Source organism: Aquarana catesbeiana, linkage group LG11 (assembly GCF_042186555.1).
Source record: "Aquarana catesbeiana isolate 2022-GZ linkage group LG11, ASM4218655v1, whole genome shotgun sequence".
Lineage (NCBI taxonomy): Eukaryota > Metazoa > Chordata > Amphibia > Anura > Ranidae > Aquarana > Aquarana catesbeiana.
The window spans coordinates 113,930,594-114,218,951 of NC_133334.1; the positions used below are offsets into that span (position 1 = coordinate 113,930,594).

A 288,358-nucleotide genomic window follows, 5' to 3' on the forward strand; every position below is an offset into this window, starting at 1 on the left:
TGGGCCCCGCTGTTATGGGTGTAATCAAATGGGACACCAACGAGCTAACTGTCCTCGAAATGTCAACATCACTTCATGAAACCGTGCTGCCCCTGGCCCAGCCCGAGCAGCTGCTCATTACCTGGAAGCCGCCCCACCATCTATCTCAACTGGCTGGGGTGAAGAGGAATTTGGGCTACTCCATGAGGTGAACCCGATACAAGCTGCTGCCGATGACAATCGCAGGCATCACCAACAGGCTGTATGGGTGAATGGGCAACCCGCCCAAGGACTCAGAGACAGCAGAGCTACTATTACTTTGGTGCAACCCAGGACGGTTACAAGGACTGGGAAAACCGGGAGGTCCATATCTGTACGAGTGTCTGGAAGCAAACTTTTACACATCCCTACAGCCCTAGTGCATATGGATTAGGGCTCGGGATACAGAGACATGGAAGTTGGAGTTATGAGAGATATACCCACAGATGTTTTACTTGGAAATGATTTGAGACATCTTTCTTCATCTTTCCATGTGGATTTATCCCCAGAAGCCATCCCTGTGACCACCCGGCAGCAAGCAAGGCGAGCGAAGGAGGCACTCCATGATGGGACCCAGGTGAGGCCTAACTTCCCTAACCCTGACCAGACTGTACCACCCTTTACTTGGGCTATCCCGACTGACTTTACCCGGGAACTACTATCTGACTCAACTTTAGCTAATTACCGGGAGAGGGCAGGGATGGACCCCGGGGGATTAGAAAGGGAATGGATAGAATGGGATCAGGAATTACTTTATCAGGTGACCGAAGGGAAGCAATCACATCCAGTGCCAAATCGACAGCTAGTCGTGCCACAGAAATATTGGCGCAACCTGCTTAGCATCGGACATGAAATTTCCCTAGCTGGTTACTTTGGAGTGACCAAAACTGTTCACTGTTTGACTCAGCTATTCTTCTGGCCAGGGATAACTTGGGGTATTAGACAGTATTGCCGTACCTGTGATACTTGTCAGCGTGTGGGAAAGAAGGGTGACCGATCTAAAGCTCCTTTGTACTCCCTTCCAATCATAGCTGAGCCTTTTAGCCAGATAGCCGTAGACCTGGTAGGACCATTACCCCGACCCAGTCCCTCTGGGAAGAAATATATCTTGATGGTGGTGGATTTTGCTACTCGTTACCCAGAAGCAGTTTCTCTGACAAAACATCAATGCAGAGACAATAGTGGAGGCCCTGCTCCAAATCTTTGCCAGGGTAGGTTTCCCTCAGGAGATTATCTCAGCCCAAGGGACTCAGACCTAAACCCGGCAGTTGTAGAAGCTCTGTGGAATTAAGCCTATACACAGCTCTCCCTACTACCCCCCCACTAATGGACTATGTGAGCGGTTCAATGGAACGCTAAAGCAATTGCAACTTCTCACTGGGATTGGGAGAAATTTCTGCCATACCTTGTATGGGAGATGGGTGAGGGGGCCACTAGATCTACTTAGAGCCTATTGGGAAGGAGGTGTAGGGGCTGAAGAGACGTCTGTGGTAGAGTACGTTCTAGCGCTCAGGGACCAGCTAAAGGAACTCACGGACACCGTACGGGAGAACCTTCAGACCTCACAGGGGCGGCAGAAGAGGTGGTATGATCGTACTGCCCAAAATTGCACCTTGGCTGTAGGGCAGAACGTCCTTGCTCTCAAGCCTACCAAGTCGGACAAATTACAGGTCTCTTGGCAGGGACCCTACAAGGTAGGGCAGCAAATATTTGACACTACCTACCTGGTAGCTAAGTGCTCAGACGAAAGAGTCCGGCGGACCTTCCATGTGAACTTGCTCAAAGCATACCAAAAGAGGCCTGAGGAGATAGCTGCCATATGTGCTCCAGCCGGGGAAGATTCAGAGAACCTTTCCCTGCCAGAGCTACTGTGAGAGATGGGGACAGAGCAGGTGTAGAGACAGTGAGGTTAGATGGGTAGCTAGGGCCAGAGCAGCAGTTCCAGGACAGGCTGGTCCTTAGACAGCATCAGGAAATATTTTCCACCGAGTGGAAACCCCGGGACAGCCACCTATCCGGCAGGCGGCTTACCGGGTACAGAGTCAGTGAGAGAGGGTGTGAGGCAGGAGATAGAGGACATGCTCGATTTAGGAGTCATCGAACCCTCCAACAGCCCCTGGGCATCCCCAGTAGTGTTAGTGCCAAAGCGGGATGGTACTACATGCTTCTGCATAGATTACCGCTGACTAAACGTCTACACAATGACTGACACCTACCCCATGCCCCGGGTCAATGAACTGTTAGCCTGCATCACCCGAGGTAATTTCCTAACTACCCATAACCTATGCAAAGGGTACTGGCAGATTCCTTTGGACCCAGAATCTGTTTTTAAGTCAGCATTCATCACCCCCTTTGGCTTGTACCAGTCTAAGGTCATGCCATTTGGAATGAAAAATGCTCCGGCGACGTTCCAGAGGATGGTAGATCAACTCCTCAATGGCCTTCAGGATTATGCCTGTGCATACCTGGATGATATTGCGATCTACAGCGATACCTAGGAGGAACATCTGCTCCACTTGGGTACTGTGTTAGACCGCATCAGGACTGCGGGACTAACATTAAAGCCAGAGAAATGTAGCATAGGGATGTCCGAGGTTCAGTACCTCGGGCATTGGGTAGGCCGTGGGCAACAGTGTCCTGAACCAACTAAAGTAGAGGCCGTTGCCAACTGGCCCACCTCCTGGACGAAAACCCATGTCTTGGCATTCCTAGGCACTGCCGGATACTATAGGAGGTTTGTTCCCGACTATAGCACGATAACTAAGCCCCTGACTGACTTGACCAGAAAGATTCTTCTCTGCCAGGTCCTGTGGTCCCCAGAGTGTGAAAATTCTTTGGTTTCTGCCCCAGTTTTGGCTGCTCCTGACCCAAACAAATGTTTTTGTGCACATACAGATGTATGTTTGGGAGCAGTGCTAAGCCAATTGGGAGCCGACGGCAGTGAGAACCCTGTTGACATCTGTCGCAACCACCAACCTGGGACATGGGGTATGCAGCCATAGAAAAAGAATGTTTGGCACTGGTGTAAGCCTTGAAGATACTTCAGTCGTATCTCTATGGACGATCCCTTACATGCTCACGGACCACAACCCTTTGGTCTGGTTAAATCGAGTATCCAGTCACAATCGATTATTGAGATGGAGTCTTGCCCTGCAGCCCTACAACTTTACTGTGCAGTAGAGGCCGGGCTGACAAAATGGCAACGCAGATGGACTTTCGCAGCAAACTGAACTTTGATTGTACTATAGTTACATACTTACATAGTAGGTGAGGTTGAAAAAAGACACAAGTCCATCAAGTCCAACCTATGTGTGTGATTATATGTCAATATTACATTGTATATCCCTGTATCTTGCAGTCGTTCGGGCAGTGGCGTAGCGTGGGTTGTCAGCACCCGGGGCAAGGCAAGTAATTTGCGCCCCCTAACCTGCGGACTTTTTGCACTCCCCGAGTCTCTTCAAATACAATAGTACTGACCTACCTGATTCCTATACTGACCACTACACTAACCTAATTGATTTCAACACTGACCAACCTGATTCCTTTACTGACCATTACACACTACACTGACCACTATACTGTACTGTCCACTACACTGAGAACTACACTGACCACTATACTACACTGACCACTATACTATACTGTCTACTACACTGAGAACTACACTGACCACTATACTGTCCACTACACTACACTGACCACTGTACTATACTGTCCACTACACTACACTGACCACTATACTGTCCACTACACTACACTGACCACTATACTATACTGTCCACTACACTACACTGACCACTATACTATACTGTCCACTACACTACACTGATCACTACACTATACTGACCACTACACTACACTGACCACTATACTACACTGACTACTATACTATACTGTCCACTACACTGAGAACTACACTGACCACTATACTGTCCACTACACTACACTGATCACTATACTGTTCACTACACTATACTGTCCACTATACTGACCACTATACTATACTGTCCACTATACTACACTGACCACTATACTGTCTACTACACTACACTGACCACTATACTATACTGTCCACTACACCAAGAACTACACTGACCACTATACTGTCCACTACACTACACTGACCACTATACTATACTCTCCACTACACTACACTACACTGACCACTATACTATACTGTCCACTACACTACACTGACCACTATACTATACTCTCCACTACACTACACTGTCCACTATACTGACCACTACACTATACTGTCCACTACACTACACTGACCACTATTCTGTCTACTACACTACACTGGCCAATATACTGTCCACACCACTACACTACACTGTCCACTACACTATATTGACCACTACACTGACCACTATACTGTCCACACCACTACACTACACTATCCACTACACTATATTGACCGCTACACTGACCACTATACTGTCCACACCACTACACTGACCACTACACTGACCACACCAATACACTAACCACTACACTAACCACTATACCGTCCACTACACTATACTGTCCACTATACTATACCGGATAGTAATAGCAGGTAATGTGGTGCTTACTAATAAAAACCAAATAATTGTGACGCTTCATGAATTAAAGCCATAAAAACTAAAAAAATAGCTAAAACGTGCAATAAATAATCTTATCACAAAATAACCTAATATATAAAACAATTACTTGGATATTCCAAAGGGAAGGATCCAAAATAAATAGTGTCCTTGAAATTAATCTCTCATATAAATTGTATAGCAAATGATTAACAAACCAATGCTATAACAATACATGATGAATGTGCAAAAACAGTAATCAGCTTTCTGAACGATGTTCAGTGATGTCCTAGGAAGGTGACTAAACTCACATATATGCCAATAAATCCAATAAGTCTAAACCGTGGAGGTAGGAACATCAATAAGTGAATAAGAACATGCATCAGTGGCATAAACGCATGTGCAAACTAATGTGCATCAAAGGTAAATACTGCGCAAACAACAGTTAATTGTGCAAAGTAATTGTGCAATAAATGACAATAATCTGTGCAAATGTATAACAATATAAAGTGCAAATGGCAATGAAAATAAGGTGCAAAAAATAGTCCAAAAATAACTCCCAGTAAGCGAATAATGTGATTACACAAATAAGGAAATTTGCCATTTGCACTTTATATTGTTATACATTTGTACAGATTATTGTCATTTATTGCACTATATATAAGACGCCTCTCTCTCTCTCTCCAGCCCCCCCCCCGCCCCGGCCATTCATTTCTCACCTCACCTAGGAAGAGGAGGAGAAGATAGCGGCCCCGGCGGCTCACACTTTCCAGTGCTTGTCTCCCCTGCGCTTCGGCCGCCATGTTCAGTGTTTCCCAGCGCACTGTGATTGGGCATATGGGGGTCATGTGCGGAGGCGGGACACTGAACATGGTGGCACGGGGACACAGGAAATTTAAATTAGGAGGAGGCAGTGAAGCTACTGGCACGAAATTGCACCCCCCTAAATGTCGCGCCCGGGGCCACGGCACCCCCCGCACCCCCCACGCTACGCCACTGTGTTCAGGTGCTTATCTAATCTTATCTAGTTTTTTGAAACTATCGATGCCCCCCGCTGAGACCACCACCTGTGGAAGGGAAATCCACATCCTTGCTGCGCTTACAGTAAAGAACCCTCTACGTAGTTTAAAGTGGAGTTCCACCCAAAAAAAAATGTCATTTATGTGCATGAAATAAATTAAAAAAAAAAACATTTGGAGAAAAACATTTTTTTTAAATTACCTTTTTATGCCTGTTGCTATGTGGTCCCTCGAAATCTGCCTCCTTCATCTCCTAGGCTCCTGACGTCACTTCCCTTGGCGCCTCCTCTCGCAACTGCTCCTGGGAGATGTGTGTCATAATTTCCCAGGAGGCAGTGGGCAGCGCCGAGGGCTAGGTTGCCATAACAACGGGGCAGGCACTTCCGACGACGCTGCCCATTGTTATGGCAACCTGTATACTTTACAGCGCCGCTACGGCGCATTACTGCTCATGTGCGAGAATGGGGGGTGCATGCTGGTCGCTCAGTTGCACCGTGTCCCGTAAGATAGTGCTTGTGGGCTTCACATGCCCACAAGCAATATGGAAAATGCCAGCAAGGCAGAATAAAAGTTATATTAGTATGGGAAATCGGCAATCGAGCGGCGATCTATATGAAACACGTGAGTAATATAACTAAGGGTATTAAAAAAACGATATTCATGGAAAAAAAAAATTAAACTGTGGGAACTCTGCTTTGAGGTTAAACCTCTTTTCTTCTAATTTTAATGAGTGGCTACGTGTCTTGTTAAACTCCCTTCCGCGAAAAAGTTTTATCCCTATTGTGTGGTCACCAGTATGGTATTTATAAATTGAAATCATATCCCCTCTTTGTGAATCAGTACTGCTTGGACCTTGAAGAAGGGGACATACCCCGAAAGCTTGTCCTGAAAAATTGTATGTTAGTGCAAATAAAAAAAGTATCACGGACAGTACTCAATTTTCTCTGTCACAATTGCACTAATACGGCTACAATCAAATCAAGTATTGATGGTAGGCTAACTGGTCTGTAATACCCAGGGATGTATTTTAAATATTGGGCTCTTTTTAAATATTGGTGCTACACTGGCTTTTTTTCAATCACCTGGTACCATTCCAGTCAGTAGACTGTCAGTAAAAATTAGGAACAATGGTCTGGCAATAATTTAACTGAGTTCCCTAAGTACCCTCGGATGCAAGCCATCTGGTCCTGGTGATTTATTAATGTTAAGTTTCCCAAGTCTAATTTTACTTCTGTCCTCTGTTAAACCATAGAGGTGCTTCCTGTGATGTGTCATAGGGATAAACACTGCAGTTTTGGTTACTGAAGCCCCCCAATTCCCTCGTGAAGACTGAGGAGAAGAATAAGTTCAATACCTTCGCCATCTCCCCATCCTTTGTAACCAGATGTCCTTCCTCATTCTTTATGGGGACAATATGGTCTGTCCTCCCTTTTTTTACTGTTTACATACTTAAAGCAGAGTGCTGCTTAAAAAAAAAAATCAGCAGCTACAAATACTGCAGCTGCTGACTTTTAATAATCGGACACTTACCTGTCCAGGGATCCAGGGACGTGGGGGAATGAAGCCCCGCTCGTCTTCCCCTCCTCTCTGCAGCGCCGGCATTTTACGGATACTGGTGTACTCCAAGACTGGTGTTGTCTGGTCCGTGGGGTTTTCTATAGCCAGATCCATTGGTCTCATGTTACAAGACTTGGAAAGCAGCTTCTTGGCAGGTATACCCAACAGGTTGTCCGGAGCCTGTCACACTCCCAAAGTCAGACAAAGACTTCTTTGATCCTGACAACTTGACTGTTGAACATGGTCATCAACACCTTTTTACATATTTTAATTCACAAATATCAGCTGGGCTTTGTCCCATTTAGGCAAACACCAGATAACACCCGCAAAGTTATCCATTTAATTTACCTGATTCCTGGTATGGTGCTTGGTCTTGATATCGATGGAATTATACAGTATGCATTATGTATTGGATAAATGGGGCTTCCAAGCTTAATTTTTATCCTGGTTGAAATCATTGTATCACCAACCCTCAGCCTCAGTATGCTATCTCTCTCACCAATCCACATATTTTTTAAATCCATAGAGGCACACGTCACGGGTGCCCTATCTCCCCTATTCTATTTATCTTAGCTCTGGAACCCCTGGTGTGTCTCATAAGATTTAACCTTCAGGCAATTGACCTGGGCCCTAACTCATTCAAAATTAAGCTTGTTTGCTGATGGCTTACTCTTCACTTTAACTCATGCGGTCAGTGACTGGCTTCTCATAGATATAATGCCATATCCTAAAATATCAAATGAAAAATGAGTATCCCCAAAATGGACTTTAAAGGCATTGATATCTATACAAATAGTATTAGACATAATTGGAATGTAACAGAATTATTTATTTAGCGATTAAGACAACAAATGGATATTTGTAACGTATGTTATTCTCCATACTTAAACAATTCTTGAAAAATGTTATCAATGAAAATAAATTTTAGGCCTCAACATCTCCCTCCCTGATGCTACTGTGTCCTCTTTGAGACAAGAGTTCAGTTTAACTTGGTCCACTTTTAACCTTGATTACTTAGGTATTCACCTTTCTCCGCCTTTACCATACTCTTTATACAGCCAACTACACTACAACCTTGCACAAACTGAAAACAATTATCTTCACCTTGGAGTTCCCAACTTTATCAAGTATTTCATGGCCCATATCACCATAAAAATAGCCCCAAAATTTTTTACTCCATGTGGCATCCTTGGTTGGATGTGCTGGGCCTTGCATCAGTTGGCAATGGACAGAATTCTCCAGGGTTAGCCCTCCTATATGGGCAGCACCCTATCCCGTAGTAGGTTGACCAGTTCATGTTTTTTTTCCTTTTTTCTTTTTAATGTTATATGGTCACTATATTGTCTTTACAGAATTGTCAGGTACGTTTGCTTTCTTCAATTCATCTATTGGGACATGTTTATCATTTTCTATATTGTTTATGTCTCCAGTTTTATTTTGTACTGATGGTACATGCCTCACTCGTCTGTATGATTATATCATTGCTTACTTTTTATTCCCTGTACCTGCTGATTTATTCAATAAAGCTTTTTCTTGATAAAAAAAAAAGTATTTCTCCCCCAAACTCCCCTAATAACCTCTCTACTATAAGTGCTTGAAACAAGATCCCCTTGTTGGTGGACATAAAGACATTTTGTTGTTCAATACAGATGCAAACCTCCATGAGTCCTCTGATGCAACATACTTTAATGCCGTGTACACACGGGCGGACTTTTCGACCAAACTCATCCGCCGGAACGAATCAGTCGGACAATCCGACCGTGTGTGGGCTTCATCGGACTTCCGACAGACCTTTTTGGTCGAAAATCAGACGGACTTTAGATTTGAAACATGTTTCAAATCTTTCCGACGGATTTGAGTCCGGTTGAAAAATCAGTTCGTCTGTATGCTAGTCCGACGGACGAAAACCGACGCTAGGGCAGCTATTGGCTACTGGCTATCAACTTCCTTATTTTAATCCGGTCGTACTTCATCAGGTATGAATCCGTCGGACTTTGGTGTAATCGTGTGTAGCCAAGTCCGTTTGTTCAAAAGTCTGTCAAAAGTCTGTCGAAAGTCCATCGGAAAGACTGTCGGACCTTTGATGCCAAAAAGTCCGCCCGTGTGTACACGGCATTACTATATGAGACACCACCAAATATTACAGCAAACTGATCTCACTGCACTTACCCTTCCTACTTTTTTAGGCAACCCATGGCACTTTCACAAATATCGCTATTATCACTCTTTCCTCAAGGGCTGTAAAATTTACACTTGGGCAGAATTTAGTAAAAAATATCATGCTTCAGCTTGTGAACTCTTTCGTTTATAATACATTGGCTCACCACCACCTTCACTAATAATGATCTGAAAGGCAAGCTTTCGCTTTTTGAGCACATCTGCTACTGTAAACTTCTCTCGCTCAAATTGATATCCGACCTTACTCACAAGTAAATAGCTCCAATCATCACACAAGACATGCTTACGTGGAAAAAAGGATCTGTGAAGCATTAAAGATAGAGAAGATTGGCAACAAATCTGGTCTACAATAGCCCCATGCTCTATTAACATGTACACAACTTAATCCACTTTTAAGACCATTGCAAGGTGATACATGGTCCCATCCTGCTTGGTACACTTTCACCAGTCTGTTACCCATATATGCTTTTGTGGAGGTTCATGGTGTACCTGCCCAATGCTCATGAAATTTTGGACCCCGTGGGTAGAACATGCTCATCCTTCGCTACCTACAGTGAGTTATACCCCCTTATAATAGTAAGGCTTTAGGACCACAGGCTTAGGTGTTCTCAACGTCCACTTTCTCTTCCACCTCTTGGCCATCCCCCCCACATCTTCTTTCTTCTCTACTCTAACCTTTCTCTTCCTACTATGGAGAAGCTTTCATCCCTTCTTTTACCTCAGCATCAATGTGCACTTTGCTATCTGCCTGGATTTAATGCGCTCTTGCCCAGTGTTTTGTTTGCTGCAATATACAGTAACTTCTCAGCTGGCCAGTGCTCATCCTTATGTCACTGGCTTCCTGTCCTATCCATTTATACATTTGCAACCATGTTTCTAATTCTGAACAGTCTTGTATACGCGACAGCTACACCTTTGCTGATAGATAGCATATACTATGCATTTATCTGCTATTTCTTGTTATGACCTGTAATTTGCAATATTTCAATAAAAATGTATTGAAAGTAAAAACCACAACAACCCCCCTACCCCAGCAATCCCCTTTTTATCCCATTCCCATTCATTCCCATTTATTCACATCATGCTAAATCTAGTAGTAATTCTTCACATTCACCCGGACTTGATCTGTAATGTTGAAGACATTTCATAGCTTATCCAAGCCACTACTTCAGTTCTCATGTGTATTTGGATAATATCCCAGCTTTCATATCCATACAGGTAGCACAGATGCCTTAATCCACTCACTCTGGAACATGTCCAAGAATGGGATGGGAGGTTGTGCAGATTTTAAGGGGTTTAAACAGGCAATGGGGATGCGACATACTGCCTGTCAAATTCCCTCCTAAAGCGGTCCACTGTGGACATTTTTTAAAGGACTACTGCAAATGTAAACAAGCTCCTACTAAGTATGCAGGTTGAGCCTGTTTTTTTTTAAACTTTAGATATCTAGGGTATGGCGTTCTCTTTGTTATTGACATATGTTGTGTCATCATGCCAGGGCGGCAAGGGATATAAACATTTTTTCCAAATGATTTAAAATGAATGATTTCACTCCAAGGAAATTAATCTTCATGTTGCATAAATTTCAAACAACAAAAGCACAGTGACTTAGTGGTTAGTTCTTCAGCCTTACAGCACTGCACGCTATCTGCATGAAGTTTGCATGTTCTCCCTATGCTTGCCATGGACTCCTCCAGGTATTCAGGTTTCCTTCCACACTACTCAGATCACATTGGCGCATGCATTGTCCCACTGACAACAGGGCACCTATTTTCAAAAACACAGATTCTTAAAAAAACTCTACACGGCTACATTTTCACTTTTTTTTTACTCATGTGCAAGAGGCCTATATCATGGAGACTGAGAAATTGTGGTGGAGTAGTTTAGCAAAAGACAACTGGGCAGGGCTCACACCAATCAGTTGACAAACATATTGTGTGTTGTTAGTCCACAAGAGAATAGCATTTCTGGCAGATCAACAGGTCTTGTTTAGATCCCTTTCACACTAAGCCAGGGTCGCGTTAGCGCTAAAGTGCCGCTTGTATTAGCGCTGTTTATGCAACACTTTTTGGCTGCTAGTGGGGAGCTTTTAACCCAAAGAAGAGATATTTTTCAATGCCTGTGTTGCTGCGTTTCCGAAGTGCCTTTCACTTAATTTCAATGTGCAGCTCTGTATACAGCACTCCCAAACTGCCCCAAAGATGCTGCTTGGAGGACTTTTCCTAACATCCCGCAAGCGCACCGCCCCAGTGTGAAAAGTCACACTGAAATGAATGGGAGGCAGTTTTCGGGCATTATTTAGGCCATTGTTAGTGCTAAAACGCCTGAAAACCGCCTCAGTGTGAAAGGGCACTTATACTTGCAGGGTCTTTAAAGGCATAAACAATGGGGAAATTTGGATGTATCGAATATGTGTGTTTTATTTTGCCCTATATGCACTTTATAGAACAGCAGTGAGTTAAAATTTCATTAAGCATCTAGAAATCTGAAATCTTAACTTGCAAATAGATGCAAATATGCCAAATAAATATATTGTTAGTGCTAAAAAAAACAATGAAATATATTGGCATTAAATATGCATTTTAAGAAAAGTGTAACATGAAGTTCAGACTTAATGGCAGTCAAGATTCATTGGGTATGCAGTAAGAAAAAAATTGCAAAATTTGTACAAATGAGACACCAAACTGTATTGTAACATATTTATTTTAAACTCATTTTATACTGTTCAATAAATACTGTGTTGATAACCATGTCCTCCGTTCCTATTCATCTTCACCATATAACTATCTTTGTCCATGGTTTAGGATTTGAAATACCAGCAGAATTACATTTCCTATTGTTGGAGTTGTCCCTTATATTAGAACTAAAGGCAAAACTTTTTTTTGACTCTGCATAAAATAAAGGGATGGTAATAACCCCTGCCAATTGATTTATTTATTTATTTTCATCTATGCCCCATTGGGGAGATTTCCCTTCACTTCCTGTCCCATAGCCAAAACAGGAAGTGATGGCAAATCTCTTTAACCCCTTGGGCACTGGTGCCTCCTGGCCCTTTAAGGGGTTTCATATGTCAGGAGGCGGGGCAGGGTTTATGACCATGTGACCCCAGTGATTGGCTGTCACAGCGGTCACATGGTCGGAAAGTTTACGATCGCAAGTACCTTTCCATTAGCCGCTGGTAAGTGTGCCGGGAGAGCGCAGTGTGCATGCTCTCGGCACAGCTGTATTTACGTTGTGGTACGCAAATATGCGGCCGCTCTGGGTTAAGGCCCACCCGCCGAGAGGACACATATTTGCGTACTGTCTGTGCCAAGAGGTTAGAGTGAGGGAATCCCTGGTTGTCACCAGAAAGAGATTTAAAAGTTTTCTCCTCTTTTGCTTTTCTGTGAACAACCCAAAATGTAGAATTTTATTTAACTGTCATCTTCAATGATAACGGTACACAAATAGAAAAGGTGAATTTCCCTAATGGGAATACAGATGGCAATAAAAACAGGTGCTCTAATCATTCTCCACTCTATCCAAAATTTAAAAAAAGCCTTTAGTTATACTTCATTTTCACGAATTCAACTATTTTCTGATCTATTTTCTCATTGTTTTGCCCAGTCCTTTAGGTTAATTACCTAGCAATTATTAATAATAGAACTGAATGATTAGAACTGAAACTAGGGAATTGACCAGGTTTGTATTTCACTTATGCCACTCCAGGTGTACCTACGATGTATCGTTTCTTTAAAAAGTTTTGTAGATGAATATATAGTTAAAATATTTCACATTCTGTGGAGCCATGATATCTGTTTGCTAGACTTGACACTCCCTATTTAGCTCTGAGGGGAATCGATTGGTATTTGCTAAGTGTTCTGCTACTGAAACCTCCATAAAAGCTTTTGAAACAAATTTTGTGAAAAGAGCAACATTCAACAAGACAACTATTTGGCGTATCCTCCCATTAGTTAGACTACATTAAAATGCTGAAAGATGATCTCTTACATATTTTTATACTATATGAGCATTGTTTGGGTCTTAAAAAAGGCATTTCTATTATTGCCACTAGAAACCACATCCTCCCTTTTATTCTTTCATTAGAATGTACAAGAATAAAACCAAGGATTTCATTGATTGATGTGGGAAATGGACAGTTTGATAAGTTAGGTATTGTGGTATACACAATTTTCTTCTCATGCTGTATAGCTTATTCTTGATTCTACCTGCAAAAGATGAAAAACATATTATTAAAATAACTGAATTTTAGGTCACAGAGGTATTCAGTCATATCCTTCAAGACACAAGGGACCTGCACACAATATCATTCTTATTGAGATAAACATAGGTACAATATGTGCTATAAAGCTGTCACAGATATTAAAATAGTGCTAGATTGCAGTGTGCACAACCTTACATAATAATTTTCCCTACATATCAGGCCATAGACATCTGTATAGCATGATTGTGCATGTCTATTGTAAGGGGGGCATCCAATCCATCCTCCAATGGTATTTGCAGTGGTAAACCTTGCACAGACAGGGACACCCAGAAACAGTCCATGCAGGTTTATCCTACACTGCATAAAACAAACAAAATATCTGCTCATCTGAGCTACTAATTAACCCTGGCCAGTTCATGACTAACAGAATGCCCCCTAATGGGTTCTCCAAAACCAGTGGGCAGCATTTGTACCTTTTTAGAGTTCTGTCTGCATTCTGCCTTTTTACTCAGCAGCAGGATCCTGCATCAGAGGGAGCAAGAGAGAGTCCTGACTCTCTCAGACTAACAGTGAGGTCCTGTCGGGACTATACTCACCGAGGCCAAGATGCCGAGAGCGGCTCGCCCTTACGACCACGCGCACCCGACCCCTGGAAGTGATACAGGGAATTGGGGGCACGCGGAGGCACGGGCTTCCGGTGGTGGCTGGATTCCTGAAGGGCCCGAGGGAGGTCCGTGTAGCCGTTGGGCACTGGAGGAACTGCAAGACAAGTGGTTAACTAGAACTGGGGTCTCCGGCAGGACAAGTCCGTTATACAGGCAGAGGTCAGAACCGGGATAACAAGCAAGAGCAAGTCCGTTTAATCAGGCAGGGTTCAGGGGTATCAGGAAGCAAGAGTAATCCGTATAACAGGCTGAGGTCAGGGTATCAGGCAATCAAGGATAATCCGTTTAACAAGCAGAGGTCAGGGTATCAGGCAAGCAAGGGTAATCCGTTTAGCAGGCAGAGGTCAGGGTATCAGGCAAGCAGGGGTAATCCGTTTAACAGGCAGAGTTCAGCACAGGAAACACTGTAGAAATCACAGGGAGTAGCAGGTACAGGGGACAGGGCACAGCTGACGACAAACCAGCAACCCGACTGGGTGCTGGAGCCGTCAGATGTAGCCCTCCGGCGAGCGCGTCAGCATGACGCGCTGCCGGGCACCCGCACGGCCACGGCGCGCACACGGGGACCGCCGTGCACCCGCGCGCGCCGCACCATTGGGCCGCGAACGGGTGTACGGCGTAGCGTGAGTCCTCCGCGCATGCGCCCTGGAGCCCGGCGGACGGAGGCGGCTTGTGCCTCCTGACAGGTCCATCTACTAAGTTAGATGCAGACCTAAAAATGGAGGCTGAATTCCACCCAAAGCTCTACAAAGTCTCTGTGCCCCAGGACAGAACTTCTTAAGATTCGGAGAAAACAAAAGGTTTGTTTTCTCCACATCAGCCTTTAACCCTGGAACCCCTCACCATATGTTTGTGTGAAACCTAGGTGACACACGCATACCATCTACATTCCTGCCAGCCACTGCTTGACATGATACACTCAGCAGTGACCTCCTAGTACAGTTGATTTCTTAGGATAATAGGAGCCTACTGACTCAAAATGTTCATTTGAAGATGAACTGACAAGAGATGCTTGATGAGCCAAAAAAAAAAACAGAATTTCTCAAATCTCCAAAAAAAATAGAAATCCTGTTTGCATACATCGGTAGGATTGGCTGAAAATAAACCTATGGCACTCTGTAATACTAAGAGACATTAGAAGAACTTGAGCCCTGATGAACAAGGACAGAGAAAGGGCCCTTCCACCAGGTAAAGGGTGCCACTGTGAAACATTAGTGGGGAGCTCTGAATCTAACATGCATCCACACAGAAGCCAAACCCTCTGTCAGAGAACGGTTCGCAGAAGAAATGGCACATCTGCTAATGCCCAATGGAATCGTAGATTGGCACATAGGAATTTACCAATGCAAACATACAGGGGTGAACTGCTGCGAAGATCAATGTGCAACTGCGCACCTGCGTGCACCAAGGCAGACGCAATGCGTGACAGATTCTGGTGCCCAGTGGCCAATTTAAAGTCAGCAACATGAGCCACTAGTTGCTAGATGATCTTCAGCTCCCCCGTGTGTTCCTGAGTTCATGTTCCTGCTACTTTTGGATTTCATGTTACCAACCCTGCTTGCCTTTGACCTGTCTTGTCTCCATTCCTGGCTTTGACCCTCGGCTTGTTCCATTGACTCCGGTCCTGTCTGCTGACCGGTGCATGACCTCTGGCTTGCTCTGCTGAACTCTGCTGCTGTCCACTTACCAGTGTATGACTCTGGCTTACTCCCGACCTTGCTTGCTGCCTTACCCCTGGCTGATATTCCATGTATGACTGCTGGCCTGACTCCTGAACCTGCTCCTGGCTCTCCCTTCTGCCAAGTTACATCTGGTACTCCTGAGGGAGTCCGGTCCAGCAGTGCATCCTGCTTGTCCAGCTACCATCCAGCAGACATCTCATCACTCAGCCTGTCGCAGTTGGCAATCCTCGCTTCTTTGGGCATAGCGCTCCCTGCCACCACCTTTAGGAGTGCCCTGCACTCAGCTGCAAGGGAAGCCCTCTCAGCACTTCGGCCTCCGACCGGGTATGTGACACCCTTCTAAATTTGTTGTGTACAAGTCTCTAGGATTGTTGTTTACCGTCCATAGTCTTGGGACATGTGCTTTTTAAAGGAATAGTAGCTAAAGTAAAGTACTTAATCATTCTTAACAGGCAATATAGCAGCTTTAAAACAAGCCAATACTGATCTATCTAGCTGCATGTACTGTAAGGTAAATTATTCTTAACAATCCTCAAAGTTTAAAACAAAGACTCTAGAGTTGGTCTCTACGAAGTTCACACAGGTGTTGAATTTTAACCGCTTTCCACCTGGCCACTGTACATAAACGGCTGGGTGGGACAAGCGCACATTCTGTGGGTTTGAATACAGAAGCTTTGGTGCGCTTTCAGAAAGCATACTAAATCCTCAGGATATAATAGAATTCTGTGGCAAATTGCAGCTAACCCCAAAGAAAGCCACAGGTGCACTGTGCTGAACCCATGGTGTGGTTAAACCACAGCGCATTAGCCTTATAGGGGGCTCAGGACAGTAAGGGCTTGTTTACATTTGCAGTTTGGGGGTGGTAAAACCCCATAGTTGAGCTGTGTTTTACCACACTCCCCCAACCACACCCTCTTTAGCTGCAGTGGCTGGGGGGGTACACATGTCGCGGCTGCAGCAGGAGTTATACAGCCTGTCACGCTTAGTGGGTGTAGCATTCACCAAGCATGGCCCATTGTGAATGAGGCTGCTCTGCAAGCACCCTTGTGTAGTACAGCTACCAAGGGGTTAAAGCAGACAGTGGTGAGGCATTGTATCACCTCCTTACCACCTGCTTTAACCCCTTGGACCCCGCAGAAGCACACAGTTTGCCAAGTGGCCCCATTTACATGAATGAGTCGCGATTGGCGGGTGGAAGCAGCGATCTTTGAATTCTCCTATGTTGTTCAGGTAGGTCTCCACCTCTCTAAGGTTGCCTGCCCTTGGTGTAGAGATATTGTTTTAAATTGCTTTTATTGCTTGCTCAGAATATGTAAATACTTTATTGTGATTGTCTGGGCCCAGGTGCACTTTAACCTACCTTTGACTTACCCTCTGTACATTATGACATGACATATGGTATTCTTCTACACTCGCAGAACATCAAAGGTAAAGGGAATGTGACTGAGGAATTTAAATCCACGTCTAGATCGGGCAGTCTTCTGGGCCACAAGCCTCACGAGAGGACTATCTGTATTCAACCTGCTCTGTAAACAGGAAAGATTAGATTACTGAATTTGTGCACTTGTTTTTGATCTGTGAAATTTAATGAAATTATACACAACTGTATATTTTACTTATTTAGTAAGTAGTTAATTAGTAAAATATTGAGTAAATAAATGTGTCTATCATATTAATCATTTGAATCATCTCTCAAAAGCCAGTGTGATTCAACAGTGGAAACTGACATAAAGAAGGGAAGGCTGAATGTGGTTTCTGTATAGACATATAGACAATTGTTATGTAAGCCATTTGATAAGTTGGGTGGAATGTTGGGAATTCATTTATTACTTACTGGATGCCAAGTAACGCACATAGATGCAGGCCTAGAATTGGTTAATGCTGTAAAAAGAAGAAGAAATCAGTAATATAGGGCACATATATAGGGCTGGAAAAATGACTACACTATTTGGAGAATCTAAGAAAGCTTTCCTTAAACTTTTTATTTCACTTTTTCTAAGTATCAATGGGTTGAATTCAAGTTGGCTCTAGACAATAGATAATCAGACTTGCAAGCACGGTTTTACCACTTTCAGGCATCTGTGGATGGGGTCCTAAACACAAACAGTTACAAATGGGAATCATGCTGAAGCAGGAAGAGACAGCACACAGCAGATACCTCCATTACTGTCTTACAAGCACAATAATTGAACTTTTTTTTTTTATCAGTCTTTTAGCTATTTGCCTCAGCTAACAGTAATTGGGCAAAGAACAGACATTAGGTAGCCAAATCAAAATGGTTGTCATCTAATACACAGTGCATGGGCCCTTTACCCAGGGGCGTAGATAAGGCGGGGTCAGGGGTGTCCACACCCCCCCCCCAGAGCATCCTGGCAAAATGCCCAGTGTCCCTGCTGTTTAGCCTCAGCATCAGCACAGTAGAAGCAATTAGAGTTTAGGAGTGCATCAGCCGGATCCCCTTCTATTGTGCCCCAACCCCTTAGTTTAATAAGGGGTCCCCCTGAAAAGCATGAAATTAATGCGAGGTCTCAGATGCTGGCAATTGACAGTACACAGTTGAGGGAACTCCTAGACTCCTCCTCGAGGTATCATATGACACAGGCGAAGGGAGACTGGGGATGCAGAAGTTTTCCTACTTCTGTGCCGTGCTGAATCTGAGGTCTGGTAAGGGGGGAGGCATCAATTTTCTGTTTTATGAAGGAGTAAGTAAGAATTCCAGTCTGTGGGAGTTTCTTTTGGTGGGGGGTTAAGGAAAGGGGGGTGGATTTGCTTTTGGAGAAGGGGGGAGTTTCTTGTAGAGAAGTTCACAGAGGGTGGTTAATGGCAGGGATTTGCTTCTGGGAGGGAGTTTGATTGAAGGGAGATTTTCTTCATAATTAGAAATCTTTTCTGGGGGAGAGGGTATTTACTAAGGGAGATATTTTTGCTTTGGTGGGTCGGTTTAGAGATGGGGGTTTAATTTTTGGGGGGGATATTTGAGGAAGGGAGATATTTTACAGTGGGAATCTTTGCTTGCTCTTAGGAGGGAGAGGGGGATTTTTTTCCTTTAAAAGAGATTTTTTTTTAAAATTATACTTACCTAGGTGGATGGAGCATCAATCCAATGTTGCATCTGTCCCCAGCTGCTTCTAAGACCAACAACAGAGCAATCAAAGACCACTGATCACTCAGTTCTCAGCCTTCAGTGAGCAAAGAGCCCCTGGCTCTGCCCCACCCTCCCCCAAGCTCACTGGAATGCCAGGCTGTGGAGGGGGCAGGAGCGGCTGGCTCAGGGTCTCTGCGGCTCACTGAGAGGCTGCGCAAGCTACTGGTCCAGGCATCTGGGTGAATCCTGACTTTAAAGTTAGGATCTTTCCACACCCTGGACCTGCTGACCTGCTGAGCGATGTCAGCTGACAGCGGGCTATAGCTGGCTGTCGGCTAAAAATGGGTCACAAAAGTGCAAAACGAACTGCGCTCCGCCACAGGAGAAGTACAACCAAGCAGTATGCCGTCCCTTCAGAGCGCATGCACCAGTGACATCACCGGCTGCTTTCCATGTGAATATCTCCTAAACACCACAAGTTTAGGAGATATTCACTGTACCTACAGATAAGCGTTAGTATAGGCTTACTTATAGGTACAAGTTCAAAAGCTGGGTTTACTACAGTTTAAGACTGAATAAAAGCCAACCATACTGACCAGGTGCAAAGGGCACCATCCTGTGGTAGGCAGTGCACAATATTTTTTATTTTTCATCTCTTAAAACATTTCATAAAATTTCTTAGGACACATTTTTTTAAATAAATCACTGAATTTACGGCCCACCACAGTATGTTGCCCCTTGCACCTGCTCAACTTGCACAGTAAGGTTAGCTAAAATCCAGTCTTGGATCTCATTCATATATCCTACATAACCATGGTGCAGCAAGTATACTGCAAATACCTGCACCCGGGATCTCTCAGCCTGTACACCTGAGTGATGGACTGAAAAGAGCCAAGGGTTGTCTGCTGCTGTAAACATGTATCCACATGTATCTGCACATCCAGTGGTGACCTGCAGGTAGGGAATAATTTTTGCCCTTGGATAAAATCTCTCTGCACCCAGGGTCAGAATTTTGTCCCTAACAGCAGGTAACCACAGTGACCCACGGTTTGTTAGAGTGTTGCGCAGGCTCAATGGATGTGGGGAGTAATGTAGATGATACGGAATGTGCTGCAGGAGTACCAGTGAGGGATGGAGCTCATCCCAGCTCATGTAGTCACTGAAGGGAAGAGAGAAAAAAAATCCCTGGTGCTGCACATCCACGGAGTCCTATGGTAATGTAATAGTGAAGGGAGAGACCTCAGCCTGGGTTCCCGCCAGGCCACACCCCAATGTGTTTTGTTTTGCCCCCTGGAGCTTAAACATGGGGACCACTGGATGTACAGATACATGTTAACAGCAGTGGCTCTTTTCAGCCCATCACTTAGGTGAACAGGCTGAGCAGCTGACAAAAATTGGAACATCTGGGATCCTGCCTGTAGGTATTCATGGTATATTTGCCATTCCATGGCCATTTACAACATATGAATAAGATCTAAAGCCTGGTTCACACGGTAAGTTTTTTTTTAGTTCAACCCAGTGGGCTGAAAGAAAAAAAAAACTAGGGAGCTTAGCTTGCAGTACTAATGAGTACACTACCGCACCACAACTGCGTGCATTGCATTCTATTCAGTTGAATGGGGATCATTTTGCTGCGCTGCATTGCAAAGTCTCATGGCCCCACTCTTCTGTCACATGTTTTTACTGTACCTCTCCCAACATAAAAGTGTAAATGATGCCTTTAAGTTTGAAAGACCTGAACCCCCCCCCCCCCCCCCCAGGAGAAAAAAATATTTACGGCCCTGCCTTTACTTAAAGGCTTACACATTATCTATATATTTTATCTATCAAAGATCTGGTGAACTTTTTTCATCAGTAGTTTGTTTCTCTGCCCTTTTCTACAAGGGCATAACATGGATGGAACTCCCTAATAAATTGTTCATTATGGAAAATCCTTTGGCATGTATAATAGCATAAACTGGAATTGGGAATTGTGATGGGATTATCTCTTCACTGCAATCCATAAGAGATGATAGATTACAGCATGTGATTCAATTTGCAAGCCACGGCACAAATGTTTTGGATGAAATTGCCCACTAAGGTGCTTCTAGTCAGTCATTACGGTAATGGAGAGGTTGGATAAGATGGACACATCAAAATGTTTAGTTACTGTACATGCCTGCATTGCTGTGCAATTAAAATTATACTATATTTACTACATATATTTTACTACATTTACTGCATTTGTTCAGGGGGCTAACCACCCATAGTAATACCTAACCTACAGATGAATACAGCTACTGAGCTATCATAGCCATTTATATCTTTACCCTTTTCTATAATAGGATAGAATGGTGCCACTGGCCATGAAGAGCCTAATGCTAAGGTCAGAAATGTTTACCGGTATCGCCGATTACTTATATTGAAGCCATTTTTTACCTCCTTGGGAGTAATAATAAGCAGGATAAAGGAGCTCTTTATCGGACACAGAGAATTATGAAAGTCCTTCACTCACAAATTAGGGAAGACCTGTTGGGGGGCTGGGCAGTTTTGTGGGCAGATATTGCTTTCACTGTCATTTTAGGGGTGGTATCTAGCATCTGTGGCCAGCTGAACTGTAGACATGTATGTCGGTCTGTTTTAGTTCTGACTTTCCTCTTGAGTAGGGATGAGCTTCGAGTTCGAGTCGAACCCATGTTCGACTTGAACATCGCATGTTCGATTGTTCGTCGAATTGCGAACGTTATGGGCAGTTTGCGACAAATTCGAGTTGCGCGCTATGGCCCATAATTCACTGTGGCATCGCAGTGCATTGCTGGCTGATGATTGGCCAAGCATGCACTATGACCTGCATGCTTGGCCAATCACAGTGCTGTCTGTACAGAGAGCCGTCATTGGCCAAAGCCAGGGTGGCTTTGGCAGATTATGGCTCAGGGGGTTTAGTACACGCCCCACACTATATAAGGCCGCCTGCGTGGCGGCCTTGTGTAGTGTGTTGCGCCGGCAGAGAGAGATAGACAGAGAGACAGTGTCATTTGATTTAAGTTAGATAAAGTAGGCAGGCGAGTCAGTTAGCTGCACTTACAGTGTACTGTGTATATATATGCATCCTAGGTGTTGTGTATATATATATATATATATATATATATATATATATATATATATATATATATATATACACTGTATTCAGTTTAGCTAGATCCGTTCCTGTTATTCTCTTCCTAATATACTGACAGGCAGGCAGGTGTTTTTACAGTATTTACAGTTAGTGTACTATGTCCTTTGCACAGTGTGCACCTAAAGCTACCTGAAGAAAATTGCTAGTGTTCTTCTGATCCTATTAGTACCACAGGCAGGCAGCTGCAGTATTTACAGTTAGTGCAGTGTGTCCTCTGCACAGTGTGCACCTAAAGCTACCTGAAGACAATTGCTGGTGTTCTGATCCTATTAATACCACAGGCAGGCAGCTGCAGTATTTACAGTTAGTGTACTGTGTCCTCTGCACAGTGTGCACCTAAAGCTACCTGAAGACAATTGCTGGTGCTGTTCTGATCCTATTAATACCACAGGCAGGCAGCTGCAGTTTTTACAGTTAGTGTACGATGTCCTTTGCACAGTGTGCACCAAAAGCTACCTGAAGACAATTGCTGGTGTTCTCATACTAATAATACTACAGGCAGGCAGTTGATTCTGCTAGCTGCAGTATAATCAGCTCTCTCCATCTGTCTCCTCACGCATTACCAATTTACTAGCAGACATCAGCCTGGATGTCACATCACTTCCTCAAACTCAACCTATCCAAAACCGAGCTCATGATATTTCCTCCCTCAGGTGCCACTTCCCCTGCTTTCCCTGTCAATATCAACGGCTCAACTATCAACCCATCTCCCCACGCCAGGGTCCTAGGTGTAATCCTGGACTCTGAACTAACCTTTCGACCCCACATTCTATCACTATCCAAAGCTTGCCGCCTCAATCTCCGCAACATCTCCAAGATACGCCCCTTCCTAACCAAGGTCACCACAAAGCTTCTAATCCACTCCCTGGTCATCTCCCGCCTCGACTACTGCAACTCCCTCCTCATTGGTTTACCTCTAAATAGGCTATCCCCACTTCAGTCCATCATGAACGCTGCGGCCAGGCTCATCCACCACACAAACCGCTCAGCGTCTGCTATACCCCTCTGCCAATCCCTCCATTGGCTGCCACTCTGTCACCGAAATAAATTCAAGATACTAACTATAACTTACAAAGCCATACACAACCTGGCCCCCAGCTACATCTCTAACCTAGTCACAAAATACCAACCTAATCGTTCTCTTCGCTCCTCCCAAGACCTCCTGCTCTCAAACTCCCTTGTCACCTCATCCCATGCTCGCCTTCAGGACTTCTCCAGAGCCTCCCCCATCCTCTGGAATGCTCTACCCCAATCCGTCCGATTTTCTCCTACTTTATCCACTTTCAGACGATCCCTGAAAACTCATCTCTTCAGAGAAGCCTATCTGGCCCCCACCTAACAACTGTACATTTATCTTCTCAATCAGCACATCACCCACAGTTATTACCTCTTGTATCTTTTGACCTTCCCTCTTAGATTGTAAGCTCTAAGGAGCAGGGCCCTCTGATTCCTACTGTATCAAAGTGTATTGTATTTGTACTGTCTACCCTCAAGTTGTAAAGCGCTACGTAAACTGTTGGCGCTATATAAATCCTGTATAATAATAATAATAATATATACATCCCAGCTTTGTGCAGCTACATCTCACTGCAGGCCATTAGCATGTCTGGAAGGCCAACAAGGAGAGGCAGACAGTCACAAGCCAATAAAAGAGGGCAAGCAGGCTCTGTGTCTAGAGGCAACAGCGCTGGTCGTGGACACGGTGCATCCTCATCAGCACGTGGCTGTGGGACACGCTTGTCCTTTTTTTCGGCAGCTGACCGTATTGAGCCGCAACATGCCGAAGACTTGGTAGAATGGATGACCAAGCCGTCCTCATCCTCCTCATCCTCTCTCACCCAAGCTCAGGGTACTTTGTCTGGCAAAGCAGCTGCCAACGCGGCCTCTTCCCTCGGCTCAATGGCATCAGTCCCTCCTTCCATAGCCCCACCATGTCCTCCTGAGAAGTCCCCCGAACTGTTGACCACAGTGTTGGGTGCATGCTCCAGGAGGATGCCCAGCGTTTTGAAGGCTCCGATGATGGTACCCAGCTAGAGGAATGCAGTAATGTGAGCCCAGAGAGAGGGGGTGCCCAAGAAGGGCAACAATCTGGCAGTCATGTTCCCCCAGCTGCAGCATACTGCCAGATTTGCTATAGTGATGAGGAAGGAGGGGATGATGAGGTCACTGACTCCACGTGTGTGCCTGATAGGAGGGAGGAGGAGAAGGAGGAGGAGAAGGCACATCTCCAACGAGGCAGGATGCCCTCCAGGGGCCAGCTTAAGGGCAGCACACTGACTGCATCACACCGCAGAGCTCCGCATGTGCAGGGCGCTGCTGTCTCTGCGCGTTATTCCAAAAGTTCTTTGGTGTGGGCCTTTGAGACGAGTGCATCAGTTCACACCGCTGCTATTTGCAACATATGTCTCAAGCGTATCTCGCGTGGCCAAAACATCACCCGCTTGGGCACCACATGCTTGACCAGACATATGTTGACCTGCCATGCAGTTCATTGGCAAGCATACCTAAAAGACCCACACCAAAGAACAAAGAGGACCTCTCCTTGCTCCTCATCAGCTGGGATCTCCAACCCCACTATACCTTCAGTCCTCTCTGAAACCTGCACTGAGAGGAATGAAGGTGTAGAATTAGATGTGTCACAGCCAAGTACTTGTGGGCAATCTGCTATCCGTACACCGACATCAGATTGTACAAGGCAAATTTCCCTGCCCCAACTGCTGTACCGCTGAAAGAAGTTCGCTCCCAGCCATCCACATGCCCAGCGGTTGAATTGCTAGCACTTCAACTGCTGCCTTTTCAGTTGGTAGACTCTGCCCCCTTCCGTGAGTTTGTGGAATGTGCGGTTCCTCAGTGGCAGGTTCCCAAACGCCACTTTTTCTCACGGAAGGCGATTCCGGCTCTCTACCGGCATGTGGAAGGCAATGTCTTGGCCTCGCTGGACAGGGCGGTCAGTGGTAAGGTGCATATTACCGCTGACTCATGGTCCAGCAGGCATGGGCAGGGATGTTACCTATCTTTCACGGCGCATTGGATGACTCTGCTGGCAGCTGGGAAGGATGCAGGACAAGGTGCAGTAGTGTTGGAGGTTGTTCCGCCACCACGCCTCCAAAATGCTACTACTGGTGATTCTGACACACCTCTCTCCTCCACCCCTCCTCTTCTTCTTCCTCCATGGCCTCTTTCTGTGCTTTTTCCTCAGAACCAGTGGTGCTCCCTAGGCGTTCAAGGGGCTACGCAAGTACGCAGGCAAAAAGATGCCATGCAGTGCTTGAGCTGGTGTGCTTGGGGGACAGGAGCCACACTGGGGCAGAGATTCTGTCAGCTCTGCAGGGGCAGGCTCAGAGGTGGTTGACGCCATGCCAGCTCAAGCCAGGAATGGTGGTTTGCGACAATGGCACCAACCTCCTCTCCGCCCTCTGACAGGGACAACTGACCCATGTGCCCTGTTTGGCTCACGTCCTTAACTTGGTGGTGCAGTGGTTCTTCGGCAGGTACCCTGGCTTACAGGATGTACTGAGGCAGGCCAGGAAAGTCTGTGTGCATTTCCACTGGTCATATAATGCCAGTGCTTGGCTGGCTGACCTCCAAAAGGAATTTAACCTGCCCAAGAACCGCCTAATCTGTGACATGCCCATCAGGTGGAACTCAATGTTGGCCATGCTGCAGAGGCTTCACACGCAGCAGAGGGCCATCAATGAGTACCTGTGTGACTATGGCACCAGGACAGGGTCAGCTTGGCTTTTTCCCCACGCCAGTGGGCTATGATCAGGGATACATGCACTGTCCTGTCACCATTTGAGGAGGCCACGAGGATGGTGAGCACTGACAGTGCATGCATCAGTGACACTATCCCTCTTGTCCACCTGTTGGAGCACACGCTGCGTGGAATAATTGGACAGGGCACTTGAGGCAGAACAAAGGGAGGAAGAGGAGGACTTCCTTACCTCTCAAGGCCCCCTTTATCCAGACAGTGTTCCTGCATGCCTGCCAATCACACAGGAAGAGGACAAGGAGGAGGAGGATTATGTCAGCATGGAGGTGGTGCCTGGCACTCAGCATCAGCAGCAGTCTTCAAGGGATCATTTACAGTCCGAAGAAACCCATGGACTTGTACGTGGGTGGTAGGAGGTGGCTGAGGATCATGTTGTCCTTAGTGACTCAGAGGACTCTGGACCGAAAGCCTCAGCAAACCTACGCTGCATGGCCTCTCTGATCCTGCAAAGCCTGCGGAAGGAACCTCGTATTCGTGGTATCAAGGGGAGGGAACATTACTGGCTGGCAACCCTCCTTGATCCACGTTACAAGGGTAAGGTTGCGGACCTTATCTTGCCGTCGCAGAGGGGGCAGAGGATGAAACATCTTCGGGAGGCCTTGCAGAAAGGTTTGTGCAATGCGTTTCCAGAGCCTGGGAGGTTACAATTTCCTGGTCCTCCTGGACAACATGTTGCAGAGGCTTCGGTCAGTCACAGAAGGAGCGGTGGAGAAGGTGGCCGTCTAACCGATGTGTTCAGACAATTTTTTAGTCCAGAAGCCCCAAGGTATGATCGGTTCCAATATGATCGTTTCCAACAACCATCGCCAGCGTCTGATTCACATGGTGCAGGAATACCTAGGGGCAAGATCAGACTTGGACACCTTTCACACCAAAAATCCTCTGGGTTACTGGGTCTTGAGGATGGATCACTGGCCAGACCTTGCACAGTATGCAATTGAGCTACTGGCCTGTCCTGCATCCAGCGTTCTTTCGGAATGCACATTCAGTGCTGCTGGAGGCTTTGTAACCGATCACAGGGTGCGCCTGTCCACGAATCAGTCGATCGGCTGACCTTCATAAAAATGAATCAGTCTTGGATCACCAGCTACCAAGCACCTGATGCTGATGTAACCGAATAATATTTTTTTTAATGTGAGATCCCTTCAAGACTGCCTATGCTGATGCTGAGTGACTATCCTGTTATGCTGAGTGACAATCCTCTTCCTCCTCAATTTTCATGCTGATAGCTTGTAAGAACATTTTTGGTTCTGGGCACCGCCACCAGTGGCTAAGGCCCAATTTTTCTGCCTCTGTTTAACAGGGGCATGTAATTACAATTTTTGATGCAATACTTTGCAGCAGGGCTCATTCCTGCGTTCCAACTAGAGTATCTATGAGGGGTTGCAGTGTTGTGGCACCAGCACCAGTGCCCAAGTCCCAATTTTTCAGCCTCTGTTTAACAAGGGCGTATAACTACAATTTTTGATGCAATACTTTGCAGCAGGGCTCATTCCTGCGCTCCAACTATAGTATCTGTGAGGGGTTGCAGTGTTGTGGCAGCAGTGGCTGAGGCCCAATTTTTCAGCCCCTGTTTAACAGGGGCGTGTAATTACAATTTTTGATGCAATACTTTGCAGCAGGGCTCATTTCTGAGCTCCAACTATAGCATCTGTGAGGGGTTGCACTGTTGTGGCATCAGTGCCTAAGGCCCAATTTTTCTGCCCCTGTTCAACAGGTGCATGTAACTATAATTCTTGATATAATATTTCACAGCAGGGTCCGTTCCAGCACCCACCAAGAGTAACTGTGAGGACTTACAGTGTTGTGGCACCAGCACCACCACCAAAGGCCCAATTTTTCTACCACTGTTCAACAATGGCATGTAATTACAATTCTTGATCTAATATTTCACAGCATGGCCCGGTCCTGCGCCAACCAAGAGTAATTGTGAGGGCTTATAGTGTTGTGGCAACACCAACACCGAAGGCCCCAATTTCTGCAGAGTATATAGGGCAGGCCCCTACTTTCAAACATCCAACTTACAAACGACTCCTACTTGCAAACAGAAGGAGACAACAGGAAGTGAGATGAAATCTACCCCTAGGAAGGGAAATTCTCTCCTGTAAGAGTTAATATGGGAAAAACGTGTCTCCTCTCCATTGATGCTTTATCACCAATCCTTGTTTCACTAAAACCCCCAAATTTTCAAAAAACATTTGTCTTTGAATAGAAAGTGAGGTGAAATCCGCTGAAGAGGTGCACAGACAGAAAAACAAATGTTACAGGGGTGATAACCCTTCCCTATGTTTTCCAAAAAGCTTAAAAATAGATTTTTTGGCTGGAGCTACACTTTAAAAATGTACCATTTCAAAATTACAAACAGATTCTACTTAACAACAAACCTACAGTCCGTGTCTTGTTTGCACTGCCTGTATACTGCTGTTCAGAGTATATAGGGCCTGGGGGCCCCACGCCTTTCCTTTTTTTAATTTGGATGCGGGTTCCCCTTAATATCCATACAAGGCCCAAAGGGTCTGGTAATAGACTGGGGGGGGGGGGGGGGGGTACCCATGCCGTTTGTCTCACTGATTTTCTATCCATATTGCTGAGACCCGACATTACATTAAAGCCGCAAGCAGCTCTACAAATGTCATTTTGTGCAGGGACTGTTCTAAGCACGGGAAACATGCGCCACTTTACAGGCATATTATAGACAACCCCCTGGTATGATATTTAAAGGAATATTTCACTTTTTTTTTTTTCACTTTAAGCATCATTAAAATCACTGCTTTCGAAAAAACGACCGTTTTTAAAACTTTTCTTTGTATTGATACATGTCCCCTGGGGCAGGACCCGGGTCCCCAAACCCTTTTTAGGACAATAACTTGCATATTAGCCTTTAAAATTAACACTTTTGATTTTGAATGTTCGAGTCCCATAGACTTTAACGGGGTTCTAAAGTTCGGGCGAACTTTTGGTCTGTTCGCAGGTTCTGGTGCGAACCGGGGGTGTTCGGCTCATCCCTACACTTGAGCAAGAATAACTAGCTACGCTGCTGTTAGGTAAAAAAACAAATCTGAGATTCTCTTTAAAGTGTTCATAGTAATAAGAAAAGTTTTACAGTTACTAATGCAGTGCCTTGAAAAAGTATTCATATCCCTTGGAATTTTCCACATTTTGTCATGTTACAACCAAAAACATAAATGTATTTTATTGGGATTTTAGGTGATAGACCGACACAAAGTGGCACATAATTGTGAAGTGAAAGAAAAATGAAAAATGGTTTTCAATTTTTTTTACTAAATTAAAGCGGGGGTCCACCTATCTATCGTTTTTTTTTTTGGGGTTCATTCACAAACTTTTCTTCTCATGATTATCTACTCACATGTTCTGTGTAATAAGTCCGCCTGTGTCCGATTTCGTTGTAAAGAATAACTTATAAAATTCACTGAAGGCGGTTTCCATCTTCATTGTGGGCATTTGAAGCCCACAAGCATGTATTTCCTGGATGCGGTGAATGCTGTGCTCCCAGGATTCACCGAGATGTTGTGATGACGCTGTTGCACAATGCATGCTGGGAAGCCTGAGACTAGCTCCCAGGGGACTGTGGGAGGTCTGGGAGAGGCTAGAAACACGCCTACTCCCATGGGAGGAAAACCAGGAAGTGCTAAGAAGATTAGAAAAAAAAAGGTAATTACGGCAATTTAATTTTTTTACACAGCATGTCAGCATCTAGGCAAGGAAGAGAACGCATAGAGATAATGTTCAAAATTTGGGTGGAACCCCGCTTTAATATCTGAAAAAGTGTGGCGTGCATTTGTATTCAGCCCCCTTTACTCTGATACCCCTAACTAAAATCTAATTGAAACAATTTCCTTCAGAAGTCACCTAATTAGTAAACAGAGTCCCCCTGTGTGTAATATAATCTCAGTATAAATACAGCTGTTCTGTGAAGCCATCAGAGGTTTGTTATAGAACCTTAGTGAAGAAACAGCACCGTGAAGGCCAAGGAACACACCAGACAGGTCAAGGATAAAGTTGTGGAAAAGCTTAAAGTAGGGTGAGGTTATAAAAATATATTTCAAGCTTTGAACATCTCACAGAGCACTATTCAATCCATCATCCGAAAATGGAAAGAGTATAGCACACCTGCAAACCTACCAAGACATGGCCGTCCACCTAAACTGACAGGCCAGGCAAGGAGAGCATTAATCAGAGAAGCAGCCAAGAGGCCCATGGAGGAGCTGTAGAGATCCACAGCTCAGGTGGGAGAATCTGTCCACAGGACAATTATAAGGGTGCTTTCACACCGAGGAGTCGGCGGCAAAGCGCTGCTATTGTTAGTGGCGCTTTACCGTTGTTTTAGCGGCGCTATTCGGCCGCTAGCGGGGTGCTTTTAACCCCCGCTAGCACCAGAAAAATGGTTAAAACGACCGCTGCAGCGGTGCTTTGCCGGCCGTTCGGCTGCGCTGCCCCACTGATTTTAATGGGCAGGGGCGCTATAGGAGCGGTATATACACAGCTCCTACGGCGCTGCAAAGATGCTCCTTGAAGGACTTTTTTTTACTGTCCTGCAAGCACTAGGGCTTTCACACTGGAGAGACAGAAGAGGTTCTTTACAGGTGCTATGCAGGCGCTATTTTTAGCACTGTAGTGCCTGCAAAGCGCCTCAGTGTGAAAGCAGTCTTAGTTGTGCACTCCACAAATCTGGCTTTTATGGAAGAGTGGCAAGGAGAAAGCTATTGTTGAAAGAAAGCCATAAGAAGTCCCTTTTGCAGTTTGCGAGATGCCATGGAAGGGGCACAGCAAACATCTAAAAGAAGGTGCTCTGGTCATAATTGAACTTTTTGGCCTAAAGCAAAATGCTATGTGTGGCAGAAAACTAGCAGTGCACATCACCCTGAACACACCATCCCATGTAACATGGTGGTGGCAGCATCATGTTGTGGGGATGCCTTTCCTCAGCAGGGACTGGGAAGCTGTTCAGAGTTGATGGGAAGATGGAAGGAGCCAAATACAGGGCAATCTTAGAAGAAAACCTGTTAGAGTCTGCAAAAGACTTGAGACTGGGGCAGAGGTTCACTGAAGGACAACCGAGGTTCACCGAAGGACAACGGCCCTAAACATACAGTCAGAGCTATAATGGAACAGTTTAGATTAAAGCATATTCATGTGTTAGAATGGTCCAGTCAAAGTCCAGACCTAAAGCTAATTGATAATCTGTGGCAAGACTTTAAAATTGCTGTTCACAGATGCTCTCCGTCCAATCTGACAGAGCTTGAGCTAGTTTGCAAAGAAGAATGGGAAAAAATTTCACTCTCTAGTGCAAAGCTGGTAGAGACATACCCAAAAAGACTTGCGGCTGTAATTGCAGTGAAACGTGGTTCTACAAAGTATTGACTCGGGGGCTGAATACAAATGCACACCACGCTTTTCACATATTCCACTTCACAATTATGTGCCACTTTGTGTTGGCCTATCACATAAACCCAAATAAAATACATTCACATTTTTGGTTGTAACATGACAAAATGTGGAAAATTTCAAGGGATATGAATAATCCCTTGATTAATCCCCCCGGCGGTCGGGTTCGTTAGAGGAGCAATCAGTCTCCAGGGCGAGACCAATGATTTATGGTCTGGTCCTGGCGATCGCTCCCAACGAATGAAAACCTTCCCCCGCCTGTGTAAGTGTAAACACAGGCAGGAGGAAGTGATGTTATCTCTCCTCGTGGAGTCTTTTGGATTCCAGTGAAAGAGAGGAGACATCTAAACGTGAGTTACACCAACAGCACACTGACATTAGCACACATAGGTACACTTTCCACAACCCTGATCACCCACAGATTGCCCCCCAGTTAACCCTTTCACTCCCTGTCACTGTGTCACCAATTGCAGTTTTCAGATTTTTCACTGATCACTACATTGGTGTCATTTGTGACTTCAATAACTGTTAGGGCAGTTAGTAGTAGCCCCCGTTAGGTCTAGGTTACCCCCCTAAACCCTCCTAATAAAGGTTTAACCCCTTGATCGCCCCACAGTTAACCTTTTCACCCCCTGTCGCCAGTGTCACTAATCGATCGCCGTATTTGTGTCACTGGTGATGCTAGTTAGCCAGTCAGGTGATTTGTTTCACCGTCAGGTTTTTATAGCCTCAGGTACCCCCATATAAAGGTTTTAACCCCCTGGTTAACCCTTTCACCCCCTGTCGCCAGTGTCACTTATCGATCGCCGTATTTGTGTCACTGGTGAGGCTAGTCAGTCAGTTAGGTGATTAGTTTCACTGTCAGGTTTTTATAGCCTCAGGTACCCCCATATAAAGGTTTTAACCCCCTGGTTAACCCTTTCACCCCCTGTTGCCAGTGTCACTAATCGATCACCGTATTTGTGTCACTGGTGAGGCTAGTTAGTCAGTTAGGTGATTAGTTTCACTGTCAGGTTTTTATAGCCTCAGGTACCCCCATATATACTACCTAATAAAGGTTTTAACCCCCTGGTTAACCCTTTCACCCCCTGTCGCCAGTGTCACTAATCGATCGCCATATTTGTGTCACTGGTGAAGCTAGTTAGTTAGGTGATTAGTTTCACCATCAGGTTTTTATAGCCTCAGGTACCCCCATATATTACCTAATAAAGGTTTTAACCCCCTGATTGCCCCCTAGTTAACCCTTTCATCCCCTGTCACCAGTGATCACCATATTAGTGTTACGGGTGCCGCTGGTTAGTTAGTTTGCTTGTTATAGCATCAGGGCACCTGCCGTATATTACCCAATAAAGGTTTAAGCCCCTGATGGCCCGGCGGGTGATATAAGTTAGGTTTTAGCGTCAGATAGGGTCGGCGTCGCCCCAGGCAGTGTCAGATTAGTGCCGGTAGCACTAACACCCACGCACGCACCATACACCTCCCTTAGTAGTATAGTGTCTGAACGGATCAATATCTGATCTGATCAGTTGTACACTAGCGTCCCCAGCTGCACCAGGCTGGGAAGACTGAATCTGCAATAGGCAAGCAGCTTGGTGTGAAGAAATCAACTGTGGGAGCAATAATTAGAAAATGGAAGACATACAAGACCACTGATAATCTCCCTCGATCTGGGGCTCCACGCAAGATCTCACCCCATGGGGTCAAAATGATTACAAGAACGGTGAGCAAAAATGGCAGAACCACACGGGGGGACCTAGTGAATGACCTGCAGAGAGCTGGGACCAACGTAACAAAGGCTACCATCAGTAACACACTACGCCGCCAGGGACTCAGATCCTGCAGTGCCAGACGTGTCCCCCTGCTTAAGCCAGTACATGTCCGGGCCCATCTGAGGTTTGCTAGAGAGCATTTGGATGATCCTGAAGAGGATTGGGAGAATGTCATATGGTCAGATGAAACCAGTAGAACTGTTTGGTAGAAACGTAACTCGTTGTGTTTGGAGGAGAGAGAATGCTGAGTTGCAACCAAAGAACACCATACCTACTGTAAACCATTGGGGTGGCAACATCATGCTTTGGGGCTGTTTCTCTGTAAAGGGAACAGGACGACTGATCCATGTACATGAAAGAATGAATGGGGCCATGTATCGTGAGATTTTGAGTGCAAACCTCCTCCCATCAGCAAGGGCATTGAAGATGAAACCTGACTGGGTCTTTCAGCATGACAATGATCCCAAACACACCGCCCGGGCAATGAAGGAGTGGCTTCATAAGAAGCATTTCAAGGTCCTGGAGTGGCATAGCCAGTCTCCAGAACTCTACTCCATAGAAAACCTTTGGAGGGAGTTGAAAGTCCGTGTTGTCGAGCGACAGCCCCAAAACAACACTGCTCTAGAGGAGATCTGCATGGAGGAATGGGCCAACATACCAGCAACAGTGTGTGACAACCTTGTGAAGACTTACAGAAAACGATTGACCTCTGTCATTGCCAACAAAGGATATATAACAAAGTATTGAGATGAACTTCTAATACTGACCAAATACTTATTTTCCACTATAATTTGCAAATAAATTATTTCAAAAATCAGACAATCAGACAGATTGTCTGGATTTGTTTCCACATTTTGTCTCTCATAGTTGAGGTATACCTATGATGACAATTACAGGCCTCTCTCATCTTTTTAAGTGGGAGAACTTGCACAATTGGTGGCTGACTAAATACTTTTTTGCTCCATTGTATAAGCTCTGTGACAGGGCCACAGGCTACACATATAGTTTTATGGTTTACGAGAGCCGCCAAACTGCCCAGATTACATAGGGAGCGCTGGTAAGATTGTGTGGGACTTGGTGCCACCCTTATTCGGAAAGGGGTACCATTTGTATGTGGACAATTATTACATGAGCGTGCCACTTTTTAGTCACTTGTTTGATCAACAAATTGGAGCATGTGGCACAGTGCGATCTAATCGCCGGTGCTTGCCCCAGCGGCTTGTAGAATCCCATCTTAGGCTGGGCCTGCTTGAAGAGTAATAACTTGCTCACTGTGAAGTGGAGGGATAATAAGAATGTTTTCGTTCTTTCCTTCCTTCACTCAGACATGACAGTCCAAATTCCTACAGCGAATGGTGTTGTGGAGAAACCCCTCTATGTCCACAAATATAACCTTAATATGGGAGGGGTGGACCTCAACGACCAGTTGTTGGTGCCATACCTAATTGCCCTTAAGACCAGATGCTGGTACAAAAAAGTGTCTGTTTATTTCAATTGGCTTTGCTGAATGCTTATGTGCTATACAAAGCTTCAGGATGAACTGGATCCTTCCTTAAATTCCAGGAAGAGATCATCAGAGCCCTTCTGTTTCTAGACGGTGCTTTGGCCCAACTTCCCACCGCAAATGCAGTAAGCCGGCTGCATGAGAGGCATTTTCCGTATGTCCTCTCTGGTACCCCTACCCAACGAGCCCCCCAAAGAAAATGTTGTGTCTGTAGAAAGCGTGGCTATAGGCATGACACCCGCTATTTTTGTCCCTCCTGTCCTGACCATCCTGGTCTTTGCATTGGTGAATGTTTTGAATGCTACCACTCACTAGTGGAGTTTTAGCGTAGGGTACACCACAGCACAGACTAGTACACACTTACACAGGGTCTCCAAAGATGCCATTGCATTTTGGGAGACCCAAACCTGGAACCATTACAGTTACAACCACTACAACCGTAATGCCCCGTACACATGCCCCGATGGAAAATGTTCGATGGGAGCTTGTTGTCAGAAATTCCGACCACGTGTAGGCTCCATAGGACTTTTTCCATCGGAATTTCCGTCACACAAAATTTGAGATCTGGATCTTAAATTTCCTGACATCAAAATCTGTTACACAAATCTGACGCACAAAGTTCCATGCATGCTCAGAATCAAGCAGAAGAGCCGCACTGGCTATTGAACTTCATTTTCTCGGCTCGACGTACGTGTTGTTCGCCACCGCGTTCTTGACATTCGGAATTTCCGACAAGATTTGTGTGACCGTGTGTATGCAAAAAAATTGGATTTTGTTGTCGGAATGTCCGATCGTGTGTACGGGGCATTACAGTTACAAAAAAAAGTGTGAAAAAAATAAATAAATAAATAAATAAAAGTTTAAAAAAAAACAAAAATAGTTGTCATTTTATTGTTCTCTCTCTATTGTTCTGCTCTTTTTTACTGTATTCTACAATGCAATGTTTTATTGTTACTAGTTTTATCATGTTTGCTTTTCGGGTATGTAATTCTTTTATACTTTACTGTTTACTATGTTTTATTGTTAACCATTTTTTTGTTTTCAGGTACGCCATTGAGCTGCAGCATGGGCTTATTTATCTTGAGAGCAACAGTGTTTGCTCCACGATATGTAAAGCTGTGACTCCAGCGCTGTCGAGGTGATTTCACCACCACAGTTAAAAAAAAGTGCATATATGCCGAAGCATGGTGGCAGGGGTGAAGGAACGATTTGCTCCTAGCATCAGGGGCGGATGCCCCCCATGCTTCGGCATATATTTTTTAGGCACAGATTGCATTAAAAAATGTTTTATTTTTACTGTTTTATTGTATTTGCTTTGCAGGTGTGGTAAGTCTTACTGTTATACTGTAATGTTACTTCGTTTCATTGTTAACCATCATTTGCCTAGTAGGTACACCATTCTGCAGCACTGATTTATTTATCTTGACAGCAACAGCGTTTGCTCCCACGATACGTAAATCAGCACCAGCGCTGTAGGAGGTGATTTCACCTCCAGAGAAAATGGTGCATATATGCCCATCATTAGAAGTGGGTGGATGAAGGGCGGTATTCTAATGGTGGGCATACCCACCGATCAGTGTCTTTTTTTTGTTCAGCCCACAGGCTGCATGAAAAAAAGAACATTACAATGTACGCCCAACAAGGACCAGCAATGTACTGGTATGTTGCTGGACTTTGAGAGGTTATACCAGAATGATGCCTTTAGGTTTAGGTATCATCTCGGTATCATTCTTTTCAGCCAGCAGTCAGCTTTCATGTAAAAGCAATCCTAGCGGCTAATTAGCCTCTAGACTACTTTTATAAGCAGTGGGAGGGAACGGTCCCCCCCCCCCTCCGTCTTCCATGGTTTTCTTGGGCTCTCCTGTCCCAACAGGGAACCCGAGAATGCAGCCGGTGGTTCCGCCAGCTGCCCATAGAGCTGATCAGAGACCAGAACGGCTCCATTCATCTCTATGGCCTATGAAACTGGAAGCTAGAAGCATTTCATGACTTGGTTTCGCCAGATATAAAAAGCGCCATTGGGAAATTGGCAAAGCATTTTATCACACCGATCTTGGTGTGGTCAGATGCTTTGAGAGCAGAGGAGAGATCTAGGGTCTAATAGCCCCCAATTTTTTCAAAAAAGAGTACCTGTCACTACCTATTGCTATCATAGGGGATATTTACATTCCCTGAGATAACAATAAAAATGATTTTAAAAAATTGAAAGGAACCGTTTAAAGATATAAAAAAAAAACAAAATAAATAATTTTAAAAAATTAAAAAAGCACCCCTGTCCCCCCATACTCATGCGCAAAGGCGAGCGCAAGCGTTGGTCCGGTGTCAAATATAAACAGCAATTACACCATGCATGTGACGTATCACCGCGAAGGTCAGATCAAGGTCAGTAATTTTAGCAGTAGATCTCCTCTGTAAATCTAAAATGGTAACCTGTAAAGGCTTTTAAAAATGTATGCAGTTTGTCGCCACTGCACGCTTGTGTGTAATTTTAAAGCATGTCGTGTTTGGTATCCATGTTCTCGGCATAAGATCATCTTTTTTATTTCATCAACCATTTGGCCAATATAGTGTGTTTTAGTGAGTTTTTTCCCCTAAAAATTGCATTTGAAAAATCACTGCGCAAATACTGTGTGAAAAAAAAAATTGCAACACCTACCATTTTATTATACTTTTCGTCTGGACTGGTCCAACGGACTTTCCGATGGACTTTCAACGGACTTTTGATGTACTTCTGATGGACTTTTTAATGAATGGACTTCCCTACACACGATCACACCAAAGTCCGACGGATTCGTACGTGATGACGTACACCGGACTAAAATAAGGAAGTTGATAGCCAGTACCCAATAGCTGCCCTAGCGTTGGTTTTTGTCTGTCGGACTAGCATACAGATGGGCGGATTTCAGGGTCCAGCGGAGTTACGACGTAAGGATTTGAAGCATGTTCCAAATCTAAAGTCTATCAGATTTTCGAGTTGAAAAGTCTGCTGAAGGTCCCATAAAGCCCACACACAATCGGATTGCCCGCCGGACTCAGTTCATCGGACCAGTCCGGTCGAAAAGTCCAAATGACCCCATTGTGGAAAGTAGACACCCCAAGCTTTTTGCTGATAGGCATGTTGAGTCCATGGAATATTTTATATTTTGCCACAAGTTTTGGGAAAATGACACTTTTTTTTTTTGCACAAAGTTGTCACTAAATGATCTATTGCTCAAACATGCCATGGGCATATATGAAATTACACCCCAAAAAACATTCTGCTGCTTCTCCTGAGTACGGGGATACCATATGTGTGAGACTTTTTAGGGAGCCTAGTTGTGTATAGGACTTCAGGCTTACTAAGGGTATAAAATGGTGATTTCACTTCCTCACTACCTACCCACAGTTTCGGAGGCCATAAAATGTCCAGATAGCACAACCCCCCCCCCCTCCCCCCAATGACCTCATTTTGGGAAGAAGACACTTCAAGCTTTTTGCTGAGAGGCATGTTGTGTCCATGGAATATTTGATATTTTGCCACAAGTTTCTGGAAAATTAAAAAATTTTTTTTTTACACAAAGTTGTCACTAAATGATATATTGTTCAAACATAGCATGGTTATGTGTGGAATTATACCCCAAAATACATTCTGCTACTTCTCCTGAGTACAGGGATACCACATGTGTGAGACTTTTTGGGAGACTAGCTGCGTACAGGACCCCAAAAACCAAGCACCGCCTTCAGGCTTTCTAAAGGCGTAAAATTGTGATTTTACTCCTCACTACCTATCACATTTACGGACGCCCTGTAATGTCCAGATAGCACAACCCCCCCCATAACCCCATTTTGGAAAGTAGACACCCCAAGGTATTTGCTAAGAGGCATGGTGAGTATTTTGCAGATCTCATTTATTTTTGAAAATGAAGAAAGAAAAGAAAAATGTATTTGACAAAATTTGACAAAAAGCGAGATCTGCAAAATACTCAACATGCCTCTCAGCAGATAGCTTGGGGTGTCTTTTTTCCACAATAGGGTCATTGGGGGGGGTTGTGCTATCTGGGCATTTCATGGCCTCCGAAACTGTGATAGGCAGTGAGGAGTGAAATCATAATTTTACGCCCTTAGAAAGTCTGAAGGCGGTGATTTTCGGGGTCCTGTACGCAGTTAGACTGCCAAAAAGTTCCACACATGTGGTATCCACGTACTCAGGAGAAGCAGCAAAATTTATTTTGGGGTGTAATTCCACATATAACTATGCCATGTTTGAACAATATATCATTTAGTGACAATGTTGCGTAAAAAAAATAAATAATAGTAATAATTTTCCCGCAACTTGTGTCAAAATATAAAATATTCCATGGACTCAACATGCCTATCAGCAAATAGCTTGGGGTGTCTACTTCCCAAAATGAGGTCATTTGGGGGGGGAGGGGGTTGTGCTATCTTGGCATTTTATGGCCTTCAAAACTGTGATAGGTAGTGAGCTGAGAAATCAAAAATTTACACCCTTAGAAATCGTGAAGGCGGTGATTGGTTTTCGGGGTCTTGTACGTAGCTAGGCTCCCAAAAAGTCTCACACATGAGGTAGCCCCGTACTCAGGAGAAGCAGCAGAATGTATTTTGTAATTCCACATATAACCATGGCATGTGTGAGCAATATATCATTTAGTGACAACTTTGTGTATTTTTGTTGGTCATTTTTCAATCACTTGTGACAAAAAAATAAAATATTCAATGGGCTCAACCTGCCTCTAGGCAATTTCCTTGGGGCGTCTACTTTCCAAAATGGGGTAATTTGGGGGGGGGGGGGGTTTGTACTGCCCTGCCATTTTAGCACCTCAAGAAATGAGATAGGTAGTCATAAACTAAAAGCTGCGTAAATTCCAGAAAATGTACCCTAGTTTGTAGATGCTATAACTTTTGCGCAAACCAATACATATATGCTTATTGACATTTTTTTTACCAAAGACATGTGGCTGAATACATTTTGGCCTAAATGTATGACTATAATTGAGTTTATTAAATTTTTTTAATAAAAAAAAGTAGAAAATATCATTTTTTTTCGGTCTTTTTCTGTTAATATCGCAAAATATAAAAATCGCAGAGGCAATCAAATACCATCAGAAGAAAGCTCTACTTGTGGGAAAAATAGGATGCAAATTTTGTTTGGGTACAGCATGACCGCGCAATTACCAGTTAAAGCGATGCAGTGCCAAATTGTAAAAAGTGCTCTGGTCAGGAAGGGGGTAAATTCTTCCGGGCTGAAGTGGTTAACCTCTGTGCTGATAAACTCCCTACATGTCACATATTTATATATGGACATAACTAAATGCTTTATTTGTAACTGATTTGTAAAAGTAAGATTTGTTAGCGTAGGACCCACTAATTCGGGTACTTTGTCGCAGTAAGTGGGCTTAGAACTATATGACCTTATAGTGTGACTAATTTTTGTATGTGTGTGCTGTAATCTTTTTTTCTGTTTGTATGGTCTTATGGCTGCACCATCTTTTATGCATTTTTTAGGGTGTGCCCCCTAAATCTTTGTCTATGTTTTTAGCCAGTCTGTAAAATTTGTATTTTGATATGTCTGTCTATCTGAACCTGTACATATTACACTTTCATTCTGCTGGTGGCATACCTGGATTTCTGAAAGCAGGAGAAAGCTGCTGTACAGCATTAGCTGGGTTAGACATATTCTGAGGTGCCCTACTGTCCAGGTACGGCATAGCAGAGACACTGTGTCTTCTATAAAATAAAAAAACGAACAAAGAAATTAGATTCACTAGCAATAAAAAAAATAGAACACGTTAAAAATGGCAATCAATAACAAACCTGATTTTAGCATTGTTTAAAGTGCATCTCTAGTGAAAGCCTTTTTTGTTTTTCATTTTGGAAAGAGTGGGGAAGGGTTGGACCCTCTGCCATGTTTGTATTGCTCTCTGTGTACCTATTGGGGAGATTAACCACTCTATATGTACTAGTGACCAGGGATGAGCTCAGGAGTGTTTGGATCCTAGTCCGAACCCACCTAAGCTTTCCTGCCAGGAAACCATCACTGCACACCACCAATCATAAGCAGCCAAGGCATTCCCTGCTCTGTAGCCACACTCATACATGCCCCTTGTATATGTGTAGGGACTTTTACTGGTGATCACTACCACCTTGCCACAGAGACAAAAAATGAGGGAAAATCCAAAAATTTGGAGTTATCAGAAGAACAAGAGGTAAGGGGAAATCTTCCAATTGGTACATCTGTTCCGGGATCAGCTGTCTAAGAGGGAATTCCCCTCGCTTTAGGAGATTTGCTCTGACATCCTGTTTTGTCACTGGGACGAGAAATGAAAGAAAATTTCCCCAATGTTTCAAATGCAGCATAAATAATCTGCAAGGGTTTTAACCACCCCCTACTCTATCTAAAACAAAAACGGTTTGACTATAAATTCAACTTTACCTGGGGAGAATAGCAGGTGATGGTAGGTTGCAGCTATATTGGTGCTGGTCTAAAACAGGCCACCTTCTGATTTTCTGATTCTGTGATGCACTCTTTCTTACGCTGGTATACATAGGTGACTCTTCAGTCTGATGGGATGCTACAGGCTGCAGACAGAGACAATATATACAGTACATAAAATGAACATGGAAAGAAGCAGTAAAGCTAAGCAAAAGATTGTGTATCAAACTTTACAGTAAATGTAGATTGAATGTAGATTTATATTAGGAAACATATTAAAGTTAACAAACACTTTATAAATATATTAGTCACAATAACTGGTACTCATTTAGGCACTTATATATCCGGATCTTAATAAGAACTGATGTTTTTCCCCACAATCACCAATCAGATTAAAACTTTCTTGTGGTTGGTGGCTCAGAACATGTAACACAGATCATGGATGGAAGAACATGCAGATATACAAGGCCCTTAAAGTGGTTTTAAACCCTTACAGATCACTTTTCCCTACAGGTAAGCCTATAATAAGGCTTACCTGTAGGTACTGGAAATATCTCCAAAACCTGCATGGTTTAAGAGATATTTACCATATACACATACGCCAACATCATTGGCACATGCGCACTTTAGAAACAGCACGATCGTGCCATTTCTATAGGGCCCGTGCCGTGACTATCGTGCGGGAGTGATGTCACGTGACACCGGACAGTCACAGAGCAGGAGCCCGTGGCCCCAGGAAGAAGAGGGGTTGAAGATGGATGCTTCCACCAGAGGGGACTTTGCGGACTTCGTTTCCAGGTAAGTGCCACATAATGGGCTAGTATGCGATGCATACTAGCCCATTATGCTTTTACTTTGCAGGGGAATAAAGAAAAAGTCAAACCCATCAGGGTTTACTTCCATTTTAATTTCAACATAGTTTATTGTTGCTAATTCTTATGGAAATTCCCGTGGTTGAGTCCAGATGGTAGTAGTAAGAGCAAATATACCGCTTTAATGAATCTATCTTCTAGCAGAAAACTAAACTCTGGACTTGTGTAAAAGTGATCAAATTAAAACTTGGGGGCTACCTAAAATTGTGGGCATATACATGAAAAAAATGTATAGGCTTAATTCTGTACTCTAGGTATTATAAGCATTGCATAGTTACATTGGTCCAGTTTGGTACAATGTAAGTATGCATATCTTATACCCGATGGGGCACTGGGAAAGCTGAAAAATCAATGTAGTAGTTGGCACTACTACAGCAATAACCGCCATCTTCCAGGTTCTGCTCAGATTCTGTGTGAGCAGCTTCACCTCTGCACACTGAACACAGGGAGCCAGTTGCTTTGCACCGCCATCATTAGAGCACCTTGATTTTTTTTTCAATGACTTAAAGGCAATCCCAAGCAAGTATATGGGAATGCAAAATCTGTTTAAAGCAGTTCAAGTGCAGGCCAAGAAGAGATTTAAAGAGAAGTATGACCAATGCTTTTTTGTAGGGTTGTCCCGATACCACTTTTTTAGGACCGAGTACAAGTACCGATACTTTTTTTCAAGTACTCGCCGATACCGATTACCGATACTTTTTTTTAATGTCACGTGACAGTGTTTTTTTTAATGTTTTTTTTTTAACAGTGTTTTCTTTTTTTTGGGGGGGGGGGGGGCAGGGGTAAACGGTGTATGTGTGTGTGTTTTTTTTTTTTATTTACAATTTTTATTTTTTACAATAATATTTTATTTGTTCTTTATTGCAATATGTGTGTGTTTTTTTTTTTTAATCAGCCCTGTTGGGGGGCTTTGGTGAGATATCAGGGGTCTTAACAGACCTCTGAAATCTCCCCCTTGAGACAGAGAAAGAGACAGAGGATAGAGATTCCCCAGTCCCTTTCTCTGCAGCCTCAGCTGCACTGAGAATGAATGGAGAGAAGACAGAGGCTCCTCTCCATTCATAAAATGACACATCGTAATCACAGGAGATTACAATGTTTCAGTTATGTGAATGGACAGAGTCAGCTGACTCTATCCATTCACAAAGGAAGGAAGAGGAGGACGGCGGAACGGAGGGGGAGAACGGAGGGGGACAGAAAAGGAGAGGGGAACGGAGGGGACAACGGAGAGGCACAGGGAAGGAGAGAGGAACGGAGGGGACAGCGGAGAGACACAGGGAAGGAGAGAGGAACGGAGGGGACAACGGAGAGGCACAGGGAAGGAGAGAGGAACGGAGGGGACAGCGGAGAGACACAGGGAAGGAGAGAGGAATGGAGGGGACAGCGGAGAGACACAGGGAAGGAGAGAGGAACGGAGGGGACAGAGGAAAGGAGGGGGCATGGAGGAGGATGCAGTGACAGTCAGCTGTGAGCGATCACCGCTGTATGTCACTAAAGCTGCTGAAAGCCGCTGGGGGAGAATCTTGTAACTCCCCCACGCGCCGATCACAGCTGTCTTCCAGGTATCGGGGGAAGCATCGGGAGCATTTGCCCGAGTACAAGTACTTGGGCAAATGCTCGGTATCGGTGCCGATACCGATACTAGTATCGGTATCGGGGACAACCCTACTTTTTTGGCTATACTTCTCCCATGGATCACAGGAATTATTATTATACAGGATTTGTAAAGCACCAACAGTTTGGGCAGTGATTTATGAAAAAGCACCAACAGTTTGGGCAGTGATTTACAATGTTAAGGTAAACACTACAGTTACAATACAATTCAATACAGGCGGAATTAGAGGGCCCTGCTCGTTAGAGCTTACAACCTAAATACAGTTTGTTCTGCACTCCTGTGACCCATTTTCAGGTGACATTGGGCTAAAGCCCGCTGCCAGCTGACGTCACTCAGCCAGTCCAGGCTGGGGAAAGATCCCGACTTTACAGCCGGGATCCACCCAGTTCTCAGTGCAGAGGCAGGTATTAGCAAATCCCTTATGGCGCTATATAAGCGCTGTGTAAACTGCGCTATATAAATCCTGTATAATATTAATAATAATAATAATGTTATTGAATCATTTTGAAAAGTTAATCAATTCTATGTAATTTACCAATCAGAAATACCCCACAGGCCTGAAAAAACTAACACATATCACTGGTTTATTAACTCGCACACAGAGCAATGCAACCCTGCATAGCATAGCCATAGAAATAAATACACTATATCAGGGCTTAAAATTTCAAGTCTAGGCCTACTAGCCAGGCAAAAACCTTACTCTTCACCAGTTGCCCCACCAAACCTTGCCCAGGTCCGTCCCCCAACTCCGCCCCCTTAAAGCTTATGAAATTACATTTTTATTTAGAAAAAGAGAGCGCCCCTTTACATCAGGGTCCCCGGAGAGTGCCCCCTTACATCAGGGTCCCCAGAGAGCACCCCCTTACATCAGGGATCCCCAGAGAGCCCCCCCTTACATCAGGGTCCCCAGAGAGCCTCCCCTTACATCAGTGTCCCCAAAAAGCCTCCCCTTACATCAGTGTCCCCAGAGAGTCCCCCCTTACGTCAGTGTCCCCAGAGAGCCTCCCCTTACATCAGTGTCCCCAAAGAGCCTCCCCTTACATCAGTGTCCCCAGAGAGCCTCCCCTTACATCACGGTCCCCAGAAAGCCTCCCCTTACATCAGTGTCCCCAGAGAGCCCCCCCCTTATATCAGTGTCCCCAGAAAGCCTCCCCTTGCATCAGGGTCCCCAGGGAGCACCCTTACATCATGGTCCCCAGAGAGCCTCCCCTTACATCAGGGTCCCCAGAAAGCCTCCCCTTACATCAGGGTCCCCAGAAAGCCTCCCCTTACATCAGGGTCCCCAGAGAGCCCCTCCTTACATCAAGGTCCCCAGAGAGCCTCTCCTTACATCAAGGTCCCCAGAGAGCCCCCCTTACATGAAGGTCCCCAGAAAGCCTCCCCTTACATAAGGGTCCCCAGAGAGCCTCCCCTTACATCAGGGTCCCCAGAGAGCCTCCCCTTACATCAGGGTCCAGAGAGAGCCTCCCCTTAAATCAGGGTCCCCAGAGAGCCTTCCCTTACATCAGGGTCCCCAGACAGCCTCCCCTTACATCAGGGTCCCCAGAGAGCCCCTCTTACATTAGTGTCCCCAGAGAGCCCCCCTTACATCAGGGTCCCCAGAGTCCCCCCTAAATAAGTGTCCCCAGGGGGCCCCCCTCTTACATCAGGGTCCCCAGGTCATTTACCTTAAGCTGGCGGGTGTAGGGATGTGCACCATTGGCAGGCCTCTCCTTCACATGTCCGCCACGGCGGTGGAAAGCGGACCTCTCCTTGTGTCTCCCTCAGTGGAGGAGAGCGGACCTCTCCTGCACCTGTCCCCTCAATGGCGCTGCCAGTGTAATGGCGATGCTGAAGAAGCCAGAAGTCGGAAACCGGAAATCGGCTTCAAAATGAGGCTTGGAGCGCAAGTAGAATGCAAATCGATCCCCAGGGCCTGTGCATCACATTGCAAGCCACCCGCTCTATCAATAAATGTACAGGGCATTACAGTGCTCACCAGAAAGGAATTTACCCTCGCATTTGGCGAGCGGAATTTTCAAGCCCTGGTCACTATATTATCAAAAGCATTGGGATGCCTGCCTTTACACGCACATAAACCTTTAATGGCATCCCAGTCTTAGTCCGTAGGGTTAAATATTGAGTTGGCCCACCCTTTGCAGCTATAACAGCTTCAACTCTTCTGGGAAGGCTGTCCACATGGTTTAGGAGTGTGTCTATGGGAATGTTTGATCATTCTTCCAGAAGCGCATTTGTAATGTCAGGCACTGATGTGGACGAGAAGACCTGGTTAGCATTCTCCGCTCTAATTTATCCCAAAGATGTTCTATCGGCTTGAGGTCAGGACTCTGTGCAGGCCAGTCAAGTTCCTCCACCCCAAACTCGCTCAGCCAGGTCTTTATGGACCTTGCTTTGTGCACTGGTGCGCAGTCATGTTGGAACAGGAAGGGGCCATCCCCAAACTGTTCCCACAAAGTTGGGAGCATGAAATTGTCTAAAAAATCTTGGTACGTTGACACCTTTATGCCCTGTACACACGGGCGGACTTTTCGGCAACAAAGGTCCGACAGTCTTTCCGATGGACTTTGGACGGACTTTCGACGGACTTCCGATGGACTTACGAACGAACGGACTTGCCTGCACACGATCACAATAAAGTCCGATGGATTCGTACGTGATGACGTACGACCGGACTAAAATAAGGAAGTTCATAGCCAGTAGCCAATAGTTGCCCTATAGTCAGTTTTCGTTCGTTGGACTAGCATACAGACGAGCGAATTTTTCAATAGGAACTGGGTCCGGCGGAGTTCCGACGTAAAGATTTGAGGCACCTTTGTTAAAAAAAAAAAAAAGATTTGAAGCATGTTTCAAATCTAAAGTCCGTCTGATTTTCGACAGAAACAGTCCGCTGAAGGTCAGATGAAGCCCACACACGGTCGGATTGTCCGTTGGATGAATTGGCTGCGGCCCCAGCCCAACATGTCAACTGCACATACCCCGCCGCTGCTCGGGTAGGCAGTCGCATGCACAGTGACATCGCTGGGTGACATCGCTGACATGAATGCAGCCCCCACCACATTGACATGAATTCAGACTCACCATTTCCGTCGGTGCAGCCTGATTCATGTCCATCTGCAGCCTTGGAGGTGACAGGGAGGGGGGGCGGGACGAGCGCCAACAGACATACAGGAGAAACTCCTGTTTTTATCGGCAGCCTCTTTAATTGAAAGTCCCGCCTCCTATGATGGACAAAACAATTGTCCAATGGCAGCGCAGGAGACGGGACTTCCTTTTACACAGGACGCCGTGTTAACAGGAAACTCTCCTGTATGGCGCTCATCCCGCCCCCTCCAAGGCAGCCAGCATATCTATCTTTTGTGGCCCCCGGCGCTCGGGGATTCATTGGGGGCCACAAAAGATATATATGTCAAAATTACCAGGCGGGCCGTCCGAAACCGGACCGCGGGCCGCGATTGGCCAGCGGGCCGGACTTTGGACATGCCTGATTTAGCACGATCTGTGATTGGCTGTGTCCAAGGGACACGGCCAACACAGAACTCCCCCAATGCACGCCCGATGCACACCCGCGGCTTCGCGCAGAGGGGAAGTAAACAGGAGGACGTCCAGGGACGCTCTCCCGGCAATTGGCGTCAGCGCTGTAGCTGTCTTTTGGCTATAGGGTGGGCGCCGCTGGGCCCCCTATTGGGCGGGGCCCATGGGATTGAGCCCAGTCAAGCCCGATAGTAAGTCCCGCCCTGGTACTTGTATTCGGTCTTAAAAAGTGGTATCGGTGCAACCCTACTTTTTACCACTACTTTTCCTTTATATTGGCTTTTAGTATTACAAATGCAGCAATTTAGAAATTGGATGAAAAGTTTAGCACTGGGGGGCGCATGCGCGGAGTCTAGCAGTGCGGACATGCACAGTTAGAGCTCAGAGAAGAGCCGATAAAACCTGCAAGTATTTGAAATATCCACGGGCTTCAGTATCTACCCGGGAACTCGGGGGTCCGTTTTTGTGGGAAAATATGGTTCTGGGAGGTGGCCGTTCTAAGTTAAAGAATCCCCTCACCTCACAGGGGAAAGCAGCTGTTAAAATGGCACCGCCCGCCTCTTCATACACTGCCTCAGTGCGCTCTCACAGGCACAAAATGACACAGCCTGACAGGCACAAAATGACACAGCCTGACTCCCCAGCTGATTCAGAAAGTGAACTTGTCACCTCACAAGATACCTCACAGAATTTACAAATAGCTCCAGCTATACTTAAACAATTTGAACATATGTTGCATAAAGCCCTAAAAACAAACCTCTGAGCAAATTACAACCAACCTTACTAGAGAAATAAGAGAATTAGGCAACCGCACAGCTGCATTAGAACTTCAAATGGATGATTTGGAAAATGTCACACAAGAACATAACAATGCTATGGAAAATCTCAGAGAGGAAAACCTAATGCTCCAAACTAAATTGGAAGACCAGGAGAATAGAGCCAGAAGGTCCAATCTACGCATAAGGGGAATTCCTGAATTGATCATTGACCTACGATCCACCATAACGGCTCTATGTCATGAACTGTAACCAGATATCCCAATTGAAAGATTGGAGTTTGACAGAATACACCGAGCCCTTACAGCAAAAAAATTAGACGGTCCACCACGTGATATAATAGTGAAATTTCACTATTACCGCACAAAGGAACAGCTCTTATCATCAGCCAGAGATAAAAAAGACCTACATTTTCAAGGTAACAACTACCAACTATTCGCTGATTTATCCCAGGTCACTATATCAAAAAGGCGAGCAATGAAACCCCTCCTCATGGAATTGCAAGGTCAGAGCATCATTTATCAATGGGGCTTCCCATTCTCTGTACGCTTTGCTTACAATGGAACGAAATACATCTGTAGATCCAATGAAGAGCTTCAACAAACGCTCATAGACTTGCACCTAATGGATTCCTCAACACGTATTACTTCAACACGTAGAAGATCACCATCCTTATCATCCGCAGGCAACTCCTCTCAATCCACCTTGAGAAATGGAAACCATCCATCCCATAAGAGAGGTCGCTTTGCATCTCCCCCTCAGGAAAGAAATGATTCCATGGACTGAAGGAAGTAATCTAAGCAGAGCTTACTGTTCATTCTTCATCCTGATAAAACCTTTCATCACAGATGCACCGTGCACTCTTGCCTTGAAACTAGTAATCTACTAATATAAAAACTCTATTTTACATTTCCTTTATATGATTACCGCATGATTTATAATTCTCATTTATCTTTTTAGTCACAGCTGAAGATACTTATCTTTAAATGTATTTTTTTTTATATTTTTACATTTTTTCTTTTTATACTCCCCCCTCCCTTTTTTTTTTTTCTTTAAAACTACGGTCAATATCCTAAAATTAGAATATAGACCATTGCACATATAGTGTAGAAAATTTAAAATACTTTAAACCTCCTCAAAAGATACTTACAGATGGTCTAAAAGTATTTCTAATATTTAGTCTGACCACAAGATTTAATTGATTTACTTATTATAGTTCTCAATCTTTAGTTGACGTTTAGTTTAATATTAGGAATTCTAATATGCTGTTAATATCATAGGAGTTTTTCACTCCAAACCCTTCAGGTTGACCTATTGTTCTACACTTATTACTAGTTTAGGATCCCATTAATTCTATTCCATCCTCCAGTTCCCTTCTTAATTATTACAGCCTGATACACACTTTACCATGGGATCTTGAAAATGCTTAGTAACATTCTCAAATTTCCCACTTCCCAGTTTTCCCCTCCTTAATTTTGTTGGATCCCGTTTTCAAAATTTATCCTAGATTGTGTGGTGTACTGTTAGGAACATCTTTGTCATGTTCTCATTAGAAGGCTCTTCTCCCAGGTACGGGAGATCCGTGTACCCTATTCTGCCTCCCTCATTCTTCCACTTATAATATGTGGAAGTCTGACGGTTGCACTTTTTTCCTTGAGGGGGATCTTTATCCCTTCTCACGGGAAGTCTCTGTACATTTCTTTATGATATCATCTATAAGATATTCTTTAACCGCTTCTGTTTTCTTTCTCTTTCTCACCTCAGCATTTATTTATATTTTCCTCCTCTTCTCACTCTTCAAGTCCACATGGATTGACCCATCTAACCGGAACAACACGCTATTTGGTAAATCTCACTTCTCCATTCGGTTACCATGGCACCACTAAACAGTCTATCCCTGAATGTTCAGGGAATTAATATACCCCAGAAACGAACCAAGGCTTTTCGTACATTTCAGGCCCGGAAGGCTCACATAGTTTGTTTACAAGAAACACACTTCACAAAAAATTCTACTCCTAAATCTATGTCCCATTTTTATCCACAAATTTTTACAGCCTTGGCTACCTCTAAACAAAGAGGTACCCTCATAGCCTTTCATCGTTCTACTCCATTTATCTTCCGATCTCAAATTAATGACCCAGAAGGACGCTACATAATTCTTACAGGACAAATAATGGATAAACCAGTTACTGTCATCTCATACTATGCGCCTAACAAAAAACCAAACCCGTTCTTATCACACTTACTACAAGTTGTGAATGATCATAAAATAGGAACAGTTATTTTGTGTGGAGACTCCAATCAGGTCCTCCTTCCATTTCTGGATAAATCCCCTTACACTCCATCCAATAAAACATTCAAAATGTCTTTTTCCCAATTGTTATCCAAATATAACTTAGTAGATACATGAAGAGAGTGTAATCCCACAAAACGTAGATACACATATTACTTTCATCCCCATCAAACTTCAACATAGATTGATCATATATTACTAACAATTGGCATGATTCCAGAAATACTTACAGCCGACATAATTCCTATCCCATGGTCTGACCATAATGCAGTACTCACTTCAAATAATTCTACTATACCCAAAGGCTATGACCCCACATGGAATCTCCCAGATATTATGCTCAAACACTCAAACCAGCGTCAAATCATCGAACAAGCCCTAAAAGAATATATATAATTTAATACCAGCCCAGAAATAACTACATTAACACTTTGGGAAGCACATAAACCTGTGTTACGTAATATAATTCAGAAACAATATACTTTATTCAAACGTGAACAAAAGACCCTTGCTCGGAAATTAGAATCTGAGTTTAATAATGCCTTTATAGCCCATCAAGACAATCCATCGCCCATCACAAAATCTCATTTAGATAAAACCCGTACTGCATTTGACTTATTTTTAACTGAGTCAGTCGAAGAATCTTTTAAACACTCTAAATACAACTATTTTATGAAATCCAATAAACCGGGTACTTACTTAGCACGTACACTTAACTCAATAAACAAACCCTTTAAACCAATTCGCTTAAAATTAGCGAAAGACATATACACAAGTAACCCTATCAAAATTGTCCAGAAATTCCACTCCCACTTAACCTCATTATATTCATCTTCTAACAATTTTGACTCAAACTCAGCAGATGCTTTCTTTTCTAGCATAAAATTACCAGAGCTTTCCCTAAATCAAAAGAATCTACTAGAAGAAAGCATCTCTCCAGAAGATGTCTCTAATACCATTAAAGAACTAAAGATAAATAAGAGACCAGGCCCGGATGGTTACTCTGCCTTATATTTTAGAACTTTTACAGATACCCTATCACCTATTTTAGCTGATGCTTTTAATGTGTTACTAGAGGGAAAATCTTTTCGACAAGAATCACTAACTGCCATAGTTTGCATGATCCCCAAACCTCTCACTGATGACATCTCTTGCACAAATTACTGTCCAATATCCCTTTTGAATCTAGATATCAAAATTCTAGCAAACATTTTAGCAAAAAGACTAAACAAGATCATAGGCAATCTAATCCACAGGGACCAAGTAGGCTTCATGCCAACACGCCAAGCTGGCGACAATGTACGTCGAGCAGTTTTATTAGCCCAAATAGCTAAAGCACGCCATATTCCTTCTTGTTTCATTTCACTCGATATAAAAAAGGCCTTTGATTCTGTATCACGGCCTTATCTACGCTACACATTACAAAAATGGGGTTTTGGACCCCACTTTTTGACATGGATTGAAGCAGTTTACAACAAACCCAAAGCATATATCAAATATGCGGGATACAAATCTAATTCTTTTAATATAGAGAGGGGAACACGCCAAGGATGTCCACTTTCCCCTCTCTTGTTTACCCTCCTAATAGAACCTTTAGCCCAACAAATTCGATCAGACCCGACTATCACTGGTATAGAAACCACTGGATACCATCACAAATTATGTCTATTTGCAGATGACATTTTACTATTTCTGTCATCTCCACAAATTTCTGGACCCAATCTCCTGCCCATTCTCAATAATTTTGCGATGATTTTAGGTCTCTCAATAAATCCTAAAAAATCCATTGCCCTGGATATATCTCTCTCCAAAGTGGAATTGGACTCGGTAAAACATGCACTTCCATTTATTTGGGCTGAAAGGTCAATTCCCTATCTAGGAATTCACTTAACAGCCTCTCACCATGACCTCTTCTCAGCAAACTACCCCCCAATCCTGAAACAGATTACAAAACTCCTACAGCAATGGACACATCTTCCATTATCATGGATAGGCAAAATTAATGCAGTAAGAATGACAATTCTGCCAAAACTGCTTTACTTATTTGGAGTTTTGCCAATCTCAATCCCTCCTCACTATTTAAGAATAATACAAAAAAGATCAACAACTTTTATCTGGGGCTCCATCAAACCCCGCATATCTTTACACACATTATACCTGCCAAAACTCAAGGGAGGCTTTGGCTTTCCGAACTTAGCAAACTATTACAGAGCAGCACACATTGCCAGCCTCTCTAAATACCATGCAACACAAGAAATACCCTTATGGGTAATAATAGAAGCTTCAGAATGAGACCCACTCTCTATTTCAAATCTATTATGGCTCCACTCCAAAGATCGGAAGAATCTACATAATCCTATCACCAAATACTTTCTATCCTTATGGGATAAGCTCAAATTTAAACACCAATTACAATCTCCTCATAACCCTCTTTTATCCTTCCTCAAAAACCCTGCTTTTTATCCAGCATGGGTCTCCCCTAAACCATTCAAAGCCTGGACCTCTTTAGACATTATTCGGCTAAATAAACTGATTTCCTCCACATCCTTCCTCACCTTTCCTACCCTCTGCGATACCTATAAGCTACCACACTCCAAACTGTTTAGATACCTTCAAATTAAAAATTTCTATTCACCTTTGGTAAGCACAAATACCTCCATGTCCCAAATCACTAATTTTGAATCAGTATGCCTAAAAGACCCCCACTCAAGAGGTATGATTTTTTCCATATATTCACAAATTTCAACGAATCCTGGCCTCGAAAAACCACCTTATGCCCGGAAATGGGAGGAGGACTTGGAAAAATTGTTGGATATGGCTGATTGTTCTAAAATCTGGACTGCAACTAAATCTTCTTCACCAAACATTCTGGCGGTAGAAACTAACAATAAGGTTCTAACTCGTTGGTACCTTGTACCCTCCAGGTTGGCCAAATTTGTGCCAACCCAAGCAGCTCAATGCTTTCGGGGCTCTTCAGATCCAGGCACTCATATGCATATATGGTGGTCCTGTCCGACGGTACAAACGTTTTGGGGAAAAATATTTGAAATTGCCTCCAGAATGTTTGAACTAAAATTGCAACCAGATCCTGTCATAGCCTTACTCAACTTAAAACCAGATTGTCTCACACATAATCAATTTAAACTCTTTACTCAACTCCTCACTGCTGCAAAACCGACGATTGCAAAGACATGGAGGTCTGCCAACTTAGAAATACCCAAGACCAAACACAGACTAAACACTTTCATGTCACATGCCAAAATGCTGGCAATAGAAAGAGACCAAATTCTTATATTTGAAAAAACTTGGAACCCTTGGATTAAGTATCATTTATCGCCAATATTTGATAATTAAATTCTTAAACCGTGGTAGCTAAGGAAACTCTTCACCCCATTATTATGATAATATAGCGTTCTTAATATCAACAAAATCACGCTATGTTACCTGGATCAATCCTGTGGACTCTTTCTCTTCTATTTCTATCTTTCCTACTATGCTTTCCTTTCCTCTTTCTTACATCTTAAACTCATTTTTACTATATTTTACCTATGTAATGATTTAATAAAACAATATCTCCAAAGCTCTGGTCCAACAAATAAGATAATTTATTTTAACATAAAATCTCCTTCATTCCCTTGGTCAGACAGTAACCAAATGTTAAATGGAAGATATTGTACTGATTACCTGGTTGTAATGAATTAATAAGCCAACGAGTTGTACCATTTATCATTTCTGTTATATTATATTATTAGTACTTATTGTACCTAATTGTATTAAACTTTTATGCTCAACTAATAAAAACCTTTTTGACAAGGAAAAGTTTAGCACTGGGAAACACTTTTTGAAAGAAAAAATAGCTCATTTTATATACAATATACAGATCAGACCAAAATGAGGGACAAATGAGGAGGAATGAGGGACAAAGGGACATTTTTCCAAATCAGGGACAGTTCGGAGCTATAGGCTCTAGCCCTAGATCTTTTGTAGACCAAGCAACGCCCCTGCGTCCCAATAGTTTTGGTAATATAGTGAGGTGATTCTAGCTGTATTAGTGCAATTGTGACAGAGAAAATTGAGTACTGTCTGTGATACTTTTTTATTTGCACTAACATATCATTTTCATGAACAAGCTTTCGGGGTTTGTCCCTGCTTGGACCTTGAAGAAGGGGACACACCCCCCGAAAGCTCGTTCATAAAAAATTATATGTTAGTGCAAATAAAAAAAGTATCACAGACAGTACTCAATTTTCTAGGTAATATGGTGTAGATACAGTGCATGAATGTAGTGTTCTGTTTTGTCCACATGGTGGCAGAGCACACCAATTCTGCCAACTGGGATTATGCAAAAAATTTTTAAATAAAACAGCGCTGCGTAAAAACGTGAGTGAACAGCTGCCAACACACCTATAGACCCAGGTAGTTGAGAAAAATTGTAAAAAGTGTGGCTCTATAAACTCAAAAAAAGAGGGTTATGTAAATGACATCAAAGTCAAATGCAATGAGTAAATATTAGTATCCCATTTGGTTCCATGTGATGTGAGAAACCAAATACCATCTATACAATATACAAAAGTGTAAACCAATGTGTGAGAAAATTCTACAGTACTAGTATAAATTGCAAATATATACTGTGTATACATTATAACATGTACCAAAGAAATATATATAAATAGATATATAAATAAATCAAAACATGTGTATATCAAAACATGTGAAAAGTGATGCCACATAAATTATAAAAGTCCACCATCACACAGCCCAGCTTGGAAGCACACCTGCATGTGTGCCCTATAGCAGCAGCCTTGCTATGGGGGCAGACACAGAAGAGGAGGAGCGGAGAGCGCCAATGGGAGACCTCAAAAGAGGTAGTGGTTTGTTCTGTGCACAATGCTTAAACAGAGCAGGTAAATAGAACATATTTTTTTTTATTTTAGGAAAAACAACAAGCCTTTAGTATCACTTTAAATCCCCCTGGTGATCCTGTACATAAAGCACTTGACCCTGTTAAAATCGGTGCTGTAGTTTCTAAGCAGTATTATCAAATAGCTAGCCCCTCCAACTGCCCACCATTATCTGACAATGCTGGACAGAGGCAGTGTAGCACCCATAATTTGGGATTCTGCATGGGATGGAGCTAAAGTCAGCACTGACAGTATGAAAAATGTCATCTTATTTCTAAACCATAACACCAATTTTTACAGGGGCAGGTGCTATGTGTACATTGCCCTGGAAACAGTTCTTCTTTAAACATCATACCCTCTGTTGTTGTCTATGTGGTCATTTAATTAGAAAATTATCCATCACCCCCACATAGCTCAGTCTCTCTCTGATCTTGTGAACTACTGATTTAAAACTCCATTACAATTTTGCATTTAGCTCAGGGCATCACAATGAACTGAGTGATCACTGGATGAAAGGAGATTTTAGCAGACTGATGATGTACTGTAATTGTCATTGGTTGCTCCTTTCAGGCAGACCCAGAGAGATTATGTCTAGGCACAGTCACTGGATGGATGCTCAAAGCCTGCTTTTAATGATAGGAGGTAACTTCTTAATAACATTGTTCTTTTGTGTTGTGACCAGTGGCGGCCTGTCCATTAGGGGTGCAGGGGCACCTCCCCCCAATCCATGCTTCCAGCCCTTAATCTCCATGCAGGGTGCAGGACACATGGATTTCAATGTGGGTTTTTGTTTTTTTTTAAGCACGTGATTAGAGCCAGAGGCTCTAATTGGCTTGAAAAAGGGTGAGTCCACCCACTTGTAAGACTTAATATTCACTAATGTCTTCCTGCTTTTTTTTCCAGCCAAACAGACCCGATTGGCCGGGAGTCTTAGAATGGGCCTCAAGACCCGCCTCCTGTTAGGCCGGGAGGAGAAGCATGGGCCCCAGAAGCAGCAGTCTCTTCTAGGAGCCCCTCCCCGGCATTAGTAGTGCACCACCACCTCGTCCTTCTCCCCACCTCTACAACAGTATAAGGTAAGTAAAGAGATACAATGTCCTTAGACCCTTCGTCCACAGATGTTAATAATGGCCAAACACTTCATGCGATATATTTGGAGAGTAAAGGAGTGAAGATAACCACCATCAGCACCCAAACACACTGCCTGTTAACCTTCTCTTTGGATCCTCATCACAAATGAGCATTGAATAGAGTGAACACCCTTGTTCCCGGTCATCCACAATCAATCTAATAAAGCAGATAAAACAGCTGATAAAACACGCTCCGTCCCAGTAGTCACACCATTAGATCCACATATAATATCATCCCATAAAATATAAAGGAAGAATCCTCATGGTTTAGTACTCCTTATACAAGTTTAATTGATAAAACAAGGTAATATTGCACTCACATTTGCAAATTAAAAATAATCGTTTGCTGCTGAATACAAACACACAGCTCCAGGCTAATACTGCCAACAAGATGGCCGCCGCGTCCCAGCATACACTCGCACCACGTCACTTCCCAAGCTCCTCCCTACGCGGTTTGTAATAAGCTGACGTCGTTGGGGCGTGGCTTGACTTGCATTATATAGAAGGGACATCTAACTAGTGGCGGAAATTAGATGCGTTCTAACCAGCGGAAGCACCCAAGGAGACAAACCAAGGGCGCTACCCAGTGACCGGAACCCCGCTTATCCAGTGATTAAACTGCAAATAGCGAGTGGAAGAAACTATAACATTAGGGCAATAGCCTCAATCATGTAATTATATAAAAATGCAAATAGCCAACCTACGCATGAATTATAAAAAAATTATCATATACTGAGTTACAAATATATTCATTTAAAACCGCAGTATGCCAGAAGACAGCGCCATCTTGTGGAGTGTACAGAAATCATCAGTTACAACGTGAAATATATTAAACATATATAAACATGTGAATAAAAAGTACCTTACTAAAATATACATAGATCTAAAACCGAAATATCCACAGTCTACAAGACAACATACAAAGGCTAAATTAGCTAAATATCATGATTAACCACTTTAACCCCGGAAGATTTGCCTGCTTATTGACCAGGCATTTTTTGTGATACAGCACTGCGCCGCTTTAACTGACATCCTTTTTTTTCCCACAAATAGAGCTTTCTTTTGGTGGTATTTGATCACCTCTGCGGTTTTTATTTTTTGCGCCATAACCAAAAAAAAGCGTCAATTTTGGAAAAAAACACAATATTTTGTACTTTTTGCTATAATAAGTATCCCCAATTTTTTTTTTTAAAAAAAAGCTAATTTTTTCCTCAGTTTAGGCTGATATGTATTCTTCTATATATTTTTGATAATAAAAATTGCAATAAGCGTATATTATTGGTTTGCGCAAAAGTTATAGCGTCTACAAACTATGGGAAAGACTTGGTATTTTTATTATTATTATTTTTTTTTTTACTAGTAATGGTGGTGATCTGCGATTTTTATCGGGACTGCGACATTATGGCAGACAGATCAGACACTTCTGACACATTTTTGGGACCACTGACATTTATACAGCGATCGGTACTATAAAATGCACCAATTACTGTGTAAATGTCACTGGCAGGGAAGGGGTTAACACTAGGGAGCGATTAAGGGTTTAACTGTGTTCCCTTGTGTGTGTTCTAACTGTAGGGGGGAGGAACTGACTAGAGGAGATGACTGGTTGTTGTTCCTAGCTAGTAGGAACACACGATCTGTCTCTCCTCTCCTCACAGAACAGGGATTTGTGTGTTTACACACACACACACGTTCCTATTCTGGCTCTCGTGCCTGCGATCACGCATTGCCGGCGGTCATCGCGACCGCCGGCCATGCGCAACGGTTAGCCCACAAAGTGCAGCGGGATTTTAATGGCTGCCAGAGGCGCGTGCGCGCGCCTGCTATTCTTGCTTAAAGGGCTCCTGTTTAAAAATGGCTAGGACGGCTCACAGGAACGTGTGGACCTGCCGCAGTATAATGACGGCGGCTGGTTGGCAAGTGGTTAAAAAACTATGCATTACTAATGAATGCGTTTACATCCCACTCAACATTTTGGCCAAAGGGATTGTATGTCTTGGCCTTATAAATCCACTCAGTTTTGAGCCTGGACACACCCCTAGTCATATTGCTCCCTCTCCAATTACCCGTATATTTATCGATGCCCAAAAATACGGTACCTTTAGGGTTCCGATTATGATGGGTATCCTAATGCTTACAGAGGCTATGTTTGGGATAACCATTTTTGATATTGGTAATGTGCTCCTTTAATCTAACCTGGAGCATATGAACAGTGTGACCAATATATTCCAGCCCACAAGGGCACCGTATGAGGTAGACTACATGCTTGGTAGTGAATGTAATAAAAGGTTTAATGCGGTGGTGTTCCTGAGTGGAATTAGACTGGAAGGTATCTGTCCTCCTACTCCCATGCACATTAATGTTGCAAACAGAACACTTCCTACATGGGAAAAAAACCCTATGTTATTAAAAAAGGACACCCTATTAGGGGGGTCTATAGCATTAGGTGCTATTTGGAGCCTCAAAAGAGGGGTGTCTCTGTAGATCACCATTGGATGCTCCAGGAGGAGAGGTCCTAAGATGTTATCATTGCGTGAAACATTCTAGTGCTTGTATAGGATTTTTTTTAAAGCACACTGCTGGGTAGAATAAGTGGTAAAAAATGCATGTTTAAAAGATGCACAGGTCACCCCTATCCCTTTCAATGGCACTTGTGAGTGCCTGATTTCATGAGGATGGTAACCTTTTTCCAAAAACCTATTACTGAGGGTAGAGGCTTCTTTCAAGAAATCATCATGGTTGAAGCAATTACGTTTCAACTGCAAGAATTGATTGATGGGAACAAGACCTCAGCCAAGCTGGATGATGACAGCTGTTAGTGCTGATAAATCCATTCCGATCAGATTCCTTAAATTGAGTTGAGGTAACAATCACCCCTGATCCTTAAATCTAGGAAGTGGATCTTGCTTACACTGGACTCATATTGAAGCTTGATGCCCCTATCATTAGCTTTCAAACAAGTCATGAATTCATCAAGGGAGCACTGGTCGCCATTCTATATGAGGAGGAAGTCATCTAAATACCTTTTACAGAGAACCAACTCTGGTCTAGGCCTACTATAGATGATGTCCTCCTCCCACTTAGCCATAAAGAAGTTGGCCATGCTAAGCGCAAACTTGGCCTCCATGGCCACACCTCTATCTTGCAGGTAATAAGATCCCCCGAACAAGAAATAGTTATGGCCCATGACGAAATCAAGCAATGATAAAATAAACTCACATTGGACATTTGACAAATCATCCAAACTCAGATAAAGCCTCTCGACCGTACAAATGTGAGATAATAGTGTACAAAGATGACACATCTACGGTTGCAAAGATGTAACCATCCTTCCACTCAATATCTCTGAGAATGTTAAAAACTTGCATAGAGTCACACAGAAACGAATGAGTTTTTACCACCAACGGTTGTAAAAAGTAGTCTATGTACTTCCCCACCCTGGAAGTTACCGAGCCGATACCACTAATGATTGACCTTCCAGGGAGGTGTACCGGATCCTTGTGCTCCTTCGGGAGATAGTAGATAACCAACACCCGAGGGGCTACCAGGACCAAAAATAGCTTCTCCTTTTTAGAGAGAATCTTCTTCCGGAAACCCTCTTCCACAAGTTCCTTTTTAAATCTCACCATGGGGTTTCCTGTAAGGGAGACATAAGTATCACTATCTGAAAGGAGGTGAGACATTTCTGCCTTGTATGCCTCGGTATCCAATATAACACCACTATATCCTTTCGGGATTTCAAGAGTCAAGACCCTTTTTGAACATATGGTCACCCCTATTCTTCCTAAGCTATAATTGCTCAAGGTCCTTAGTCACTAGGTCCTTAAAGACAGAAATAGAGGGGGCCAAATGGCTGCGGAGATTGAAAACAGAGGCGTTAGCCAGAAAAGTATTTTTTAATCTCAGAAGGGCCACCAGTCCTCAACCGAAGGGGACTGGTTACCAGGTATCTCTTAATATTCATTTTGCAAAGAAATTTCTGGCTATCAATAAAGGTCTCAAACTTGTTCAACAATCGTGGAGGAACAAACTTGAGACCATGATTAAGCACATTTTTCTCTTCACTGGAAATCACCGCTGTGCTCAAGTTAAAAAGGCTGGAATCCTTCAAACCTGACTTCTTTTTCGAGCTGTCTTCTGGCATACTGCGGTTTTAAATGAATATATTTGTAACTCAGTATATGATACATTTTTTTATAATTCATGCGTAGGTTATCTGATATTTGCATTTTTATATAATTACATGATTGAGGCTATTGCCCTAATGCTATAGTTTCTTCCGTTCGCTATTTGGTTGAAACACATCTAATTTCTGCTGCTAGTTAGACATCCCTTCTATATAATGCAACTCTATGCACGTCAAGCCACGCCCCTGACGACGTCAATATATGATAAAATGCATAGGGAGGAGCTTGAGACAAGACGTGACGCGAGTGTATGCCGGGATGATGCGTTTTTGTATTCAGCAGCAAACAATTATCTTTTATTTGGAAATGTGAGTGCAATATTCCCTTGTTTTATCAATTAAACTTGTATAAGGAATACTACACCATGAGGATTCTTCCTTTATATTTTATGGGACGATATTATATTTGGATCGAATGGTGTGACTACTGGGGCAGAGCGTGGAGATTGGGATACCTGTGTCCATCTTGTTTTATCTGCTTTATTTGATCGATTGTTGATGACCAGGAACGAGGGTGTTCATTCCATTCAGTGCTCATTTGACCCCTATGATGAGGGTCCAAAGAGGAGGGTAAGAGGCAGTGTGTTTGGGTACTGGTGGTGGTTATCTTCCCTCCTTTACTCTCCAAATATATTGCATGAAGTGGTCGACCATTATTAACATCTGAGGGCCGAAGGGTCTAAGGACATTATATTTTGAGTGCTGCACCTATCTTTCTTTTTATACTTGTATTGCTGTTCATCAACATTGTGCTGGCTGCTCGAGAGACTTTTGTATTATTTTTAATTGTAGGTTAATCAGCGCAGCAAGACACTTACCATCAGTATAAGGTAAGGCTATGGATCGTGCAGGGGGGGTGTAGCGCAAGTACCACTGTGATTGATTGAGAGCTGCATGGGGGGGGTGGGGTGCTGGTGCGAGTGAGGGTGCCGCCTCACTCATGTCAGGAATATATAATATACTGTATATCTAGTAAAGGTTTTGATAAAGCCATCTTAAATCTGTGTTCCATTTATAGTTCTGATAACTTAGCTCAAAAATTCAGTCTGAACAACACCTTACAATACAATATACAGTATTAAACAAAAAAATAATAAATTACCGCGCTTCACAAACCAAAAAATCAAGAGCTGCAGTCCCAATTTGTGAGGCATACACAAATAAACAAATTATAAAACAAAAACATGAACTGCGCTAAACCATGAATAAAATAATGTGCATTGAGATATATATATATGTATGTATGACAACCAATATCTTAAAGCAAATATCTGACAATAATATAAACAAATAATGTCCTGAAAAGTCAGATAAAATAAAGTGAAAGAAAAATAATTGTAGTGAATCCCAATTAGGGAAAAAAAGGAGTCCCAAAGAACCCAAATAATATCCAATGATAAGTGCAATAAAGATCATCAGATGGCACCAAGTGAAAAAATCCACCACCAGAAGCAATACACACTTACCAGTGGCAAGCTACACATCAGCTTGTAATGAGAAAAGATGTCCATTCGATGGAGGCGTCCTGATCCAACCTCACCGTGGGAGGGAGAAAGGCAGGAAGGATCCGTCCAGTGGATGGGGATAATCAGCAAGGAGGACCCAGAGGAATAAAAAATAGGATCTCCATAGTGTAAATCAGTTTAACATAAGTTTTATTAAAACAAGGTTTACACTTACACAAACGCCATAGATAAAGGCATAAACGAGGATAAAAACAGCCGGCCGGCCTGCAGACACCCGTTCAAGACGAGATGACATCGTCGGATCAACCATCCGACATACGTTTCGTCTTAGAAAGACGTCCTCTAGGGAACGGGAGACGCACTGACTCATCGCTATATATAACACATGAAAACCACGCCTCGTTATGAAGCTCAAGTGGCAGCACCAAGACTCCCAAACGGAAGCAGGAAATGGATAAAACCATAATGAATATATGGAAAATAAATGATGTTAGATGGGGAAGCTAATAGATACTACAAAAGGGGACTAAGAATGAAAGCCCGAAGGAGCATAAATAAATATATTTAAAAAACAATATCAGATGTGGCATTCATAGATAAATATCCCACTGCGCCATCTAGTGGACAAATAGAAAGGACATCCAAAATAAATAAATATATAAAAAAGTAATTAATCATTTGTCTAGAATAGATATCCCACTGCGCCATCTAGTGGACAAATAGAAAAGGACATCCAAAATAAATAAATATATAGAGAATTAATTAATCATTTGTCTAGAATAGCAGTAAGCAGAGGAAAAAAAATGTCATAAGACACTTAAAAATTCTTAATCACTGTAATTAAGCACAATACTCAATAGAAAAGAGGATATGAATGAGGGTATAGGAAAATGCATATTAAAGCTAAACTAAAAAATATATATACTCAGCTAAAATTTAAGGTATAGCCACCAAAGGTTCACATCAAGTTTACAGAAAGGGGAATGAAATACTCATGAATTGTCTATAAAGGCATTGAGATCTACCTCAACATTGAGCCCAAAGGGGGTGTAACATCTTAATTTGTATATCCAGGCCATCTCCAATCTAGAGAACCCACGTATAAGAGAACCCCCCCTCCAGTGGGGGGTAAATTTATCAATCCCCAAGAAGATCGTCTTGGCAGGGTCTCGGTTGTGAACCTTGAGATAGTGCCTAGAGACCGAATGTTTAGGGAAGCCTGTTAAGATGTTGGTTATGTGCTCATTAAACCTGACAGAGAGGGGGCGCTTAGTCCTCCCAACGTATTGTAGCCCGCAAGGGCATTGGAGAAGGTAGACAACCTTTTCAGTGGCGCACGTAATGAATGATCTAATCTCAAATTCCGCCAAGGTGCTGGTGGAAACGGATCTATGTGTTCTTCTATGTGTGCAACCACTAAGGGAGAACACCCTACACCTCCTACATTGAAAGAAGCCAGGAATAGATGGTATCCTATCCGGGTTGGGTGCTTTGCTTTTCAATAACACCAGCCAGACTGAGATCAATTTCTTGGATTTAAGGATTGGTGTCAAAGATGGTCAGTTCACCACGGCTACTTTTTTTAAAAACACGGATCGCAATTCGTACATACCCACTGACAGCTGCCACCATGAGGCCTGGTTAAGATCGGTGCCAAAAAGCCAACTTATACGTCTGAAGCATAACTGCTCTGACCATGCTGAGTTCTTAATTCAGGCTGACATTTTGATTAAACGTTTCCTTGAGAAGGGTTACCCTGAGGCTTCCCTTAAGAGTACGCTGGATGAAGTTGCATCTCTGGATAGGAGTGTTAAACTGATTTACACTATGGAGATCCTATTTTTTATTCCTCTGGGTCCTCCTTGCTGATTATCCCCATCCACTGGACGGAGCCTTCCTGCCTTTCTCCCTCCCACGGTGAGGTTGGATCAGGATGCCTCCATCGAACTGACATCTTTTCTCACTACAAGCTGATGTGTAGCTTGCCTCTGGTAAGCGTGTATTGCTTCTGGTGGTGGATTTTTTCACTTGGTGCCATCTGATGATCTTCATTGCACTTATCATTGGATATTATTTGGGTTCTTTGGGACTCCTTTTTTTCCCTAATTGGGATTCACTACAATTATTTTTCTTTCACTTTATTTTATCTAACTTTTCAAGACATTATTTGTTTATATTATTGTCAGATATTTGCTTTAAGATATTGGTTGTCATACATATATATATATATCTCAATGCACATTATTTTATTCATGGTTTAGCGCAGTTCATGTTTTTGTTATACAATATACAGTATTATATTTATACCCTTTTTATATTTATAAATGTAAAAATCACACCTGTTTTATAGGTTTTTCCAACTGAAAAAGTGCGATCGGATTGTGTTGTTGGAAATTCCGATTGTGTGTGGGCTCCATCTGACTTTTTCCGTTGGAATTTCTGACACATAAAGTCTGAGAGCAGGATATAAAATTTTCCAACAACAAAATCCGATCGTTTAAATTCTGATTGTGTGTATACAAATCCGACGCACAAAGTGCCACACATGCTCAGAATAATTGAAGAGACTAAAGCTATTGGCTACTGCCCCATTTATAGTACCAATGTATGTGTTTTACGTCACCGCGTTCAGAACGATCGGATTTTCCAACAACTTTGTGTACCGTGTGTATGCAATCCGTCGGAAAAAATCAGATGGATTTTGATGTCGGAATGTCCGATCAATGTCCGATCGTGTGTACAGGGCATAAGTATGAATTTAATTAATCTATACAACCTTTTTAATAAAAATATAACAATAATCAATGTCAGTTTCCTGAAATTATCTTTCCATTATACCTGACCATTTGGACGTGACAGAACAGTGATGCATTGTGGGTTGCTTCTGAAGTACACACGTCCTTTCCATAATAGATCTGTAGGTGGGTTATGAGAAACCTTTGGTGCAGATGCCCAAACCTAAAGTACATAAAAAGGTTATAAAGGGCAAAATAATAGGCAAAAAGCTAAAAACTTAGTTGAAATAAATATGTTTGAACTGTTTTGCATGCTAAGTCTTTTTAGTAATTCCAAAGATTCACTTACCTTGCTAGATAGCCTAGCCAGATGCTTGTGATCGGATAGTGGAAGAGCAAAAGCTCAATGATGAGGTCTTCACTGTGTGCTCTCATTCCATCAGCAGGTTCTGTACTAGACTGACAGCACTGTGCAATGCAGCAGAGCCTGGTTGGCTTACAGTGCTGGCCCTAAGGCCCCTTTCACACTGGGGAGGTGCAGGTGCCGGCGGTAAAACGGCGCTATTTTTAGCGCTGCTTTACCGTCCTTTTAGCGGTGTTATTCGGGCGTTATTCGGGCGGTTTTAACCCCCGCTAGCGTCCTAAAAAGGGTTACAACTGCCGGCAAAGCGCCGCTGCAGTGGCGCTTTGCCGGCGGTTTAGCCACGCTGCCCCATTGATTTTAATGGGCAGGAGTGGTGAAGGAGCGGTGTATACACCGCTGCTTCACTGCTCCAAAGATGCTGCTTGCAGGAGTTTTTTTAACGTCCTGCAAGCGCACTGCTCCAGTGTGAAAGCCCTCGGGCTTTCACACTGGAGACACAGGAGAGGCGCTTTACAGGCGCCATGCAGGTGCTATTTGTAGCACTGTAGCGCTTGCAAAGTGCCCCAATGTGAAAGGGGTCTAAAGCTGGCCATAGATGACTCCATTTTTATAATACAGCCTGCGGGCTGAGCAAAAAAAAAAACTGAATGGATTTCCCCATCCACACAAGTGAGGTAGATAAAGGAATCTTCCCTGCTGCATTATTGTATTGACAGTGGGGACTCCTATGTTGCCAGAATACACTGATCAGTGCTGCATCCAATTGGCGATCAACCGAAAATTTTCCAACAGTCCCATTTGAGGATGGGTAACAGACATAAATGGACCAAAATGTTGCCGATCCCTGCTGAACTGAATGAATTTCCATCCATCTCTGCAGGGCCATATTTAATATCGATTGGACCCTGGGCAAACATTTCCCCCCGCCCCCCCCCCTCTCCATGCAATTTCGCTCTCCACCTGCTCTGAGACATACAATCAATAACAGCTAGACTCAAAATCAGTTTACTGAATCAGATCAGGCAGCGATTGTGAGTGGTTGCCAAAGGTTACAGTGTATCATTACCGCTCACTGACTGGCTGCTAGAGGTTACAGCACACATTATGGCTCACTGATTATTTGCTAGAGATTACAGCATATGACTTCTGCTTGCTGAATGGTTGCTAGAGATTACTGTATGTAACAAGCCCCTGCTCGCTCGATTCCACTCTCCTGACACTCCTCTGCGGCTATAGAATCAGACTGCAGATCGCAACATCTGATGGTTCGGTCATCCGATGCTCCGGGACTAGAACTACAGCTATGTGCCGTTCTAATCTAGTTGTGATAGCTGAGAACAAACACCAGGCAGGCTGTATGTAAGTTCAACCAGGAATCTCCCTCTATTGACAGGAATACAGTCTCTTTTATACAGTAAAAGAGGAGGTGCAGACCTCCTGCTCATATTACTCTAACAATACACCTGTAACCTAATTAACCTAATTAACATAGGCTAATTAACTAATCCCTTTAGACAGCCTAGATGACTAAGACATGACCTTTAGGCCAGACTGGCCGTCTTGTAGCTCAGAAAAACCCAATCAACATTATCACAATTGCAGAGTTAATTAACACAAACAACAATGGGGATGTAATGACTCTTAGATCCCATACTAGACTTATTTACAATACACATTCTAGCAGGCAATAGACAGACAGGTGTCTGGAATTGACATCAGCATCTCCTAACAGTATCTGTCCCAGCATTATGAATCAGCCACTATTTCTAATATGGCAAATCCAGGGTCCCCAGAGTCTGTGTGTCCTGGGGGACCAGGACCCGAATCCACAGTAATACCACCTCAAGGGTCCCCAGGCATACAGCTCACAAAGAGCACTGTTCCCCCAAATGCCAGGGCCCATGATTGATCGGCAAGAGGCTAGCATTCAGTCCCCTCCAAAAGTCTCTCTCCCGGCTAGGTCTGTCACACTGTACATCAATACTGCTCACTGATTGGTTGCCAGAGGTTACTGGAATCCTTACCACTCACAAATTGGTTGCTAGAGGGTACTGCACATTATTACTGCTAACTGATTGGTTGTTAGAGGTTACTGCATATCCTTACTGCTCAATGATTGGTTGCATGAGGTTAGTGTAAATTATTACTGCTCACTGATTGGTTGCCAAAGGTTATAGCACATTATCTCCTCACTGCCTGCACACCATGGACTAGGGAGGTAAGGGGACCCATCAATAGTAGAGAAAACTCCAAGGGAACCTAGGACTCCTGGGATCAGTGGCAATGCTTGTGGAGGGGGATGTGATCAGTGGCAATGCTGGGGGGTTGAAGAGATCAGTGGCAGTGGTGGGGGGATGGGATTAGCAAAGCTGGAAATCTTTGGCAAGTACAGTATATACTGTAGTGGGGGATTCTACACTGACCACCAATGTAATGGGGAATTTTCAATGACCACCAATGTGAGGGTGGATTTATACTGACAACCAATGTGAAGGGGAATTTGCACTGACCACCACGTAATGGTGGATTATACGCCACCCACCAATATAAAGAGGGATTTCTATACTGACACCAATGTAATAGGAGCATTTACACCAACCACCAGTGTAAGGAGGAATATACAATGACCTCCATGACCTCCAATGATCACCAATGTTAGGGGGGGTTTACGGTGAACACCAATATAAAGGGGGATTTACTCAGACTACCAATATAAAGGGGGATTTACAATGACCACCAGTGTAAGGGCAATTCTGCACTTACCACCAATGTGAAGGAAAATGTACACTAATCACCAATGTAATGAAGAATTTACACTGACAACCAATGCAATTGGGGATTTTACATCAACACCCAATAAAGGGGCATTTCTACACTGGCCACCAATGTAAGGGGGATTTACACTCATATACATGGACCACCAATGTAAGGGAGGATTTGAAACTGACCACAAATGCAAGTTTGGATTTTCTTTACTGATTACCAATATAAAGAGGAGTTTCTACACTGACCACTAATGTAATGGGGATTTACACTGACCACTAATGTAATGGGGATTTACACTGACCACTAATGTAATGAACATTGACAGTAACAACCAATGTAAAGAGGGATATACACTGACCACCAATGTAAGGATGACCTTAACACTGGCCACTAGTGTGAATGAAAGGATTGTACACCAAGCCCCAATTGCAGCGAAAGGTGGTTCTACAAAGTATTGACTCAGGAGGGCTGAATACAAATGCACACCACACTTTTCAAATATTTATTCGTACAAAATATTGAAAACCAGTTATCATTTTCCTTCTACTTCACAATTATGTGCCAATTTGTGTTGGTCTATCACATAAAACCCCAATAAAATACATTTACGTTTTTGATTGCAACATCACAAAATGTGGAAAATTTCATGGGGTATGAATACTTTTTCAAGGCACTGTACATATGAATGCCGCCTGTATTTACGTATCAATATAGTCGGTCCACGACTCACCTGCAGACCATATAAACACAGGGTCTGCAGGTGAGTCACCTGTACACAGCTATAGGACAGAGCTCAGCAGCATTTAGTAACAGGACTTCACACTGAGATATTGGAACACAGCACGGGTCTAAAACTTCAAGGGACAAGGGAATTTAAACAGGGATAATTGGCAAGTATGAGGCATCTGCTTTGGACCCCACAACAATGATGGGGCCCAGGGCAGCTGCCCCCTTTGCCTTGCCTTAAAAATGGTCCTGCATCTATGGCCAGATTCACTCTCAGTCCTTCTGTGTAAAGGTTTACCAGAGGCTGACATATCAAGCCAGACTGAAGTACCACAAAAAACACATTTATTATTTTGGAGTATCCAAAAGTTATATGAGTGTCGGCTCATGGCCATGGAGAGCCAGCTCCTGCTTCCAGAAGATAATGAAAGAGTAGTAGAACCTGTAGCAGAGCACTTTTCGTTTATACCATGTTTATGTTGTATTACCCTGTTTCCCCGAAAATAAGACCTAGTGTGATTGTCGGTGATGGCTGCAATATAAGCCCTCCCCTCCAAATAAGCCCTGGTTAAAGTCCTTGTAGGTCTTATTTTCCGGGTAGGGCTTATTTTCGGGGAAACAGGGTAGGGCTTATTTGGGGGGGTAGGGCTTATTTTGCAGCCATAACCGACAATCATGCTAGGTCTTATTTTCGGGGAAACAGGGTAGATATGGATATTAGATATGGAGATTTGTGGATTAGTACCCAGGAGCTCAGTGCAGTGAAAATTTTAAAAAATTATACAGATATAATATTTGCTAGAAGCCACATGCATCAAATACCTCAATATAAGATATACTTAAAACCTGAAAAATTGCTGCGCTATCCCTTTAAATCAAACACCTGTGCAAATACTACTGCGCAGCTCAAACATATGAAAACATATCATACAGAATTCATAAACTTATACAGATTCACAAAATCATGTTACAGTGATATATTGCAATGACTCTGTCCAAAAGTCACAAAAAGTGAATTGTGTAATTAGGAACCAATGTACCACTTATTTCATAATAAAAATCTCATCCAGTGGCTTCTTCCATTTATCCACCAGGAAACATATACACTCTTACCAGAAAGAGTAGACCCCAAAGAAAATTTTTAAAATCAGATAAGTCATCACAAGGATAGTAGAGGGCATCAGCCTACTACACAGCCTACGTACAGTAAAACCTTGGTTTTCGAGCATAATTTGTTCCAGAAACATGCTTGTAATCCAAAGCACTTGTATATCAAAGCATTTTTTTTACAGGGTATAAAAGAGAAGAGAGGCACCTCTAAGTGTAGCAATAAGTTGCTAAATATTGTACCTTCATTAAATGTAACCATACACTTAGAGGCTCCTCTCTTCTTTTTTATACTCAGTTGTGACATGATACTACTCTTATATCAAGACATCGGTGCATATCAAAGCAAACTTTATTAAAACATTTTGCTTGTCTTGCAAAACGCTCTCAAACCAAGTTACTCTCAAACCAAGGTTTTACTGTATTGCCATATAACATGTAAAGAGAAAACTGCAGGTAAACCAAGAAAATATTTCTTAAAAAAAAAAGTATAAAACCCGCAAGAATAATGGAAAAAAAATTAAAAGACTACCAATTACCTTGTAGAAAACCATAATATAATAAATTACAGTGTAGCTTGTTTTACTGCTTTGTTTTTTTCCCCCAACAACAGTGCGATCCACTGACTAGCTGTCAGACAAGTCTTTTGGAGGATCAATCTTTGTAAAATGCTGAGGGGTAGCATTGTAACCTAATGAACATTGTGCAATAGTGCCAAATGAGAAGTAATGTGGACCTGTAGACATGCAACATGTAGACCACAGAAGCTTGGCTCATTAAAAGGTTCTGTACAGTACTGTTGTTTTATTAGGGCCAGCCCCAAAGTTCTCATGCAACGTCTTTTAAAAGAGATGGATTAGGATCCTTCATTAGTTTGAAGACCAAGTACCTTCATTTGACATTTAAATCAAATTTATCAGGAATTCTCTGGTGAACTTCATTCAAATTAATCAAATTTTAGATTTCACTGATAACTCTATGGGACTGAATTGGGGTCTTCTTCTTACCGTAACATGCTGGTGAGCAGGAAGGATCAAGTTCTGTGGAAAGCGATACATAGACACAGCATGTCCTCCTTCCAGCTGCCACAGGATGTAGCCACTTATTTCAACAGCTTGGTGTGGAGAAGAGTTCACTATCCGAACAAAGTGGCCCAAGGAATTGACTTCAGCAATCTTCAAAGGACAAGGAGAGCTAAAAGTGAAAACATTTGTTTAATTAATGTAAAGGCTAATGTGGCCTTAGACACACAGGGGGAGATTTACTAAAACTGGAGCCTTCATAATCTGGCTTAGCTGTGTATGGTAGCCAGTCAGCTTCTAACGTCTGCTTGCTCAATTAAACTGACAATAAAACCTGGAAGCCAATTTGTTTCTGTGTAGAGATGTACCAGACTTTGCATGCTCCAATTTTAGTAAATCCCCCCCCCCCCCCCCCCAAAATCTCTGAATAAGGCTTATTTTAAAATAAGAAAAATCTCTCCAAGGGTGGCACAGACAACAATAAAATATTTTTTTTTAAAGTGAAGTAATCAAGGGTGAGGACTTCTATAAGGGTTTTAATGCTCCCTGTGGCCCCATCGGGAATATTTCTTCCCTTGTTTGATCTCCTCTATGGAGAAAATTGAAACGTTACAGAGATCATAACCCTGCCCTATGGTAACTAAAAGCAAAATATATGCATTGGCTGAAGTTTAAGGATTGTCATTTGCTGTACTGTTCTTTGTTTTCAGCATTGAATGTTGAAAATGAGAACAGTCACCGAAAATAACACATGCCTTGTAATAATGTATTGAGCCCAATGTCTATTTTGTGGTAGGCGCATGGCTAGTACGTAATTACAGAGGATGTTGAAGGAGCAGTTACTCCTGGCTCCAAAAGCTTTGGGGTCCAAGCCTTGACTGGTGCGTCTCTATTTACAAGCAATATGTTTTATTTAGGCTATACAAAAAAAATAAATGAATGTATTTTTCCTTTATATGTTGAGCTGCCCAGTGCGTAAACCTTCAGTAGACTTCTAGAAAAAGTACAATAGACTGAAAAAGGTCAAATACTATATTTTAACAAAGAGTAGCACACTTACAGGAAACCTGTCTCAAGCCAGTGCATTTCAAACTGAACACATTATTAAATATACAATAATGGGGGTTACTCCATATTTAAATTATGTGTTAAAATGATCCAGAGATGGAGCCCCATGAAGTAAAAGCAACATCTGCAACTCTTTAAGCTTTTCCTGTCAAGCATAGTTCAGTCTCATACTGATCAGTAAAGTTGGCCTTCACAATTAATAATCAATAGGAACAATCTAGGTACAAGCTTTACTTTTGCAGAAAAGTCATGAGATTTGATTAAATCTTTGGATCTTCAGATGCTTTTGACACATGGTTTTCACAGAAGGTAGATCTCATCACTGCTCATTTTAAATTCTCCAAGTTTGTCACAGATTGAAATATATTTCTGATCGGTAACATTGTAATGTTTTGTAATTCTTTCCAAAATGTTTAGAAACAAGAAGACTTTCCTGTCTGCCTGGAATAATTCTGCCCCTAAAATCTATCTTGGGTAGTCTTCTAAAAAAGGAAATCCACACTGTTTAAAACTGAACTATTCTTGTTTTACTTTAGAAAATTCAATAAAAATCTTTAAAATAGTAAAACAAAAAGGATATCCTAAACTTCCCCTATCAAACATATTAGAGTGGATTTACTAAAAGCAAATAGACTGTTTGCTTTGCAAGGGAAGTTGCACTTTGCACTGGAATTTTCCCCAGAGCTTACTGAATGATGTAAAGCTGACTTGCATGTCATTGTGTATTCTTTGTGAGATTAAACTTCATCACATTCACTAAGCTCTACCACAAATTTCCCATGCAAAGTGCAACTTCCCTTCCCTTGAACAGCCCATTTGCCTTTAGTAAAGCAGCCCTATTGAGTCAGTTACTGTACTTTTATTTTCATGCTAATACTGTTTTTCCAGGAATTGCCTAAAAACTAAACATTAAAGAATTAGGTACAAAAAAAATTTCTTTTAAAAATAGAAGCCATTGGATTAAACATAACAAACAGTCCACTTTGTTCCACATATAGGTGCTGGAAATGTATTCATTGGTGAATTGGTGTCAGTGTGTTTTCAGTTGGTTTGAATTGGCCTGGATTATGGTCTTTCTGGAACTTGAGACCTCCATTTCTTTCATGATTAATTTCACTATATTTCTATAATCAAGAATGTATGTTCTGCTAGTTTGGATGGATCATTTTTATAAGAGATGAAAATGAAAGTGGTTGTAAACCCTCACATATACACAGTGAAGTGAATAGCCTCAGATGATACACAGAGATTAAACACATCCTCCCACATATGTTTTATTTGAATATCTTCAGCATTCTCTTTTCTACACTCTTTGAAAAATGCTTTCTTCCTCATTCAGCAGTGGGTGGGGAGTCTGTAGTCTAAATAGACCAGCTCCCTGGTAATATCCGTCTAAGCTCCCTCTCTGACACAAAATTTCAGCTGCTGTTCTCATGTGTCGGAGAACTTGTCAGAAGTGATTCATGCTGATAACAGAAGAACAGAGCACCAGAGACAAACGTCACTCAGAGCTTTGGAGAGAGATGAGTAAACACTACAGATTGATATGTGCTTAGGCCAGATTTCATGAATGGGGTTTACAACCACTTTAAATGAGAGAAAATGAAGAGTTGTCCAAAGCAGTTCCTTTTTATCTACTTTGATTTATGCTGACAGTTTTGCACTTCACCCAAGGGGTACAAGAATAATATAATTGAGATTGAAGCAGTTCATATCTCTGTGCCCCTAAGCTAGCACTGGGAAGCCTACAATAGTAACACACTGGGGTTGCAGGAGTTCTTAAAATCTGTCTCTTTGTGCCTCTGAGCAGTGGGAAGTGGGAAGCATACAGTAGTAACACTACTAGGTCTGCAGTGGTTCCTTTGGGTGTTGTCTATTTGTGTTAATCTATTCTCCTCCCATCACTACGAACTCATTTTTAATTTGTAGGCAAATTCACTTAAAACAAATAGACTGTCCACTTTGGTAATATTCTCCAGAGCTTAGTACATAGTCATTTTGAAAAAAAGACACCAGTCCATCTAGTTCAACCAATCAAAAAAAATAAAAAATAACAAAAATCAATACAATCCAATATACCCAATCCTATACCCACAGTTGATCCAGATGAAGGCAAAAAACCCCAGCAAAGCATGATCCAATTTACTACAGCAGGGAAAAAAATCCTTCCTGATCCCCCGAGAGGCAATCGGATACTGCCTGGATCAACTTTACCTATAAATGTTAGTACCCAGTTATATTATGTACACCTAGGAAAGAATCCAGGCCTTTTTTAAAGCAATCTACTAAGCTGGACACAGCCAGCTCTTGAGGGAGTCTATTCCGCATTTTCACAGCTCTTACTGTGAAGAAACCTTTCTGTATTTGGAGATTAAATCTCTTTTCCTCTAGACGTAAAGGGTGCCCCCTTGTTCTTTGTGTTGACCTTAAAGTGAATAACTCAAGTAGTAAAGGTGGTCAGCAGAGCTTCACCACATTCTCTAAGCTCTGGGCATAATTATCTTGCAATGTGAACAGTCTATTTGCCTTTAGTAAATCAACAACAATGGAAGCAAGATCCCTAGTGCACTGTACAGACCAGTTATTAACCCAGATATATCAGATCATTCCCTCCCCTGAGGAGTTTACAAGCAATTATTCCTAACACAGCCACTTAATGAGCCCAGTTTAGTTTGATATGCAGACACCTGTGCAACATGGCTCAGAAAACTATGCATTACAGTTTGCTGATATTGTCTTTAAAAAGCAATTAAATCCAGAGAGAAAAAAGATACTTGTGCATTGGCATCTAATTTTTAACTGCTACTTCCAAAATGTTAAAAGGTAAAAAAATAGGATCATGCTGAAGATAAACTGGAGAACACATTACAATTTCAAAGGTCAGGTTTTATTTTAACATTGAAATCAGTTGTGGCATTCCAGCAAGGCTGCCAACAGAAATCAAGATAAATGACAGTTAGTTAATATTTCATTATTGTTTATGCCACATAAGTTTTCCCACATGTAGCAAGATGTGTGACTATGCTGCTGTTTGTAATCCCACCAGGTTTTGTTGAGGTTAGCAATTTTTGATTCCCATTTTGAAGACTCAACCTGATTTTGACAAATTCAACTAAAATTAATATTCAAAAACTTTTATTTTTCAAAATATTTTTTTACCATGGGTTTGTTCAGCAGGCTTCTCAATGGTGCTTTGTAGTTTTTCCAGCCTCCCTTGCAACCTCCTGTTTACTAACCAAGCAGGAGGAGACCTGTATAATCCTTGTGACAAGTACTCTGCTGAGGCACTGATGTGCTATTTACAATCAATACCTTTACCTGCTTTGACCCAAAAGGCCCGCTTAGAATTAGATGCACCGTTCACATTGGGCAAGTCGAGGGAGGCGGCCAGCTCTTTCCCCACTTGTAAAACGCCTGGGGATGATGGTATCCCCATGGAGGTATACATCCAATATGGGGAGGTTATTCTACCTAAACTATTAGAACTGTTTAACACCACCTCAAAGATGGGCCAGCTACCGACATCATGTCCAGGGCAAATGTTATTCTTTTGTTCAAGCCAGGGAAAGATCCAATAGACCCGAGTTCTTACAGACCCATTTCTTTATTGCAAAGTGATGTAAAAATTCTGGCAGTCAGAACCCCCCTTGCCTTCTTCACCTCATTCTTTATTACTAATGGCACATTGCAGGGGTGTCCTCTTTCACCCCTGCTATTTGCATTATGTGTGGAACCCCTGGCAGCCTCTATCCGAGGCAATCCGGATATTCACAGGATATCAGTCAGGGGAAGAGACTTCAAAATTTCATTATTTACCGATGATATCATTTTAACCCTGACACAACCTAGAATATCCCTCCCAAATCTCCATGCTGAGCTGGATAGATATGGGATCCTATCGGGCTACAAAATGAATACGTCCAAATCAGAAGCCCTCCCAATAAATATCCCTGAATCAGAAATTACACACTTACAGGCCAATTTTTCATATCATTGGAAAACTGCATCTCTAAAATATCTGGGAATACGCATTATTCCAAAATCTACCGCCCTCTATCAGGAAAACTCCCCCCCTCTTTCACTCCATCAGAGCCACGCTCCTACGATGGAAAAAACACCCCCTCTCCTACTTAGGCCGGATCGCGTCGATTAAAATGACGATCCTCCCGAAGATACTTTATCTATTTCAAACGTTACCGATTCCAGTTCCCTACAAACATCTAAGAAAACTCCAAATAGATATACTCAAATTTGTTTGGAACTCTAAAACGCATAGAATACCCCAATCAGTCCTTACGGCAGCTCGTTCGGATGGAGGCCTCACGTTACCAAACCTAATCAAATATTATCAAGCTGCTCAACTCCGAGCTATAATATCGTGGTCTACCCAGAGGTCCTACGATAAGTGGACGGAAATTGAGAAGATCTGGCTAGCCCCGACCCACCCTAATAGCTTGCTATGGTGCGCGGACTCGGAGGTGCCCCCCGAACGTCTATTAGGAGCTATGTCTCAACTCCGCACGCTCTGGCGTGCATTGCGGCCCCTACATGGCCTCTCTTCCAAAAAATCGCTCTTGACTTCCTTCATTTGTAACCCCAAGGTGCCAGATAGCCTCACACATCAAATGTCCTACCCATGGTCATCGCGGAATTTGTTTCATTTTGGGAATATAATTGATCCTAGAACGCGTAAATTATTACACTTCTCTGAACTTCAAACTAAGTATGATATGCCTCGCCAAGCATTTTATAGTTACCTACAAATCCGCCATTATGCCTTGACCATAGCACCTGACCTGCAATTTTCCTCCCTAACCCCCTTTGAAAACCTGGTTTTAGCGGGCTTGACCCAGAGGGGATTAATCTCTGATATCTATAAAATTCTAAATGCTTACTCACTGGATGTGCAAGGTAAGCACCTCTACATGATTAAGTGGGAGAAAGCCCTCAAGGAGGAGATCCCCACAGAACAATGACGGGTGATATGGTCTCAGGCAGCGAAAAGCTCCATCTGCACATTATATAAAGAAAACGCATACAAAATAATTTTCTTCTGGTACATGACCCCAGATGTACTCCATGCCATTTACCCTACCAGCTCAGATCGCTGCTGGAGATGCTTAGGAGCTAGGGGTACCCTCCTCCATATTTACTGGGAGTGCCCTCTAATCTTTACCTTTTGGAAAAAAGGTTCAGCAGTTACTGACTAATCTTCTAGGAATACCAATCCCTATGACCCCCAAATTCTTCCTATTAGGTTTATCCCCACTAAAGATCTCCAAAACCAACAAGAAATTAGTGCGCCATATTCTAACAGCTGCACGATGTCTCATTGCATTGAATTGGAAAAAGAGATCTTCCCCTACCCCTGAGGCATTGTATACGAGAATTAAAGATGTGGAACTGATGGAGAAGATGACGGCCAGGATGCAGGACAGATTGGAAGCCCATGACAAGGTCTGGGAGCTATGGCACCTTCGGGAGGACTCTTTATAACCGGATAATTGAGCTACTCAGGTGACTTTACCCCTCTTCTCTCCCCATTCTTTTCTATTTCTTTACTCTTCTCTCTCACTACTTATGCTACTTTTGTTATCTTGTATAAGACGTTTATTCTTAATGTGTGATATTAACATGCAGACGTGACTATGTTAGACAAGAAACCGCAACTACTTTAAAATACACTAAAGAAAATATTCCATGTATGCGTGTATCTGACTTATATCACGAATTGTATTCTTCCATTACACCTCTTTTTTTGTAATGTAAAATTTGATAACAAAATAAAATAAAATGTTATTTGGAAAAAAAAAAATCATGGCTTCATGCCACGTAATTCCACTGCTACTAACCTTAGAAGGCTCTTTCTAAATATGCAGACACCAGCCAATAACATTGGACATAGAGCCCTGCTATCCCTTGACGCCAATAAGGCATTTGACAGTGTTAGCTGGTGGTATCTCTTGGCGGTACTATCTAAATTTAGATTTGGCACCAGCTTTATTTACTAAGGTTTTGGCCACTACTCAGGCCTTACTATTAATTGGACCATCTGCTTTGATGCTCCTAGATGATGCAACTGGGCGACCGGCCATGCTCCCTTGCCCTATTCCAATAGTCTCCTCCTTCAGATATTTGGGCATCCAAATATCTCCCACGTTTACTGATTACTGTAGTTTAAGACCCCTTTCACACTGCGGGTGTTTTTCAGGTGCTACAGCTCTAAAAATAGCGCCTGCATAGCCCCTGAAAAAAGCGGCTCCAATCATTCCAGTGTGAAAGCCCGAGGACTTTCACACTGGAGCGGTGTGCTGGCAGGGTGTCAGAAAAAGTCCTGCCAGCAGCTTCTTAGGAACGGTGAACTCACCGCTCCTCCACCGCTGCTCCCCATTGAAATCAATGGGGCAGCGCTGCGATACCGCCGCCAAAACGCCGATCCCGTGGATTTAACCCCTTTTCGGACGCTAGCGGGGGGGTTAAAACTGCCCCGCTAGCAGCCGAATAGCATCGCTAAAGTGACGGTAAAGCGGCGCTAAAAATAGCGCCGCTTTACTGCTGACGCCCTAGGTGGCTCGGTGTGAAAGGGTTCTAAACGTCTACCCATTACTGACCCGATTCAGAGATAAGATAAATATATGGAACAAACTTAAAATGTCCCTGGCAGGGAAAACTAACCTTATCAAGATGATTCTCATGCCTCAATTCCTATACATGCTTCATAACACACCAGTAGTGAACTCTCTTTTCAGATTGCTAATATAGAATACCCGTCCACCCAGGGTTAAACTGGAGCAGCTGCAGTATCCTAAAGATGGGGATGGCCTGGTTCTCCCCAAACCCTGGCTATATTACCTGGCTGCACAACTGCAACATTTGATTGGAGCCATGTCCTCCAATCCTGATGGTTCCTCAGCCCGACTCTTGCTCCCAGGTACAAAAGCAGAATCTATTCCAGAGGGCTTGGAGGTTCAGCTGTTCCAGAAACCTAATAAACAAATGCCCACTTATGCGCTCCTTCAAAAGGTGTGGAATAAGTCTAAACAATTGCAGCATGTAAAGGAGTTCACAATCTTCAGCCTGATCTGGGGAAATAAAACGTATGATGAACTGGCTAAACTCCAACAGGGGCCTAGATGGCACTTTCAAGGGGTAACTCACCTCTCACATATACTTCACAATGGGAAATGACTTTCCTTCTTAGACTTACAAAGTAGGTTCACATTGCCCTCCAATTTGTTATTCAACTACAGCATGCTGTTAGGGCACAGGGTGAGGCGGTAGAGTGGATACAATCCCCTACCCCTATTTTCCATCTGCTTCAAACTGCTACAGAGACCAAAGGCTTTATCTCACAAAGCCATCTTATGCTCTTAACAGACTCTTCTAGGTGACCACCCCATAAAAGCATTGTCTTAGTGGGAGGGTGACTTGGGCCCCATGTCATGCGATCGATGAGAGGAAGCCCTTCGGTCTGTCACTACCTGCTCCCGAAAGGTTTCACAAAAAGTATCCCAATTATATATACTGCTCAGAGCGCATTATACTCCTGAAAAACTTCACAAAATGGGAAGACTACCTGACCCGCTAAATGTAATCTGGTTGGAGTAGGGTTTTTGCCACACTCAATGGTGTCTTTCAAACAACTGTTCCCCTGGACCTGATAAGCTGCATACTAGGTCCTCTGGAGGGGGTGATCCCGGAGAAGATGGCGAGGGCTGCTTTCTCTCGAGTCCTATTCCAAGCTAGGAAAACTATTCTTATGGGATGGAAGTCTGCCACCCCACCATCTTTTAAAACTTGGATACAACATATGGGAAACACTCTTATCCTTGAACAGTACATATACCAGGACAGAGGGAGGCCTGACAAATATGACAAACTGTTGGCCCCCTGGATTGATACACCAGGACTAAGTCCTAATGAGCTTATTCAGATGAGGTTTCTGTCAATGCCTGTAAAGATAAAGGTTCATGTGTGTACTGAATGTATGGAGGGTATTCTAGTGTTCCTAAGAATGGTCTTAATACCTGTATATTTGCTTTAATGGTACTATTCCACAACTGAAGGTATGCTTTGAATGAGAATGAATGAATAAGAATGAATGAATGAATGAATGAATGAGTGAGAATGAATGAGTGACTTGTATAGCGCTACCTATGCGAACTGAATCGCCTCAGGGTGCTTTTTAACCTACCAGCATATCTTTGGAGTTTGGAGCTTTGTTGTTTCAGTGACTTGATAATTTTATTTTTATTTTCTATTAAGATACTAGTGATCTTGTAATATGCTTGACTACAACACGACAAACTGAATTGTATTGTTGCATATTTGCTGTGCTTCTTTTCCCAATAAAAACTTTTGATTAAAAAAAACAAGCAGGAGGAACCCTGCTCTCAGACTCAATCTGAACACATATCAATGCTGCTTTAGTTTCCAACGATGCACTATTGCTTTTTATTCCATATCATCAACTTACCGTACTTCAACGTTATCAGTATTACTGCTGAAAGCCTTCACCATTGCCCGTCACACAGAACTTCTTATTTTACAACATCCTTACACCTCATTATTGTCAGTATTCCTTCACCAAGCAGGTCCCCTCAAATGTCTATTGGTAGAGTAATATTGTAATTCTAAAAATTCTGTTGCAAATAAAACTTTCCAGAGAGATACAGAGGCTGCTATTGCTACTTCTAATTCTGCAAATGCCAGTTTCCTGGCAGTCATATTTACATTCTTGCCTCAATGCTTTGGGTTCCATACCTTACTTAAAGATATACATACTTGTTCAAAGTCGATGATTTAAGGTTTTTTTAAATAATAAAGATATTATAGTTATCTGCTCAGTGCAGTGGTTTTGGGCAGAGCAGCCCCAAACCTCCTCTTCCGGGGACCTCTGCTGGTGCTCTCAGCTCCTCCTGTGGAAAAACGCAGATTAAGTCAGTTGACACGTTTCAACCTATGGGTTATGACTAAGCCTATATGACTTATAGGCTGAAATGCGTCGTGACTTAATCTGTGTTTGTTCACTGTGGCTATAGAATGAAATTAATACATTTTAAGAGCAACAACTGGAGTGCGGATCATTTTTTCCACATTACTCTGCTCAGTCAGCGATTGTGGATCGAGCACCTTCGAGCTCTGCTATCTATGTGGTGTATGAGTAGTAGCACTGCTACTCGGCCCCGCAACCACTCCCTCCTCACATGATTTGATTGACAGCAGCAGGAGCCAGTGGTTCCTGCTGCTGCTTCTGAGTCCTGTGAAGAGGAAGAGTGCAGCGCTGCTGAAGATTGGCAGAGCAATGACTTGAGATCAGGCTCTGGTAAGTATTTAGCGAGGGGGCTGCTAGGGAGCTGATCATGGAAGGTTTTTTTACCTTAATGCAGAAAATGCATTAAGGTAACAAAAAACCTTTAGCCTTTACAACCACTTTAAACGTTATTGAACTCAGTTGATCAGTTTACTGGTCAGACAACTAGTATCTTCTTAAGGGGATTAGCATTGGTAGCCCCCATGTGTTTCTTTGGAAATTAGCTTAAATAGGTCCTCTGTGTTATGATAATGAGGTCCCATACCATGTGGGGAGAATAAGGAAGTTTTGCACACAGTTCCACCCTCATATGTCTAAAATATGCAAGTTGGTGACACAAAGATCAACTTTAAATCTTGTGTCTGTGGTGAATAGATTTTCATGAACACCCCCCACTAGAACATTTCAGTTTGAAGCGTAACTGACAGAAAACAGCTCAAGCTAAACACAAAGCACAGAAAGTTAAATGCCATACAGGGGGTCGTAAAATCTCTAGCCGTATTATAAACAGCACTTTGCAGAGCCTGTAAAGCCTTTTAATGGCCTTGATGTAAAACTGATGTCTAGAGGAGTAGTTTGAGCAAATACACCAGGGGTCTTCAAACTATGTCTCTTCAGTTGTTTAGGAACTACAATACCCATAATGCCTAGTAATGTCTGTGAATGTCAGAGTTTTACAATGACTCATGGGATGTGTAGTTCCACAACAGCTGGAGGGCCATAGTTTGAAGATCCCTGAAATACACATTCTGGTTTGGGTCTTTTTTAGCTACCCTCAGTGGTCCCTATTCAATAATACCAGGTGTAATGAAAATACCTACATAAAAAAAGTGTTTACACCAATGTACAAGAAAATAATATTCACACAGCCATGTTACAAGGTGCAGAAGGCAACACATTACATCTCCTTAGGAAAATATGCTTAAGATCCATATCATATTTGAGGTCTATGAAATTGTAATTTCATTCTGCCCAATAATATGTTGGTTGTCTGACTGTAAAACATGATCAGATGGAAAAAAAGATATAGTTAGCATAACTGACATTAAGAAAGTAACTGCAGGAGCATCATAAACACTTCAACACCCCTTCAACGCACCCCCTGGACACTTTGGTTATGTTAATTCTGTAAATACCCCCTTCAGAGACCTGAAAATATCTTGACACCATGGGAACTATGAAGGAATGTTAAGAGTCATTTATGAGAGCCATGGACTTTATAATTGGTTGACAAGGGTATAGGTAAGAGTGGAACAGTTCAGATGTGTTAAATATGCAAATAGTTCAGTAATAAATAGCACATATCACGAACAGGACTGTAGGCAGAGCAGGCTTGCTGGTGTTTGAGGTGCACTGCTGCAGATTTAAGTGGAGCAGCCCTGAGACTGGTATGTAGCAGGAGCAGGCCAAGTGAGTCTGATAGCACAGAAGGGTCAAGCAGAAGTGTAGTCTAGACAAACCAGGTCACACATGAGTAGATCAAAGTCCAAATTATACACAATCACAGCAAAGAGAAAGCAGGGTCAGAGCAAGCCAAGGTAATACACAGAGCAGATGCAACCTGGGTCAATCAAGAACACACAAAGTACTTGCATGAGCAGTGGAGGAGGAGTATAAAACAGGTTTTTTAAACATGGACACAAAAAGCTGGCCAATCACTGTCATTTCCAAGTAAAAGCTGTCTCAAGTGAGTTTTACTCAGCCCTAAAGGGAAAACCCAAATCCTGGTACTGACAATAATATTAGATTAGACTACTCTGCTATCAAATTACTCACACAAATTGCATGAAACCAGACCTACTATATGATGATCATACCATCCTCTCTATAAAGCTATGTGCCATGTGCCTGTGCTGTATAAAAACGATGCAGATTATACCATAAATCAGAGCGCCTCCCAGTGCTCACGTGACTTCTCGGCTCTCTCCTCTCTCTGGCTGACAGCTATAGTGGGCGAGGCCGAGCACTGCCGCTGATGTCAGCCAGGAAGGAGGGGAAAAGAGATGAGAGAAATCTGAGGAGTCACGTGAGCACCGGGGGGCTCTGATATACGGTATAATCTGCATTTTTTTATACAGCACAGGCACAGGGGTACATAGCTTTATATAACAGAGGAGATTGCATGATCCTAGTTACAGATATGGGAGCAGCAGGAGAGTAGGGTCGCGGAGCAGACAGAGCTTACAGGCAGGGAGGGGAGGAGGACACAGGAGAGGACAGAGCAGGGCTGCAGATGACGGAGGCACGTAAAATGACCACAATGTCAGGGCTCAGCAGCCATTATAAACCATGGTCAGTTTACAGGGGGGAGGGTATAGCCAGGCAGGATCAGCCAGGTATTTCAGGTGTTACAGGTGGCCAAATTACACAGCACAAGCACTGTGCTGTATAACATGCTTTAAGGGAACAGGAGACATTTTTTTTTTTAGATTGACAAACACTTTAATGCCCCGTACACACGGTCGGATTTTCCGATGGAAAATGTCTGATCGGAGCGTGTTGTCGGAAATTCCGACCGTGTGTGGGCTCCATCGGACATTTTCCATCGGATTTTCCGACACACAAAGTTGGAGAGCAGGAGATAAAATTTTCCGACAACAAAATCCGTTGTCGGAAATTCCGATCGTGTGTACACAAATCCGACGGACAAAGTGCCACGCATGCTCAGAATAAATAAAGAGATGAAAGCTATTGGCCACTGCCCCGTTTATAGTCCCGACGTACATGTTTTACGTCACCGCGTTTAGAGCGATCGGATTTTCCGACAACTTTGTGTGACCGTGTGTATGCAAGACAAGTTTGAGCCAACATCCATCAGAAGAAATCCTAGGATTTTGTTGTCGGAATGTCCGAACAAAGTCCGACCGTGTGTACGCCCTATAAGTGTTTTACTACTTTAAGGGTGCGTTCTCACAATACGTGCATAAAATCTAATGGGAACTGATGGGAAAACTGCACAGAATTCACTTGTAGAGACATCAGTTTCACATCAGTTTTCATGCACGCTGACATCAGTTTTCATGTGCGTCAGTAATGTGCCTGTTCACACCAATGTTGATGTCATGTCAGTTTTTATCTCATGCAGAAAACTGCATACATGTTGCAGATTCCTGTGCAGAAAAAATCTGCATGTGATACCTGTGTTGTGGTGTAAACAGGGCACATAGAGAACAATTGTTTTTTTTTGTGCCCTTGCAGAATGCGTGAAGAAAAACTGACATCACTGCTCCATGGTTTGAATGAGGCCTTAATCCTATTTAGCTTTGTTGTTATGAAAGCGGAGGTCCACTGAAAAAAAAAATATTAAAAGCCAGCAGCTACAAATACTGCAGCTGCTGACTTTTAATATATGGACACTTACCTGTCCAGGGAGCTCGCGATGTCGGCAGCCGAAGCCGATCCGTCCTTCGGCTCTCGGCTGCTGCCGCCGCCATCCTCAGTAAGAGAATAAGGAAGTGAAGCTGTGCGGCTTCACTTCCTGGTTCCCTACTGCGCATGCGCGAGTTGGCGCCGGAAGTGGCATAGGTCACCGCAAGCGCCACGGTGATCTATGCCAGGAAGTGGGAGCAAATACCTGTATTAGACAGGTATCTGCTCCCTCCTCCCCCCTGAAAGGTGCCAAATGTGACACCGGAGGGGGGGAGGAATCCAAAAAGTGGAAGTTCCATTTTTGGGTGGAACTCCACTTTAATTATCTGTTTTGTAATATCTTTTCTGTAAATACTTTCTTGCACCAGATTTCTTTTCATTAAAACAGTACTTAAAATTGTTAAGCTGACTCTGCAGTATGAATGCTCTTAATCAGAAATTAAAGACTGTTTGCCTTTGTAATGTAATTTCTGTCTGGGAGTGCAAGCGAGTGTCTGGAGAGGGGTATGGGGAGGTTCAGGGGGAATCTCTGTCCCTCGGTGGTGCCTTCATCTGCGAGATTGGTTGGGTGGTCTTGAATTACTCCAGGCTCCTCCTCTTCTGCTCCCAATGAGAAGCAGATTACGTGAGCCAGCTGGGCCTTTATGCGTCTCATGCCAGTAGTGACGGAGGGCACATTGTAGGAAGAGGCAGGTCTGCTTTCCTGTTTTCCCCCTATGTGGCACTGGTAAGTAGATTTTTTTGGTGCCTTCAAGCTGGGTATTGATTGGTGTAAAGCAGCCACATGACACCCTCCCAATTACAAATTGGGAGGTATATTTGGAGGATGATGAAAATATCTCCAGTGTTGTGGCCATGATGTTGATGAGGAATGCTCTGCCAGTCTAGGAGTATTTTAAAGGGAGTCCCCAGAAAGGTGAGCCTTTTTGGAGCACACTCTGAAGTACTTATTTATGCCCTGATTGGATTTTTGTTCATTACCTTTACAGTCTTCTTACCAGGATTCACGATTCCTTTTGTAGTCTCCTTTTGGGGTCTTTTGGGTATTTTTATTGGTTGCCTTTTTTCAGTCAGGTAAGGTTTCCTTTAATAGTTAACTAAAACATACTGGGAGATTAATATATGTATAGTATATACATACTTATATATTTTATACATGATTGCCATCCTTCTAGACTAAGGATGTCTCTATCTTAAGGGTGGAACACTTGTGTGACTGTTGATTTGTACTTATATGAGGCGTTTCCTGGTGGTCTCACTGGATTTGCCCTTTGCCTTGTCCCATGTTTGGGTAAGGCTAGGTTGGATTTATACATAATTTGGCTTTTCATTTGTAAAATTGCTATTTTGTGGATAAAGCATTTACTATCCTTTAAGCCATTATCATCCAAACTATGGCCCTCCAGCTGTTGCAGAACTACATGTCCCATTAGGCATTGTTAAACTCTGACATTCACAGACATGGCTAGGCATGATGAGAATTGTAGCTCCTGAACAACTAGAGGGCCATAGTTTGGAGACCCCTGCTTTAAGCCGACCCCCATAGGGATTCCTAGTCCCCTTTGTACTCCCCAGGCTCTATATTGTGGGTGCTACCGTTGATGTATGGACACATTTTATTGGTTGGCTTATTAGTGTTGATGTTATATCAGCTTTTATGCAAGTTTGGTTATGTACCTGTGCTATAGAAGTTTTTTGATTTGTACATTCATATTTCAGATTAAACCCTGATGAAGATTCCCCCGATGAAGATTTGCTGAAATTGAAACATTGGGGTCTATATTATAATTATTATATACTATATAATATTGTGGCTATTGTAACAGCCTTTTTGCAATACATAAACAAAAGGATGGTTTTTATGTACTAGGCACTGAGCCATTTTTGGGCATCTTGACCTATCAGCTGGATTGTTTTTATTACAGTCTCTCATTTTTTAATCTGATGCTTAATAAAAATGCTTTTGTAATTTAAAAAAATAAATAGTTTGTGGTTTAATTGGTGACTAAAAAATCCCAGTCCATTTTGTTTTTCGTTCTCTTTAAATATTGTTAGGGATGTGTCACTCTGGCAATGATCAGACTATCTTTTGGAATTGAAAAAAATATTTATTTGGAGGTTCAAAATTATTTTCTAGAAAAAAAATGCAGATTTTATCATGTGTGCCAAAAATGTAAAAATTGCCCTTGGTAAAAAAGTAAACTCTCTAGCAGTGTATAAGGTAAGATGGTAAGATCTCTGCTCTTGAATTCTTGACTCTGCACACCTGTTGTGTTCATTTTAAAATTCTCACTCTCTTTGTTAAATTTTATATGTTTTAAATTACTATAATCTTTTAAAGAAGAATGTAACAGAAGGAGCTGGGAACAATAGGCCAAAAGAACGAGCCAGGAACAATGGCAGGGAGCTCTTGCTGTTTGAGTATTCAGGATGTAGAAGAAGCCAGTGGTGGATTCAGCCCACCAGGCTATATCTTTGACTAAAATATCACTTTTAGATTATTTGCCTCTCTAAGGGCATTAGAGACACGGGTCCAGTTATAGCTGTGGTCTCTGCTACACTGGGTGCTATTGTATTGATACTGAAGAAAACTTTGCTATCAATAAAAATATATACATCTTACTTGCAATGTTCCGGTATTGTTGCTCTTGCCATGGGTCCTCTGTCTACCCAATCATCTTTGGCTACCTATAGCAATAGATTAATGTCAAACATAACTATACATTTGTGAGCATCTTCCACATATACAGAAAGTATATTGTCTAATAAAGTTACCTTTTAGAAATAAAATATTGTAAAATGTTAGTGAGATCATCCACAACTTCCTGTTTTAGCACTGACTTGTGGTCCTTACATAGATTATCTATGGCTGAGAAAAAGCAACTACTTGGGGACAGAGTCTGACCAGCCTATACACACACACACACACATATATATATTTATATTTATCTACTTATTTTTTAGCCCTGACATGTTAAAGAAAGCAAATATGTGCAAAACCATTAGCCAATCCCTTAACAAACAATTTAGGCCGGCCTCTCACTGGCCTAAATCTTCAGTCTGGAAGTTGTGCACCCAGTATCAAAAAGCCTCTTTAATTCCATTTACTGAAAATGCTTGGAAGTTCCAGAATCAGAATGTGTGTTCCAACATAGGGCCTTGTTGAGTGCTTAGTTGAGCGCAGTGCTCCCTAAACAAAGGTGCATACTTTGAGAACAATGAGTAAACCATTCCTGTGAGCAGTGGCGGCCCGTCAATAGGGGGCACTCAGGCGCCACCCCCCCCACACACACACACACACACAAAGCTGGACATGAAGAAAAAAAAAGTGTCCCTTTAAGAGCATCCGGTCACCGGACACTGAGCCGTCCAATAGAAACTTGACTGCTATAATCAGGTGATTGCAGCTGAAAAGCTTCATTGGGAGGTGTTTGGAGTGTAAACAGGGCGCTGGCCATGCATCCTGTTTACACTCCCATTCCACCCTGTTGCAACTGATTGGCGCCATTGTGGACATGGCTTGATCTGATATTGGCTGGCCCTTGATGAAAGATCTTGCTGAATTAATTTGTCGATGATTATCCCAGACAGCTGCCACTCCGCATAGGCATACATTACAGATACAGTTACATCTCACATGTTATATCTTTTTTAATTTAGCCATATTCAACACAATAACATTTATGCACTTCTCCACTACTGCTTATATCCAGATGGTTAGTGTTCAGCCCTCTATAGTAGTCACTTCCCCACTTCTCTCCCCACCAGAGCAGCCAGTGTAGACTGGGCCCAAGCATGAGGAGCAGCGGAGAAACAGAGAGAGAGAGATAGTATTAGTGATCCTTCCGTTCCTGTAATCAAACAGCTGTATACAGCTATATACCCCCACATCTGACTGTTTATGGAGACCTTCCTCCATCATCTCTGTGACTGCAGATATACATCATCTGTCCTGTTACTATGTATATAGCTGTATACAGGACAGATGATGTATACCTGCAGTCAGTGATGATGGAGTAAGGTATCTATATACAAGAAGGAAGATGGTGGGTGTATGTATGTATGTATATATATATATATATATATATATATATATATATATATATATATATATCTGTATACACCTACCTTCCTTCCTGTATATAGAGACCTTCCTCCATCGTCACTGACTGAAGGTATACATCATCTGTCCCTCCATACTGTACAGACTGCTGCATATTATGGGCACAGTGAGGCTGCGTATGATTGGCACGGGTGAGGCTGCATATTACAGGCACAGTGAGGCTGCATATTACGGGCACTGTGAGGCTGCATATGATTGGCACAGTGAGGCCGCATATCGCGGGCACAGTGAGACCGTATATTACAGGCACAGTGAGACCGCATATGATGGGCACAGTGAAGCCGCATATGATGGGCACAGTAAGGCCGCATAAGATTGGCACAGTGGGGCCGCATATGATTGGCACAGTGGGACCGCATATTACGGGCACAGTGAGGCTGCATATGAATTGGCACAGTGAGGCCACATATTATGGGCACAGTGAAGCCGCATATGATGGACACAGTGAGGCCGCATATGATGGGCACAGCGAAGCTGCATATTATGGGCATAGTGAAGCTGCATATTATGGGCACAGTGAGGCCGCATATGATTGGCACAGTATGGCTGCACATGAAGGGAACAGTGGCTGCATTTGATGGCACAGTGAGGCTGCAATTGATGTTTTTTTTTCAGAATTTTTCAGTTTGTTTGCACCTACCCAAAAAATTTTGAGCACCAGCTGCCACTGCCTGTAAAGGAAAGCAACGTATGTGCTTTACAATGAGGACAATAAGATTGATTTACCAAAGGAGTAAAGCATGTTCACTTTGCAAGAGAATATTCACTTAGTTTATTGGAGGTGAAGCTCTGTTGCCTTCAATCATTCAATCATGTGCTTATCAAAATTACATTATACGAGGTCCTGCTTTACACTCCCAACCATAATTATATACTAGGGGTCTCCAAACTTTCTAAACAAAGGGCCAGTTTACTGTCCTTCAGACTTAAGGGGACCGGACTGTGAGCATTGGGAGTAGAAAAGATCCCAACATCAGTGTGCATAAACACTGCCCCAATCGTTGGTGTCAATGGGAGGAATAGTACACCATCGTTGGTGTCATTGGAAGGAATTGTGCCCCATTGTTGGTGTCATTGGGCCCCATTGTTGGGTGTCATTGGGAGGAATTGTGCTCCATCTTTGGTGTCACTGGGAGGAATTCTGCCACTTCATTGGTGTCAGTGGGGGGGGGGGGGGGGGGCGGGATTATGGCCCATTGTTGACATCAGTGAATGAAAATAGTTCCCCAAGGGCCAGATAAAAGCAAGCAGAGGGCCATATCTGGCCCCCAGGCCGCAGTTTGGAGACCACTGTTATATACTATTAGGTCTTGCCTTACATGTTTAACCATTGTAGCCAAGTCATGAGCCTCTCTAGCTAACATCCTTCTGTGTAGAGTGGGTTACGAGGCATGGTGGGTGCAATGCAAGGTAGATTAATGGGCGCCAGACACTACTTGTCATATACCAGATAAGACCAGAACTGTGTGGACTGCAACAGAGTGAACCAGACATAAATAGGTGAAGGTAAGTTTATTAAGGTAAATGCATATACATGTGAACACACCACCAATACAGAGTGAACAACCCAAACAACCAAACAGTGATAATACACAACCAGCATATGTAGCAAAAGGGAGTACCAGAATCGTAGTCAAGCCAGGCCAGGGTCATAAACAGGAGATCAGTAGCTGGGAAGGGAAACAAACGGGACAAGAGAGGATGGATGGATCACAGGAGGGACAGGTCAGGTACAAGGCTCAGGCATCAGACAGGAAACAGGATCAACAAGTTCCAGGAATCAGGCTTCAGGTTCGGGTTCAGGTATCAGAGGAGCAGGCTGCAGGTCAGGGCTCAAGGACAATACCAGGGCCACATGAGTGTGCACTTGCTGGGTATTTATACTGCAGCTCTGCTAATTAAGGTCAGGTGACACCTGTCTGCAGAGGGGAATACCTGCTCCATACTGCCAGGATTCCTCCGCTGGTGGATGCCAGTACTGCGGCCTAAAGGTGACAGAATACCAGCAGGAAAAAGCTCTTCTGACAGCTCCAAATTTCCAGGAGACACCTGCTGGTGGACCTCAGTACTGCATGCCAAATGATCGATATTACCAGCGGAGGAGACTTTTCCTGACACTACTTGAATGCAAAGAGATTTATTGTCTCTGAAACAGAATTGGGAGAGAGAGGGTTAGGGCAAGGACACCCTTTATTAGTTGCAATGTTAATTGGCAGACTCTGAGACATCTATAGGTAGACAGCCATGCAGGGAAAGGCACCCAGCTGGACACCACGTCTGCATGTGTAGACACATTGTCTCCTATGGCAACTATCTTGAACAGTTTCTAACACAGGTTGTAATGAACTATTTCACTTCGTTCACAATCTCCTTTTTAGATCTTCACTCAACTGAGCTCCCAGTCTATCACTTAGACCCACTGATCCACTGCCACTGGATCTCCTGAGCTCCTCCAATCTTATCACTAAGTATTTTCCTCAAGCTTCACTCCCGCACCCCTGCTGGGTCCCTATCTTGGCACTCACAGATACTCCTCAAGCGTCACCCCACTGGCCTACTCAGTCCCTGGCTTGGCACACAAGACTGCTCTGTCAGCGTCACCTCCGCTGGCTGGGTTCCTGGCTTGACACCTGCTGAAGTTTCCCAATTCTTCACCATCCCCGGTTGGTAAAAATACTGCTCTGGTACTTGCCTTAGCTACTCACGATGGTCCCTGGTAACAAGGTGGATTGCCCCTTAGTGGCGACAGCTTCCCCTCTCCCTTCGACCATGACAGGCTCTCCCCAGATGTTCCCGGGATAGACCTCAGGCTCTGGCCTAGCAGCCTGGGGAAATACAACTCACATCCACCCAGACAGTCGTCCAGGTGGCACCGAACCCCGATCACCTGAAGATCCCTGAAGATCCCTGCCCGTTGGCTGAGACACCATCTATTCCTAATCTGTCCTTACAATGCCCTTGTCCATTACCTAATGCCACCAGATACTCGGCCATCTATTGACAGAAAAGAGAAGTGCAGCAATTCCAGAATTAGGGTAGAATCAATTGATCTCCTATCAACTGGCCAAGGCAACTATACTTGGCAGGTAAATTTACTAGCAACCCTGCCTAAACATCAGGGTGCTACACCAATATTATATGCTACAAGGTCCTGCCTTATAAGTCTATCTTGCATACTAGCAGGCCCTGCCTTACAACTCACATCCACCCAGACAGTCGTCCAGGTGGCACCGAACCCCGATCACCTGAAGATCCCTGCCCGTTGGCTGAGACACCATCTATTCCTAATCTGTCCTTACAATGCCCTTGTCTTATCTAATGCCACCAGATACTCAGCCATCTATTGACAGAAAAGAGAAGTGCAGCAATTCCAGAATTAGGGTAGAATCAATTGATCTCCCATCAATTGGCCAAGGCAACTATACTTGGCAGGTAAATTTACTAGCAACCCTGCCTAAACATCAGGGTGCTACACCAATATTATATGCTACAAGGTCCTGCCTTATAAGTCTATCTTGCATACTAGCAGGCCCTGCCTTACACATTTAATCATAATGATATACTACCAGATCCTGCCATACATCTCTATCCCAATGACATACTAACAGGTTCTACTTTATGTGCTTAACCAAAATGATATACTACCAGATTCTGACTCCCATGCTTAAACTATAATTATATACTACCAGATCCTACATTACTCACCTAAACCATAATTAGTGTATTATACTTTCTGGTAGTATCTTACATGCCTAAACCACAATTAAATAAATACTTTCAGGTGCATCCTTGCACATCCAAGCCATCATTTTATACCACCAGGTCCTGCCTTACATGCCGTAACCATAATTATATGCAGTCATGGCCTCCTCACATGCTTAAAGAATAACTAAACACAAAAACAAAAATGTAATAATGTATATTGCAGCATGCCAGTCCTTCGATGTGGTTGCTGCTTTTGTTTTGTTTTTTCTGGCTATTCTTTTATTTTCATCAGGTAATCTGTCTAATAACACACTTCCAGCCTTTCTATAGTTGTCACCTTAAAACTCTAATGCCCTGTACACACGGTCGGATTTTCCGATGGAAAATTTGTGATAGGACCTTGTTGTCGGAAATTCCGACCGTGTGTAGGCTCCATCACAAATTTTCCATCGGAATTTCCGACACACAAAGTTTGAGAGCAGGCTATAAAATTTTCTGACAACAAAATCGGAATTTCTGATCGTGTGTACACAAATCCGACGCACAAAGTGCCACGCATGCTCAGAATAAATAAAGAGGTGAAAGCTATTGGCTACTGTGTTTTACGTCACCGCGTTCAGAATGATCGGATTTTCCGACAACTTTGTTTGACTGTGTGTATGCAAGACAAGTTTGAGCCAACATCGGTCGGAAAAAATCCTAGGATTTTGTTGTCGGAATGTCTGATCAATGTCCGACCGTGTGTACGGGGCATTAGGCTGTTCTCCTGATTTGGACTTGAAGTAGAAATAACGAAGGATTGGACCAGAGTACAAAGATTGCTAAAATCGTTTTTAGCCTGAAAAATGAATTTTAACCTCTCAATGAGACTCGGCTGATCACACCACGTGATCAGCTGTAAGCCAACGACAGCTGATCAGGTGATAAGCTGACAGTGTGAGGAGAAAAAAAAAAAAGCCGATTAACGTCTGGAGTATACGGAACATCAGTCCCACACACTCCAGACCCACTGCTGCTAAGCAATGCCCACCAGTGCCACCTACCAATGCCACCTATCAGTGCCCACCAGTGCCACCTCATCAGTGCCCACCAGTGCCTCCTCATCAGTGCCGCCACATCAGTGCTGCCTATCAGTGCAGCCCATTAGTGCCCATCAGTGCAGCCCATCAGTGCCACCTATCAGTGCCCTTTAGTGCCGCCTATCAGTGCAGCCTCATCAGTGCCGCCTCATCAGTGCCACCTATCAGTGCAGCCTCATCAGTGCCACCTCAACAATGCCCACCAGTGCCGCTTCATCAGCGCCCATCAGTGCCACCTCACCGGTGCCCATCAGTGCAGCTCATCAGTGCAGCCCATCAGCGCACTTCATTGAAGGAGAAAAATTACCTGTTTTCTAAATTCTATAACTATGAAAACAATTTTTTTTTCAAAACTTTGTGCTTTTTTGTTTGTTTAGCAAAAAATAAAAACCCCAGTGGTGATTATATACCACCAAAAGAAATCTCTATTTGTGTAAAAAAAATGATAAAAATGTCATATGGGTACAGTGCAGCATGACCAGGCAATTGTCATTCAAAGTGCGATAGCGCTGAAAGCTGAAAATTGGGCAGGAAGGGGGTTTAAAGTGGTTGTATACCCTCAATGAGGAAGTTGTACCTATAGGTAAGCCTATAATAAGGCATACCTATAGGTACTGTAAATATCTTCTAAACGTGCACCGTTTAGGAGATATTTACCTTGTAGTGCACCGATAATGTCATCAGCAAATGCGCTATGAAGAAAAGTCCATCCGTGCCATTTCTTCACTAGCAAGTGCCGTGAATGATGGCTCGTGCGTGCATGCACAGGAGTGACGTCACGTCACTCAGGTCAGTCACAAAGCCGAAGTCTGTGGCCCCAGAAGGAAGAGGGGTGAGGATGGGTACGGCCACCAGCGGGAACAGCGCGGGCTTCGTTTGCAGGTAAGTGGCACATTAATCTTTTACTTTGCAGGGGAAAACAGAGGAAGTAAAACCCATCAGGGTTTACTTCCTCTTTAGGTGCCCAGTAAGCAAGTGGTTAATGCAGCCACCATATCTAAGGAGCAGTGAGCTGCAATATATTGCATTTTTATTCTTGGGTTTAGATATTCCTTGATTATTTATAAATCTAAGTACTGTTAATTTGTGCAAGGTGGCAATAAAAAAAGAAAAAAAAAAAAAAACTTAGAAAATCTGAATGCAGCTTGATTGATTCTGAGAAATATTGTAGCTGCTAACTTTTAATATAAGGGCACTTGCCTGTCCAGGGATCCCACAATGTCCCCACTCGAGCCTGTTCTTCAATCGGCTTCGGATGCAGGCACCAGCATCTCCAGTAAGGGAAACAGCCAGTGAAGCCTTGTGACTTCATAGCCGGTTTCCTACTGAGCATGTACGAATTGTGAATGGTCCCGTAGTCTTCTGGGACCTGTGATGTGTCCCAGAAGACTACAGGGAAAGGCGAACTTCTGGCTCAGTTCGCTGTGGTGATCTGAGCCAAAAGTGGGAGCGGGCACCTGTCAAAACCAGGTGCCTGCTCCCCCCCCAAAAAGTGCCAAATGTGTCAGTGGAGGGTGCAAACAAGCAGACAAGTGAAATAATATGTTGCGCTAATATTAACCTTCCAGTCAATCTTAAATCCAGTGCACAACTGGTGAATAATTCAATCCCTCCAAGTATCAATAAAAATATAAAGATAAATAAAAAATATAAGTATGGTCAGGTCAGAAAGCATATATCTACTGGATCGTGATAATATGCTCCACAAATGACTAAACCTCAGATTACCACCTGTAAAATTAAATAAATATGGCTGCTATATATATCGTCCAATATCTTAGTCTATTCAATCAGCTCCTCTTATAATTATAGCTTGAAGCTGTATGTTGATAGCCGTTCTTAATTGTAGAAGATTATACACTGCACTGGTGTACAGTATACTATTGAACAAAATCCCATATATGCCAAAGTTAAATCTGTTCACAAAATTCCCTTATATTGCTGTATAGAGTGGATGAATGTTAGTTATCGCGGATATATGAAATTAAAAGAAGAGACATCTTGAACGAAGTATGGATTGCTTTAAGCTAGAAACACTTCACTAGATACACGCACACAAGCCTGGATAGTTAGTGCCTGGATAGAAAACAATCAGCCGCTTGGGGAGTGGTGAGTCCTCACACCACTAGTATAGAGCTGTTGAACAGCCTCGATGCTGTATGTCGCTGACTCCTCCTACGCGTTGCGTCACCCGACATGCGACACGCAGAGCTTCCCCTTTTGGGTGAAGCTTCACCTTAAGAAGGTCTGAAGTGTTGAAAAATTCCAGTGTTACCTGGTCAATCAGGAAGGTATTATTTTTGCACGCACTACTTTATTCCATCGCATGTTGCACAAGGGTCAGCAGCAGGTCCAGCATTAAAAATGACAGCCAAATATCTTCCCACTCATCATCTGGCAATCTACTCCTTAGGGTAATTTAAATCTCAGTTTGAGCCTCACTACATGTTTAAATAATATCAATACCTACATTCAACATATACAATACTTCAGGCTAATTGTCATTTTTAATGCCATCCCCAGACTTCTAGGAGCCATGCAGCCTACACTCCTGTGCCAGCAAACAGCAGAAGTTACACAAGAGGAATTCCTTGTATTGCAGGTGTGTACTGTGCACTAAGCATTGCCGAAGGCTGGGAAGCCCAGAACATCTTACAGATATGTAATGTGTCCTGGGGTCTTCTCATTATGATACAATCTAAGTCACAAGCCAAGCAATCATTTCTATGTACAGTAAATAATGTCAAATATTATTACAACTTGTGTTATAAGAGGTTTGTTTAGTTACGCAGGTAACATGGCTAAAAACAACATTCAGAATCATAAACCCCCTCTATCTGTGTTAGTGAAGACCACCGTCAAGTATGTAGGATATATAGGTATAAAGTTTGATTCAAGTCCTTCAGCTGTACAGGTCAGCATCCATAATTCTTTCAAATAAACAAAAAATACCCCTCTGTGTCCAGTTTCACCATACACAGTACACATTTATTTAACCACTTAAGGACCAGCCTCATTTTGGATTTGAGGTGTTTACAACAGTTTAAAACAGTTTTTTTTTGCTAGAAAATTACTTGGAACCCCCAAACATTATATATTATTTTTTTTCTAATACCATAGAGAATAAAATGGCAGTCAATGTAATACTTTTTTTTGCACCGTATTTGCGCAGCGGTCTTATAAGCGCACTTTTTTTGGCAAAAATTCACTTTTTTGAATAAAAAAACAAGACAACAGTACAGTTAGCCCAATTTTTTTTTTTATATTGTGAAATATAATATTACACCAAATAAATTGATACCCAACATGTCACGCTTCAAAATTGCGCCCGTTCCTGTAGGCATTGTCAATGAGACTGTAGAAGGCTTGGTTAGATTTGTCTATGTCATTCCTTATTATCAAGGACATTTGTTTGTACATTATGTTGTCCATCAGGACAACATTGCCTCCTTTATTAGATAGCTTCACTACAATGGAGTCATTCCTACGTAGGGATTCAAGTGCCTTATTTTCATCAGCCAGTAAATTCTGGGGGGTATAAGTGCTACAGGATATTTTAGCAATATCTTTCAATGTCTGTCTAACAAATATCGCTATACTCGAATTTGTGTGCAAAGGCGGAAATTTGGTTGAAGGTTTTTTAAAGAGGGTTATTGGATTTTGGGTAGACTTGTTTACCTCTTCAAAAAGTTTGTCTAAATCCAGTTGATCGATTAGATTGTCTGAATTGCTTTCTTGAAATAACAGGGTCAAATCCCTCAAGGCCTTAAATTCTCTCATGGTGTATTTCGACCAATCCGTGGTGTCCATTTCAGTGGCGTAGCGTGGGTTGTCAGCACCCGGGGCAAGGCAAGTCATTTGCGCCCCCTAACCTGTGAGCTTTTAGCACTCCTTCCCTTCCTACAATAGTACTGACCAGCCTGATTTCTACACTGACCTACCTGACCACTACATTGACCTGCCCGATTCCTATACTGACCACTACACTGACATACCTGATTCCTACACTGACCACTATGCTTACCTACCTGTCCACTACACTACACTGACCACTACCCACTACACTACACTGACCACTACACCACGCTACCTGACCACTAAACTAACCTACCTGATTCCTACACTAACCACTATGCTTACTTACCTGACCACTACACTACACTGACCACTACACTACCCACTACACTACACTGACTACTACACTGCACTGACCACTACACCAACCACTACCTAACCACTAAACAAACCTACCTGATTTGTACACTGACCACTACGCTTACCTACCTGTCCACTACACTACACTACCCACTACACTGACTACTACACTGACCACTACACCATACTGACCACTACACTACCCATTACACTGCACTACACTGACCACTACACTGACTACTTCCCTGCACTGACCACTACCCACTACACTAACCACTACACTGCGCTACACTACCTGACCACTACACTACCTGACCACTAAACTAACCTACCTGATTCCTACACTGACCACTACGCTTACCTACCTGTCCACTACACTACACTACCCACTACACTACACTGACCACTACACCACACTGACCACTACACTACCCACTACACTGACCACTACACTACACTGACTACTACCCTGCACTGACCACTACCCACTACACTACACTGACCACTACTCACTACACTGCACTACCCACTACACCGCACATTACACTGACCACTAAACTAACCTACCTGACTCCTACACTGACCACTACGCTTACCTACCTGTCAAATACACTACACTATACTACACCCTACACTGACCACTACACTGCACTACCCACTACACTGACCACTACCCACTACACTGACCACTACCCACTACGCTGCACTGACCACTACACCACATTACCCACTACACTAGACTGACCACTACACTACACTGACCACTACCACCCTGCACTGACCACTACCCACTACACTACCCACTGCACTGACCACTACACCATACTGACCACTACACCGCACTGACCACTACACCACACTACCTGACCACTAAACTAACCTACCTGTTTCCTATACTGACCACTAACACTGACATACTTGATTCCTACACTGACCACTACGCTTACCTACCTGTCCACTACACTACACTGCACTGACTACTATACCACACTACACTACACTGACCACTACACACTACACTGCACTACCCACTACACTGTCCACTACACCATGCTGACCACTACACTACACTACACTACACTGACCACTGCACTACCCACTGCACTGCACTACCCCACACTGACCACTATCCACTACACCATGCTGACCACTACACTACCCACTCTACCTGTAGTATTCCTATACTGACCACTACACAGCATGACTCTAACTGCTTGTTTACTCTCTCTCTGGCTGGCTGCTTCCTCTCCCCAGACCATGTGCACTCCCCCCAGGGCAGGAACACGACTCGTCTCTGACGAGGGAGTCTCACCTACATTTTGTCTTCCATCCGTGATCGATCTGCGCTGCCACAACGGTAAATGATTGGAGATCCGGAGGAGAGGAGGAGGAGGAAAAAACAGCAGCGGCAGCAGGTCACAAAGTGGAGGCGGGACTCCAGGAGCAACCTTTGCGCAAGTGCCACCCAACATCACGGACAGGCCAGCCCTGCCACTGCACATGACCTAATTCGTCCAATCACAGAGTGCCAGCCGTTCTGCCTGAGATTAAACATTGTGGCAGGAGCGCTGGGACACAGTATATCGGAATTAGGACAGTGAGCTCGTGTGCAGAAGCAAGCGCATACGTGAGTAGCGCCCACATATGAAAACGGTGTTCAAACCACACATGTGAGGTATCGCCGTGATCGGTAGAGCGAGAGCAATAATTCTAGCCCTAGACCTCCTCTCTAACTCAAAACATGCAACCTGTAGAATTTTTAAACATTGCCTATGGACATTTTTAAGGGTAAAAATTTGTCGCTATTCCACGAGCAGGCGCGATTTTGAAGCGTGACATGTTGGGTATCAATTTACTCGGCGTAAAATTATCTTTCACAATATAACAAAAATTGGGCTAACTTTACTGTTGTCTTATTTTTTTATTGATAAGTGTATTTCTTCCAAAATAAGTGCGGTTGTAAGACCGCTGCGCAAATACGGTGTGACAGAAAGTATTGCAACGACCGCCATTTTATTCTCTAGGGTGTTAGAAAAAAAATAATGTTTGGGGGTTCTAAGTAATTTTCTAGCAAAAAAAACAGTTTTTAACTTTAAACAACAAATCTCAGAAAGAGGCTCGGTCCTTAAGTGGTTAAGAGTTATCCACCATGCCTTCTATAATCTTCTGGAAGAATGGTCAAACATTCCCATAGACACACTCCTAAACCTAAGACTGGGATGCCATTAAAGTTCTTGTGCATGTAAAGGCAGGGATTTCAATACTTTTAAACAATATAGTGATTACCTTTAAAGTGAACTTGTGCTGTGCCCAGACTTTCACTCTCATGGTGACCTCACAGCTTCATGAACGTCCTTTGCTCCCCGCTGCTCCATTAGGAAAAATACACGGTGCTGGTTTCAACTAAATCTGTTCTTTGCCATAATGTTTTAGTGAAACCATAGTCCTTTTGCTATGACTAAGACCAAATGTAGTAGAAATGCATACTGTCATAGGACATAGCGCATCCTGTGTAGTTACCTTGCACAAACACCTATATGATCATAAAACAGTTGTGCTAATAAGTTTACATACCCTGGCAGAATTTATGTTTTCTGGGCCATTTTTCAGAGAATATGAATGATAACACAAAAACATTTTTAACTCATGGTTAGTGTTTGGCTGAAACCATTTATTATCAATCATCTGTGTTTACTTTTTTAAATCATAATGACAACAGAAACTACCCAAATGACCCTGATCAAAAGTTTACATACCCTGGTGATTTTGGCCTGATAACATGCACACAAGTTGACACAGAGGTGTTTGAATGGCTATTAAAGGTAACCATCCTCACCTGTGATCTGTTTGCTTGTAGTTAGTGTGTGTGTATAAAAGGTCAATGAGTTTCTGGACTCCTATCAGACCCTTGCATCTTTCATCCAGTGCTGCACTGACGTTTCTGGATTCTGGGCCATGGGGAAAGTGAAAGAATTGTCAAAGGATCTGTGGGAAAAGGTAGTTAGACTGTGTAAAACCAGAAAGGTATATAAAAAGATATCCAAGGAATTGAGAATGCCAATCAACGGTGTTCAAATCAAGATGTGGAAAATGAGGAGTTCTGTTGAAACCAAACTACGGTCAGGTAGACCAACTAAAATTTCAGCCACAACTGCCAGGAAAATTGTTTGGGAGGCTCCAGAAGCCAGGACCTGCTATGTGACTCAGCCGCACTCAGTGGTGCTCGGGATCTGATCGGTCCCCGCTCGGCAGCGCTTGGGGCTAACAATACAATTGTGCATGCCTGAGACCCGAGGCTTTTCAGGGACCCATTCGGGGCTCCAGCCCCCCCTCCTGACGCCACTGCATACAAGTATATGGAATGTATGCGCAATGATGAGCTCAGGTCAGGGGCATTTTCTGAAAGCAGTGGGCCTGTGTGCATCAGGCCCCCACAGCTGCAGTCGCAGCAAAAGTTGGGTGTGGTTTTCATTGCGCCAAATACTGGCTGTGGCTTAAAGGGACACAGAGTGCAGGGGTTCAGTAGTAATGGACGCAAAGTTTCAGGAATAATTTCAACAAATTTCCGAGAAGCTCAACAGTAATTGCACAAACTGTCACCTGATTGGGGTTTTCTCACAGTGAAATCCCTTCTTTCTGAGATTTGGTAGCGGCAACCAAGTGAGTCATCTTCCTCCCAGATGGTGGATGGGGCTAGCAGGACTGTGATTGGCTTTAGCAGTGGCCAATGACAGTCCTCCTCCTCCTGGAAACAGGGGACCCCCCCCCCCAGCAGAGCTGTACCTAACCTCTTCCTCATCACAAAAGCTGACGATCACAGCTAGAGCAAATTTAGAGAACCAAACAATGTTTCTCATCTTTTACAATGTGTGGGGGCACAGTGCCTCGTGGGGAATTATGAGACTGGAATGCATTAGTGTCTCACTGACACTTCCCTGCGCTGCTCTGCTGATGAGGAGGGAGTCGAGTGCTGGGAAAAAAAGGCTGGGGTTGCCTAGCCCTGGTTTATACAATCCATGAACAAAACGTAATAAAACAAAACAAAAAAAATTCCTTTTGGGAGCACTTTTTCTTCGGTGGTGCACGTTATCATCATTCCTTCACAGCAAAGAAAGAGGAACTGATGTTTAGAAAATCCGAGCACCTTTTTGCAATATATATATATATATATATATATATATATATATATATATATAGATATAGATATAAACAGTATCTCACAAAAGTGAGTACACCCCTCACATTTTTGTAAATAGTTTATTATATCTTTTCATGTGACAACACTGAAGAAATGACACTTTGCTACAATGTAAAGTAGTGAGTGTACAACTTGTATAATAGTGTAAATTTGCAATCCCCTCAAAATAACTCAACACACAGCCATTATTGTCTAAACCACTGGCAACAAAAGTGAGTACACCCCCTAAGTGAACATTTCCAAATTGGGCCCAATTAGCCATTTTCCCTCCCCGGTGTCATGTGACTCGTTAGTGTTACAATGGCTCAGGTGTGAATGGGGAGCAGGTGTGTTAAATTTGGTGTTATCGCTCTCACTCTCTCATGCTGGTCACTGGAAGATTAACGTGGCACCTCATGGCAAAGAACTCTCTTAGAATCTGCAAAAAGAATTGTTGCTCTATGTGACAGACATAGCCAGAACAGAGGCTGTTGGAGAGGACTGTATGCAAGCCTGTTGCCTTTTGATTATGGGCCCTGGATTTTCAATGGAACAATACTCTTTGTGAGGTGAATGAGAAATCCAGTCTGAACTGTATTAATCGGACTCAGTCGTGTATATATTGTATGGGGACTCCTTACTGTATATTTGTGTCCCTGAAGAGGGAGGGGGGATTCCTCCAGCAGCCCCCTGCTGATAAGACTGATTCATTCTGTTGGGACACATCCTGTGAGGAGATACTGGTGTTGTCTAGTTCTTGGGGTTCCTATAGCCAGATCCATTGGACTCGTGTTCCAGAACTTAGGAAGCGGTATATGACGGAAGCACTCAAGCGGAGTGTGGGGCGTTCTGTGACATTGGTGGCAAGCAGCGGGAAAGCTTCCTGAAGTCTGGGACATCCAAACCTCCAACTGGATCCAAGATCAGCATAGCAGACTTCAGTCACCCCAGCGGAGATATGGACCTGGCATCAGAGTTCCCGGGGCTGCTGCGGATCATCCTTTCAACATACACCAGGACTGTGTCTGAGGATGAATACCTGGAGCTCAGGCAGCTGATTCGGGTGGAGCTCTGGATTGCAGCCCTCCGTCTCGCTGGTATAAAACAGGGCAAGTGCTTTCCAACCCAAGAGCAACGGGCCAGTGACCAACGGGCATTGCGGATGGCATTCCTGGGAGAGCAGCCCCAGGAGCAATGGGTGACTGAGTTGGACAGGTTGGTCCAGCAGGAGATAGAGCTGGACAATCATTATCGGGCTCTGCAATGGCACGCAGAGGAGGGATATTTAGGGGAGACAACAGAATGCTCTCCGGAGGGATATGACTTTGGCGGCCCTGGATTGCTGTGGGAGAACCTTACAGATCTTTTTATGTTTGGCGATGAAGGGGAACCTGACCTTGAGGACATGAGAGACTATAGAGAGTCTATGCTCGGTCTTGCAGGGGTCTCAGAGCTCAAACCTGATCTGGACCATTTGCTAAGGAAGGAACAGCATCTGGAAAGGGCATACAGGAAACTGCTAGAACAAGTTCAGCAGCATGCCAGAGAATCGGCAGTGGAAAATCCGGAGATTGCCGTCCCCAAACCTGAAGTGCTGACAACAGGGCAGAGATCTGCTAACCTCTGCCCAGAAATGATAGCATCTTCTGGGTTCCATGGACAGGAGATGGTGAACCCATATCCCCAGACATCAGTTGCAGAGACATGGGATTTGATAGACTTTTCTGCTGAGGAAGAACAACCTGATGAGCCTCCAGCAGAAGAGCTGCTATCAGGGCCAAAGTTCACTGTGTTCTGCCCAGCACCAACAGTGGCTTCAGCCTTCCTGAGAGAAGAGGTAGTCGGCCTTTCTCCTACAACACTGACAGGGACATGTGATTTTCTGCCAGCAGCATCTATGGAGTTAAAACAAACTTCTCCAGCTGAAGATCTGGTAACTGAACAGAGGGTCCAAGACCTCTGCCCCACACTTTTACCAATTCCAGAGACTGGGGATTTAATAGACGTTTCTGTAGAGGAGGAACCACCTGGCAAACCCCCAGCAGAAGTGCTGGCAACCGGACAGAGGGTCCACGACCTCTGCCCCACACCTGCAGCAATTGTGGAGGCTCAGGCTGAGAAGATGGCAATCACTTCCCAGCAGCAGATACAGGGGGAGAAGGGAGAGGAGGTGTGTGTTGTCCCTCCCCAACAGTTGGCCAGGGTGGAGGAAGTGGGCTTTCCTCCCCAGCAAAGATCCGTGTACCTGGGAGACAGTACCATCGACATGTCGTCCCAGCAGCCAGATGAGAGAATAGAAAAGGAAGCAGCCGGCTCACCTCCCCAATGGCAGCTACACAGTTTGGGAGTGGAGGAAGCCAGCCTCCTGCCCCAACGGTTAGCCGGAGCGGAGGATGCGGAGTCCCCAGCAGAAGTGCTGGCAACAGGGCAGAGTGTTACCAACCTCTGCCCAGCACCGGCAACAACTACAGAGTTCCAGGGAGGCGGGGCAGTCGGCCTCCCTCTCCAACAGTTAGCCGGAACAGATGGTGTGGGGTTTCCAGCAGAAGGGCTGGCAACAGGGCCGAGGACTGCTGGACTCTGCCCTCAACTAACAGAGGATGGATTTCCTGTGAAGGTGGATGGGACTTCAGTCTCCACCTGTATACCCCAGGGATGCTGGGCAGTGGGCCCCGATCCCCAACAGCATGACAGAGTGAGCCCAGTCACCCTGTCTTCTCTCCAGCGGCAGAAAGGATTCCAGGGAGAAGGGCCAGTCCAGGCCTCTCCCCAGCGGCAGATATGTTCTCTGAGAGAGGCAGAGGTTGGCTGGGTGAGTGATACTCTGTTTGGAATAATTTATTTGGGGTACTGTGTGGGTACAGGCAGTAGAGGACTGGAGCTGTTTACTAACTTCGGAGTCAACCCGTCTGGGGTCTCCTCCTGTGTTAGTCTCCTGCCGAAAGGGGAGAAATGTGACAGACATAGCCAGAACAGAGGCTGTTGGAGAGGACTGTATGCAAGCCTGTTGCCTTTTGATTATGGGCCCTGGATTTTCAATGGAACAATACTCTTTGTGAGGTGAATGAGAAATCCAGTCTGAACTGTATTAATTGGACTCAGTCGTGTATATATTGTATGGGGACTCCTTACTGTATATTTGTGTCCCTGAAGAGGGAGGGGGGATTCCTCCAGCAGCCCCCTGCTGATAAGACTGATTCATTCTGTTGGGACACATCCTGTGAGGAGATACTGGTGTTGTCTAGTTCTTGGGGTTCCTATAGCCAGATCCATTGGACTCGTGTTCCAGAACTTAGGAAGCGGTATATGACGGAAGCACTCAAGCGGAGTGTGGGGCGTTCCGTGACACTCTACATAAAGATGGCCTAGACTATAAGAAGACTGCCAAGACCCTGAAACTGAGCTGCAGCACGGTGGCCAAGACCATACAGCGGTTTAACAGGACAGGTTCCACTCAGAACAAGCCTTGCCATGGTCAACCAAAGAAGTTGAGTGCACATGCTCAGCATTATATCCAGAGGTTGTCTTCGGGAAAAAGACGTATGAGTACTGCCAGCATTGCTGCAGAGGTTGAAGAGTTGGGGGGTCAGCCTGTCAGTGCTAAAACCAAATGCCGCACACTGCATCAAATTGGTCTTCATGGTTGTTCCAGAAGGAAGCCTCTTCTAAAGAAGATGCACAAGAAAGCCCGCAAACAATTTACTGAAGACAAGCAGACTAAGGACATGGATTACTAGAACCATGTCCTGTGGTCTGATAAGACCAAGATAAACTTATTTGGTTCAGATCGTGCCAAGCGTGTGTGGCGGCAGCCAGGTGAGGAGTACAAAGACAAGTGTGTCTTGCCTACAGTCAAGTATGGTGGTGGGAGTGTCATGGTCTGGGGCAGCATGAGTGCTGCCTGCACTGGGGAGCTACAGTTCACTGAGGGAACCATAAATGCCAACATGTACTGTGACATACTGAGGAAGAGCATGATCCTCTCCCTTCGGAGACTGGGCCTCAGGGCAGTATTCAAACATGATAACGACCACAAACACACCTCCAAGATGACCACTGCCTTTCTAAAGAAGCTGAGGGTAAAGGTGATGGACTGGCCAAGCATGTCTGTAGTTTGCTGTCCCCTCAAAATATCTCACACAGCCATTAATGTCTAAACCGCTGGCAACAAAAGTGAGTACCCTCCTAAGTGAAAATGTCCAAATTGGGCCCAAGTAGCCACCCCCCCCCCCGGTGTCATGTGACTCGTTAGTGTTACAAGGTCTCAGGTGTGAATAGGGGGCAGGTGTGTTAAATTTGCTGTTATCGATCTTACTCTCTCATATTGGTCATTAGAAGTTCAACTTGCCATTTCATGGCAAAGAACTCTCTGAGGATCTGAAAACAATTATTGTTGCTCTACATAAAGATGGCCTAGGCTATAAGAAGATTGCCAAGTGAGCTGCAGCACGGTGGTCAAGACCATACAGCAGTTTAACAGGACAAGTTCCACTCAGAACAGGCCTCGCCATGGTCGATAAAAGAAGTTGAGTGCACATGATCAGCGTCATATCCAGAGGTTGTCTTTGGGAAATAGACACATGAGTGCTGCAGCATTGCTGCAGAGATTTAAGGGGTGGGGGGGGTCATTGCACAGACCATATTCCGCACACTGCATCAAATTGGTCTGCATGGCTGTCGTCCTAGAAGGAAGCCTCTTCTAAAGTTTGCTGAAGACAAGCAGACTAAGGACATAGATTACTGGAACCATATCCTGTGGTCTGATGAGACCAAGATAAACTTATTTGGTTCAGATGGTGTCAAGCGTGTGTGGCGGCAACCAGTTCAGGAGTACAAAGACAAGTGTGTCTTGCCTACAGTCAAGTATGGTGGTGGGAGTGCCATAGTCTGGAGCTGCATGAGTACTGCTAGCACTGGGGAGCTACAGTTCATTGAGGGAACTATGAATACCAACATGTACTGTGACATATTAAAGCAGAGCAAGATCCTTTCCCTTTGGAGACTGGGCCGCAGGGCAGTATTCCAACATGATAACGACCCCAAACACACCCCCAAGATGACCACTGCCTTGCTAAAGAAGCTGAGGGTAAAGGTGATGGACTGGCCAAGCATGTCTCCAGACCTAAACACTATTGAGCATCTGTGAGGCATCCTCAATCTGAAGGTGGAGGAGCACAAAGTCTCTAACATCCACCAGCTCAGTGATGTTGTCATGGAGGAGTGGAAGAGGACTTCAGTGGCAACCTGTGAAGCTCTGATGAACTCCATGCCCAAGAGGGTTAAGGCAGTACTGGAAAATAATGGTGGCCACACAAAATATTGAAACTTTGGGCCAAATTTGGACATTTTCACTTAGGGGTTTACTCACTTTTGTTGCCAGTGGTTTAGACATTAATGGTTGTACGCTGAGTTATTTTGAGGGGACAGCAAACTTATACAAGCTGTACACTCATTACTTTACATTCTAGCAAAGTGTAATTTCTTCAGTGTTGTCACATGAAAAGATATAATAAAATGTTTACAAAAATGTGAGGGGTGTACTCACTTTTGTGAGATACTGTATCTATATATATATATCTATATATATATGTGTATGCAGTGGGGACAGAAAGTATTCAGACCCCCTTAATTTTTTCACTTTTTGTTATATTGCAGCCATTTGCTAAAATCATTTAAGTTCATTTTTTTTCCTCATTAATGTACACACAGCACCTCATATTGACAGAAAAACACAGAATTGTTGACATTTTTGCAGATTTATTAAAAAAAGAAAAACTGAAATATCACATGGTCCTAAGTATTCAGACCCTTTGCTGTGACACTCATATATTTAACTCAGGTGCTGTCCATTTATTCTGATCATCCTTGAGATGGTTCTACACCTTCATTTGAGTCCAGCTGTGTTAAAATATACTGACTGGACTTGATTAGTTAAGCCATACACCTGTCTATATAAGACCTTACAGCTCACAGTGCATGTCAGAGAATCATGAGGTCAAAGGAACTGCCTGAAGAGCTCAGAGACAGAATTGTGGCAAGGCACAGATCTGGCCAAGGTTACAAATAAAATTCTGCTCCACTTAAGGTTCCTAAGAGCACAGTGGCCTCCATAATCCTTAAATGGAAGATGTTTGGGATGACCAGAACCCTTCCTAGAGCTGGCCGTCTGGCCAAACTGAGCTATTGGGGGAGAAGAGCCTTGGTGAGAGTGGTATAGAAGAACCCAAAGATCACTGTGGCTGAGCTCCAGAGATGCAGTCGGGGAGATGGGAGAAAGTTGTAGAAAGTCAACCACCAGTCGGGGCTCTATGGCGGAGTGCCTCTCCTCAGTGCAAGACACATGAAAGCCACATGGAGTTTGCTAAAAAAACACCTGAAGGACTCCAAGATGGTGAGAAATAAGATTCTCTTGTCTGATGAGACCAAAATAGAACTTGTTGGCCTTAATTCTAAGCGGTATGTGTGGAGAAAACCAGGCACTGCTTATCACCTGTCCAATACAGTCCCAACAGTGAAGCATGGTGTTGGAAGCACCATGCTGTGGGGGTGTTTTTCAGCTGCAGGGACAGGATGACTGGTTGTAATCGAGGGAAAGATGAATGCGGCCAAGTACAGGGATATCCTGGACAAAAACCTTCTCCAGAGTGTTCAGGACCTCAGACTGGGCCGAAGGTTTACCTTCCAACAATACAATGACCCTAAGCACACAGCTAAAATAACGAAGGAGTGGCTTCACAACAACTCCGTGACTGTTCTTGAATGGCCCAGCCAGAACCCTGACTTAAACCCAATTAAGCATCTCTAGAGAGACCTAAAAATGGCCAGGGCCGGTACAAGGGGGGGGGGCGGAAGGGGCAGATGCCCTGGGCGGGACCATTTACTGGAGGAAGAGGGGCGCAATAGAAGCGCCAGTGAACCGGCTGCGCTAAATAGATAATTGACAACATGTGCCGAGTGCGCTCCTGCACCCGGCATAAGCCTGAGACCAGCCCCGCCCCGCCTCTCACTTCCCTATCAGGCGGAGTTTCTGTCCTGCATTGGAGGTCCGCGGCAATCTACACATCAATCACCGACAGCTGGCGCCTGATGGGTAGATCGACATGCATGCAGAGAAGCGCAGGAAGCATCTGTGATAAGTTGGCTCTCATGTCACGCTGCTCCCCGGCGGCTCCTCCTCTTTTCTCGTCCATCCCTATTTGCTTGTGACATCATCTGGAATGACGAGAAGAGAGGAGGGGCCGCCGGGAAGCAGCGTGACATAAGAGCCAATTTATCACAGATGCTTCCTGCGCTTCTCTGCATGCAGGCTAGTAAACAATGTGCCCCATAATGTGCTATGTGCTCTGATGTGCCCCATGATGTGCCCCGATGTGTCCCATAATGTGCCCTTAGGTGCCCCATAATGTGCCCCATGATGTGTCCCATGATGTGTCCCATAATGTGCCCCATAATGTGCCCTGATGTGCCCCATGATGTGCCCTGATGTGCCCCATAATGTGCCATGTGCCCCATCATGTGCCCCATGTGCCATTACGTGCCCTGATGTGCCCCGTGCCCTGATGTGCCTCGATGTGCTATGTGCCCTGATGTGCCCTAATGTGCCATATGCCCCCCGTACCCTGATGTGCTATGTGCCCTGATGTGCCTTGTGTCCTGATGTGCTATGTGCCCTGATGTGCCCCATGCCCTAATGTGCTATGTTCCCTGATGTCCTATGTACCCCGTGCCCTGATGTGCCTTATGCCCCAATGTCCTGTGCCCTGATGTGCTGTGCCCTGATGTGCTGTGCCCCGGTGTGCTGTCCCTTAATGTCGTGTGCCCTGATGTGCTGTGTACTGATGTGCTGTGCCCTGTACCCTGATGTGCTGTGCCCTGTACTCTGATGTGTTGTGCCCTGCTGTGCCCTGTACCCTGATGTGCTGGGCTCTGTACCCTGATGTGCTGTACCCTGATGTGCTGTGCCCTGTACCCTGATGTGGCCTGGTGTGCCGTACCCTGATGTGCTGGGCTCTGTACCCTAATGTGCCTTGTGCCCTGATGCGCTGGGCTCTGTACCCTGATGTTCCTTGTGCCCTGATGTGCTGGGCTCTGCACCCTGATGTGCCTTGTGCCCTGATGTACTGTGACCTGTGCCCTGATGTGCCCTGATGTCCTGTACCCTGATGTGCTGTGTCCTGATGTGCTATACCCTGATGTGCTGTTCCCTGTGCCCTGATGTGTTGTGCCGTGATGCGCTGTGTCCTTCGCTCCGATTAGAACGGTTTCATTGCACTGAATGAGGCATGACAAGTTTCCCCAGTGTGAACTGCGCCTAAGTCAATGATTGCCGCCAATACTAGTATATAGCAAATTCCCAGTAGAGATCCCATCGTCTGTAGGCGTTGTAGCTTTCACAGCGGGGGGGGGGGGGGGGGGGGGGGGGGCGCAGTTTTCCATCTTTGCCCTGAGCACCGGATGACCTTGTCCTGGCACTGAAAATGGCTGTCCACCAATGTTTACCATCCAACCTGACAGAGAGGATCTGCAAGGAGGAATGGCAGAGGATCCCCAAATCCAGGTGTGAAAAACTTGTTACATCTTTCACAAAAAGACTCATGGCTGTATTAGATCAAAAGGGTGCTTCTACTAAATGCTGAGCAAAGGGTCTGAATACTTAGGACCATGTGATATTTCAGTTTTTTTTTTTTAATAAATCTGCAAAAATGTCAACAATTCTGTGTTTTTCTGTCAGTATAGGGTGCTGTGTGTACATTAATGAGGGAAAAAATGAACTTAAATGCAGTGGCGTATCTAAGGTATGGCAGCCATGGCAAGTGCCATGGGCGCCATGGGGGGAAGGGGCGGCAAAAAGCCGCCCTCTGCATGAAAAAAAAACCCCACCTGTCCTCCCAGACTAATATAGCCACCGGCGCCGTGGTCAGCCTGCAGGATTGCGGCGCTGGTGTTTTATCAGATGGCTGTCGGGCTCGGTTTAGGCTGAGGGAGGCTCTGTCAGCAGGGAGGGGTGGGGCAGGGAGCTCCACTGACGCTCTGACCCTGCCCTGCCCTGCCCCATGTACTCTGTATGTGCTCAGAGCACTTGCATTGTCTCTCCTGGACCACGAATATTCCCGCCCCCTACCGCCGCAAGCCCCGCCCCTACCGCCGCAAGCCCCGCCCCCACCGCGGAAAGCTCCGCCTCCGGACCTCTGAGAGGTGAGCCAGGCTGGTCAGGTAGGTCTTTCTACCTATAGACTCAGTGTTACTAAACCCTCCCTGACAATGTTCTTTATCCCCCGTATAGCTGTGCATTGCTGAAAGCTTAGATTTTTAAACTGGCTACTTGGTCATCTGCTGTAGTATGTCGCATTCGCAGTCTGGTCATCTGCTGTAGTCGCATTCGCAGTCTGGTCATCTGCTGTAGTCGCATTCTGGTCATCTCCTGTAGTCACATTCGCAGTCTGGTCATTTGCTGTAGTAAGTCACATTCGCAATCTGGTCATCTGCTGTAGTCGCATTCGCAGTCTGGTCATCTGCTGTAGTCGCATTCGCAGTCTGATCATCTGCTGTAGTCGCATTCGCAGTCTGGTCATCTCTTGTAGTATGTCGCATTCGCAGTCTGGTCATCTGCTGTAGTCACATTCGCAGTCTGGTCATCTGCTGTAGTCGCATTCGCAGTCTGGTCATCTGCTGTAGTCGCATTCGCAGTCTGGTCATCTCTTGTAGTATGTCGCATTCGCAGTCTGGTCATCTGCTGTAGTCACATTCGCAGTCTGGTCATCTGCTGTAGTCGCATTCGCAGTCTGGTCATCTTCTGTAGTCGCATTCGCAGTCTGGTCATCTGCTGTAGTCACATTCGCAATCTGGTCATCTGCTGTAGTCGCATTCACAGTCTGGTCATCTGCTGTAGTCGCATTCGCAGTCTGGTCATCTGCTGTAGTCACATTCGCAGTATGGTCATCTCTTGTAGTATGTCGCATTCGCAGTCTGGTCATCTGCTGTAGTCACATTCGCAGTCTGGTCATCTGCTGTAGTATGTCGCATTCGCAGTCTGGTCCTCTGCTGTAGTCGCATTCGCAGTCTGGTCATCTGCTGTAGTCGCATTCTGGTCATCTCCTGTAGTCACATTCGCAGTCTGGTCATTTGCTGTAGTAAGTCACATTTGCAATCTGGTCATCTGCTGTAGTCGCATTCGCAGTCTGTTCATCTGCTGTAGTCGCATTCGCAGTCTGATCATCTGCTGTAGTCGCATTCGCAGTCTGGTCATCTCTTGTAGTATGTCGCATTCGCAGTCTGGTCATCTGCTGTAGTCACATTCGCAGTCTGGTCATCTGCTGTAGTCGCATTCGCAGTCTGGTCATCTTCTGTAGTCGCATTCGCAGTCTGGTCATCTGCTGTAGTCGCATTCGCAGTCTGGTCATCTTCTGTAGTTGCATTCGCAGTCTGGTCATCTGCTGTGGTCACATTCACAATCTGGTCATCTGCTGTAGTCGCATTCACAGTCTGGTCATCTGCTGTAGTCGCATTCGCAGTCTGGTCATCTGCTGTAGTCGCATTCGCAGTCTGGTCATCTGCTGTAGTCACATTCGCAGTATGGTCATCTCTTGTAGTATGTCGCATTCGCAGTCTGGTCATCTGCTGTAGTCACATTCGCAGTCTGGTCATCTGCTGTAGTATGTCGCATTCGCAGTCTGGTCATCTGCTGTAGTCGCATTCGCAGTCTGGTCATCTGCTGTAGTCGCATTCTGGTCATCTCCTGTAGTCACATTCCCAGTCTGGTCATTTGCTGTACTAAGTCACATTCGCAATCTGGTCATCTGCTGTAGTCGCATTCGCAGTCTGGTCATCTGCTGTAGTCGCATTCGCAGTCTGATCATCTGCTGTAGTCGCATTCGCAGTCTGGTCATCTCTTGTAGTATGTCGCATTCGCAGTCTGGTCATCTGCTGTAGTCACATTCGCAGTCTGGTCATCTGCTGTAGTCGCATTCGCAGTCTGGTCATCTTCTGTAGTCGCATTCGCAGTCTGGTCATCTGCTGTAGTCACATTCGCAATCTGGTCATCTGCTGTAGTCACATTCGCAATCTGGTCATCTGCTGTAGTCGCATTCGCAGTCTGGTCATCTTCTGTAGTCGCATTCGCAGTCTGGTCATCTGCTGTAGTCACATTCGCAATCTGGTCATCTGCTGTAGTCGCATTCACAGTCTGGTCATCTGCTGTAGTCGCATTCGCAGTCTGGTCATCTGCTGTAGTCACATTCACAGTATGGTCATCTCTTGTAGTATGTCGCATTCGCAGTCTGGTCATCTGCTGTAGTCACATTCGCAGTCTGGTCATCTGCTGTAGTATGTCGCATTCGCAGTCTGGTCATCTCCTGTAGTCACATTCGCAGTCTGGTCATCTCCTGTAGTATGTCGCATTCGCAGTCTGGTCATCTGCTGTAGTATGTCACATTCGCAATCTGGTCATCTGCTGTAGTCGCATTCGCAGTCTGGTCATCTGCTGTAGTCACATTCTGGTCATCTCTTGTAGTCGCATTTGCAGTCTGGTCATCTCCTGTAGTATGTCGCATTCGCAGTCTGGTCATCTGCTGTAGTCGCATTCACAGTCTCTGGTCATCTCCTGTAGTATGTCGTATTCGCAGTCTGGTCATCTCCTGTAGTACTTCGCATTCGCAGTCTGGTCATCTGCTGTAGTCGCATTCGCAGTCTGGTCATCTTCTGTAGTCGCATTCGCAGTCTGGTCATCTGCTGTAGTATGTCACATTCGCAATCTGGTCATCTGCTGTAGTCGCATTCGCAGTCTGGTCATCTGCTGTAGTATGTCGCATTCGCAGTCTGGTCATCTGCTGTAGTATGTCGCATTCGCAGTCTGGTCATCTGCTGTAGTATGTCACATTCGCAATCTGGTCATCTGCTGTAGTCACATTCGCAGTCTGGTCATCTCTTGTAGTATGTCGCATTCGCAGTCTGGTCATCTGCTGTAGTCACATTCGCAGTCTGGTCATCTGCTGTAGTATGTCGCATTTGCAGTCTGGTCATCTCTTGTAGTCGCATTCGCCTTCTGGTCATCTCCTGTAGTATGTCGCATTCGCAGTCTGGTCATCTGCTGTAGTATGTCACATTCGCAATCTGGTCATCTGCTGTAGTCGCATTCGCAGTCTGGTCATCTGCTGTAGTCGCATTCGCAGTCTGGTCATCTGCTGTAGTCGCATTCTGGTCATCTCCTGTAGTCACATTCGCTGTCTGGTCATCTCTTGTAGTCGCATTCGCAGTCTGGTCATCTCCTGTAGTCATAGGTGTGCGCAGCCTATTGCATTAGGGTGTGCACCCCAAAGCTCAAACACACATGCATGTGTGTGTCTACATACTGTACAGTATATATGGTCCAGGCACACTGATCTCCCTGCAGCCACAGTAAAAGAAAAGTGCGTAAGCACTTCTCTTATGGCAGAGCCAGTAAGAGGGGAAACTGTTCCCATCCCCACTGCCTAAAAAAAGAGCAATAATTCTAATGCGCACTGATTAGGGTGTGCCCAGGCACACCTGGCACACCCTGTGCGCACGCCTATGCCTGTAGTATATCGCATTCGCAGTCTGGTCATCTGCTGTAGTCGCATTCGCAGTCTCTGTTCATCTCCTGTAGTATGTCGCATTCGCAGTCTGGTCATCTCCTGTAGTACGTTGCATTCGCAGTCTGGTCATCTGCTGTAGTCACATTCGCAGTCTGGTCATCTTCTGTAGTCGCATTCGCAGTCTGGTCATCTGCTGTGGTCGCATTCGCATTCTGGTCATCTGCTGTAGTCGCATTCGCAGTCTGGTCATCTGTTGTAGTCGCATTCGCATTCTGGTCATCTCCTGTAGTATGTCGCATTCGCATTCTGGTCATCTCCTGTGGTATGTCGCATTCGCATTCTGGTCATCTCCTGTAGTATGTCGCATTCGCATTCTGGTCATCTCCTGTAGTATGTCGCATTCGCATTCTGGTCATCTCCTGTAGTATGTCGCATTCGCATTCTGGTCATCTCCTGTAGTATGTCGCATTCGCATTCTGGTCATCTCCTGTAGTATGTCGCATTCGCATTCTGGTCATCTCCTGTAGTATGTCGCATTCGCAGACTGGTCATCTCCTGTAGTATGTCGAATTTGCATTCTGGTCATCTCCTGTAGTATGTCGCATTCACAGTCTGGTCATCTCCTGTATTCGCAGTCTGGTCATCAGCTGTAGTCACATTCGCAGTCTGGTCATCTGCTGTAGTCACATTCGCAGTCTGGTCATCTGCTGTAGTCACATTCGCAGTCTATTTAAAAGTAGTACCTGCTGTTGCACAAATCACTTTATTACACTTTTATTTCTGATATTTATGGCTATGCATATTAATGTAATCCATATTGAGCACCATATTTGATTGGCTGCTTGTGCTTGGCATATACACACAATCAAATAGTGCTCAATATGGATTAAATAAATAGATATCATAAAGTTTAATAAAGTGATTTGTGCAACAAGCTCCTTAAACATTCTACATTCAGTGAAAGTTCATGCAGAGCAAACTTTGCAGTACACTAACTTTCACTGAATGTAGAATGTTTAATGACCAGGGGCGAACTGATCCATTGGGCAGTTTATGTAGTACTAATTTGTTAATAGAAGGATTAAAGAGCTGGACTTGTAGTTTTGTTAGCTGTTTTTTTTTGTTTTGTTGTTTTTTTTTTGACAGGAGCGCAGTTTCAGTGCTTGCCATAGGCGCCATTTTCACTAGATACGCCTCTGCTTAAATGATTTTAGCAAATGGCTGCAATATAACAAAGAGTGAAAAATTTAAGGGGGTCTGAATACTTTACGTCCCCACTGTACATTATTATAATATATTTTTTTGCACAGTGTTTGCACAATTTATATGGACTTTATTTGCACGGATATGTCAATTTAGGATGAGTTGATTAAATGTGTAATGCAGTTTTGTGTCTCTTATGTGATTTATTAACTTATATGTAGCAAAAAGCAACTTTTAATTATTGTTTGGTTGGTTCATGTTGCTGTTACCTCAGCCATTTTTTTAGTCTGGGTCCGGTTCATTTTAACTCTTAGTGCCCAATTGCAAGGTATTCTTGGCTAGTGTTTTAATTTAATTCTAATGGTGTGACATGGATGTCTCCACTTGGATTGCCTGGATTTCCTCTAAAAGGCCCATCAAGGAAATTCAATAAAAGAAGCCCAAATTACCCCAGACTCCTTCTCTTACAGAGCTTCTACTCTTATCTGTCTCCAAAGTAATCGCTGACAATTTAAAGTCACCTTCAGTTTATTGCCCAGTCTTGATCTCTACAGAGATGTTTCTTCCAAATGAATTGCTATCTACACTTTATATGGATTCTAGGCATACTGTATGTCTTTTATTTTGTCAGTTACAGACAGACAAATGACTCTATAGGACCAGACTTGCAAAGTACTACCTTTGTAAATATTTTCCACATTCCCAACATTTTTAAACAGGGGGCCCCAAGTCTTTCTGTCATTCTGTCAAATCAAAGAATAATTCACGTGTGTGCCTGCCATCAGAAAGTATGATGTACAGCTCATGCAAAGTGTTGGGTATACCGTATGTCATAAAGTGTATAAGATCCATATTTTCAATCTGTAATATCATATGCTCCCTTTATCATGGATGCCCTTACTTATACAGGCATATTTAAAAAATAATGAATATGCTGCAAACAGCAGCAATCCGTATGAACTTGTTTTTCTATTTTTATTTTATTTTTATCTTAGAGAACCCATAACAAGTATGAAATACTTATTCAAAATATAAATATATTATCTCACCAACATCACCACCATTAGATTTGAATTTTCTTGGTAAGATTCAACCCGTCTTTCATGAACCTGTGCTGATTCTCTGTTATTAGATTATTCTTTACTATATATTTTATGTCATCACTTCAAATATCGTCTAATAATTTACTCACTACAGAAGTCAGGCTTATTGGGTTATAGTTTGCAGCTCTGTTGTTTTACCTTTCTTTAATGATAATGTACCATCCGATGTTCACCAAATAAAGTATGTCATTACCTGAACTTAAAGTAATTGTAAAGTCTTGTTTAAAAAAAACCCAAAAAACCAAACATGACCTCTTCTCGGGTCCCTCTTCGCTGCTCCTGGCCCCTCCCTCCTGTCGAGTGCCCCCACAGCAAGCAGCTTGCTATGGGGGCACATGAGCCGAGCTGCAGCTCTGTGTGTCCATTCAGACATGGAGCTGTTGGCCCTGCCCCCTCTGTCCTGTTTGGCTAACTGACTTTGATAGACACCCGTGGGAGCCAATGGCTGTAAAAAATCTGCCCGATTGTACCTGTATGAGCTCCGCTCCGGGCGATCAGCTGATTTCTCTCCTCCCTTGTCTCTCTGGCTCACAGCTGCAGTGCCCTCCCACTGATGTCAGCCGGGGAGGAGAGGGAGAGATGAGAAAGAGAGAGAGACGCATGTCAGCTGAGCGGCGGAAGCGGAGCTCATACAGGTACATTCAGGCAGATTTTTTACAGAACACAGGCACAGGGAAACTTCTTATAATAGTACAGAGAGGATGGCAGCATTTAGTAGCAGATTTGACATCAGCAGGAGTGAGGGCGGGCACTAGAACAGGCAGGGGGGTGAGGGGGAGGAGGACACAGGAGACATTGACACAGAAGAGCTTCAGATAGCAGGCTGCGGCTGATGGAATCATGCAAACTGACCATGATGTCAGGGCTAGGCAGCCATGATTATCGTGGTCTGTTTGCAGAGGGGAGTGCATAGCCAGGCAGGATCAGCCAGGTTTTTAGGGTATACAGGGGGCCAAATGACACAGCACAAGTGCTGTGCTGTATAACATGCTTTAAGGGAACAGGATCTGTTTTTATGGGGTTTTTTTTGGGTTAACAAATGCTTTAATGCATAGAATGCATTAAGATAAAAAAACTTCTGCCTTTACAACTCCTTTAATATCTTTAGCATAATGGATTGATTTTATTTTAGTTACATGCAATCCTTAGATTTGGTGGCTGCATTATTTTTCTTTTTTTTAGTTATTTTTATTACCTTTATTTTACCTAGTGATCCAGCCAGTAACAGACTTCTTGTCTTGGGGTGTCTGCATTCTGGATGAAATAGTAAAGCAGACACTTTTGGACAGCAGCATTGTCAGTCTGGGGAGAGAGTAGTGTTAGACAAGCAGATTTAGATGGTCTTGACTAACAAATTGAAGCTGAACCCCAGCTAACAATGTATAAGTGGTTACAGCAAACAGTTTTTTTACCTTTTGGAATATATGACTTTTTATTGTCATTAACACACGCAGTATAACAATGCAGCACCCCTCCAATGTTCTACTTTGTGAGTACTATCCAGGACCTCTGTTGGAGAATATTCTGTAATGCCAATTTATATAGATATTTAAACCCGAGTGTACAAGGCATGAATAGGCCACCCTACCTGTCAGGATCTCTTGGACCCCCAGAAAATATAGCTACAGAAAGGAATATTTACGGACACTAGCTGCACCATTTGAATCTATAATGTAAAAAATAAACTCTTTCTTACAATGGTTCAGTCTAGGGGTGCCTTGAGTAGAGAGACGTATTTAATTTAATCTTGCTACATTCTACGCCTGTATATACAAAGCAAACTGATCAGAGTGCAGATTCTTCATCACCACACTGAGGGGAAGTGAGGATGAGCCTCTGCTCTGATACATTCACTGGTGTGTAAACCTCAGCTTGAGCTACTGAGTTTTAGAAACATGCTGAGCTTTATAAATAACAAGCTCTTTCTAATGACAAGAGGTGAGTTTAAATGAGTCTAAAGTTTCACCTATTGGCTACATAGAAGATTAAAGTGGTTGTAAAGGCAGAAATGTTTTATCTTAATGCAGTCTATTTAGATAAAAAGTCTTCGATGTGCAGCAGCCCTCCTCAGCCCCCCATAATAATTACCTGAGCCCCGTCTTGATCCAGCGATGTTGCACGAGTGGCTCGGCTGCCCGGGACTCTCCCCTCTCATTGGCTGAGACAGCAGCGAAACACCATTGGCTCCCGCTGCTGTCAAAGTTAGTAAGCAAATGAGGAGATAGAGGGCATGGGGCTGGGCTGCGGCTCTGTGTCTGAATGGACACAGGGAGCTGCGGCTCGGCTCAGGTGCCCCCATAGCAAGCTGCTTGCTGTGGGGGCGCACAACTGGAGGGAGGGGCCAGGAACACCGAAGAGGAACCTGAGAAGAGGAGGATTTGGGCTGCTCTGTGCAAAACCCCTGCACAGAGCAGGTAAGTATAACATGTTTGTTATTTTTAACAAAAAAAAAAAAGTTTAGTATCACTATTAGTAGTATTCAGATTCTTTCATACTGACCTGAAAAAAACAACTTTCTTTAAGTATAATTTTTTAGTTCTGACCCTAATAAATATAGACAGACAGTTTCAAAGCCACTATAGTATAAGTCTATATATATATAAAAGAAAGGAATAAAATACAGATTGACCTAATTGGAATAAAATAATATGTAGCTGTTTACAGCTAATAAAACATTTAGCATTGCATTGGTGAGTCAAAGTGAACCTTCTGGTTCAAAAACAGTGAGGGCCCAAAACGTGCAATATACGTGTTGGTGCCCTACTGTGCTATTCATTTTGAATGGCACCCCAACACACAGTACATATATTGCAGCGCACTTCAGTGCATGGTTATGCACTACTAAAAAATTCTGCAGGTACAATTTACACAAAAGCAATGGGCTGGCATAACACAATGCAGGGCAACACACAACACAATGCATTAATTTGCTATTGTCACACAACTGGGTGGGCTCAGGGTGCAGTGTTCTGTGTCCCGAGCCCACCCTTTTTTTAAGCCAATTAGAGCTTCAGGCTCTAATCATGTCCATAAAAAAAAACAACCCTGTTGGAATCCATGTGTCCGGTGCCCTGCATGTAGATTAGGGGCCGGGCGCATGGATTAGGGGGGCGCCGCCCCTGCGCCCCATATGGACAGGCCCCCACTGGCCCATTGAAGCCTGCATTAAATGCACCAGATCAGTGTGAACAGCCCCTAGGGACATAGTTAAAAAATCAAATGTAGATGCATGTGTTTTAAATTACAGGGAATGATTCACCACCTGTGAAAGTTTGGTAATTGGCATGAAAAAGCTTACTTACTTTACACTTAAAGCGGGGTTCCACCCAAATTTTGAACAATATCTGTATGTATCCTCTTCCTTGCCTAGATGCTGACATGCCGTTTAAAAAAATTTAAATCGCCGTAATTACCTTTTATTTTTCTATTCTTCTTTGCACTTCCTGGTTCTCCTCCCGTGGGAGTAGGCGTGTTTCTAGCCTCTCCCAGACTCCTGGGAGCTAGTCTCAGGCTTCCCAGGATGCCACTGAGCATGTGCGGGGACGAGCGGTGAATGCTGGGAGCACAGCATTCACCACATCCAGGAAATAAATGCTTGTGGGCTTCAAATGCCCACAATGAAGATGGAAACTGCCTGCAGTGAATAATATAAGTTATTCTTTCCGACGAAATCTGACACAGGTGAACATATTACACACAATATGTGAGTATGTAATGCTGAGAAGAAAAGTTTGTGAATGAACTCAAAAAAAAAAAAAAACGATAGATAGGTGGACCCCCGCTTTAACTCCTTAATGAAAACTTACTAACTTCTTCTAAGCATTGGTATTGTCCCTGAGCCTCACTCCAGGATCCTATGAACCTTCACTGGGAGTGGAGACTTCCAGATAAGAGGATCTGGCATTTGCATACAAGACCCGCTTTAAATAAGTAATGTAAGTTCGAATAATCACTCAAACACAATATTGTTCTTGTTATTAATATTATTTGAATTTGTATTATGTTGTTGTTGTTATTATTATTACTGTTGTTGCTCACCATTATTATTAATATTAAACTGACAGGCTGTAGATCTTTCATGCCTGTAAGAAATTAATTTTTGAACAGATAAAATCAGTTTGGGGAAAAAGGGAGAAACGAGAGGAGAGGAGATTATTGCAGTGCCAACATAACTCAATCAAAGTATTATTAAAAAAGAAAATAAATTTTATTACAAAGATATCAAATAAATATAATACACACAAAAATTGGGCAGCGACCTACCACCCTTTGGCGGATCCCCTACCGACATTGCCAGCTGGGCGAATTGGGGTAGGTATGGGATCCTTTGGAGCATTGCGGTGTTTGTCTCCATCTGTGTTGTAAGAGGGGTGGTCTTGTCATGCCTTGTTTTTTTCAACTCTCAATTTCACGCATCATGTATTCCTTATGCTACATTTGTATATTGTATTCTGTAGTTATGCTATTGTAAAAAAACTTTTTTTTCATTATAGAGCTATTTCCCTATACTGGTCACGTCCTATTCCCCCGAGGAAGCCAATGTCTTGGCGAAACATGTAGGGAAGACCTGACCCGCAATTATACATAGACTTTACCAACTTGGCCATTCAGGATACTTTTTGTGCTCCTTTTTAACGTTTAATTTTGACTAGCAATTTTTGTGTGTATTATATGTATTTGATATCTTTGTAATAAAATTTATTTTCTTTTAATAATTCTTTAATTGAGTTTTGTGGCACCGCAATAATCCCCTCTCCTCTGGTTTCTCCCTTTTTCTTAATTAATGGGATGAGGTGCCTTGTCTAATACGGACATACCCGCCACCCTTTGCACTTCAGTTTGGAGAATATTTGACTGAACACCTATTATTTTCCAGTGTTTTCTCATGACTCAAGTCATGTGCTATGTGCACAGGTTGTATTGGAAATCTTATCTGGACATGCAGTGAATTCCAAGCATTATTCTGAAATAGCAAGTACAAGGTCTACATAAAAAGTTCTTTATTGACGGCGCTGGGAATCACTCATTCATCTGATCATAATGAATTCAGCACATTTGACTCCCTCCAGCACTTCTTTTCCCTGTATGATTTACACTCATATACATTAGCCTGTCTGTTGAAAATATTTTCCCAGACTAGAGATGTATGCCTGAGACTTAGAACATTTCCTGCCTAAAGCTAAAGTACATGTGGCCACATAGAGATGCTATACACTGCTTAATAATGGCAGACAACAACGGAATCTCTATCAGATATCACTAAAGGCCCGTACACACAATACGAAAATCAGAAGTAAAATTTTTTCCGAACGAACGATCTGCTGATTTTCGGATCGTTAGTATGGTGCTTTCGACAGACGATTTCGATTTTTCGTATGACAAAAGCTGGATGTGCAGACTACGTTCGATTTTCTTTGAATTAGTACGGTTTTTGTCCGAAAAAATTGTAAGAGCAAGGCTACGCATGCTCAAAAACTAAACTAAACTAAACTAATACATACAAAACTATTCAACACATTACGTCACTTCTGAAGTCGAATTCTGTCGTACGAGAATTTTCGTATGGTGAGTAACAGCTTCATTTTCGACATGAGACTAGCATGCAACAAAAAACGGATGAACGTTCCTTCAAAATTCCAAACGGGATGTTTTTACAACCTCTCCTGAACGATTTAACTTGACAGATAGGGACTTGTAATTTATCCATTCATAGATCTCTGTGAATGAATGATGCGGCTGTGTGGGTGAAGCCCTGTATGTCTGCACTGATTGAGGGGAAGAGGAACCCCTGCACTTTGTCACAGGAAGGGGGGAGGCAAGTACTTAGGAACATGTTACAACTTAAATATGGATGTAACATGCAACATGTTCCTAAAGGTGAACCTCCCAGTCAAGTGACCCTGCAGACAAGGGGCCCCAGTAGGTTAAAATAAACAAATTATCTTTATAAAATATTGATTATTGTGGATGCAATTCTTGTAGGCCATTTTTTTTGTCCCTTGAATCCTGGCTAAAATGCTACCACCCTTGTTTTCATTCTCATCCCGGCTAGTTTCCACAACACTTGAGTCAATGGACGCTCATCCCCAGTGAGAGAAGAAAACAGGTTCCTATATCAAAACCCATGCATGTGCAGTGCACTTTCTCTTCCACTATCATAGCTGCAACTCAGCAGTGTTATAATCCCTGCCTAGTTTTCCTCTACTGGACTACATAACTCTGTTTATCCTCCACCCCTCTCTTTCCAATTCCACTTTCATTTACACCAAGAAGACGGAACAAAATACGGCCACCCATAAAGTATAGCGTATGGGCATATGCAAAAAACAGAAACATTTTTAGTGTACAAAAGACCTTAACCAAAATATATTTTTTTCAATATATTACACATTTACAAATTTGTTTAGCCCTATAACGCAGCTTTCTCAAGCTTCATAGATATTTACTCTGAATACAATTTGAGTTCTCTCAAAGTGCATAACTCCCACAATTTTCAAAGTTTTCAAAAATATCTTAAGTCTTCAAAAAAACCTTAAAAAATATTTAAACAAAAAAAAAAAAAATTTACAAGAAATTAACTTCTTTAAGGCCCCTTTCACATGGGCGGATAGAATTCAGCTTTTAGCTGCGGATAGATCAAGTTATCTACCGCAGCTAAACTCACACAATGCTTTCCTATTGTGCCATTCACGGTACGGATAGAAAAAATAAATTTGATTGCGTCCAGGAACGATTTATTGCAACTATCTGCACATAACTGCAGGTAATCGCAGTGTACTATTTCTCCTGCGGATAGCAGCGGCAATAAGGAAAAAAAAACAACAGGAAGCACATCAGAAATGGCAAGAATGTTCCAACGCAGCTAAACGCAGCTAATAGCAATGTACAAATGCAACGGCGGCTGTTCTGCCACTGTTAAAAGCATGTTTTGATATTTTGAAATTAAGAGAATCCTGGCACAGCGTCAGAGGTGTAACTAGAACCTTCAGGGCCCCGGTGCAAGAAACCATGATGGGCCCCCCTGCCCCTCTTCCATCCAAGCCCCGGGCTTCCGATTTTGGGAGGGTGTCCATGGACATCCTCCCAAAACCGTGCTTCCCACATGACCCCTGGGACATGCATCCAGCTCAATCACATCGGCCCTTTACCATGTGGTCAGCTGATCACATGTAAACAGACTGGTTATCCACGGCCCTTTCCTCACATGCTGTGTTTGTGTTAGGAAAGGACTGCCGTTAACTGTCAAAAATGTCAGTAAATTGTTTACACTGATAATCAGTGCCACAATCATCAGTGCCATCTATCAGTGCCCATCAGTGCTGCCTATCAGTGCTCATCAATGCCGCCTATCAGTGCCCATCACTTCCACCTACAAGTGTTACCTATCAGTGCTCATTAATGCCGCCTATTAGTGCCCATCAATTCTGCCTATCAGCACCACCACCATCATTAATGCCACCTAACTGCGTCCATCAGTGCCACCTATCAGTACTCTTCAATTCTGCCCATCAAAGCCCATCAATACTGCCTGAGTTCTGCCTATCAGTGTTCCTCAGTGCCCATCAGTACCACCTATCAGTGCCCATCAATGCCACCTATCAGTGCAGCCTATCAGTGCACATTAGTGCCTCCTATCAGTGCTGCCTATCAGTGCTCATCAATGTGGCCTATCAGTGCTCATCAGTGCCTTCTATCAGTGCCCATCAGTGCCCATAAATGCCTCCTATCAGTGCCCATCAGTGCATTCTATCAGTGCCCATCAGTGCTTTCTATCAGTGCCCATCAGTGCCTTCTATCAGTGCTCATCAGTGCCGTCTATCAGTGCTCATCAGTGCCTTCTATCAGTGCTCATCAGTGCCTTTTATCAGTGCTCATCAGTGCCTTCTATAAGTGATCTTCAGTGCCTTCTATCAGTGCTCATCAGTGCCGTCTATCAGTGCTCATCAGTGCCTTCTATCAGTGCTCATCAGTGCCCATCAGTGCCTTCTATCAGTGCTCATCAGTGCCCATCAGTGCCTTCTATCAGTGCTCATCAGTGCCTTCTATCAGTGCTCATCAGTGCCCTCTATCAGTGCTCATCAGTGCCGTCTATCAGTGCCCATCAGTGCCTTCTATCAGTGCTCATCAGTGCCTTCTATCAGTGCTCATCAGTGCCTTCTATCAGTGCTCATCAGTGCCGTCTATCAGTGCTCATCAGTGCCTTCTATTAGTGCTCATCAGTGCCGTCTATTAGTGCCTTCTATCAGTGCTCATCAGTGCCCATCAGTGCCTTCTATCAGTGCTCATCAGTGCCCATCAGTGCCTTCTATCAGTGCTCATCAGTGCCGTCTATCAGTGCTCATCAGTGCCTTCTATCAGTGCCCATCAGTGCCTTCTATCAGTGCTCATCAGTGCCCATCAGTGCTCATCAGTCCTGTCTATCAGTGCTCATCAGTGCCCATCAGTGCCCATCAGTGCCTGCTATTGGTGCTCATCAGTGCCTTCTATTAGTGCTCATCAGTGCCTGCTATTTATTTCCATCAGTGTTGTCTGCCTTCTCAGGACAGCACAGCTCTGAGCGGAGATCGTGTGTCATAGAACAATAGCACAGAGAGACACCGGCGGCATTAATGTTCTATTTGTCGGTCCTCTCTGGCATGGATGAGAGAGGACACACAGCTGATCTCACTGCTCCCCCTTCTCCCCCCTCCCCTCTCCTCTGTGCTCCGGGGGAAATGTGAGCTCTTTAGCTTCACACTAGACTGCCCGCGGAGCACAGAGGAGAGGGGAGGGGGGAGAAGGGGGAGCCGTGAGATCAGCTGTGTGTCCTCTCTCATCCATGCCAGAGAGGACCGACAAATAGAACATTAATGCAGCCGGTGTCTCTCTGTGCTATTGTTCTATGACATACAATCTCCGCTCAGAGCCGTGTGTGAAGATCAACCCCGCTGGGCCCCCCACAGTGGTGGAATGCTGGGCCCAGTCGCAACTGCGACTGTTGCGACCCTGGTAATTCCGCCACTGCACAGCGTTCACTTGCAGTTGTACATTGCGGTTAGCTGCTATCTGCAGGAGAAATAGTACACTGCGATTACTGCAGTTATGTGCAGATAGCTGCAATAAATCGTTCCTGGACGCAGTCAAATTTATTTTTTCTATCCGCACCAAACCCCATGTAATGAAACCGTTGCTAAATGCAGTGTGTGAATGGGGCAATTGGAAAGCATTGTGTGAGTTTAGCTGTGGTAGATAACTTGATCTATTCGCAGCTAAAAGCTGAATTCTATCTGCCTGTGTGAAAGGGGCCTTAGCGTTTGGCTCACGTGTGCCCAATGCTGACATTTTAGGGCATCCAAGAAGCAAAGGTGCAGCATCCATTCCCACTGCCTTGCCAAGTCTATGGCACCCTTAAATACACATTTCGGGTATACGCCCCTGAATGTATAAGGCCCTAAACACGTGTACTACTTAGTAATGGCATTCAACTCCATCATTTACACTAGGGGTGAATAATGTTCAAGGTTCACCACAAAAAAGTAAAGAGCTTAAGCTAATGGGTATATTCCAGCACATTCAACACCAAAGATAAACTCTTTCTATGGCTATCACAGCTCAAAATAAAATTATTAATTGTATGCAACCCCCTGCAAAGATCTAAGAATATACAAGCGTAGTAAAGATGTACATACTGTATATTTAGCTGCGAACGCTTGAATGAATGACAAACTGACAACGGCTGTGGCTGTCTTCAGATAAACGCATATGAAGCAGTTAACTGCAGTTAGGGATGGATGATCACCGCTGGATGCAGAAATGTGTATCCAAGCTTAGACATCCATCCCTAACTGCAGGTAAATGCTGCATGTGTGAATGCATGTGAACAACAACTGCCTTAGCCTGCCATTACTGGCTGCCACTGTTTATATACACCTGATATCCCAACCACAAGAATCTACTGATTCTTCCTGCTGGAATCCAGTGTACGCCCCTAATTGTCTGTGTGTAGGAGGCCTAAAAGACCTGATATATGTATTGGATTCTACAAAGATGTCAGTACTTCAGCTCCAGGGTGTCCTGAGTCAAAACTCCATTACATTGTTGCCTGCCCTGTCTTTGCTAGTAAAAATACATATTATAACATATTTCACCCCCAAGGTAGTTTCATTAGTGTAATATACTTTGAATCCATCCTTAGTACTAAGAAAACATTAGCAGTCTTTGCAACTGTACTTTACAGTCCTGTTATCTACGCCCGAGTCCTCAGCAAGTTAATAATGTCCAGTCGTATAATAAAAGAAGCCATGGGGTGAAGCATCTGTGACAGAAATCTTCACCCTATTCAATGGGTTGTATCCATAATCAGTAGGTGATGTATATGGCTAATATTTAAAGGCAAACTCCAGGCACAACAAACAAAAATACCCTTGCAATGGGGCCCCTCCACATTGAAAGGGTTAAATGCTTTTTTTTTTTTTTTAAATACTTTTTATTGAGTTTTCGTGTGGAATAAGGGTTATATAATACAGCCTCTGGGCATATCCCGGCTGAGATAACAAACATTATAACAATCCTATAGATCAGGGATCCTCAAACTACGGCCCTCCAGCTGTTGCAGAACTACACGTCCCATGAGGCATCGTAAAGCTCTGACATTCACAGACATGGCTAGGCATGATGGGAATTGTAGTTCCTGAACAACTGGAGGGCTGTAGTTTTAAGACCCCTGCTATGGATTTGGGGGGACCCCCACGCATTTTTTTTTTTAAATTTTGGTTCGGGGTTCCCCTGTGGGGGAATCCCATGCCGTTTTCATCAATGAACTTTTATGTGTTCTGCCGGACTGACAATTCATTATAGCCGCCAGTAGTTTTAAATGACTTTTTTTCCTTTAAAAATGTCATTTGGCTGTCAGACTGTTCTAAACACGCGAAACATGCGCCACTTTACAGGCATACTATAGACACCCCCCAGGTACGAAATTTAAAGGAATATTACACTTTTATTGTTTCACTTTAAGCATTATTAAAATCACTGCTCCCGAAAAAACGGCCATTTTTATAACTTTTTTTGCATTGATGCATGTCCCCTGGGGCATTACCCAGGTCCCCAAACACTTTTTAAGCCAATACCATGCATATAAGCCTTTAAAATTAGCACTTTTGATTTTTCATGTTCATGTTCCATAGACTTGAACGGTGTTCGCGTGTTTGAACAAATTTTTTGCTTGTTCGCATGTTCTGGTGCAAACCGAATGGGGGGTGTTCGGCCCATCCCTAATTATGATTGAAAAAAGTATCTTGCTTAAGGTGAACACATATTGAAAGTTCTTATATCATAAACATGGTCACATTGTTGATTTCCCATGTAGAAGGTTCCACAGGCTCAGGTATGTATGTCTGTAAATTAGTGCCTGTGTATGACAATCCACATTAGATGTGTACTTGAGAAGCCTACTCAAGGACAAACCTAATTTATCTCCTTCAATTACAAATCTGCAATATGCACATTCTTTGCATCTGCATGAGCCCATGATTTTTTTCTGTGTATGGCTGGTCCATGATACCATGTACCAGAAGGTCCAATAGGATAATCAATCCTCAGTTTAATAGAGACAAGTTGTTGTTTTTTTTTTCATTTCATCCCGACTTAATATGTGCCAGTGACATCTGCACACTTCACTCACCCTTCAAATGGCATTGGTGTATTGTAAACACATTCTAATCTCCTGTTGCACTTCCCTTTATTTAGTCTGGAACAGCTGAGTTTGTTAAATACTTCCTGTAGCTCTCTGATATGCCTTTATCAGACCCTTATGTTTATTCCTTTGATTCACACAAATTCCAGATGCATACATTGATTTAATTTTCAGCAAAACAATAAAAGGGCTTATGTGAAATGTAGTTCTGGGGGCATGCCTATGTAATTGCACAGTGAGATCCCAGTAGATGCCCCTGCAAGCTTGGTGATGATGGCACAGAGAGAACAAAGAGCTGCTACATGAACTAGGTCGATGATAAAATAATATTGAGACATGGGGGTTTATTTACTAAAGGCAAATTCAATTTGCACTACAAGTGCACTGCAAGTGCACTTTGAAGTGCAGTCACTGTAGATCTGAGGGGGACATGCAAGGAAAATAAAAAACAGCATTTTAGCTTGCACATGATTGGATGATAAAATCAGCAGAGCTGCCCCTCATTTCAGATCTTCCACTCAGATCTACAGCGACTGCACTTTTAAGTGCACCTGTAGTGCAAAGTGGATTTGCCTTTAGTAAATAACCCCCATGGTCTTCTTGCAGAAGAGGATTATAGCAGAATTAAACTCAGAATTTTTTTTTTCAATAGGCCCCCAGGTGGTTTATGCTATAACGTGATAGAATGTATAGCATATTAGCACATTATGGCAGACTTGCCTGTTAAACAAAGCCCTCTAGCGATGCGCTGTCAGTGCTCCAGCTGATCCCGGGCACTTTCATCTTTGCCAGGCCTTCCTTCTGGGTTTGCTCTGTTCGTCTGAATGGCCAGGCTGTGGTGACATCACTCCCACGTGTGTGCATGGAAATCACTTTAACATGACACAGAGCGAGAGCGGTGCTATAAATGTACTCTGAGCTGTGCATTTATGAAATAACAGACCACTAGGATCTCTTCTGTTATAAAAACCCTGCTTTAAATTTGGATAATGCCTTGTCTGACTGTGGTTATGGCCAAGTCACCATGGGCCACTTTAAAAAATCAGAACAGGATTCTAATTTTATGATTGGTGACACAGAGCAATGTCTTTGAAATAGAAGTTGCCTGTTAGTAAGAGTAAAGCTGGCCATAGATAACTTATTTTTTCTGTTCGACCAGCAAGTTGAACAAAAAAAAAATTACCCGATTGCCCTCTACACACACAATTAATCATGCTTAAGATTGATATTTTTCATACTATTGCCAAATGCCGTCTCTATGACATGTTACATATTTATATTTATACCTTTCATCAATATTCAATACTTCTCATGTGTTGTCAAGCTGAAACATTTGTATCCATCATGTTCATGCCATGTGTGCATGTGTATGTATATATATGAAAATACTTTTTTACTTGTTTCATACTATTGTTACAAATAAACAATGTTTACCAACCATTCTACCTCCACAAGTCAATTGCCTCATTTAAAGTCCCACACTCCATTCTTATTTAGTCTACCCCTAATGGGTTCAAATTGTAGGCATGGACAGGCCACCAAATTAACTAGATGGTGGGTTAAAAAAATTAAAACGAAAATAAAACTTGCAAATCCGATTGAAAAGGTAGGTCCAAGATGCTAGACTACATCAAAGATATGCACATATATGGCTTAACGGTACTATCAAAATTTCAGGATAAGTTACAAGTTACACTCTTTTAAGTAGTTGGATGTTCTAGTATGGGATAGCCATGTAATCCTTTTTTTAATGTGACGGTGGAGTAGTTTTTATAAACAAGCATAAGTTTGTACTGAACTTGAATATTTAGTCTGGCTATAACTGTCGATAACGCCTTACTCGGCCTAAATTTGGACATACAGTATACACTACAACATTTAGAGCAATAGTAATCCATACACTAATAGCGGCAAGGCTCACTATAACCAGCCTCTGGAAATCCAGCTCAACTCACCAACCAGTCTGCCAACCAACCAAATTAACCTGTCTAACAGTCTGCGTTAAAAACAGGGGTTTAGTTAGCACGCATTTGCAAATGCATGCGTAAGCTGCAAGGCCTCTTCACGGCACCCTGTGTATGCTTGCAGTCCTCAACGTTACTGAATTTATAAACGTCTCCACAATGGAAGCTGTTAGAGAAATTAGATACTATTAGATCATTTATGAATGCTTGCAAAAGATTCCTTAGAAGTAGAATAGTTTCAGAGTTACACAGAGTTGTTTCGAGTCCTTGAAATGCATATAAATCACAGAGATAATTACATATTTAGTAAGATTGAATAAAGACACCAGTCCATCCAGTTCAACCTGAGTGAGTGTGGGTGCATGTCTACAATTATCCCTATTTTTATTAAGGTACCCATATAGCGCTGTCAATTTACATAGCCCTCCACACATACATCGCACACTCACATTGGTCCCGACCCTCAAGGAGCCCACAATCCAAGGTTCCCAACTCACATTCATTTACTAGGGCCAATTTTGGACAGAAGCCAATTAACCTACCAGCATGTCTTTGGAGTGTGGGAGGAAACCGGAGTACCCGGAGGAAACCCACACAAGCACAGGGAGAACATGCAAACTCCAGGCAGGTAGTGTCGTGGTTGGGATTCGAACCAGCGACCCTTTTCCCATTTTACATTTACCTATGAGCAGGTCTCATATGTATGGGCTAATATATATTTATATAATTTTTTATGCATTATCTGATACACACACACATATATATATAGATATATAGATATATATCTATATATATCTATATATATAGATAAATATATCTATATATATAGATATATATAGATATATCTATATATATGTAGATATATATATATATATTAGAATATATACATTTTTTGGAATAGTTAGTGTAGTATTAATGTCCTGAATCGGTTCGATCTAATAATCCGTCCCTGGTTGAGACTATATGTGAGGAGTCTATCACTTACGGGAGTATTGGATGTCCGTTACGACACTATTCCCTCCTCTAATTAAACAGCACTGGGTTTTCCCACACGCCAGTATTTTTCCCTTTTTTTTTAATCTCAATAAACTTTATTTACATGTACAAGATGTTTTTATCCCATGGATAATGGCCGCCGCCTTGATAACGCTTAGTCTTCAACAAAATGGCGATTCTACCATTTCCTGCCCGAACAATATAAATAAACTGATAATCTAACCAATCCGGTTCCCTGAAGAAGTCATGTGATATGACGTAATGCGTAGGACGTAACCGGAATTATTTACTGAGGACCGGAAGTGACGTATCGGGTGTCGTGTCACGCCGTTTCCTTGTTTATGTTTGGCGCGCTTGTGATTACTACAGTGTAAGCGGTTATTTTATTTCAATAAATCCATTTTATCTGCAGTATCACACTATTGGAGGCTCAATTATTTTGCATGTGGATCTCACCAACTACTGAGAGAGGATGTAATCCCATGGCATGAATGGACAACACCATTGTTCCTGAATCGCGGATCGCATCCCAGAGGATACATTAAGGCATATTTGTTATGCCGCTGAGGTGAGAGTTCTGTGAGCACTTAGCGGTGGTGTGCTTATTACAAAGTCACGAGATCATCAATCAACTCTTTGCTTTCTTTTCTGTTGAAGTTTATTTATCAACATCTTACCTACCACACAGTATCACTATTGGACTCTTATTAACCTTTTATTTATCTTTGATACACCCTATCTTGGACTTGCTTCATCCAGTCACTATTGTGATATATTTTTACCATTACTATCATCATCTTCACTATTCTATAATATCATCACTGGACTTTTACTTATTATTTTACTATATACACTCAAATAGATACCACTGGATACTTTTTTTTTTCACTTTATTGTATTTATTGTTTACTTATTGATTCTAAATTATATTTATGCTAGAGGTGTTGCGCAGGATCACTTGTATATTTATATACTATATATGTATGCATTATTTTTAGTTTATCTTATACAGGTGGTTTATAAATAATTATGTGGAATATGGGAAAGTTATGTACAGTACATTAATTACGTTTGATAGGGTCAAACAAAGGTCTGCTTGTGCCCTCATTAAAACTGTTAAAATACATACATATAGGATTATATAGTGAGACATATAACACATAAGGTGGGGTTATTAAAAGTTAATTCTCCCAAAGTCATAAATCTGTTATCCTTGAAGTTGGTGAAGTCTTATCGGGACAAGGAGGGTTTGATTTAACATGACTGGGTGCCATATTGTCTCTATACAAGTATTTTAGTGGGTAAAGCCATAAACAAAATAAATCATTTTAATAAACATGTAGGAATTCTGGGAATGAATAAGTTTGTCTGGTTGTATGACAAGTGTACAAGTGTCAGGCTTATGGTTAGTTACATTGATGTAGATCTTAGCAACCAATCATATCTAGGAGAGATGGCTAAGATAAGGCTTGTAAAAGTATATAAATGCAAGTTTTACAATTGTTAGGCAGACAAGTCAGATAGGAGCCCATAAGGCTGAACTCTATGTATGCTGCCCTATTGCACGGGTCATAAAGATCAGAACCAATGGGCAAATGTCTGTCCTTTTGTTGTAACTTGTCTCCTCGTACAAGTCAAATAAAGAAACTTGATCCAGAGTGTGGTCTAAGGTGAATTTCCCTCACAAATTGGTCCTTCGAGCCGGAACTCAAAATCCTGTGAAGGGACCAGACCACCGGTTACCATTACCGTACAGGGAAATCCCAGAACACATGAGATTCCTTATTCCAAAGCCCTCCATCTGAATTGACGGTCAACAGAGGCCAGTCGACCGACTGGTTCCTATCAGGTGATGGGTTCCCAAGAATTGGCAGAAAAGACCCATTCTGATTCAAGGTAAGAACAATTCACAATTGTTTCAATTTGGTTAGAGGATAAGAATACCAATGTTTTTTAGTAGAGCACAGGATTAGGAAAGAAATTCTGTGTCGATCTGCGAGTTGACAAAAACATTGTGTATAAGTGTCGGTGTGAGAAGACCTTAATTTACTCCGTACATACGTTAAAATGGGCCAGAAATGTGTGAAACAAAAGGAAATGAATGATGATACCAAGTGCATGTATGAGTTACGCAAAGATAATGTAAAATATCTTGAAAAATGGGTACAAAGGGCTGACTGGGCAGCCATTAACCAATGCATACAAGGGGAAGATGAGTCAGTAGATAATTACATCATAAGAACGATGGAAGTGTTTAATAACCACTCTGGGATTGAAGTTCCCGGCAAATGAAGTTAATGACACTCCATATGAACATCAGCTAAAAAATGCCATCCTGAAGGGATTCCTAGCCCTGGTTTTTAATTTTATCACTAAACATATGATAAATCATAGAACCTGCAAGCTCCGGGATTTTATTGAGTATGCACGCCATGCTGAAAGACATTTCCAATCTAAAAAGAACGCAAAAAAAGGAAAGGCGTTTGCTGTAGAAGATGGAACGGATGTGTATGTTGCTGAAAGAGGTACAGAAAGTTCAAACTCCCAGCGTAGACCTTGCATTAAGGATTATGAGGGTAGGAAAGAAAGGGGTGAATGTTTTTTGTGTGGCAGGAAAGGCCACTTGGCCAGGGATTGCAAGTTAAAATAGAATGTAGGAAAAATGAAACAAATTCAGAAGGGTCTGAAGTATTGGACATATGTAGTGTGGAAATGTATTTATAGAGTGAGATTAAACCTGAAAAAACACTTGTTGTAAAAGGGAAAAAAGTCACCTTTCTGCGTGACACAGGGGTGTGCAGGACCCTGATTCATCCCCAGGATATGCCTGGAGGAGTTAAGAAAAAAGGTACAATTTTTGTAAAATCAGCAAACGGGTTAATGTGTGACGAGGATGTATCAGAAAATCTTCCTATAGAGGAGCCAATAATAAGCAAAAAAGCTGAATGTAAAAATGTGATATCTAAACGATGTTCCGTTAACCTGCTGGGCAGGGATTTGGTGCATGCACTTGATATCTCAGTTATACCAGTCCAGTTAAGGGGGGCCTGAGAGCCCCCGTACTTGCAAAACACATGTAGGGGAGGCTAACAATGAGCCTTATCATTAGTATAGCTTGGATCTATGTACTGTAGGTCCTGGGTGCATGCAACAATCCCTCCTGAACAAGGTGGAAGAAAAAGTTAAAGTGAGGAACTACAAGGTCCAGCAAAATTCTCACTGTACAATGTATTTTAAACATTCTTCAGAACCTAATATAAATTATGAAAAGAAACTAAGTTTTAATGGGTTAGAATCACCTTGAAAACTCTGTATTGGGATCGGGAGGGAGACAGCATGGCCACCTGCCTCCACCCCGATGAGGTATTCAAGCTACACAGAGAAAGAGTCACCTCAGCTAGATAGCTCCATGAATAGGCTGAGGAGTTAGAAGTTATTTAAACTACAGAAAAAAGAAAGTTGTTCAAGGAAATTTACAACATTGTTGTATCTAGCATACTGCTTCTGGAAGGAAAATATCTGTAGGCAATTATAAGGTCTTAAACTGAAAAGAGGGCTAGTTTATTTTATAGTCATTAGCCCCCTTTTCTTGCTGAAATACTGCAATAGGCAGATGGTTCAGTATGACATAAATAATACTGAAGTTTATAGTCATAAGAATATTAGACGTTTTGATGGTACAGATGACTGTAATGATCTCTCCCCTTGTTGGATGCTTAGATACAATTTGTGTGTATAGCTCATTGTTGTAGCTGCTCTCTGAGTACTATCTGTTGTGGAACCACAAGTCCCAGCATAGTTTGAATCTGTAGATAAATTCAATGCTGCTAATGTAATTAATGTCATGCTTAAAAAGATTTTTACAGTTGTAGGTTGTACATGTTAGACAAGATAATGTATTTCTTTCAGTATGAGTGTAGGAGAGTAGAAGGTATAGCCACCATTTTAGAAATAGCTGTCTGCACGTATGTGCAAAAACAACATTAAATCACTTTTGTGACAGTTCATCTCAGTATCTCTCTAAGGGGCACGTTTAGGGAGTTATGTCTGGTGATTTTAGACTTTCTTATTCTTAAACATTTGTTGATTTTTTTTTTATGCTTCTAAAAAGAGTTACAACCTATGTATCAATTACTTGAAGCACTACAGTAGAATGGTATGAGTTGGGAGATTTGTTAAATGATTGGATACACATGACACCAGAACAACAAAAAACGAAGGAATTCCAATCTTGTAGCCTCAATTGGAACACACAAAGTACACCAAGGGTTCACTTATCAGGGGGACATTGTGACGAGGAATGACTGGTCCTCTTGACCTGGGAGGAAGAGGATGCACTAAAAGACATCCCTGACCACCTTTGGTCAAGACGAAAAGGTGATGTAGGACTAATTAAAGCAGCAAGTGAAGTGCATATCACCCCCAAAACTACTGTGAGACTGCATCAAGAAACGGTGCCCTTTGAGAAAGGATGCAGAGGTTGGAATGGATCCTGTGGTCAGGAAAAAGCAGGGTAGGGGTATTACACCATTGTTTCCTGTTAAGAAGCCACAAGGAGGCTGGAGACTCGTTCAGGACTTACAAGCAATAAAGATGTGGCAGTAGTGCCTGACTCCCCATGTCCTCCTGAACGACCTCCTGCCTGAGAACAAGGTATTTTCTGTTATTGATATAAGTACATTCCTATCTTGCAAAACCAGCAGAAATGCAGAGCGTGATAGATGAAACATGGTTAACAGAAATGCAAAAATCAGCACCCGAGGCTGAGAAACAAAAATGGTTGTCAAAAGGGGCAGTACAGATAGAAGGTATTTATATAAGCAAAGATGGTAAACCTATATTGCCTACCTCATTGTTTAGATATGTAGTTTTATTGAGTCATGGGCAGGCCCATGTCTCAAAAGGGGGGATGGTACAGATGATTAATAAAGTGTACACAACGTATGGATTTAAAAATGACTATAAAAAATTGTTTGTACAGTGGTTCGCATTTTGTAAACCAGACAATACAGCAGATTGGTAAATTGTATAATATTGACTTAGAGAACCATTGTGTTTACCACCCACAGTCTGCAGATACTGTGGAAAGGCATAATGGTACTATAAAAAGTAAACTGAGGAAGCTAATGGAGGAAACTGGAAAAAACTGGGTTCAGTGTCTGCCAATAGCTTTGCTGAGCATGAGAATAACCCCCACAGCAAAAGGGTTGACACCTTATGAGATACCATATGGGAGAACATACTATATTCCACAGCTTAAGCCATTTGCTAGGGAAGATGAGGAAATGTATTGTGAATTTGCAAACTATATGAGAAAACTATTAATGTCTAAGGAGGTTTTGTCTCCAAACTCTCTTACAGGTCAAGATACATCAACAAAACAGGACATGCTAGTCCAACCAGGGGATTGGGTTTGGATCAAAATAATCAAGAGAAAGCAATGGTCAGATCCAAGGTGGCAAGGGCCATACCAGGTACTATTGTCTACACCCACAGCAGTTAAAATAGTAGAAAAAGTACCCTGGATACACCTCTCACATTGCAAAAAGGTAAAAAGTCTAGGGCCAGACCAGGGAACGCCCACAGAGTCTTGAAGTCTGGCTACAAAGAGGCATGACTCCAATAGGGACCACTCGTCTCAACCCCGGTGAAGAAACATGGCACAATACAGGCTCATAGGGGCGATAAACAGCTCAGGGAAAGACAACTGTTAGAACCAGCGCACTTTACCAAAACATGGACAGGCAGATTTATAATAGGGATAATGACAGTGGGAAGCATTGTAGCGTTGGTACTAATACTCTTGGATCTAAACACTAAGACCCAAAAACAGGACAAACCAGTACAGAAGAGAGAGCTGACAAAAATGCCCAATGGTGACCTAATTATCACTATAAACAAAGGACCCATCACAGTCCGATTTGATATCTGTCAGGTAATAGAATGCCCACGTAACTGGGAACTTACATATAGTGATTACGAAAAGTATATGTGTGTAACTGCCACCTGTTCTTTGTGGTCTGAGGTATGGTGGACTACAGATTTGGATGGTTACCTAACCTCCTCAGCCCAGGTTCCCCAACAAAAGAGGTGTCTAGCCCATCGTTTAAGATTGTTTAAACTATCACCACCGGGGAAGGGCTCTAACCAATTGTTATTAGCTTTGAGAGATGCAAAGAGGGAGGATTCGGGAACCTATGGGCTAGGAATACATATACCCCTGGGAAAAGATGCAGTGGGGACCATACGGATTCAAGTACTCAGAAAAGGACAAGTTGTGCCCTCAGTCACCAGCATGCCACTAATAAAGCCACGTCCAAACCTGTTCGAAGCTAACTTCACCTATAAAGAGCAGTTAAGTATAGAAACAGGGTTTGGAGATAAAAATGAGTGGGTAAGATGGACAACCAAGACCAAGGGGCTGGGGAATTGTATCTCATGTACAGTATCAACTCATGACCCCAGCTAGCGACTGTTCCTTTCCTAACTGACAAAACAAACCTGCCATGTATAATAAGAATGTTCAAGGAAAATTTCACAAATACTGAATGTACAAAAGAGCAGAAATTATATTCAACCACTAAGATGCGGAGTATACCCCCCTCTGTTAGAGCGGTCCCAGGGAATTTCACCTGCTTTGTCAGCAGCAAGGATAATGGACAGCAGGTAGGAAACTTACCCACGACTTACTGCATACAAAATATATCAAATAATGAGCCACCATACCAGTAGGATTGGTTTCAAAACCAAAAGAAACAATTAGCTGATGTATGGTGGATGTGCGGGGATATTAAACTTAGGATCAAACTCCCTCCTAGATGGAAAGGGAGCTGTGCTTTAACCCATTTGCTTCTTGCCTTTTATATGATACCTGTAGGTGATGAGATAAAGTTGCCAAAGTTGAAGAAACAGCATTTCCGAATGAAAAGGAATGCACCGCAAGGATCGTTTGACAATCGAGTCTACATTGATTCCATCGGAGTACCGCGAGGAGTCCCTGATGAATTCAAAGCACAAGACCAGATATCCGCCGTATTCACCTCCATCTTTTTGTGGATTCAACCTAACAAGAATGTCAATTGGATAAACCACATCTACTACAACCAGCAAAGGTTTGTGAACTATACCAGAGATGCCCTTAAAGGAGTAGCCAGCCAACTAGATGCAACCTCATTGACAGCCTGGCAGAATCGTATTGCTCTTGATATGCTGTTGGCAGAGAAGGAAGGGGTGTGCAAGATGTTTGGAACCTTTTGTTGCACCTTCATTCCTAACAATACAGCCCCCGATGGGAGCATAATGAAGGCCCTGCAAGAATTACAGATGCTGTCCGAAGAACTAGCAGAAAACTCTGGCATGGAAGATCCTCTGGCTGGACCCTTTGAGACATGATTCGGTAAATGGGGTGAACTGGTGAGAATAGTGATGGCAGCCACAGTACTGATCCTGTGTGGTTGCTGTTGCATTCCCTGTGTCCGAGGACTCCTTCAACGGTTCATTGACACATCCTTGACAAAGACTATGTTTCTCCAAAAAGATCTAAATGAACTCTATTCTGCACTTCATTCTGAAACAGATGAGGACGAGTATAAAAACTTTATCCCTGACTCTCAGTTGTATTTTTTTCCCACAATTCTTTGCAAAATGAAGTTTTTTTTTGTTTTTGTTTTTTACAAAATTGTCATATTATCAGGTTATTTCTCACACACAGCATATGCATACAACAAATTACACCCCAATATTCTACTACTCTTCCCAAGTATGGCGATACCACATGTGTGAGACTTTTACACAGCCTGGCCACATACAGAGGACTAACATTGAAGTAGCACCTTCAGGCGTTCTACGAGCATAAATGACATATCTCATTTCTCAACCACCTTTAACAATTTTGAAGGCCCTGGAGCACCAGGACAATGGAATTGCCCACAAAATTACCCCATTTTGGAAAGCAAACACCCCAACGTATAATCTATGAGGCATAATGAGTCTTTTGAACGGCTCATTTTTTTCCAAAAGTTTTTGGAAAATGTGGGAAAAAAATTAAAACGCTTTTTTTTTTTTTTTTTACACAAAGTTGTCCATTTATAAGATATTTCTAACACATAGCATGTATATAGCAAAAATTACACCCCAAAATACATTCTGCTACTTTTCCCGAGTATGGTGATACCACATGTGTGAGACTTTTACACAGCCTGGCCACATACAAAGGGCCAATATTGAAGTAGTACCTTCAGGCGTTCTAGGAGCATAAATTACACATCTCATTTCATTCCTACCTATAACACTTTTGAAGGTCCTGGAGCACCAGGATAGTGGAATTACCCACAAAATGACCCCATTTTGGAAAGCAAACAACCAAACGTATATTCTATGAGGCATGGGCTGCAAATAGGTACTCGGGTACTCTGATGGGCTGCAGATAGGTACTCGGGTACTCTGATGGGCTGGTGACAGGTACTTTGATGGGCTGGTGACAGGTACTCGGGTACTCTGATGGCCTGATGACAGGTACTCGGGTACTCTAATGGCCTGGTGACAGGTACTCGGGTATTCTGATGGCCTAGTGACTGGTATTTGGGTACTCTGAAGGCCAGTGACAGGTACTCAGGTACTCATATGGACTGTGACAGGTACTCAGGTACTCGGGTACTCATATGGACTGTGACAGGTACTCATAAGGACTGTGACAGGTACTCGGGTATTTAGATGAACTGTGACAGGTACTCAGGTACTTATATGGACTGTGACAGTTACTCGGGTACTCAGATGGACTGTGACAGATACTCGGGTACTCAGATGAACTGTGACAGGTACACAGGTACTCATATGGACTGTGACAGGTACTCAGGTACTTAGATGAACTGTGACAGGTACTTGGGTACTCATATGGACTGTGACAGGTACTCGGGTACTCATATGGACTGTGACAGGTACTCAGGTACTCAGATGTACTGTGACAGGTACTCAGGTACTCTGGTACTCTGATGGACTGTGACAGGTACTCAGGTACTCAGGTACTCAGGTACTCGGGTACTCTGATGGACTGTGACAGATACTCAGGTACTCGGGTACACGTATGGACTGTAACAGGTACTCGGGTAGTCATATGGACTGTGACAGGTACTCAGATGGACTGTGAGAGGTACTCGGGTACTCAGATGGACTGTGACAGGTACTCGGGTACTCAGATGGTCTGTGACAGGTACTCGGGTACTCTGATGGACTGTGACAAGTACTCGGGTACTCTGATGGACTGTGACAGGTACTCAGATGAATTGTGACAGGTACTCAGGTACTCAGCTACTCGGGTACTGTGATGGACTGTGACAGGTACTTGGGTACTCATATGGACTGTAACAGGTACTCGGGTACTCATATGGACTGTGACAGGTACTCAGATGGACTGTGACAAGTACTCAGGTACTCAGATGGACTGTGACAGGTACTCGGGTACTCAGATGGACTGTGACAGGTACTCGGGTACTCAGATGGTCAGTGACAGGTACTCGGGTACTCTGATGGACTGTGACAGGTACTCGGGTACTCAGATGGTCTGTGACAGGTACTCGGGTGCACAGATGGTCTGTGACAGGTACTCAGGTACTCTGATGGATTGTGACAGGTACTCGTGTACTTTGATGGACTGTGACAGGTACTCAGATGAACTGTGACAGGTACTTTGATGGGTAATGACAGGTCCAATTTATTGGGGGGGGAATCAGTGTGTTGGTGAACACTGTAAGCGGTAACTAGATGTTACCGCAATCTCTTTCTCATGCACGATCGGTGTGTGAGGAGGAGAACTCGGTAACATCTCGTTACCGCAGTTTGTTGACATTTAGTGATCGGCTGTGAAAGGATCACAGCCGATCACATGGGTAAACAGCCGGCCACTGGCTGTTTACCAGCGTCGGTGATGAGCAGTGTTCCTGAGAACACGCCGCCAACGATGTGCACGTGCAGCGTGATCGCGCGCATGCGCCGTGCACAGTGGGGTCACGGCCGATCATGTGGTAAACAGCCATGCCCAATGGCTGTTCACCCCCCTTGGTGGTGAGTGGTGTCTCCGTGACACGCCGCCACCGAAGGAACAGGGATGCATGCGCACGATCGCGCACGTTCCCTGTTTAAATGGGAGGACATCATATGACGCCCTCCCGCAATGAGAGCCGCGCCGCCTGGCCATCATATGACAGCCTTCGGTCGGAAAGCCGTTAATCATCCTCTTTTAGGCCACTCTCACTATTAGACGCAATCTGGTCATGCCCATTGCTTTGTTTGGCATGCATAACAGAACTTGTTTTTCAACTGTATCCCAGCAGGGTGGCTGATAATGTGTCTTGCTGTGTTTACTTTTTAAATGTAAACCATGCCAATTAGTTACAGTATAGGTATTGTCAGTGTTTACACATTGTGTTTATACTGTTTAAATATCGATTGTTTTAGTTTCTAATAGGAGTTCTGTCATTTTTTTTAGGGTGTCAGTAAAAAAAAAAAAAAGTGCTTCGTCAGTAAATTTTCCACGTTCTGTCAGTAAAAAAAAAGTTGCGTGAGGTTGGCAATCCTGCTATGGACACATACTATGGCCACATACTGCTCCCCTGCTGTTAGTCTTGAGTATTCATTTGTAGTAACGTTTCCATACAAAGTGAGGAATTGCATTTGATCATGAACAGTAATTATTCTGCAACAAAATGCATATATATACCGCGTGTGTGTGAATATATATATATATATATATATATATATATATATATATATATATACACACACAGTATATATATGCAATAATTGTTTACTAGGCCCCTTAATCTAGATCATGGAGCCCCATTGCAAAATTTTGATGGGCCCCTTTGGCAACCTCCCTAGAGCCTCAGTGTAAATCCTAATGCCTCATGGTATGTTATTAGTTTGTGTGGTATTATATGTAACTGACAGTTCACAAGATTATCATATGATGTTTGTTCCTAAAAATATTGCTATTCTCCAGATGACCTTATAGTAAGTTTCTATAGGGAGTCTACTCAGAAAAGGAGTAAAAGGCACCATTTAAGGTGGAGAATCAAATAATGATGCATGAGCTAAAATACAGAATTATGGGACGTGGAGTTCTATAATTGTTAATTGTCAGTTTGTGCATAAACAAAATGATTACACACTGCTACTATATTTTTGAACTGAATATTTTGTTGCAAAAACTATCAAGAATACCTGTAATTATTCAAGTGGATTTGTGAATTGATACTTTATGTACAACATAAAATGTATGTAAAGCATAGTACATAGTTTACACAGTTTTATTGTTAATCTTGGTTTTTCATGTCTTTTATTTTGAAAGCTGGGAAGAGAGAAGTGAGGAAGTGAGGAGGTTTGCTTTAGACCCCTTTCACACTAAAGTGCTTTTCAGGAGCTTTTGTGCTAAAAAAAAAAAAAAGCACCTGAAAAGCTCACAAAAAAAAAACAATTTCTATTAAGATCAATGAATGCTTTTACACTGGGGCGGTGCGCTGGAGGGGCGGTGAAAAAAGTCCTTCAAGCAGCATATATGGAGCATGTTTGGAGCACTAAAAAAAGCACCTCAAAAACGCCCTGTCTATTGAAATGAATAGGAAGCGCTTCAAAAGCACCTGAAAAGCGCCTAAAAGGCACTTCAAAAGCGCAGCGAAATGGTTCTTTTGAGTCATTTGTAAAAAAAAACACCCTGCTAACACCACAAATGCACTTGAAAAGTGCAGCAAAAATGCTGCAAAAACACCCAACGTTTTATGGGCAGTTTTCGAGTACTTCAGTGCGAGGCTGGGTTCACACCGCAGCACGGAGTGGCTCACAGCAGGAGTCCCCTGCGTCCCCATTCACCAATTCAGGTCCAATTTCAGCCCAAATGTTTGACTGCATTCAGACCTGAAATTAATCAAAAGACACACAGGACTCCTGTGCAATTCACACCAGAGTCGCTTCTGAGATGTGTGAACCAGCTCCATAGAGATTGAACCGGCTCACAATCTCCTGCTATGCGAATTGGATGTGGGGAAATCAGCATTCAGTTCACAACAGTGTGAACCATAGACCTGATGACTGTATGCATAGGGACTGCATTATACAGTAGCTGAATATCTATGTTACTTGTCATCAGTATGTGAGCACCAATTTTCAAAAGTCAGATATATTTTGTGTGGGTATTTTAATCCTTATCAGATATGGGGGTTCTGTAATATAAGTAAACGTATACAAATTCAAAAAATGGGATACTAACCTGACTACAGCTGGCAGTCCTGTAAGGGGCCACCCCTATCTCCATGTTCTTGCTCATTGCTGTCCTTAGTCCTATTGACTTTGTTGATGTCCCTATGACAACAATGAGCCATAGACTAGGCTGGTTGTAAACAGAGACTTGTCACAACTAGGAAGCAGGAAACTCCTCATTCACTATGAAAACACACTCATTCTTCTCTGTTATCTGATACTATGGCTACAAGGTGTGGAAAGCTTTAACTGCTTTACTGCCAAAAAAGCCTTAAAAAAAAAAAAAACTTTTCTCCATATACCTTCTGTGATAAGCCCTCCGGGTCTATTTTAAAGTATAACTAAAGGCAAAAACTTTTTTTTACTTTTGGATAGAGCACAGAGGTATTAGAGATTTCCCCCTCTCTATTTAACATGTTTACCATTATCATTGAAAATCAAAGTATAAGAAAATCACAAATTTTGAGTTGTTCCCAAAAAAGTAATAGAGGGGAAATCTTCCAAGGGGTCCCCAAGGAATTCCCTTAATTTTCAGGGATTTCCTATCATGTACTGCTTGGCTATGGGACAGGAAGTGAGGGGAAATCTCCCAAATGGGACACAGGTGAACAAAAAAAAAAATCTGACAGGGGTTGTAACCCTCCCTTGCTCTATCCAAAACGGGAAAAAAAAGTTTTGCTTATATTTTTAATTCAATACGGGAGAAAGGAAGATCCTTGAATTTTGTGAAGGTTGTAAAATATAGAGACCTAACACTAGGGAACAATCATACTACTAAAACACTTCTTCAACCAGAGCATGGGTATACCATAGCTCCCAACTGTCCCTGATTTCGAGGGACTGTCCCTGATTTGGAGCAATCGCCCTCTGTCCTTCATTCCTCCTCATTTGTCCCTCATATCGGTCTGATCTATATAGATGTATATAAAAGGCACTTTTTATCTATCAAAAAGTGTTTTCTAGCACTAAACCTTTCATCTGATTCATCTAAATTTCTGCATTAGTAAATTCCAAATGTCAATATAAAGGAATAGTAGTGGTAAAAAAAACACAATTCTCCTTTAAGGGGGCGTGGCCAGGGGGTGTGTCCTATGCCTGCACACTTTTGCTGATAGGTGTCCCTCATTCCCATCTCAAAAAGTTGAGAGGTATGGAATACCAATATGTCAATGGTCATAAACTCTAATAATTAGGAGGATTACAGTGCACCTGGCCGAGGGAAATGTGTGGACTGCCATTGATGACTGTCTTATGAAAATGCTAGTTGCCTGGTTGGAACATTTGTGCTCTGTTCATTTATTTAAGGTACTTATATAGCGCCATCAATTTATGTAGCACTTTACATATACATTCACATCGGTCCCTACCCTCAAGAAGCTTACAATCTAAGGTCCCTAACTCACATTCATACATACTAGGGACAATTTAGACAAGATCCAATTAACCTACCAGCATGTCTTTGGAGTGTGGGAGGAAACCCACGCAGGCACAGGGAGAACATGCAAACTCTAGGCAGGTAGTGTCGTGGTTGGGATTCGAACCAGCAACCCTTCTTACTGCTAGGCGAGAGTGCTAGCCACTACACCACTGTGCCACCCGTTTGATCTGCATTAGCTGTGTGGACTGTCCTTTGCTTATCGCCACAGCTGCATGCTTGAGTGGAGGTTTGTGAACTGCAGATGATTCTACTGAGGACATGTATACAATCAGCAGCTTGTTGGGATTCTTGATGTAATAAGTCAGTAATTTTACTGACCAATCAGATGTCAGTTATTTTGCATTGTCTGCTGTAATTGTGTGGTAGACCTAGGGGAACCTGTCATTTGAAACACAGACTATGTTTTTGAACAAGTACAGGTGACTGAGGTGTGATATTATGTGATACCATGTGAGGTTCAGGACATTATGACAACATTGCCACCTAAATGTATATGGAGGTGTTTTTCATAGGGGAGCTTCAGTTGATGAATTTTAAAACTTTCTACATAATAAAGCAATTGAGCATGTTGTCTAACCAATTCTGTTCTGTTTTGATGATTACTCAATTGTGGTTTGGAATTGCTGGTGTGGGTGCTTAAGTTTATTTAACAATCACATGTATCTTGGTTTATTATGTTTTAACTTTTATTTCCTTATTACAGTTGCCTGGCTGAGTCGGGCTTTAGTGCTGCAGGAAAGTCAAAACTCATGACAGCACAGTCATTCGGGGTCATAAACTATACTGTTAGCATGACAGCCAGGAAACTAGCATTTATGAAGGAGGTGGGCAAATGGCAGTGGTGGGCGCACAAGAAGTGGATTGAAGAACCCTAAGTATCATTCAACCTGGAAGACAGTACTAGAGAAAGTGGAAGTATTGCTGCAAGAACTGCTTTATTAATTTACTGGCAAAGAACAAACATATTTTTTTATAATATTCTGGAGTTGGGCTTTAAAGTCTATATTGTGGGTTTTGTTGTACTGCTAACCGCAAAATTTTTATTGCTGCAGAATGTTAACCACTTCAATACCGGGCACTTCCCCCTCTTTCTGCCCAACTCAATTTTCAGCTTTCAGCGCTGTCGCTGTTTAAATGACAATTGCGTGGTCATGCTACACTATACCCAAACAAAATAGAGCTTTCTGATGGTGGTATTTGATCACCTCTGTGGTTTTTATTTTTTTCTAAACAAATAAAAAAAATCAAAAATTCTGAAAAAAAAAAAAAGTTTTTCTTCGTTTCTGTTATAAAATTTTGTAAATAAGTATGTTTTCTCCTTCACTGATGGGCACTGATGAGCGCGGATGAGGTGGCACCAATGAGGTGGCACTGATGGGCACTAATGATGGGTACTGATATGCGACAATGATGGGCACTGATAGGTGGCACTGATATGCAGCACTGATGGGCGCTCATAGGCAGCACAGATGGGCACTCATAGGCAGCACAGATGGGCACTCATAGGTGGCACTGATAGGCGACGCTGATGGGCACTGAAAGGCTGCACTGATGGGTACTTATGGGTGGCATTGATGGGCACTGATGGGCAGCACTGATAAATGGGCACTGATGGGCATGGATGGGCACATATAGGTGGCACTGATGGACACTGATGAGTGGCACTAATTGACACTGACTGATGGCAATGATGGGCATCAATGATTAGGAGGCACTGGCAGGTATTGCTGGTGGGCACTGATTGGCATCATGTGTAGGCACACATTGGCATCATGTGTGGGCACACATTGCCACCCATGCCTCCTGGTGGCATCCATGGTGGTCCTGGGTGGACATCCGTGGGGGGGCTGTGCTGATAAACAATCAGCACAGACCCCCGTCTGTCAGGAGAGCAGCCGATCGGCTCTCCTCTACTTGTGTCTGTCAGACGCGAGTGAGGAAAAGCCGATTAACGGCTCTTCCTGTCAGTGCCATCTTAAGAGCATTATAGGCCCCCGGGCAATACAGTGCACTGGGGCCCTGTCCACACAATCATGCACGAGAATAAAAACGCAAATTATCAATAAGGCTATATTTATTGGTACTTCCAACAAAATCAGTGTTTAAACATTAACACAACGTTTGGACAATATAACACGAGCTTGAAAAGCAAGAAATTGAAAAACAAGAAATTACAGATTGAAATGGGACAGTACAAAAGCACTAATTATGTTTAAACGTGTAAGCGGGAGATATTTGTAATCTGGCAGTGCTGGGGACTTCTGGTCACCCTAGGCTAGTGGCCAGCAGGGCCCACAGGTCAGTGGCCAGCAGGGCCCACAGGTCATTGGCCAGCAGGACCCAAATGTCAGTGGCCAGATCCCAGCAGAACCCACAAGCTGCAGACCTGTGGGTCCTGCTGGTCACTGACCTGTGGGTCCTGCTGGGAGCTGGCTGCGGACATGTGGGTCCTGCTGGCCACTGACATGTGGGTCCTGCTGGGAGTGGACAATAGCCTATGGGTCCTGCTGGCCATGGTCTGTGGGTCTTGCTGGGAGTCGACCATGGCATGTGGGTCCTGCTGGCCTGTAGGCCATGGACATCTCCCATGGCTTCACAGGCCATGGGCAAGGTAAATGAGGTGTATGGGGGGCAGATCGATGGAATGATTGATCCTATTGGGGGTGTCAGGGTCTCTCACCTCAGCTTGCTCGGCAGACTCAGTGCTCAAAAGCAGCAGGACAGGTCCTCTCTTCCTCCTTCTCCATGGCTTCCTCCAGTCCTGGGGGTGGGTAATGATGTTGCTCCTGGCCGGGGGTCACATCTACTCCACAGTACTGTTACTGTACCACCAGCCAGCAGCGGAGCGCCCAGGCCAGCCACGTCACGTGGTGTTTTTACACAGTATCCAGTGACCGCAGCGATGGGAGTTGTAGCATGCGGTAGGCTGGCTGTGTTGCTCTCCTCAGACTGACTCCACCCCCCCGGGAGCAGGGAACTTGAGCATGCAGCCGCTGCCATGGACTACAACTCCCATAAACAAGAGCGGCGGCCGTCACGCCACATCACCTGACAGACTGCCACTCAATAATGAGTCATTCAGCTATCAGCGGTTGGACACTCGGACAGCTGCGGCGCATTGGCGGCCATTGTTTTTCGTTATACAAAAACAGTACAGCACTTAATTTGGGGGGGCACATGGGGCCCCACACTGGTGACGCCATTGCACAGCACTGGCACAATGCGGCAGTGAACTTGGCTGGGGTAGCTGGGCAGGTGGGGCCCCCCGGACAAGTGGGGCCCCCGGGCAACTGCCCAGCGTGCCCAAGCGAAAAGACAGCCCTGCTTCCTGTTTACATTGTGATCAGCCATGATTGGACATGGCTGATCACGTGGTAAAGAGTCTCCGTCAGACTCTTTACCTAGATCGGAGTTGCGGTGTGTCAGAAACAACGATTGCTGCTATGCGTGCCACCGGGGGCGCGCAGTGGCTTGTTATCCTGATCACGTCCTATGACGTCCGGTCAGGATATCACAACCACTTTGCTGCCGTCATTTTGCTATGGCGGGCAGCAAGTGGTTAAATTAGATAAAATAAACCGACTTAAGTAATATGATCAGCAAGTTCAAGGATGGGTACTTTAACCTAAGATTCAGTTTTCCCCATAAACTAAGCAAGCGTTGGCTGTTTCTTTACACTTCTGGCATTGCCTGGCATGCCTCCATATAATATAGTATATAGTGGCTTTTCCTCTACAATGTTTCAAATTTATAGAGGTACAGTACTAAGCAAGGGCGCCCCCTTTCACCAATTTTATTTGTATTGACTTTAGAACCTCTGGTTGTGACTATTAGGAATAATCCCAATATTCAGGGGATAGAGACCGTGGGCATCCACCGAAAAGCATTGTATTATGTGAATATTATCCTACTTCCTCTTCTCAATTTATTTTCTATACTGGCGGCATTTGGTGGAAATTCTACCAAATCTAAAGCTTTAAATATTTCCCTGGATCCTCATACCCTGGTACATGCTCAAACTTTGGGTATACATGGACCCCAAAATTACCTTATCTTTGATTCTATCTCGCTTCAATTTATAGTACACTCTCTGGGGCAAATTTCTTCCCACATTTCAGACAGCTGTCCAAATACTTAGATGAATGGCAAAGCCTTTTGATCTCATCTTTTGGTCAATGAATAAAGATGACACATCTTCCTAAATTGTTAAATTATATGAATTTTTTAAAGATAATCCTGGGATCCACAAGACCACAGTAGGCAAACCATGTTTTGCATAGATAAAAGCTCTCTGGAGTATTGGAGGTGCCAGATTTACACACAGGGGCTTATTTTGATATATTATAATATAAGCCTCCCTGATTCTTATTTACAATTTTTTTGCATCGCATCATCCTGTGATCTTGGATCCTACTTTGCTTCACTCTATGAGACAGTGAGAAGCAGTAAAGTCAGGGCCAGATTAAGAACATCATGGGCCTGGTGCTGAGGATTATGGTGGGGCTTTTTATAAAAAATAAAAAAATAAATTAAAATTGCAAACAATTTTTTGTTATAACAAATTAAATTAAATAGAGAGAGGAAGGATGAGAGAGAGAGAAGGGGGATGAGAGAGGGGTGAGGGGTAAGGGAGGGAGGATGAGAGACAGAAGGGGGATGAGAGAGAGGGAGGACGAATGAGCATGCGTGGAAGTGACAGCAACACAGCCCGGCCAAGGCAAGTGACCGAAGGCACAGAACCCGGAAGGAAGACAGGGTGAAGATGGAACAAAAGTGTGCCCATTCTAGAGATGGTAACATTGAGGATAATAAATATAATTTTAAAGAACTGTTTTGTTTTTTTTTTCCCATGAGTTCCAAATTTAAGATTTAATATCTTTTGCGCAATAGGAGGCCCCCGTCAGGATTAGTTGACCATACGGACGCCCGGGGCACCAACTTCTGTGGTACTTTTGTTTCCACTAGTTGGCGCCATTGCGTCTCTTTTTAGCCATTATTTTGGTTTGGTCCATATAATTGGCTGTAGTTGCTTTTCCATCTAATCCGTTTGCACTTCTCACAATTTATTTTTGTATTTTTTACTATGCCTTTTTGGCCTCTATTGACTTTTACTTTACTGCTTACAGTTCCCAGAGGCGATGCTCATCACTTCCGGTGCGCCACCTGGTGTCACTTCCGGTGTGCTTTGCACCGCTGATGGTGCTAATCTGATTGTTGTATTTCTCTTCTTGTTTTAGTTTGAAGTGTCACTTCCGGTGCGACTTCCTAAGGGAGACGCCTCTGCAGTGTCCGCTCCTCCCATATTCTTCGGCGCCGTTTTTTGGCGCCAATTTGGAGAGGGGGAGGGTATTTAAGCACTCTGGTGGTGGTTCAGATTGAGGGCCAGGCTGAGAGGAGGAGGACGTCATTATTATTTTGTCTACACACAACCCTGTCCAGGTATTTAATGCCATCTTGGGAAAATCTTGGGATTTTTTTTTTTAGGGACCATCTTCTGGTCTAGATTTTTGATTGACTTCAATCCTCTTCTCTCCTAGGTTTTTTGTCTTTCCCCTTTAGGGGTGACTTACACCAATGTAGAGAAATTAGCTTGGATTGGTGGCTTGATGTTTGTTTTTTTCATCACAGGTAAAATTTAGTATACCTATATTATTACATATATATTATTACATACATATTTTTTTTTTGTTTTAATAAAAATAAAAATAATAAAAATAATAATAATAAAAATTATTCATTTGTTCCTCCATCCCTGCTTTAGGTCCTTTTTCCATCAGTTAAAAACGCGATCTTATTTACTCTCTATGGTCATCAGATGATCCACTGGTTGGGTCCGCCTCTCAGTTTATGTGGTCAAAATATCAGAGTTTTCATTCAATCTTATTTAATATTTTTTTGATAGATCCATATACAGGTAAATATATTTCTCTCCATTTATATTTTTTGGCTACAGTATCGCATTGGCAGATTAGATGTGTGGTATTATCCAATATTTGTATTTTTATTGACTTGCTGTTTGTTTCATATGTATCTTTGTTCATTTTGTAATTTTCGTGTATTATTCTCTTTAGTGCCTGATAAATACTATTCTCCTGAAGAAGCCACGGCATGTGGTGAAACATGTTGAGAAACAAATCCCTCAGTTGCACTACTTGAAACTGTATTGTTATATTGAATTTAAACTCTTTTTTTTGATATGTTTTTACAAATTTTTCTAAATAAAATGAGAATTTATATATAATTCATGTGTGATCTATTGCACCTTCAAAGTCCCAGTTCTTTATATTTTTGTCAAGTCTCCAACGAGGTGCAGGAGCCTCCCGCATTTCGGGGGCGGCTCCCGGACACCCGCAAGTGCTGTCCGATATCCCGGCTGAGGGGCTAATCCTGGATTGTCCAATGGTTCACAGCCAGGGATGATCGATGCAGCAGGAAGGACAGCTGTGACTACCGATCTCCCTGTATAGCTGGCATCCGCTTCTCCTTCTCTCCCTCCCGCGGCTGTCGGCTAAAAAGCTATACAGGGAGAGTGGTGATCACAGCTGTCCCTCCTGCTGCACCGATCATTCCAGCTGTTCCCTGTATCCTCCTCTTTTATCCCCCTCTGTGTCCTTCTACCCCCCTTCTTCTCTGGCTCCCTGTCCTCCTCCTCTACTGACACCACCCCCTGCCATACCTACACTGTGCACTGCCCCGATCCCCTCCCCCCAAAAAGCATTTAAAAAAATGTAATTGTAAAAAAAACAATATGTAAAAATAAAAAATTCTGACACCATCCACTGCCCTACTGACACCATCACCGCCACATACTCTCCACCCCTTCCCCAGAAGCACTGTGAAAAAAAATATTTTAAAAAAGTATTTAAAGAAAATAATAAACAACAAAATTGTAAAAAATAAGAGAGAAAATATTAACAACAAAAAACTACTGACACACTGCTCTACTGACACCGTCCACTACCCCCACCCCCAATCATTGTGAAAAACAAAAAATAAAAAAATAAATTGTAAAAAATAATTTAAAAAATAAAATTGTAAAAAAATAATAATGAAAATAAAGACCTACTGACACCGTCCTGCACATACTACTCACCGCTGTACACTCCGCACTCCTCACATGCACATTATACCCACCACCATACACTCCGCACTCCTCTCCTGCACATACTACCCACCGCCAAACACTCCGCGCTGTACATTCCCATTTAACATTACTACATTCTGCACTATGTGAGTCGTCTCAGACTCTATAGAAACCACACCCCAATTAGGCCACGCCCAATATGTAGCATGATTTAAGCCACGCCCACCTCCCTGAAATAAGTTTGCCACCTCCCTGAAATGAGCTTTTGCAAGTTGAGATGTCTGCTAATGAGTACTTGGGGCACTGGAGCAGGAAGCGGGCCTCATCCTCCAGGGCCCCCTGGTCACATTGCTGGCACAGTCTACTTTCCCTGGGCTTGTAGGTCTGTCTGTGCAGTCCTAATCCAATTTCCAGACTGTGGGCGCTCAGTCTGTACAGGCTCAGGGTCTGACTTTGGGGTCTTGTAGCACCTCCAGGTATGGGGCCGGTTTGTAGTCTCTCTGCAGTGACTGGTAAACCCTTAGCTTCTTGGAGTTTGTCATTTCATTTCTCCATTCTCTGACATTTTTTTCTTTGGAATCAATCATTATGGTTTTTTTTTTTTAGATTTTGTCATTTTGTTATTATTGTTGGGAGTTTGGGATAGACAAGGCGCTGATGAGTTGTTGCAGGCTGCATCCTCCTACAGTATCTGCATTTCCATTTCTTCAGTTCTGAACACTAGGGGCCCATTCACACCATATACATTAGGCTGTGGTGGGCAGCTTTTTTCAGTGCATAGACAAAGCAAATTGCTCTGTTTCCTATGTGATTACACCACTGTGCTGCAGATCTTGTGACGCAGTGCATGCACAGTGAAACATTCTGCTGTGAATTAAATAAAAGAAACCTCACCATCAGAAAATTGCCATTTTGGGTGGACTGACCCTTTAATACACTGACATGTCAAGTGGTTGCTGTTGAGTCTATCTTCTTCTGTTACACCTTTCCACAACAGCTGCACAACACTCACATGTCAGGAAGTGCACAATTGTTCTAAATCGATCTACCGTGTCATCATAGGCGGCAGACATTGAGGGAGAAAACTTTGGAACTGAATTCAATACAGGCAGGTGGTAGTGGAAAGAATACAGTCACAATAAAAGATTTAAGAAGTGGTGATGCAGGGGGATGGGTTTATCATTTTTCTTGGAAGGTTTGAATTGAATGTCCTTGTTTCCTTTAAATGAGGCGCTACTTCTTCTCCACACTCGATTGACGGACAATTCAATTGAGATGATGAACACTTTCAGCACAGGATGAAGATGTGATTGGAAATATCAGGCAGGCTCCATCAGGCTGCATACCTGGAGAGGGGTGCATTCCAGTCTGTATGGCAGAGGCTGCACCGTATATGTTCCTACATGTGTTGTCTACTGATTATCACCTGGACCTAAAAATGAGCATATAGCCCAATAATATATAAAATAAAAAAGATCAAATGAGTTAACACCTTTAGTTGCAACCTTTCCAAAATGCACTATTAGAAATTACCTGGTTAAAAGTGAATATAAACGGGAGGTAAAGAAATCATGGATGTCTGAAATGAGATAGATGTGGTAACCATTCACAAAATACAAGGCCTTCTGTAAATAGACAAGGGGGTAGGCATGGTGGTTAAGTGACAGTGACAGCTTCTTTGTATGAGGGTTGCAGTCCAAGAAGTATAGCAACTACACACTGGTCATTGTGAGGTCCTTCCGGTTGGTTCTTTTTTTTTTTTTTTTATCTGGAATGCAGAATTATTCTCTGCGCCTTATATATACTTTGTCTTCTACTCCAAACATCTATAAGAAAAACATTAATTATAAAAAAAAAACAAAAAACTACGAAACTTGTACATTTATTTTTTAAATAGTATTTTGCTCGTGTTTATTGTTGTAGCTGTTCCTTATTTTCAATTACCAGTAGTGGAGGAGTATTATTCCTAATTACTAAGCGTATTTTACAGCGTTCTAAATGACATAATTACACTTTATTGTGAAGCAGCACTTACATAACAAGTGATGCATCTTATTGTATTGTTTTTATGTAAGTTCTATGACCATTGCTGACCTCTTCTTTCAATAATTCAGATTTCTGAGTCGCTACCCTGGAATATTTATATATGCAGATCAGAATGTATGACTTCTTGCTGTCATTCTCTAGATGCCTCATCCAGGTTTCTAGTAAATTATTAAAGCCTGAAGTTCACGGTTACTGCCAAGCACCTATTGATTTCACACATATGGCACTATTGGCAGGCTATACATTTTAACAACTTTTTTTTTTTTTTTAGACACCTAAAGTGGAATTAAATGCTAGTATTAACTAAGCCTATAACGGCTCCCACCTTCCTTCTAACTCCTATACTAACTACCTTGTAAATGGAATTGCCTATACTTACCTATTCTCAGAGCACTCTGGTCTGGTCATGTGATTTCCCCAGTGGGGAGAGGAGAGAGCATTGACAATGGATGGAATGCCTGTACAGTGACGTCACCCATGGGCCTGTGGCATCCATTGTCGGCTGTCCCTCCTCTCCCCTGAAGCTGGCCACTGGGAACTGATCATGTGACCAGACCAGATCGCGTTGAGAATAGGTAAGTATAAGCATCGTCTTTCTACAGAGTGGTTAGTATAGGAGTTAAAATGTAGGTGGGGGTAGCGAGGAAGAACAACCTCAGTTAAGTTTGATAAATTTAAAAGAAAATACACGCAGCATGTAAAAATGGCAATTATCTGATTTAATCACTTCATTTTGCACAATCTACCTTTTTTCAATTTAAAAAGTAGGCTGGAACTGCACTCACCCTGTAATGTCACTGTAGCCATTTTAAGCCCATGTTCACACCTTTGTGTGCTGTGCGGGCTGCATTTGCACGTACACAGCAGCCCATTCATTTGAATGGGCTGCCATGCCTCGCAAAACGCAGAGAAAAGGTTCCCACTGCGGGTGCAATTTCCAGTGTGGGCGGCGTGCCATTAAGATTAATGGCAAAGATGTATGATTATTCCTGCGCTATCATGTGTATTGCAATGGAGCTAATGGAAAAGCTTCCTGCATCTGATAGGGTACAACCTGACACTAATTGCCAGTAAAAAAGAAATATTAAGTGGTGCTGCGCTAATCCAGCAACAGACAAAAATATAAAGATAAAAATAAAAATAAAGTGACGGTGCTAATAAGATACAGCGCTAAAACATACAAACTGAAGGATAAATAGCGACTAGTATCAATAACAAGGGGTAAATAAAAAACAAGTGACCAATCATGTAAAAGACAATTACAAGTGTATTAAAAGTGCAAAGTGCAATCACAATAGGTAAAAATAGCACCAGTGAATATACTTAATCAGGAAATTTACCTGTGAAATGCAAAAAGTGCAAATTGCTGCAAAAAAACTTTCTTAGATAAAGTGCAAAATATACAGTGTGGACAGTATAATACTGTGCATGACATACACACAGCAAACACGATAAAAACAAAGTGACTTGTGCAAAAATAAATCCTTGTGACTGCTAATCCATAATGTCCAAATATAATAGTCAGTGAACATATGAAGGTCCTCCTTCACAGGGTGAAACAGCTTCCTGACATGCACATACTGCAGTGAAGTGCTTAAATGGATCTACAGTGGTGTTTCTCTTCGTGCAACAAACCACACACTTATAAGTAATGGCCCCTTACCTTCAGGTAATGGGGTAACAGCGTAAGACCAGTGTTGGAAGCAGTGGCGGCTGGTGCTCCATTTTTTGGGGGGGGGCGCAAACAAAGCCCCAACCAACTCCATACCACCCCCACCCCCACCCCCGTCACTCGCCCGCAATAGGGCCTACAGATAGATAGACACTGGGTGGGAGAGATAGACAGACAGAGACTGGGTGGGATAGATAGATAGATAGATAGATAGATAGATAGATAGATAGATAGATAGATAGATAGATAGATAGATAGATAGATAGACATCTATTCCTATATACTGATCTCCATGTATACACCGCTGGGATCTGTAGTAGACTTTTATATAAACCCATCTATTTCATATTATTCATATTTATTTTTATGTGTTATTAATACCAGTAGTAGTAGTATCAATATCAATAGTAGTAGCAGTAGTAGTAACAGTAGTAGTAGTATCAGTAGTATTAGTATCAATAGCAATAGTAGTAGTAGTATCAATAGTAGTATCAATATCAAAAGTAGTAGTATCAATATCAATAATAGTAGTATCAATATCAATAGTAGTAATATCAATAGTAGTAGTAGTATCAATATCAATAGTAGTAGCAATATCAATAGTAGTAGTAGTATCAATATCAATAGTAGTAGCAATATCAATAGTAGTATCAATATCAATAGTAGTAGCAATATCAATATCAATAGTAGTAGTATCAATATCAATAGTAATAGTTAGATAGATAGAGAGATAGATATAGATAGAGAGATATAGATATAGATAGAGAGATATAGATAGAGAAATATAGATATAGATAGAGAGATATAGATAGAGAGATATAGATAGAGAGATATAGATAGAATGTGTGTGAATCCAGAGAGAAGATTAGACAGATAGAAGTGTTGGGGTTCCCCTCCATCCAGCAGAACTTTTCCTCCCCTCCCCCCCAGCACTCACCTGGAAGACAGCCCAGCACAGTGAGCCCGGCTCTATCCTTCTCCCCATACATTGAGACGGCTCCTGCTCTGACTCTGAGGACATACTCCGGCTCTCTCACTCTCCCTATGGCTCCGAGGCAGCCTATGGACGGGCCGCCACTGGTTGGAAGTAACAACCCTTTATCCTAGTGCAGGAATTTAATCCCTTCAGGTAATGGGGTAACAGCGTAAGACCAGTGTTGGGAGGACGGTCCCAGATAGTATTGTAGGCTAAAAACTTGATTTTATTAACACAATAAAAGTACTCACATTACATCAATGAAAAAGTGCCTTATCTCTGACGAGCGGCGAGCTTGTAAGCTTCAGTCAGCATAGAGTGCCTGTCCCGTCCCTACGGGTGACGTCACATACCGCTCGCCGCTCGTCAGAGATAAGGCACTTTTTCATTGATGTAATGTGAGTACTTTTATTGTGTTAATAATCTTCGAGGGTCGTATTTGGGAAGGTATGTCACCTAAGTCCTACCCCACTACTGGTAAAAATGTGGGGCTCCTACGACCTATAGTTCCAGAGATATGATGCTCCTTGCACAGCCTGTCAGAAGATAAATACAGAGCGGCCACTTTAAATACAAGCTGACACAGTCTGTTTGCAGCAGACTGAGAGGTTGAGCTCACACTGCCTCTCACTTCTTGTCAGAGGCACTGAACTCAATGAACAGCTTGGAGTCTTGGACCAATGGTAAAGTACCATTGGTCCCAGTCAAGTACCATTGGTCCCAGCAGGGGCGTAACTAGAAATCACAGGGCCCCATAGCAAAATGTTGTATGCGGCCCCCCTTGCAAACAGCCCCCCCCCCCCCCCCCCAAAAAAAATAACTAATTCCATTGAACAACAGATTACCACACTCGATTTTTTTAAAAAATTTTTTTTGATTTTTAATTATTTCACAGCACCGGTCCTGAGGAGCTGCGGGCAGGAGTTTTTAGGTGAGGCCGCGGCTTCGGCCTAGTCCGCGAGGCCGGATGCCGCGGACTAGGCCGAAGCAGCGGTCTCGCCTAAAAACTCCTGCCCGCAGCTCCTCAGGACCGGTGCGGTGTCCAAAAAAATAAATAAATAAATTTGAATCGTGAATCGAGTTTTATTTTTTTAAATTGCAGGTTTTTTTTTTTTTTTTAGAAAATTGCCCAGCCCTAGTGACCGTGACCAGTAAAATCATTCCTCAGTGACCCTGAGGGGACCAGTACAATCATTCATCAGTGACCGTGACGTGACCAGTACAATCATTTCTCAGTGACCCTGAGGGGACCAGTACAATCATTCATCAATGACCGTGAGGTGACCAGTAAATCATTCATCAGTGACCGTGACGTGACCAGTACAATCATTTCTCAGTGACCATGAGGTGACCAGTAAATCATTCATCAGTGACCGTGACCAGTGCAATCATTTCTCAGTGACCGTGACGTGACCAGTGCAATCATTTCTCAGTGACCGTGACGTGACCAGTGCAATCATTTCTCAGTGACCGTGACGTGACCAGTACAATCCTTTCTCAGTGACCGTGACGTGACCAGTGCAATCATTTCTCAGTAACCGTGATGTGAACAGTACAATCCTTTCTCAGTGACCGTGACGTGACCAGTGCAATCATTTCTCAGTGACCGTGAGGTGACCAGTACAATCATTTCTCAGTGACCGTGAGGTGACCAGTACAATCATTTCTCAGTGACCGTGAGGTGACCAGTACAATCATTTCTCAGTGACCGTGACGTGACCAGTACAATCATTTCTCAGTGACCGTGACGTGACCAGTACAATCATTTCTCAGTGACCGTGAGGTGACCAGTACAATCATTTCTCAGTGACCGTGAGGTGACCAGTACAATCATTTCTCAGTGACCGTGAGGTGACCAGTGCAATCATTTCTCAGTGACCGTGACGTGACCAGTGCAATCATTTCTCAGTGACCGTGACGTGACCAGTGCAATCATTTCTCAGTGACCGTGACGTGACCAGTGCAATCATTTCTCAGTGACCGTGACGTGACCAGTGCAATCATTTCTCAGTGACCGTGACGTGACCAGTGCAATCATTTCTCAGTGACCGTGAGGTGACCAGTAAATCATTCATCAGTGACCGTGACGTGACCAGTGCAATCATTTCTCAGTGACCGTGAGGTGACCAGTACAATCATTTCTCAGTGACCGTGAGGTGACCAGTACAATCATTTCTCAGTGACCGTGAGGTGACCAGTGCAATCATTTCTCAGTGACCGTGAGGTGACCAGTGCAATCATTTCTCAGTGACCGTGAGGTGACCAGTACAATAATTTCTCAGTGACCGTGACGTGACCAGTGCAATCATTTCTCAGTGACCGTGAGGTGACCAGTACAATCATTTCTCAGTGACCGTGACGTGACCAGTGCAATCATTTCTCAGTGACCGTGAGGTGACCAGTAAATCATTCATCAGTGACCGTGACGTGACCAGCGCAATCATTTCTCAGTGACTGTGAGGTGACCAGTACAATCATTTCTCAGTGACCGTGAGGTGACCAGTGCAATCATTTCTCAGTGACCGTGAGGTGACCAGTGCAATCATTTCTCAGTGACCGTGAGGTGACCAGTACAATAATTTCTCAGTGACCGTGAGGTGACCAGTGCAGCCTGCAGGACATTAATACAGCAGTTACTTGACTCCAGTGCAGAACATTTACCCCCCACCCCCCACCATGCTGTATATTAGAGAACAGACACAGTTTATATTCCTCTGGCCGTATAACATCACTGAATGCAGCATACTTACCTGTGTGAAACGTGAATGATCTCTCAGTCTGAATCTGTCTCTCTCTGGCGCTCTGCAATACAGTAGGTTCCTCCTCCTCAGCGGCGCTGCCTGGCTCGGCTCCTCTTGGTTGCAGCAGGCTCTGCAATAACTCTTGACGCTTCTCCCTCCTCCGGCCGAGTGACGTCACGCAGCTGGGATGGGGATGGCGTCGGGCCGGTGTTCTAGCTACTGTGCAGCACCAGGGACAGTCACAGGAGCTTGCCGATGCCACTCGGCAGCGGGCCCCCGGCTGAGGGCCCCACTGGCAGCATGCCAGGGCCCCATAGCGACCGCGGGCCCCATAGCGACCGCGTGTGTCGCTATGGCGGTAGTTCCGCCACTGGGTCCCAGCTGTCCAATAAAACTGCTGCAGTGGAGGCACGCCTCTCACTGCAGTGTCATAGAAGGGGCATGTGTATAAAAGACAAATGCTTCCTTTCAGTCCAGCCCTCTTAACCGCTTTAAGACCGGCCGCCGCACAATGGCTCTCCTGCGCGAATTGCCGTAGGTGTACAGCGGCTTGCGCAGGCTGCATGCTGCGGGAACGTGCCTGCGGGTCGGGAGGACTTGATGTCCTCCGGCGGCCCACGATTGGCTGGTACACAGGCAGAACGGGGAAATGCCTATGTAAACAAGGCATTTCCTCGTTCTGACAGGTGACATGACAGGGATCTACTGTTCCCAGTGGTTGGGAACCGTGATCTCTGTAAAATAATAAAACTGCCATGAATCTATTCCTCATTTTGTAGACGCTATAATTTTTGCGCAAACCAATCAATATATTGCGATTTTTTTTTTTAACAAAAATATGTAGAAGAATATATATTGGCCTAAACTGATTAAAAAATGTGTTTAAAAAAAAAATAAATGTAGGATATTTATTATAGCAAAAATTTAAAAATATTGTTTTTTTCTCAAAATTGTCGCTGTTTTTTTGTTTATAGTGCAAAAAATAAAAACTGCAGAGGTAATCAAATACCACCAAAAGAAAGCTCTATTTGTGGGAAAAAAAGGACGTCAATTTTGTTTGGGTACAACGGTGCACGCGATGCAGTGCCGAATCGCAAAAAATGCTCTGGTCATTAAGGGGGTAAAACCTTCCGGGGCTGAAGTGGTTAACTACAAGGAAAAAACATATGTTTATGGGTATAAGATTTACCCACAATCCCATGTTTTTCTCACACAGTTAAGAGGGAGAAACTGATTCTGCTGAAAAGGTACAGTTATATTCAAGCTAAATCATATATTTATATGCTATATATGTTATAACATAATAATTTATTATTTATCTATTTACTGTGAAACTACTGGTTGGAAGGTATAACTTCATACTTCAGTAATTTGTCCGTTAAGCCACCTGCTTGAGTACCGATTTAGAAAATATAGTAAATTACCTTACAAACAATATATAATAATTATTTGTATATTACTTACTTATGATAATTAACCCCTTGCCACCCTGGCCAATTCTGACACTTCTCTCCTACATGTAAAAAGCATAATTTTTTTTGCTAGAAAATTACTCAGAACCCCCAAACATTATATATATATATATATATATATATATATATATATATATATATATATATATATATATATGTGTGTGTGTGTATATATATATATCAGACACCCTAGGGAATAAAATGGTGGTTGTTGCAACTTTTTATGTCACACGGTATTTGCGCAGCAATTTTTTTATACACATTTTTTTTGGGGAAAAAACTGTTTCATGAATAAAAAAACTAACGTTAGCCTGTTTTTTTTTGTATAGTGTGAAATATGATGTTACGCTGAGTAAATAAATACCTAACATGTCACACTTTAAAATTGCGTAAGCTTGTGGAATTGCGCCAAACTTCAGTACTTATAAATCTCCATAGGTGAAGTTTTAATTTTTTTTTCTATTTTTTACAGGTTACATGTTTAAAATTACAGAGGAGGTCTAGTGCTAGAATTATTGCTCTCACTCTAACGATCGTGGTGTATGTAACCTGTGTGTATCAGACTCTGATACTTGCCATCCCTCAACTAGACCTGCCTACGTCACTCGCTTAGGTGAATGACATGGATGGAAACTGGAACTACAAGAAATATGGCATTGAGAGGCAGATACATGTAATTGGCTTAACCAACAATATTAAAGGAGGGGAAGACAAATCAAACAGAAGGAACTTTATAAACTGACTGAAGGTCCACTTTAAGCTTAGTTAGTACTAGTCTGGACTTACACTTTAAGTCCCAGGTGCCAATTGAAAAAGGCACACCAGTTCTCTGTCCCAGGGCTGTTAAAAAGCAATCCAATGCTATGTCCAGGAAGGGCAAAGCAAAAGGTTCACTTTAATGTCCTTTCCTTAGCAGCACACACTTTCCTTCAAGCTAGCTTCACACCTACAGTATGTATTGTGGTAACATGTAGATTTCTGCAATGCACAGTAGTGTATCATGAATGCATTAGTGTATTGTGGTGCCATTCATTTTGGAAGCACCTCCTACACAACATACGCTTCAGCGCACCACAATGCAATGAGTAAAATAGTGCAGGTGCTTTTGTTAGTGCATTGGTGGTCTATTAAATGAATGGGCTGCATTAATACGGTGCATGTTATTGAGCATAGATGACCTAGCTGCATTAGACCAGTAAGGACTGAATGTGGCCCAACTTTCACCACTCCATTCAGCGAGAAAAGCATGTTCTCTGCAAGATCCTAATCGCTTCAGCCAAGGGTGCTTTTCACGTTAAGTTCGTCATACATTATACAATTTTCTTATTCAGTTTACCTTTAACTATGTAGTGCAAGGGCCTGCCTAATTGCATACAAATTGTATAATGCATGGCCAGCCTTACTTGATTCTGATTTGCTCTTTAAACACATTTGCATTTACATCTACATTTACATCTACATTTACATTTACATTTTCATTTACATCTGGTGTGTAAAGGGTAAATACTAAATTGCAAATCATGCAGTCATATTAGTAACCTCTCTGTATGAATTCACACATAAAATCAATCCAGATCTGTTCAGTTTGATCACGACTGTCAGAGTGCAGTATAATTCTTACTGGATATTTTATAAGGGGTTGGTTACATATTGCAGAAGATGACATGTAATCTGGTGTATGTTAGAGGCTTTTAAAGGTTTATGAGGATAAATCTGTACTAATATGTACTAATAAATGAGAATATGATCACAGGATTATAAATTATAGCTTGAATCATTTTCCTTATACGCCAATACAAAATAAAGTAAGTTTGAGGTGTATTTTTTCAGACAACCCAACAGACTATTTTCAGTATTGATAGTCCACTTTCCTTTCTCCGTTTTTTTTTGTTCTTGATCTTCAGGATGGGAAAGATGGTGGCCAGAGGCGTAACTAGAACCTTCAGGGCCCCAGTGCAAGAAACAATGATGGGCCCCCCTTCCATCCGAGCTCCAGGCTTCCAATTTTGGGAGGGTATCCATGGACATCCTCCCAAAACCGTGCTTCCCGCATGCCCCCTGGGACGTGCATCCAGCGCAATCCCTCCCTTCAGTGCCCATCAGTTAATCCTATCAGAGCCTCCCATCAGTGCCCCTATCAGTGCCTCCCCTTCAGTGCTCATCAGTAAATCTTATCAGTGCCCATCAGAGTCCTCTATCAGTGTCCATCAGAGTCCTCTATTAGTGCCCATCAGAGTCCTCTATCAGTGTCCATCAGTGCCCTCTATCAGTGTCCATCAGTGCCCATCAGAGTCCTCTATCAGTGTCCATCAGTGCCCTCTATCAGTGTCCATCAGTGCCCTCTATCAGTGCCCATCAGTGCCCTCTATCAGTGCTCATCAGTGTCCTCTATCAGTGCCCATCAGAGTCCTCTATCAGTGCCCATCAGAGTCCTCTGTCTTCTCAGGACAGCACGGCTCTGAGCGGAGAGCGTGTCTCTCCAGTGGCATCACTAGGGTTGGTGTCACCCGGTGAGGAAAAAATTGGTGTCACCCCCCTCCACCAACTTTAGCCCCCCTCAGTACAGACCCCCCTCCACTAACTGCAGACCCCCCTCTAAGTATAGACCCCCCACTAAGTAAAGACCCCCCTCTTGCAGTATAGATCCTCCTCACTAAGTACAGACCCCATCCATCAGTATAGCCCCCCTCATTGCAGACCCCCCATCTATCAGTATAGCCCCCCCTCTATCAGCATAGACCCCCATCTATCAGTGTAGACCCCCTTAGTGCAGACCCCCATCTATCAGTATAGACCCCCCTCAGTGCATACCCTCATCTATCAGTATAGAACCCCCTCTATCACTATAGACCCCAGTGTAGACCCCCCTACATCAGTGCAGACCTCCCCTCCCTCATTGCAGACCCCCCCTCCATCAGTTCACCCCCCCTCAGTACAGACCCCCCTCCATCAGTGCAGACCCCCTACAATGCAGGCCACCCCCCCTCCATCAGTGCAGACCCCCCCATCAATGCAGACCCCCCTCATTGCAGACCACCCCCCTCCATCAGTTCACACACCCCAGTCAGTACAGACCCCCCTCCACCAGTGCAGACCTCCCCTCCCTCATTGCAGACTCCCCCTTCATCAGTTCACACCCCCCCTCAGTACAGACCCCCCCATCAGTGCAGGCCCCCCCACAATGCAGACAACCCCCCTCCATCAGTGCAGACCCCCCTCATTGCAGACCACCCCCCTCCATCAGTTCACACACGCCCCTCAGTACAGACCCCCCCTCCATCAGTGCAGACCTCCCGTCCCTCATTGCAGACTCCCCCTCCATCAGTTCACACCCCCCCTCAGTACAGACCCCCCTCCATCAGTGCAGGCCCCCCACAATGCAGACTACCCCCCTCCATCAGTGCAGACCCCCCCATCAATGCAGACTCCCCTCATTGCAGACCACCCCCCATCAGTGCAGACCCCCCATGGTGCAGACTCCCCCATCAATGCAGACCCCACTCAGTGCAGACGCCCCTCCCTCCATTAATGCTGACCCCCATCAATGCAGACCCCCCCTCAGTGCAGACCACCGTCCCTCCATCAGTGCAGACCCCCCTCCCATAGTGTTCCTCCCAGCACACATGTCTATTTGTATAAAAACTTTACAGACCTCAGAACAGCACGGGATAGGCACAGCGGCATGTGTCCCTCGGACTCCTCCTCCTCCCCCTCCGTAAACAGAGAGGAGGGGGAGGCAGCTTCGGTCCGCTCCACTGTGCGCAGCTCTGTGTAGGGGGTGAGGACTGTGCGGCGTGTGGTGCCGCTGCCCACAGGTGTCACCTCTCTGGCGGGTGTCACCCGGTGCGGCCCGCCCCCTTTTGTTTCCACTAGTTAGCACCATTGCGTCTCTTTTTAGCCATTATTTTGGCTTGGTCCATATTATTGGCTGTAGTTGCTTTTCCATCTAATCCATTTGCACTTCTCACAATTTATTTTTGTATTTTTTACTATGCCTTTTTGGCCTCTATTGACTTTTACTTTACTGCTTACAGTTCCCAGAGGCGATGCTCATCACTTCCGGTGCGCCAGCTGGTGTCACTTCCGGTGTGCTTTGCACCGCTGATGGTACTGATCTGATTGTTGTATTTCTCTTCCTGTTTTAGTTTGAAGTGTCACTTCCGGTGTGACTACCTAAAGGAGAAGCCTCTGTAGCGTCCGACCCTCCCCTATTCTTTGGCGCCGTTTTTTGGCGCCAATTTGGAGAGGGGGAGGGTATTTAAGCACTCTGGTGGTGGTTCAGATTGAGGGCCAGGCTGAGAGGAGGAGGACGTCATTATTATTCTGTCTACACACAACCCTGTCCAGGTATTTAATGCCATCTTGGGAAAATCTTGGGATTTTTTTTAGGGGCTATCTTCTGGTCTAGATTTTTGATTGACTTCATTCCTCTTCTCTCCTAGGTTTTTTGTCTTCCCCCTTTGGGGGTGACATTCACCAATGTAGAGAAATTAGCTTGGATTGGTGGCTTGATGGTTGGTTTTTTCATCACAGGTAAAATTTAGTATACCTATATTATTACACATATATATATATATATATATATATATATATATATATATATATATATATATATATATATATATATATATATATATATATATATATATATATATATATATATATATATATATATATATATATATATATATTTTTATAAAAATAATAATAATAAAAATTGTTCATTTGTTCTTCCATCCCTGCTTTAGTTCCTTTTTCCATCAGTTAAAAACGCGATCTTATTTACTCTCTATGGTAATCAGATGATCCACTGGTTGGGTTCAACCACTGGTTCTCTGAATTTATGTGGTCAAAATATCAGAGTTTTCATTCAATCTTATTTAATATTTTTTTTGATAGATCCATATACAGGTAAATATATTTCTCTCCATATATATTTTTTTGGCTACAGTATTGCATTGGCAGATTAGATGTGTGGTATTTTCCAATATTTGTATTTTTATTGACTTGCTGTTTGTCTCATATGTATCTTTGTTCATTTTGTAATTTTCGTGTATTATTCTCTTTAGTGCCTGATAAATACTATTCTCCTGAAGAAGCCACAGCATGTGGTGAAACATGTTGAGAAACAAATCCCTCAGTTGCACTACTTGAAACTGTATTGTTATATTGAATTTAAACTCTTTTATTGATATGTTTTTACTAATTTTTTTAAATAAAATGAGAATTTTTATATAATTCATGTGTCATCTATTGCACCTTCAAAGTCCCAGTTCTTTATATTTTTGTGCAGTGTAATATTTAAGAGATGTGGTGCTAATATATGTGTCAGATGTGAGGCAAATGTTTGTATTTCTCTCGTTGGAGACTTGAGATGTCTGCATTAGTGAAGGACACTCATTTCCAGAGAATCTTCACTCTCATCCTGTACTTCAATTCTATAGAAGAGAGGAAGAAACATCAAATTCTACTGGGAGAAAAGGAGCCAACAGTGATAAAAAAAATGCACAATATGTGACAGCATGTCCCAGACTGAGAGGGACATAAAAAAACTTAGGACTTAAAAAACTTTTACATGGACTCTTCCCCTATGGGATAGTAGACATCATGCAAATCCACAAACATGCATAGCAAAATAAATAAATAGACAACACACAAATCTAAGTATAATAAGATTTCTTTTATTCTATTATTCTTGGATACAATTGACCACGGCCTGATTTATTGTTTTTTTTTTCTTTTTTAATACCAAATAAATTTTTTATTTATAACATCAAATCCATTCTCATAAAACATATTCTCAACCAAACTTTTATTTAACAATAAACCATACTCAACCCAGCCACTGAGACTCGAGCTGACTCAGCATTTATCATCAAATCTTTTTCTTAAATCTCCCCTTTGATTGTTCACCAAAGGGAGCCACCACATAAATCGGCCGCGACGGGTGGGTTAGGGCGGGGAGCTCTTTGCGCTGTAATCTCTCTGGCGCCTGGCAAACTCCTGACTGAAATTCTCCCTTAAGTAGGCCATAAGAGACCTTCTAGAATATTCTAAAGGTCATATGACCTTTACTGACCAATCCTAACTGACCTCTTGACCTTCCAGAACCTTCTAAAACACCTGACTTAAATTGCCCAATCATTATTCAATTAGCTAATCTTCTAGAATCTTCTATGACACCTAACCTTAACTGACCAATCCCTAATAGTCTATTAACTTTCTATAACCCTTTGAATCACCTGACCCTAAATAGCCTATCAAATTTAAAATGACCTGAGAGACCTTTTAATTGATTCCTAAATGCCGATGCCACAATCCCATGAGGAAAGGACGGACAAATATGGCCTCCCTTTATTTCCCCATGGGATAGTAGGCATCATGCAAATCCACAAACATGCATAGCAAAATAAATAAATAGACAACACACAAATCTAAGTATAATAAGATTTCTTTTATTCTATTATTCTTGGATACAATTGGCCACTGCCTGATTTATTGTTTTTTTTTCTTTTTTAATACCAAATTAATTTTTTATTTATAACATCAAATCCATTCTCATAAAACATATTCTCAACCAAACTTTTATTTAACAATAAACCATACTCAACCCAGCCACTGAGACTCGAGCTGACTCAGCATTTATCATCAAATCTTTTTCTTAAATCTCCCAATCGACAGGAGAGTTGAAAACATCAACTCTTCTGTCAACACAACCCCAGACCGCGGCCGACTCTATGCATGTTTGTAAATCCAAATTAAAAATATCTAAACCTACATCAGATAAATGTATGCCGTCAAATCTATACAAACCTGGCAAATTACCTTCAAGTTCCATATGACGAAACGACAATCCTAAATCAGGGACTAAAAATGTTTCCATAGCCTTATTTTTCCTTTTACGAACTTTGTTCAGAGGTTTGAAAACTAAAGAATTAGACCAACATAAACGTGGTATGATTTCTGAAAAAAACAAAACCGTGTTTGGCGAAGTGAGATGCAAAAATCTAAAGGTATCTTTCATAGAAGAAATCAAGTCTAAAGTTTTTATTTTACCAATATCATTACCACCAAGATGTATTATAATTATATCTGGTGAAGCATATAAAGCATATAATCTACCTAATTCGAAAACCAAATCCTCCCACAACATACCCCTCCGTCCATACCAATGAATGCGAAAAGATGAAGGATCCAGTTCCAAATTTTCAGAATATATTCTATTTGCTGCTCTCTGTTGCGCCCAAAAAATAAAAGAATGACCCACAATCCAAACTGTGCGGTGAGAAACTGAAACAGAATAACAATTTAATAAGGACGAATATATAATTGAAAAGAATTCGAACTCCATCTCCCTATTTTCTTGATGATATTGTCGTGCAATCCAATCCGAGCGGCTTCAGTAGCCGCTCCAATTCGAAAGGAATGACATGTAATCTTTAAATGACTCAATTGTAGATACACCAAACATTTTTTCAAGACTGACGAAAATTGATAAATAGAGGAGAACCATCCTTGTGAATTGTCACGGAACGCCCCACACTCCGCTTGAGTGCTTCCGTCATATACCGCTTCCTAAGTTCTGGAACACGAGTCCAATGGATCTGGCCATAGGAACCCCAAGAACTAGACAACACCAGTCTTGGAGTACATCAGAACTGTTGTTATTTTGAGATCTCACAGACCTTTATACAGCAGGGATGACTCAAAGCTAACCTAATTAACATGACCTAATTTACTACAAAATGTACCCAGACCAGATGACAGTCTTGTGGGCACCGAGCTTCACACATTAATACAATTAACAATACAAACAACAATCTCCCCCCTCCTCAGCCTAGACCATTCGTCTATTAGCCAGTGCTGGTGGCTAATGTGATCAGCTCTCTCAATTAACATAAACACATGTTGATAACACCAGCATCTCCTCACAGGATGTGTCCCAACAGAATGAATCAGTCTTATCAGCAGGGGGCTGCTGGAGGAACCCCCCCCTCTCTCTTCAGGGACACAAATATACAGTAAGGAGTCCCCATACAATATATACATGACTGAGTCCGATTAATACAGTTCAGACTGGATTTCTCATTCACCTCAAATGCTAGGGCCCATAATCGGTGGGCAACAGGCTTGCATACAGTCCTCTCCAACAGCCTCTGCTCCGGCCAGGTCCGTGACATTTCTCCCCTTTCGGCAGGAGACTAACACAGGAGGAGACCCCAGACGGGTTGACTCCGAAGTTAGTCCATAGTTCCAGTCCTCTACTGCCTGTACCCACACAGTACCCCAAACAAATTATTCCAAACAGTGTATTACTCACCCAGCCATCCTCTGCCTCTCTCAGAGAACATATCTGCCGCTGGGGAGAGGCCCAGACTGGCCCTTCTCCCTGGAATCCTTTCTGCCGCTGGAGAGAAGACAGGGGGACTGGGCTCACTCCATCCTGCTGTTGGGGATCTGGGCCGACTGCCCAGCATCCCTGGGGTATACAGGTGGGGACTGAAGCCCCATCAACCAACACCAGATCAAGCTGCAGTTGTGAGGTGATGACTGCATTCTCTCCTTGGATCCTGATCTGCAGGTCGCGATAGACTGCCACCTCCTCACCTTGGGCCTCCACAATTGCTGCAGGTGTGGGGCAGAGGTCTTGGACCCTCTGTCCGGTTGCCAGCACTTCTGCTGGGGGTTTGCCAGGTGGTTCCTCCTCTACAGAAACGTCTATTAAATCCCCAGTCTCTGGAATTGGTAAAAGTGTGGGACAGAGGTCTTGGACCCTCTGTTCAGTTACCAGATCTTCAGCTGGAGAAGTTTGTTTTAACTCCATAGATGCTGCTGGCAGAAAATCACATGTCCCTGTCAGTGTTGTGGGAGAAAGGCCGACTACCTCTTCTCTCAGGAAGGCCGAAGCCACTGTTGGTGCTGGGCAGAACACAGTGAACTTTGGCAATGATAGCAGCTCTTCTGCTGGAGGCTCATCAGGTTGTTCTTCCTCAGCAGAAAAGTCTATCAAATCCCATGTCTCTGCAACTGATGTCTGGGAATAGAGGTTCACCATCTCCTGTCCATGGAACCCAGAAGATGTTATCATTTCTGGACAGAGGTTAGCAGAGCTCTGCCCTGTTGTCAGCACTTCAGGTTTGGGGACGGCAATCTCCGGATTTTCCACTGCCGATTCTCTGGCATGCTGCTGAACTTGTTCTAGCAGTTTCCTGTATGCCCTTTCCAGATGCTGTTCCTTCCTTAGCAAATGGTCCAGATCAGGTTTGAGCTCTGAGACCCCTGCAAGACCGAGCATAGACTCTCTATAGTCCCTCATGTCCTCAAGGTCAGGTTCCCCCTCATCGCCAAACATAAAAAGATCTGTAAGGTTCTCCCACAGCAATCCAGGGCCGCCAAAGTCATATCCCTCCGGAGAGCATTCTGTTGTCTCCCCTAAATATCCCTCCTCTGCGTGCCATTGCAGAGCCCGATAACGATTGTCCAGCTCTATCTCCTGCTGGACCAACCTGTCCAACTCAGTCACCCATTGCTCCTGGGGCTGCTCTCCCAGGAATGCCATCCGCAATGCCCGTTGGTCACTGGCCCGTTGCTCTTGGGTTGGAAAGCACTTGCCCTGTTTTATACCAGCGAGACGGAGGGCTGCAATCCAGAGCTCCACCCGAATCAGCTGCCTGAGCTCCAGGTATTCATCCTCAGACACAGTCCTGGTGTATGTTGAAAGGATGATCCGCAGCAGCCCCGGGAATTCTGATGCCAGGTCCATATCTCCGCTGGGGTGACTGAAGTCTGCTATGCTGATCTTGGATCCAGTTGGAGGTTTGGATGTCCCAGACTTCAGACATCAGGAAGCTTTCCCGCTGCTTGCCACCAATGTCACGGAACGCCCCACACTCCGCTTGAGTGCTTCCGTCATATACCGCTTCCTAAGTTCTGGAACACGAGTCCAATGGATCTGGCCATAGGAACCCCAAGAACTAGACAACACCAGTCTTGGAGTACATCAGAACTGTTGTTATTTTGAGATCTCACAGACCTTTATACAGCAGGGATGACTCAAAGCTAACCTAATTAACATGACCTAATTTACTACAAAATGTACCCAGACCAGATGACAGTCTTGTGGGCACCGAGCTTCACACATTAATACAATTAACAATACAAACAACAATCTCCCCCCTCCTCAGCCTAGACCATTCGTCTATTAGCCAGTGCTGGTGGCTAATGTGATCAGCTCTCTCAATTAACATAAACACATGTTGATAACACCAGCATCTCCTCACAGGATGTGTCCCAACAGAATGAATCAGTCTTATCAGCAGGGGGCTGCTGGAGGAACCCCCCCCTCCCTCTTCAGGGACACAAATATACAGTAAGGAGTCCCCATACAATATATACATGACTGAGTCCGATTAATACAGTTCAGACTGGATTTCTCATTCACCTCAAATGCTAGGGCCCATAATCGGTGGGCAACAGGCTTGCATACAGTCCTCTCCAACAGCCTCTGCTCCGGCCAGGTCCGTGACATGAATAAATAAAAAAGTTGAAATATTGGGACGCAATTCAAAATAAGAACGGAAAGCTTGTACCGGGCAAATATTAGCATCCGTACATTCTTTCAAATTTATCCAGGACCCTAAACCTAGAGGGTCTGTTTTACTAAAACGCAGGAAAATACGTAGACCATCAGATAGTAACTGAACATTTGATGATAATATTCCTAATGTACTTGCCCGAGAATAAGGTAAAACTTCTGAAATTTGAAAAGCAGCAAAAAATGTTATTGTAAAAACCAAAGAAAAAAGGGCGGCTTCGTAACTCGACGAGCATACCTGATATGTTGCCATACAAAGTCTTGACAAAATATTAGGTGTAATTGGAGACCTGACATCTTTCCTAAAATTGATCCTCTTATATCCCTTTAGAACCTGTCTCACAGAGAAAAAGCTATGACATGGAGGCAGGCTGTAAAGACGAAGAAAGAAGGAAATCCCTGACAAAGTTTTACTAATATGAGACCAGGAATATTTCTTCTGAATTAACGATTGAAGAAATAGAAGCACAATACTTTCCGAATAAGAAGAAACAGTAATGTTTAATGCTAATAAGAAATTAGACCATAACAGCCATGAAGAAGTATAATTCTTCCAAGTAGAAGGGGCTACAGAATTCTTAAAGCGGAGCGCCGCCGAAAAAATTTTTTTTAAAAGTCAGCAGCTACAAATACTGCAGCTGCTGACTTTTAAAACATGGACACTTACCTGTCCAGGGCGCCCGCGATGTCGGCACCCGAGGCCGAAGCATCTCTCCGTCCTCGGGTGCTGCCGCCTCCATCTTCGGTAAGGGAATCAGGAAGTGAAGCCGTGCGGCTTCACTTCCCGGTTCCCTACTGTGCATGCGCGAGTCGCGCCGCGCAATACGAATGCTCCCTGCTGCCTCTGGGACCCGTGTGTTTCCCAGCAGGCAGCGGGGAGGGAGCAGGAAGTGGCGTAAATAACCGCAGATTCTGCGGCTATCTACGCCGGAAGTGGGTACAGATACCTGTAATATACAGGTATCTGTACCCCATGAAAGGTGCCAACTGTGTCACCGGAGGGGGGGAGGAATCTGATGAGTGGAAGTTCCACTTTTGGGTGGAACTCCACTTTAATATGCTGAAAGATCAAATCAGATCCCACAGATGTGACGGGCAAGGTGCCCCCACAACATCCGCCTCTGGCATTAATTCGAAAAACCGGTCCATCTGTAGGAGAGAGAGAGCATCAGCAGTTATGTTAGTCTTACCCAGAATATACTTAGCCTTTATCCAAATGTTCCATTGTAGGCATAGAAAAACTAAATGACGCAAATAGGAAACCACTGGAGAAGATTTGGATGAAAGGCTGTTAACCGCAAAAGCAACACCTTTATTGTCAGTGCTAAATAACAACCTTTTATTCATAAAGAAAGAACCCCAGAGTTCCAAAGACACAATAATGGGAAATAGCTCTAAGAGAACTATGTTTTTTCAAAAACCATTCGCGATCCACCTGGAAGGCCAAGTAGAAGAACACCAATGATTTCCCCAAATTGTACCGAAACCAACTGAGCCAGTGGCATCAGTTGAAAGTTTAAAGTCACTATCAATAATAAAGTCTTGTTGCCACAGAGTTCTTCCGTTAAATTTTTCCAAAAATTGTAACCAAACCATCAAGTCTTGCTTTATATCCATAGTAATTCTAATATGTGATGATGGATTTTTCAAACCTGAAATAGACGTGTATAACCGTCTGGAAAAAAACCCTCCCATAGGTAAAATTCTTGTTGCGAATGCCAATTGACCTAACAACGATTGCATCTCTTTTAAAGTTACTTTATGTCTTCTAAGGAATAATCTCAAAAGCCGAGTAAGTCTATACATTTTCTCAGTGGGCAATCTAAATTCCATTTCTATAGTGTCTAAAGTTATTCCCAAAAATTCAATACAACTAGTTGGGAAAATAGGTTTTTCTTCCACCAATGGAATCCCAAAATAATTGCATATTAATTGAAAAGATTTTAATAAATGCAAACAATCGTTTGAACCACCCGAACCCATGAATAAAAAATCATCCAGATAGTGGATAAAGCAGTCAGAGGCAGTTACTTTACTTAACACCCATTCTAAAAAAGTGGAGAAAGCCTCAAAATAAAAACAGGAAATAGAACATCCCATTGGCAGGGCCTTATCAAAATAAAATTTATCCTCGAAATTAATACCCAATGAGTTAAAGCAATCAGGATTTAAAGGAAGAAGCCGAAAAGCAGATTTTATATCTGCTTTCGCCATTAATGCATTAGTCCCTAATGAACGCAGCTTAGATACTGCCGTGTCAAAAGATGTATAAGAAACTGACAAGGAATCAGTATCAATTTGATCATTTAAGGAGCTTTGAAAGGGGAATGATAAGTGATGGATGAGACGAAACTCATTCGGCTCTTTTTTAGGAATCAAACCTAATGGGGAAATCCGAAAATTAACAAAAGGGGGACTATCGAAAGGTCCCTCCATTTTACCTGCTGCCACTTCTTTTAATAATTTTTTACGCACTAAATGAGGGTAATCATCTACCGATTTTAAATTATTTACCTGCTTACAACCAGTACCTTGATATTTGGGTAACGAAAAACCTACCGAGAAACCTTCAATTAACAGAGATGCCATCGGCTGGTTTGGATAAATTTGTAACCATGGAAGAATTCTTTGAAACCTCACCGGCGTAACTGCTTTTGAAAAAACCTTCCTTTTGACTTGCCTGCAGCTTCCGAAAACACTTAGAGATCGGGTGGTTGCCCGAGCAAAAAGCGCACTCATGCTTATATTTGCATGCAGATAACCATTTGCAATGGCTATCATTGTATGCAAAACACAAACCTTTCTTATAGTTAGTACCTGTAGCAGAATTAGAAACAGTATTGGTTGAGTGCAAAAAAGGCTGTTTTTGAGGTAAAAATAAATTCAACCAGAGACCGACGTCCTTAGACCCCCATTGCAATGAGGGTTGGACCCGCCAATTTCTGTCTGAAAGCCTCATCATAAGCCAACCACGAAAACCCGCTAAAACTTTTGTAAGCTTCCAAAATAATGTCAATATGTTGAAATAATAAAGAGCTTTTTGATGGGAATTTTTCACATAAAACGCTTGCATATATACAAAAGGCTTGTAACCAACTGTAAAATGATTTAATCAACGGCTTCCGCCAATCCTCCTCTGGCTTATCATCCCTCCTCTCATATTTAGGAAATTCTCTAGAAAGGGGAAGTATCAAATTTAGATCAATAAATTCCTCTCTCCAGATTTTCTCCCGTAAAGAGGAAGTCAAATGAAAACCCAGAGGAGAAATAAAACAAGGCATGCACTCTCTAAACCCCTTCTCAGGCCCAGTGCCCACTGGGCTGCTAGCCTCTTGTGCCACAACAGACTTCTGAGGTATAGGGCTTGGTTCCGTTAAAACAGCCGACCAAACCCCTGCTGCACTATCATCCGTACTCCCGGACCCTCCTGCATGAGAAAAGGATTGTGCACGCATAACTGCAATAAGCTGCTGCAAAGAAGAAGACAATTCAGAAAGTTGGGAGACAGCTGTACACTCACCATCATTACTAATAACACTATTGACTCCATTCGAAGCCATTGGCGAAGCACACCGCACAGTGATAGGAATGCCGGCTGCTGGAAGATTAGGAGGAACCAAGCTAGGTTCCCCGATTGCTTCCCCACTTTGACTGAGGAGCCCCTGCTGATGCTCCGCTTGATGTTGTTGCTCAGGCGACCATACGATAGCCGCAGACGTCACCTGCCTCGTTCTCCCATCTCTGCTGTCATTAGACGTAGTCGCGCCTGCACGCCGACTACCTGATGACGACACCGGCCTCTCTCTCCTTTCGTTAACTTGTACGGGCGGAGCCGGACTGAAGCTCCTCCTCGGGAGCCACTTCCTCTTGTTCGCTCTACGCCCCTCTTCTTCAGCTTGCGTGACGTCTTCCTGCCTCTCGACCTCTGGAACTACAGGCGCCGGAAACACTTCTTGTACAGCGACCCGACATGGACGCTGACGAGATCCATCTCCACCACTCCGTCTCTGCTCTATTTCCAATCTTCTCTCAGCTTCACCGGAGTCTTGACCCGCAGGTAAAGCAAGGCAATTCCAGATCCATTCTTCTCCTCCAGCTGCCTCCGCTCGTTCTAAGAGCTGACGAATTAGGGTCTTCATCCCGCCAGAGAAAATACAGGATCCAGTATTATAGCTTCTTTTGCCTGAGCTCTTTGCGCTGTAATCTCTCTGGCGCCTGGCAAACTCCTGACTGAAAGTCTCCCTTAAATAGGCCATAAGAGACCTTCTAGAATATTCTAAAGGTCATATGACCTTTACTGACCAATCCTAACTGACCTCTTGACCTTCCAGAACCTTCTAAAACACCTGACTTAAATTGCCCAATCATTATTCAATTAGCTAACCTTCTAGAATCTTCTATGACACCTGACCTTAACTGACCATTCCCTAATAGTCTATTAACTTTCTATAACCCTTTGAATCACCTGACCCTAAATAGCCTATCAAATTTAAAATTACCTGAGAGACCTTTTAATTGATTCCTAAATGCCGATGCCACAATCCCATGAGGAAAGGACGGCCAAATATGGCCTCCCCTTTATTTCCCCATTCCCCTTTATATTAAACCTTAACCCCCCAAAGACTGCGCTTGGGCTACCCCCTTCCCATACAAACCCAACTGTTTTGGCATTGCTAAAATGTATTTGGTTCTGCCAATAAAGCTTTTTTTGAATTTTAATTAGGAGTGAATTATCTCCATCAGCCCACCCCCACACACCCCCACCACACACAAACACACACATAAATACACACGCTACAAATATTCTTTATCTGGCATTTCCTATTTTTTTTCCCCAAAGTAAGGAGTACCCACCCATTACAGATGCAATGTCTATCTCTGATCAGTGCCTAGAGCCAGCTCTGCCAGTACCCATCTAGTTATCCGGTTTATTTTATTGTATTGTTTGTTCTTCGGTTTATTACTAAGTGAGACCTTAGGGCCCCTTCACACTTGAGAAGCCATCCTCATTTTAATTTGCATGGCTGAGTTTCAGTTATGCACACATTATTCTCGTTGGTCTGCTGCAGCGTTATTTATTTAAAATGGCACCCCAATGCACTATTTTCAATGCACTTGTGTTGCAGTGATGTATTAGTAAAAATAATACATATACCTTTTATTGGTGCATTTGGTGCGCTAGGCAGCCCAATCAAATAAATGGGCTGCCCTAATACAAATGCATTACACAGGTAAATGGTCCTTCAAAGTATAGGTATCTTTTTCAATCAGATGGTCGTGTGGACCAGGTCAACCTCCTGGAAACTCCCAACTCTGTTGATGATTCCAATATTACTTACAAGTCTAAAACTGGCCATAGATGTGTATAAAATCATTCCAAAGATCTGTTGAATGCACATGCGATAACGTAATCATTGAAACAAATTTATTCCCCCACTTGTCGACATATTGTCATTCATTTACAACATAAAGGTTGTTAATAGAATTCATGATCAGCAGAAATAATGTAAAGATTTTGGGGGTGCTTCTGGGGTTAAGTTTTTACTTGCTCATACGCACTACAGTTTATCCTCGATCGATTCTGCTACTCGCGCGTCGAAAATCGTTCATTCATACAAAAAAATTACAACATGACTATTCGTTTCCTTGTCATAAATCTTTGTATTTTGAGAACCGATATGAGACCACTAACATTTAGAAGGTGGAACGATCGGGCGTTACGAACGATTTTACGAATTATTTTCTACCCATCTATGGCCAGCTTAAAGGGTAACTCCACTTTCGTGGGAAAAAGTTATTATTGTTATTAAAAATGACCTTTCCTTTTCAATCTACAGCTCTGTAATTTTCAGTAAAATGCAATGCAATATGGCTACCTGGAGGCGTCTGTACACAGATGTTATTTCCTGCTTGTGTGATTGGCTTACTGATTTTCTCAGAAGTCTACACTAAGATACAAATCAGATTTTGAGAGCATCCCCTGCAACAAAAATGTAATTTTCAGTGAGATACTCTCAAAGGGAAATCACGTCTAAAGGGATGCAGACCCTGCAACTTTCCTCATTAGAGTCCTGCAGGTGCAGCAACTGATTGATAATTATAGTCACTCCTATACAAATTTACTCTGGACATGGACACAGACAAACAGCTATTAATTCAGAATAACAAAAAGTAGGAATCTGCAACAAAGTTTGGTAAAATCCCTGCAATGTAGATACAGTGTAGATCTTTCTCAGATGGAAATTTTTTTTTCTCAACAAAAGTGGAGTTACTCTTTAAACATTTAGGCTCTGTTCACGCCTCTTTGTCCGTGTAATGCCTGTTTTTTGTTCATTATGTTAAGGCCTGCTCCTCTTTTTGCAATGTAACCCACCACAAAGCATTTACATTTACATACGTATGATCCGCAAGGTGTCCGTACATGGACACTGGTGTCCGTAAGTGCTCCTTGCAGTGTCTGCCATGGCTGCCCTCAGACCCTCACTCAATCACCCAGCGATGCGATGGCTCAGCTCCCATTCCCTCCTGTAGTGTAGATCCAGCTGGTGCTGCCCACTCTATTAAATGGAGTGGAGTCCTCTTCTCCTGTGCTGAGGAGTGATCAATATCTGTTGGAGGGACTGGTCTGGGACTGGGAGTGTCAGTGCAGGTTTGCAGCGGCCGCCCAGCATGGGAGAAAAGGCAGCAGAGGAAGAAGCTTGGAGTCACTGGAGTCTTTGCTGCGGAGTGATATCTGTTGGAGGGAGGGTGGGAGGGAGTGTCAGTGCAGCGTCTGAGCTGAGGAGGAGGAAGCAAGGAAGGATTGGATGGTGCTGGAGCCTGGAGGACTCATAGGATAATAATTTAAAATATATTTTATCCATACAGTATCCATATTTTGCTATTGATCCTGGTTTAGAAGCTTTCCAAGGGTCCTGGGGGGGTTGTTAAGGTAGTGGTGATTTCTGTTTTTGAAGTGTAGCGATACCCCCATAGGAGCTGCTTTGTTTGTTCAGTCCATTACTCTGCCTCTCAACCCTAATAACAGCCTCAGCTCCCTCTGGCAATAGTGTAAGTGCAATGACCAATGAGAAACACACACACATTACGATAATTCACAGAAATTGTCTTTACTGCAATATTTCTGTGAAAGAATAACAAACAATAACAGTATATATTCAAGTAATCAACTAGAGAGTAATAACTGAGATTTAAGAGCAATATAGCTCTCAATCCTATTTTCAAGCTGCTTTCAGGGGATTCCAAACCTGAGAATGTCCCTAGGAGCAAAGGCACACTTAAATGGCAAATGAAGCACAATATGACACTTTAAATTGTATTGGTTACCTCTACTCAGGTTGGCTCTATGAGTCCAGGCAGGAGGAGAGCAGAGGAATGACTCCCTTTGTGTCAGGCCTCTCTCTTCTGTCCCCTGACACCACATGCCCAACTTTAAACACTCTATTCAAATCAATATTCAATGGCTTAACTTCCTAGATGATTTGTCCCACACACCCACTGCATATACAGAGCCAGCAAGGTGAGAGGACAATGATGTCTGTATACAGTTTCCCAGAAATGGATAGCCTTATCCCTTATCCCTGTGGCACTACAAGTGTCAGCAAGATGACTACCAGCAACGATGCCTGTATACAGTGTTCATACTCCCATAGTTGCCAACATTGAAAAAAAAATATGTGGGACACTTTTTTGGCTGTAGGCGGAGCCAATCAATAATTAGGAGGCGGGGCATTCGTTTGTAGGTGTGGTCTAGTAAAAAATAATAGTTGCGGCGTGCTTTGTGTGCCGCGGCGAAAAATGGGCGTGGCTTACGCGGAAAGTGGGTGTGGCTTGCACGAAAGTGGGCGTGTCTTGCATGAAAAGTGGGTGTGGCTTGCATGAAAGTGGACGTGGCTTAAATTGGCGTGGCTCAAGAGGGTGTGGTTAGAGTCTGAGATGAATGAGGGATGGAGAGGGAGAGGGAAAGGGGGAGAGGGAGAGGGGGAGAGAGGAATGACGGGACAGCAGCCCCAGATCCTACACAACAATAGAAATATGTGTATTCTAGAAAGTTTAACAATCAGCAGATAAAGATACTCCAAACACCTGGTGTTAACGCTTCAATCATCCTGGCACCATGGTTGTTATGGTGTCAGGATGATTGAAGCCCATTATTTCTATTATTACATTGTAATATAAAATTAAATCATTCAACTCACCATAATGCCGAATCAGTGGGATCCCTGAGCATGTCACTAGCCACGTCGCCTGCCACCAGCAGAGTCTGTCCTTGCATCGGGTGCCCCCGGCAGAGTCTGTCCTTGCATCAGGTGCCCCCGGCAGAGTCTGTCCTTGCATCAGGTGCCCCCGCCAGAGTCTGTCCTTGCATCAGGTGCCCCCGCCAGAGTCTGTCCTTGCATCAGGTGCCCCCGCCAGAGTCTGTCCTTGCATCAGGTGCCCCCGCCAGTGCAGCCCCCCCCCACAGTTACTGCAGCCTCCCCCCCTCAGTGCAGCCCCCCTCAGTTAGTGCAGCCCCCCTCAGTGCAGCCCCCCTCAGTTAGTGCAGCCCCCCCTCAGTGCAGCCCCCCCTCAGTTAGTGCAGCCCCCCCTCAGTTAATGCAGCCCCCCCTCAGTTAATGCAGCCCCCCCTCAGTGCAGCCCCCCTTCAGTTAGTGCAGCCCCCCTCAGTGCAGCCCCCCTCAGTTAGTGCAGCCTCCCCCCCTCAGTGCAGCCCCCCCAGTTAGTGCAGCCTCCCCCCCTCAGTGCAGCCCCCCCTCAGTTAGTGCAGCCCCCCTCAGTTAGTGCAGCCCCCCTCAGTGCAGCCTCCCCTCAGTTAGTGCAGCCTCCCCCTCAGTGCAGCCCCCCCTCAGTTAGTGCAGCCCCCCTCAGTGCAGCCCCCCCTCAGTTAGTGCAGCCCCCCCTCAGTGCAGCCCCCTCAGTTAGTGCAGCCTCCCCCCCTCAGTTATTGCAGCCCCCCCTCAGTGCAGCCCCCCCTCAGTTAGTGCAGCCTCCCCCCCTCAATGCAGCCCGGCCCTCGCTCAGTGGAGGAGCGGCCGGTGTTCTGCCGAGAAAGTTCCCCTCGGCAATGGCGGACCCCCTGTACTGCGCAGGCGCAGCGCTTGCGCAGTACGGGGCTGGGGAACTTTCAGGAAGACACGGCGTCGGCGCCGTGTCTTCTGCTCGCTTCAGTGGAGAGGGGAGGGGCCGTGCAGCCAAAGAAGCCGCTTCATTGGCTGCACGGATCGAGCCCCCTTCCCCTCTCCACTCAACACTAGAGGCAGATAGAGCGGCGGCGCCGGCCGCCATTTTGCTGGAGCCCGCTGCTCCAAAAAAACAAAAAAAAACCAACATTCCCGATTTTCCTTATGGAAAATCCCGATTCGGGACACTCTCCAATCGGGACGAGGGTCCCAAAATCGGGATTGTCCCGGGAAAATCGGGACTGTTGGCAACTATGTACTCCTTCTTTGGTGCAGTGTCTCTGTTCCCTGCAGAGGGGCAAAATGCCCTCTCACCAAATCCTGTGATCAAGACCCAAAAAAACCTCCTGGAACAGCGGACTTTCCTGGCGACCTGACTAGTCACCTCACACTGGAACGCTTCACAGACAGTGCAGGTGTGCCTCTATATGCATCCGGAATCCCCATCTTTCAGGCTGGATGTCCTGACTGGCGGTGGAGACCTGAATAGTGCAGGGAGATCATCTGAGAGACAGCATCTCTCCTTCAGGTCTGATCTCTTTCAGGCTGGATGTCCTGACTGGCGGTGGAGACCTGAATAGCGCAGGGAGATCATCTGAGAGACAGCATCTCTCCTTCAGGTCTGATGTCTTTCACTGCCTCATGGTGGCTGAGAATCTCTTCAGGAATTAAAATGGAGTCTTGGTAGTTTCAGTCACTATACAAGGCTATGGGGCCGCTCTGTGCTAAAACGTTATACTCCAGAGTCCTTTGCAGCTGCTTCCTGCATAGAGTTACCACTTTTTCTTCAAGCTAAACCCGAATACCTTAGTAGAGCACAGCAAAAAAATGTTTTAAGCATTTTAGCATACTCTATAGGATCATAACAGACCTGGGACACCTTTGGGCGCTCCAAAGAGAATAGTAATGCAGTGTGCATAGTGCTCCCTCACCCTCCTGTCAGGCCCTGTTCCAAGCCACATTCCTGTCTGAATATTGTGTCCGGGTTTCAGGGGGACTGAACCCGGACACATGATTCAAAACCCGAACTGTACGGATGAAACCTGGACAGGTGGTAACCCTATTTCTACAGTGTGTTAAAGTCTCTCTGATTGCCTCCTGTAACTGCTCCTTTAATTGTCTTTCTTCCTCCTGCCAATGGAAACACAGGGGAGGTTACAGAGTGAACAGCTCTGTGTGAGTCAGCTCGCATTAAATTAGATTCAGTGAGTCAGTCAAACAGGGAGAAGGAGGGGGGTGAAAAAGCCCATGCAGACACTGACAGGCAGCTCTCTCCCTCTTTTAGGCTGAAAAGCCTGCGTACATTACGGCGGCCAGCTTGGTGGGGTTACAGAGTGAGATACCCGCTACAAAAGTGTTACTAACCCCACAACAGTAAAATCAGTCTGTATATGCAGCATAGTATAATTGTTATACTCACTGTGGAACCTAATGGGTTAAACCTCTGCATTGTGTAAAAAGGCTGTTTTATCCTGTGTATATATAAATCCTCCCCCTCCTGCACTGTCTATCTGGGGAAGGTCAGCTAACACAGGCAGGGTAGCCGACCTGCACATGCGCAGTTGTATCTTTTATGCTGGAGAGAACATTTACTTGTTCTCAGAGCTAGCCAGGTCACATGATATTGACATCACACATGTGGGCGTGTATACAGGCTGTAGTGGAAATCTCACAGGCATGTACAAACCTCAGCACAATCATTTAATAAAAAAAAAAAAAAAAAAAAGCTTCAATTACATATGATTTGTATACACAGAAAATAGTCAGAGAGAACATTTTATCTGAGTCTACCTTAAAGTGGATGTAAACCCCCAATTTTTTTTTTTTTTTATCATACTGTAGAGTATAAGATTTCCTATCATTTGAGCCCAGTCTTGCCCCACAGAGTTAATCCATCTCTGAGCAATCCTCTTTTATTGTTCAGTGAGACAATTCTTGACAAACTGAGAAAAACTTTGTCAAATCCTCCCCCTTGCTGTGAGTGACAGGTGATTTACATCTCGTGCACTAGCCTAAGTAAGACACAGGCAGTATTTTTAAACTCCCTCCCCCACTCCTTTCTTCAGCAGCTCTGCAAAGATTGGCTGTTCCACACCTCAGCATGATTTGGCATGCTGAAGTCATGTGGTTACTTTCCTGTCTTTTCACTGGATGTTAGAGATCATAGCAGAAGTTCAGCAGAAGTTCAATGTTACAAATACACAGAGAAAATGCATATTGACAATGAGTGTAGAGGTGGGCGGGGAGTCTACTGACATCACGACTCCACCCACCGAGCTCCAGACAACAGACCCACCCACAGAATATGCAGTTTTGACAGGTAAAGATACACGCAGGAGACATGTATATCCTTATAGATAACCCCTATGGCAGTAGTTTAGAAAGGATGACATGGGTTTACATCCACTTTAAAGAAGACCTTCAATAAAGTAGAGATGGACTGCTTAGCAGCCAACAACTGGACAATGAACAGTTTGGTGAGAAGTATATAATAGCATACCTCCCAATTTTTTGAGATGGGAATGAGGGGCACCTATTAGCAAAAAGTATGTAGGCATAGGACACACCCCTTAACCGCTTCCGGACCAGCTGCCGCAGTTTTACTGCAGCAGGTTGGCTCCCCTGCGTGAAACCACGTTACTGTATGTGGTCTCGTGGGGCCCAGATAGCAGGCGCGTGCCCACTGCACAGCAGGGGTGCCAAAGCTCGTGGCCAACGGTCGCAATGACCGACAGCCACGAGCGATTGTGTGCAGGGGAGACAGAACAGGGACGTGTGTGTGTAAACACACACTTCCCTGTTCTTTTCTGACAGGAGTGACAGATCGTGTGTTCCTATTAGCTAGGAACCATGATCTGTCACTTCCTGTAGTTTGTCCCTCCCCCTCTCAGTTAGAATCACCTCCCAGGGAACACAGTTACCCCTTCACCGCCCCCTAGTGTTAACCCCTTCACTGCCAGTGACATTTTTACAGTAATCAATGCATTTTTAATCGCACTGATCACTGAATTAATGCCAATGGTTCCAAAAATGTGTCAAAATTGTCCGATATGTCCGCCATAATGTCGCAGTCATGAAAAAAATTTGCAGATCGCTGCCATTACTAGTTACAAAAAAATAATTAAAAAATGCTATAAATCTTTCCCCTATTTTGTAGATGCTATAACTTTTGCGCAAACCAAGCAATATACTCTTATTGCGATTTTTTTTTACCAAAAATATTTAGAAGAATACATATCGGCCTAAACTGAGGAGAAAAATTGTGTTTTATATATTTTTGGGGGATATTTATTATAGCAAAAAGTGAAAAATAATGTGTTTTTTTCAAAATTGGCGCTCTTTTTTTGTTTATAGCGCAAAAAATAAAAACTGCAGAGGTGATCAAATACCACCAAAAGAAAGCTCTATTTGTGGGGAAAAAAGGACGTCAATTTTGTTTGGGTACAATCGCACAACTGCGCAACTGTCAGTTAAATCGACGCAGTGCCGAATCGCAAAAAGTGCTCTGGTCAGGAAGGGGGTAAATTCTTCTGGGGATGAAGTGTTTAAAGGAGAATTATACAAAAAATGATTAGTTAAACCCACAAGTGTTTCTTTTTTACCTCTACTATTCCTTTATACTTGCTTTTTAAATTTACAAATGCAGCAATTTAGAAATTGGATGAAAGATTTAGCACTGGGAAACACTTTTTCATTTGCTTCAGTGCATTTTATATACAACTATATGGATCAAACCAAAATGAGGGACAAATGAGGAGGAAAGAGGGACAGAGGGACTTTGTTCCAAATCATGGACAGTCCCTAGAAATCAGAGATAGTTGGGAGCTATGTCAATAAACAGTATAGTGTATGTACATACAGTATCTCACAAAAGTGAGTACACCCCTCACATTTTTGTAAATATTTTATTACATCTTTTCATGTGACAACACTGAAGAAATTACACTTTGCTACAATGTAAAGTAGTGAGTGTACAGCGTGTATAACAGTGTAAATTTGCTGTCCCCTCAAAATAACTCAACACACAGCCATTAATGTCTAAATTGCAAAAGTGAGTACACCCCCAAGTGAAAATGTCCAAATTGGGCCCAATTAGCCATTTTCCCTTCCGAAGTAATGTGACTCATTAGCGTTACAAGGTCTCAGGTGTGAAAGGGGAGTAGCTGTGTTATATTTGGTTTTATCGCTCTTACGCTCTCATACTGGTCACTGGAAGTTCAACATGGCACCTCATGGCAAAGAACTCTCTGAGGATCTGAAAAAAAGAATTGTTGCTGTACATGAAGATGGCCTAGGCTATAAGAAGATTGCCAAGACTCTGAAACTAATCTGCAGCACTGTGGCCAAGACTATACAGAGGTTTAACAGAAAAGGTACTGGAAAATAATGGTGGCCACACAATTTATTGACACTTTGGGCCCAATTTGGGCATTTTCACTTAGGGGTGTACTTACTTTTGATGCCAGCGGTTTAGACATCAATGGCTGTGTGTTGAGTTATTTTGAGGGGACAGCAAATTTACACTGTTATACAAGCTGTACACTCACTACTTTACATTGAGGAAAAGGGTCATTTCTTCAGTGTTGTCACATGAAAAGATATAATACAATATTTACAAAAATGTGAGGGGTGTACTCACTTTTGTGCGATACTGTAGCTCCCACCTGTCCCTGATTTGGAGGAAATGTCCCTGATTTGGAACAATGTCCCTCTTTACTTCTTTCCTCCTCATTTGGCCCTCATTTTGGTCTGATCTATATATATATTTTATATATACCTGTATGTAAAATGCACTATTTATCTTTAAAAAAAAAGTGTTTCACAGTGCTAAACCTTTCATCCAATTTCCAAAACTGATGCATTGGTACATTTTAAAAGCCAGTATAAATGAATAGCAGTGGTAAAGAAAAGCCCTTGTGGGTTTAACGAATATATATGTTTTTTTTTTTTATTCAAGGTTAAGGGAGCATGGCAGGGGGTGTGTCCTATACCTACATACTTTTGCTAATAGGTGTCCCTCATTCTCTATTCAAAAAGTTGGGAGGTATGTATGTAGTGCAGAAGTGTGTAATGCATACCTCCCAACATACTGGACCCATGCAAACGCAGCATGCAGAACTGCTTGGATGTGAATTTAGCCTTAGACCTTGAGGTGTTTTCATAGGCAACAGCTTCACTTATATTCCAATTTTTGCACATCTGCCCAATTATTTTTGGGTGAGTTGGAGGGGACAGTGATGAGCACATGATGAGGGACTTCCATAGGCGTGCGCAGGGGGTGTGCCGGGTGTGCCTGGGCACACCCTAATCACCCTGTGTGGCGCAAATTCTCCCTGCTGATATTTCACCAAAGCCCCCCTCCTAATTTTTTTTTTTTTAATTAATTAAAAAGTAAAATAAAAATAAAAAAAACACTGACACCATCCACTGCCCTACTGACAAGTCCAAGGCTCTACTGACACCATCCACTGCTCTACTAACACCGTCCATGTTTTAAATAATTTGGGGTGCACACTCTAATGCAATAGCACCTATAGGGACTTCCCTTAGTAAATATAGTGCAACCCACTATATCTGCTTGTAGTGAGTTGCACTGGTGGTTATGACTAAGGCCTTATAGGCTGAAACGTGTCAACTGACTTAATCTGTGTTTGTTCACTGTGGCTATTCAATTAAATGAAGAAATTTTAAGAGCAACAACCGGAGTGCAGATAATTTTTTCTACATTACTCCACTCAGCCAACGACTGTGGATCAAGCACCTGGGAGCTCTGCTATCTATGTGGTGTATGGGTATTAGCACTGACTTTTCTGTTTATACAGTGGGTTGCACCATATTTAATCAGGGCAAGTCCCTCTCATTGACAAGCTGTACTTACTCCTGTGACTAGCATCCGACAGCACCCAGTAAGAATGGCTACTTGGAGCAGCACTGACAGTGCCAGGTGCTCCTGCTGTGAAGCCTGTGCATTTCCTGGAGAGCTGTTCCACCCTTCCCCTCCCCAGCCCAGTCCCCCAGCTAAACAACAAACAAGTTTGACACTGCATGCTGGAGGGAGGGAAGGAAGGAGAGGTTGTCAATACTGCTATGCCTTTCAACACTGAGCTGACAGGTGCAGCGGTTTATCGATCCTTATGCAGCACTTTCCAGATCATATCCTAGGACAAAACAATGGCGGGACAGTTGTCAAATATGCTTGGGGAGCCACAGTCCAGGTTCAGGTGGACTGAAACCCAGACACATAATTCAAAACCCAAGCTGTCTGGGTAAATCTCAGACAGGTGGCAACCCTAGTAGGCACTGCTGTGTCACACATTTCACAGAGCCTGCATTCTGAACTACAGAGGTGCTGAGAGGAGATTCAGAAGGTGGAGTCAGTACAGGAATCACTGCTTGCAGGCAGACAGGTACCATGGGATATGTAGTCCTTAGAAATTGAAGGTAAACAGCAGAGGAGAAACTGCAAAGCATGCAGGGAATCAAGGAAGTAGCGGCCAGCAGATAGGCAGAACACACGGCATCAAAGGAAAATTTTCAAGTAATCATATATTGGATTGTCAAAAATGACTATTGTTTTTATTGTTATTACAAAGCTGATGTTATAAAATGAAAGTGTATGATGTGACCATAGAGCTCCTTTAACCCCTTCTGGACCGCCCACGCAGATATACTGAAGCAGGGCGGCCCTCCTGCACAAAATCATATACCTGTATGCGATTTTGTGCACTGGGCCTCGACACAGCAGGAGCCAATCAGCGGGTCGCTGGTACCCCGCGATCATTCTCAGAAGAGGCAGAACGGCATTCTGTGAAAGGGGAAGATGGAGATCTTGTGTTTCTGCTGAGCAGTCAAAGCATTCCCCACACAGTTAGAAAGCACGTCCTAGGAGGACAGTTAACCATTTGATCGCCCCTGATGTTAACTCCTTCCCTGCCAGTGTCATTAGTACAATGACAGTGCATTTTTTTTAGCACTGATCACTGTATTGGTGTCACCAAAAAAGTGTCACTTATTGTCAAATTTGTCCACCTCAGTGTCCCGCTAAAAATCACTGATCATCACTATTTCTAGTAAAAACAGTCAAAGAAATAAAAATTCAATAAATACAGTTGTGTGAAAAAGTATTTGCCCCCTTTCTGATTTTTTTTTTTTTTTACATATTCGTCACACTTAAATGACTCAGATCATCAATTTATTGTTACACAAAGAAAACCCGAGTAAATACAAAATGCAGTTTTTAAATGATGGTTTCATTTATTAAGGCAAAAAAGCTGTCCAAACCTGCCTGGCTTTATGTGAAAAAGTAATTGCCCCCTAAACCTAATAACTGGTTGTGCCACCCTTGGGGGCAACAACTGCAATCAAGCATTTGCGATAACTGGCAATGAGTCTTTTACATTGCTGTGGAACAATTTTGGCCCGCTCTTCTTTGCAGCATCGTTTTAATTCATTCACATTGGAGGGTTTTCCAGCATGAACAGCCTGTGTAATGTCATGATACAACATCTCAATTGGATTTAAGTCCAGGCTTTGAATAGGCCACTCCAAAACCTAAATTTTGCTTTGTTTGAACCATTTGGAGGTGGACTTGCTGTTGTTTCGGATCATTGTCCTGCTGCATAACCCAAGTGCACTTGAGCTTGAGGTCACAAACTGATGGCTGGACATTCTCCTTTAGGATTTTCTGGGAGAGCTCAGAATTCATGGTTCCATCAATTATGGTAAGTCCTCCAGGTCCTGAAGCTGCAAAGCAGCCACAGACCATCACGCTACCACCACGTCTGACTGTTGGTATGATGTTCTTGTTATGAAATGCTGTATTCATTTTATGCTGGATGTAACGGAACACCTTCCAAAAAGTTACATTTTTGTCTCATCAGTCCACAGAATATTTGCCTAAAAGTCTTGGGGATAATCAAGATGTTTTTTGTTAAATGTGAGATGAGCCTTTGTGTTCTTTTTGGTCAGCAGTGGCTTTGGCCTTGGAACTCTCCCATGGATGCCATTTTTTCCCAGTCTCTTTCTTATCGTTGAATCATGAACACTGATCTTACCTGAGGCAAATGAGACCTGCAGTTCTTTAGATGTTGTTCTGGGTTCTTTTATGACCTCCTGGATGAGTCGTCGTTGTGCTCTTGGAGTCATTTTGGTTGGCCGGCCACTCCTGGTAAGATTCACCACTGTTCCAAGTTTTTCTATTTTTGGATAATGGCTCTCACCGTGGTTCACTGGAGTTCCAAAGCCTTAGAAATGGCTTTGTAATCCTTTCCAGACTGATACATGTCAATGACTTTGTTTCTCATCTGTTCTTGAATTTCTTTAAATCATGGCATGATGTGTTGCTTTCTGAGATCTTTTAGCGTGCTTCACTTTGTCAGACAGATTCTATTAAAAGGGGTGTTCCGGAAGTTTTTTTTTTTTTTTTAAGTCAGCAGCTACAAACACTGTAGCTGCTGACTTTTAATAAGGACACTTACTTGTCCAGCGAGCTCTCGATGTCACCCCCCCCAGGCCGATCCGTCCATCAGATCGGCTGCCGGCGCCGCCATCCTAACTAAGGGAAACAGGCAGTGGAGCCTTGCGGCTCCACTGCCCATTTCCTGCTGCGCATGCTCGAGCCGCGTGGCGCTTTGTGAATGGCCCCGTTGTTTCCTGGGACACACACATGTCCCAGAAGACAAGGAGCCACTCGCCGAGGAGGAGGAATTGAAGAAACAGCGCCGCGGAATAGGAAGAGGCAGATTAGTAAGACTGCCTAGCAACAGGGGTTTCTGGTGAGTAAAAAATGTTTTTTTTTTTCCCAAATTTTTTTTTATATATTTTTTAAGAATGTTAATGTAATTTTTTTTTTTTTTTTTTTTTTTAGGGTGGCCCTCCACTTTAAGTGTTTTTTTTATTCAACAGGTCTGGCAGTAATCAGGCCTGGGTATGGCAAGTGAAATTTAACTCACCTTTCCAAAAAAATTGTTGTTAAATCACATTTCATTCATGATTCAGCATGGGAGGGGGGCAATTACTTTTTCACATAGGGTCATGCAAGTTTGAACAGCTTTTTTTTCCCCTAATAAATGAAATAATAATTGAAAAAACTTGGGCGATCTTTGTGTAATATTAAAATTTGGTGATCTGAATCATTTCAGTGTGAGAAATATGTAAAAAAAAAAATCAGGAAAGGGGCAAATACTTTTTCACAGCACTGTATATCCCATAGTTTGTAGACGCTATAACTTTTGCACAAACCAATCAATATACGCTTATTGTTATTTTTTTTTTTTTTACCAAGAACATGCAGCAGAATACATATCGGCCTAAAAAGAACAAATTAGATTTTTTTACATTTTTTATTGGATGTGTTTTAAAGGATAAAGTAAAAAATATTGCTTTTTTTTCAAAATTGTTGGTCTTTTTTTGTTTATAGAGCAAAAAATAAAAACTGCTTTATTTGGGTACAGCGTTGCACGACCGCGCAATTGTCAGTTAAAGCAACGCAGTGCCATATTGCAAAAAATGGCCTGATTATGGGGGGGGGGGGGGGGGTAAGCCTTCTGGGGCTGAAGAGCTTAAGCATAAAATTGTAGATGTTATTTCTGCTAATCAGATGTCCTTGGGTCCTTAAGAGCCTTCTGGTAGCAGCAGTCCTGTTGTTATTACATGTATTGACTACAATGCAAGAGAGATTTCAGGAAAAAAAATCTGTTTCAACACATATGGAAGCATCAAGGTCACAGGGAGGAATGTACCCTGGTGCAGTAAGGTGATAAATATGCAGGGCCATGTAAAAATGTCATATAAGATATATGAACCCAACTCATCTGTCACTACACAGGAGTCATTTGACACAGTGAATAAATGAACTTCTCTCAACAGTTTGCAGTAATTGATTGTACTATGACCTATGGAGGACATACATTTTTTTGCCAGGTTGTACAATGTGCAGCGTGTCTATCCTTTAGTATATGATCCCGCTGAATGGTCTTATAATATCAGCAGTCGGTGTTTCTCAATCTTTTTCCACCCTTGAAGTGGCTGCACTGCAACCACCCTGCAACTGTGTGCATTGCATGCAGTTGCAGCATAGTGATGATGCATTTAAGGGGTTAAAACAGGCGGTCAGGAGGCAACATATTGCCTCTTTACCGGCTGTCAAATGCCTCTGAAAAGTGATCTGAGCATGGATCACTTTTCAGAGGAACATCATTTTTTTTGCTGGTACTATGAACAAGCAAAAAAAAAAATCGGTTCTAATGGGACACATATAGGGGGTCAGGATTAAAAGCGCATACATAAAATGTGCATATATACATGTAAACACACATACATACACACACACACACACACATATATAAATACACACACATATAAACCAGTGGCAGATGGTGCTCAAAATTTTTTGGGGGGCGCAAGCAAACTGAAAAATTCTTTAAAAAACGCATCAATTGCAGCCTCACTGTGCTCATCAAATGCAGCCACTGTGCACATTAATTGCCACCACTGTGTCCATCATATGCAGCCACTGTGCCCATCAAACGCAGCCACTGTACCCATCAAATGCAGTCACTGTGCCTATCAAATGCAGCCACTGTGCCCATCAAAAGCAGCCACTGTACCCATCAAACGCAGTCACTGTGCCTATCAAATGCAGCCACTGTGCACATCAATTGCCATCACTGTGCCATCAAATGCTGCCACTGTGACCCCCCTGCTCGCTCACAGTCTGCCCGGCACTTAACCTGTCTCGGTGGGGCAGCGGGTGACGGCGACGAGCGGGGTCCTCCATGCGTCTCCTCCCATCCTCTCCTCCTGATAGGCATCCAATAGCGGCGCCTGTCGTTTCAGCCAATCAGGTGACGGGTAACAGACCTGAGCACCTGATTGGTGGAGAGGCGGTTCAGTGTTAGGAAAGCGAATATTTATTCGCTTTTCTAACACACCTGGGTGGACTGTGAGCGCCAAGCATGGCACTCGCAGTTTACCTATTTTGAAGCCTATTAGTGCTTTAAAAACACCCCTGCCGATGTAATTCAGGCGCCCGGCGTCCAAAAAGGGGCCAGGCGTCTGAATAGGGGGGGCAGTGGCGGCCATAGATAGAGTCATGCTATGCATGACTCTATCTATTGGTGATAGAGGGGTTCCTGGAGAGAGGGGGAGGCACCCATGCGCCCCTATGGACGCACCGCCACTGATAAACACATACATACATACACACACACATGCACATATACATAGATGCACACACACTCACACACATACATACATGCACACACATATAAACACACATACAGTAGATAAAAAACGGCAGACCTTTACCTTAGCTCTTCCTGCCGGGTACTGCACTGTAGGGGGAGACAAAGAGCACAGCACACACTGCTTTCACTTTGTAATCAATGTGACCAGCTCCCTGCACAGTGTCGAATACAGTCCGGCTTAGGATCGGGGAGCTTGTCTCCACTCCTCCTATCAAAGTACTGTATACAGGGGGCCCTCAAGGGCCCCCTGCAGCAAGGGGCCTGGTCGCCATGGCAACCTCAGCGACCCCTATAATTCCGCCACTGCCCTGGTGTTTAGGCAGGGTTGCTAACAAACTTAGTTTGCCAGGTAGTAATTGTCCTGGTCAGTTGGTAGCAGATGCAATGATTCCTAATTCTGGAATTGCTGCACCTTTTCTCTTCTGTCACTAGGTGGCACTGTGGCTGGTGACATTAGATTGACAGGGGTTTACCAAGGTCAGATCATGAATGGATGGGGTGTCTCAGCCAATTGGCAGGGGTTTCTTTAGTCCCTTGGCCTGCTGGGAGAGCCTATTTATTTGGGTGGAGTAAGGTGATCGGGGTTCTGTGCCACCTGGACGGCTGTTTGGGGGGACGTGTGTTATGTCACCCCGGGCTGCTAGGCCAGAAGCCTGAGGCCTACCCCAGGGACACCTGGCTGCTAGGCTGCCTGAGGCCTATCCAGGAGCAGGAGAAGCAGTGTAGGGTTGGGACTGCAGGATTGGAGTCCAACCGAGTTGAGAAGGTTCAGCCAGAAGGGGGAACCTGTTGTGGTCGGAAGAAGCTGTCGCCACTAAGGGACCGTTCATCTTACTGCCGGAGACTACTGTGAGTAAGCTGAAGCAAGAACCAGAGCAGTCTTCTCACCAGCTGGGGACGGTGAAGAAGTGGGAAAGCATCAGCAAGTGCCAAGCCTTGAGGAGTATACAGCGGGAGAGCTTAGGAGATCCGGTGACGACTGGAATCTGAAGGTCTAGTGAGAGACTGGGAGCCCAGTGAGAGAAGATCTGCAGTGGGATACTGTGAGATAAGTAAAGGACTATTCAGTGTTACCAAGTGTTAAGTACAACCACCTTTAGTGACTGTTACAAGATTAGTTGCCATAGGAGACAGCGGTCCTACCTATACAGAAGTGTTATCCGGCTGGAGGCCTTCCACTGTATAGCTGTCTACCTATAGAAGTCTCTCAATTATCATTGCATCTACACAAGGGTGTTCTGGCCATAACCCTCTCTTCCATAGTTCTGTTAAGTGACAATAATTCTCTTGTTCGCATGCAAAAGTGACTGGCGCCCATCATTTCTTCTTGCATCACACCCACCATGCCTGGTAACCCACTCTACAAGTAAGGATGTAAGCTTTCCCTAACCCTTGAGGTCACCATTAGGCCTCTGGGGACCCGGGATCTTGCTACATATAGTTGTTTCAAAGTTTTTCTTAGACATGTTAAAGTATATGTGAACCCCCACCCTGTAAAACAACTTATAAAGGCAAAACATTTATGTATAGATATAAAAAGCATTATAAATAAATGTTTTCCCCTTTTTTAAGTCATCACATACCCTCTGTTCTCAGCTGCATAAGGACCTCAGAGAGCTGGGGGAGGAGAAACAGCTGAACTTCCCAAGGAAAGACTGTGTGTGCAGGGGGGTTGTCAGGACAAGTCTGATCATTGGAGGAGAGCAGGCTGATTTCCCAGCATAGCTAGAGAACTGACCATACTGTGCTACATGTCTAGTGTGGTCAGTTTTTAATAGAAAAACAGAGGGACTGGCAGGAACACCAGAGATTTCACACAAAAGGAAGCAATACAAAGAAAACAGGATACTTTTTCATACAAGTACATGGTACATCAGGCACATATCAGGAATATGAAATGTTGGATTTACATACTCTTTGAAGCGATTAGCTTAGTGTAAATAATCTTACCAATGTGAGTTTTAAAAATCCGCTTTCTTTACATATGAACACAGGGGTAGCCATACTTACCTATTCCATATGTAGGCTCTTCTTCCTGCTTTGTAGTCCTACACAGTGGTCATACCTTAGTGCTAGCTGTCACAATGCAGGCCAGAGAGTGGGGCAATTCATTGAAAGCTATGCACTTCATGTGTGGCTGGGAGCTTGTCCCCCATTTTTTGTTCCCCCCGTCCTACCTGTATTACTGCATTCTCTTAAAAATATATTAACTACACAGCGACTGTAGCATTGTCCCCACTCATAGCTGCCAACTGTCCCGAATTTCCCGGGACATTCCCGGGACTTGGACTTCATTCCCGGATTTGTGGTGTCCCGGGAAATGTCCCGAAAAATTCGGTTCCGGTTTTTGAAACCGCCGCCGCCGCCGCTAGAGGTCGGCGGCCGGCGGAGACATTGTCTCCGCCGGCCGCCATTTTGTTGAAGTTCAGGAAGACGGCTGGGGGGAGGCTAGACGAAGCTTCTGCGTCGCCGCCCACCCCCTGCCCCGCTCCGCCTCGGCCCGCCTCGGCCCGCCCCGCCTCGCCCCGCTCCGCCTCGCCCCGCTCCGCCTCGGCCCGCCTACCCCCCGCCCCGCTGCCAGTCTGATATGGAAAGGGGCGGGGGTTCTAGGTGGGGGGTGAGCGCGCGCACCGCTGTGGGACACGATGTGAGTGGGGGGGGCAGCACTGGGGACACCTGATGTGAGTGGGGGGGGCATTGGGGACACCTGATGTGAGTGGGGGGGGCACTGGGGACACCTGATGTGAGTGGGGGGGGCACTGGGGACAACTGATGTGAGTGGGGGGGGCACTGGGGACACCTGATGTGAGTGGGGGGGGCACTGGGGACACCTGATGTGAGTGGGGGGGGCACTGGGGACACCTGATGTGAGTGGGGGGGGCACTGGGGACACCTGATGTGAGTGGGGGGGCACTGGGGACACCTGATGTGAGTGGGGGGGCACTGGGGACACCTGATGTGAGTGGGGGGGCACTGGGGACACCTGATGTGAGTGGGGGGGCACTGGGGACACCTGATGTGAGTGGGGGGGGCACTGGGGACACCTGATGTGAGGGGGGGGCACTGGGGACACCTGATGTGAGGGGGGGGCACTGGGGAGACCTGATGTAAGGGGGGGCTCCGCTGGGGGCACCTGGTGTGAGGGGGGGCTCCGCCGGGGACTCCTGGTGTGAGGGGGGGCTCCGCCGGGGACTCCTGATGTGAGGGGGGGCTCCGCCGGGGACTCCTGATGTGAGGGGGGCTCCGCCGGGGACTCCTGATGTGAGGGGGGGCTCCGCCGGGGACTCCTGATGTGAGGGGGGGCTCTGCCGGGGACTCCTGATGTGAGGGGGGGCTCCGCCGGGGACTCCTGGTGTGAGGGGGGGCTCCGCCGGGGACTCCTGATGTGAGGGGGGGCTCCGCCGGGGACTCCTGGTGTGAGGGGGGGCTCCGCCAGGGACTTCTGATGTGAGGGGGGGCTCTGCCGGGGACTCCTGATGTGAGGGGGGCTCCGCCGGGGACTTCTGATGTGAGGGGGGCTCCGCCGGGGACTCCTGATGTGAGGGGGGCTCCGCCGGGGACTCCTGGTGTGAGGGGGGCTCCGCTGGGGGCACCTGATGCAAGGACGGACTCTGCTCGGACATCTGAAGCAAGGACGGACGGCTGGTGGCAGGCGACGTGGCTGGTGACACGCTCAGGGATCCCACTGATTCTGCATTATGGTGAGTTGAATGATTTCATTTTATATTACAATGTAATAATAGAAATAATGCGCTTCAATCATCCTGACACCATAACAACCATGGTGCCGGGATGATTGAAGCATTAACACCAGGTGTTTGGAGTATCTTTATCTGCTGATTGTTAAACTTTCTAGAATACACATATTTCTATTGTGTAGGATCTGGGCCTGCTGTCCCGTCATTTCCCTCTCTCCCCCCCTCTCTCCCCCTCTCTCTCCCCCTCTCCATCCCTCATTCATTTCAGACTCTAACCACACCCTCTAGAGCCACGCCCATTTAAGCCACGCCCACAATTCCGCGTAAACCACGCCCATTTTTCGGCACGGCCGCACTTGTCTGTTTTTGCCAGGCCACGCCTGCTGACGAATGCCCCGCCCCCTAATTATTGGACAGCTCCGCCTACAGCCACAAAAGTGTCCCACATTTTTTTTTTACAATGTTGGCAACTATGCCCACTGCAATATGCTGTTGGGTCGACAGAGGCTGGATCCCACATCACCATCTTGGTCCTGGCTGCCTCTTCCGGGAGTCTTCAGCATTCAACAATTGTAGAGTATCGGATGGCTTTGTCCCCTGCAGCATATCGTGGTTCTTTCTGCCAACCTTCTTGTTATTTCAGGACTCTGCAGCGATGTACGGGTCAGAGGATGAAATCATGTCACATAGCAGGGGACACAGGCATCCAAAACTCTCAGAGGGGTCAAACACCAAAAACACCAGAGGAAAAGGCTGCAGAACTGCAACAAGGTGAAGGTAGGTGATCTGGGCCACAGGAGAGGGGAGTATAGTCCTCCTTGATTAATTTTAAGACATGACAGACTGTCATTGGGCAGCTACTTTAGGTAGAGTTATAGGTGAAGCTAGTCTGCTCTGCCTCTAGAGCAGGCATCACTAAATGGCAGACCATGGTCTGGATCCGGACCAAGCCACTGTCCCATCTGAACCCACAGTCGTGCCATTTAGGAGCTGCTTCTTTAACCCTGGCCTCTGCCAATCTCAGGGCAGAGTGGAAGGCAGGATAGTAATGCACGAAGGGGAGAGATGTAAAGGGGGCACATGCTTTTGTTTCTGCCAAAACTCTGCTGCCAGGAGGAAAGGAGTCTAGGAGAGTCAGAAAACGCCCTGTGTGCATGAGGCCTAAAGTGTTTTCAAAACAAAGAAACGTGAAGTGTAGCTAAATCCAAGAACAAAAATCTAATAGCTTTCCATTCCTCGCATGTGACTGCATGTGTTTTCTTTTTCTGTCCTAGTTCACCTACTGTATGGTACAGTGTTGTCACCCTAGGTTGCTTTCTCTTTTTTGAAGCATAGAACACCTCCCCCTCTCCTCATCTCTATAAGATAAGGGGGGAGTGTTCTGTAGTTCACAGATGTTAAATGGGCATGGTTGATAAATCTCCATGGATTTCAGTGCAGCAGAGGCAGTGTTTTCAGCTTACTATTTTTTAATATTATTGGTATTTATATAGCGCAGACAATTTACACAGTGCTTTACATATACGGTATATTGTACATCCACATTAGTCTGTGCCCCCAAGGAGCTTACAATCTAAGGTCCCTAACTCGCATTCATACGTACACATACTAGGGCCAATTTAGCCAATATACCTACCAATCTATCTTTGGAGTGTGGGAGGAAACCCATGCAGAAACAGAAAGAACATGTAAACTCCTTAAAGGTAGTGCTGTGTTTGGGATTCAAACCAACAACCCTAGTGCTGCTACAAGAAGTTAAGGGCTCAGTGGATTTCTGTGAGGACCAAAAGGTATTCATTTGAGCTTAGTAAATAGATAAAACACTTTCATTGGTTTCTTTCCAAGAGCAAATTTGACCAATAAAGGAAATTCATGCAGGTAAGGGGCCCCTGTAGATAAAATAAACTGTGCAGCTTTGACCAAAGTTGAATTATGCCTCTGCCATAGATGTAGGCCATTTATGCACCTCTTGAAGCCTGACTGAAAAACTCCCATAAATTGCATCATCCTGTCCTGCCTTGTTGCTAGGATGCACACAGGATGAGTTTGAGGACAATGACCCGCACGTACCTGCACCCCCACGGATTTCATATTGGTAAACAATGGCTGTGTCCCAATAGAAATCAATGGGACTTTCTGCATAGGAATGCACAAAATAACCTACAGTATGCATCCCTGTGTGGGAAAACATGGCTCTGCATGGGCGTACGGTATTGTATGTGTAATTGAGGCCTAAGAGGGGAGTTCTACTCAAGTTGGATTTCTGTTGCACTTCCTGCTGCTTTTTAAAGGACTGGAAGTGAAAGGAAATCTCCCCATTGGGACATAGAAAAAATAAACTGATGGTTTGAAAACTTGTATACTCTATCCAAAACTATAAAGAAAATATTGGGCTATGCATACACTACAGGGTCTATAAAACATTCCTTGGACAAATGTCACAATCCATCCACAAATATCAAGGCTGCACAAATTGTCCCAGTTTTTTTTCTCTGATACTATAACTTTCTATTATCACCAGCTCCATCTAGTGGTCAAAAATGCAGTATATTTTCTGATTTAGCCATTTCACAAAAGTATACTGCATTTTGGCCACTGGATGGAGCTGATGATCAAAGGAATAGGAAGAAAATGCAGATAACATTTGTGCAGCCTGGACAAATACTTGTGACATTTATCCAACAAATGTTGTATAAATAGACCCCATTAGGTGTATATAAACCCTGATAATTCTATTATGTGCTCCCATGTGGTCTGGTAAATATATCTTTACAGTATTTTATTATATCTGTTCAATAAGTGAAAAAAAAAATACCTGTTGATCTTGACAGAAATCCTGTGAGCTGTTCACTTCCTGTTTTCTCTGTCTATGCTAACTGGTTTCAGCTCCCAGCTATCATTGTGACTACAGAGCTTCTCCCCCTAATGTGATGGTGATAAGGAGACAAAGGAGATGTTCTGTAGTCCTGCCTTACAGTGACAACACTATCCCTCCATAAATACAGCAAAATGAGTGAGCCTTGTCACCCTATGACACTTATTGCTCATTTACACTTGCTTTGACTTTAACACACATTAAAGCTCTACTGCTTCAACATTCTTTTTAAATGTGTTTTTAATGCTTCAGTGATGCTTTTTGGAAGGTTTCATGAATCTTGGCAAATGCCAGTTGTGTGTTGATTTTCTATTTGCTCTGTGTGTGTTTGATTTTCTACCCCGGCTTAGTAGTATCCCCACCCAGCAGATCCACAACTCATTAGTACCCCTGTTAAGCAGATCTCCAGCTTATTAGTACCCTCGTACAGCAGATTCCCAGCTTATTTGTACCCTTGTACAGCAGATCCCCTGCTCACTAGGGATAGGCCGAACACCCTCCTGTCCGGTTCGCACCAGAACATGCAAACAGGCAAAAAATTTGTTCGAACACGCAAACACCGTTAAAATCTATGGGACACAAACATGAAAAATTAAAAGTGGTAATTTTAAAGGCTTATATGCATGGTATTGTCTTAAAAAGTGTTTGGGAACCTGGGTCCTGCCCCAGGGGACATGCATCAATGCAAAAAAAAGTTTTAAAAACGGCAGTTTTTTTCGGGAGCAGTGATTTTAATAATGCTTAAAGTGAAACAATAAAAGTGTAATATTCCTTTAAATTTCCTACCCGGGGGGTGTCTATAGTATGCCTGTAAAGTGGCGCATATTTCCCGTGTTTAGAACAGTCTGACAGCAAAATTACATTTCTAAAGGAAAAAAAGTCATTTAAAACTACTCGCGGCTATAATGAATTGTCGGTCCGGCAATACACATAAGGGTTCATTGATAAAAATGGCATGGGATTCCCCCACAGGGGAACCCCGAACCAAAATTTAAAAAAAAATGGCATGGGGTCCCCCTCAAAATCCATACCAGACCTGAAGGGTCTGGTATGGATATTAAGGGGAATCCCGTGCCAGAATTTTTTTAAAAAATGGCGTGGGGGTCCCCCTCAAAATCCATACTAGACCTGAAGGGTCTGGTATGGATATTAAGGGGAACCCCGCACCAATTTTTTTTTTTAAATGGCGTGGGTGTCCCCCTCAGAATCCATACCAGACCTGAAGGTGGTTGTGGGGGTCTGTGGGTGGGGGGGCTTATCGGAATCTGGAAGCCCCCTTTAACAAGGGGACCCCCAGATCCCGGACCCCCCATGTGAATTGGTAATCGGGTACATGTGTACCCCTACCATTTCACAAAAAAAGTGTAAAAAATGTTAAAAAAGACAATAGACGGTTTTTGACAATTCCTTTATTAATGTCTTCTTCTTCCATCTTCTTCTGGTCTTCCTTCAGTGTTCTTCTGCTTCATCCATCTTGTTCTTCCTCCGCTTCTTCCTCTATCTTCCTCCGCTTCTTCTTCCGGTCTTCTTGTCCGGCATCTTCCCCCGGTCTTCTTCTTCTCCGCTTCGTCCTCCGGACGATCTGCCTCAATGGGAGTTTCCCGCTGTGTGACGCTTCTGTTCAGGTGACAGCTCTTATATAATGGAGGGCGGGGCCACCCGGTGACCCCGCCCCCTCTGACGCATGAGGACTTCCCTATGGCTTTCCCTGTGGTGTCAGAGGGGGCGGGTCACCCATTTACGTAAACGGGTGACCCTTCCCCCTCTGACAACACGGGGAAAGCCATAGGGAGGTCCCCATGCGTCAGAGGGGGGCGGGGGTCACCGGGTGGCCTCGCCCTCCATTATATAAGAGCTGTCACCTGAACAGAAGCGTCACACAGCGGGAGACTCCCATTGAGGCGGATCGTCCGGAGGAGGAAGTGGAGAAGAATAAGACCGGAGGAAGATGCCGGACGAGAAGACCGGAGGAAGAAGCGGAAGAAGATAGAGGAAGAAGTGGGGGAAGAACAAGATGGAGAAAGAAGAAGAACACAGAAGGAAGACCAGAAAAAGATGGAAGAAGAAGCGGGGAAAGAAGAAGACATTAATAAAGGAATTGTTAAAAACCGTCTATTGTCTTTTTTTAACATTTTTGACACTTTTTTTGTGAAATGGTAGGGGTACATTTGGGGTACCCCATTACCAATTCACACAGGGGGCAGGATCTGGGGACCCCCTTGTTAAAGGGGGCTTCCAGATTCTGATAAGCTCCCCGCCCGCAGACCCCCACAACCACCTGGCAAGGGTTGTGGGGACGATGCCCTTCTCCCCATCAACATGGGGACAAGGTGCTTTGTGAGGGCTGCCCCAAAGCACCCTCCCAATGTTGAGGACATGTGGCCTGGTATGGTTCAGGAGGGGGGGAGTGCTCTCTCGTCCCCCCCTCTTTTCCTGCGGCCTGCCAGGTTGCGTGCTCGGATAAGGGTCTGGTATGGATTTTTGAGGGGACCCACACCATTTTTTTTTATTTTGGTTCGGGGTTCCCCTGTGGGGGAATCCCATGCCGTTTTTATCAATGAACTTTTATATGTATTGCCGGGACCGACAATTCATTATAGCCGTGAGTAGTTTTAAATGACTTTTTTTCCTTTGGAAATGTCATTTTGCTGTCAGACTGTTCTAAACACAGGAAACATGCGCCACTTTAAAGGCATACTATAGACACCCCCTAGGTACAAAATGAAAAGGAATATTACACTTTTATTTTTTTCACTTTAAGCATTATTAAAATCACTGCTCCCAAAAAAACAGCCGTTTTTTGCTTTTTTTTTGCATTGATACATGTCCCCTGGGGCAGGACCCGGGTCCCCAAACACTTTTTATGACAATAACTTGCATATTAACCTTTAAAATTAGCACTTTTGATTTCTCCCATAGACTTTTAAAGGGTGTTCCGTGGCTTCCAAATTTGCCGCGAACACCCCAAATTGTTCGCTACTCGGTGAACGGGCGAACAGCCAATGTTCGAGTCGAACTCATGTTCGACCCAAACATAAAGCCCATCCCTACTGCTCAGTAGTAATTCCCAGCTCTGCTAATTCCCCACTCAGTAGTAACCTCCAGCTTTGCTGATTCCCTGCTCAGTAGTAACCCCCAGCTCTACTGATCCCCCACACAGCATTAAACCCTAGCTCTGTGATTCCCTGCTTAGTAGTAACCCCCAGGTCTACTGATCCCCCATTCAGTAGTAACCACCAGCTCTACTTATCCCCGCTTAGTAGTTACCCCCAGCTCTGCTGATTCCCTGCTCAGTAGTAACTCCAGCTCTAATTATCCCCCACTCAGTAGTAACCCCCAGCTCTGTGAAAAAGTAAACAATACCGTGCTGTCACCTAAATAAAAAACAGCAGCCAGCACAGCAAATGACAATAGCAAGTAAAAAGAAACTAGTATATGTGCAGCGCTAAATAAGGATGGTCATCATGAATAGGACCGTATGTGTTACGGAAAACATTTTTTAAGTGTTAAACACTCTAAATAATATACATGCAAAAACAAAAATGAAAAATGTTAAATAAAGTCCACACTGTGATGGTGTATAAGAGAATATGATCCACAGATGGAAAACTGGTATATGATATTAATCCAGGTGTGAATATGAACTTTCAGACATCAATAGGGGGACAGATGTGAGGAGAAGATAATGGGAGAAGCCACCACCCTCATAAGAGAGGCTTACCAGAGCAAATGGACTCAACAAGGCGTAAGCCCAATGAGTAGTCAAGACTTGTGGTGACAACACACCAATAGGCAGAGACATCCACGTCTGCGGATGTTGGCACAGGAGGAGGATGATGCTCACACTGTCCCTCAGAGAACTCACAGCAAGGAAGTTTCAGAAACCATGAATCAGACTGAGACAGAAGTACAGTTAAATCACACTTGTTTAATAATAATAATAATAATAATAATCATAAAAAGGTAAACTGAGTAAACATAGTCAAAACATATATCCAGAGTTCAGGAACCGGAACGGATAGTCAGACAAGCCAAAACATCAGGGAGCCAGAGATGAGTGTAGTAGAACAGCAAGCAGGATCTGGAGCCAGAAGAATTACAGCCAAGCAAGTCTTTAACAGGAACACAGGAGAGCGTCTCTAGAGATGTGACCAAGGCGAAGGCAGAGATCATCTGGGCTGGACGGTTTAAGTAGGCAGGACTGACGAGCAGGATATCATCAACAGGTATATCACTGTGGAGAGAAAGGAGCTGGCAATTAGCTGACAGCTGAGCGGCCAGCTTTGAGAAGGAAGGGCTGAGCCCAGCCCCGACAGTACCCCTTCCTCAATGACCCCTCCCCATGGAGGACCACCAGGCTTGAGGGGAAAATGTCAATGGATATCACAGAGGAGGACATGGGCATGTGTGTCCGAGGATGAGACCCAAGAGCGTTCCTCCAGACCGTACCCTTTCCAATGCACCAGGTACTGTATGTGCCCATGGAACCTACGGGAGTCAACAATGGACTGTACTTCATACTGCTCATGGTTCTCAACCTGTACAGGGTGAGGACAAGGCAACAAGGTGGTAAAGCGGTTGCAGACCAAAGGTTTCAATAAGGAGACACAAAATACATTCGAGATACGCATATTAGAAGGAAGGTCTAATGCGTAAGCCACTGTGTTAATCCTGAAAAGAATACAGAAAGGCCCAATAAACCAAGGTGCGAACTTCAGAGAGGGAACACGAAATCGGAGGTTGCGAGATGACAGCCAGACCCTGTCCCCAACCTGGTAGGAAGGCGCAGGCAGGCGTCTGCGGTCAGCATGGAGTCTGCTCCTCTAACGCAGGAATACTCTGAGAAACAAATGAGTCAGGCAACATGGATGATTGGAAACCATAGTTTGCCATAAACAGGGACAATCAGGTAGCAGAATTCAAGGCACTATTGTGAGCAAACTCTGCCCACAGTAAGAGGTCTGACCAGTTGTTATGATGGTCAGGAATATAGCAACGTAGGAATTGCTCCAAGGACTGATTGGCTCGTTCTGCGGCCCCATTAGGCTACGAGTGATAAGCAGAGGAGAAAGCAAACTGAATTCCCAACTGTGCACAAAAGGCACCAAATGGGAGGAGGATGTCGCCTATGTTCACCGTGGACCTCAATTGGTCCTGTGGGCCAGGTACATTGACGACATCCTCCTCCTGTGGAATGGTTGTACAGAATCTTTGGGCCAGTTTTAACCTTGCTGAATACTAAGGACCAAGATATATCTCTGTCCTATGAATTCAGCAGGGAAAAGATTAATTTTCTGGACTTGGAAATAGAAATTCATGAGCGTCAGTTTCCTTGTCAAAAGATTTTATTTAGTACATGCAGGGTGATAACAGGTAAAATAATAACATACAAAATGATAATTGAGTTGAAGCTCAATATTATGGAGGTATATGTACTTACTTAATTCGTATAGTATAACCATAAATTGTCATGTAAGTATAAACAAGAAGAAAAAAGAACAATTTTTGTAAGTATTAGGCCCCTTTCACACTGTCGGACCGTTCAGGTCCGCCTGTCAGTTTTGGCGGCGGACCTGAACAGGTGCTCCATGCTAGTCTATGGAGCGTCGGATGTCAGCAGTGACATGTCTGCTGACATCCAACCTGGTCCGATCCACTAAAATCAGACGGATGCCCCTACGTTCACATCCGTCCCTGGCAGATTGGATCGGGTGAGATCTGATGAAAACGGACATGCTGTCTGTTTTCGTCCGATCTCTCCATAGTAACTAGCGGCGCTCGACAAGCCCCTCCCCGATCAGTGAGCAGAGAGGGACATGTCATCAGCCAGCTCAGTGGAGATCAACAGAGAGATCTTCCGCCGAGCTGGCAGACAGAGGCGGACTCCGAGGCAGCGGATCCCAAGCACTGGCCATATTCACATCACCACATCACTTTATACACATACACAAGTTTTAGTTTCACCATTACACTCATCATAATCGTATCCTTTTTCTCACATCACTTGCACCCTTCACCTTTTTTCATTATTCACTTATTTTTCACTGCTCATTGCTCCTGCACTCACTGTCATTTCCTCTTTTACCATTTTCCGCTGTTACCTCTTCCTTGTTCCCTTTTTATCTTTTTCCTTTTTTTTCTTCCTTTTTCTTTTATCTTCCCATTTCTATCCCCCCTCTCCCCTTTTTCTTTTTCTCTATCTTTTCCCCCCCTCCCCCTTCCCTCTCACCTCCCTACCCCCCCCCTTTTTTTTCTTCCCCCTCACTTGTTGGGTTTCCTTTTTTCCCCCCTTCCTTTCTGTTTCCTTCTTTTCAAGTTTTTTCTTCTCATCTATCCCTCTTTCCATTTCACCTACTCAGTTCCATTAACATGCTCGCTGATATATAGGTACTTTTGGACACCTCTTCATTTTGCACTATTCTTATTTATTATTCTTATTTACTTTTATATTACCATAAATATCCTTCAACCGCTGGTTGCTACTATCAGATATAACAGCTAAATCCAACTAAAATTACACATACCATATTTATCAATACCTATATATATTTTATATTTTCTATCCATGCTTTTTCAACAAGCACTGACAGTGCTGTTACTTGATGTCCTGATTGTAGGTGCTGCTTGCTCGCCCTCACGCCCCTCACCAATCTTAGGGAAATTTTCCACATTGGTAACTCTCCGCAAGTCTCGCAGTTGTGCTCGGCTCCCTCCGGTGATGTGTCGGTAGACGGGGGCTACACACATGTGATTGGTAACTATGCCTCAAGATGTTTATCAGTTTTTACATTAATTATTCATAACTGTTCATGTATGGTTATATTGATGTGTCTTTATACATGCAATTTCCCTACAGTGCATACATATCCTCTGAAGAAGACCCGATGGGGTCAAAACGCCTCAGTTTCTACCCAAGCGCTTGAATATTTTGTACAAATGTGTTTAGTTTCCCATGTGTGGTTATGCTGTTTATATATTTCCTGTATCACAGCTCATATTTTTACTTTACTGTCATTCTTGTAACTATGTCCTAATAAAGTTCAGTAATCCCATATCCTGTGATATTATTCTTCTATCACTTTGCTGCCTAGAAAACCCCTTCCCATTTGGGGGAAAATTTTCCTTTTTTTTTGACAATATTCGGGGTGCAGCATTCCCCTCTTTTCCCAAGTGTTTCCCTGTTTCTAGCTTATTTTATATATGGTCCTGGATTATCGCATAGGGCACCAATTCATCTCATGAAATGTGGCCCGAAACCCCACTTCTGAAGGGAATATTTTAAATATGACAAAGAAACGGAATCGACAGCTTTCTTGATATCGAGTGAGAGAAAGCAAGATGGGATGCGGCGAGTTTTAGCGATATGGGCTAATAGGACAGCTCGGCGAATATTGTCATTGGCTTGGTGTGTAGGCATAAATCCTACTTGGTCGCGGTGTATAAGTTTAACAATGACTTTATTGAGCCGGTTAGCCAAGACTTTTGCTAATATTTTAATATCGAGGTTTAAAAGGGAGATAAGGCGATAGTTTGAACAGGAGGACTTATCAGAATTGGGTTTCGGCATCATGCATATGGTTGTCGTTAGTGATTCCTGTCTGAAGGAGTGGTCATCTAATAGAGTATTGAAGGCGTCTGCCAACATAGGGGATAATGTTTCTGAAAAGGTTTGGTAATATAAGGCCGAATATCCGTCAGGTCCAGGTCTCTTGTTGTTTTTTAACTCTTTAATTGTTTTGGCTACATCGTCTACTAAAATGGGTTCCTCAAGTTGTTTTTTTTGATTATTGGATAACTCAGGTAGATGTATTTGGGAAAAGAGGGTGTCAGCTGCCTTAGGACAGAAGTTGTTTGTTGACGTGTATAAGGAGGCTAAGTGAGAGCGAAATTGATGTACAATTTTGACAGGGTTACATGTATAGGTATTTGCAGATAATTTAATTCTAATTGGTTTGGTTGGTTTATTAAATCATTTTAAATACAAGGTTGAGGGATCATCCACAGCATTCAGAATTTATAAAGAATGCAATAAGAAATGTAAGGGTGCAATTAGGTTGGCTAAGATAGAACATGAAAGACACATAGCGGAGGAGAGCAAAAAAAATCCCAAGAAATTCTTTAAGTATGTAAACAGTAAAAAAGGGAGGACAGACCATATTGGCCCCATAAAGAATGAGGAAGGACATCTGGTTACAAAGGATGGGGAGATGGCAAAGGTATTGAATTTATTCTTCTCCTCAGTCTTCATGAGTGAATCGGGGGGCTTCAGTAACCAAAACTGCAGTGTTTATCCTCATGACACAACACAGGAAGCACCTACATGGTTAACAGAGGACGGAATTAAAATTAGACTTGAGAAACTTAACATTAATAAATCACCTGGACCAGATGGCTTGCATCCGAGGGTACTTAGGGAACTCAGTCAGGTGATTGCCAGACCGTTGTTCCTAATTTTTACAGACAGTCTATTGACTGGAATGGTACCAGCTGATTGGAGAAAAGCCAATGTAGCACCAATATTTAAAAAGGGCCCAAAAAACATCCCTGGGAATTACAGACCAGTTAGCCTAACATCAATAGTATGTAAACTCTTGGAGGGGATGATAAGGGACTATATACAAGATTTTAGTAATAAGAATGATATCATTAGCAGTAATCAGCATGGATTCATGAAGAATCGTTCTTGCCAAACCAATCTATTAACCTTCTATGAGGAGGTGAGTTGCAATCTAGATAAAGGAAGGCCCGTAGACGTGGTGTATCTGGATTTTGCAAAAGCATTTGACACAGTTCCCCATAAACGTTTACTGTACAAAATAAGGTGCGTTGGCATGGACCATAGGGTGAGTACATGGATTGAAAACTGGCTACAAGGGCGTGTTCAGAGGGTGGTGATAAATGGGGAGTACTCAGAATGGTCAGGGGTGGGTAGTGGGGTTCCCCAGGGTTCTGTGCTGGGACCAATCCTATTTAATTTGTTCATAAACGACCTGGAGGATGAGATAAACAGTTCAATCTCTGTATTTGCAGACGATACTAAGCTAAGCAGGGCAATAACTTCTCTGCAGGATGTGGAAATCTTGCAAAAAGACCTGAACAAATTAATGGGGTGGGCGACTACATGGCAAATGAGGTTCAATGTAGAAAAATGTAAAATAATGCATTTGGGTGGCAAAAATATGAATGCAATCTATACACTGGGGGGAGAACCTCTGGGGGAATCTAGGATGGAAAAGGACCTGGGGGTCCTAGTTGATGATAGGCTCAGCAATGGCATGCAATGCCATGCTGCTGCTAATAAAGCAAACAGAATATTGGCATGCATTAAAAGGGGGATCAACTGCAGAGATAAAACGATAATTCTCCCGCTCTACAAGACTCTGGTCCGCCCGCACCTGGAGTATGCTGTCCAGTTCTGGGCACCAGTCCTCAGGAGGGACGTACTGGAAATGGAGCGAGTACAAAGAAGGGCAACAAAGCTAATAAAGGGTCTGGAGGATCTTAGTTATGAGGAAAGGTTGCGAGCACTGAACTTATTCTCTCTGGAGAAGAGACGCTTGAGAGGGGATATGATTTCAATTTACAAATACTGTACTGGTGACCCCACAATAGGGATAAAACTTTTTCGCAGAAGAGAGTTTAATAAGACTCGTGGCCACTCATTACAATTAGAAGAAAAGAGGTTTAACCTTAAACTACGTAGAGGGTTCTTTACTGTAAGAGCGGCAAGGATGTGGAATTCCCTTCCACAGGCGGTGGTCTCAGCGGGGAGCATTGATAGCTTCAAGAAACTATTAGATAATCACCTGAATGACCGCAATATACAGGGATATGTAATGTAATACTGACACATAATCACACACATAGTTTGGACTTGATGGACTTGTGTCTTTTTTCAACCTCACCTACTATGTAACTATGTAACTATGTAACTTTTAAGGCTTTAGCCAATAGGGTGCTTGTATTACTGGATTTCATGTAGAAGGTGTGTTTGGATCTCTTTAGAGACTTTTGAGCTGATTCTATAAGGAATAATTCATACTCCAGGCAAGCTTTTTCTAATTGGATTTTAGAAGTTTGGGTGGGATTATCTTGAAATGACGCGAAGGAAGCGTTAAATTCAGATTCTAGCTTATGAGCAAGATTTTTATGTTCACGTTTAAATGTAGCAGATTGTCTTTGAATTTTTCCACGCATTACTGGTTTGTGTTCTTCCCAAAGAGTCATTGGTGAGATGTCGGGGTTATTATTATGAGTTAAGTATTCTTTCAGGGCTTGTTCAATGTTTAAGCGATGTGGTGATTGAGTAATTTATCAGAGAGGTACCAGGTGGGGTCTTGAGCTTTAGGGATAGTAGAAGCTATTGTGGTTAGGACTGCATTGTGATCAGACCAAGTAATGGGGATTATATCTGAAGTAAGTATTTCAGGTATCATCCCTGTGGTTAAGACGATATGATCAATGCATGTAAACGTTTGGTGAGGGTGCGAGTAGTATGTGAATCCTCTTTTAGTTGGATTATTTTCTCTCCAAGTATTAACTAGATTGTATTTAGAAAGAAGCTGTGAGAAAGATATTTTGTTTGGAGTTAGGGGTAGGTAATGGGTGTAATACTTGATTGGAATCACCACACATGATAAATGTTTCAGTCTTGTGCGTGATAATTACTTGCATCAGGTGTGTAAAGAAGGGTGTGGGTTGTTTATTGGGTGCGTAGTAGGACACTATAGTAACTGCTGAGTCCATAATATGTCCTGTAAGTATTAAATAGCGCACTTCAGGGTTTTTAATTTTTGATTGGAATGTGAATAGGATGGAGCGGTGGAACGCTATAAGAGTACCACGTTGTTTGGTGGTGGCAGAGACTGTGAATATTTGTGGATAAGAAGAATTCATAAATTTAGCCGTAGAGTTTACTGTAAAGTGTGTTTCTTGTAAGCACACAATGTGTGCCTTCCGAGCCTGAAAAAAACGGAACGCTTTAGTTCTCTTCTCAGGACTGTTGATACCCTGAACATTCAGGGAGAAAATGTTTAAAGGTGCCATGGTAGTTGATCTAGGAAATTAAACTTACCATTAGTCATGAAATACTGGATGACCGAACCTATACGAATGGACATGACGAAGAAGGAGAGAGAAAAAGGAGCTAGGAGTTACTGAAAAAAGAAGGTACAAAAAAAATGTTCTTAGATAACTTACCATAAAAAGCAATCTAAAATAATATTCCAGCATTGCCCGTGATGAGGAAGAAGGATTCCCACCAGGGGAAGTAGGGCCAATGTTGAACTCCCACATTATTTGAGTGGGTGAACGAGGAAGGTACAGTGGAGCACCGTGGGTGGAGGAAGAGCCTTATTAAAGAGACATCCCGAAGATGTAGTATTTTGTAGGCCGCCAGGCTCTCTGAAAATGTAATGTTAATTTACCCAAAAAAAAAAAAGGGGAAGGATGTGGGTGTGTAATAGATCTGCACTCTGAGAGCAGTTTATTATAGTAGAGAACTTTTAAGGTAATGGGAGGGGAAGGGAAGGGAAAAAAGAAGGGGAATATACACCAGGGAGACAGCAAATATAAGCAAACTTATAAAGGTGGCCAGGGTAGATGTAATTTCACTAATCAAAGTAAGCCATATATTAAAGATAAGGGGGTTACATGAATGTTATCTTATAACAATTTTGCTAACAGAAAGTATATCATCAAATAGTTTAGTATTAATGAAATAGTCAAACTATAAAGGAAAGCTAACTGCCAGCACCTGTAAAGAGGGCAAACAATTTAGGAGGGTTACGTTTAGAACAGAATACAATCTTGGTTCTAAGATAATAATCATCTGAATAATGGAGATAAGAGGCCTAAAGTATGAAACCTGAAAAGTAGGCAACGTGCCCACTAAGTATGGATCAGATGAACCAAACTTTGAAGGATTATAGCTAGGATAACCAATATGGGACTTAATTGTGGCCTAAAGAAGACCTTTCATATGCCCAATCAGGTTTCCTAAAACCTGTCAGAGAAATCAGTCTCAAAAAGAAAAGGTGTATGAGTGTTCAAAGGAATAGAATGCCATCAGTCCATGGAATCTTCTTGACCTCTCATTTGAGAATGTTGGCTGTCAAATTTTCTTCAAAGATTGGGAAGAGTTATTGGGAGAAGAAGATGATGTAGATGTTGATCTTCTGCGTGATGCGTTGATGGAGGATCCTGATTCTGTTAGATGAAGGCCATGAAGTGTTTGTTGAAGTTCCTCCGAGGATTTACAATAATGTTTAGAGCCTTTGTAACTAAAGCGAATGGAGAATAGATAATGGAAAGCCCCATTGGTAGTTAATGCTATGGCGTTGAAGTTCCGTCAACTGCGGTTTCATTGCGCGTCGTTTAGAAATTGTTAGTTGGGATAAGTCAGCGAAAATTTGATAATGATGTCTCTGAAAGGTTAGTGGATTTTTATCCTGGGCTTCTGCTAGAAGTTGTTCTTTCGTTCGGTAATAATGGAATTTTGTGATAATATCGCGTGGGGGGCCGTACATTTTTTTGGGTGTAAGGACTCTATCAATTCTATTCATTTTAAGACGTTCAATTGGTATGCCTGGTTGAAGTTCTTGGAATAATGTGATTATTGTAGCATGAATGTCAGTAATATTTTCAGGGATTCCTCTGATACGCAAATTGGAGCATCTGGCTCTGTTTTCAAAATCTTCCAATCTGGTCTGCAGCATTAAATTCTCTTCTTTTAAGTTATCAATAAAATCATAAAATCTTGTGCTGTGTTTTCTATTTCTTCTACTTTGAGTTCTAAAGCAGCAGTATGATTGCTCAGCTCTCTAATTTCCTTAGTCAGGCTGTTAGTGATATGTTCAAAAGTTTGTTTCAAAGCTTTGTGCAACATTTGTTCAAACTGTTTTAACAAAGCTGGGGGTGTTAAGGAGTTTTGAGAAATATCTTGTGGGGTAATTATTTATGAATCTGACTTACTAACAGAGTCAGTCTCTCGCTGTCTTATAGCGAGGCGATTTCTGCATGTGGGAATGCGCTGAGGTAAAAGAGCATGAGGGGGCTGCCGCCATTTTGGCTGAAGCCCGCGTCTGTCCCTCCTTGTTAGAGGTGTTTTTACCTTTAAAGCGGCTTCCTCCCAGCACCATAATACTTCAGAAGGTTACTCCATTGTTTCAGGGACAAGTGAGAGAAAAATACGTTGTATAGGAGCCGGCAGGATTGTTCGTTACCACGGCTCTTCTCCCACGCGGAGCGGAGCTCTAGCTAAGCACAGCCATTATGCTAGGCTTCGCGCATGCGCCTCTCATGAGAATCAGTTTAAATTCAAAACATATTTCAAATTCACAGATCGCAATGGCTTCATACCTTTGGACAGCTGTCACCATAGATTGTGGCTATGGTCCTGTCCACATAGTCAATTTTTGCGACTGCGTAGGAACTGTACTGATATTGAGATCTTTAACCACTTCAATACAGGGCACTTATACACCTTCCTGCCCAGACCAATTTTCAGCTTTCAGTGCTGTCGCAGTTTGAATGACAATTGCGCGGTCATACAACACTGTACCCAAACTAAATTTTTTATCATTTTCTTCCCACAAATGGAGCTTTCTTTTGGTGGTATTTGATCACCTCTGCGGTTTTTATTTTTTGCTAAACAAATAAAAAAAGACCGAAAATTTTTGAAAAAAAAAAAGTTTTGCTTTTGTTTCTGTTATAAAATTTTGTAAATAAGTAAGTTTTCTCTTTCACTGATGGGCATTGGTAGGCGGCACTGATGGGTGGCACTGATATGCAGCACTGATGGGCATTGATAGGCGGCACTGATGGGCACTCATGGGTGGCACTAGGTGGCACTGATGGGCACTGATAGGAGACACTGATGGGCAATGAAAAGCTGCAAAGATGGCTTCTTTTGGGTGGCACTGATAGGCGGCACTGCTGGGCACTGATAGGCGGCACTGCTGGGCACTAATGGGCATTGACACGTGGGGAAAATCTGATCACTGGCTCTTCCTATTTACATCATGGTCAGCCGTGATTGGACACGGCTGATCACGTGGTAAAGAGTCTCCGTCAGAGACTCTTTACCTAGATCGGCGTTGCGGTGTGTCAGACTGACACACCGCAACAATGATTGCAATATCCTCCCGGGGCGCGCAGCGGCTTAATATCCTGAGGACGTCATATGACGCCCAGTCAGGTTATAGAAACCACTTTGCCGCCGTCATTCTGCTATATGGTGGGCGGCAAGTGGTTAAATCACAAGCCATGGTTTTAAGACAGAAATTTCTTGACAAAGGTTACGATCAATCCGATGTAGATTTGGAGTTACAAAACACTCTGCAAGTGGACAGACGTTCTTTGTTGGTAGAGAAACCCCATCAGGATTCTAATGAATCTTTCAAATGGTCAATGCTAACAACATACTCTGTGCAACACAAGCAAATTAAGTCTATATTCAATAAGCATTGGAGTGTATTAAAAAGCGATCGAGTTTTGGGTTTCTTGTTGCCAGACCAGGCTAAAGTTGTGTATAGGGGAGCCCCCTCTTTACAGAGGAAAATTGCCCCCAATATCATCAACCCACCGGTCAGACCCTCCTTTTTTAACAACACGGTAGGCTACTATCCATGTAAAAAATGTGGTGTTTGTCAGTATAATACACGGGGCAGATATAAGACCAAAGAGTCTCATTTTTGGGGATTATCTGGGTTCTGATCTTAGTTTTAAATCTGTATGTATTATGTTGTATGTATTTTAAGTATTTCATGCATTTTCACATATTGTGAGATTTCTCATGTATATACAGCTTGAAGTCAATAATTGCAATGTATTATTACCCTAGTTTCGGCATCAACCTGTGTGGCACTAAATATTTCAATATACATATTTGCAATATATCTTCACAAATAGTTTTTCTAATTCTTTTAAATCTATCCGGTATAGTTTTGGTATGTTAACGCCATTGTAATGTCAAATTTTTTGCTAACGTCATCTGGTGTCCCCACTACACAAAATATAGCGGTGTTCAGCCAATGATGTGTCGGATGCGGGCGTTTCTCGCTGTCTTATAGCGAGGCGTGACCCACAGACGTCCTCGTCTTCCGGATTGCTGACGTGATGGTGGGTGGTCCTACGCTCGTGACTGAGTGTGGGAGTGTGGGTGGACCAATAAGCATTGCCTCTGTAGTATCTGGAGGACATCGGGCGTCTGATAGTGAGGCTTGGTGCATACACTGCAAATCCATAGGACGAAGGTCAGATGACCTAGTTTACATGTGTGCTGATTCGCTATTCATAGCGAGGCATGAGCTTCACGCTCATATCCCAGTGTGGACTTTATGTAACATATTAATTTGTGTTTTTACATGTATATCATTTAGAGTGTTTAACAATTAAAATTTTTTTCTGTAACACATACGGTCCTATTCATTAGGACCGTCCTTATTTAGTGCTGCAAATATACTAGTAACCCCTAGCTCTGCTGATCCCCTAATCAGTAGTAACCCCCAGCTCTGCTGATCCCCCACTCAGTAGTAACCCCCAGCTCTGCTGATCCCCCAATCAGTAATAACCCCTAGCTCTACTGAACCCCCACTCAGGAGTAACCCCCAGCTCTGCAGATTCCCTAATCAGTAGTAACTCCAGCTCTGCTGATCCACCATTCAGTAGTAACCCCCAGCTCTACTGATCCCCCATTTAGTAGTAACCCCCAGCTCTACTGATCCCCCACTCAGTAGTAACCCCCAGCTCTACTGATCCCCCACTCAGTAGTAACCCCCCGCTCTACTGATCCCCCACTCAGTAGTAACCCCCAGCTCTACTGATCCCCCACTCAGTAGTAACCCCCGCTCTACTGATCGCCCACTCAGTAGTAACACCCAGCTCTGCTGATCCTCTGGTTTGGTGATCCTCCTCTCTCTCCGATCCCCGCTCACCTCCGGCTGCTCAGCACACTGCTAGTTTCTCATTCAGGTCCCCCAGCTCTTCTGATACACTGCTGCTCAGTCCTCTCTCTCCGGACCCCACTCACTTTCTTGCTGCTCCATGCTGCACACTGGATGTGATGTCTGCACCAAACACTTTCAGAATATGTACACATGAACTGGAAGTGACTGCTGAATGACATCCTTCCCAGAATGTTTGTTGGTCTCCCATTGCATCCTGGGATATATCATACCTGCAATACCTCAAAAACAAAATGAAGCCAACGCTGAATGAAAACCCCTAAATAGCTTCAGACGCTGTAAGCGAGCTTTGTCTTCTATGGAGGGTTTGGAGACTCTTTGAAGCACCAAGAAAGCGACATGGGGTATCATTTTTGAAGCGAAGCAAAGCAAAGATGACAATGTGAACCTCTGTAAGGTAACCATTTTATTTAGTGACAAGTGCTTTGATTGCCATTCAGTGTGCTTTAAAAAAAGCATGTCCAATGCTATGTTTTGAAGCAAGTGTAAAATCGCCTTAGGGGTCAGTTTATCAGTGTTTTTACCCAAGATTCACCCATTACATTTACTGACAGGATCACAAAGGGGAAAAAAATGATTTTTTTTTTTTTAAGAAAACAAATGCAACCACCACATGTAAGGCCTGGCATGCTGCTTTATTCAATTTTGTTCTAGGGTTTGGATGCAATTTAAAGCCCAACTCCACGAAGAATGAAAATGATGCCTTACAGTGGGGCTGTGCCAGCACTGCAAGGGTTAATTGCAATCTTTTTTCAAGGAGAAACATTCTTGGGCTGGCAAAACAAAACAAAAATCCTATTCAATTTCCTTTAGATTAACCTGCAACTATATAGGGCAAGGGCCTGCCTGATTGCATAAAAACTGAAAGTGTTGTGGTTTGACCATATTATATGGTATGAGAAGTGATAATAGGGGATGTTGTGACTATTGATTAAATAAATTAATTCTTATGGGTATCTATTTGTGAACAGATGCAGTAATACATAATATAAATCAACATATAATCAGTGAAATTTTGTAATTAATAAAAATAAACACATAATATAAGATATAAATAAAAATAATTCATAATTCTCAGTGAATGTTCCAATAAAAAAATGTGATTGATTCAATCAATAAGTGTAGATATCCTCCATCACTTGTGAACATCCAACAACACCCAACGTGCTCTTGTAAAATAATCTGCTCACCAGACAGCCATGACCTCTTTAACCAAAAAGAAGGTCAGAATTCGCTTGTGCTGCAATCTTGCAGCCTGGGGTGGAATCTTGAACTATCCAACACTGTGCTCTCCTCTCCCCCACAATGGGTACATGAGATAAAAAAAAAGACAAGGGGGATTCAATAGTGTAATATTGCTTAGTTTATTAAAACATTTAAGAAATAAAAATTACCTGCTTACATTAATAAGTGTCTGTGTCCCGGCACTGGATGGTAAAGCATGTGTGGTCAGATGGATGCCATAAGATGCCCTACTCATGCGTTCCACCACCACTAGAGACAGAACCGGAAGCTGGGACCCGGAAGTGACGTGACCGGAAGGCACCTCGACAAACGTTTTGTATCACCACATCATTAGGACGCTTAATTAGCACAATTATTAGATATTGGCACAAGGTTTCTATCAAATCAATATTATATGGTATGGCTATGGACCCTGCAGTAATCTTGATGATGTCAAGACCCCAGACTGCTGGGAACGTGGGGGAGAAGACGCTACAGGGACAGCAGCGGTTGGCAGTAAAGGATCAGGTAAGTAAATCTTTTTTTGTTCTGCTAGACCCAAACAAGTAGCCCTCCTGCAAGGGATACTTTTCAAGTTACCTGGAGTTGTGCTTTAAAGCGGAATTCCACCCATAATTTAATCTTTGCTCCAATGACTACAGACCCGCAAGTTGAACAAAATTTGGCTATTTTTTTTCCCTAGCTCTGTGTACCTTGTTACTAGGGTGTCTTGTGTTTTCTTCCTTGTTTGGGGCCATGGCGATGTATGTTATTTCCTGCGGCGTCTCTGCTCCTGGGAGATGTGTCATCATTCCCAGGAGTCGGTGGGCATAGCCACCTGTTTGCATCATGTTATTTCCAAACAGGAAATTACGTAATGCAAGGCGGATCTAAGCGCCATCAATCCCTGCACTATTCTCTGTCTATAATGCGCAAGCGTGAGGTCAGGAGGTGCATGCTGGGTAGCCAATAGCGCCATGACCCGGAAAAGAATCCTAGTGGGCTTCACATGCTCACATTTAAGATGGAAGCGCTCAGCGAGATGGAAACAAAGGTTAGTTTAAAAAAAATACATGTAATAGAACGGATGCATATTATATATATATATATATATATATATATATATATATATATATATATAATATGTATATATATATATATATATATATATATATATATATATATATATATATATATATATATATATGGAACTCCGCTTTAAGGAAGGGGCTGCTGTTTAATAGAATTACATTTTGTGTAATGGCTTGTCAGTGGCCTGGTAACCAGGGAAGCAGATCGTAACATTTCATTTATTTCTAGAGGCATACATTTATATGTACAGTGCCTTGAAAAAGTATTCATACCCCTTGAAATTTTCCACATTTTGTCATGTTACAACCAAAAACGGAAATGTATTTTTTGGGGTTTTTGTGTGATAGACCAACTGTCAGGGCTGGGCTCAGCCCTTCCATCTCAAAGTTGGCCACTCAGCTGTCGGCTAATTGCCAGCTCCTTTCTCTCCACAGTGACTCACCTGTTGATGATATCCTGCTTGTCAGTCTTGCCTACTTAAGCTGTCCAGGCCAGATGATCTCTGCCTTCGCCTTGGTCACATCTCTAGAGACGCTCTCCAGTGTTCCTGCTAAAGACTTGCTTGGCTGACATTCCTTCTTGCTCCAGATCCTGCTTGCTGTTCTACTATGTTCATCTCTGGCTCCCTGACATTTTGGCTTGTCTGACTATCCGTTCTGGTTCCTGAACTCTGGGTATGTTTTGACTACGTTTACTCTGTTCACCTATTTATTATTATTATTATTATTATTATTATTATTATTATTATTATTATTAAACAAATGTGATTTAGCTGTACTTCAGTCAATCTGATTCATGGTTTCTGACAGCAGACGAAGGCCATGAATTCAGAAGATGCAGTCAATCCACTTGCTGGTAATATTTTTTCCAGATTGGATGAGCAGGATCACCGCATGGATCAGTTTGCCATGGCATTACAAACGCTCCTGCGTCACACGGCTCACCTGGAATCTCCCACTGTGGCTGCTCGGGTACAACCTGTGTTGCAGGCTGTCCCTACTGCTGCTCCAGTCTCTGTGTAAGCACCCGCCTCGAGTATTACCTCTATAAGAGGTATGTCTGGTTCCACTCCGTTTCCCCAGCGATTTGGGGGCGATCCAGTCCAATGCAGAGGGTTTCTGAACCAGGTTGAGATATACTTTGAGATGCTGCCCCAGGCATTTCCCAGAAGCATGTAAAAATGAGTCCGCACAGTGGATATGGGTACAGATGAAATATAGAACTGCTGCCTCTACAGGTACAATTCCACCTGGGTGGAGTGTACTAGAATATATGTAAAACAAATGTAGATGCTGTGGCGCTGTTCTGGTGGAGTAAGTGTTTGATGATAGAACCACTGTATTACACCTTGTGTAGTCTCCCAGACTAGGTGTGGAAACTGGATAGTTTAAATTGTGTATATTATAAATTAGTAGCAGATGCCTCGAACCTTGTGTGTGCACGTATGCCACGGTGTGGTGCTACAAACTTATGGTGTCCATTAGCAGTTGGACTAATTCAAAGGAGAAAATGGGTGAATGAATAAAGAAATAAAAGCAAAAAGAAACAACATGTGTTACAGCCTCTGTGACTCAGTTTGCGGTGGATTTTGGATGTGTCTAAATTGTGTTACAACCTCTGGCGGCTGCTTGACAGTGTAGTTTCAATGGCCAAAAAATATTCTTCAGTGTGTATTGTTTACCAAAAAATGGTGTGAGTTACACTCTGTGAATGTTAACCACAAATATAATATATGCTATTTGCAAATGTTAAAGTAGAGTTGCATTAAATTTATGCCCAAATTTATGCCCAATATCATATCACATACAATTGCATTAATTAATTTTTAGTAATAGTGCATATGCAAAAAGTGCTTAGTGATCAGAAATGTGTGCTAGTTTAGCAGCAATAAATTAATTAACAAATTGACTTGTGCTCGAAAGGTTAATTAGCAATGTGACGTGTGCTCAAAAAGGAAAAGCCAGTGCTTGCTGGAAAAACAATTTTGTTTTAGAAAGTCTTCTGTTATGGCAAAGTGACTTGTGCTCAGAAAGAGTCAGTCTTTATTGAAAGACAATATTATTTAAAGATCTTCTTATTCAGGTGCTGGCTTGGTGATAGTGCTTCTTAATCGTGCTCCTAATGTGCATACACTCACCGAATAGCCTCACCCCTGCAGGGGTATTACGCGGTCACAGTATCTGCCACTGTGTAGCAACCCTTGGCAGCTCTGGTCTGTGCCTCAAATGTTGTCTAGCGACTTTTAATGTGTTATTTTAAAAGATTAGTGTAAGCATGAAAGGATCAAAGGATAAGAACCATCAAAATAGCCTGTGTTCGTAAACCAAGACATTCGTAAACCCCGCCCTACGTGTTTTGTAATTGTAGACGTCTAATGACGAAACGCGTAGGGATGGGTTTATGAACGTCTTGCGTCACCTCCAGTCAGACGAACACAGACTATTTTGATGGTTCTTATCCTTTGATCCTTTCATGCTTACACTAATCTTTTAAAATAACTGTCTATGGATTTCATTGTGGAGTTACCCAACTCCCAGGGCAACACAGTTATCCTTATGGTGGTTGGCCGGTTCTCGAAAATGTCCCATTGAATTACACTTAAGAAGTTGTCCACTTCTAAGGAACTGGCTTCCATTTTTGCTCAGGAGATCTTTCACTTACATGGGCTACCCAAGGTGATTGTCTTGGACAGGGGTAGTCACTTTGTGTCCCGGTTCTGGCGAGCATTTTGTGCACAGTTGGGAATTCAGCTTGCTTTCTCCTCTGCGTATCACCCGCAGTCTAATGGGGCCGCAGAACAAGCCAATCAGTCCTTGGAGCAATTCCTACGTTGCTATATTTCTGACCATCATAACTACTGGTCAGACCTCTTACCATGGGCAGAGCTTGCTCACAACAGTGCCTTGAATTCTGCTTCCCGATTGTCCCTGTTTATGGTGAACTATGGTTTCCAACCATCCACGTTGACTGAATCATTTGTTTTGCAGAGTATTCCTGCGTTAGAGGAGCATCTCCGTGGTCTTCTTTCCACTTGGGCACAAGTCCAGGAGGCTTTGCGACATGCTAATGATAGGTACAGACTTCATGCTGACTGCAGACGCCTGCCTGCACCTTCTTACCAGGTTGGGGACAGGGTCTGGCTGTCGTCTCGCAACCTCCGACTTTGTGTTCCCTCTCTGAAGTTCGCACCTCGGTTTATTGGGCCTTTCCATACTCTTCGCAGGATTAACCCAGTGGCTTACACATTAGACCTTCCTTCTAAAGACTTGCTTGGCTGACATTCCTTCTGGCTCCAGATCCTGCTTGCTGTTCTACTACGCTCGTCTCTGGCTCCCTGACGTTTTGGCATGTCTGACTATCCGTTCCGGTTGCTGAACTCTGGCTATGTTTTGACTACGTTTACTCTGTTTAGCTTTTTATTATTATTAATAAACAAGTGTGATTTAACTGTACTTCTGTCTCAGTTTGATTCATGGTTTCTGACATCAACACAAAGTGGCACATAATTGCGAAGTGGAAGGAAAATGATAAATGGTTTTCAAATTTTTTTACAAAGAAACATCTGAAAAGTGTGGCGTGCATTTGTATTCAGCCCCCTTTCCTCTGATACCCCTAACTAAAATGTAGTGGAACCAATTGCCTTCAGAAGTCACCTAATTAGTAAATAGAGTCCACCTGTGTATAATTTAAGCTCAGTATAATTGTATAATGTCTTCAATGATGCAGCTGATCATTAGTACAGTGGGTGTAGGAAAATTCTTATATGAGAAGGTATGATGTAGGAGCACTATTTTCTGTGCTCATTTTTTGGTGTTAAATATAACCAAACAAGCTGTTATTAATATCCAATAGAATGCATAATGATGACCAAACACAACACTATAAATGCCTATTAAAGTAACACAACAATGTCATAAACACAGACGATGAATTCATGAATAAGAAGATAATTAGTCTCAACAATATTATCCGAAATGTCACAAGCCATCAAAGACAGCTTGCAACTTACACTTGTTTTACAGGCTTTTGACGTTTTTTAAAGGCTCCTCTATGTTAGTCTATGTGTCCATGCACATACAGAAGTTTTCAAGCATTTATAGGCAGGAGCATTTAGGGGCAGAAATCTGAATGCACCAAAATTATGTTCAGGAGAGAAGCATTTGTGCATCAAAAAATGCCAGGCGCGCCTAAACGCTAGGCGCATTTAGCACTTGAGCATTCATTTATTTCAATGGCCAGCATAAATTATTATTCTGGCCATTGAAATGAATAAATGCCAAAATGCTTGACGTGCCTGAACACGTCTAAACGTGTTTTCATAAAAGTGTAGCGCGTTCCTCCCTTAGTATAATTTGTTCAGTTCCCCCCCTTGGTACGGTTCATTCAGTCCCCCCCTTGGTACGGTTCGTTTGTGTGATGTGAGTGTTGTGGACTGTGTCTGGGATCTTAAGTGCACCATACCAGGGATCACTTGGAAGAGGTGTCCCAGGCACAGCTTACTTGTGGTCTGGAATGTTCGCTTTACTGTGAGCCCAAACCGAGCCTGAGCACACAACTCTCCATAGATGATTGAGCACAAAAGCAGGGATCACTGTGGTCTGGTTGGCAGAGGTGATGATATAAGTGTGCCCAGGAACACTTATAGCCTAATGTGAGTGCAGACCAGTGGGCAGAGAGAAGTGGGACATTTGAACCCGGGCACAGGTCAATTCAATCGTGCTAAGTGTGAGTGCACCCTTAAAAGAGAATGTCACAAGCTGGTGCTGAAAATTTTTGGGGGGCACAAACAAACTGAAAAATTAAACTGTTAGTAATGCAGGACTATAAATAGCCATTTATCAGGTGATTATGTATCATTACTGTTAGATAAAACTGTGCCCATCAAATGCAGCCTCACTGTGCCCAACAATTGCAGCCTCACTGTGCCCGTCACAGTAGGCCAATCACATCCACATACATTTCAAGTAAAATAAAACCACTTAACATAAGGTGTACTCTTCATAGCCCCCTTTTACATCAGGTGTTCCAATCAGAGTCCCCCTTTATGGCAGATGCCCCCCTTTACATCAGGTGTCCCCATCAGAGTCCCCCTTTAAAAGGGTGTCCCCATCAACATTCCCCTATACATCAGGTGTCCTCATCAGAGTCCCTCTTTACATCAGGTGTCCCCATCAGAGTCCCCCTTTACATCAGATGTCCCCCTCTCCCCCCCTCGTACTCACAGCAAGTCGCCTGTCATCCAGAGAAACCGGAAGTGAAGGCACAGGACCGAACAATCACACACCACAGCAGGGAACAATGCTATAGAGGGAGTGTTCAGGGCGCAGAGCTCAGCGCCCTGAGAACTAAAGGAAGCCATTAGAGCTTCTTATTTGCAAACGCATGATTGCAAACAAGTCATGCTTCCCATAGCAGCTGTGTGTCCCATAGCAGCTGTGTGTCCCATAGCAGCTGTGTGCGCCCTGCACCCTTAACCTTAAAGGGCCATTATTATTTTTTTTTTCAGTGATTGCAGCACATTATGCTTTCCATACACCTGTGTGTCCGGCGTTCCGTACACACTTAAAGGGTCATTATTATTTTTTATTTATTTTTTTATAAAGAGTAGCTTTGGGGGGGGGGTTCACCACAGGTCACAAGTGTCACTGTATTAGACATCACGCTACCCCAGCAATGACGATGTCCTTCTGTACAAGCTCTGCTCTTTGTACTGTGTATGCAAGTCAGAGTTCCTTCAAATATGAATGCCAATGTACCAGTGGCCTGCACTTACCCCATCTGGGTCGCAGGCAACTTCCCATTGCGTCTCCTCCTCGGCAGCTTCCCCCCTGCTTTTGCTCCTGGTTGGCCAATACAATCTCTTCTCCTTTTGGACAATCAGGTCTTAAGACCCGCTTCCTGATTGGCCAGGAGGAGAAGCAGGAAGACAATAGTGAATATTAATTTGGAGCAGCCACCACTGCAATGCATCCTACAGCGCATACATTGCATGTTGTAGAATGCCCTATTGCTTGGAATAACGCGTGTGCAAAAGTGTAGCAAGGCCTGAGGAAGGGTGTCCTATCTCACTGTACCAGAAAACAGAACGTTAAGAGGGGCTCAACCACTTATGTTTTTAATTACTTAAAAACTAGAAAAAAAAAAAAAAACAACAAACTATAAACCCCCAACTATGATCCTATTATAACAAAGAATCAGGACTTTTTACAAAATATATGGTACCACTTTCTGTAATTCACATTAAAATATATGTGAACCCTTGTGAACATGACATAGAATCGATTCCAAAATGTTAAAACAGCGTGGTAAAAAAGTGACTGGGATCAGCAAAGAGACCCTACGCGTTTCGTCCTCAAAGACTTCTGCTGGGGTATACCCCAGCAGAAGTCTTTGAGGACGAAACGTGTAGGATCTCTTTATGTCATGTTTTTATGTCATGTTTTTATATTGAATATTGGATGATCCTTTTTTTCAATAAACCCTATATTCATTTTTGGATTTACACCATGTGGAGGATCTCTCTTTTTATTCCATATTCTGAATATTGCCCTCTTGATTAAGATGCTTGCACACACCTTGGAATAAGACGACAAACAAGATATCTGGATGGATGTCCAAGTTTCCCTTCCAGCAGGAACATCCTATCGCTTTAGACCAGATCTACACCGTCATCCACTATATGGTGGTATAGGCGTTCTTGACTCACCGCTTATGGCCTGTGCGTCCACCATTGCTGGTAAGAGTACTTCATGTTTTTCTATTGTTTGGGATTACCATTGTGAAGGCAACCATTTGAATATCATCTTTCCACTCAGAGCTGTTTGAGAAGCATATGAGAGACTTGTGAATACTAATATCTGTATCCCCATGAACTCTCCTTGGTGTTAGCGACACAGACTTTTTTGTTTACGCACCCATCGATTGGTGCTTATAATATTTTTTACATATGTTTATACATTCTTGCATTTTAGTATGTAAGTCTTCCTGTTGTTCAAATATGCAACTTCACACTTATTTTTTGTTCACATCCTCTAAGTATATGTGAGCGATTTGTTATAATAATGGCTACACATTTACTCTGATTTAGCTTTACAGGTATTTTTATCAACATCGGTGTACCCTTATATTTTTATATGAGGTCACATATTGTACTTTGTATTGGATTTGAGCGATTTGACGAACTGACTAACTGCCACTGACATCACCAGTGACATTAATACAGTGATAATACTATACATTGTCACTGTAGTAATGACACTGGCTGGGAAGGGGTTAACATCTAGGGCAATCGAGGGGTTAAATGTGTGCCTAACTATGGGTAAAGTATGCTGCTTCTACTACTAGATCTCCAAGTTTCTCTTCCCTGCTTTGCACGTGGGTGTGCCCTACCCGGAAGCAAGCAGAGATGTGCGGGTACGTCACTTTGCCTGTACGGGCCACCCATCTGTAGTGCATTGCGGGCGGGGGGGGGGGGGGCGGTCTGCAAGTGGTTAATCACAAAGACAAAAAAATATTTATGTAGCAGCTTACCAGTTCCTAAATGTAGTGGCTACATTAGTTTTTGTTTTTAAGGCCTCGTTCACACCATGATGCAGAGTTGTCAGTTTTTCGGCACGCGTTTTGCAAGGGCACAAAAAAAAACAATGGTTCTCTATGTGTCCTGTTCACACCACAACGTGTGGAGTTTTTCTGTGTATGCAGTTTTCTGCACAGGAAAAAACTGACATGACATCAACTCAGGTAAGAATAGGGCATAGGGCTTTTTTTCACCTGTGGTTTAGAATGGTTAGCTTTTTTTCATTTATGTAAAATATTTATCCCCCAAAAAAACCTGTTGCTGTAACTGCTTAAAAAGGTGTCTGTTATTTTTCAACTTTCTTTAACAGACAAAGCTGTCCAGGCAAGGTGGCAGTTAAGACAGTTGATTCAATCCATTTAACCATGACAGTTTGCTTTGCTTACAATAGTCAGCTTGTAGCCATTTAACCACTTCACGTACCCTTCATGTCCAGGCCATTTTTTGCGATACAGCACTGTGTTACTCTAACTGACAATTGCGCAGTCGTGTAACGCTCTACCAAAATAAAATTTATGTCATTTTTTTCCCCCACAAATACAGATTTCTTTCTTTCTTTTTTTCTTTTGGTGGTATTTGATCACCACTGCCCTTTTTTTATTTTTTGCACTATAAACAAACTATAAAAAAAAAAAAAATATATATATATATATATATATATATATACAGTATATCTTTCTATATCAATAAGGGCTTGTGAGCTGGGCTGCCTGCCTGGGAGAGGGGGGGGTTGATCGGGAGCCGTTCTCCAAGCGATCGCCCCGGGGAGGAAGAGGAGAGCCGCGGGATAGCACGCTGTTACCGGTGCTTACATTATAATTGTCTCAGCTCGACACAGCCCTGTCTCCTCCTGACCTGTGCCTGTGATAGACAGAACTTCGGTCCAATGCTGGGATGCGTTCTATCTATCACAGGTTAGGAGGAGGCTGGGCTGTGTCCAGCAGAGCGGAGACAATTATAATGTAAGAGCTGGTAACAGTGTGCTATCCCGTGGCTCTCCTCTTCCTCCAGCCACGCATTCCGTTGCCCAGGCGAGGCTGCAATAGGCACAGTGAGACTTCATTGGTCACAGTAAGGCTAATATAGGCACAGTGAGACTGCATTGGGCACAGTAAGGCTGATATGGGCACAGTGTGGTTGCAATGGGCACAGTGTGGTTGCAATGGGAACAGTGTGGCTGCAATGGGCACAGTGTGGTTGCAATGGGCACATTGTGGCTGCAATGGGCACAGTGTGGCTGCAATGGGCACAGTGTGGCTGCAATGGGCACAGTGAGACTGCGATGGACACAGTGAGACTGCAATGGGCACAGTGTGGCTGCAATGGGCACAGTGAGACTGCAATGGGCACAGTGAGACTGCAATGGGCACAGTGAGGCTGATATGGGCACAGTGAGGCTGATATGGGCACAGTGAGGCTGCAATTGGCACAGTGAGACTGCAATGGGCACAGTAAGACTGCAATGGACACAGTGAGGCTGATATGGGCACAGTGTGGCTGCAATGGGCACAGTGTGGCTGCAACGGGCACAGTGAGACTGCGATGGATACAGTGAGACTGCAATGGGCACAGTGTGGCTGCAATGGGCACAGTGTGGCTGCAATGGGCACAGTGAGGCTGATATGGGCACAGTGAGGCTGATATGGGCACAGTGAGGTTGCAATGGTCACAGTGAGGCTGCAATGGGCACAGTGTGGTTGCAATGGGCACAGTGAGGCTGCAATAGGCGCAGTGAGGCTGCAACAGGCATAGTGTGGCTGCAATAGTGGGCACAGTGAGGCTGCAATAGTGGGCACACTAAGGCTGCAATAGTGGGCACAGTGAGGCTGCAAAGGTGGGCACAGGTGAGGCTGCATTGATGAGCACAGGTGAAGCTGCATTGATAAAGTTGTTGTTTTTTTTTTTTTTAACATAGAAGTTTATTTAAATTTTCACAACAGAAACAATTCACTTCGTATTAGATTTAAGTACAGATGACATGCATAGAACCGTTACATGATTTGGTATGAGTAAGATTCAATTATCTCAGTAGTTATCTATTACAGAAGAAGATAATAATACACATATTAAGAATATCAATACATGGCTTAAGTGCAGGGGGTCCCACCTTCCAACTTGGAATATTCTAATCTATACATATATAGTTTGGAGAATCCTGGGGGTAAGTCAACTCCATTCCCAACGGGCTCGAGCCCAACATTTCATTCAATAGTTAAGTGTTTTGCCTTCACCCATGCTGCCCAAATTTTCTCAAATTTTTTTGGACAATTTCTCCCCCATATATGTCATTTTATATAGTGGTAGCGCCTTATTTACCAGAGATTGCCAGAGTTGTTTGGTGGGCGGTTGGGACTGATTCCACTGCAGTAGAATTGCTTTCCTAGCATATAGTGTGGTATAGAAGATGAATAGTTTCTTCCCCCATGTGACTTCTAGAAAGTCAAAGATACCTAGTAGAAGAGGTATTGGGCTATATGGGACTTGCAGTCCCCCTATAGAGTTGATATCGGCAAGTATATTCTTCCAGTATTCCACCACTCCAGGGCAGGACCAGACCACATGGAAGAAGTCGGCTTCCCCTGACCCACATCTAGGGCACCTCGCTATTCTATCAGGGTATATTTTTGCCAGGTGTATTGGAGAGTAATAGGCCCTATGTAGGAATTTCAGCTGCATAAATCTGTCCCTTGCTGAAATTGTCAAGGGTAAATATTGTTGAATTCCCTCTTCCCAGTCCTCATCCGTCAACTCCGGAACATCCACCCTCCATCGCTCACATAACTGGGAGACTTTAGATGTATCTCGAGTCACAAGGAGGTTATAGACGGCGGATAGTGTTCTTCCGCCCTCTTGGTTTTTTAATACATTTTCTATCAGTGTCTCCTCCAGAGTCAACGGGCTGGGGAACTGGGACCGGAACGCATGCCTCACTTGGAGGAACCTAAAGAACATATGATTGGGTAGATCCTTTTCACTTTTTAAAGCATCAAAGGTGATTAGTTGTCCCTGGGCAACTATATCCCCCAGGGTTGTGACTCCATATCTGGCCCACACAACCGGGTCAGGGATGGAGTGAAAATGAGGCAGGCGGGGGTTACCTCATAGGGGAGTTGCTGGGGACCAGTTACCAGGTCCCAGAAATAGCGTATTAACATTGTCCCATACCTTAAGGGTTGTCTTCATTGGGCAGGTCACATCCGAATTTGATCTAGGGCCTCTATGCACCAAATTTCTTAACTCTGCATAAGAGCCGATCAACGCCACCTCCAAGGAAGCAGCAGGTCCTCCGAGAGCCACCATTTTACTGTTACCAACACCGCTGCCCAGTAGTATTTTAGGAAGCATGGTAAGGCCAGACCTCCCAAGGTCCCTGGGAGTTGCAAAGTTGCCCTGGCTATTCTAGGAGCCTTCCCGTTCCAAATAAATGAGGTAATAATGCTATCTAAGTGTCGAAAGAAGGTTATTGATATAGGGATCGGAGTTTGTCGGAATAGGTATATAAATTTGGGTAAAATTGACATTTTGATTAAGTTGACACGGCCAACCGGAGTTAGTGGTAGGGATCTCCATGTGTTACATCTTTGGGATAGGTGGTGAACCACCGGGTTTAAGTTTAGGCTGATATATTTTTTTAAGTCTTGGTGTATTTCTACCCCTAGGTACCTAAATTGGGAAACCCTACTAAGTTGTCCATCCGTCTGCAAGGGATTAGACCCCACCCGCAGAGGAAACAGGATCGATTTTCCCCAGTTGATACATATACCAGAGAATTTCCCAAATCTATTAATTACCGAGAGAGCCTCTTGTAGGGAAGTACCGTCATCCTTAAGATAAAGTAAGGTGTCGTCAGCATATAACGACACCTTTTCCTGTAGAGGACCTCTCGTAATTCCCCTCACCCCGGGTGTGGCCCTGAGAAGGACAGCCATAGGCTCTATTGCCAGAGCAAAAAGACCCGGCGAGAGCGGGCACCCTTGTCTAGTTCCCCTGCCCAAAAAAAAGGTAGGGGAGAGTACCGTACCTGTGCGAACTCTGGCTGTGGGGGCCTTGTATACCATCCTGACCCAGGAGATAAAGACCGGGCCAAACCCGAACCTGCGGAGGACCTCCCATAGGTAGCCCCACTCAACAGAGTCGAAGGCCTTCTCTGCGTCCAGAGAGGCCACTATTTCGTCTCGGGCATCCTCCTCCCCAGAGGCCAGGACAGCATACAACCTACGAATGTTTATGTCCGTTCCCTTTCCAGGCATAAAACCTGATTGATCTTCATGGATTAGGTCCAATATTATTCCGTTTAACCGCTGGGCCAAAATTTTGGTTAAAATCTTCGCGTCCGAATTAAGTAAAGATATAGGTCGATATGAAGGGCATAGTTGGGGGTCTTTTCCCGGCTTTGGCAGGACCACTATAATGGCTTGTGACATGGTAAGCGGTATCTCCCCATTACGTAGGGTCTCTGTAAGCATTGTGTGCATCCTAGGCACCACCTCGCCCATATATAGTTTATAAAATTCAGGGGGTAGGCCGTCTAGTCCCGGTGTCTTCCCCGTTTGTAGGGAGCTTAGAGCCCGTTGGACCTCTTCCAGGGTTATTGGAGCCTCGAGGCTCTCTCGTGCTGCAGCCGTGAGGGTCGGAAGCGTTATTTCGTCTAGGAAGTCCGAGAGTTCCTTCGCTGAGTATTGTGCCCTAGAGGAGTATAGGGACGAGTAATACTCAGCAAAGCAAGCGTTAATCTTCGCAGGATCTGATACTAGGGTCCCGTCATTCTTTCGGATATGAGCTATTGTGGATACAGGGGATTGCTCTCTGGACAACCAGGCCAGGAGCCTACCTGTTTTTTCCCCTTGCTCAAATATTCTTTGAGTTTGGGCCAGCTGACGTTTGTTCGCCTTAGCCACCCTTAGTAGCATTACCTCCCGATAGGCAACCTTCATGTCTTGTGCTATAATAGGGTTGGCCGTGAGGGTGTATCGGGTCTCTAAGTCCCGGGCTTTGGTCTCTGCCTCTTCCAACAACATCTTATTATTCCTACGCTCTCTAGCTATGGATGACATATAGCAGCCTCTAATGTAGGCTTTAAACGTGTCCCATACCATCCCCGGAGTAGAGGAACCCACGTTAGCCAGCCAAAATTGTTTTATCTCTTTTACTATCTCAATTTCTAAGGTAGGATGTTCAATCCAAAATCTGGAAAGTCGCCAAATTCTGTCTGCCTGTGGAGTGGAAGTTTGCAGTGTGCATAATAGCGGGGAGTGGTCAGAAATACCCCTTTCAATGTTTATAACTTTGGGAAGCATGGGTGAGCTTGCGTATAGAAGATCAATACTTGACAATGAGTTATAAGATGATGAGTGGCATGTGTACACTCGTTCTGTTGGATGTTTCCAGCGCCATACATCCTCCAATCCCAACACCTGCGCCCATCTAGTTAATGCAGAATCTGTAGCTGGGTCCGAGGACATTTTATCTAGTGAAGGGTTAGGCGTGATATTGAAATCTCCCGTAAGAATTACATAGTCTGTGGGGAATTGCGCAATTATAGTAGTGATCTTCTGCAGAAGGGAGAGGTTAGCCGGCGGGGGCAAATATATCCCCACTATAACCATAGCCAGCGTTTCTATATTAGCATGGATTATTACATATCTTCCTTCTGGGTCTATAAGAATATCCAGGTGTTCAAAATTGAGCGATTTGTGGATCAGTATACTAACCCCCCTGGCGTAATTAGTGTAGGTGGCATGGTAATGGTGTCCCACCCATGGTTTCTTTATCCCCAACACTCTGCCCCCCACCAGATGTGTCTCCTGAACAATGCAAATACTGGGTGTATATTTCTTAAGATATTCAAAAACTAGTGTGCGTTTAATTTTGTGGTTAAGACCCCTTACATTCCATGACAATATTTTCAGCTGGGCCATATCTCAATGTGGTATATATTTCTTCCGGAAAACCATGTATGGTTAGAGTATATAGATAACTCCTTCTCGTCCCTCCCCCCTCCCGTCAAGGGACTCATCCTCCCCTCATGGGCAGTAACCATTCTGTTGGCCTGAAGCATGTAGCCTATGCCTTTACTATTGTCAAGCCATCTATATGAGTCCTTCCTTGAGTAATGAAGCGAAAAACAAAGAACAAAAATTAAAATTAAACAGCCTAAACAAAACATCCCTCCCATCCCACCCCACACCCCATTAATTAAACCTTGAGGTGTTTGAGTACCCATAACAACAAGAAAAAACAAAAAACAGGAGAAACCTCCTAGGGGGCGGTGTGTAACAATTGGCACACCTAGGACCTAGTTATCTTAATGTGAGATCAGAGACCGCACTACTCACTGCATCTGCAGGCCTTTACTGATCTGTCAGTCCACGAAACAGCGGATTAGAAGGCCTGTTTTATGCGGAGCTCTGTCTCATCCGTCCTACCAGGCCGCCATCTTGACCACACCCCCCATAAAGTTGTTGTTAATATTTATTTTTGTAACTTACTTTTGCATAAAACATTTAAGTGTCATTTCATGAGATAACTTATGAGGGCGTGTTTGGGGGCGGGGCAGGGTTGGGATTGAGTGGGGCACTGGTGGCGAGTAACCCTTGAGGCCTGGCTAGTAGTTTAAGACTTGAAATTTTGAGCCCTGTACATATATATATATATATATATATATATATATATATATATATATATATATATATATATATATATTTGTGCTCATAAGTTTACATACCCTGGCAGAATTTATGATTTTTTTGGCCATTTTACAGAGAATATAAATGATAACACAAAAACTTTTCTTTCACTCATGGTTAGTGTTTGGCTGAAGCCATTTATTGTCAATCAGCTGTGTTTACTCTTTTTAAATCATAATGACAACAGAAACTACCAAAATGACCCTGATCAAATGTTTACATACCCCAGTTCTTAATATCATGTATACCCTTAATACCCCCTTTAACAGCAATGACAGCTTGAAGTCTTTTGTGGTGTTTGTGGATGAGGCTCTTTATCTTCTCAGATGGTAAAGCTGCCCATTCCTCTTGGCAAAAAGCCTCCAGTTCCTGTAAATTCTTGGGCTGTCTTGCATAAACTGCACGTTTTGAGATCTCCCCAGAGTGGCTCAATGATATCGAGGTCAGGAGACGGAGATAGCCACTCCAGAACCTTACTTTTATTCTGCTGTAGCCAATGACAGGTCGACTTGGCTGTGTGTTTTGGATCATTGTCATGTTGGAATGTCCAAGTACATCCCATGCGCAGCTTCCTGGCTGATGAATGCAAATGTTCCTCCAGTATTTTTTGATAACATACTGCATTCATCTTGTCAAAATTTTTACCAAATTTCCTGTGGCTTTGTAGCTCACATATCCGTTTATATCCGTAGCGTTTATGGTTGTGGCCAAAAAGCTCAATCTTGGTCTCATCACTCCAAATTACTTAGTGCCAGAAGGTTTGAGGCTTGTCTCTGTCCTTTTTGGCGTAATGTAAGCGGGATACTTTGTGACATTTGCATAGTAATGGCTTTCTTCTGGCAACTCATCCATGCAGCCCATCTTTCTTCAAGTGCCTCCTTATTATGCATCTTGAAAAAGCCACACTACATGTTTTCAGCGAGTCCTGTATTTCACCTGAAGTTATTTGTGGGTTTTTCCTTTGCATCCCAAACAATTTTCCTGGCAGTTGTGGCTGAAATTTTAGTTGGTCTACCTGACCGTGGTTTGGTTTCAACAGAACCCCTCATTTTCCACTTCTTGATTAGGGTTTGAACACTGCTGATTGGCATTCTCAATTCCTAGGATATCTTTTTATATCCCTTTCATGCTTTATACGGTTCAGCTACCTTTTCCCGCAAATCCTTTGACAATTCTTTTGCTTTCCCCATGAATCAGAATCCAGAAACCTGAGTGCAGCACCGGACGAAAGATGTAAGGGTCTGTCAGGAGTCCAGAAACTCATTGACCCTTTATACACACACACACACACTAATTACAAGCACACAGATCACAGGTGAGGATGGTTACCATTAATAGCCATTCAAACCCCTTTGTGTCAACTTGTGTGCATGTTATCAGGCCAAAATCACAAGGGTATGTAAACTTTTGATCAGGGTCATTTGGGTAGTTTTTGTTGTCATTCTGATTTAAAAAGAGTAAACACAGTTGATTGATAATAAATGGCTTCACCCAAACACTAACAATGAGTGAAAGAAATATTTTTGTGTTATTCATATTCTCTGAAAAATTGGCAAGAAATCATAAATTCTGCCAGGGTATGTAAACTTATGAGCCCAACTGTATAATATATATACCGTATTTATCGGCGTATAACACGCACCGGCGTATAACACGCACCCCAATTTAGGAGGGAATTTTAAGGAAAAAAAAACTTTTAGGAGGGAAGTTGAAGGGAAAAAAAACTTACATTTAAACGCCCATCATTGCAGCCTTCTCAGTGCAGCCATGTCAGTGCAGCCTTGTCAGTGCAGCCATGTCAGTGCAGCCTTCCCCAGTGCAGCCTTCCCCAGTGCAGCCTTCCCCAGTGCAGCCTTGTCAGTACAGACTTCCCCAGTGCAGCCTTGTCAGTGCAGCCTTGTCAGTGCAGCCATGTCAGTGCAGCCTTCCCCAGTGCAGCCTTGTCAGTGCAGACTTCCCCAGTGCAGACTTCCCCAGTGCAGACTTCCCCAGTGCAGCCTTGTCAGTGCAGACTTCCCCAGTGCAGCCTTGTCAGTGCAGACTTCCCCAGTGCAGCTTTCCCCAGTGCAGCTTTCCCCAGTGCAGCCTTCCCCAGTGCAGCCTTCCCCAGTGCAGCCTTCCCCAGTGATCCCAGCCATTCTGGGCTTCAAAATCGCCGATCGCGATTTGAAAATGGCGCCGCCGGCGCCGAAATACACAGAGCCGGTCCTCGGCTCTTTCTGGCGGCTGTCGTTCACTTTCGGCTCCACTCGTAGTCCCGAGCGGAGCTATCCGAACCTAGCCGAGTAGGTTCGGATAGCTCCGCTCGGGACTACGAGTGGAGCCGAAAATGAACGACAGCCGCCGGAAAGAGCCGAGGACCGGCTCTGTGTATTTCGGCGCCGGCGGCGCCATTTTCAAATCGCGGTCGGCGATTTTGAAAATGTGACAGGTCGGGATCGCAGGGGATCGGCGTATAACACGCACCTGCGATTTTCCCCTGGTTTTAAGGGGAAAAAAGTGCGTGTTATACGCTGAGTAGCCGAGTAGGTTCGGATAGCTCCGCTCGGGACTACGAGTGGAGCCGAAAATGAACGACAGCCGCCGGAAAGAGCCGAGGACCGGCTCTGTGTATTTCGGCGCCGGCGGCGCCATTTTCAAATCGCGGTCGGCGATTTTGAAAATGTGACAGGTCGGGATCGCAGGGGATCGGCGTATAACACGCACCTGCGATTTTCCCCTGGTTTTAAGGGGAAAAAAGTGCGTGTTATACGCCGATAAATACGGTATATATATATATATATATATATATACACACACACACACACATACATATACATATATATACATACGGTACATACACAGTGGGGACGGAAAGTATTCAGACCCCCTTACATTTTTCACTCTGTTATATTGCAGCTCTTTGCTAAAATCAGTTCATTTTTTTTTTCTTCATTAACCACATGTCGACCGGGTCATAGCCGAAAGACGGCTAAAGCGCGGTCGGCTTATCCTGGGAGGGCGTCCATGGACGTCCTCCCAGAATCCTGCTCTCGCGCGTCCCCTGGGGCGCTCACCCGAGAACATTCGTGACCGCCGGGTCGTACCACGGTAAACGGCCGCTGATCGCGGCTGTTTACCATTTGATCGCTCCGTCAAATGACGGAGCGATCACATGTAAACAAACCGGCGTCATGTCATGATGCTGGTTCCTCCCTCCCCTCCGATCGGTACAGAGGGGGGAGGAGCGGGGGAGGGATCGGATGGTAGCAGCGCTGTGGGCTGCATCTGTAGTGCCCACAGCGCTGCTCAGTGACAAATAGAAGTCACATCCATGGATCCATCCATCCATGCTCAGCCATCCCTCCATACTCTAATGCCCTGCAATACCCAGCACTACCCTGCAATACTCTGCACTACTCTGCAATACTCTACAATACTCTGCAATACCCCACAATACTCTGCAATACCCTGCAATACTCTGCAATACCCCGCAATACTTTGCAATACCCCACAATACTCTGCAATACCCCGCAATACTCTGCACTACCCTGCAATACTCTGCACTACCCTGCAATACCCCACAATACTCTGCAATACCCTGCAATACTCTGCAATACCCCGCAATACTTTGCAATACCCCACAATACTCTGCAATACCCCGCAATACTCTGCACTACCCTGCAATACTCTGCACTACCCTGCAATACTCTGCACTACCCTGCAATACCCCACAATACTCTGCAATACCCTGCAATACTCTACACTACCCCGCAATACTCTGCACTACTCCGCAATATTCTGCACTACCCTGCAATACACTGCAATACACCGCAATACTCTGTAATACCCCGCAATACTCTGCAATACCACGCAATACTCTGCAATACCCTGCAATACTCAGCACTACCCTGCAGTACTCCGCAATACCCCGCAATACTCCGCAACACCACGCAATACTCTGCAATACCCTGCAATACTCTGCAATACCCTGCACTACCCTGCAATACTCTGCACTACTCCGCAATACTCAGCCATACCCAGTCATACTCTGCAATAGCCTGCCATACTCTGAAATACAAAGCCATACTCTGCCATACCCAGTCATACTCAGCGATACCCTGCAATACCCAGCCATACTCAGCCATACCCAGCCATGCGCAGCCGTACCCAGCCATACCCGGCCATACTCAGCCATGCGCAGCTATACTCGGCTATACTCTGCCATACTCGGCCTCTGTATGTGGCCAGGTTGTGGAAGTCTCACACATGTGGTATCGCCGTACTCAGGAGGAGTAGGAGAATCTATTTTGGGGTGTCATTTTTGGTATGTACATGCTATGTGTTTGAAATATTGTATAAATGGACAACTTTGTGTTAAAAAAAAAATGTGTTTTAACCACTTCCCGCCCGCAGTCATATGACGTCCTTGATTTTGTGCGGGGATATCTGAATGATGCCCGCAGCTACAGGCACCATTCAGATATCAGCTTTTTCAGCCAGCAATTCCCTACACCATAGGAATGATCATAGAGGCTGTTCCACTGCTTGATCGTTCTTATGGGAGGCGAGAGGAGACATCCCCCCCTTCCCGCCGCCCTCCGGTGCTTCTACTGACTCACCGCTACGATCGAAGCCAGGATCGTTTTTTTTTTTTTATTATTTCAGGCTTCCCAGCCTAGAGGTGAGATGTGGGGTCTTATTGACCCCATATCTCACTGTAAAGAGGACCTGTCATGCCATATTCCTATTACAAGCGATGTTTACATTCCTTGTAATAGGAATAAAAGTGATCAAAACATTTTTTTTGGAAAAAAGTGTCAAACTAAAATAAATAAAGTAAAATGAACAATAAAAAGAAAAAAAAAATTTTTTAAAGCACCCCTGTCCCCGTGTGCTCGCATGCAGAAGCGAATGCACAGGTAAGTCCCGCCCACATATGAAAACGGTGTTCAAACCACACATGTGAGGTATCGCTGCGATCAGCAGAGCGAGAGCAATAATTTTGGCCCTAGACCTCCTCTGCCTTCTCAAAACATGTAACCAGTAAAAAATTTTAAAGCGTCGCCTATGGGGATTTTTAAGTAGCGAAGTGCAATTTTAAAGGGTGACATGTTAGGTATCTATTTACTCGGCGTAACTTCATCTTTCACATTATGTGAAAACATTGGGCCAACTTTACTGTTTTGTTTTCTTTTAAAGCACAAAACTGTTTTTTTCCCAAACAAAAAGCATTCAAAAAATTGCTGCGCAAATACCGTGCAAGATAAAAAGTTGCAACAACCGCCATTGTATTCTCTAGGATCTTTGCTAAAAAAAAACATATATAATGTTTTGGGGTTCTATGTAATTTTCTAGCAAATAAATGATGATTTTTACATGTAGGAGAGAAATGTCAGAATTGGCCTGGGTGCTCCAGAATGCCTGAAGGTATCACCGTACACAGGAGTAATAGCAGAATGTGTTTTGGGGTGTAATTTGTGGAATGCATATGCTGTGTGTGAAAAAATAACCTGCTAATATAACAATTTTGTGGAAAAAAAAAAAAAGAAAAAAAAAAACTTAATTTTGCAAAGAATTGTGGGAAAAAATTACAACTTCAAAAAACTCACCATGCATATTTCTGAATACCTTGGAATGTCTTCTTTCCAAAAGGGGGGTCATTTGGGGGATATTTGTACTTTTCTGGCATGTTGGGGGTCTCAAGAATATAGATAGCCGTCAGTAATTCAGGTGTGATCAATTTTCAGATACTGGCACCATAGCTTTTGGACTCTATAACTTTCACAAAGACCAAATAATATACACCAATTTGTACTTATTTTTACCAAAGATATGTAGCAGTATAAATTGTGGCCAAAATTTATGAAGAAAAATTACTCATTTGCTAAATTTTATAACAGAAACAAAGATTTCATTTTTCAACCGAATTTTCAGTCTTTTTACTTTTATAGCGCAAAAAATAAAAAACCCAACGGTGATTAAATACCACCAAAAGAAAGCTCTATTTGTGTGAAAAAGGGACAAAAATTTCATATGGGTACAGTGTTGCATGACTGAGTAATTGTCATTCAAAATGTGAGAGCACCAAAAGCTGAAAATTGGTCTGGTTAGGAAGGGGGTTTAAGTGCCCAGTTGTCAAGTGGTTAATGTACACACAGCACCCCATATTGACAGAAAAACACAGAATTGTTGACATTTTTGCAGATTTATTAAAAAAGAATAACTGAAATATCACATGGTCATAAGTATTCAGACCCTTTGCTGTGACACTCATATATTTAACTCAGGTGCTGTCCATTTCTTCTCATCATCCTTGAGATGGTTCTACGCCTTCATTTGAGTCCAGCTGTGTTTGATTATACTGATTGGACTTGATTAGGAAAGCCACACACCTGTCTATGTAAGACCTTACAGCTCACAGTGCATGTCAGAGCAAATGAGAATCACAAGGTCAAAGGAACTGCCTGAAGAGCTCAGAGACAGAATTGTGGCAAGGCACAGATCTGGCCAAAGTTACAAACAATTTCTGCTGCGCTTAAGGTTCCTAAGAGCACAGTGGCCTCCATAATCCTTAAATGGAAGATGTTTGGGATGACCAGAACCCTTTCTAGAGCTGGCCGTCCGGCCAAACTGAGCTATCGGGGGAGAAGAGCCTTGGTGAGAGAGGTAAAGAAGAACCCAAATATCACTGTGGCTGAGCTCCAGAGATGCAGTCGGGAGATGGGAGAAAGTTGTAGAAAGTCAACCATCACTGCAGCCCTCCACCAGTCGGGGATTTATGGCAGAGTGGCCCGACAGAAGCCTCTCCTCAGTGCAGGATACATGAAAGCCTGCATGGAGTTTGGTAAAAAACACCTGAAGGACTCCAAGATGGTGAGAAATAAGATTCTTTGGTCTGATGAGACCAAGATAGAACTTTTTGGCCTTAATTCTAAGTGGTATGTGTGGAGAAAATTAGGCACTGCTCATCACCTGTCCAATACAGTCCCAACAGTGAAGCATGGTGGTGGCAGCATCATGCTGTGGGGACAGGACGACTGGTTGCAATTGAGGGAAAGATGAATGCGGCCAAGTACAGGGATACCCTGGATGAAAACCTTCTCCAGAGTGCTCAGGACCTCAGACTGGGCCGAAGGTTTACCTTCCAAGACAATGACCCTAAGCACACAGCTAAAATAACGAAGGAGTTTCTTCACAACAACTCCGTGACTGTTCTTGAATGGCCCAGCCAGAGCCCTGACTTAAACCCAATTGAGCATCTCTGGAGAGACCTAAAAATGGCTGTCCACCAACGTTTACCATCCAACCTGACAGAACTGGAGAGGATCTGCAAGGAGGAATGGCAGAGGATCCCCAAATCCAGGTGTGAAAAACTTGTTGCTTCTTTCCCACAAAGACTCATGGCTGTATTAGATCAAAAGGGTGCTTCTACTAAATACTGAAAGGGTCTGAATACTTAGGACCACGTGATATTTCAGTTTTTCTTTTTTAATAAATCTGAAAAAATGTCAACAATTCTGTGTTTTTCTGTCAATATGGGGTGCTGTGTGTACATTAATGAGGAAAAAAATGAACTTAAATGATTTTAGCAAATGGCTGCAATATAACAAAGAGTGAAAAATTTAAGGGGGTCTGAATACTTTCCGTCCCCATTGTATGCAGAGCTCCGTCCAGCCTCTCTTCTCAACGATCAGCAGATGTCGGCGGACATCCATTGTCCGGAGCCCGCCGATCAGCTTTTGCTGTGACAAATCACAGCAGAAGCGCCGTACACGTCCCCTACCTGGAAGTGCAGTATCACGTATATATAACGTGGCTGCCCTGTGGCAATAAATCTTGAACATTTTTTCAAACCAATAAGATGGGCGCCGGGCGCCCCTGATGACGCATCCTTATGTCGAAATGTCAGGTGGAGCTAACGGACGCGTGAGACACGGCGGCCATCTTATTGGTTTGAAAAAATGTTCGTTTCCATATACTTGGCAGTTCTTATATCAATGTGAGTGTACCAGCTTTTTTACTTAATAAAACATTTTATCTGTTTGGATGTCTGCACAATGAGCCCCGTTTTTTCTTGTACCTTCATGTAGATGCTGGAGTGATCCAGTGAAGTTTATAATTAGAAGCAGTCTTTGGGTTCATTCTATCCGTGCGGAGAGGAATAGGCTAAACTATCAGTGGAGTGGATCGATCGATCGATGCAGAGGAACTGCTGGGGCCATTAATAATGCTTACATTGTGTGTACCCTGCCCACTGATGGTAAGGGTCAGTTGGTTTGGGTGCTGGTGGTGGCTTTCTTGTCTGCTTTATCTGGATGAAGATCTTCAGTTCGATCACCTTTCCAGTTTTTTTATCATAGATGGACTTCATTGTTCAAACATTTTTTTAGCGCTACAGACTGGGCCACAAGGCAGTGTTCTAACATGTTAATGACCCCAACACACCTCCAAGACGTGGCCTTGCTAAAGAAGCTGAGGGTAAAGGTGATGGACTGGCCAAGTATGTCTTCAGCCCTAATCCCTATTGGGCATCTGTGGGGCATCCTCAAATGGAAGGTGGAGGAGCGCAAGGTCTCTAACATCCACCAGCTCCGCTATATCGTCATGGAAGAGGACTCCAGTGAAGCTCTGGTGAACTCCATGCCCAAGAGGGTTAAAGCAATGCTGGAAAATAATGGCGGCCACACAAAATATTGACACTTTGGGCCCAGTTTGGACGTTTTCACTTTTGTTGCCAGTGGTTTAGACAATGGCTGTGTGTTGAGTTATTTTGAGGGGACAGCAAATTTACACTGTTATACAAGCTGTACACTCACTATTTTACATTGTAGCAAAGTGTAATTTCTTCAGTGTTGTCACATGAAAAGATATAATAAAATATTTACAAAAATGTGAGGGGTGTACTCACTTTTGTGAGATACACGTTGCGGTTTGCAAGTGGCTTACCGGTGTTATGGCTGAAGCTATCAGCCATAACCCTAGTATATTTTTTTTCAGCTGGCGACTGGCTTTCCCGTTAAAAAGCGGTCTGAGTGGCTTATTAGCCACTGGGTCGCTTTCAGGAGCGGCTGGAGGGGGGGGGAGCAGGAGAACTTCTGATTTCACAGGTGCGCCCGATAAATGATCCCATGGTACCGCCGGCTGGTCACAGAGGTGAAGAGAGACCAGATCATCACCTCTATGATCTTGGAGGACCGGACCGACGTCATGACGTCACTTCTAGCCAAGGGGAAAAGTAAACTATCTTTTCTTTAAAGCAAAAGATATTTTTCTTTTAAAGGGTAAAGAAGAGATTTGGGGTCTTTTTGACCCCAGATCTCTCTATAAAGAGAACCTGTCATCCTTATTTCTATTACAAGGAAAGTTTACTTTTTTTAATAGGAGTAAAAATGGTCAAAAAACTAAATGAATAAATAGGGATAGCATAAAAATAAAATAAATAAGAAAATATTTTTTTTAAAGCGCCCCCATCCCTCCATGCTCGAGCGCAGAAGCAAACACATACTTAAGTCACGCACACATATGTAAACAGTGTTGGCACCACACATGTGTGGTATCGCCACGAAAATGGAAAATGTGCGATCGGAGCTTGTTGTCGGAAATTCCGACCGTGTGTGGGCTCCATCGGACATTTTCCATCGGATTTTCCGACACACAAAGTTTGAGAGCAGGCTATAAAATTTTCTGACAACAAAATCTGATCGCGTCAATTCCAACCGTGTGTGGCCAATTCCGACGCACAAAGTGCCACGCATGCTCAGAAGAAATTCTGAGACGGAACAGCTCGGTCTGGTAAAATTAGCGTTCGGAATGGATAGAGCACTTTCGTCAGGCTGCAGTGTTTAAAATAGTTTAATACAGCGCACTCTCTTCTTCTTTATAATGCTAGAAGAATGAAGTAGTTTTGCTGCTCATATTCACACAGACTTCGCACAAACTTCTTTCTTTATTATTTATCGTGATTCCCTCAATATATTTTGATTTGTCACATCTGAGAAAAAATATATATATTACTTTTTTTTTTGGTTTGTATTTTTTGCAAGGCTGATATTTTTTTGTTTTTATTTTTTTTTTTACTCCAGAATATTTTTGTGTGTGTTTTGTGTGTCAAGTTACCACAACACGATTATTATGGTGTCTTATTTAATCTCAAAGAGGTTGCTTGGTGTTGGTGTCTCTTATTAATTTCACATTGTATTTTTGAAATGTACCTGCCTCCTCACAAACAAACTGTCCTTTCTGAAGGAAAACACACATAGGCAAGTATAATTGAAACAAAAATTTCTTTATTAAGTGCCCAGAACCAAACAAACAAAGAGGGAGGCAACGCTGGAGAAACATCATAAATTGGCAAAGCCTTTGACCCCCAGGGCAGACATCAATTATTTTACAGCAAAATTGGTGGCCTGAGGAGTCCATATGTAAGGGAGTGCAGTCTGGTCCAGAAGTCCCAGAGGTCATGAAAGCAGCAGATGACATGTATGTTCCCAGGCTGTGGTACTACAAGAGGCTGCATCTTTTGACAGACCAGACTAAACCCAGGTCATCACTCTCTGGTATTCCTTCCACGCTTCCTTCCCGGCTGTGGCTCTGGTGTTGGAGGTGTGACAGCAGGAGGAGGAGTAGGACCTGGAGGAGGAGGAGGAGGAGGACTATGGGTGAGGTGACAAATGTGGGTTGCACATGTGATTTGGCCCCTCAACCCCTTATTTAGAGCTTCCAAAATTAAAAACTCACATAGGAGTCGTTGGCCCTCCTCCGTCTGCATCATTTTGCATGCAATTATGGCAGCAAAGTCCTCCTCCACACTGTGGGGTGTTCTGAGGGCCTCAGTAGCCTTCCAAAATAGGCCTATGGCAGCCTCCTCCAGGTTACTCCTCTTCCTGCCACTATGTCTTTGAAGGCGGAGGGGAGGGACCTGGGTATCGGGACACCTGCTTGGCCCGGCCACCTCCTGGCTGAGACTTCCCTGTGTATGAAAAAGGGACATGGTTTTAGTTTTTGCTTCATCAATCACAATCATAAATTAGTACTCCAAACTAACATATATTTAACATCATTGATTGGACAACCAGCAATATTTAGAAGAATGCTATACCTGACTCAAGCTGGGCTCCTCCACATGTTGCTGCCTGGAAGGCCCAGGTTGGGCATCAGAAGCCTCAGCTGGGGGGGAAGGAAGCATGGAAGGAAGAGTGGAGAGTGCTGGCCTGGGTTCAGTCTGACCTGCCAGAAAATGCAGTCTGTCATAGTACCACAGCCTGGGGACATACATGTCATCTGCAGCTCCTGATCTCTGGGAATCCTGGACCTTCTTGTGCTCCCTTAGATAAGTGCTCCTCATGCCACCAATTAGGATCTTCACATAGGTGATGTCTACCGTGGGGATCACCGACTTCACAAATTGCAGCAAATTATCCAGCGCTGCCTTCCTGTTTGGTTCTTATAATCAGGGTGGTTTATCTGCCACAGACAGGGCAGCTCCCTGAACATATTGAAGATTGGCATAAAGTCATGATCCTTCAAGATATCCATTTTAACTGCAAGACACAACACAAGACAAACCCTAATGTCAGCCTAAAGTCTTCTAAACTTGTCCAAATACAGGCCTCAATCTAGAAGCAGTATAGGCCCAATTTAAAATCTTGCCTTCGTTATCACGATCGGCACCTCTGTTACTCCTTCCTCCGCTCACAGATCGTACGTACTACGCACGCATGTTACGCTTTATAGACACTGCGCATGCCTGACGTTCTTTCTAGTCTATTCCCCGCCCCTTCTCGTTCGTCGCAGTGGGGAAGAGCACATGGCGGAGACAGAGCAAGTGTCTGATAATTACACCAACGAGGAGGAGGAGGAGGAGGAAAGCCCGGAGCCTGAAACGTCCCGATTCAGAAGGAGACGATTTAAGGCATCAAATATGTCCTTTGTGGAAATGGTGGAGATGGTCGACATCCTGAAGAAGGCCGACTATGACAGGAAGTATGGACCTTACCCCAACCCCAATGTCAGAAAGGCCAAGATAATGGCGAAAGTAGTCAAGAGTCTGCACCGGAATTTTGGGGTACAACGATCCAAGGATCAGCTCAGGAAGCGGTGGTCGGACCTAAAAATCAGGGCGCATGAGCAGTACAGAAGGATCAGGAGAGTGCTGCAAAAAAGTAAGTAGTTGTGCTGTGTTCCTATTCTTTATTTTCATTACGTTCGTGCTGCTCCATGTGCTTTTCTTAACTGTTGTACAGTTTAAAATGGCAACTTTCATGTTCATGGGCACATTGTTCATTCGTATGAAACATTGTTCGTTCGGCCTAGAAAACACCATTGTTTTGGCCATATGCATTTGAATAAATTTTTTATGGCCTACTTCTCTTAAAATAATTTTGTTGTGTAGATGGGTTTGTAACTAGAATGTAATGCAAACTAGATTCTGTGTAAGGAGAGGACACTCAGCAGCAGTTTTCACATCTGGACGCTGGAGCACTAGTGTGGGACACCAGAACACCCTTTTTATTAGGGGGTCCCACACAGGTGCTCCAGTGTATACTATAGGGGTGACTCCATCTGTGAAGCTTGTATAAAACAGGTAAGTATTCAAGCTTGACAAAGGCCAAAAATTTTTCTTCATCTTGGAACTCTGCCAAAAGAGACAATTGTACCACACTTCCAAGCAATGTTTCATATTCCTATTTCTGCCATCAAATATCTGTGTGCTAAGTATACCTATTTTTTTTACATAGGGGAGAAAAGACTCGGGGGACACCCCTCATCCGAGGAGACAACAGACCCCCCCCACCTCAGGAAGAAGTGGAGACCCACCAAAGACAACATGAGGAGGAGGAGGAAGGAGATGTGGTGGAAATTGTCACCACAACAGGTGAGTGTCTGCGACCACAGGCTCAGGTAAGAGATGGATGCCGGCATATTTATAATACATGGTGTGTTTTTGTTTCTATCTTTTTAGGTGATCGTGATGCTGTGGATCCAGGTCATTTCACCAGTGAAAGTGCACAGATCCTGAGATAATGGGGTATAATAGGGACCTGGAAAACATCCAGAAAAACATCAATGTTGTTCAAAAAAAATAAAGAACATCATTGATGTTTTAGGGCGAGTTTAAAACACCTCCAAATCCCTTCCCTCTTTGGTGGTTTTCTTTTTTGACAGATTTGAGAAAAGCCAAATTTTGAAGATGCACACAGTGTGTCAACATGTGCTATCTGCCATCACGGGAGATCAATGTATGCGTTTTGGGGGTGCAACCCCTTCCTCAATAATAAAATAGCTGGGAGGAAGGGGTTGCACCCCCAAAACACGTCCCTTGATTCCCCGTGATGGCAGGTAGCACATGTTGACATTCGGCAATTTGTGTGCATCTTCAAAATTTGGCTTTTACAGGGGTGACTTCACCCCATCTGAACGCAATATCAAACACAGTTTATAAATACTCATGTCTGATATTGCCTTCAATTTCTTTAAAAGTTGAACTTTGTAAGTTCAAGATTTGCGTCTTTCTTGTTGGTTTTAAACATGCCTGTTTTACCTTAAATGGACATTTCTACTTTTAGTAATGTGACCCAAAAAATTGTTAGACAACAAACATGTTGGTTTGTTTTAAAAACCTTTTCTAAATGCACGTGATTGTGCTGGTATTAAAAGATTGATAATCAAGAATGTGTGGATTATTGTTTCAACGCTCCAAAACTTTTGTTGTGCTCAAGTTGTGTTTTCAGTGACAATGGGGGGTTATTTCCTAAGGGAAAATCCACTTTGCACTACAAGTGCAGTTTCAAGTGTACTTGCAGTGCAAAGTGTCTTTGCCTTTAGTAAATAACACCCAACAGTGCTTTGTAATGTTACACAATCACACCATTTTCAGGACTCACCACATTTCTGTCAGGGTCAGTTAAAAGAAACACAAGCAGTAAATGTCACCAAAGATTTTAGTAGTTAAAATGATTTTTTTATTTTAAAAATGTTTCAGACATTGTCTGGCATACTGATGGCCCCCCTACCCGCAAAGTAATCAAGGTTTCTAAGACGGACCTCACGGGCACTCAGGGGGGGCAAGCCAGGACGGCCACTTTCAAGCGCCGTCAGGGTTGGTTCATTATGAATTCCGGCCTCAGGCCCAACTGAGGCAGCATAGTTGGCAGAATTTTGCCTTAAAAAGTTGTGTAGAACACAGCACGCCAGGATGATATGATTCAGTTTGTACTCCGCCATGTGTATGGGTGTAAGAAATAGGCGGAACCGGCTGGCCATGATTCCAAATGTGTTCTCCACCACTCTTCTGGCTCTGGCCAGCCCGTAATTAAAAACTCTCTGGTCCGGGGTGAGGGTCCTCATAGGGAATGGCCGCATAAGATGGTCCCCCAGCACAAACGCTTCGTCCGCAATGAAGACGAATGGGAGTCCTTCCACATTGTCTTCTGGAGGTGGCAAGTCCAAGCTGCCATTCTGGAGACACCTGTAGAACTCTGTCTGGGTGATGACTCCACCATCAGACATCTGGCCATTCTTCCCCACGTCCACATACAGGAACTCATAAGTAGCCGACACCACCGGCAACATCACAATACTATTGAACCCCTTATAGTTGTAATAGTATGACCCCGAGTTGGGTGGTGGGACGTGTTTCCCATCAATTGCCCCTCCGCAGTTAGGAAAGTCCCACCGCTGGGCAAAGTGGGAGGCCACAGTCTGCCATTCCTGTGGGTTGGAAGGAAACTGTGGAGTCAAACAAGAAAAAAAATAATCATTTTGCACCTAAATAGGGAAAGCAGATTAGACACAAACATTCTTGGCCAACATCAGTATAACATTTATTTTAGGGAGTTTTGAAAGACCAAGGTATAAGGTCCACCTATCAGATTCCCCCTCCCCACCCCCACCCCCTCTCATGGGCCATTTCTAACATTTTAGGGGGGGAGATGTTTTGGACAGGTAACCCTCTCCACTTCATTGAGAGATGAATGCCTAAATAATGTGTATTACTTTGGCCAGCCCCTCCCTACTTACACTATTGACAGCCCACTGGACAGGTAAGAAGTGTCATAATACAAAGATATAAATACACATTGTACACATTTTAGCACATTTGGACATTCTGCTATTACCTATCTAGATAATAGTATACAAAAACTTTAAACAGTACCATTTGAAAGTATATAGGCAGGCCCTTGCACTACATGCTTTGGGGAATTCATCCATACATCTGACCACAAAAGAGATGGGTATATGAGAATTGGTATCAGCTGACTTAGCAGTTGGGGGGAGGGAGGGTTCCAAATGATTTGGGGACCCAAAAAAAACAGCCTCTGGCACTCTGCCTGAATTTAAAGCACAAATCACATTTTTACACATTTTAGGGTGTATTTAGGGTAAAGCACTACTATGGAGCTGATAAAATACACTGTTAAGTGACTACATGAGGTGAATATAGGGCCAGGAGACCAAGGCAAATATGTATGAAGGGCAAAAAAAATAAGTACATAATAATCCAGCATGCATGAGGACAAAGGGGACATTCACAGCATATTACAATCATGGTAATTAGGGAATGAGGAAAGAAATACAATATATTATCAAACATTAAATACAATAAAATGTGATATTAAAAGATAAAAATCTTACCTTAATATAATCCTTCTGTAGGACCTGGATGATGGCAGAACAGGTCTCCGGGATAATGATCCCCAGAGCCTGGGGGGAGATGCCTGTCGAGAGCTTGAGGTCCTGCAGGCTTTTCCCCGTCGCCAAGTACCGCAGGGTGGCGACTAGCCTCTGCTCCGGAGTGATGGCTTGCCTCATGCAGGTATCCTGCCTGCTGATATAAGGGGTCAGCAAAGCCAACAAACGGTGAAATACGGGGTCCGTCATCCGGAGAAAATTCCTGAAATCATCAGGATTATTCTCACGGATCTCACGGAGCAAAGGCATGTGACAGAACTGGTCACGCTGGAGCAACCAATTCTTGGTCCATGAACTCCTCCCCACCCTGTTCATGGACTGGACTTGTGTCAAGGTCAGGACCCCAACACCAAGCCCCCGCACAGCATGAACTCTACGAGGAGTACGTATACGCAACATGGCTAGAAAACGGTTGGCTGCTCAGAACGAAGTAACAGAACGCACTGTAAGAACAGCAAGGCCTGTGAAGAGCAACCTGAAAAACAGCAACGAGCGGACAAGAACGCACTGAATAATTCAATACGAACTGACTGCATGCACCGAAGAGCAGATACAAACCCACAAGCACAAACTGAACAGCAGAAAACGATCTGAAAACCACGAGTCTGAAAAAGCGCAAATCATCTCTCACCAAACTTTTCCTAACACGAGATTAGCAAAAGGAGCCCAAAGGGTGCCGCGCTTGGTTCTGAACAGCCCTTTTCTAGTCTCGTCGTATGTGGTGTACCTCACCGCGTTCTTGGTGATCGGAAATTCCGACAACTTTGTGCGACCATGTGTATGCAAGACAAGTTTGAGACAACATCCGTCGGAAAAAATCCATGGATTTTGTTGTCGGAATGTCCGATCAATGTCCGATCGTGTGTACAGGGCATTAGAGTGAGAGCAATAATTCTAGCACTAGACCTCCTCTGTAAATCTAAACAGGCAACCAGTAAAAAATGTTGCCTATGGAGATTTTTAGGTAGGTTTGCCACCATTGTGCGCAATTTTAAAGAGTGACATCTTACGTATCCATTTACTCGGCATAACATCATCTTTTATATTTGGGGTATATATTATGTTTTGTTTTTTTAAATCATTAAAAATTGTATTTTTCCAAAATAAATTGTGTTGAAAAACATACATGACATACAAAAATTGCAACGATCGCCATTTTATTTCCTAGGATCTCTGCTACAACAAAATATATAATGTTTGAGGGTGATAAGTAATTTTCTTGCAAAAAATATTGATTTAAACTTGTAAACAAAAAGTGCCAAAGTAGATAATTATGCTACCGAAATTAGTGTTTGCTGTAAATTGCCTCCAGCTTTGCTCTTGTTTCTTCTTGCTAGAGGCTGCCATTTTGCTAAAGTCCAGCCCTGAACAGCAGCAAATCTATAGGCTATCAGCAGATTGGTCTCTACAAATTCAGCACAGTGCCTAAAAATAGAGAGCAACTGAGCATGTGCAGAGCAGGATGAGACAGTGCATTACTGGATTTTAAACAGTATAGACACTTAAGCCACATACACACGATTGGATTTTCCAATGGGAAATGTGTGATGACAGGCTGTTGTCGGATTTTCTAAGCGTGTGTACACAAGTCCGTCAGACTAAAGTTCAAAGTACAAACACGCATGCTCGGAAGCAAGGATGAGCCAGAAGCGGTCGGTCTTGTAAACTAGCGCTCGTAATGGAGAATTAACATTCGTGACGTGGCAAATTATGAAATCTCGAAATGCAGAGCACATTCTCTTCTTCTTTAATGGGATAATAATGAATCTGCTTTGCTGGTGATACTGATGGAGTTATTGCAAACTAATTTTCAAAGGCTTTTTTTTCTAGTGATATCAAAAATAATATTATTATGCTTTTTTTTTTTCTTTATTTATTTTTGGGCAAGTTACCACAACTCTATTATCCCGTAGTTTTTAAGATCAAAGAGACAACTATGTTGGTGTCCCTTGTCAATTTTACATTGTATTTTTTTTAAATGTAACTGCCTACTCCCAAATTGTCATTTGAAGTAAAACACATAGCCAAGTATTATTCTCCAAATTTTTTTTTATTGTGCATTAAAAAAGAAAACAAAGAAAATTAGACATGCTATCTGGCAATACAGCTTAACCAAAAAGTGCATTCTATGCATCCAAAAATATAGAAAATAAACCAAATCAAATTATTATTCAACCAAAAAATAAAATAAAAGCCTCATGCATGTGTCCTGCTTCTTAATATAGGGGGTCAGCAATGGCAAGACTTGGTGAAAGCAGGGGTCCGTTGTCCGGAGATAATTCCGAAAATCGTCTGGATTATTCTCCTGGAGCTCCCGCAGCAAAGGCATATGACATAATTGGTCACGATTAATAAAGCAAGCAATTTTTGGTCCAAGAAATCCTCCTCCTCCTGTTCCTGGACTGGACTTGGGTCAAAGCTATAACTACAAGGCCACTAATATAGAACATGTTATCTCCTCCGTATCCGCAACATGTCTGGTTGACGAACGGCCGTTCAGAAATGACCTGAAAAGCAAGAAATGAAAAGCGCAAACTGAAAAGCGCTAAATGAAAAGAACAAAAGGAAAAGCGCAAATCAACACTCACCAAACTTCTACTAACAAGAAATAGCAGAAGGAGCCCAAAGGGTGGCGCGAAAGAGCTGAAAAACCACATAGTACGTCACTACATTCGTGTTTATTGGCCGACAATTCCTTGCCGTTTGTATGCAAGACAAAATCCAGGCACATGCCTTCGGACAAAAGTCTGAGGTTTTGTCTGCGGAAAATTTGATCGTGTGTACGAGGCTTTCCTGGCCAGATCACCAGGTGAAAATAAAGAAAAATGCCTAAAAAAGGAAAACAAATGCAGCCACATTTAAGGATTACCACCACATTTAAGGGATATTAATTTTTTTTTTTTGGGTTTTAATACCAGAATATTTTTTAAGAACAGTATTTATAATTTCTTAGGGTGTGTAAGATGAACAGTATGTTTTACATCAATTTGCATGATAAAACTAGAAGAAGCCGTCTCTTGCAAATTTGTTTTCTCATGGAAAGCCTTGCTTAATGAGTTTTAGAGCTCTGGAAAAAAAATTGTGTTTGAAGAGTGATGCACTTTGCATGTTTTTCTTCAAACACAAGAGTTTATTAAATTCTCAACCCGTTACCAAAGTAACCACTTTGGCTTAAAATGGAACAAAGGATTTGATAGGAAAGCTCATCCTTTGCATATTATTCAGTTTCTGCAGGGTATCTATTTATTAAAGTTTTCACCCAATATTCACACATTTTCACCTAAGATTCAATTAGAAACATTTTTGCATCTTGGGTGAAAGTTGTGTGAAATGTGGGTGACAACACTGATAAACAGACCCTAATAATACTACTACTACTAATAATATAATTTATTATTATTATTAATAATAACAATAATAATACTTCTTTTGAAATGTTAATATTAGTAGTATTTTTTTTTATTATTATTATTATTATTATTATTATTATTATTATTATTATTATTTAGTAGTAGTAGTAGTATAGTAGTAGTATTTTTTTTAAATAATAATAGTAATTCAATTAATATACTCATCAATATACCCATTCATAACATTACTTTCACAGGTCAGTCCCTGCTATTATTATTATTTGTATTATTATTATTATTATTATTATTATTATTATTAACAACAACATTAATAAACAAAATAAATAATATTAATAATAATATATTAATCAATACACCCATTTTTAACATTATTTTCACCTTCCAGTTAGTAAACTGATCACTGAGCCAACAGAGAGATGGATGTTGCAACCAGTTTCTTCTCAGCAATGTTTGTCTTTCTAGGACAACTCTAACTTATTACTGTGGGAACATTATGAACTAGCTCAGCAAGTCATTTGTAAATAAGGTCTGGGGACGAGCACATGACTAAATCTGACTATAGAGCACAAGGAACAGGAATAAGAGATGATCCTGTGTTTCCATTACAAACACTATGTCAACACAGGCGGCAATTTTGATTATATAGTGTGTTGTGAAGTCAGTGACCAGCAGCATCACCACATTATTAATACAATAAAGTCTATGCATAGCCAAAGCTGTTATGTTTATTATGACTATTTTATTACTATTAGAAACATTTCCCTTCCTTTCCTATCCCAGAGGCACAACAGGAAGTTAAGAAACTCTAAAACTAAAGGGAATTCCACTCGTAGCCTCCCTGACGGTAATCCCGAGTGTGGCTCGGGGTTAAATTTCAGTCCCATTAGCGGTAACCCTGAGCCACACTCGGGATTACATTGCAGGATCCTGGTGCTGCGTTACTTACCTTGTCCCCAGGATCCTGCGATGTCCCCCGCTGTGTCTGCGGGCTCTGTCTCCTCCGAAGCCTCTCCGTGCCAGGCTCCGTTCCCTGCGAGCGGCGCGACGCACGGGGGCGGAGCCTGGCGGCAAATTCAAAGAAATTTAAAAACCATAACACATACAGTACTGTAATCTTACAGATTACAGTACTGTATGAAATTATTTCACATCCCTTTTGTCCCCAGTGCTTTGGCCCATGCCCTGCATGCAGTTTTATATGATATATACTGTTCTTTCTGCCTGGAAACTGGAGATTGTCCATGGCAACCAAAAAGTGTCCCTTTACGTCAAAAGTGGTTTTAGATCAGCTAGAAAACAGCGATAGTAAATTAGAACACTTGCAGAATTGAGCGATAGTGAATCGTGGGGAAATTTATTTTATTGTTATTATATTATTATTTTTTTTAATTATTTATATTTATTTATTATATTATAATTTATGTTTTTGTGTTTCAAACTTCATCATACCCGGGATATCTACTAGACTCTTGTTTGGACAGATTTAAGTGTGTTATTGTTAAGAATTACAGGCCTACAATATAAAACGCCAAATTTCCATGCAAAATAATTGTACCGCTTTCAGCACCTAAAATCCGAAATAATCATACCGCCAGGGAGGTTAAAAGAGGAGCTCCAAAGTGAAAAAAAAAATAAAATAAAAGTCATCAGCTACAAATACTGTTATTTGCTGACTTTTATTATAAGGACACTTACCTGTCCAGGGTTCTCGTGATGTTGGCACCCCCAAGCCGATTCCTCATATAAGGGAAACCGGCAGTGAAGCTTTCTGAATGCTCCTGCCATCTTCTGGGACCTGTGTGTGTCCCAGAATTGCCGGCAATAAAAAAAAAAAAAAAAATACACACACAGCAAAAAAACGGTGTGCCCCCCCCCCCCCAATCCATACCAGGCCCTCCGGGTCTGAAATGGATTTTAAGGGGAACCCAATGCCAAAATAAAAAAAAGAAAACATACCAGACCCTTATCCGAGCATGTAGTCCGGCAGGTCAGGAAAGGGAGGGGCGAGCGAGCCCCCCCCCCCCGAACCATACCAGGCCACATGCCCTCAACATGGGGGGGTACTGCCCCCCCACCCCAAAGCACCTTGTCCCCCATGTTCATGGGGACAAGGGCCTCTTCCCCGCAACCCTGTGCTGCGGTTGTGGGAGTCTGGGAGGGGGGTTATCAGAATCTGTAAGCCCCCTTTAACAAGGGAGTCCCCAGATCCCAGGGCCGGGATCTGAGGGCCCACATGTTTTTTCTAAACAAAAGTGGAGTTACTCTTTAAGGCAGTTTCCCAACTTAGAGATGAGCCTTCACCATGTGTAGCAATAAAGTGCAGAGTTCCTCTGAAAAGTAACTTGTCCCATGTCACCGCACACCGTACTTGTATGCTTGCATTAGGGAGGGACGTGCTGAGCATGTGCCCACTATACTAGTCCAGTGTACCACGCCGAGCAGATAGTGAGGACCTCATGCGTGCTCTCACTTAAAGTGGTTGTAAACCTCTACATATAACCAATGACATGACTATCCTCAGGTGATGCACAGAGATGAAACAAATCCTCCTACACAAGTTGTACCTGCCTGTCTGCCGTCTTCTCTTCTCTACATACATTCAAAGATGAGAATTTATAAAGCTTGTCTGAAACTTGCTTTTAAAAGGGGGCGGAGAGCTGATATTACACTCTGCAGAGCTCAGGGAGGTGAACTCTGAGAGCTGATTGAAGGGAAGGGACACGCCCCTTCACACAGGAACAGAGCTGAGGCTGTCAATCAGCTGGAGCTCTCACTCCGTCACCTTTTTTCTCTTGATGTCAGGAAAACTTGTCAGAAGTGATTCATACTGATACCAGAGGAATGAAGCAGCAGACGGAAATGACACTTGGTGCTCTGGATTGAGACAAGTACACACTATAGAGGCATATGCTTTGTTCCTATTTCATGTCTGAGGTTTACAACCACTTTAAAGCCACTTTCACACTGAGGCCCTTTACAGGCGTTAAAGCGCCTGTCCTGTCACTCCAGTGTGAGAGTCCATGTGCTTTCACACTGGAGTGGTGCACTTGCAGGACGCTAGAAAAAGTCCTGCAAGCAGCATCTTTGGAGCGGTGAAGGAGTGGTGTATACAGCACTCCTCCACCGCCCTGCCTATTAAAATGAATGGTCAGCGCCGCTGAAGTGCCTTCAAAGCACTTTGGCAGTGGCACTACAAGGGCGTATTAACCCCTTCGGCTGCTAGCGGGGGTTAAAAGCTTCCCACTAGCGGCCAAAAAGCGCCGCTAACACAACGGTAAAGCTCCACTAAAACTAGCGGCGCTTCACCGCCCCAGTGCGAAAGTAGTCTTACTCTGCCTTCTAGCAGGTGAGCAGGTCATGATCTCTGTAACGCTAATCTGTTCCCAGTAGCTATGGGAGACAGTATGCAGGGAAGGGAGTCAGATTACCGACCCCCTCACTACCAGAGGACCTGTCGCTTACAAGGTACCACGCTTAATATCTGGTTGCTTACAGCTTGTTCCTTCACTTGGTTACCCATAGCAACTATGCTTCTCTTCCTTGTCTTGCCAAATTAACCCTTTGTGCCATTACAGAACCACGTTCTTTGGAATACGCTAGAGCCAACATGCATCCCTTTTGAAGAACTTCTGCCCAGGCTCATAAGATAACTTTAAGTCCCAGTTCACACTGGTGCAATTCGGGAAACCCTGCGATTCAGTGCCAGTTCACACATCGCACCTGAATCGCACATTAGTTCACACTGACATCTGTGAACCGCTGGGGGTATCAATGTAAAGTTAATGACACCCCCAGATAGCTTCACAGATTGCAGTGTGAACTGTCAAATGGTGCAGGACTCAGATTGCATAGGTGTGAACACCCATGTGATCGGATTCCAGTGGGGACCAAAAAAAAGGGTCCTGCACCATTTTGGTGCGAATGCGATGCGATTTCAGCCATACAGTTTGCATAGCTCCCAACTGTCCCCGATTTCGAGGGACTGTCCCTGATTTGGAGCAATGTCCCTCTGTCCCTCTTTCCTCCTCATTTGTCCCTCATTTTGGTCTGATCTATATAGATGTATATAAAATGCACTTATTATCTTTCAAAAAGTGTTTCCCAGTGCTAAACCTTTCATCCAAATTCTAAATTGTTGCATTTGTACATTTTAAAAGCCAATATAAAGGAATAGTAGTGGTAAAAAAAAAAAAAAAAACTTGAAGATTTAATTAACCTTTGCTTTAGCTAATTCTCTTTTTAAGGGGGTGTAGCAGGGGGCATGTCCTATGCCTACATACGTTTGCTAGTACATGTCCCTCATTCCCATCTAAAAATGTTGGGAGGTATGCAGTTTGTATGGCTGAATTTGCATCACACAGAAATCGCATGTGGTCTGCACAGCAATCCAAGGTGAATCACATGCGATGTCTGTGATCGCACAAGCGTGTACCCAGCCTTACTGTTGAAATGCAACATGATAATACAGAACAAACAATGTCCTTTCCCTAATCCTGATTCCTAACTAACATGATGTAGTGGCTCAGGCATACCTCTATGAACGGAAAGTCCATATAGGCATTGTCCATGACTTGGATGCTGTCTGTGGCTCCTGATACCTTCACGCTTTTTATCACAGCTCAGCGGCAGAATTCACGGCACACTACGGTACTCTCTAATCTCAGTGGCCCTCCTCTTTATATAACAGATAGGCGCATCAAAATTTTAAAAAACCCGGGAAATAAAATGAAAATGCTTAAGCCTTTCCACAGCCTGGGCTAGCTACTGAAAACTGCATTCATTTCAACCTGCTTACAAATTAACTGTTACTCTTTAAACTGGGTGGAAAAAATGTCTTGTTCATATACACCTTTTTAAATATGACAAAATTTTTAAAAAAAGGTGTGTCACTTTGCTGCAAAAAAAAAAAAATTATCTGTTGCATGTAGAATGCAAGGGGACATACAGAGCATATACAGAAACTCCCCATGGACTGTCTAATCACTGTGTTACTATAGTACAGGAGCTTAGCCAAGCAATCATTTACTGTAACGAACATTGCATACAATGGGTTGATTTACTAAAACTGGAGTGTGTGAATTCTGGTGCAGCTCTGCATAGAAACCAATCAGCTTCCAAGTTTTATTGTCAAAGCTTAATTGAACAAGCTGAAGTTAGACCTCATTCACACAGGGGCAACACGACTTGCAGGTCGTCTCAGCGAGGCGACCTGCATCCGAATGCCCGGGCGACTTGCAAAACGACTTCTGCATAGAAGTCTATGCAAGTCGCCCCAAGTCGCCCCCGAAGTCGTACAGGAACCTTTTTCTAAGTCGGAGCGACTTGCGTCGCTCCCCTTAGAACGGCTCCATAGTACAGAACGGGAGGCGACTTGTCAGGCGACTAGGTCGCCTGACAAGTCGTCCCTGTGTGAATGGGGTCTTAGAAGCTGATTGGCTACCATGCACACCTGCACCAGATTTTGCACTCTACAGTTTTAGTAAATCAACCCCAAAGTGACTATTTTTCCTGCACTGTAGCTTTTTACATCACAAGTATCTGTTTTTTTCCCCATTATTCCTCTTTTGGCTTGTTCATTTTTAATATTTTCACCAACAGTTCATGTTCTGTAGATATCAATGCAGGCAGCTAAGCTGAGCGCAGGGCATAAAAATCTTTCCTCTAAATATATGTCCTCAACAGCAACAACGAAAACAAATCCACTTTGTGTGCACCAAATCTCTTTGCAAACCCAGATATTATCTTGTAAAAGGAGCAGCGACATCATCACTGTGTTGTACATAACCTGTGCAGAGAGCAGAGCTGTTGGGAGGGGACCAAACAGACTCCACCCACTACTAGCTGCCTACAGAAAACTACAAGAGGGGGCAGAGACAAGACCAGGCACAAGGAGAGAGAGAAGTAGATTGATCTTTATTAAAGGAAGTTCCTGCACAGAGGTGTAGCGGTGTGTTGCCACTAGTTACTAACATCCACCAAATCACCCCGCTGCCAGACCTTCATATATCATCTGTCAGAGACAACGAGCTTCCTGCGGTTGCGGTATGCACAGTCCTGTGAGCAGGTGAATAGAATAATATCTCGATTCCCGCTGCACTGGCCCCCTAAGCAGGTCAATGGCTCTCCACAATGGCCACACCGGGCCCAGGCATTGACCCCGATTGTGGGTATGCAGCACCTGGGGCATAGCACACACAACTGCTCCACTCCTCCGATCACCCCCAAGGCAAGCCCTCCTCAGAGCTCCAAACGGATGCTGGTGTCGACCAGCACCTGATCCTGTGTTTCAGGCGACCCCTGCATAGTGGGCATCCTCCGACCGCCCTCCGCCATCTTCATCTGCCTCGTGGTGTGCGCAGCACGCTGGTTTGCTTCACTGTTCTCCGCTGGGGCGTAACTCCGCCCACACACTGATTGGTTCAGCGTGTGAGGAACTGTAAGCAGGCTTCGGGCAGAGTGCGCTGTAGTGACACCTGGTGGCAGGCGCTGATCCTGGACGCTTGCTATGTGCAACAACACTTGGCAACAGTTTGGATTTGGTTGCTATGGGCAACAACATGTGGCAAAAGTCCGTTTTGAAGGCAAAACACAGTCCTTTCCTCGTTATACCCCAAACTTTGGCAAATAGGCAAAGTCTCTCCTGGCTTTTAGCGGTTGCTAGGGGCGACGGCCAGCAGGTTAACTGTGAAGGCGGATCTTGGTGGGACCTCCAAATGTAGCGGTGTGTTGCCACTAGTTACTAACATCCACCAAATCACCCTGCTGCCATACCTTCATATATCACCTCAGAGACAATAAACAGTCATCTGCTTTGTTTTTTTTTGTTTATTGAGGGATATAACTTGGTTGGGGAAAGGGGTATATGGGATGCGCCATAGATCAAATTACTCTGTCATCATATTTGTAAATTAGAATGTTGGTTGAGCCTTGAAGAAATGATGCACATGTATAACAGCTATAGTCTTTTCCCTCCATCTCCATGCAGATTATTGCTCCTCCTCTGCTTAACTCCTGCAGACTATTGCTCCCAGGAACTCCTCATCAATGACCGTGTAATGACAAGGACTTCTCCCATGACTCCTTCCCTCCTGCACAAACTTATACTGTAGCACATTAATTTCTTGTCACATCTTCTATATGCAAAAGATCCCACTCTGAATAGTTTCTAATGCTGACTCTGATTGGTTGCTGCTACTAGGCCAGAGGTCTGCAGTACCTCTCCCCGGGGCCTAGTAGTTTAATAGCATGTGCTGAACGGTGGACTACTGTTCCCAGCTAGCCTAGCTTGCAAATCCTGCGCCCTTGGGCCGCATCGATTTGACACTATTCCCCACAGTCTCTCTTCTGATCCAAGACTCCTCATCAATGACCGTGTAATGATGCGGACTTCACCAATTACCATGTAAAGGTGAAGTTTCCTCACAGACTTCCAGGCATGTCTCCACATCCAGCCCTCCACTGTGGTACACTCACCGACCTTCTTCTGCCCCAAGTCCATGGTGAAGAACTTAACCAGACCGTACGTTCCGACAGATTCTCCTGCCCCCCTGCTCCAGGAGTTCATCATCAATGACCGTGTATTGATGGAGACTTTACCGATGACCGTGTAAGGGTGAAGTTCCCTCACAGCTCTCCCGGTCCTCCTCCCGTGATCGGCACACCCCCTCCCCCCCAAATGGGGGTGCCCTCCTGCTGCTGTCTAGTACTCCATTCTTCACTTCTCCCGGCCGACAACTCCTCCCCGTGGCTTGTTACCTCAGCTTATATAGAAGGCCCGCCCCCTGCCAATTCCAGTTGGGGATTGGTCAGCGCTCCCACATAAGCTGCCTGCCACTCCAGTCCTAGGCCCTCCCCCTCTTCCAGAACATTCTCCCTGGAAGCAGGGGAGGTGCCTCAGCACTGAAGCACAGGTGGTCACACCCACTACTACACTAACCACTCCCTGTTCCCCAGATTAAAACAGACAGGCCTAGCTCAAAGCATAGGCCTGCCTAAATTTACCTGTGCTGGCAGATTCCCTAGCAAAAAAATCCTATGCTAGCACCTACCTATGGTAGAGGGTGCTACAGAGGCAAAATTTCACACTGAATTACTGCACAGATCTTCAATACACAAAGGGGGTTATTTACGAAAGGCAAATCCACTTTGCACTACAAGTGCAAACTACAAGTGCAAAGTGCACTTGAAATTGCACTTGGATGTGCAGTCGCTGTAAATCTGAGGGGTAGATCTGAAATGAGTGGAAGCTCTGCTGATTTCATCATCTAATCATGTACAAGCTAAAATGCTGGTTTTTACTTACCTTGCATGTCCCTCTCGGATCTACAGTGACTGCACTTCCAAGTGCACTTTCAGTGCAATTTCAAGTGTACTTGTAATGCAAATTGGATTTGCCTTTAGTAAATAACCCCCAAAGAGTCAAAGAAGAACGTACATGACTTGCATTCACACAATATTTGCTTATGGTGGAGTACAGTTTTAAATCACATCAATGAGACACAGATTGATCTGTTTTTGAAGACTGTAGGCCTCGTTCACACTTGCTTACTTAAGAGTATACCTTGTGTGAGGGCTGGGTTTGCCCACACAGGGATGCGGAGGTATTCTGTGCATCGCTGTACAGGCAGTCCCATTCATGTCAATTGGAACACAGCAGCTACATGGACACGGTTGCTATTCCAAATCTGACATCCATGAAGATGCGGCTATATTAGTGCACACTGTCTGTGTTTGGGGACCCACACCTGCATGGATGTAAAATGGACATTTTACATCTATGTAGAGATGCTGCACATGTAGGATGCTACACATTGCAGCAAAAGTGATGCCCCATGTCACGTTTGGTGCACAGTATCATGGCCATTTAAGTGAATAGGGATGTGCCGCAACTGCATATAATGCTTGTGTGTGTGTGCAGAAAGCTGCTGTGGTTTTTCAGAGGTTAAAAAAGGTTGTGAGGAGGCAACATATTATCTCTACCGCAGGTAACTTTTCAGAGGGGGAGTGAACATCAAGCCCTTGTGGTGCACATACATGTTTGATAAATGATCGATCTCTCTCAATAAAAACAATTGATCTATCATTGACAACCTAATCGATCAATATGCCACAAACAGAGAAGTGAATTTCAATTGATAGTTGGAAGATCTGATCATAAATTATTGATTGCATCCAAGGCCGGAGCTAGACAATTTTGCGCCTTAGGCAAGATCAGCTACTTGCAAAAAAATACCCCAAAAAAACACAACATTTAACATTTTTTAAATCAGTTGAAAATAATAAAACAACAAAACATAAAACTGCTAAATTTCTCCAGCTAACATCATCCAATCCTGCATCGCTATGCGGAACAATGGCACAGTGTGTGGGGAACATCAGCAGCAGTGGGAAGCAGGCCTGGACTAGGACAAAAAAATAGGCCCGGACATTTTTGACTGAAAAGCTCTTCTTTTTACAAATAATTACAACTAAGTGAGGCCCGCAACGGAAAAGACAGAAAGAAAAAGTAGTGCAGGGCCGGGCATGACAGTGTGTTTAGGGGAGACAATGCATGGGTTAATATGAAGAGCTAAGAGGGGTGGGGACAGTGAGTAAAGTCCAGGGGGGAGTGGTACTATATAAGGAGGAGGCGGGACTGGGCTGAGGAACAGAAAGTTGGGGAGAAAGAAAGGAGGAGGCAGTTTTTTCCCTCACTGCTCCTCCATTATGGCTGTCTCAGCTTATTTTACACTGTTGGAATGGCGGCGGCGAGCAGGGGACCAGAGGACAGCACAGCTGGGTGGCAGCAGGGATGGAGGATTAGGCGAGCGGACCGTGGAATTGAGGTGAGGTGCCCGCTGGGAAGAGCGGTGGAGGATGCTGGCCCACAAGTGGCGGGCAGTGCGCCCGCCAGTTCAGGGTCATGGGCGCAGCGGTGGTGTGGTTAAGCAGCGATAAGGCAGGAGAAGAAGTACTAGACGGATGTGGTAAGGACGCAAAAGAAAATGTGAGATGTATGGGTGTTTTGAGGGTCCGCTGGGGAGCACATTTGACACAGGGGTTCCGGGATATGAGTGGAAGGGGTGAGTAGGTGGAGATCTTCTAGGTATGGCCCTTCAAAAAAAAAAGGGGGATTTTAAATTTAAAGTGATTAGGGGTAAGCAGGAAGATTCCACAAAAGGAATTAGAAGAGGAGGTACAGATTGATTTGGCGGGAATTTGTTAAGTGGGCTGCAAGCGTTCGCCATTACGGCGAGTGTCATTGGCGTGAAGAACCCCAAACATTGTGTGGCGTTGTTCGGTTATATGGAGGCCGTGGGTGAGGTGCACAGGTTATATAAAGGGGATTTGCTTGGCTACGTGTGACGAGCAGTTTGTACAGTGCAGGGTGGTACGACCGTCCCTTCACTGGGATTGAAAAGATATCGGCCTATGGATGTGGTTATGTAGTAGGAGGGCCCCCGATTCAGTTTCTTCAGGGGGGGGAGGGGGTGCAGGCTCCTCAGGATTGATGGGCGGAAAGAAAAGGGGATGTGTTGGCAATACGAGAGCTCCCGTAAGTTCAGGGGGTCTTGATGTTTTTTTAAGTACGAGTATTTAGGGGATGGGGGGACCCCATCCTTTGTCTCGTGGCTTCCAGGAAGGACAATGAACGGGCGATCCTAGTCAAAAAAGGGATCACTTTGGAAAGGGGAAGTGGGAAGAGGTTTCAGCCTTTTTTCCTATTGAGATACTAGGATAGGAAAACCGCAGGGCTGCTTGCCTCCGGGTTTGTTAATGGTGTATCTAGTGGGGGTGGTGTCTGAGAAGGAACAAGTTTCACCTCATTCACCACTTATCTTTCCAAAAAGGGGGTACGGTCATAACCCTGATACGGTGTACTGTGTTCTATACTTCAGGTACACAACTTTATGGGGGGGTTAGACGTGATGGATAAGGGGGTGCCTATGGTGTAATCGGACATGGAATCCGTGTTCTGCTTGCTTACAGTCATTCGGAGAGCTTCGGCTGCTGGATAGAGGCTGGCAAGAGGAGTTTTTTATTTGGATCGTGTCAGCCCATGGGTTGCTCAATTTAGTGGGCCATGGTTTAGAAGTTTAGTTCTTTACTGGAATGGGGGGTTAGAGACGTGTTGGTCACTGATTCAATCATACATGAATGGGACATTTTGTGTGTAGGGCGCCTTCCTCAGGTGTGTGTGCGATTATACTTGCTATGTTGCAGCACTTTGCAGGTAGGTTCGTAGTGCCATTGGCAGACAAAAAACAGGGGGCTCAATGAGGGATATTATATTATTTGGTTTTGGGTATTGTGAGTGTTTCAGGGGATATGGAGCGTCGTCTGCTGGTGACCAGGTTGGAGGTACTATGGAAGAGGATTTGGGAGACCCAGGGACAGTGCTAGGTACAGTTGGGGATGGTGCATTCGTTGATGGGTAAGTTCAATTTCGCCTGCTGGTTTTTATTCAATGAGTGGGGTTTTTGGCCGACGGCTGCCGTCTGCTACAGTGGGGGTTTCTGTCCCTTACCCATTTAAACAGTTGAATGGGGAGCATAGAGGGGGGGTTAGAATGTTTGATACGAGTTTTAGCCGCATACAATGGATGATCGGTGTGGATGCTGGCCCGGTGAATACGTTCGATAGGGATGGGGTCACGAACACGGTGGGGTCAATGGGTTTGGGGGGAGTTTCTTTTGGGGGCAATGGGTGCGGAACCTTGGCCCCAATTTTGTTGGGTGGAAGTGGGGTATTCATTCGTTAACTGGTGCTATTGGAATTTTCCAGGGGTTCTGGCTATGGAGCTGGGGTAAGGGTTATGCAGGAACCTAACACGGAGCTGAATTGTTATTACGTGGGTGTGGTTCACGTGGGCAACCGCATGTCACAACTGGTCATACGGCAGCTACGCAGTTGGGGTTGCGCTGAGAGCAGTTGAACATTTTCTCTATGCTATTTTATTACGAACATCGAAAACACGGGGGCTTACTCCTTGTCTCTATTTTCAGTGGGACAGGTTGAGAGAGATAGTCGGCCACAGAGGGGGGAGGAGTTTCCTACTTAGGCTAGATAGGGGATATGGCATTGGAGTCAGCACTGGAGGTACCCGGGCAGTCGGTCAGTGAGTCCACATGGGCGGCTTACGTGAAGGTATGAAAGGAAGGGTGGTTTTCGGTGCAGGAGTCTGAGGGTAAACGTGGCCGTGTGGGAGGTAAGGTTGTTGGTTTGGTACTTTGGTTCCAGGAACATGGTAAATGGGGGGGATCTGTGTCTGCCAGTGAGCGGAAACTGGTGGGTTTGTGGCTTTTGTTTAAGCTGCTGGGCAGGGGGGATTGGACAAAAGGAGTTTGGGTTGGATAGTTTAAAAAAAAAAAAAAAATGAACGAGGATCAAAGGGTTAGAGGGGTGGAGGTGCTGCAGTTTGTGGTACCAGGTTGCAGGGTATGCTCTGGGAAAAATGGTACGGAGGTTTCTAGGTTTTAGAACAGATGGAATGGGGGCGGTTCATGCGGCACGAGGCTGGGAAGTATTGGTCGAGATTCCAGTTCATGTGGGTGTTCGGAAAATGCCACAGGGACGCAAGGTTTGGATGGTGCAGAATATACTTCACACTCTTTCCGCATCGGGGCGGCTGTGGAAGCTGCCAGATGTGGGTTAGATGAGGCGGTAAGGAGGCCTGGTAGGTGGGAAGTGAGGAGATTCCACACTTATAGATGCCTTCACTTGGTGGTGGAATATAAAAAAAAAAAAAAAAAACAACAATAAAGAGGAGGTGGGGGGTAGGCTGTACATACCAGCCGTGCTGTTTGAGGAGTGGGGTTAAGTTGGTTTACATTAAAGTGGGTGCTGCCTTTGTTTGGCAGTTTTTTCATCCAGATGGAGGTCTTATACGCCTTGTCTGGATTTCTTGGTCATTTGTATGTGTTGGGGAGCCAGGAGAACAGATGTGAGACCAGTTGGCAGACAGTTGGGTATCGAGTGGAGGGAGGCATGTGTTCACTGGCTAGGGGTATACGGGTTGAGGTGGAACAAGGTGGTATCGGAAGTGGAACGTTAGAGGCGGCGGGTTAGACCACCGGTTGGTTGGGTATGCATGCAGGTGACAATGCTTTAGGGTCTGGACGATCAGGGAGCTGATCTCGGACGTCATGTCAGATGATATTTTACAACTTCGGACATTTTTCCTAACACTATGCGGCTGTGGTCTGACATGGATGAGCGAACGACAAAGCGCAAGGCACAGTTCGTGGCGAAAAGTAACAAGGCTGCATCAGAGTTTATCAGGTGGTGGGGAGGTTTGTGGCTTAGAATGGGGGCGTGGTGATCAGACAAGTAGAGGTGGAAACTAACGTGGGTCTGTAATTTAGGGCGTTGGAATACACCTCTCGGTAGTGGTGATTGTTGTCTGGGTGCTGGGGTTGCATGATGGGATCCAGCGGGCCCTGGGGGTGTGGGGGAGCCCTTAAGGGTAAGGTGTCATCCTTGCGGGCTGTGGCGGTGTTTTGTTGGTCTTTGACGGTGGCAGTAAACATATGTGATGGAAAGGGTTGGGGGGCTCATCGGTAGTATGTGCCCCTCCGGTGTATTCCAGCGAAAGGTTAGCTGGAATACTGTAATGGTTGCACTGCGGGAAGGGGGTTGTCTCCGAGCTGATTATCCGCTGGAGGCCTATTGTGTGGAAAAAGGTCTCGCAGTGTATTGGTGGAATATGTGTTGGAGTTCGGGGGTGCCGTCAAAGACCAACAGACTGGAGTTAAACAAGTTGTTACGGATGTGATATTTTGGTATATATTTGATATTGGAGTTATTTATATGGTGTGAATAATAAATAGGCTGCTATGGCCATTTATACTCCAAAATTAAGGTGTGGTCTCATCATTTTAGAAGGGTAAGAAATGGGGATGTTGGAGTACAAGTGGTATAGTAGTAAGAGGCAAGTTGGGTACATCTGAACTACACTGGTCACGTCCTTTAGTTATATTTAGCCTCTATATTAGTGTCAGTTGTTTATTTTTGTTTTTTTATTTTTTCAATTATTTTTTAACATTTTATTCATTTTTAATTTTTTTACAATTTTGTTTTATTATTCTTTTTTAGGACTCCGTTGGAGGGCTTTGGTGAAATATCAGGGTTCTAAACAGGCCTCTGATGTTTCACCTTTGAGGCAGAAAAAAAAGAGATTGAGGACACAGCCCTCAACCTCCTTCTCTGGAGCCCCAGAATAGGTTGGACTTGATGGACTTGTGTCTTTTTTTCAACCTCACCTACTATGTAAGAATGAATGAATCATTTATAAACTGAGGCATAGTAAACAGTTTACTATAACTCAGGTTATGAAAAAAGAAAAAAAAAATCATAATTTCAGACAAGGAAAGGGCAGGTAAATTACACATTTAACTCACCCCTTCTCTGCTCTTCATCCTGACAGATCCCCACAGCAGTGGGGAGAGATCAAAGCGGGGCCAGGAGGGTTTGGGAGATCACAGCGAGGCAGCAGGACCTGGATAGGAGGGACGGCATATAGAGAAATGGATCCTCTCCATTTCCCACCTGCAACTGCTAGATGCCTGAGGGAGGGAGAGGAAGAGAAGCTGAAATTTGGCAGCTGCAGGGGATCTGTTTCTCTACATGCTGCTGTCTTCTTAGGACATGCCATGGCTGCGCCCTAGGCAGCTGCCTAGTTCACCTATTGGTAGCATCGGCCCTGATTGCATCCCTGTTTCCAACGTGCAATTTTATAATCATGAATACTAATATTTCTATTGCCTCTTGGGGGATCAGGAAGGATTTTTTTACCCCTGCTGGAGCAAATTTCATCATGCTTTGCGGGGTTTTTTTTTGCCTGTGGGTATGTATATATATATATATATATATATATATATATATATATATGTCAGCAAACGGGCACTTTCTTCAAGGTCTGGCGGATGCCATGTTTGTTTGCAGGAGGTTTAGGTTTGCAGAATGAAAAAAAAACAAGCAAAACAGTAAATGAAATCCTTGCCGTCCAGCGCAAATAGTCTCCTCTCTATACAGTGAGGGGCTGGTCCCCGTCACCCACAAAAACATGTGGAAAAACAACTTTTATTTAGTCCAACACCCAGAGCTCCTCTCACTCAGGTTCCTTCCTGAGTCTCAAAACCAGAGCCCTGTTGAGCTCTCTTCCTGGTCATTTAAAGTCCACCTGAGTGTCGGCTGAAGTGGACCAGAACATCCGGACCGGAACCTAGCCTGCCACAGAGGCTGGAAAAACCTGGGCCAGATTCCGGTTCAATCTCTTACAACAGAACGAATGCGAGGTGAAATATAGCGATTATCCACTATATCACTTTGCATACCGTCACATATCCTCCCCATCTGCTCAAGCCCCTACGGCTGAGCAATTGACCCAAGCATACAGTGCATCTGCATTGTTTTGGAGCTTGCCCAGCCTATGCTGTACTGTAAACTTAAAGGGCTGTAGAGCCAGGAACCATCTTGTCACGCGGGCATTTTTCTCCCTGTTGTCACACATCCACTTTAGGGGAGCATGGTCGGTGACCAGCTTAAATGACCTACCCAAGTAATACTTCAGGGACTCCAAGGCCCATTTAATAGCGAGACACTCCTTCACTGCAATATCATAGTTTTTTTCATGCTTATTCAGTTTTCGGCTCAGGTACACAACCGGGTGCTCCTCACCATCTCTGTTCTGGGATAGAACAGCACCTAGGCCCACCTCAGAAGCGTCTGTCTGTACCACAAACCCCTTTGTGAAGTCCGGGGTCACCAGCACCGGTAGTACACAAAGGGCCTATTTTAACTTCTGAAACGCCTCCTCGGCTTTAGGATTCCATTTGACCATGACCGACCCTCTACCCTTCGTCGGATCGGTCAAAGGGACGGCAATGGTGGGAAAGTCGGGTATAAACCGTCGCTAATACCCCGTAATGCCTAGGAAGGCCCGAACTTGTTTCTTGTTTACTGGTTGGGGCCACTTTTGAATTGCCTCAATCTTATTGGTCTGAGGCTTGAAAAGTCCCCGGCCAATATCGTACCCAAGGTACTTGGCTTCCTTCAGGCCTATGGCACACTTTTTTGGGTTGGCCGTGAGACCTGCTTCCCTAAGGGAATCTACCACTGCTTGTACCCGGGGCAGGTGCGACACCTAATCTGGACTGTGGACGACCACATCGTCCAAATAAGCAGCTGCATACGGGCGATGTGGTCTCAAAGTTTTGTCCATCATTCGCTGGAACGATGCAGGGGCCCCGTGCAGACCAAAAGGCATCCGCTTGTACCGAAACAAGCTCTCAGGAGTGGAAAAGGCAGTCTTCTCCTTGGCCGATTCAGTTAGTGGTATTTGGCAATAGCCTTTCGTTAGGTCTAGGGTTATGTATCGAGCCTGTCCACGAGTTCGTCAACCCGGGGCGTCGGGTATGCATCGAACTTGGAGATACGGTCGAGTTTCCTAAAGTCATTACAAAACCTGATGGTGCCATCAGGTTTTGGAACCAGCACTATGGAGCTTGACCACTCACTGTGGGACTCTTCTATCACGTCCAGCTCTAACATATTTTTGATTTCTTCCGCGACTGCCTCTCGCCTGGCCTCTGGGATTCTATATGGCTTTAAATTTACCCAAACCCCTGGTTCCGTCACTATGTCATGTTGGATCACCTTGGTCAGTCCAGGTAAGGGGGAGAAAAAGTCTCTATTTTTTTGCACAAATGTCCTAACATCACTTTGTTGTACCACGGACAGGGAATCCGCTATGGGATCGTCAGGTGTCACCGGCACCCGGTCTGTTGGAGGCGGGGAAGCGGCCAGTAAAGTCTCTCTGTCCTTCCAGGGCTTTAAGAGATTCATATGATAAATTTGGTGTGGTTTTCTTTTCCTTGGCTGGTAGACTTTGTAGTTTACCTCCCCCACCCTTTTGACAACCTCAAAAGGTCCCTGCCACTTGGCTAGGAACTTACTTACCAACATTCTGTCCCCGGGGCAGAAAATACGGACCTTGGCACCCCGATCATAGACCCTCCTCTGGGCCTCCTGGGCTCGCTCCATATGTTCTCGCACCAGGGGCAGGACAGCTGCGATTCGATCCTGCAGTAAGACAACATGCTCTATGATGCTTCTATATGGGGTGGCCTCTCCTTCCCACATTTCTTTGGCGACATCTAGCAGCCCCCTGGGATGTCTACCATACAAAATCTCAAAGGGGGATTAGCCTTTGGATGCCTGCAGAACCTCACGTATGGCAAATGAGATATGGTACCAAAAAATCCCAGTTTCTCCCATCTTTGTCGACCACCTTTTTTAGCATACTTTTCAAAGTTTTATTAAATCTTTCGACTAGACCATCCGTTTGGGGGAGGTAGACAGGGGTATGGAGATGGGAGATTTTGTATAATCTACACGGTTCCTTGGTAACCTTGGACATAAATAGGGTACCCTTGTCGGTTAAGATCTCTTTAGGGATCCCCACTTGACTAAACACCTGGACCAACCCCTTGGCGATAGTCTTGGCTGAGATGTTGCGCAAGGGTATGGCCTCGGGATAGCACGTCGCATAATCCAGGATCACCAGAATATGCTGGTGACACCGGGCAGATTTCGCAACTGGCCCCACCAGGTCCATGCCATTCCTCTCAAAGGGGACCTCGATTATTGGCAGAGGGACAAGGGGACTGCGAAAATGGGGCGCCGGCGCTGTCATTTGGCACTCGAGGCACGATTCGCAGTACTCCTTGACATCTGCATAAACCCCAGGCCAGAAAAATCTCTGGGCGATTCTCTCCCTGGTTTCTCTAATACCTAGATGTGCCCCCATTACATGACCATGGGCCAGGTCTAGCACCACCCTGCGGAAGGGTTTGGGAACCAGTAGCTGTTCTATCTCGTCCTCTCCACATTTTACTACTTGATACAATAAATTGTTTTTAATGGCCATGTAGGGGAAAGACACCCCCAGTTGTTATCTACGGGTTCCCCATCCAACATCTTAACGTTTTCCCTGGCTCTCATGAGGGTGGCATCTCGCAGTTGCTCAATACAAAAATCCTCTCTCCTGACCTCTATGTCAGGAACAACATTCTGGCTACTCTCATTGTCAAGGTCAGAGGTGTTCTCCTGTTCATTACCCTCGGGCTGGGAGCTAGCTTCCAGGTCCTCCGGCTCCCCAGCCATGACAGGGAAAAGAAGGGGATCTCCAGCTTCCTCGATCCCACCAACGGCACCCCTTTCCTTTTGGCAAAAAGGGTTCTGTGAGAGTTCCCGTGCTTCCCCAGCAGGAGGAGCTCCATCTACCTGCCTCCCTTTGCTCTCCCATAACTTCCAAAAATGGGGAAAATCTCTCCCCACTAAAGCTTCATGAAGCAGTAAAGGTACCACCCCCACTGAATGTGTTACACTGCCCTAGGGGATATCAAATTCAACCACTGTTGTCTGGTAGTTCCGAGTGTCCCCATGGATGCAAATTACCCCAATAGTACTGGGGTGTAGGTTTTGTGGCGTTCACACAATCATTCCTGACTAGGGTCACCACACTACCAGAGTCTAGCAAGGCTGTGAGTGGCTTTCCATCCACTAAAATAACACACATCTGTTTTTCAATGCAACTCTGACATGATGCAGTACATGCGACCTGTGCAAAAAAAAGACATGCGTCTTTTCATATAAGCATAATCGCATTGCATAAGTTCATCATCTATAGGACAGCAATATGCCCTAATGCATGGCAACAAAAACACTGTATGTGCTCTACCCCCAGTCCTCTTAACGGTCCCAAAGACCTTCCTGGCTTCTTTGGCCAGTCTCCAGGTCTAGGACCCACAGTCTCATCAGCTGTAACAACAGTCTTATCAAACTTCCCCATGCTCTTGAACCCCGGAACAGTCTTACCAGAACGGGCGGGCGGTCTTGTACTCCTAGACACACTGAAGTGGGGCGTAGATGGGTTCACCAAGTCCTCAGTAGCGATGTACCTCTCCACTAGGTCCACCAACTGGGTTGCAGTTTTGGGATCCCCTTGTCCGACCCACTTCCTCAAAGCAGCAGGGAGTGTACGCAGGTAACGGTCCATTACCACGCTCTCCACGATCTGAGGGCCTGTCAAGGTCTCCGGCTGCAACCACTTCCTAGTGAGGTGGATCAGGTCGAACATTTGAGAACAGGCTGGCTGGTTGCTGAAGTAGGTCCATTGATGCACATGCTGGGCCCGGACCGCCATAGTGACACCCAAGCGTGCCATTATCTCTGTCTTCAGAGTCTCAAAGTCCTGGGCCTTGTCCAGTTCCAGATCAAAATAGGCCTTTTGGAGGTTCTCCTGACAGAAATGGGGTCAACAGACCCGCCCACTGTTCTTTTGGCCACCCTTCGCGGACAGCAACTCTCAAAAGTCGCAAGGTATGCCTCAACATCATCGGCTGGTGTCATTTTCTGTAGGTGGTAGGAGGCACGTACCATCTTTGGTTCCACTGGCACAGGCAGTGCGGATCCCTTTTTTAGTTCCACTAGAGCCTCCGTGAACTGCCGGTTCATCTCCTGCTGGGTCGCCTATTGTGCTGCAGCGGCCTCTGCGACTTGGCGGTTGGTTTCCCGCTGAGCTGCATTGGCCTGTAGCAGGGCCTTTATCATTTCCTCCATCTTCAGAAATTGCCCGCTGAATCCACCACGTGTGGGGAAATTGGCTTGTGGGGAACACCTTTCCTGAATGACAGTCAGCAAACGGGCACTTTCTTCAAAGTCTGGCGGATGCCAGGTTTATTTGCAGGAGCTTTGCAAAATTAAAAAAACAAGAAAAACAGTAAATTAAATCCTTGCCGTTCGGCGCTAACTAAACAAATAGTCTCCTCTCTATACAGTGCGGGGCAGGTCCCCATCACCCACAAAAACATGCGGAAAAACAAACCTTTTAGTCAAACGCCCAGAGCTCCTCTCACTTAGGTTCCTTCCTGAGTCTCAAAACCAGAGCCCTGTTGAGCTCTCTTCCTGGTCATTTAAAGTCCACCTGAGTGTGGGCTCAAGTGGACCAGAACATCCGGACCGGCAACCTAGCCTGCCACAGAGGCTGGAAAAACCCAGGCCGGATTCCGATTCAATCCCTTACAACAGAACTAATGCGAGGTGAAATATAGCAATTAACCACTATATCACCTTGCATACCGTCACTATATATATATATATATATATATATATATATATATATATATATATATATATATATATATATATATATATATATATATATATATCTCTCTATCTCTGTATACACCCATCCTGTATATAGAGACCTTCCTCCATCATCACTGACTGCAGGTATACATCATCACCTAAAAGGTAGGTGCTAGAGTAGTATTTCTTTAGCTCAGGGCCCAAGCGCAGGTAAATTTAGCCAGGCCTATGCTTTAGGCTGGGCCTGGTTGTTGTGATTTGGGACTGGGAGTGTTCAGTGTAGTGGGAGGTGTGCATACCTCCCAACGTTCTGAGATGGGAATGAGAGACACCTATTAGCAAAAGTTTGTAGGCATAGGACACGCACCCCTGCCACGCCTCCTTAAAGGAGAATTGTACAAAAAAAAATATTGGTTAAACCCACAAGTGCTTTTTTACCACTACTATTCCTTTATATTGACTTTTGGAATTTACAAATGCAGCAATCTAAAAATTGAATGAAAGGTTTAGCACTGGGAAACACTTTTTGATAGATAAAAAGTGCATTTTATATACAACTATAAAGATCCGACCAAAATGAGGGACAAATGAGGAGGAAAGAGGGACAGAGGGACATTGCTCCAAATCAGGGACAGTCCCTCGAAATCAGGGACAGTTGGGAGCTATGGATGTGGCCACCTGTGCTTTGACTCAGAGATGCCTCTCCTGCTTTCAGACGGATGGTTCTGGAAGAGGGGTTGGACTTGAGATCTGAGGGGCAGGCAGCTCATGTAAGGAGCCCTGACCAATTATCTTGCGGTATTGGCAGGGGGCAGGACGCTCATATAAGGTGGGGTCACATGCTTCCAGGGAGGAGTTCTGGAAAGTAGGAACAGACAATGGAGTACTGAGTTGCTGTTCCGGGCGCCGTGGGGGATGCGCCGTGCGCGGAGGAGGGATGGAGGAACCGCCAGGAGGGAGCTTAAGATAAAGATCTTCATCCTCAAAGAAGTATCAAGCTGCTGTGACCGGGGAACACAGGACTTGCATGCTGGAGGAGATCTGAAAGGAAAGTAGCAGTCAAGCGGAGGAGAGTAGAGCAGCGTTCTGTGACCGGGGACACAGAACTATTATCCTCCTAGAGAAAAGTTAGTGTAGAATGCTGTGGCCAGGGAACACAGCATTAATAGTCCTGGACTGGCTGAAAGCAGTGGTCCGTTCACTTCCATGTGTCAGGTAGTCGTGCGGAGGTACCAAGTCATCTCCGGCCTGGTTAGCACAATGGTAGTGCCTTCCAAAGACTGTGTGGATGTCTGATTCTCTGGGGCATCGGGAAGAAGCGGTGTGTGCTTCTGGCTCTTTTGATTAGGCAGCTGTCCCCGTCATTCCCATCATGGTCTACAAATGAGGAATTATTCAGAGTGATTCTTCTTTGTTCAAATGGAAGTGAGGAAATAGGATATCAGTGTGTTTTTGCAGTAAGGATTTGCACAAAGAAAGTGGAAGTAATAGTCTGCAGAACAGTTATTCAAACTAAAAGAGACTGGGGTGTAAGTAGTGTATCTAGTTTTCTTGCAAGGCCACGGCCACGGCCACTGAATAACTAAATATAACTTGCAATATGCTAAATGTTGGGCATCTCATATTATCCTTCTCCCATCCAAGTTGTGTCCTCTAATAAATATAACAAAACCATGAAACTGACTGTTCTTTGCTTTAATTGGTCGTGGGGAGGATGGCAGCAGGGTGATTGGCGGATTGCTAAGTAACCAAATCAGCAGCCCTTACGGGGGTACTGCTACATATATATATATATATATATATATATATATATATATATATATACACATACACACACACACACACACACACACACACACACACATATATATATATATATATATATATATATATACATATATACACACACACACATATATATATATATATATATATATATATATATATATATACACACCCACACACCAACACCACGCACTGTATATATATATATATATATATATATATATATAAACAGTTGATCCAGAGGAAGGCAAAAAAACCCAGTAAAGCATGATCCAATTTGCTACAGTAGGGGAAAAAATTCCTTCCTGATCCCCACGAGGCAATTGGATATTCCCTGGATCAACCTTACCTATAAACAGAGGCGGCTCTCTAATCAGGCAAATTATTAATTAAAATAATTAATTAGGCCTAATTTGCCTGTGCTCGATCACTAAGGCGGACTGGCCAACTGGCTCCAGGTGCCATCTGTAAAAGGCGTGCGGGCAGCCATAGGGCACACCGGGCGGGCCGCAAGTCCATGCGGGCCCCTAAAGCGACTGAGCTGCTCCTTCAGCCTGTGCCGCTCACCTGGCCTCTCCACGTCTGGCCGGCTGACTATTCGGGTCAGGAGTCAGGCCAGGCGATGGAAACTATCCAGCTGCCCTATGATTGTCTGTGAAGGGGAAGGAGTAGCTCCAGTGGATGGATCCCATCCCAGCGTCTGCTGCAGCGTAGCCGACCGCCCAGAGAGAAAGTGAGTGCCCGGCCTGCAGCCCTCCTGTGTGCCTGGATAGGAGGAATGACGGGGACAGCTGCATAAGGAGGAATTGATCTTTTCATAGTCCTTCTGCAGCCACTTAATGCCCGCTTTTTCTGCGGGCGTTCATTGGCTGCAGAAAGAATATGGAAAGATCAATTCCTCCATATGCAGCTGTCCCCATCGCTCCTCCTATCCAACTTCTTTTACTGCCTCCGTGCTCCCTGGTTCCTCCCAGTTCCCCCTGCTCCCTGGCTTCCCCCAGTGCTCTCTGGTCCCCCATGCTCCCTGGCTCCCCCCCAGTGCTTTGTGCTCCCTGGCTCCCCCCCCCAGTGCTCTGTGCTCCCTGGCTCACCCCATGCTCTCCCCTCCCCACTGTGCTGTCCAGCTCCCCCCCACTGCTCTCCAGCTCCCCCCCACTGCTCTCTGGTCCTCCCTGGCTCCCCCCCATACTCTCCCCCCAGTGCTCTCTGACCCCTCTGTGCTCCCTGGCTCCCCCCCCAACAGTGCTCTCCAGCCCCCAGAGCTCTCTGCTCCCCCCATGCTCCCTAGCCCCTCCCAGTTCTAACTGCCCCCCCAGTGCTCTCTGCCCCCTGTACAGACCAGTTCCACCCCCCCCCCATATTCCCTGGCTCCCCCTGTACTTCCTACTCCATCCCGTGCTCTCCAGGTCCCCCCCACAGTGCTCTCCAGCTCCCACAGTGCTCTTCAGCTCCCCTCGTGCTCTCTGCCCCCTTGTGCTTTTTCCGGCCCCCACCCATGCTCTCCACCCCACTGTGCTATCCAGCCCCCCCAGTGCTTTCCAACTCCCAACTCCCCCCACCCCCCTGTGCTCCCTGGCTCCCCCCCATGCTCTCCACCACACTGTGCTATCCAGCACCCCCAGTTCTCTCCACCCCCCACCCTCCCTGTGCTATTCTGCCCCTCCCCCAGTACTCTCTGGCCCCCGTGCTCTCTGCCCCCTCCAGACTCTCCGCTCCCGCCAGTGTGCCCCCCTAGTGCTGTCCACTTCCCCAGTGCACTTGCCTCCCACACTCTCACCCCCCCCGCCTCACTCCCGTGCTCTCCACCACCCCTGTTCTCTTTTCTGGCCCCCTCACCCCCGTCAGCTCTGCTAGGTTCCCTCTCCTTTCCCTCCGGCTGCTGCAGGGGGTCTCTCAGGCTGGAGAATGGGGAAAGGACCACTATCATGGGCTGCTAAATCTATTTTTTTGTCCCAGTCCGGGCCTGGCGGGAAAGATGAGCAGCGAGGCTGGCAAGGATCGATCATCCTGGTGGGAGAAGAGCTCTAAAGACCTCCCAGGACAGGCTGACTAGGGCTGGAAAACTGGGACGGGTGGAAGGTACAGGTGACCGGGGACCACTCCATCTCACAGCAAACAGATCCTCTGGGAGGAGCAGGACACTGTCCCCACCCAGAATGAGAACGGACCCTGCCTGCTGCTGGCCGTCATAAACATCCTGCTGGCATGGAAGGTACCGTACCAAGCATCACACACAGCGTCCCACAGACAGGCACTGCAGACTGGGACATAGGGCACAGGAGGGACTGCAGACAGGGACAGGGCTAGGGATCTCTCTCTCACCCCCCTCTCTCTCTCTCTCACCCCCCCCTCTCTCTCACCTCCCCCTCTCTCCCTCACCCTCTCTTTGCTAGGATCACTCCACTCTCCTTCCTCTGTGGATGTGGAATGATTCAGTGACACCCTTTCCCATTCTCCCAAGGCACAGGGGTTGTCACCTTGCTGGGTCCCAGATGTTGTATTGGCTGCATATATCTGATCAGTGAGGAGGGTGCCCTGGAAGTGGTGCTGATCGCCTGTGTGCTAGTTCCATGCATGTTTCTGCAGCCATTTTTACTTGCTTGAATTTTTTTATCTATTATGGGCGTGAGTGGGGCCTCGTGTCTAAATTTTGCCTAAGGCCTCACAAAGCCTAGAGCTGCCTCTGCCTATAAATGTTAGTACCGAGTTATAATATGTACATTTAGGAAAAAATCCAGGCCTTTTTTTAAAGCAATCTACTGAGCTGGACAGAACCAACTCTTGAGGAAGTCTATTCCACATATTCACAGCTCTTACTTTGAAGAAACCTCCGTATTTGGAGATTAATTTTCCTCCAGACGTAAAGCGTCCCCTTGTCCACTGTGATGATCTTAAAGTGAATAACTGAACACCAAGTTCACTTAATGGACCCCTTATGTATTTGTACATGTTGATAATATCCCCCTTAATCTCCTCTTCTCAAGAGAGAATAAATTCAGTTCCTCTAATCTTTCCTCATAGCTGAGCTCATAGGAGTCGCCAGGGTGTGGCTATCGAGGCTGGAGCCCTGAATGTGGAGCTCAGAGCCCTGAGTCTCAGCGGGTCGCGGCTGCGGTGGGTGGCATTGGAGGTGGAGGAGAGACGAGCGGGCGGACGAGCAGAGATTATATCATCTCTCTCTGCCCGCCACCATTCTTCCGCCCTCACAGCTGGGCCGCTTCAACGTGGGAGTGATGTGCGACGGGGAGCAGAGAGATGACATCATCTCTCACTGCCCACCACACATCAGCGATCTTCCGCCCTCACAGTGCGGGCCTTTTATTTTTATTTTTTTCAAATAACAATTTTTATTAGACATAAAAATATATGCATACATAGAACAGTAGTGTCGCATGTAACTAAGTGCAACTGGTGGACATTCAATCCGGCATTCAGTGAGCTTCTGATTATAATCATCCAAACACAGTAGTGGTATAACACATTCCATATCATCTAGGGCTGTCAACCAGCAAATATCATCATTAGTATGAATATATTTTAGCATTATATAGAAGGAAAGAAGATAAAGGAAGAAAGAAGAAAAGAGGGATAAGAAGGGGAAGGGGGGAAGGGGGGGGCTTAGCCGCTGGTCTAGGACGGGTCCTCTCGCCTGTGCCAATCCTCCCAGACCTTATCATGTGCCTCCAGTCTATTTTGTAGCCTGGCTGTCATTTTCTCCATTAGCTCTATGTCTTTTATTCTGGTATAGAGGTCCGTTTGAGTAGGTGGAATCTGTTTCTTCCAGTACAGGGCTACCAGACATCTCGCTGCTGTAAGAACATGGCCGAGCAATTTCCTGGAGTGTCGGGATATACGTAATCCAGACACTCCAAGAAGAAATAATTTCGGGGCTCTGGGAACCTGTACGCCCAACAGGCGATTCAGCAATAGTTGCGTTTCCGTCCAGAAAGGAGCTATTTTGGGACATGACCAGTAGATGTGATATAAGGTCCCTCTGTCTTTCAGGCACCGCAAACATTTATCCGAACTAGAAGGGTAAATGGTGTGGAGGACATCAGGTGTCATATACCAGAAAAAAAGAATTTTATAGGCATTCTCTTTGTACAGTGTGCATAGTGAGCTCTTAGCTGCCTGGGACCAGATCGTCTTCCAGGTAGATTCTGGAATCTCCTCACCCAAGAACCTCTCCCAGCGGATCATGTATGCATGTTTACCTTGATCTATGATGTTGTAAGAATTTAGTATCCGGTAGATATCGGAGATTAGCCCGCGTCTAGCCGAACCTTCCAATATCAGGCGCTCAAAGGACGATGGGGCCGAGAATTGTAAGTTCAGGGCGATTGATTGAGCATAGTGCCTAATCTGCAAGTATCCATAGAACACTTGCCTCGGTAAGTCAAATTTTTTCTGGAGTTCTGTGAAGGACAGCAATCTGCGCGTGCATGGGTGCACCAGATGACCAAAATGGAACAGGTCTCTCGTCGCCCACGGAGAAGACATCTGGTGTGTAAGACCTGCAGGCAGCCTGGGGTTGTACAGGAATGATGTAAGGAGTGAGCTTTCTGAGCATAGCTTATAGAGCCGTTATAGTTTACGCCAAAGTGTACTAAGATGGAGCATAGGGCCCAGAAGCTGAGTAGACCCTACCTTCACCTCTGCATTCCATAGCATACTGTTTGGATGGACTGGTGCCATCCATAGTTTTTCAATTTCTGTCCACCTATTGTAAGCACGTTGGGTGAAGTGCGGGCCTTTTAAATGTCGGAGGTGCGGCGGGGAGCAGAGAGATTACATCATCTCTCACTGCCCGCCCCACATCTCCGCTCTCCTGCCCTCACTAAATTGACCAGTGCTGCCAGCCTGCTATCAATGCAGCAACAATGCACATTTGGTGGCACTGGCGGACATAGCAAGTGACAATCTGCAAATGGTGGCAAGTGACAATCCGCAAATGGCGGCAAGTGACAATCTGCAAGTGGTGGCAGGTGACGTGGCAAGTGACAATCCACATCTAGTGGCAGGTGGCGATGGCAAGTTAAAAAGCTGCATCTGGTGACAGGGGAAGGTGGCAAGTGACACGCCCAGGGCTCCCACTGATTTTGCATTATGGTGAGTTGAACCACTTCATTATATATTACAATGCAACAATAGAAACAATGTGCTTCATTCAACCTGACACCATATCAGCCATGATGATTGAAACACAAACACCAGCCTTCCTTTACCCGCGAAAAATTGCTTACCACCGATGTGCCCCCCCCGCCCCCCCCAGGTTGGTGACCGATGCTATGGGCTCTAGCCCCAGATCTTTTGCAGACCTAGCAACACACCTGGCTGAGCTCCTCCATGCCTCTTATCAGTTTGGTTGCCCTTCAATGCATTTGCTCCAGTTCCCCAATATCCTTTTTGAGAACTGGTGCTCAAAACTGAACTGCCTATTCCAGATGAGGTCTTACTAATGATTTGTACAAGGGCAAAATGATATCTCTCTCACTGCAGTCCATGCCTCTCTTAATACAAGAAAGGACTTTGCTCGCTTTGGAAAACGCAGCTTGGCATTGCATGCTATTATTGAGCTTATGATCTACCAAAACCTCCAGATCCTTCTCCACTATGGACGCTCCCCGTTTTTTTTCCTCCTTTTATTGGTTGAACTAGATGGACTTGTGTCTTTTTTTTCAGCCAGACTAACTATATAACTATGCAACTATTGATCAATTTAAATACAGTTAAATTCATGACCAAAACATCTTAGTGCTGCCGACTGATGCAAAAAGATTGATAATTTTCCACCCTGATTAATCCACTCAATTTGATTGAATCCAATCTAAATCAAGTCTAAAGCCTCGTACACACGATGAGATCAGACGAATGATCGGCCGTTTTTTTTTTTTACATGCTAATCTCATAAAATCTGATGAGTTTACTAAAGTCATGAAAATTCCCATACGACAGAAAACAAATTTGGAAGTGATGCCATGTGTTGTAATGCATTTGTATTGCATTTTCCAACAATAGCTGTACTGATTAAACGAAAATTGTACGATCTGGCATCGTATGAAAAAAAAATTTGTGCATGTCCAATAGAATAATATCAGATGAACTGTCACAATCAGCTCTCGAAAGCTCTGTACTAACGATCTGATTATCGTACGATCGATTTGAAATCTGTATTTTCCGTACAATTTTCTGCGTACGGGGCATTACTCAGATAAGAGGTTACGGCTATTTGATTATTTACCAATTTAATCATTTCGGTTGAATCGGAAATCAATCAGAAAATAAAATCGAAGCATATAAGACCACCTCAAGATATTAAAGTATCAGTAACCCCAGAATTTTTTAGGGTTCATTGACTCTTAATTTATTTAACAGCCCCTGGTGTGTGCTGAACATTTTTGCGCAAAACTCTAAACTTATTTTGTACATACCTGTTCGATCCTAGAATGTTCTCCTCCTTCCCTATTGAGTGGCAACGCTGTTTCATCTGTTCTTCCATTTTCTACGTTGCCACTCTTATGCCCTGTACACACGGTTGGACTTTCCGACGGAAAATGTGCTATCGGAGCTTGCCGGAAATTCTGACTGTGTGTGGGCTCCATGGGACTTTTTCCATCGGAATTTCCGACACACAAGGTTTGAGAGCTGGCTATAAAATTTTCCGACAACAAAATCCGTTCGTGTAAATTCCGACCGTGTGTGGACAATTCCGACACACAAAGTGCCACGCATGCTCAGAATAAATTCTGAGACGGAACTGCTCGGTCTGGTAAAATTAGCGTTCGTAATGGATATAGCACTTTCGTCACGCTGCAATGTTTTAAATTGTTTGATGCAGCGCATTCTCTTCTTTATAATGCTAGAAGAATGAAGTTGTTTTTCTGCTCATATTCACACAGAGTTCTCACAAACTTCTTTCTTTATTATTTCTCGTGATTTCATGAATATAATATTTTTATTTGTCACATCTACCGAAAACATTTTAATTTTTTATGTTTTTATCTTTTGTATTATTTGTTTTTTTTTTTTTTTTTTTAATCCAGATCTGCTGCTTTTTTTTTTTTTTTTTTTGGTGATCTCCAGAATTGTTTTGTGTGTTTTGTGTGTCAAGTTACCACAACACCATTATTATCTTGTCTTTTTTAATCTCAAGGAGGTTGCTTGGTGTGTGTATCCTTTGTTAATTTCACATTGTATTTTGGAAATGTACCTGCCTACTCACAAACAAACTGTCCTTTTTGAAGGAAAACACATAGGCAAGTATTAGTTCAAAAAAATACCTTTATTAAGGGGTCATAACCAAATAAAGAGGGAGGCAACGCTGTAGAAACTGCTGAAATTGGTGAAGCCTTTGGCCCCCAGGGCACACATCAACTATTTTCTGGCAAAATTGGTGGCCTGAGGAGTCCATATATAAGGGAGTACAATCTGGTCCAGAAGTCCAAGAGATCATGAACAGCAGCAGATGACATATATGTCCCCAGGCTGTGGTCATACAAGAGCCTGTGTCTTGTCAGACCAGACTGAACCCAGGTCATCACTTTGTCTTCCTTCCACTCTTCCTTCCAGGCTGTGGCTGTGGTGTTGGAGGTGTGGCAGGAGGAGGAGGATGATGCAACTCACACAGGTGGGTATTGGGTGTGATTTGGCCCCTCAACCCCTTATTTAAATGTTTTATAAATGATTTCCTCACACAAGAGGTGTTGGCCCTCCTCCATGTCCTGCAGTTTTGTGGCAGCCATGGAGGTAAAGGCCTGTTCACGAGTGGCGGTGGTTCTGTGGGCCACAGAAGCCTCCTGAATCAGCCTGAGTGCTGACTCCTCCACGTTACGCCTTTTCCTGGGTCTTTTGGTTGGAAGGCTTAGGGGAGGAACCTGCGATTCTGTGAGGCTCCTACTGGGCCCGGCCACCTCCTCGCTGACACTAATGCCGTGTACACACGACCAGACTTTACGGCATACTTGTCCTATGGACCGAAGTCCGTCGGACAATTCGATCGTGTGTGGGCTCCAGCGGACTTTTTTTCCCCAAAAGTTCGACGGACCTAGAAATGAAACATGTTTCAAAGCTTTTCAACGGACTCGAGTCCGATCGAAAAGTCCGCTTGTCTGTATGCTAGTCCTACGGACAAAAACCGACACTAGGGCAGCTGTTGGCTACTGGCTAGGAACTTCCTTGTTTTAGTCCGGTCGTAAGTCATCATGTATGAATCCGTCGGACTTTGGTTGATCGTGTGTAGGCAAGTCCGTTCATTTGGAAAGTCCATCGTAAAGTCCGTTGAAAAGTCCACCGGACAAAGTCTGCCGTAAAGTCCGGTCGTGTGTACTGTCTATTGATATGTAAACGCCTTTATTAAATCAGCAATTAGTGATCAATAATAACATCTAGGAAACATCATTTAAGTTTTGACAAGAAATCTGTAGAACAATGCTATACCTGGCTCCAGCTGGGCTCCTCCACTTCTTCCTGGCTGGAAGGCCCAGGTTGGACATCGGAAGCCTCAGCTGGGGTGGAAGGAACAGTGGAAGGAAGGGTTGAGAGCGATTCCCTGACTTCAGTATGGTCTGACAGAAATCGCACTTTCTCATAGTACCACAGCCTGGGGACATAAATGTCATCTGCTGCTGCTCCTGATCTCTGGGAATCCTGGACCTTCTTGCGCTCCCTTAGATAAGTGATCCTCAGGCCACCAATTTTGGATTTTAAATAGGAGGTGGTTGCCGTGGGGACTACCGGCTTCACCAACTTCAGCAGTTTCTCCAGCACTGCCTGCCTCTTTTGTTTATGATTATAATGTGGATGTTTCACCTACCACAGATAGGGCAGATCCCTGTATTTTTCTATGAACAGGGGGAGGAAGTTGTGATCATTAAAGCCATCCATTTTCTCTGCAAGACACAACACAAGACAAACCCTAATGTCAGGCTAATCTCTCCTAATCTTGTCCAAATATAGGCCTCAAACTATAAGCAGTATAGGCCCAAGTTAAAATTGTACCTTCGTTATCACGATCGGCGCTTCCGATACTCCTTCCTCCGCTCACAGATCGTACGTACAACGCATGCATGTTACACTTTATATACACTGCGCATGCGTGAAACTCCGTCCGCCCCTGACGTTCTTTTGTAGTCTATTCCCCGCCCCTTCTCTTTCAGCGCAGTGGGGGAGAGCACATGGCGGAGAGACAACAGGTGCGTGATAATTCCAGCAACGAGGAGGAGGAGGAAAGCCCGGAGCCAGAAACGTCAGGATCCCGCAGGAGATTTAAGGCATCAAATATGGCCTTTGTGGAGATGGTCACAAGAAAAGGGTTCCCCTAGATGGACTTTACCGGCACTTGCATGATAGAAAAAATTTTTTTTTTTTTTAGAAATAGAAACTATAATACATCATAAAAAAGTGTATGTTTTATTCAATTAGGAAGATACAAATATTAAAAACAAAGTGAATATCATCAGTAACAAAGCAGTACTAATAGGTAAATACATGAAACAGTCAAGTAATCAGCAATGGTGAAAAGAAACCTCTTTTCAAGCCCGACGCGTTTCGGGGTGTTTAGTGTTTCTAGGGTCCTTCTTCAGGGGCATGATCGAAAAGAGGGGTTCATCTAAATATATTGAAAAAAATATATATAAATAAGACTGTAGGAGTGTAAACAAGGGTCAAATAGTACACAGGTTGTCAGTAGATATCCAATGGGGGGTTTTTAATGATCCAATGATCACCTACCTGGAAAAGTTCCATTAACTGCTTGTGGGAAGAAGTTTAAAAACACAAAGCCACTGAAAAAGAGCAGGGTGTCGGTGGGCAATTTAGGATGTAAAAGGTATACGTGCTAATAATAGATGGTATAGGCTGCAGGAAGGTAGGCAGTAATCTCCATATAGGAGTATGGCACTATACCCATCCCGCCCGACCCGGGCATGCGCAAGCCAGAGCGGTAAGCTGAGGTCACAGGAAGGCGCCCCTAAAAATGAAAAAATTAAGGTACCTTAGCAGGAATACAATATATGTAAAGAATCAATGCAAAAATGACAGACCAAAAAAGTGTACAAAGGATATGCATCTATATTTCATATTAGAGTGGTAGCTGTCAAGTATATGCATATAAAAAACAAAATAGTCAAGGCAGAGTAACAGAGGAGGGGCGAAAATAATATACAAAAATAATAATGAAAATAATAATATACTTTATAGAGAACAGAAGTAATAAAAGTATGTATATATATGATAATTATTGAAGCAAAATTAGTGCATGTTGGGAAAAATGCCTAATTGGAGATATATAATGAGGAAGTATATGTTCAAATGAGTACATATATCATAAAAGGTTTTTTGGTTAAGGGACTAAAATACTTTGGACAAAAATGGCATCAAGATATTAAATCCATATGTCGAGGACAAATGTGAACCTGAAAAGGCCGTGTGTATAAATTCCCATTAGCCTGCAGGAGATGGAGTATTACCATAGCAGGAAAGGAAGTAGTAACGAGACAAAAGACAATACATTCCTGTAGCCCGAGAGGAATGGGTACTAAGGAGGAGAAGTATAAAGCATCTATAATAATGATCTTTAAGAAGGAGAGGGATGAACAAAAAATGTAAGTAAATGAACATACCTATAAGGGTGAGAGTGTAGACACGGCCAGCCACGCAAACCTGCATCCAGCATGTAGAGCGCTATAGCAGGAAATGAGTGGGGCCTGTTTAAATATATGACAGGCTCCAATCAGCTGGCGTCAATAAGAAGCACAGCTGTGTAGTGGAGGCCGTCAGCTGGGACGCCTAGTAAAACCTCCCGAAGTGAGGGTGCGCGGCGCCGCCCCTACCGCGCATGCGCGAAAGCGCAATGACGTTGGAGCGACGTCGCGCACACCCGCCCCACCGACACGGAAGTGCCCTTCCAGCGAACTGGGCATGCTCGCCGGAGTGGCAACATGGAGGCGGTGGGCGTGAGGCGGAGCCAACGCCCAGCAACCTCCCTAAATACCGCCCCAAGGATGTAGGTCTGGGGCGGTTTTCCGTGCCGGGCCACCGCTCTGGCCGCACACGCCTCGGGGGGGGCGGGGAGTGGGAAAGTTAGCCATAAAAAGAAAAACATATGGAAGTGTTTACATCCTAAGTAAGATGGGGAAAATACCACCGAAAAAGGGATATGGGAAAGTCAAAATAATAATATAGACATTTAGGACTACCTAAGACGGTGATAAATTAAAAAATGATGAATAAATGGAAGTTAAACATAAACCCTGCTGAATCTCAGTGGCCTTAATGGAAGTGTATGGAGAGGAGACTGGGACATGTCACAAGACGGTAAAATCTTGAACAAGGGGGGGTGAGCAAAATCGGATGTTGAACAATGTAATAGTGAAGTAAGCAGAAACGGATAGTAAGATCTCTTAATTCAGGACATTATAATAAGTAGAGACACCAACAAAGACATCCAATGAGGAGTCTGGCATAGGGTAACAAAGGACTAAACCACAGGTTGAAATACAATTAATACTGACACAAAATAGAGAACAGGCAATAGTATATATACAAGCATGAGGGGGTTCTTGGAGGGGAACCAACCCAGCTGATTGTATGGATCTGATACGTGGTTCCCTGTAAAAAACCGATCAATATATGAGTGCACAGTAAAAGCACAGAAAAAAAAAAAAAAAAAAAAAAAGGGGAGGAGCAGGGAGGTATGTATGAGGCCAGACAATCAGCTAGGTGTACATAGTTAAGTGTGATACCAAAAAATGGGACACAGCAAATGAGGGTACCCGTGATAGAAAATAGATAAAGGGGGGGGGGAAGGGGGGGGGGGGGAGGGAAGGGAGAAAGGGAACAGGAAGTAGATGAAAGAAGGGAAAGGAATTATTTTTCCATTCCTCCAGAATTGAAGCCTTCTAAAAAGGGTTTAAAGCAAACAGCCTCATTGAGGCCCGGGGGTGTAATGGCCTTTAATAAATGAATCCATTTTAGTTCTCGCTGGAGTAAAATTTTATTCCAGTCGCCCCCTCTGGGGTTGGGATGTATGCGATCCAAAATTAGAAATTTGATAACGGGAAACTTGCCCCCATGTACCAAGGCCACATGCCGACCCAGGGGGAGATCCGGGTCAGCTGTTTTCATAGACAGAATATGTCTATATGCTCTTCGCCAGAACTCAAGTTTGGTCTTACCTATGTAAAAGCAACCGCAGTTACACTGGAGCAGATAAACCACTCCAGTGGTCCTGCAGTTGGCAAAATGTTTAGGAGAAAAAGTTTTCCCATTAGGGAGGGTAGGGTTTCTCTGGGTCAGCATGTAGCCACAGTAATGGCAAGTACCGCAGGCAAATGTACCCCTGTGTTTACAATGAGTTGTTGTTAATCTAAATTCGCTGTTGGTGATTTTGTCCCCAATAGAGGTCGCTCTCCTAAATGTAAAAGCGGGTTTTTCTGGCACTAAATGGCCCAGACTAGGGTCGAGAACCAGTAAGTGCCAGTATCTTTCAATTATTCTTTTAGCTTGCTGGTGTTGTTGATTGTAGGTTGTAATTATACTAAGATGGCGTGGATCTCTTTGTTGTTTAGTAGAATGGAGAAGCGTTAGTCTGGGTTTGTCAATTGCTTTTTTAAAAGCCTTTTTTAGGGATTTGTGAGAGTATCCGCGTATTAGTAGTCTGTCTCGTAAGGCAGCGGCTTCTTTAAGAAAGGTTTCATTATCGGTGCAGTTGCGCTTGATCCTGATGTATTGCGAGTAGGGTATGGAATCAATTAAAGGTTTAGGATGGAAGCTAGCGGCATGCAATATGGTATTGCCAGCCGTGCTTTTTCTAAAAAGCTTCGTAGAAAGCTTGCCTAGTCCATCTTTGAAGACTTCGATGTCTAGGAAGGTTACATGAGTGTTGTTAAAGGACATAGTGAATGTCAAATTGAAGTCATTCTTATTCATCCTGGATATGAACTGCTCGAGTACATCCGGGGGGCCCTCCCAGACGACAAAAATGTCGTCTATATATCGATACCACCCCTGAATATGGCTAGTATATTGGGTGATGTTGTCATCTGAGAGGAGGGTTTTCTCCCACTCCCCCAGGTACAGGTTGGCATACGATGGGGCACAACACGTCCCCATCGCTACCCCCTGCACTTGGAGGTAGTGGGAGCCGAGGAAGGTGAAAACATTATGAGTAAGGATGTACTCGAGCAGCTCAATGATGAATTCGTTGTAAATGGGATCAGAGTCCAATTTTTTTTGAAGTATATGTCTGATTGCTGCCAAGCCTAGTTCATGTGGAATGGAGCTGTAAAGTGTCTCCACGTCAATGGTGACGAGGAGGGCTTGGTCTGAGACAGACAAATGGTCCAGGATTTGTAAAAAGTGGCTAGTGTCCTTTACATAAGAAGCCAAGGACACGACGAAAGGCCTAAGGTATTCATCAATCAATTTGCTAGCGTTGTCACTTATTGAGCCCACACCTGAAATTATGGGCCTACCCGGTGGATCTGTCAGGTTTTTATGCACTTTAGGGAGTGCATAGAAAGTGGGGGTCTTGGGAAAGTTGTTTCTCACAAAGGTCCAGGTGGCTTTACTAATTATATTGTTGAGAAATGCGGAGTCAACTATCTCGTAAAACTCTTTATTATATTTCTCAACAATGGAGGCTGGCATACGGCGGTACCAGTCCACATTGTTGAGAATTTTCTTACAAATCCTAATATAGTGCTCATTGTCCAAGACTACCACATTCCCTCCCTTGTCAGATGGTTTGATAGTAACTGTGTTATTAGCCTTCAGAGAATCTAACGCCTGTAGTTCTCCTGGGCTAAGATTGGAAGGTCCTTTCTTTTTTATTTTGAGTTTGTCTAGGTCGTTGTTAACCAGTTTGAGGAAAGCTGCTGCGTTCGGACATGTACTAGGTGGCGGGTACAGATCAGATTTTTTCTTTAATTTTGAGGCACCTGAATGTGCTGGAGCAACAGGGTCATCCATTTGTTGGAGGATACGAGAGAGATCTATTTGATCAATCAGATCAGTTGTATCACTTTCCTCCAATAACGCCACCAATTGGTCTAGGGCTCGATTTTCTTGAGGGGTAAAGTTGTTTTTGGTATCTTGTTTTTGGTAAAGTTTTTTAAGGATTATTTTGCGGATAAATAATTGGAGGTCTTTGTATAGTTCGAACTTGTCTAGCGTATAATTCGGGCAAAAATTTAATCCTTTTTTCAAAATGGAAGTCTCATATTCTGAGAGGGGATGGGAAGACAAATTGATTATGCTTAGGTCCGTGTCGGAATGAATAGGGGTGATAGGGGGGAAAGTCATAGTGTCATTTGTGTGTACGTGTTTAAGTTTGGTGGAGGTGGTTTGAGACCGGCCAATACCAGATCTAAAAAAGAAGGATCGTTGCGATTAGGCTCGTGTGTGGTGGTGGGGTCCTGAAGATGAGGAGGTGGATGCGCCTGTGTCAAGAGATTGGGCAGCAATCCCTTAGTGGTGTTATCGGGAAGAGTCGGGATAAGGGGATTGGATATTTTATCCGAAATAGATTTTTTAGGTTTCTGGTCTTGGATAGAGTCGCCTGACAATTGGCGTTTGGTCCCAAAGGGAGGTTTTGCTTTAGAAGTGATGAGTGGGGGGATGTTAGGCAGTGGTTTGTTAGAAGAAGATTTCGAAGGTATATTCAAATTTCTGGGGATTTTATTGATTTGGTTCCATTTATAGGCCTTACCGGCCTCAAATGCAATCTTGTCCCTGTGGAATTTAAAGTTTTTTTTGATGAGAATATTTTTATTGAAAGACTCCAAATGGATTTTGAGTTTTTTCTCTTTAGTGGAAACTGATTGGTGTGTCTTAAATTTTTGGAGTTGTTCACAAGTCTTAGTGATTTCAATGTCCAATGCCAGAGATCTCTTTGTGTATTCATCTATCAGAATCTGCATGAGGTTCCGTGAGCATGTTTGTAAAGCATTTTCCCATGTAGACTTGAACTCAGCGTCCAGATCCTCCAAGGTAGGGAAGATTTGGACGCGGAGACCCAATGGGTTCATGTTGCTTTTGAGATAATCTTGAAATGACCTAATATGCCAAAAAAATGAGGATTTTTTCTCTAAGTTCTTGGCAAGTTTGAAGAACAAAGAGGAAATCTCTGCTTCAGTGCGATCACTATCGCCGAATTTATCCAGATACTGTTGCATTAAAGAGTCCCAGTCCTGGCCCACAAATACATTTTCAAAGTGTATAGTTTCCGTTTCAGAAGTCATTATCAGGTGATGTAATGGAACGGTAGGATTTAATTTAAGTAATTGACAAACGTGAGAAGTAGGATGGGGATCGCTACCGGGGAAAGAAAAGGTGCCGATCCCCAGGCAGGGTAGTTATAATGAATATGAAAATTATTAAGAACCTAAAATACGTTGGTCAAGCGGGGAGTGGTATTTGCTACCAAAAAGACAATGAACAAAGAAAGGGAGACCAACTTGTTTAGGAGAGAGGCCGTGCCACATCCAATAGTACATAAACACAAGAAAAGGGTTCCCCTAGATGGACTTTACCGGCACTTGCATGATAGAAAAAATTTTTTTTTTTTTTAGAAATAGAAACTATAATACATCATAAAAAAGTGTATGTTTTATTCAATTAGGAAGATACAAATATTAAAAACAAAGTGAATATCATCAGTAACAAAGCAGTACTAATAGGTAAATACATGAAACAGTCAAGTAATCAGCAATGGTGAAAAGAAACCTCTTTTCAAGCCCGACGCGTTTCGGGGTGTTTAGTGTTTCTAGGGTCCTTCTTCAGGGGCATGATCGAAAAGAGGGGTTCATCTAAATATATTGAAAAAAATATATATAAATAAGACTGTAGGAGTGTAAACAAGGGTCAAATAGTACACAGGTTGTCAGTAGATATCCAATGGGGGGTTTTTAATGATCCAATGATCACCTACCTGGAAAAGTTCCATTAACTGCTTGTGGGAAGAAGTTTAAAAACACAAAGCCACTGAAAAAGAGCAGGGTGTCGGTGGGCAATTTAGGATGTAAAAGGTATACGTGCTAATAATAGATGGTATAGGCTGCAGGAAGGTAGGCAGTAATCTCCATATAGGAGTATGGCACTATACCCATCCCGCCCGACCCGGGCATGCGCAAGCCAGAGCGGTAAGCTGAGGTCACAGGAAGGCGCCCCTAAAAATGAAAAAATTAAGGTATCTTAGCAGGAATACAATATATGTAAAGAATCAATGCAAAAATGACAGACCAAAAAAGTGTACAAAGGATATGCATCTATATTTCATATTAGAGTGGTAGCTGTCAAGTATATGCATATAAAAAACAAAATAGTCAAGGCAGAGTAACAGAGGAGGGGCGAAAATAATATACAAAAATAATAATGAAAATAATAATATACTTTATAGAGAACAGAAGTAATAAAAGTATGTATATATATGATAATTATTGAAGCAAAATTAGTGCATGTTGGGAAAAATGCCTAATTGGAGATATATAATGAGGAAGTATATGTTCAAATAAGTACATATATCATAAAAGGTTTTTTGGTTAAGGGACTAAAATACTTTGGACAAAAATGGCATCAAGATATTAAATCCATATGTCGAGGACAAATG

General features: G+C 43.8%; 1 protein-coding gene across 2 annotated transcripts; it reads right to left on the minus strand.

Annotated features, from left to right (window-relative positions):
• Positions 1 to 12,022: 12,022 nt before the first annotated feature.
• LMNTD2 (lamin tail domain containing 2) lies at positions 12,023 to 143,396 on the minus strand. Of its 2 annotated transcripts, none has more exons than XR_012236687.1 (9): positions 143,241 to 143,396; positions 86,875 to 86,939; positions 70,487 to 70,673; positions 64,620 to 64,739; positions 41,012 to 41,157; positions 40,199 to 40,305; positions 17,723 to 17,769; positions 17,245 to 17,414; positions 12,023 to 13,541 (listed from the first exon to the last, which is right to left on the minus strand). XR_012236687.1 is itself a non-coding variant. In XM_073606069.1 (9 exons), the coding sequence occupies exons 1-8, from the start codon at positions 143,295 to 143,297 to the stop codon at positions 17,295 to 17,297; spliced, it is 849 nt and encodes a 282-aa protein (XP_073462170.1). In that variant the 5' UTR covers positions 143,298 to 143,396; the 3' UTR covers positions 12,023 to 13,545; positions 17,260 to 17,294. The 2 variants fall into 2 exon arrangements, 1 of the variants encoding a protein (XP_073462170.1); XM_073606069.1 differs by having other exon boundaries at positions 12,023 to 13,545; positions 17,260 to 17,414.
• Positions 143,397 to 288,358: the final 144,962 nt, after the last annotated feature.

What these genes read in the sequence shown, in the direction of transcription:
- LMNTD2 (XM_073606069.1), bottom strand. Translation starts at nt 143,297, where the DNA reads ATGAGCAAGAACATGGAGATAGGGGTGGCCCCTTACAGGACTGCCAGC. An exon ending in ACAATACCGGAACATTGCAA is followed by an intron (nt 70,674 to 86,874) that starts GTAAGATGTATA and finishes TTTCACTTTTAG; the next exon opens with CTCTCCTTGTCCTTTGAAGA. An exon ending in TCCTGCTTTCAGAAATCCAG is followed by an intron (nt 17,770 to 40,198) that starts GTATGCCACCAG and finishes TTCTTTTTACAG; the next exon opens with CATTAACCAATTCTAGGCCT.